This window comes from Bombina bombina, unplaced genomic scaffold (genome assembly GCF_027579735.1).
Source record: "Bombina bombina isolate aBomBom1 unplaced genomic scaffold, aBomBom1.pri scaffold_575, whole genome shotgun sequence".
Classification (NCBI taxonomy): Eukaryota; Metazoa; Chordata; class Amphibia; order Anura; family Bombinatoridae; genus Bombina; species Bombina bombina.
In genome coordinates this window covers 1-288358 of record NW_026512818.1, presented here as the reverse complement: position 1 = coordinate 288358, position 288358 = coordinate 1, and the positions used below count along the sequence as shown (strand labels likewise).

The following is a 288358-nucleotide window of genomic DNA, read 5'->3' as shown; positions in this document are numbered from 1 at the left end:
GTAAAGCAATAATGTTAGATAATTCAAAATCTGAAGACAACTGCTGTACTAAACTGTTTCAACCCAAAAGTAGAAGCAACAGCAACATCAGCCATAAATATAACGGGTCTAAGAATATAGCCAGAAAGAAATATGCCTTTCTTGGATAAGATTCAAGCTTCCTATCTAAAGGATCATTGGCTACAGGTAAAGGATAAAAGAGGTACCAGGCTTAGACCATTCTTTATCAATTACTAGCTTTATCATCAGGAAATTTAGACTCCTCAACAAAACTTTCTTTAGAGAGAACGAATATATTCTAACTTAAATAAAAAGATTTGTTTAAATCAGTCTCTGACGTGGCAACCTCTGAATCAGAGGAGACCCAATCAGTAGAGGATATGTCAGTATGCTGAAGGTCAGAACTTAATTCACTAAGTTTAGGAAAATGTTGGAAAAATATACATTTATTTGAAGGCAACATAGCAGTCATTGCATTCTCTTAGCTGTAAGCAAATAAAATCTTATATTTTTGCAGTAATGCTATGTACAGGCTGAGAGAATGGGAAAGAGAGTGAAAACAATTATAAAAAAGAAAGCAGATTCATAAAATGCTGCATGAAAGCTCTCTAAGTGTTTACTGAGAACACTGAATGAGCTGGGGGCGGAGCTTATAAAAGAAATTTTGGCGGGAAAATGTAAGTTTTTGGCACCAAAAAATGGCACACAATGACAAGTCGCCCTATGACATAAATAGCTTCATCACATATAAAATAAACAAGGAAAAACAGCGCCTCATAGTGCAGATAAGTTTCGTAAGCTGAGATCACAGGAACAACAAATAGTTGAAAGTATACTCACAAGAGTACTGGCACTCTTATGTAAAGAAGTGCGAATAGGCAGACTGACATTCAGCAGCAGTCAGTACGCTGAAACAGGTGACATCCAAAACGTCAAGAGCACAGCCGTCGACTCTCCTCCGCAACAGCCAGAGGATCTTCTGAATCAGCACTGTGTTTGAAAGTGCAGCTCCCACTGCGTGCAACTTCCACTGTGTATTGGGAATTCAAAGCGATATCCGTATAGAAATGGCTATAGTTTAAAATAACCCCTTGAATAAACAATAGGGTATATTGAGATAAAAAGCCAAATGACAAAGCTTGATAATAAGAACAATTAACAATTTATTAAAAGAGCTAAAGATGCGTTTCTTGGCCACAAGCTCCTGGCCGTTTCATCAGATTAAATCAGATCAGTTTTAATCTGATGAAATGGCCAGGAGCTTGCGGCCAAGAAACGCGTCTTTAGCTCTTATAATAAATTGTTCATTGTTCCAATTGGGGTTTTATCTGGCGCACTCTATCACTATACACCCGTATAGCTTTTCCAGCTTCATCACATGCACGACATGCAAAGCTGAAGAGGATTTCAAAAACACCTATCACTCTAAAAAGCAGGTAAGAATTTTGAATGTATATACAAAAAAACTAAATGTACCAAAATAAAGCCTAATGGGATACTGCTATTATAGCTGCATAAAAATGTGATTGTCAACATTCCATGTGAGTAACATAATACTTAGCATCCTAATTTATAAATAAATGACTAGCTCCAAAAAAAAACCCTGTATGTTTGACAACTATTTAGCCACAAATAAAGTCACTAAAAAAGAGCACTGAATTACTGAGTCAAGGCATGTATACAAACAATATATGACAACTTTACTTAAAAAGTGCCCAATCCATAGCTGAGAGTGTCTTATATAATAAAAGTATATACTTACCCGTGTAAGACACCCATCCACATATAGTATCAGCAGAGGTAAAGGTAAGGAGTATAATGTCGATCTGTAAAGGGAGGCAGCAGATGAATCTCTGCGAGCCGATTACAAAGAGCCTTAGAATAGATTTCCCATAGGTGAAAACATGGCGTCATCAGGCAATACTCCCTTCACATTCCTCAGACAAACAGTGTACTTTGAAAGGAACTGGGCTTCAATATGCTTTAGAAGCGCCTATCACAGAAAGAAAATCAAGCACATCTTACTTCACCACCTCCACAAGGAGGCAAAGTTTGTAAAACTAAGGTATGGGTGAGGTGGGAGGAGTATTTATAGGCATTTTGAGGTTTGGGAAACTTTGCCCGCTCCTGGTCGGAATGTATATCCCATACGTCACTAGCTCATGGACTCTTGCCACTTACATGAAAGAAACACACACAACACACCACACACACATATATATCTATATATATATCTATATATCTATATATCTATCTATCTATCTATCTATCTATCTATCTATCTATCTATATATATATATATATATCTTACATGAAAGAAATTAGCATTATTGTGCACTAACATTGCTCAAGTGCAGTCAATAGCGATTGTATTTTTATGCTCATATCACAAGTTGAAAGTAATATTTTAGTTCTTAACTGAAAGTCTAGGGGGGATAACATCTGCATGTTGGATAGTTCAGTGCAGTAAATGCCTCACATTATAGACTTATATGGGGGCATATTGAAAAACATATGTAGGCTAACTCTCAAGCGCTAAGTCAAAGGTGCACTAAACCTCTACTCAGGTAGTGGAGTTCTTTACTTAATTTTATACTATGATTTCCTATTGAAATATGTTATAAACACTGCACACATACATACATATGTACATACACATACATACACTTATATTCATACACACACAAACATACCCATACATCTACACACATACAAAAACACACACATACATATACACATTTGAGCTCATCCCAGTCCAGGACCTGATCATATACCATATCCCTTTAAATCACTTTTAAACTTTTATTTCAATAATAAACGTTTATTTTGCAATTTAATATGTTTAAATATAAGGGAAATAAATGATTTTAATATATTTGTTTATGTGTTTTGTTACATATATTTTCAAGTGTTAGCACATTACTTCAGCTCTCCAAAGGCACAATATTTTCCAGTACTAATTTATGTAGCGCTTGAGCATTAGACTTAACACTAGTAATATAAGCACTGATAGCACTCCCTGCGTATAGGGCTAGGTAAAAAAAACTTTAGCATTTTCTGGTAAACCTTTTTTTTTACCATCCACTTGTAATACCAGATTGTGCGCTATTCAGTGTCTGAAGAAACTACTTTAGGCAAACCAAAATCAAAAGAAGTTAGTAAAACTTCCTTTTCCTGATGAAAAATCAGATAAGGCGGTTCACAAGAAAGAGCAGATAACTCAGAAACTCTTCTAAAATAAAAGAATACTTTCCAAGAAAGTAGTTTAATATTCAACTATGCATAGGTTCAAAAGGAGGAGCCTGCAACCCCCTAAAAGGGACATGAAACCCCAAACTTTTTTTCATGATTTAGAGAGAGCATACCATTTTAAACAACTTTCCAATTTTCTTCTGTTATCTAATTTGCTTCATTCTCTTGGTATCCTTTGTTGAAATCATATCTAGATAGGCTCAGGAGCTTGGAGCTAGCTGCTGATTGGTTGCTGAACTTGTATGCCTATTTTCATGACTTACAAATGTGTTCAGCTACTCTCAGGAGTGCATTGTTTGCTTCTTCAATAAAATATATCAAGAGACTGAAGCAAAATTGATAACAGAAGTAAATTGGAATGTTGTGTAAAATGTATAATCTATCTTCTGAATCATGAAAGAAACATTTTGGGTATCATGTTCCTTTAAACATAAGATCAACACTCCTATATCTTTATATAATTAGGTATGACATATCTCAGAGGAGTAGTAGAGGAAAGACCCAAGCTCCAGATTTTATGGCCTACAAATTTTCTCAGTGTATTGATGTCTCTTCCTAATATTAACCTCCCATCACATAATGTGAGAGGGGCTCAATTCAAATATTAAAAGGTGAGAACTGCCTTGACTCAATATAAAAGACTTCATGCACATATTATTCATGCACATATTATCTACCTCCATGAAACTCATTTTATTAGATCCTTTATACCAAAATATTGGTCCAGAGAATATTCACATCACTTTCATTCAACAACTGACACAAAGAAAAGGGGGGTTACAATCCTAATTCATTCCTCATTGCAATTCATACACAAAGAGACAATATCAGATAAGGAAGCAAAATACCTACTAGTTCAGGGCCAAATTCAAGGTATTGATATACTGCTATGTAACATATACACCCCAAATGACAACCAAACAGCATTTTTTAATTCTATCTCCCATCTACTGACAGGTTGGTCTAAAATGAGAATAGTTTTAGCAGGGGATTTAATATAGATCTACAATAACTCACAAATAAACAGCCCCTAGTCCAGAACATGAAAATTGCCAGACAGCGATCCTTGGCCAAAAGAGTAGTTGACTTGCTAGCTCCACACACTCTTATAGATTCTTGGAAGTCCCTATATGGGATTACCTCAGATTCCACTTTTTACTCTGTGGCACATAATAGTTATTCTAAATTGGACTATATATTTACAAGCCAAATTCTCCAACCAATTATTAAGTTGGCTGACATTCATGCGTGTGTGCAGGGGCGAAACTACATGGGGTACAGAGGTCGCAATTGCGACTGGGCCCCCCAAGGGTGGGGGGCCCAGCTTTAAAAAAATAAATAAAAAATTTTACAATAAAAAACGTTGACCTGCCCCTGCCTGCACTGATATCATGTGAGTGTGACATGATGCTTCACTAGTGTCTCTGACTACAGGGGTTAGTGTATATGTTTTACCCATTGGTGTTTATGTGTGTGTGTGTATGTATGTATGTGACTGTGTGTGTATTTATGCATGTATGTGTGTGTGTATGTTTGTGGAACCAGCAAATTACAGACCTTGTTACTACAGCATGGGGGGGCGGGGGTAAACAGTGTCAGTCTATACAGTACCACTCTATACAGTACGGGGGGGGGGGGCTGGACAATGTCACAAACTACTGTGGTCACTATATAAAGTACTGGGGCGGGTAGGGTCAGGCCAGCCATCTCACCGACAGATTACAGACTGTGTCACTGACTCACTATATACAGTACTGGTGGGTTTAAACAGTGTCACTATATACAGTAATAGGGGGTCACACCATCTCACAGACTGTGGGCACAGGGTACCTCCTTTTGCAGACATGTAATCTGATTCACTTTTTTTTCTGTGTTAAATGTAAAAAAAAAAGATATGTATGAAATTCACTTTTTTGGGGGGGCTCTTCTTAGATTCTTGCACCTGGGCCCTGCGGCTTCTAGTTACGCCTCTGAGTGTGTGTATGATCACACCACTCGATTACCTAATTGCAGCTAGGTGAGTTACATGTCCCCTAGTAGAGTGAAATCCTAGACGTATGGCCCTTCATGTTTGAAGAACCCCACAACAAAAACAAACAAAAAAATCTACTGAAAACTATAGGGGAATACTGCAGATTAATTTAAACAGTGAAAAAGGGTGTGTGTACAAGCGCTAAGGTAATCCCCAAAGCTGTATCCAAACAGAGATCCTAACCAACCTCCAAAAAATATGCACAAGTAGTAAGAAGTGAATACAGCGCCAACAAGAGGCCAAGGGATAAATATACTCACAGAGAGATAAAAGAAGATTATTTAATGAACCATGTTAAAAAGCATCAGTAATAAAAGACTATATATAAAAAATGTAAAAGCACATATAAATAAAATTACAAATACAGGAATATCTTACAGAAGCGGCTCAAAGGGCCAAAGCTGATAATTACAATAAAAACAGAGGTAATAACAGGTGATCAGTGTGAGTGGTACACCAGAATAAGAGTGTATACTGATAAAACAGAATTAGCCTAAGTACAACTGTAGCAAGTGCATCAAGCAAAAAACTAATAAACAATAATACAAACAATAGTGTTCAAAATTAGTGTTACAAAAATAGTGTTCCAAAAAATAGAAAAATGCACTGCAGTGCAAAAAAAAGGGGGTAGCAAAATAATTGTATAGATACAATCAAATAGTGAGTGAGTGCAAATGGATATAAAAATGCTAGCTACTTAATCCAGTGAGGTTAAGATATAATTAAATAAAATACACAATATGCAATAACATAAAAAATAAAAAATAATAAAATATAAAATATAATCCAAAAAAGTGTTCAAAAAGTTGATCAACAAATGTTAGTGAAGAACAAAAATAAGTCAATCAAAACTAAAAAATGGAAAAAATGGGTGATGAAAAGCAAGGTGAAAGTGAGGAAATTGATTCCTTCCAATGTTAGTTACTTTGACAGATCCAAATTCCTGAGTGTGGTTGCTGAAGTAGCTGAATGGATCCTAGCACCTGTCAGCTGCTCCTATGGTATCCTAAAAAGTGTCCCTTTTTTTTTACAGGGACCCTTTTTTTTTTTTTTTCTTTTTTTTTCTTTTCTTCTTTTCTTTTCTTTTTTTTTACAGGGACACTTTTAGGATACCATAGGAGCAGCCTGACAGGTGCTAGGATCCATTCAGCTACTTCAGCAACCACACTCAGGAATTTGGATCTGTCAAAGTAACTAACATTGGAAGGAATCAATTTCCTCACTTTCACCTTGCTTTTCATCACCCATTTTTTCCATTTTTTAGTTTTGATTGACTTATTTTTGTTCTTCACTAACATTTGTTGATCAACTTTTTGAACACTTTTTTGGATTATATTTTATATTTTATTATTTTTTATTTTTTATGTTATTGCATATTGTGTATTTTATTTTTTATGTTATTGCATATTGTGTATTTTATTTAATTATATCTTAACCTCACTGGATTAAGTAGCTAGCATTTTTATATCCATTTGCACTCACTCACTATTTGATTGTATCTATACAATTATTTTGCTACCCCCTTTTTTTGCACTGCAGTGCATTTTTCTATTTTTTGGAACACTATTTTTGTAACACTAATTTTGAACACTATTGTTTGTATTATTGTTTATTAGTTTTTTGCTTGATGCACTTGCTACAGTTGTACTTAGGCTAATTCTGTTTTATCAGTATACACTCTTATTCTGGTGTACCACTCACACTGATCACCTGTTATTACCTCTGTTTTATTGTAATTATCAGCTTTGGCCCTTTGAGCCGCTTCTGTAAGATATTCCTGTATTTGTAATTTTATTTATATGTGCTTTTTACATTTTTTAAATATAGTCTTTTATTACTGATGCTTTTTAACATGGTTCATTAAATAATCTTCTTTTATCTCTCTGTGAGTATATTTATCCCTTGGCCTCTTGTTGGCGCTGTATTCACTTCTTACTACTTGTGCAGATTAATTTAAACACCTCAACCAATCCAACATCGATTTGGGCCGCACACAAGGCAGTTGTTAGGGGACTTCTCATCAAAGAGAAGGCCATTTATAATAAAAAAACAAATGCACATATCTTGCAGTTACACTCAGAAATAGAAATGCTAGAAAAGGAACACAAGGCTACAAACGTTAACTCTATCCTTTTGTCACTACAACACAAGCAACAATCTCTAGCTACATTACTTGAAATTGCAATTAAAAACCATAGACTGAAAACAAATTACTTCTTGTTTGCTAACAAACCTGACAAATACCTTGCCAACAAAATAAGAGATAATTACCGGACTATGTCGATACCATATATACAAAAAACAGATGGACATACAACATCAAATCCACAAGAGATAGTGGATAGCTTTTGCCCATTACTACAAAATTCTATATAATGGCAAAAAGGTAGATCAAAATGAGACAACCAGAGGTCTATTACATTCCTTTTTTAGAGGCAGACAAATTATCTAAACTAACAGATGCTGATAAGGAAATTTTAAATAGCGAAATTACACATTCCGAAATTTCTAGGGTGATTAAGGAGTTTAAGCCTGGAAAGACTCCAGGGCCTGATGGATTCACCGGCGAATATTATAAGTTGTTTGCTTCAACATTATTTCCCCATCGTGTGAAATTTGCAAATCATGTAATAGAGGGACATAATCTTCCGGGGGAGCTTTTACAAGTCAAAATTATAGTAATACTCAAGCCAGGGTAAAATTCTAAGCTATGCCCCATTTATAGACCTACATCGTTAATTAATCAGGACATTAAAATAGTGACAAAAGTGCTGGCCAATAGACTTAAAATAATTTTACCATCTGTAATACATCCAGACCAAGTAGGGTTCATTAAGGACAGGAGGCCCCAGACAATATACATAGGATGATATCAGTGATCAACCATCTGACGGAAAAAAGGTGCCTTCTCTGCTGCTATCACTGGACATGGAGAAGGCGTTTGACAGAGTGGGCTGGACTTATATGTTGACGGTTTTAGAAAGAATGGGTTTTGAAGGTCCCTTTATTACGGCTATAAAAAAACTGATATTCTAACCCAACAGCTTTCGTTAGCGCAATAGGCCATCAGTCTAGTACTTTCCAGATTCTAAATGGCACCAGGCAGGGGTGCCCGCTTTCGCCCCTCCTGTTCGCCCTATGTATATAACCCCTAGCAATTCGAAATTCTCCACACATCATGGGCTTAGAGACTGGACCTTTTAACCATAAAATGACCCTTTTTGTGGACAACGTCTTACTGACTTTGACAAGATTGTTGATATCACTTCCAAATCTTTATTCTACTCTGGAGGATTTTTCAGCTATATCGGGATACAAAATTAATAGGGATAAATGCCAAGCCCTCCCAATTGCATTACCCAAAGTTACGACAAAAATTATTGAGGCCAATTTTGACTTTAGGTGGGCTAAACATTCAATTTAATACTTAGGGATAAAATTACCTTCTCATTCTACTCATTTATACAAGGCAAATTATATTACACTATACCACAAAATAAGGGTAGATATCAATAAATGGCATAAAGCAAACTTTTCATGGTATGGTATATTATCTGAAGTGCAGTAATAATAACAGATTAAGGCCTAGATTTAGAGTTCGGCGGTAAAAGGGCTGTTAACGCCACGCGTGTTTTATGTCTATCGCACGGCATTGTTTGACTCCGGTATTTAGAGTTAAAATAAGACCATCTAACGATGCTCCTAACGCGTGTATGTCACACGCGTAATACTGGCCCCGCGTAAGACAGTCTCCATAGAGATCAATGGGAAAGCAAAAAAATATCTTTTTTCACCTAACACTCGATCTCGCGAGAATACGCACAGCTCAGTCATATGACGCATACCACATCATGCACAACAATAACACGCCGCAAATGTCACAACAACAATCAATCAACAAATCACACAAGCATTACACATTCACAAGCGGGGGATGTTTTAATAAAATTTTTATACGGGGAATACGCATATACTTTAAGATGCGGAAAATCGCAAAATAACAACAAGGATTAAAAATGATATACATACACTAGAAAAAAGATCGTATTCAATATCACTATATATTAGGACAAACATACATATACAACACTTCACTAATAACACACCATCGCAAATTCACATTTAAAATGAATACTATTGGACAATGTTAGAGAAAACGACCACTATGACATCATCGCATTCTGCACATTCCACAAATACCAACTCAAAATGAGCATGCGCAAATTCACACACCTAATACACATTGCAATAATATTAATTGCTAATAAAGCACACCTGAACACTATTTACAACGCAAATAGGTACATCATTAAACATTTACACAGGGTATATAAGCACCACACAAGCATGGCTTCTTTGACTGTGTTGCTGTTGGGGTCTTTGGAGATTGGAGGTTTAAGAATAGAGAGTTTGCGAATTTTTGAGAGTTAGTGTTAGCGTGAGAGAGTCAGTTGGTAGTGTTAGCGTGAGAGAGTGAGTGAGTTAGTGGTAGTTAGTGGGGAGTGGGAGAGAGTCTGTTAGTGGGAGCGTGAGTGAGTTAGTGGGAGTTATTAGTGAGAGTTGTTAGTGTGAGCGTCAGTTAGTGGTAGTTAGTGAGCGTTAGTGGGAGTGTTTGTTAGTGAGAATTAGAAGTAGTGTGAGTTAGCGAGCGAGTGATTTTTCTGTACACTTAACACATTTACACGCAAACACATTCAATACATACATACACTTATCAATAACACTACATACACTCCATACCCCCTACCCCCTCATACTACACTCCATACCCCATTCCTTGTAGTCCCATTCCCTTTCATCCCATTTACTCTTATCCCATACCCCATACCCATCCCATACCCATCCCCTAGTTACATTTAGTTTACATATCCTCCTTTTAGTCTTATTCTTTTCGTTTATTTAAAGACTCCTTACCCTCTTTGTTTTTTACATCCCTCTCACACTTTAAGCACCTTTTTTGTCTTTTTAGTTCTTTATTTTGACCCCCTTTAATTTCATCACACTCACTTTTTGTTTTATTTTTTGGGGTTTAGTTTAGGGAAGAGATGGAGGCCAGGCAGGGGACAGGTAGAGGGGGGAGTAGAGGGAGGGGGAGAGGAACAGGGCAGGAAGGGGGGGCAGGAAGGGGGGCAGGAAGCGGGGGTGGAAGCGGTGGGTGGACCCAGCCACTTGGTTCAAGATGACCAAGTGGCTGGGCCCAGTGGCGGTCAGAGTAGGGCTTCACAGTCCGGGAAACAGAGGGCATCATCACAGGGGAAGGCCAAGGCGACCAGGGAGGCGAGGTTTTCGATGGAGGAGAAGGAGGCCCTCGTAGAGGCCTATATGGCCAGGCATAGGATGCTGCAGCACCAAAAGACCACCCCGACTGACAGGAGGAGGCTCTGGAACGAGATTAGGAATGCAGTCAATGCAGTGGGTGGCCGGAACCGCGATATGGATTCTATCAAACATCGGTACCCGGGACTGTAAACTTGAACTGAAAAAAAAGTTAAGCCTGGAGGCCCGACATGCCGCAGGGACCGGTGGCGGCCCTGCCATTGAAATGGACTACTGCCGATGGGAGGAAATGTTGCGTCCCAGCATCTCCGAGGTGGAAGTAGTCGGTATCGGAGGAATCGATACCGGGAACCTGCCACTCTCATCTGACGGTAAGCTTATTGAACAATAATTTCACATACAAATGTATTTCAAGGGACACTATACGCAAACATTTACTTTCATGATTGAGGTAGCAAATACAATTTGTCAAAACATTCAAATGTACTTATATTACCTCATTTGATTCATTCTTGAGATATATTTTAATGAAGAAATAGCCATGCACACGGTGAAACAATCACAGGAGGCAGCTATATTCAGCTAACAATCAGCATCTTATAAGCATATTTAGATATGCTTTTCAGCAAAGAATATCCAGAGAATGAAGCGAATTAGATAAGAAAAGTACATTCGAAAGTTGATACAAAATGTATGCTTCTAAATCATGAAAGATAAAACATTGGGTTTCATGTGTTAAGTATCCGATTAATGCTATAACGTTGTTTACACGCATTCAATTACTTTGCGGTTACATCAGTATCTAGGCTATAGGTTAGGTGTGCATTTAAACAGACTGAAAACAAACGCAAAAACATTCACATTGACCAGATATCACAAACACGGTTTATGAAAAAGATGAAATCGTATTGATTGTTTGTTAGATTTCAAAGTGGATTAATGATTCTGCATTTGTAATTGTATCGTAAGCTAAGTCATTTAAACCTTTATTTGCAAATATGCTAATATATACTTTTTTTTTTTTTTCTTTTTTTTTTTTTATATACAGAGTCTGGGGACGAGGCAGCACAGCCTCCTGCATCTCCCCGGGATGAGAGTGGTGGTGAGGAATTTCCACTTCGGAGGGAAGAGGCCCCCCGTGACGAACAGCGCACGGGAGATGATCAAGAGGCCCCGGAAGCACAGGAGGAACCCGCGGAACCCGAGGTCCCTCAAAGACCCGCACTCCGCCGTGCACGGGCACCCCCGCCGTGCACGGGTTCAACATGCACAACAAGAGGAGATAGCGGAGGTGCGGGTTCTACTGGAGTACATAGACCAGATGCGTACCTCCCGGATAGAAAATATAGAAGGACGACACAGAATACTTGATGGCCAAAATCAGATTATTCAAGGCCAAAATGAAATCATAAACATACTGAATAGAATAGAAGAAGGCCAAACAAGAATATTTAATCTTCATCAACAAATGTTCACATTTTTCCGGGAGGCGCATGCTGGTCTACCTCCTGTTGCTGTGCCTCTTGTTGCTGGGCCTCTTGCTGCTGGGCCATCTCCTCCTGCCGGCCCATCTCATCCTCCTCAGCCATCTACTCCTCCTACTCAGCCATCTACTCCTCCTCCTCCTCAGCCATCTACTCATCCTCCTCCTCAGCCATCTTCTCCTCCTCATCCATCTTCTCCTCCCCAGCCATCTACTCCTCACCTTGGTCGTCCCAGTACTCTTCCTTCCACTCCTCCCACAACAGCTCCAAGGAGGACTCTTCGGAGTCGGCAGTTGCCTCTCCCAGAGCCTCAGCCCCGTGGGAAGAGGGGAAGGAAGAGGAAGTAAGTATTTTTTTCATCTTCACTGCTTTTTTTAATTTAATGTGTAATGGATAGGTATGTGATGATGTGGTTTTCATACACTTGTGGACCACACTCTGTATATAATCGACTTCTATGGGGCCGGGTCCATGGAGGCAGATTGTTTGCAGAGTGTGGGTTATAAGTGTGTGAAAACCACATCATCACATACCTATCCTTGTTCATGATATTGATTGGTTTCTGTGATGTGATGTCCAAACTGTTTCCCCAATCGCTAACTCAATTACCATAACAATTTTCCATGATGGCATATTACTGTTTGAATGCCAATAACACAGCTTAAAGGGACAGTCAGAAAATTATTGATTACAAAGAAAACACTGTATTACGCATTATAAAGTTTGAAACAACAAAACATGGAGAAATACATGTGTGACTTATGTGCTTACCCTTGTATCTATGACTATGAAAAATGACCACTTATTTGTTGTTCTGACATAACAACATTTTAGATATCAATGATCAATACATGGTCAATAATATGCTGTATGAGCCCAAGGTTTTACATATACAAATGCTATCAAAATGCCCTCTAGTGCTCAAATTGTATAATGATTACAAGCACTCTTCAAGATGGAAGAAATGAGCACACCAACCTCATAAGTTTAGATAGCAAATTTAAATAAACCCAGACAAATGTTCAATTGTTGAGAAACATTTGATATCCTTGATATTACAGAATTGACTTTTAGAATAATGACAAACATTATATATTTTCTAAACTGTCCCTTTAACAACATTACATATGCTAACACATATTTTAAACTTGTTGGTATATCTACATGTACTTTGTCAAATTAAAAAAAATTGAAATCACATTTATATTGACGTGTTAAATAAAGTCTATTTTCTTTAAGAGACATTATTGTGTTAATATTTTATTGTAAAGACATTTTTATTTAACAATGAATATGGTTTAAAGTCCTTTTAGGAGGGGGGGGGGGGAGAAAATATGCTAACAATAATATATTTGAAGATTAAACTATGTGGATCTCATACATGATACAAAAAACAACATTTGCATTCAAGGGACAGTATCCTATATTTTTAACATAACTGTATGTAATAGACACTACTACAAACAACAAGATTAACATATACTGATATCAATCTTAAAAAGCTTCAAACAATTGAAAATAAAATAGGGTTAGCTATATTGAAAATATAGACGAAACCCCCATTACAACCGTAAAACAACACAATACACCATCATTAACATATGAAAAGACCCTTTACACAAACTGGAGAAAGCTGGAGATGGTACTCACATGAAACTCAGAGGCTTTGCGAGGAGTAAGAAAATTACTTACATTTTCTTAGAACAGAAGAAAAAATAAACGTATTGGTTAAACAATGGACTATATAACTAGAGACAAAATCCAAGCTTTTGATTTATAATGTGAGTGTCTAATGAACCTTTAATAAAATATACAACGAAATTACATTTAGAAGAAGTCGGCATCATATATTTAGCATATGATAAAGATAAATGCATATTGATTAATTTATTCAAACACAATAGCGCTTATTTATTAATTAGATATATTCAACATTAAACACAACATTAATTTTTTAAGAAAAAGGAACATATTGTTGACAAACATATTAAACATGGACTGTAGAGATTTGCACTTGCCTAGAAATATCCTATGCATGAAAACATTTTTCTTTAGTTCGTTGATTCAACCAGACATACAGCAAAAGAGAATGTGGTGGTCTTTATCAGCTACGGGTCAACAATGTAACATGATGCAAATAATACATATTCGCAAGCTTTTTAAAATTGGATGCAGTCACAAACGTTTTTAACGTGCACAAATATTGCGGGACTACGTAATCCAATCAGACGTTTTTTTAACTTTACATGTGCCGTCTTAACATCGCGCTTCCTTGATCACGTAAGAACGCCATCCAATGAAAGGCACATTATTGATCACGTAAGAACGCCCAAAATAAAAGGCGCATCCTTGATCGCGTCAAAACGCAATCCAATAAAAGGCATATTCCTGATCACGTAAGAACGTCAGTCAATACAAGGAATCATTGGACAGCCTGGCAGGTGACGTCTTAAGCAACATGGCGCATCCGAGATCGCTGAAAAACCGCTGACAATACAAGGACTCAGTGACAGCTTGGCATATCACTAAGAAACGTATTTATATTTTAGGAACTAGTATGTGTGTAGATTGCTATCTAGGAATGACAACAAATCCTGATTCATCTTTTCGGACTTGACTGTACCTTGAACTATAGCTATGGTGTATATCTTTAACATTCAAAAGATACACATGAGAAATACATATGCCATTGATGTTTTAAGATATGTTTGGATTGTTGTTGAATAACAATAGTTATACATGTATTGATTAAACGTGTCATTTATTCAGGTTTAATTATTGTCAGCCTACCTATAGCCATATATGGGAGGAGATGTATTTTGTTAACATATTAGTTAACTAATATTCATCATCTAAATTATTTGCATTACACACAGAGATTTATTTGGTTACACCTTTACACTAATATAGATTTGAAAATGAAATACAGGTGCTATCAACATTACAATAAGATTGTTTATTAATAAAATTATATGTCTTTGTTCTTGTAAAAAGGACAAAAACGCTTTACAAATGGAAAAACATTCATTAACAATTGTGATCAACATCACTTAAAGGGACATTATTTTGTTTTTAAAAAGAGCATACACATAGTCAATACTATTTCAATAAAATGAAGACTTTACAGGGATTATATCATTTTATCAATACTCAGATCATTTGGTAAAGGTGCATCAATTCATGCAGACTTTCTAAATACACACATGGATCTGAACATTTAAATATACATATATACACAAATACCAATCTATATATACATATATAAAGAAATTACTCTGCTAATCATAATCAGGCAATGATAGAGCTAAGAGAAAATAATATAAAGACAAATAATAAGATTACATTGGAGATGTTAATCTTAAAGTCATTTACTATTGTCTTACATATATGATTTCAGTATAACAAATATATTTGGTAGGTCCCTTTAAGGATCAACAACATAAACTAGAGCTTTCAAAAAATAACAGGAAGAATGAGGACAATTATTTGTGAAATAAAATGTATTTTATTAGTATGTAAGAAAACATACACAACGTTTATAAATAATCTTGTAAAAATAAGGAATCTATGAGCCATATGACAAGGTAACACAGTGCATCACAGTCCATGAAGAGAGTTGCCAAGGGCCAGCATAGCCCCATTGGAGACACATGGCAAGGTAACACAGTGCATCACAGTCCATGAAGAGAGTTGCCAAGGGCCAGCATAGCCCCATTGGAGACACATGACAAGGTAACACAGTGCATCACAGTCCATCAAGAGAGTTGCCAAGGGCCAGCATAGCCCCATTGGAGACACATGACAAGGTAACACAGTGCATCACAGTCCATGAAGAGAGTTGCCAAGGGCCAGCATAGCCCCATTGGAGACACATGACAAGGTAACACAGTGCATCACAGTCCATGAAGAGAGTTGCCAAGGGCCAGCATAGCCCCATTGGAGACACATGGCAAGGTAACACAGTGCATCACAGTCCATGAAGAGAGTTGCCAAGGGCCAGCATAGCCCCATTGGAGACACATGGCAAGGTAACACAGTGCATCACAGTCCATGAAGAGAGTTGCCAAGGGCCAGCATAGCCCCATTGGAGACACATGACAAGGTAACACAGTGCATCACAGTCCATGAAGAGAGTTGCCAAGGGCCAGCATAGCCCCATTGGAGACACATGACAAGGTAACACAGTGCATCACAGTCCATGAAGAGAGTTGCCAAGGGCCAGCATAGCCCCATTGGAGACACATGGCAAGGTAACACAGTGCATCACAGTCCATGAAGAGAGTTGCCAAGGGCCAGCATAGCCCCATTGGAGACACATGGCAAGGTAACACAGTGCATCACAGTCCATGAAGAGAGTTGCCAAGGGCCAGCATAGCCCCATTGGAGACACATGGCAAGGTAACACAGTGCATCACAGTCCATGAAGAGAGTTGCCAAGGGCCAGCATAGCCCCATTGGAGACACATGACAAGGTAACACAGTGCATCACAGTCCATGAAGAGAGTTGCCAAGGGCCAGCATAGCCCCATTGGAGACACATGACAAGGTAACACAGTGCATCACAGTCCATGAAGAGAGTTGCCAAGGGCCAGCATAGCCCCATTGGAGACACATGACAAGGTAACACAGTGCATCACAGTCCATGAAGAGAGTTGCCAAGGGCCAGCATAGCCCCATTGGAGACACATGACAAGGTAACACAGTGCATCACAGTCCATGAAGAGAGTTGCCAAGGGCCAGCATAGCCCCATTGGAGACACATGCCAAGGTAACACAGTGCATCACAGTCCATGAAGAGAGTTGCCAAGGGCCAGCATAGCCCCATTGGAGACACATGACAAGGTAACACAGTGCATCACAGTCCATGAAGAGAGTTGCCAAGGGCCAGCATAGCCCCATTGGAGACACATGACAAGGTAACACAGTGCATCACAGTCCATGAAGAGAGTTGCCAAGGGCCAGCATAGCCCCATTGGAGACACATGGCAAGGTAACACAGTGCATCACAGTCCATGAAGAGAGTTGCCAAGGGCCAGCATAGCCCCATTGGAGACATATGACAAGGTAAAAGAGTGCAACAGGCACAACAATAAACAGAAAAAAAAGGCCAAATGGCAACACTAACAATAAAAATTCAACATGTGGACGGAGGATTCTTATCTGCCACCATGGAGCATATCCAGATCCTCCACTTACTGGTCATCCTCTTCATTGTCCTGTGCATGTCCAGCTCCAGATTCAGGCCTTGAACGTAATTGCATAATTTCACGCAGAGTCAAGTCCTGAACCCGGAGCTGGGCCTGCATGGTGTCGTTCATCCCTCTCAGGACAGCTGCGTTCCTCAACACGGCCTGCTCTACTCTTGCTATCCCTTCTAGCATGAGCCATGCTGAGTCACAGCCTAAAATAAAATAAAATTAAAGATTAAGGATAATTACACAACAGACTAAAAATTTTAATACATACATTGTCATCATAAAGACAAATAATTATTTACATTAATTAGTTTACATTTATTCTTTACACATGAATTAGGTTATTCAGACAGACAGAAATCATTAAAGGGACATGTTACTCAAACATGTTGTCCCCTTTAATTGGTTTTAGATGATCCACTTATACAGCTTGAGTGTATCAAATCTTGTTAAAGGATTTACATTGTACTTACATCAGAAATTTAAAAATTTAATTTAGACTGTGGTAGGCACACCTATCCTTAAACATTTTTGCATTGAGGACAAGCTGTGTAAACATAGCAACCAGAAGAAATTACATTCCCACTGGGTTAGACAAGAGATAATGTATCCACATTTGTACATAAAATTTTGGATCCAAGTAGTGGTGATTGGTATATGTAGTGATATCCAATTAAAGGGACACTGAACCTAAATATTTAATGGACTCATTCAGATAGAGCATGACATGACAAATCTTTATAAATTACACATATTCATTATATGTTTTAATTCTCAAGCTATATTTTGAAAGCAAGAATGTTGCTTTTTATGGAAGCAAATATTTGTTTATCAACTTTGTTTGTGCATGCTGGTTGATGGATACATTCATCCAACAATAAAGAAATGATGGCCAGATTTATTTTATTGTTTAAACTAATTATAGTAATTACTTTTTTTACAAAAATATATCAAGAGAATGACGAATAATTAATAAGAGTATGAAATTATAAATTTGATTAACATTGCATGCTGGATTTGATTCACAATTTAACTTCACTGTACCTTTAAGTATCTTATAAAGTGTATTTAGAATGATACTTACAGCTGTGCCTGGGAAGGACAATCTGACACCCAGGACAATGAAGGTTGAGACAGGGGGGAGGGATGGGATTGGCTTGGGGAGGGATGTGAATGGCTTGGGGAGGGGTGAGCTGCCGCTCTGGGGTAGGCCGTACAGCTGGGGAGTGGGGAGTTTGGGTCTGGGCAGCTGTACGGGCCAGAATACGGGGAGAGCGGCGAAGGGGGGTGTATGGGCGTTTTTTTGGGAGGGACAGGATATGAAATATGGGAAGGGCTGGCAGTGGTCTGGGCATGGTCATGAGTTTGGTCATGGGAAGGGCTCTGGGTCTGTGCAGGGGTGTGGCCATGGTCATGGGTGTGTGCATGGGGAGGGGTCTGTGACTGGGCAGGGGCGGAAACCAGATGACCAGAAGTGGTGGATCCATCTGAAAATGTAAAGAAAATATATTAACATCTCATACATCCTGACATCAAATCAACGCATTTCAAATTGATTATGTTTTCAATATACTTCGAAGTGTGTTTGAATTTTTAAAAAATTCTGAAATGAGGATATGGTATGTATATAGGCACTCAGATGAATATCAATGACTGTCTGTACAATTTGAACCTTATTATTGTTTTTTGGCATGGAATATGCATGTGACATAATGATGGCATGAATTAGAAATATTTCAAAATAAATATACAAGCAGAATTTCATGCTGCCTGATATAGAAAGGGGGCAGTAGTGTATTTGAACAGACAAATAATATTCCTTTTTAAAGGGCAAAAGCTGTAGACTTTTAAGGTCTTCAATAAAATGATTTCCAAAAAAAAAACATGTTGGAAACATGATAGATATATTTCACATACCATCAGACTCCAAGGCAGCCTCTTCCTCCTCCGTCCCACATGTGACAGCAATCTCTGTAAAACATAACATGTTGTGTACACGTTAAGATCAGATATTATAACATATGTTACTGTTGCTCAAATACGCACATCAATGTTGCATTAAAGATATACACACACAAAGTTATGATTTACATCATTTTGATGGAGCATACAAATGACAATAGATTTGTTATTGTCAATGAATATTAATTTTAATGTATTGTTTGTATTAATGTTAAATTCATAAAAGCATAGTACATAGAACATTTAAGATTTCTCATGTGTGTATAACTTGATGACTGTTGTCAAAAAATCTAATGGAAACAAACAAATGTTATACATCTTATGAATAACAAATGTGTAGACTAATAAAGTAGAAATTATTAATCGTTCAATATGAAAAATAAATTAATATATAATCAGAAGATAAATATTTTGAATTTTTATAATGTTATGCTTCATCAGAATCATGATCATAATATTGATTAGCAATACACCTTCAATTACATATAAATGAGTCAATGGACTTACCAGGAGACCGCAAAGGCGTCTCTATGTCACTGCTGGATTCCTGTGGGCTCACCACACCAACTCTCTCTATGAATGATATAGATATATATTATTAAACACATTTTGGATATCACTAAATCACATCTGTCTAGAATTTTAACATGAATCAACTTTAAAATGTGAAGAATAGAGCAGTCATTACACAAGAAAATGCTTGATTGAATCAAGGGGATTCTGTAAAAATATCTGTATTGAACATATGTTTAATGTCAGACTACATTGGACATCAAAGTCATCTCAGATGCTGCTATTGCATATCTAAATATACCCAATGATCAATGTTCTTAACCCTTTAAGGACACGCCTTTCACTTTGCTCAATTGTTTTATGACGGAATAATTCCGTCATATGTCCTTAAGAAGTTACAAGAATACACACAAACCACATATTGAGTAGCATCTGTTGACAAATCTAAACAAACACATGTGTCACATCGAGCCATTTTTGCAATGTACAGTAATCTTGTTTAGGACACAACACATATTTATCACAATACAAAACAAAATTGATTATTACAAATATGTAATCATGGTGCTGTTAGAGTATGCAGATATCTATAAAGTAACTCCAACAGAGAATGTGATTTATATATCAATAGTTTTTAATAAAAAGAATGTAAAGATGAATGAATCTATTTTGTCTTAAAGGGACACTGACATGATTAATTTAAATAATTGATTTCTATGTTCAAACTGTAAAAAATGATTTAACATTGACTCCTATTATAATTAGAATGTTGCTCGATATTAATCTTAAAGGCAGATAAGGAATATTGGATTCAATAAATATTGTTTGTTGAAGGTATCCACCAATCATCAATAAAAACCCAGGTTGGTCAACCAAAATTTAGATGCACATCAACGTACTTTCTTTATTTTACAATACATTAAGCAATAGAATATGTCACATATGATGATAGTATTATATTTTTGTGTTTATTAATATTGCATACTGTATCTGAATGACAATATTAATAATTGTAGCTCAGTATCCCTTTAATGTAAAATTAAATTGATTCCACAATGTTGTTGTTAATGAATTATCTACTCCATATGTTGATGTCATGAATGGTATTGAGCATGCAATTAAAATGTAATATGTTATTTAAGGATATCCGAATAATTATTTAATTTTCATCTATTAAATAGACATTACATCTAAATATTGAACAATGTGTATTTAGTATGTAATGTTCAGTCCATGTTTCTAAGACAAATGTCAATTAAAAAGAGACATACCATACTGTGACAAGCCCTGGCTTGAGGATCCAGCAGCCACATCCATATCTGTAATATATTAAATGAGGATTGCATATCATTAATACTAATCATGCCATGTTTAAAAAATTTACATTAATAACAAATCAATTGAAAAATATTAATCCTTTGGTAGTCCCATGAGTTAATAGTTTCCTCAATTAAATTAATTAAAAATATATCCTGGACTCTTATTTTCAATCAGTTGTGTTGTTTACTGTATCTTTAAGAATATCTGCTTGTTATTACATAATCATCAATTGATGGCCATATGTTATAATTGTTTTGTATTATTGGTTTTTTATTAGCTACAATATTGAAAATAAGAATACTGTATTCTTCACTAATCTAAGAATTCCCATTTAATTTTTAACAACATGTATAAAGCAATGCCACTTTCCGCAAACCCATGTTAACGTGGATGAGAAATGCCATTTTCGCGATCATTGCGCAATGATTCCAAGCGGAATTACGCATCCGTCATTTCACCAATATGTATAAAGCAATGCCACTTTCCGCAAACCCATGTTAACGTGGATGAGAAATGCCATTTTCGCGATCATTGCGCAATGATTCCAAGCGGAATTACGCATCCGTCATTTCACCAATATGTATAAAGCAATGCCACTTTCCGCAAACCCATGTTAACGTGGATGAGAAATTACATTTCCGCTCTGTGACGCATATTCTGTAGAGCGCAAGAAACATCATTCCTATTTCATGTGTCAATAATCTAAAATCAGATATCTAAACATCATATGTAGTGTATGTTGTGAGATCTGTATAGGTTTAGTATCTGACTATATGCATATTTTCTAAAAGTCTAATAAAATATTAACATATTATATGAAGTTGGATAATTACCTGGTTCAGATTCTCTATCATCTCCTCCCAGGCCACCGGACGGAGAAGCATCTGCCCTGTCCCCCGCGTCAGGACTTTCAGATCCCGCAGCTGGGAGGGAAGAAGAGGAGGCCGAGGATGGCGAGGATCTAAATCTTTTGGGGACCTGGAGATTGAGGAGCTCGCATAAAGTCACCTCATAAGGGAGTAGGTACAGTTTCCGCGGGGCCTCTCTTTTGCCACCTCTTTTACGGGCTTGTACCCAGTCCCTTATGAGGTTTACTTTTTTCGATAAACGCAACCTCATATCTCCGAATCTCCTCATGATCTGATCCTGGGTCCTCTGGACGTCACACACCAATCTAACCGCATTGGTGATAGACTCCCAGAGGGCCTTCTTAACGTGCGCATCTGTCAACCTCCTCTTGTTCCCAAACAGCTGGGGATAAAAGTCCTTGACGGCGTGGACCAGTGCAGTGCTCTCCTCCTTGGTGAACCTGGGAACTGACATGCCTGCTGGGTTGTCTTCTCAAATATATATATATATATATATAAAAATATATCTAGTACGCCTGCAGGCATTAGAGAACTGACAAAGATGGCAACGTGTAATGGACTTTTATATGGTGAAGTAAACATGAGATGCACCATGGGACAAGTTATCTGTACATCTGATTGGATAAAAGTTTGAAATATTGTTAGAATGTGTGTGAGACCATCCTGACTCAAGTTGTGTTTGTGTGATGAACTCTGATTGGCCGTTCCTTAATGTTTCATATCTTAGTAACTTCCTTACACATACCTCATGGTGGTGCTGTAACTTCATTTTTCATGTATACTTATTTGTAACTCATGGGCCTGTCATGCGGATATGTGTGACGCAGATTTAATATCCGTGATACGTTAAATATTAATGATTAAATACTCTTTAAAATCTAATACTGTCACATTATTAATGTTGTCGACATTTCTCGGTTTAATAACGGTCTGTTTCTTTAATACAAATACACATTTCATATTGTATGTCTTTATTGTTCTTTAAATACATTTATTGTGAAGTATTGACATTGCTCTATTAAATGCATTTCATAATGCACATTGATTGTGTGCTATTGCGTGACATTAGACTCTAATGTTTAAAGATGCTAATCTGGTGTTTCAAGATGCGTTTCCCACGCAATATTTATTAATGTTAAAATTCAGGTTAGAATGTCAGTAACTTGGATAATCTGTTTATAAATATTAAACTACAGCTTTGTTATTCGCAAATAAACCTCGAGCTTGTATTTGTCTGAAGTGCTCATATATGTTATTGTGCAATGGCGTCTTTAGTTTTAAAGAGACATTACAAACAATTGTATCAAATGATCTGTAGAGATAGAAGATTGTTTAGACTTTAAAATGTAAATCAATTTCTCTTAGTATTTAGATATCCTCAACATAAGAAATTTAAATGCACATGGTTGAGCCAATCACATAAGGCATCTCTGTGCATCCACCAATCTTCATCTACTGAGCCGATCTCGATATGCTTTTCAAGCAAAGTATGTGAAGATATCAAGATAAGTAAATACACTCTTTAAATCTCTTAAAGGGACACTGTCCCAACAAATTTAGCATTGGTGATTGAGCATGAAATGTTAATCAACTTTATTCTTTAATCAGATTATCAAATTTTAACAGTTATCTTGTTATGTTTCTTTGCAAATCAATAATGATATTTTATATTACGGACAATTGTTTTATAAAAACATGGGTTGTCCTTGACGATTGTTGCATCAATTATTCCAAACAATCAAGTTCTGTCCAGAGTACTGAAGCAAATAAATTAGCTATTTACTGCCTTAATTTTAAAGTAATGATAGCAACATCACAATGAGCATTCATAATATGAGACAAGTTTTAAAGTTGATTCCAATAGAATACTCATTCAGAATGTATAAATCATTAATTTTTTAACTGTCTACCTTTAAGTATATTTTGAGTTCATGTCCCTTTAAATAAACATTTCACAATAATGGTTAAAATATCATAAACCTAGGCACCTTCCTTTTGCTAAATGAGTCTAACATATGAGTAAAGCAAATTAAGATTAAATTCTAGATTGTTTTACACACTGACTGAAATATATTTATTAAATGATGTCTTTTTTAGCCTTCAGTGTAGAGGGACATTAAGCTATATGTTATGTATGCATTTTGTATAATATTCTTATATTTGAACAACTTAATATGTTTTGTTATTCAATCATTATATTGTAATTATATATATTCTTGGATTAAATACATCTCTACATAGGCTATTTTGATGCTGATTGTTGTTTGCATATAGATGCCTTATATCATTGACTAAGATATGTGCATTTTTTTTTTTAGAAAACAAGTATATTTAAAGACTGAATGTAATTCTATAGTACTTTCTAAATATGTTTAAATTCGTGTATGATATTTTTTACAATCTATACAAAATATACTTTGTGATTGTCCCTTTAAGGACCCAAACATTTGGTATTTTTATTTAACATTGACAAAATAAACAAAAGGGGAATTTACATTCTATATAGATATTTGATGTCGAACCCAAGAGGTAAGATTGTAATAAATACATAATATTACTAAGTATAGTTAAATGACTCCACTAGAAAATTACATAGATTAACCTGGCATCCAATTACTAATTTTTAAAAATTATCAAGTTAAATGACCTACCATTCATAAATGTAATAATTTAAATAATTTCTATTAATTTTTTTAGATACCTAAGGAAGATACATGATCTTATACAATTATTTTTACATTCAACAACACTGTCACTTTCATGTAATTGAACCACTTCACCTTATTATATGTTAAACAAAAAATTATTTTACTACATATCCTAAATAATTGTAATATATACATTTTCAATATAAAAGCATTGAAGAATCTGACTCCCCAATTAATGTTATAAAATATATATTTATATTCTCGGAAGCATTTTATTTTCTAATATTAAAGCATTATTTTATCTTATGCATGTGCTTGTCAAATAGCCAACTACCAGTCATGGGAGTCCAAGTTTGATTTATTTACAGATTATATTGATATTTAGTAGAATCTGTTCAAAATAATGTATTTAATAATAAAATGTTTAGTATTAACATGTCAAAATATAATTAATCAAAAAAAATTAAATATTCCTGGAAGTCATCAGATGCCAATCTGAAAAGAAAAATAATAAAAATGGAACAAAGTTAATACACACGTTGTCAAATATTCATAAAATACATTTAAAATCATATGGTGTCTATGCTCTAACTTTGATCAACATTTTTTAAAGATAATCATTAAATTGATTTAAAATTCATGAAATACATACACCATTATATTGTTGATTAAAAATTCAATTTAAATATCCAAATTTCAAATTATACATAATAATGTATATCACATTTCAACAATATATGTATGCTGAACATAAATCTAATATTTCATGTCCATTCAAATACCTCTATATCAACTATAATATGTATTCCTTTTTCTGATTGTGATCCCTAAATATCTAATGATGAAATAAGTATGACTAATGTATGTAAGCTAACAATAATCAACATTCTTCATGTGATTCTTAACTAGCATGCACCAACCTGGATAATGCATGGTCTTTGAAAGTCAATTCAGGGGTAAACAGTTGATCTTCAATAGGTGTCTTATTCATCAGTTCATTAAATAGAGGACTGGGAAATACCATCTACAAAATAGAAAATCATCTAAGTGTCTCCAATAGGATGTCTCCACAGCCTTATTCTATCAAATAGTTTGCACTTACCATGTGAACATGTCTTTGTATGGTTTTCAAGGTCAGCAGAATTGAAAGATAATGCCAGACATGATCCCATTGGTATACTTCAATTTCAATCTTGGCTTTTTCCCCACTGTCAGTCTGGGCAATCTTGACTGTCAGGCTTCAAATTGTTCCCTTTCAGTCTTTAGATTAAGTCATCTCCCTAATGTAATAAATTTAATAAAAAAAAATTCATACAAGTGTGTGAATCAGTTCAGTACCCCTCTCCCACCCCCCATTTCATAATAAATATCTGTCACTAGCTTACTAAGCCTGTGTATGAACCTGTGTTATTTTCTAGCAAGTGTGAAGATGAGTCATATTGAGCATAAAAAACCTCTGTGTGACATTGAACCATAGTCATTCTAGAGTATCCCTTTCTGATTATGTACATTTTAAGTAATGTGTAAACAAAAATCTATTTATTAAAATGTATGCCATATGATGTTTTTGTGTACAAATCATGCCAGCAACAGTCCAAACATTTCTACTTACCATCTGATGTCCTCTTTAAAAACCAGGTGGCAAAGACTCGCTATAGGACCCAATGCCCAGAGCATCACCTATATTATGAAAATTAAAATTTATTCTAACATTTGATCAATACTAACATGTTTGCACAATTCTCTACTTGTCATTTCCCTAGAGTTCACATCTATTGAAAATACTACACAGTCTAACTTCTATTCTTTACCGTCTAAAGTGGCGGTTGATGACGTCTGCTCTGACATCAAGTCCCTCGTCCTGGAATTCCCCCCTCTAGAACAGGATCATCCTCCTCATCTCTGAGGAGGTCTCTGTCCACCGGGACGGCCTGCAGCATCCCAGCCCGCTGTGCAATATTATGCAGGACGCTACAGGCTACAACGATCTTCGCCACCTTCTTTGGGTTGTACTGGAGTGCTCCTCCAGAACGGTCCAGGCACCTGAACCTCATCTTCAGGAGCCCGAACATCCGTTCAACCACCGCCCTGGTTCTCTTATGAGCCCTATTGTAGCGCTCCTCAGACACATCAGTCGGGCTACGCAAGGGGGTAATGAGCCAAGGCCGGCTCATATACCCAGAATCACCTATAAATTTTGAACAGAACATAATTCAAACAGAATACTTAAACTAGTATATTGTTGTATAATTTTTTTTTAGTTAAAAACCATAATCCATATTAAAACTTTTCAGAAACATACCAATAAAAAAATTTCTATATTATTTTGTATCTTCCCATTTCAGCTAAGACATGCTACATATGCGTATTGTTCTGAAAACAAACCTTGTGTAAAATGCTAAATACATGGTTACATTGCATTCTCTATCTGAACACTTAAGGTAAGACATGCTACATATCTGCATTTAAATAAAAATAGACATTAGCAGAAAGAGACAATGACAGGGTTAAATTGCATGAGATAATAGCTTCCCATTTCAGCTAAGACATGCTACATATGCGTATTGTTCTGAAAACAAACCTTGTGTAAAATGCTAAATACATGGTTACATTGCATTCTCTATCTGAACACTTAAGGTAAGACATGCTACATATCTGCATTTAAATAAAAATAGACATTAGCAGAAAGAGACAATGACAGGGTTAAATTGCATGAGATAATAGCTTCCCATTTCAGCTAAGACATGCTACATATGCGTATTGTTCTGAAAACAAACCTTGTGTAAAATGCTAAATACATGGTTACATTGCATTCTCTATCTGAACACTTAAGGTAAGACATGCTACATATATGCATTTAAATAAAACTAGACATTTGCAGAAAGAGACAATGACAGGGTTAAATTGCATGAGATAATAGCTTCCCATTTCAGCTAAGACATGCTACATATGCGTATTGTTCTGAAAACAAACCTTGTGTAAAATGCTAAATACATGGTTACATTGCATTCTCTATCTGAACACTTAAGGTAAGACATGCTACATATCTGCATTTAAATAAAAATAGACATTAGCGTCGGTAAATAACAAATGGTTAAATTTAATTCTATAGCTGAACATGACGCTAACAGTTAAAAAATACAGGGCCAATTGTCAACATTATTAACCATGTTGAGCACAAATACTCACCAACGAGATAACCAGGGGGCATTTGTCTTTCCTCAAACTGGCTCCACAGGGACGACAGAGAGAGGATGCGGGCATCATGACAAGCCCCTCCAAAATTCGCATACACATGCATAATCCTTATCCGTGCGTCACAAACATACTGCACGTTGAGGCTATGAAAATGTTTGCGATTTCTGAAGGGCAAGTCATCAATTGGAGCACGCAGCGCAATGTGGGTACAATCTATGGCTCCCAAGACATTGGGCAATTGAGCAATATCAAAGAATTCCCGCTTCAGGCGCCTCCAATCACCATCATTCTGTGGGAATCCTATGTATTGCTTACTGATACGTACCATGGCGTTCAGAAAGTTATCAAACACCCCAGAGAATGTACCTTGAGCCAGGCCATGCATGTACAGTTCTCCGGATTGAAAACTCCCGGAGGCCAGGACGTATAGACAGCTTAGCATCTTACTCATGGGGAACAGCAGTCCTTATTTGTATACGTGGCTCCAAATGAGGTTTAAGAAGCTCGTAAAGGCCAATGAGCTGTTCGCGATCGAGCCGATACTTATCAAAAACCTCAAAGTCACTCATGTTTTCCAAGGTGGGTCTCACCCTGTAGACACGAGGACCTCGAACCAGACGACCCCTTCGTCTCGGTCTGAGCCGCCGAGGCTGCCTGATTCGACCAACAGCTAGTTCGCCAATAGCAGCACCAGCAGTGTCTACCATGTCATCGGCATCCATCTTTCAAAACAGCGTAACAAGGTATGCACTTGATCTGATGTGGATCACAAGTGATGCATTGGCCATGTTGTTTGGGGGATTTATAGTACAATTAGTCCAATGGTATTGAGTTTGTAATGATTGCTAATTGTATTCACTTGTTTGTATGTGAGCGGCGCGAATGCTTTCACAGTGGGCGTTTATTTGTTGTTTGCTGAAATGTTAGTTTCAAACAATGATTCTCAATGTGAAAGTGTCAAATATCACACATACAGTGCATGTTTGTAATGTTTGATCATATGCGTAATCAATATTTCTTAAACGCGATCTTCTAGTAACAAGCACACGTCCAGGTTAACATGAATGAAAGTGCATAGTTGTGTATAATGTGCATCGAATGTGATCGATCAATGTTGCTGCAACATTGTTTGTAAACGATAAAGTAACATCTGTAGTATTGTATATATAAGTGATTTCAGAGCTGTCAATATTGTATGCGTCCCTTTAAAATCGCAATAATAATTCCGAACTTGCCGTCTGCCATCTGTAGTATTGTATATATAAGTGATTGCCGAGCTGTCAATATTGTATGCGTCCCTTTAAAATCGCAATAATAATTCCGAACTTCCCGTCTGCCATCTGTAGTATTGTGTATATAAGTGATTGCCGAGCTGTCAATATTGTATGCGTCCCTTTAAAATCGCAATAATAATTACGAACTTCCCGTCTGCCATCTGTAGTATTGTATATATAAGTGATTGCCGAGCAGTCAATATTGTATGCGTCCCTTTAAAATCGCACTAATACTGAATAACTTCCCGTCTGCCATCTGTAGTATTGTATATATAAGTGATTGCCGAGCTGTAAATATTGTATGCGTCCCTTTCAAATCGCAGTAATACTGAATAACTTCCGGCTGTCATCTGTAGTATTGTATATATAAGTGATTGCCGAGCTGTCAATATTGTATGCGTCCCATTCAAATCGCAATAATAATTCCGAACTTCCCATCTGCCATCTGTAGTATTGTGTATATAAGTGATTGCCGAGCTGTCAATATTGTATGCGTCCCATTCAAATCGCACTAATACTGAATAACTTCCGGCTGTCATCTGTAGTATTGTATATATAAGTGATTTGCGATCTGACAATATTTCTTAATTGTCCCATTGAAATCTCCCTAATAATGCTGTTCCAAACAGTTGTTTACGTATATGTTGTATTGTAGTATTGAGTGTTAAAGTTCCTAAAGGGGCGGTACAGTGGTGAATCTGTGATGTGTATGGTTGAATCTTGTAATGACGTCATGATATTATTAACCTGCCTATGTAGTTGTGAAATCCTCATTGTGTTGTTGTATTTGACTACATTGTTATTGTGTGCTGAATAAAATCTAAATGTGTGCTTTGTGGTTGCGTGATGGGTGATGCGTGTTATGTACATATACGTATATATTGTGATTGTGTCCCACATATGCTGACTTCTATATAGCGGTGTGGCATTGTTGTTCCTTCCCATAAAGTGACATCTGTAATCTGGTGTAATGATGTTCTTGTTGTACGTAATTCCTAATGGTTTCTGGTGATGGAATCATGATGTTAAAAGTACAGTAAAATCCATATGTTGTGTTTTGTGATTCCTCTAGAAAATGTAATGTGTTTTTCCCCCATCATTTGAATGCACATGTATGAGTGAATGTTAAAAGTAATGTATGTGCATCCATGAGTGATCATGTGTTAAGCCTATGTAGATATGCTGTTGCTGCAAGCATATGAGTTGAATAACTGAAATGCAATAATAAAGGTAAATGAGAGGTGTTTCGCATTGTGTAGTGTTTGTGAATCCAGAAATGTGTCTAGAATTTTATTTTAATTTTAAATGTAATTTTATTGAAATAATAATGTGTTACTAGTGATGTGGATTTGTAGTTGATGTAATCTAAAAGTGTGAAACAAATTTATGGTGTTGTGAATATTTAATAATTAAAAACCATAAGTCCACCATAGGGAAATAGTCATTTCTTAATCTATTTATCATCGCTAGGTCTAACGCATAAAATCATGTATTTTCTAGCGCTGGTATTTGGAGTTTTTCAGTCTACGCTATTTGCGTGCGTTAGGGAAATGAGGGTTTCGCGTGCACGAGCACGTCTTCCCAATAGAAGTCAATGGAGGCTCTAAAGATTTCTAATTTTTTTTTCTAAGACTGGTTTTCCTCGTAAAGTGAGTGACGTCATGAGCTTGTGTGAAAAAGTAACTAAATCGTGTTGTTTTTGTAATAAATAAAAATTTTGTGTATGTCATGTGGTGTATATTGTTTGTATGCATCGATGAGTGTATGTTTGTGATAATGTTATTAGTTAGATGTAGGTATATGAGGGTCTTTTCCCGTGTGTCAATGTAAGTCAATGGGAAAATGGATTTTTGTGGATTTATTTCAAACACCCGAGATCTCGCAACTTTAATCCTTTGTATTTTAACGAAAACAAAATAAATATGAAAAATAAAGATAGTGTAGTGTTTGTATGAGTGTAAGAGTACTTTGTGTAATATTTGTTTTGTGATTCGTGGATGTTTTTTTTGTCGGTATATGTTTACTACTGGGTCTGAGGTGGCGGTAGAAAGGTGAGCGTTAGGTGTATTTTGAGTTGCGGTAAATAAACTCTAAATACCGGAGTGCGTAAGAAACCAGCGTTAGGAGCCTCTAACGCTGGTTTTCACGGTTAACGCCGAACTCTAAATCTAGGCCTAAGAGTGGTAGGATAATCCTTGCAAAAGTCACATCAATTTACTCCGTGTCCCACTGCCATTTATTCATACACTCACTCCCCAGACAGTTATCCCTGGAACTTAATTCAATCTCCAGGATGGTACTCTTGGTACTTGCTTACCCTGTTCCGGATGTGGTTCTCCAATACTTGTCCTTTTTCGCTTAAGTGCTACGGTGTAGAGGGGCTCCGTATCCTTGCGGTCTGCAAACAGTTGCTTCTCCCTCTCACCCTTCTCAATGTCTCAGCAATCAATAATCAGTATGCGGCAATCTGGACTCCCGGGCACTCCAATTATGACACTTTTAGGGGGAGGAGTGTAACCTCTTAGCAGGGCAGTGTGGCAGACCGCTGTACGGAGGTGTGGATCAACTGGAAAATTATACACTGAAGAAGAAATGCAATCCACACCTTCCAGTTAGTAAAAAGCAAAATTTTATTGATATCCTTTTAAAACAACGAAGGAAGCTCCAATGCAATCCCAGAGTGGGCGCAGCACTTGGTTTACGCGTTTCGGCTGTCTAGCCGTAATCATAGCCTGTAGTGCTGTGCCTTACTCTCACTTTTAAGACCAAATGAGATGAGTCTATTGGCTCAAATACAAAACATAATTGAAACAATATACACTCACAATGTTAACCCTCTCTAGCCTACCTCTGACAAGAACATTTTTCATAAGTTAACTGCCAACTAGTGAATACGCTGCATAATACAATGTATATTATTATTTAGAAAATGTTGTATACATGCATACAAATGAACTGGATATTGAAAGAAAACATTGTTATTATACATATTTAATATATTACTAGCACACATAATGAATGCTGTCACTGAATACATGTTCTGTTGGCTCCTCAAAAACGTATTTACAAAATGGAACTCAGTATTCAAATAATTACAATATGTAAAATGCACAATGAACTGTGAGATAAAAGATGCAATCATCGAGTATAATACAAACAGTCAGAACACCTAATACCCTTGTCCACAACGCTGGTCAGATGGTCGTCCGCTGCAAGAAGTGAAAAATGCTTTTTCACTATTTTGCAGATTTGCTGGTATTAAGCACTAAACTCAGTCACAAAATGGACCCCTTTGAAATTATCTGTGTGTAATCCCTTCTGTTTGTTCACCAAAAGTGTATCCCTGGGCGTGGACTCCACAACTCTTCTGGCCCTAAGAATGTCATATTTGAGATACTTCCTGTCACTGAGCCTTTTGGTAAGCTCATTAGCTTCTCTTTCAAAATCAGAAGAATTGGAACAATTTATCTTGAATCTCGTAAATTGTCCCTTTTCTACTGCAAACCTTATCTTTTTAGGATGGCAACTGTTGTGCAAAAGGGTGTTCCCTGTTATGGGCTTACGGTATACACTGGTCGTTACTCTCTCTCCTTTTACTCCTTAAGAGTCAAATCCAGGAAATTAATCTCAACTGGGTTAGTTTCAAAAGTAACACATAGGCCCATGTCATTCGAATTCAAGTAATTAACAAAACTTTGTACATCATTATGATCTCCCGTCCAAATGAACAGGAGATCATCAATGTATCTGGACCGCATCTTTGGAGATAGTAGCCCATTCAAGGGTAACATCAAAATGTACAATAGATTCATTGATGATGCAGGCAGAGTTAGTAAGACCGTGCTATTACAGGGGGCATGGGCTAGCCCAGTCCATGATAATGCAGGCAGAGTGAGTGTAATCTTGATATCCTTTATGAATATTAAGATTACATTTTTGCTTTACTGCCCACTCAAAATATGTTATTGTGTTTGGGACTTTAATGTCCATTATTTTACATCTGACAATGTTAGATGTCAAATAATGGACATTAAAGTCCCATACACAAACACAAAGTGTTTTAGTGGGCAGTAAAGAAAAACTATAATCTTAAAGGGACAGTCTAGGCCAAAATAAACTTTCATGATTCAGATAGATCATGTAATTTGAAACAATTTTCCAATTTACTTTTATCACCAATTTTGCTTTGTTCTCGTGGTATTCTTAGTTGAAAGCTTAACCTAGGAGGTTCATATGCTAATTTCTTAGACCTTGAAGCCCACCTCTTTCAGATTGCATTTTAACAGTTTTTCACCACTAGAGGGTGTTAGTTCACGTATTTCATATAGATAACACTGTGCTTGTGCACGAGAAGTTATCTGGGAGCAGGCACTGATTGGCTTGACTGCAAGTCTGTCAAAAGAACTGAAAAAAGGGGCAGTTTGCAGAGGCTTAGATACAAGATAATCACAGAGGTTAAAAGTATATTAATATAACTGTGTTAGTTATGCAAAACTGGGGAATGGGTAATAAAGGGATTATCTATCTTTTAAAACAATAACAATTCTGGTGTAGACTGTCCCTTTAATATCCATATAAATAGATGGGAGCCTGTGTATGCTACTTACCTACCCTCTATAGACAGAAATATACAAGTTATGGGGGTACTTAGCTATGAACTGCTTAGTATTTGTGCATAGATCATGTTGATCAGCAGTTCTTGGATTCACTAACATTTCTAGTATGGAGGCAGTTACATTAGAGGTAAACCATAATATGTCTTATTTTACCTGCTGAGGGACACATGTTCAGCCTCATTTGATAAGGAGATTATTTCCTTACTGTCTTGTTGGTTTCTGCCGCAAATCTTCTGTAGTGTAATCATCAATGTAAACTGGTAGGCTACAACTACTTAGGTCACACACAAAAAACATGTCATATAATGCATGTACACAAAAATTCATAGACATTCTCCATGGTACTTTCTTCAGCTTTTCCTGTTCTATTATCACCATAGAAACACATGAAACAGCCATTTAGTGTGTGTATATTTTAGTTTGTGTCTGTGTCATTTTATGTGTTAGTGTCTCTGTGCATCTGTGTTATTTTGTGCCCGTGTGAGTGTTCCTGTGTGTAATTTTCTGTGTTTGTGTGTGTGCACACATTTTAGTCACTTGGCCAAATCAGGGTGGGGGGCCCGATCAATAGCTTAGTCAGGGGCCCCAAAATTTCTAGTGGTGACCCTGCGGGAGTGGTCAGAGATTAAAGCTAAAATTAAACACACATACTCTATGTATGAGTCTGCAGCTCACATACAAAACACAATAGACTCCTTTAGCAAGGTGTGGTTTTATTGGATACTCCAGGGGGGCAACTTATGAATCCTATATATGTAAGTGGCAGTGAGTTAAGGTGTAATCATAGACGGTCAAATAAGGGGATATCCCCACAAAGAACTAGAGACAGAAGCTTACAATAGGATATATTAGTATGATAAGCTCTTTTGACTTATTTAGCTTGTGATTATAAAAAAACTGGGTGGATGACTCTGCATATAGTATGGTGACAAAGTTTACGTGTTTTGTTAGTTTTACGTAATTTTGTTACAACTCATTAGACAAACATGTTAGCTTTTTTGTGTGGGAATAACCGTCAGTGGAATGTTAGAAGCCATCAGTAGTACCACTCTCATATTAGCTGTAGTGGAAACTTGTGAAGTTATCTTTTCAGTCTGTATCTTAAGATGTATTCAGATTATATGCCTTTATTTCCAATGAGATTGTAAAATGTTTTTATCACTTGTATGTTGTTAAAATTCTCAATAAAAAATATTTAAAACGTAAGATCAAAGTAAAAGAACATTAGACTAAAACTGGATAATTTAATATAATCTTAAATTAAAGGGCATGCAGAAAAGTGTGTTAACCCTTTGCGGTAGATTTATGCAACTCTATAAAGTGTGGTTTCCCAAAACCCACACTGAAAAAATATATTAAGTATACACAATTAGAGTGCGCTAAAACAGCTCTACCTATAAAGTAATAGCACTATATAGAATATAAATATAAATAAAAATATGCTATAAAATGTGTTATATTTCAAACAATACAAAATATAAAATATTAACAAATTTAATAAATCTATAATTAAATTTTATTATTTATTACATAAAATTGAACAGTTGTATATAAGGTGCACCTTATTCAATATATATTACAATCAAATATTTAAAATCACTAAGAAATCTCAATTGACCAAAGATATCTCCCCAATACTTCTTACTCAGTATTTGATAAAATGGCTTTGTTGCAAAAAGATATATGCTGGCTTTGTTGCAAATATTTATACTGAGAAGTGTAACAAAATCCGTTGTCAACAAAAATGTCCTCTGATACAATATATCATTTAGACCGTTAGAAGACTTTCCAATAAAAACAATGAAAAAGCAGTTTGTTATTTTTGGGGTACCCCTTATTGGAGACAATTACTATTCAGAGTCAATTGTTAGGTGGCGGTGTATCCTCTATTTGCATAGATATATATAAGCAGTTTTTGTTTTTTGAATCCCAAGTTGGAAGTTTTAACAGCACTCACCAGAATCCGAAAGGCTTGAAATAGTGTTACCTTTCCCCGGATCAGCTTTTTCTTTGCGGCGTCTGTCTGGCGTTTCAAGGTGAACCGTTACTTTAGTCCTCACGTGACCTTTTTGCCGCACCAATAGCCTTACCAGGTTGCCGGTGTAAGTGGTTTCAAAAAACTTCCTTATCTTTCCATATATATTTTATTCGTAGTGAGTCTACAATCAACTACAAATGCTACCAGGAGCACAAGTAATTTGTTAGCACAATGTCCGCTTATTCTTATTGTGGAATTCCGCTCCCCACAGAGAATGCAGTACACAGGAGTAAGCAGGAGAAAGTTCCGTTACCGAAGCTGGCCAGCCCAACGGATTTTGTCCAATACCATCTACGCGTTTCAGCAAATGTGCCCTTTTCAAGATGAACTGCATCCTGTCGGGGAGTCTTTTATGCCGGGATCCTTAAAGGGAAAAGTTTTTTTCATTTTCTTAAAGGGACTGCTCGTATCTTATGTTTCAAATGTCTTGCTTTTAGTTATCTTTGGTGGTTATATTAAATACATCCTTTTGGTGGAGATATCTCAGTAATGGTGTATTAATATGTGTATACAGATAGATAAAATATGCTATCAAAATAAAAGTTAATTATTTCATACATGTTAATATTTGCCATTTTAGTGCTATGATACATCTTTTTATTTTGTATACTTAATACTAAATATGGAGGTAAAATGCAATCAATGTATTATAAAAACATAATATAATAAAATAATATAATAAAAAGGCATTTCATAAGAAGACTATCATATATAGAAATGGAATTTATAAAAATATAAAATTGAATATATAAGAAATGGAATTAATAAAAGGGGGATTCTATAAAATTGGATATATAAAATGGAATATATAAAGGAGGTATATTAAAGAAACTAACATTAATATAAGAATTATAGAATGATTTATAAAAATGGATGATTTATAAAAATGGATTAAGGTCTAGCTCTGCATTTAAGCCTAGGGGGGTCAAGGTTTTAAAACTAAAAATTAATTCAGCTTCTGTTCTTAAAAGTTTTCTATTTATGTCTCCCCCCCGCCAGTCTGGTTTGATTTTCTTCAGGCCCCAGTATTTTAAGCCTTTTGGATTTTGGTTATGTTTTTCTTTAAAATGTTTAGAGAGCAGATGTTTCTCATATCCATGCTCAATATTGAGGATATGCTCTCTAATTCTATCCCTCAACATACGTGAGGTTTCCCCCAAATACTGCTTATGACAAGGACATTCAATTAAATACACTATATTTTTATCAGAACATTTTATTATATCTCTGATTTTAAAATCTTTTTGGGTAACAGTTGATTTTACACTTGTTTTTTTATTACTGTATTTACATGCTTTACACGATAAGCAGGGAAAAAATCCTTCTATTTTTTGTCTTTCTAAGTCTACATCAATAGGATTCATTTTAGGGGGTTTAAAAGTGCTGGGTGCAAGAATATTTTTCAGGTTTCTTGTTTTTTTAAAAACTATTTTTGGTTTATCTGTTAACACTTCACCAATATAGGGATCTCTTTGCAGTAAATGCCAATGTTTGTTTAAAACTCCTCTTAATTTATTATGGTTGATGTTATAATCTGTAATAAATGGTATATTTAAAAATTCCTCATTCTGATCTTTCCTCTTTTTATATTGTAATAATTCATGTTGTGTTTTTTCTCTAGCTTCAATTTTTGCTTCATTTATAAGTTTCTCTTTATAGCCTCTCTTTTTAAATTTATTTTCCAAATATGTAGCCTGTCTTTCAAAATCCTCTTGTCTGGTACAATTTTTCTTGATTCGTAAGAATTGATTTTTTGGAATATTTTCCAGCCATTTCTTATAATGGCAACTGGTATTATGGATATAACCATTTGAATCTACCTTTTTAAAATGAGTTTTTGTAATAATCTCGTTATTTTGGATTTCTATGTCTAGGTCTAAAAAACTAATTGCATTAGTACTAATTTCATAGGTTAATTTGATATCAAAATCATTAGTATTAAAATCTTCTAAAAACATATCTAAAATTTCTCTATCCCCCTTCCAAATTAAGATTATATCATCTATGAAACGACGATAGAGCACCAAGTTCGCCTCCCAGTGGGATCCATGGATAAGAATCTCTTCCAGGTATCCCATAAAAAGATTGGCATAACTGGGGGCGAACTTGGTGCCCATCGCCGTTCCCTTTATTTGCAGATAAAATTGATTATTAAAATTAAAATAATTATTATTTAAAATAAAAGAAATACTATCCAGTAAAAATTGTATTTGTTCCAGGGGCATATCACTTCTTTTATTTAAAAAATATTCAACTGCCTGGAGGCCTAAATGGTGTCTGATGTTGGTGTATAACGAACACACATCACAGGTTACAAGAATAAAATCTTTCTCCCACTTTATATTTTTTAAAATTTTTAATAGTTCAGTAGAATCTTTTAGATAAGATGGGAGACAAGTTACATAATCTTGTAGATATTTATCCACGCATTCTGATAAATTAGATGAAATGGATTCAATCCCAGAAATTATAGGCCTTCCCGGGGGATTTGTAAGGGATTTGTGGATTTTGGGAAGGTAGTAAAAAATTGGGATTCTAGGGTGTTCAATATTTAAAAAGCCATATTCCTTTCCATTTATAATTCCTATGTTGTGTGCTTTATCCAGTAGTTTTATCAATTCTTTATTTAATTTCAATGTTGGATTGATTTTAATTTTCTTATATGTTTCTACATCGTCTAATAACCTATTAGCCTCTTTTAAATAATCATTAGTATCTAATAAAACAATCCCCCCCCCCCCCTTGTCCGCTTGCTTTATGGTAATTGATGAATTGTTTTGTAGATTTTTTAAAACTTCATTTTCTTTTTTTGTTAGGTTATATTTTATTTTATCTAAATTCAGATTTTCTATGTCCTTTTTTAGTGCCCTTTCAAACATTTCTATATTTCTACCTTTTTCTGAGGATGGAAAAAATTGTGATTTAGGCTTTAGATTGGTATGATGAAAGCCTCTATTATCATTTGTTATTTCACGTTCGACAGGATTTTTTATAAAATATCTTTTCAGGGTGACATTTCTAATAAAACTATTTACATTTATTAAAGTGTTGAATTTGTTCAATTTATTTGATGGTGCGAATGTCAGACCTTTTTGCAATACTTTATATTGGTTTTCACTTAGTTTTAAGGAACTCAAATTGAAAATCCCTTGTTTGTCTATCGCATTCTTCTCATTTTCTCTCTTTCCTCCTCTTCCTCTGGTTCCTCTCTTTCTCTTTTTTTCTGTTTCATTCTTTCTGTTTCTCGTTTGTCCTCGCCTAAAAAAGAGACTGAAGTACCTTGTTGAGGACTATCTACATTTGTTCTTAGATCTAAATCTCTTAGGGGTTCATATCTATTATGATTAGTCCAATTTTGTTCAGGTTGTCTCCAATCATCTTTATTAACTCTCCAGTTTTGTCTGGTAGAGTTGGACCTATTATAATTATAGCTATCTCTTTGGTATGTGGAATGACCATAATTGTCACTTTTTCTATCTCTATAATTATTTCCTCGATAGGCTGGAAAGTTGTAATTATCAAAATTTCTCTCTCTATTACCATTGTTTTTCTCTCTGTTCCAACTATTATTGTGTTGGTAATTATAATTTGATTTTGGAAATTCACCTGAGGGCCTTGAATTAGAAAAAGGACCTTTTTGATTATATTCATAGTTGGTATTATCATCCCTCAAATTAGCTCTATTTGTATTAGAATTAAATTTGATATTCTTTTTATTATTCTTTTTAGAGAAGATCCTCCATTGCTGATCATTTTCTTGTTTTGGTTTGTCTGTCTCTGATTCAGATGATTGAATGTCACTAATTGTATCTTTATCTTTAGTGTTTTTTTTTTTTTTTCCAAAGAGTTTTTTATTGAGGTTATGCCAGTGAGTACAATATGTATAAAATACCATACAACATAAGAGAAAATACAACATCAGTGTCACATTTACAATAGTTATTCTTATACATGAAATAACAATGTGGTAGAAAGCTAGGTATATATCAAGAACCTCTATTTTATTTTTTATTGCTTATATTCTTCAATTATTTCCTCAAGAGCGCAAGCGGCCACATTTGGACCAGTAAAAGCAAATGTTATCTAGAGGAAAGATAGCGAATGTATTGGACACTTATGGTCCAATACATATAATGTAAAGAGTAACTTATCAACTGAAATTTTTATTTTCAAAAATATAAGGGGGGGGGGGTAGAAAATTCAGCGGGTAAGCACCGCTTGTCAAATATAGGGTAGTATGGGGGGGGGGGCGGAGCCATAGGTAAGGGTTACAGAAGAAATATAATGGGACCTTCAAGATGAGGGAAGGTTGGAGGTATAAAACATAAAGGGTCCCTCTCTATTAGAGGGGTAAAACTAAATAACATATCTGTTATTAAATTATTTAGTGGGTGATATTATTAGGAGAGAAATATTTCCCGTTAATTTTGCCCTGAGCATTTAAAGATAGAGCTCTAAGGTTATGGGAAGGGTTACAAAGTAGATAACTCCCACATCGTGAGTTCCAAATGTTTAGAGGAATGGACAGCTACTGCCGGAGTGTTATATAACTAACTTAATGGCGTAAAAATTAGCCAAAATATATTAGTTAAAGTTCACCTAACTCTGTAGTGGTGGTGATTCTATAGTGTATACCGCCTATAAATGAGGTATCATGTAGCTTGTATGTATAAGGTACTAGATGATCAAAAATGCTGCTATAGCACTACATAGTTAAATAACCTACAAACCTGTAAATTTACATATTCCCTAATAGTGAGATATCTAGAAGCTAGGTTGGAGCCCATACTAAACATATATAGGAAAGTATATCTAGTGAAAAGCAGAGAAGGTGCCTTAATACCGCAATAGGTGAAATATATCTATGGGTCCAATCTGAGATATATTGACTCTCTCAGGTATACAGAGGAGCAAGTTAACATTAGTTATTATCTACAAAAAATTTCACCCCATCTAGCCTCAAACATTGCCTCAGGGGAGAATGTGTACTAAAGGGAATAGCTTCTCTGTTTATAGATGTAGTGCAATATATAGTTAGGTTATGAAGTCCTGGGGCTTAATTGGGAACACACTCATCTTAAGTGAAAGTGGTGTAATTCTTAAATCCGGTGTTATAAAAAATAACAGATGGGATGATATACCCATATGTCATATAGGTATAGAATTCAGATGCTAAGCTAACTCATCCAATATGATAGATGTACAATACCCAAAGCTGGAGCTGGAACACATCGCCTACAGAAAATCTATGAGTGAGTACTGTTATGCAAAGTGTTACCTTACAGCACACAACATATGAACTTCGGTGATACGATAATTTTTATATATCTCATTAAACAACATCTAGTTGGTTTATATAAATGCCCCTCAATTCAGGACTGGTAATAGTATGGATATGCACAAAAATCATTGCATCTAAGATCAGTTTAGTGCAAATATAAACTTAATGAGCTAAACATAAGGTAAAAGTTTAGGTCGATGGTGTCTATATGTAAAAGGGTATAAAAGGAACCTAGGAAATATGCACAGTGCAGTCTGTAATATTGGCTAAACATCATATACTCATTGACTTCAGAAGTCCATTAAAAAGACATTGAATTATAATATCTCTGACGCAAGGTAGCGCCTGTTATAGCTGTCTCATGCGAACAGAGGGTGCCCCTGCTAAGTCATATCAAACAATAATGATCTGTGCTGTACTGCTAGAGAAGCCAGCAGAAAACATTGAGGCAGCTAGTAACCGTAATCTAACTGGGACTGATATCATCAGCATAAACCTATGTAGTTTTGACCAATGCATGCAACTTAACAGCAATAATATACCTACAGTCAAATTTATATAGAGTGCACCAACTTGCCAGCGCTTAGTAGAATTAGAGGAGCATAGGATATTCACCAAATATGTTCGTCTTACCATGCTTCTGTTACTCGAATTTTCCTATAACCCCAAGAGACAGTGTTATGTGTATATAGAGGAGGGGGGGGGGGACAAGAGTTAGCGTGGCACATTACAACGTATTCTTCTAATCACATGTTCTGGATTAAACATAGGGCAACTTATTAATAACTTGACTTTACTCCCTGTAGGGCCATATACAGAGCGCAATAAAAACATGTACCCCATAGTAATGAGAAATAGAGCTCTAAACTATGGCAGTCGTGGGAGAGATATATCCACTAGGCAGTGTCCCCATGTAGGTACAAAAAGTAGTGGTATCCTGCAAGATCATCAGTGTATTAAGAGAAAAAGCATAGGTTAACATTAAACAGTTAATGCAGTATAACAGTTTACATTGCAGACAGCTTCAGGCACATTAGAACTAATGCTAGTGGAGAGAGAAAATGTAAAAATTAAGTAACGTCATATCAGTAGATTTAACAGTGATAAACAAGGTATCCGACCCTGTACAAACATTTTCCCAAAGTTGAGGGGCATTTGTCCCACCTCAACTCTGATATGGGATGGGAGAGTCAGGTTAGTGATCAGATGAGCAATTTCAGAGAGTGTGTTTATATTTGACAAAACGTTCCTGGCTATCACATCTCTCTAAGAGAAATGCCTCAAGTTGCTAGCCGACTCCTCTTCTATGGCTGGTAGGGGACTCATTACAAAGTCTCAGGTCAGCAACAGCGCTGATGAAATAAACTGCAGATCGGTAAACTCTAGGTCGATAAAGTTCTGGGAACAATAGTCCTGCAATGGCTTTAATTGTCCTCCACTGCGCTGCAAAGTACATTCTTACTAGCCCACACCGCATTTGTCAGGCTTGCTCCGCAGTGCATGTGCTAGCTCCCGGCTGATAACCATAGTGGTGACCCATACCGGACAAGGTAAGGCATCCACTCTAGTGCAGGTCATCAAGGCTGTAGATAGATAACTTAGCGCTGGCACGGTAGGGCAAGAGGAGTTGGGTTTCACCCACAGCACCACGATCGCTTTCTTGTAGTAGGGGAAGCATAAGCTTGAGGCCGCCCGTAATTCACAATAGGTGGTTGAATCAATGTCGACAGTGAGCCCTTCTTCTCGCTCAGTCGGACGGGTGCAGGGCGGCACTCGCCGACAATCCTCCTCACTCTGCGGGTTTAAAGCATGTAACCCAGCAAATAGGCTTACATCTAGTATCTCCGCAGGATCTGACAGCATTATGTCCCGTCCAGCTTCAGCTTGTTCAGACAGTGAGGTTGGCTGACAACTCTCGCTGCCTAGAGTAGTTAGCGTTGCAAAACGAAAGAGGTGGATATCTTGCAGTAAGTCTGCATGGTGAAAGTCCATAGCTCGCTCCAATGCACAAAGTGCCTCCATGATGTCCGCCACCATCTTGAGCGGAAAGACAGCGTGTGTCTGAGGGTTTATTTTTTTATCTGCCTGCAGGTCTTCAGTAACACAGCAAATTTCCTCCTTTTCACGGACAATGTCCTCAGGGTCAGCTCAGCAGTGCTGACATTTCAACCCCAGATCGAAATTTGGGCAATCAGCCTCCATTATAAGAATTTAGATCCGGGAGCTCTACCAGGTTATGTCTAGCTGCTTCGGCAGTTGGCTCCGCCCCCTATCTTTAGTGTTTTTATAATCTATCATATCTCTATTCATTTTTCTAAGTTTGATCTCAATTGTTTCTTTTTTGATATTTTTCAAGTTATTTATAATGTTAGTCTGGATATTTTTGTATTCAGTCTCTGTATTCCAAGGGGATAATTCATTACTAAGATGTTCAATCTTTTCTCCAAATTCCCTTAGACTAATGTTTCTAGATTTTACAATTATTTTCATTAAGTTAATAGAGGCGACACTTAGGGTTTCAAACCATTCTTTTTGTAAATGGTCTTGTAATTGGAAAGTACAATCTTTTAATAGTCTCAAGCCTCTGGGTACAATGTTTAAATTAATATATTTCTGTAAAAAGCTAACTTCCAGCTTTTGCTTCATCTCTTTTACTAATACTTTTTCTAGACTTTCACACATTTCTGAAACATTCCCTAATGGGGTTTGTGTCAAAGATACAGTTGAATCCTCCAATCTTTCAATTTCAGAAAAAAGATCTAATCTAACTTTAAAAACATCCATGATTTAAAGGGTTAATGGGAAAAAAGTAAGTATGCAGAAAAGTGTGTTAACCCTTTGCGGTAGATTTATGCAACTCTATAAAGTGTGGTTTCCCAAAACCCACACTGAAAAAATATATTAAGTATACACAATTAGAGTGCGCTAAAACAGCTCTACCTATAAAGTAATAGCACTATATAGAATATAAATATAAATAAAAATATGCTATAAAATGTGTTATATTTCAAACAATACAAAATATAAAATATTAACAAATTTAATAAATCTATAATTAAATTTTATTATTTATTACATAAAATTGAACAGTTGTATATAAGGTGCACCTTATTCAATATATATTACAATCAAATATTTAAAATCACTAAGAAATCTCAATTGACCAAAGATATCTCCCCAATACTTCTTACTCAGTATTTGATAAAATGGCTTTGTTGCAAAAAGATATATGCTGGCTTTGTTGCAAATATTTATACTGAGAAGTGTAACAAAATCCGTTGTCAACAAAAATGTCCTCTGATACAATATATCATTTAGACCGTTAGAAGACTTTCCAATAAAAACAATGAAAAAGCAGTTTGTTATTTTTGGGGTACCCCTTATTGGAGACAATTACTATTCAGAGTCAATTGTTAGGTGGCGGTGTATCCTCTATTTGCATAGATATATATAAGCAGTTTTTGTTTTTTGAATCCCAAGTTGGAAGTTTTAACAGCACTCACCAGAATCCGAAAGGCTTGAAATAGTGTTACCTTTCCCCGGATCAGCTTTTTCTTTGCGGCGTCTGTCTGGCGTTTCAAGGTGAACCGTTACTTTAGTCCTCACGTGACCTTTTTGCCGCACCAATAGCCTTACCAGGTTGCCGGTGTAAGTGGTTTCAAAAAACTTCCTTATCTTTCCATATATATTTTATTCGTAGTGAGTCTACAATCAACTACAAATGCTACCAGGAGCACAAGTAATTTGTTAGCACAATGTCCGCTTATTCTTATTGTGGAATTCCGCTCCCCACAGAGAATGCAGTACACAGGAGTAAGCAGGAGAAAGTTCCGTTACCGAAGCTGGCTAGCCCAACGGATTTTGTCCAATACCATCTACGCGTTTCAGCAAATGTGCCTTTTTCAAGATGAACTGCATCCTGTCGGGGAGTCTTTTATGCCGGGATCCTTAAAGGGAAAAGTTTTTTTCATTTTCTTAAAGGGACTGCTCGTATCTTATGTTTCAAATGTCTTGCTTTTAGTTATCTTTGGTGGTTATATTAAATACATCCTTTTGGTGGAGATATCTCAGTAATGGTGTATTAATATGTGTATACAGATAGATAAAATATGCTATCAAAATAAAAGTTAATTATTTCATACATGTTAATATTTGCCATTTTAGTGCTATGATACATCTTTTTATTTTGTATACTTAATACTAAATATGGAGGTAAAATGCAATCAATGTATTATAAAAACATAATATAATAAAATAATATAATAAAAAGGCATTTCATAAGAAGACTATCATATATAGAAATGGAATTTATAAAAATATAAAATTGAATATATAAGAAATGGAATTAATAAAAGGGGGATTCTATAAAATTGGATATATAAAATGGAATATATAAAGGAGGTATATTAAAGAAACTAACATTAATATAAGAATTATAGAATGATTTATAAAAATGGATGATTTATAAAAATGGATTAAGGTCTAGCTCTGCATTTAAGCCTAGGGGGGTCAAGGTTTTAAAACTAAAAATTAATTCAGCTTCTGTTCTTAAAAGTTTTCTATTTATGTCTCCCCCCCGCCAGTCTGGTTTGATTTTCTTCAGGCCCCAGTATTTTAAGCCTTTTGGATTTTGGTTATGTTTTTCTTTAAAATGTTTAGAGAGCAGATGTTTCTCATATCCATGCTCAATATTGAGGATATGCTCTCTAATTCTATCCCTCAACATACGTGAGGTTTCCCCCAAATACTGCTTATGACAAGGACATTCAATTAAATACACTATATTTTTATCAGAACATTTTATTATATCTCTGATTTTAAAATCTTTTTGGGTAACAGTTGATTTTACACTTGTTTTTTTATTACTGTATTTACATGCTTTACACGATAAGCAGGGAAAAAATCCTTCTATTTTTTGTCTTTCTAAGTCTACATCAATAGGATTCATTTTAGGGGGTTTAAAAGTGCTGGGTGCAAGAATATTTTTCAGGTTTCTTGTTTTTTTAAAAACTATTTTTGGTTTATCTGTTAACACTTCACCAATATAGGGATCTCTTTGCAGTAAATACCAATGTTTGTTTAAAACTCCTCTTAATTTATTATGGTTGATGTTATAATCTGTAATAAATGGTATATTTAAAAATTCCTCATTCTGATCTTTCCTCTTTTTATATTGTAATAATTCATGTTGTGTTTTTTCTCTAGCTTCAATTTTTGCTTCATTTATAAGTTTCTCTTTATAGCCTCTCTTTTTAAATTTATTTTCCAAATATGTAGCCTGTCTTTCAAAATCCTCTTGTCTGGTACAATTTTTCTTGATTCGTAAGAATTGATTTTTTGGAATATTTTCCAGCCATTTCTTATAATGACAACTGGTATTATGGATATAACCATTTGAATCTACCTTTTTAAAATGAGTTTTTGTAATAATCTCGTTATTTTGGATTTCTATATCTAGGTCTAAAAAACTAATTGCATTAGTACTAATTTCATAGGTTAATTTGATATCAAAATCATTAGTATTAAAATCTTCTAAAAACATATCTAAAATTTCTCTATCCCCCTTCCAAATTAAGATTATATCATCTATGAAACGACGATAGAGCACCAAGTTCGCCTCCCAGTGGGATCCATGGATAAGAATCTCTTCCAGGTATCCCAAAATTGAAGCTAGAGAAAAAACACAACATGAATTATTACAATATAAAAAGAGGAAAGATCAGAATGAGGAATTTTTAAATATACCATTTATTACAGATTATAACATCAACCATAATAAATTAAGAGGAGTTTTAAACAAACATTGGCATTTACTGCAAAGAGATCCCTATATTGGTGAAGTGTTAACAGATAAACCAAAAATAGTTTTTAAAAAAACAAGAAACCTGAAAAATATTCTTGCACCCAGCACTTTTAAACCCCGTAAAATGAATCCTATTGATGTAGACTTAGAAAGACAAAAAATAGAAGGATTTTTTCCCTGCTTATCGTGTAAAGCATGTAAATAGAGTAATAAAAAAACAAGTGTAAAATCAACTGTTACCCAAAAAGATTTTAAAATCAGAGATATAATAAAATGTTCTGATAAAAATATAGTGTATTTAATTGAATGTCCTTGTCATAAGCAGTATTTGGGGGAAACCTCACGTATGTTGAGGGATAGAATTAGAGAGCATATCCTCAATATTGAGCATGGATATGAGAAACATCTGCTCTCTAAACATTTTAAAGAAAAACATAACCAAAATCCAAAAGGCTTAAAATACTGGGGCCTGAAGAAAATCAAACCAGACTGGCGGGGGGGAGACATAAATAGAAAACTTTTAAGAACAGAAGCTGAATTAATTTTTAGTTTTAAAACCTTGACCCCCCTAGGCTTAAATGCAGAGCTAGACCTTAATCCATTTTTATAAATCATCCATTTTTATAAATCATTCTATAATTCTTATATTAATGTTAGTTTCTTTAATATACCTCCTTTATATATTCCATTTTATATATCCAATTTTATAGAATCCCCCTTTTATTAATTCCATTTCTTATATATTCAATTTTATATTTTTATAAATTCCATTTCTATATATGATAGTCTTCTTATGAAATGCCTTTTTATTATATTATTTTATTATATTATGTTTTTATAATACATTGATTGCATTTTACCTCCATATTTAGTATTAAGTATACAAAATAAAAAGATGTATCATAGCACTAAAATGGCAAATATTAACATGTATGAAATAATTAACTTTTATTTTGATAGCATATTTTATCTATCTGTATACACATATTAATACACCATTACTGAGATATCTCCACCAAAAGGATGTATTTAATATAACCACCAAAGATAACTAAAAGCAAGACATTTGAAACATAAGATACGAGCAGTCCCTTTAAGAAAATGAAAAAAACTTTTCCCTTTAAGGATCCCGGCATAAAAGACTCCCCGACAGGATGCAGTTCATCTTGAAAAAGGCACATTTGCTGAAACGCGTAGATGGTATTGGACAAAATCCGTTGGGCTGGCCAGCTTCGGTAACGGAACTTTCTCCTGCTTACTCCTGTGTACTGCATTCTCTGTGGGGAGCGGAATTCCACAATAAGAATAAGCGGACATTGTGCTAACAAATTACTTGTGCTCCTGGTAGCATTTGTAGTTGATTGTAGACTCACTACGAATAAAATATATATGGAAAGATAAGGAAGTTTTTTGAAACCACTTACACCGGCAACCTGGTAAGGCTATTGGTGCGGCAAAAAGGTCACGTGAGGACTAAAGTAACGGTTCACCTTGAAACGCCAGACAGACGCCGCAAAGAAAAAGCTGATCCGGGGAAAGGTAACACTATTTCAAGCCTTTCGGATTCTGGTGAGTGCTGTTAAAACTTCCAACTTGGGATTCAAAAAACAAAAACTGCTTATATATATCTATGCAAATAGAGGATACACCGCCACCTAACAATTGACTCTGAATAGTAATTGTCTCCAATAAGGGGTACCCCAAAAATAACAAACTGCTTTTTCATTGTTTTTATTGGAAAGTCTTCTAACGGTCTAAATGATATATTGTATCAGAGGACATTTTTGTTGACAACGGATTTTGTTACACTTCTCAGTATAAATATTTGCAACAAAGCCAGCATATATCTTTTTGCAACAAAGCCATTTTATCAAATACTGAGTAAGAAGTATTGGGGAGATATCTTTGGTCAATTGAGATTTCTTAGTGATTTTAAATATTTGATTGTAATATATATTGAATAAGGTGCACCTTATATACAACTGTTCAATTTTATGTAATAAATAATAAAATTTAATTATAGATTTATTAAATTTGTTAATATTTTATATTTTGTATTGTTTGAAATATAACACATTTTATAGCATATTTTTATTTATATTTATATTCTATATAGTGCTATTACTTTATAGGTAGAGCTGTTTTAGCGCACTCTAATTGTGTATACTTAAATTAAAGGGGCAATAAAAACTTTGAAAGCATAACATAAGAGATAACGTTACAAAAATGAATATTCTTTTGTTTCCTTATCCCGATGTTAAACTGTATTAAGCTGTATCTTTTTGCCACTTGAAAGCCCAGCAATGTCTCATCATTGTACCATCAGTAAACTCAGTCAAGTCTATGGGGTCAATTTATTAAATGCCGGGCGGACATGATTCGCTGTATCGAATCATGTCCGCCCGGCATCGCTAAATGCTGACAGCATACACTGTTGGCATTTAACATTGCACAAGTATTTCACAAGAAATGCTTGTGCAATGCTGCCCCCTGCACATTCACAGCCAATCGGCTGATAGCAGGGACTGTCAATCATCCCGATCGCATCTGATTGGGATGATTGCAGTCCGCCACCTTACAACTGCTGCTTCTCAACTTTTTTTTTTCTTCAGCGAGCCGGAAACTTTGTGCATCCATTGCTTATTAAATCTTCCCCTAATTCTGCAAATATAGAAACCCTTTTTCAAATCAACTTGTTTCCACCTGAATGGATATTGAAGCCTCATGCTGTTTTCACTTGCAACCTCACTCACCTGTAAGCAAGCCCAATCAACATCCATTTATTTTTCAAATGAAAGTCCAATCAAGCCTCAAGGTTTTGCCTTCTGCATGCCCCATCAAGCCTCAATCTGTTGCCTTGTGAATGCCCAGTCAAGCCTTAATCTGCTGCCTTGTGAATGCCCAGTCAAGCCTGAATCTGCTGCTTTCTGAATGCCCCATCAAGCCTGAATCTGCTGCCTTGTGAATGCCCAGTCAAGCCTGAATCTGCTGCCTTGTGAATGCCCAGTCAAGCCTCAATCAGCTGCTTTCTGAATGTCCCATCAAGCCTGAATCTGCTGCTTAGTGAATGTCCAGTCAAGCCTGAATCTGCTGCCTTTTTAATGCCCAGTCAAGCCTCAATCTGCTACCTTGTAAATGCCCAGTCAAGCTTCAATCTTCTGCCTTGTGAATGCCCAGTCAAGCCTCAATCTGCTGCCTTGTGAATGCCCAGTAAAGCTTTAATCTGCTGCCTTCTGAATGTCCAGTCAAGCCTGAATCTGCTGCCTTTTGAATGCCCAATAAAGACTCAATCTGCTGCCTTCTGAATGTCCAGTCAAGCCTCATGCTGTTGCCTTGCGAATGCGCAGTCAAGCCTTCATCTACTGCCTTGTGAATGTCCAGTCAAGCCTTAGGCCCCTATTTAACAAAGGTCTGTCGGACTTGATCTGACAGTGTGGATGCCACCCCCTGCAGATTCGCGGCCAATCAGCCACCAGCAGTGGTTGTCAATTAACCCAATCGTACTTGATCGGGTTAAATTGCGGCGATGTCTGTCCGCCTGCTCAGAGCAGGCGGACAGGTTATGGAGCAGCAGTCTTTAGACCGCTGCTTCATAACTGGTGTTTCCGGTGAGTCTGCAGGTTCGCCAGAAACACAGGCCCTCAAGCTCCATCCGGTGCTTGATAAATGGGCCTCATAATCTGCTGCTTTAAGAATGTCCAGTAATGCCTCAATCTGCTGCTTTCTGAATTCCCAGTAAATCCTTAATCTGCTTCCTTCTGAATGCTTCATCAAGGTTCAAGGTTTTACCTTGTGAATGTACAGTCAAGTCTCAATCTGCTGCTTTCTGAATGCCCAGTCAAGCCTAAATTTTTGCCACCTGAATGCCAATTTAAGCCACATGCTGGTGTTTGCTACCTGTGATTTAGATGACAATACTTTTACAGAGAAAAGGCCTACAAAGAATATTTTAGATTCAATGAAGGAAAGAAAACCTGCCCTGCAGACCACATAGAAGAGGAAAGTAATCCATATATATGTAACAGATGTCTAAAAATATAAATGTTTTGGAAACATAGGCTTCAGAGAGCATATCTGTTTTTAAACTTAGTTATAATGGAAAAACAGTTTTCAACCTTTTGAATGATGCAATCTTCTGCCTTCTGAATGCTCAATCAAATCTCAAGCTGCTGCCTTCTGAATGCACAGTCAAGCCTCCCTCTGCTGCTCTGTGAGTGTCCAGTCAAGCCTCATGTTGTTGCCTTCTGAATGCCCAGTCAAGCCTCAATCTGTTACCTTTTGAATGCCTAGTAAAGCCTGATAATATTGCCTTCAGAATGTTCAGTCAAGCCTCAAGGTTTTGCCTTCAGAATTCCCCATCAAGTCTCATGTTGTTGCCTTCTGAATGCCTAATCAAGCCTCAATCTGCTGAATTCTGCATGCCTACTCATGCTTCAATCTGCTGCCTTCTGAATGCCTAGTAAAGCCTCAAGAGTTTGATTTCTGAATGCACAGCAAAGGCTCAATCTGCTGCCTTCTGAATGCCCAGGCAAGCCTCAATCTGCTGCCTTGTGAATGCCTAGTCAAGCATCATGCTGTTGCGCTCTGAATGCCCAGCCAAGCCTCACGTTATTGCTTTGTGTATGCCCAGTTAAGCCTAGAGGCTTGATTTGGCATTCAGAAGGCAACACCATGAGGCTTGACTGGGCATTCGGAAGGCAACAACATGAGGCTTGAATCAGCCAATAGGAATTAGAGCTGCTAAAATCCTATTGGCTGTTCAAATCAGCCAATAGGATTTAAGCAGCTCTCATTCTATTGAATTATTCATCATTCAATAGAATGAGAGCTGCTTAAATCCTATTGGCTGATTTGAGCAGCCAATAGGATTTTAGTAGCTCTAATTTCTATTGGCTGATTCAAAATTTTCAGCCAATAGGAATGCAAGGGACGCCATCTTGAATCACGTACCTTGCATTGAAGATTCAGTGTACGGTGGCAACTATATGAAGAGGATGCTCCACGCCGGATGTCTTCAGGATGGACCCGCTCTGCGCCAACGGGATCAAGATATAAGAAGCCGCCTGGATAAAGATTGAAGAGGCCTTCTGGATGAGGACTTCGCCGTCTGGATAAAGATTGAAGAGGCCGCCTGGATGAAGACTTCTCACCGCCTGGATGAGGACTTCGCCGCCTGAATGAAGATCGTTCAAGCGGGACTTCAAAAACTGTAAGTGGATCGTCGGGGTTAGTGTTTTTTTTAAAGTTTTTTTTTGGGTGGTTTTATTTTTTAGATTAGGATTTGGGGAGCAAAATAGCTAAATGCCCTTTTAAGGACAATGCCCATACAAATGCCCTTTTTAGGGCAATGAGTTGCTTAGGTTTTTTAGATAGTTTTTTTTATTTTCTGGGTCTGGGGGGGTGCGAGTTTGTAATGTTAGTGGGTTTTTGTATTTTTTTTCAACTAAAAGAGCTGTTTAATTTAGGGCAATGCCCTACAAAAGGCCCTTTTTAAGGGCTATTGGTAGTTTATTCTAGATTAGGTTTTTTATTTTGGGGTGTTTTTTTTTTTTAAATGGGTATTAGAATAGGAATACATTTTTTTATTTTTGATAATTTGTTTGTTATTTTGTGTAATGTATTTTTTTTTTCGTTTTGGGGTGGGTTTTTATTTTTAGATTAGGGCTTGCGCAGCAAAAGAGCTAAACGCCCTTTTAAGGGGAATGCCCATATAAATGCCCTTTTCAGGCCAATGGGTAGAGTAGGTTTTACTTTATTTTTATTTTGTGGGTTTGGGGGGGGGGTGGGGTTTTGAATACCGTTAGGGGTGTTTGTTTTCTTTTGTAGCAAAAGAGCTGTTAACTTTAGGGCAATGCCCTACAAAAGGCCCTTTTAATCTATTCTAGATTAGCCTTTTTTATTTTGGGGTGTTTTTTTTTTAAAGGGTATTAGAATAGGAATCATTTTTATTTTTTTGGATAATTTCGTTTATTATTTTTTGTAATGGTAGGTTTTTTATTTTTTGTAATTGTAGGTTTTTCTATTTTTTGTAATTTTAGGTTTTAGTGTAAGGCAGGTTAGGTTTTATTTCACAGGTAAGTTTATATTTATTTTAACTAGGTGGTAGTTAATAACTATTTACTAACTAGTCAACCTAGTTAAAATAAATATAAACTTACCTGTGAAATTAAAATAAAACCTATTGTTAAATGGAGATTATAAACTTCTGACGAAGATCCTGGCGGATAGGTTAGCAACGGTTTTGCCACATATAGTTCATGCCGACCAAACTGGCTTCGTAAAGGGAAGGTCATCAGTGTTGAATATTAGGAGGACTCTTGGTGTGGTGGCCCATTACTGGTATAACGCACATGCACAATCCCCCTCTCAGCTACCGGATGCTTGCCTTTTGGCGCTTGACGCCGAAAAGGCGTTTGATCGGATCGAATGGGACCATCTACATACTTCATTATCTCACTTTGGTATCCGGGGTAACTTTTCTAACTTCCTACAGCAATTGTACACGGCCCCTAAAGCATCTCTTATAATCAATGGAGGGCTTTCTCCCTCTTTCACGCTGCAGAGAGGTACGAGACAGGGGTGTCCCCTTTCTCCTCTCCTCTTTGATCTGGCCATTGAGCCCCTAGCATCCTATATCAGACAGCACTGTACAGGTCTGAACATACATGGTCGACAGCTGCATTTATCCTTATATGCTGACGATCTGTTACTCTTCGTAGATAACCCCGGTGCCAATTTACACCCTCTTTTGGATATTATTGAGAATTTTGGCAAGTTTTCAGGGTACAAGATCAATATCGACAAATCAGAAGTCACATGGTTACAAAACTCTCGTAACACAAATCTGGCGGAAAGTGGTCTTACAATCACTGAAGGCTGCTTTAAATATTTGGGCATTCATATACATGTTAATCCCCATAAACTGTATTCTCTTAATCTTAGTGGGATTGTAAGTGATATTAAACAAATGTTGCTGAGTTGGATGAAGCTCCCCCTTTCTCTTTCGGGCAGGGTGCATCTTTTTAAGATGGTCGCTCTGCCTAAGCTTCTCTATCCCTTACAGATGTTGCCCCTTCTTCTCACCCAACAAGACATCGCCTCCTTGCAGACTTCCATTGGCAATTTTATTTGGCAGGGTAAGAAACACAGGATAGGTAGGACACCTTTATCAATGCCGGTAGGTTGGGGTGGGCTCCGTCTCCCCAATATTTTGTGGTATAATTGGGCAGCCCTTTCCAGATTTGTACTGGACTGGCTGGTAGGGAATGACTTCTACACCGTCCCTGATCTAGAGTCCATATTCATTAAACCACTACACTTGGCATTCTTGCCTCATGCGGATCTTAAATCATTACCCATGTTTGTACAAAACCATGTCCTGTTCAGGGACCCCTTGAGAGCCTGGGCCAAGATTTGTAGACTCTGGGGATTGCAGAAATCCACTAGTAAATATCTTCCAATACAAGGTAATCTCAACTTCCTTCCTGGATACACTACACAGGCATTTCAGACGTGGCAAGACTTAAAACTCACCAGACTTTATCAACTACTGCATCCTCTGACCTTTGACATAATACCCTTTCAAGACTTACGGGTGAGTTTTGACCTCCCGAGCACTCACAGGTTTGCGTACTTCCAATGCGGACATTATATCTCCACTCTAATTTCAGGAGGATTGTTGTCTAAGGAACCCTCCAATATAGATCTACTCTGTGCCTTGGCAAAGTTGGGACCTTACAGACTTTCACACACATACAATCTGTTGCTTCGACATTTTGAGGACCCCACTTTGCGTGGGATCGTTTCGAAATGGTCACATTTTGAAGACTTAGAGGTAGACACTACGCTGATCACTTTGAGCTTTGAGAGAGCAATTCAAGGTACTATCTCTGCAAAACTGAGAGAATCGCACCTGAAATTCCTGCACCAAGCTTATATCACCCCTGGCATGCGAGCAAAGTGGGTTCGGGGGGCACGTGATTTATGTAGTAAGTGCAGCTGGGATTCCCCTGATTGGATCCATCTGATGTGGGGATGCCCAAAAGTGCAGAAGTTTTGGCAGAAGATTTCGTTTTGGCTGAGCAAATTAACCAAACAAAAGCTATCCCTCTCAGCACAGTATGTGATCTTTCTGACGCCTAGAGACCAGACATATAAACATAACACTTTTATAATCACAGTCCTCATGTTGTCTAGACAGGCTATTCTTAGAGAGTGGGCGGGGGACAGAACCCCACCATTTCAACAACTGCTTGGGGCAGTACACACTCAGATGCTAATTGAGCAGGCAGACACAAGGGGTGATAGAAAACAAAAAGCAAGGTTGCGCCTATTTAGTTTAACCTGAATAACCAGGTCAAAAAAAATGTCTAAAAGTGGAAATTACAAATCTAAACTTTACTTGACGATAAATACATTTTAAATGATAATTAAAGAGAGATAGAGTGGATTTAATTAAAATATAATTTATTAAAAATATATTATTAAAAAAATATATTATTAAAAATCCATATGAGTTAATAGTAATCCTTTAATACATTTCAATATGACAGATCTCAACTGTTACATAGAATAATACAGACTATAACAAGATTTAAAAAATAAGATAAATTATGTAAAAAAGTAAAAAAGTAGATTGGCCAATCAGAAAAAAGTGCAATATAAGATATATTTTAAATAAATTGGACACATTGCATCAGTAACCTAAGGGAACCATTCAAGCAATATCTGCAATAAATAAAATATATATATATATGTATTCTAAAATAAAATCTGTAGTGTGTTATATGTAATATGGTATATGTAGGTGTAAATTGTGTATATTGGAATATGTAGATAGTTATTATACTATTAGTCTCAAAATATTTTTATAACTATCCTTAAAACTTATATAGTTAATATCTAAGATATACTATATTCACTGTGGATCTCCAAATATTTGTGGATGATCTTATTCGTATCGTATTGTCCACTTTGTGACAAGATAAGGCAAAAGTTACTTTTCCAATGTTAATATGGTATCCAGATAGGAGAAAGTTATATGTTAAGTCTCAGATGGTGTATTCTGCTAATACCGGTAAAAGCTATCTTTATAATGTGATCCTTTATTTAGGGTAAAATCCAAGTTGAAGAAATGTCTTACTGTTTTAAGTTTGGAGCAGGGACGTGATCCTAGGTTTCCATGGGCTTTTTTGAAACACCCACTCTCTTTTTTGGCAGCGTCTAAACTCACGCTGGCGGAAGTGTGTGTCACAAGCCAGGATGGTCCGTCCTTTGAAGTCTTCCGTCACTACCTTTTTCACAGTGACTCGGTATCCTCAAAGCGGATATCCCCAGACTTTGGTTTCTTGCGGATTGGAAAAGAATAAACGCTACGCGTTTCAGCTGCTACTGCAGCCTTTCTCAAGCGATATGTTTTTTGCCCTATCTGTCTTGTACTTATAAGTTTCAGTCTAGTGTCTAATTGAATAATTATATTTGTGATATTTACCAAAATTATGAAAGCGTCAATAAATCAGTGTGATAGAGGAAAAACAAAAAGAAGTATCTAATAGTCAATATTATTACAAAAATTATATAAATTTAATAAAATCGTTAAAACTTTTATTGATAAAAAGTTGTCAAAAAACATTTATCACAAATGTTTATCAAGGGGTGACCCTGAGAAAAGAGTGAGGAGCTTTCTCCTTAAATGGGGGGTATATCTGATGCAGTTACCAGACATAGTTAGAGATAGAGTTCTCCTTCCCTTTAAAAACAGTCAATATGTCCTCAATGAAAATCTAAAGGGTAATTGGTGTTTTTCCACTGATTCAAACTGTTGAGGATTTCTTTCATGTACGGAGGCGTGGTGTTGGCTGGATGGGGGGGATCCGGAGGTACCCTAGGTGAGTATAAGTATAATTGTTATTTGTTGTTTGTTGATTTTTCCGCCTTTCTCTCATGCTATTCTCTCTCCTTTCCTATCTTAGTTTTTTCTTTTCTTCTCTTTCCTTTTGTTTGTTTGTATACTAAAATATTCTTGAAAAAAGATGAGTCCAAGTGCATGCATGAAGATTTCATTTAAGAATCAGGCCTTATAATGCGGTCACTGTTTTATATGTCTTACTATGCATTTGATGATATCTGTATCTATTATACCAATGTGACTATGCTTGTCATGTATGTCTTGGATTCTTTTATATAAATAAAGTTTAAAAAAAAATAAAAAATAAAACCTAAGCTAGCTACAATATAACTGTTAGTTATATTGTAGCTATCTTAGGTTTTATTTCACAGGTAAGTATGTATTTAGTTTTAAATAGGTATTATTTAGTTAATAATTGTAACTTTAGTTTAGCTCTATTTTAATTATGTTAAAGTTAGGGGGTGTTAGGTTTAGGGTTAGGGTTATGTTAGGTTTAGTGGTTAACATAGTTTAATTTAGGTTGTTGCGATGTGGGGGGCTGGCAGTTTAGGGGTTAATAGGTTTATTTAGTGGTAGTGATGTGGGAGGCCAGAGGTTTAGGGGTTAATACCTTTATTTATTGACAGCGATGTTGGGGTGCGGCAGAATAGGGGTTAATAACTTTAATATAGTGGCGGCAATGTTGGGGTGCGGCAAAATAGGAGTTAATTACTTTAATATAGTGGCAGCGATATCGGGAGCGGCAGATTAGGGGTTAATATCTTTATTTAGGTGGCGACGATATAGGGAGCGGAAGATTAGGGTTTAATAACTGTAGGTAGGTGGCGGCGATGTCGGTGGGGGGCAGATTAGGGTTGTTTAGACTCAAGGTTTATGTTAGGGTGTTAGGTTTAAACATTAGTTTTTACTCTCATTAGACATCAATGGGGCTGTGTTACAGAGCTTTTCTTTCCGCGATCGCAGGTGTTAGACTTTTTTCTGACCCGCTCTCCCCATTGATGTCTATGGGGAAAGCGTGCACAAGCACATCAAAACAGCGCTTGTATTTTGTGCGGTATGGAGCTTAAAAGCACCATATCGCACGCACAAGCCGGGTTTTTCAAAACTTGTAATGGCTGTGCTATAGTGGGTTAAATAAAGCAACTTTTGTTGCGTTCGTTAATTCCCCTATAGTGCGCATAACTCGTAATCTAGCTGTTAGTGGTTTGAAGAGGATCCACCAGCCGGTGATTCTGTATCCTGAATTGGAGTTTACTGTTCTCAACAGAGAGACGTTTCTTGCTATAAATTCTAATCAGTGCAAGTATTATTTGTACTTTCCTTCATATCTGTATTTTGCTTCATATTTTTAATTTTTTATAATCTATTGTTACACATCCACAATTTTATATTAAATATATTTTTTTAACCTGTAATAACTTGAGTTATTCTATTTTATTTAACTAGCGCTGTCACAGCCTTTTCTTAGTAAAGGGTTTGGTTTAACACAGCAGCATTGAGTTGTACCCCAGAAAAATAAGAGATGGTTCTAATTAGAACATGCTTAACAAAAATACAAGTGGTTCTAAAATGTTCATTTTTAATTGTTCTCTACAGTGAGAGATAAGGTGGACTTTGTGTATATCTGTCTTGGATACTGAGATGGTCGGAAGATGGAATGACAGAGTGTACTTGTTTCTTTTATTTATTTATTTTCAGTATAAAAGTAACACCCAAAACATATACAACTTTTCCTTTAGAATGCTGCAGTGGCCTCCCCCTTTTTGCCCTCCCTAAGGCTTCCAACTAGCTCCGCTACCTGGGAGCTGTGCCTTCATGATGGATCCCCCATCTACTCTTCAACATACTTACAGTACTTGCGATAACATAATTTATGCTTACCTGATAAATTTATTTCTCTTGTAGTGTATCCAGTCCACGGATCATCCATTACTTGTGGGATATTCTCCTTCCCAACAGGAAGTTGCAAGAGGATCACCCACAGCAGAGCTGCTATATAGCTCCTCCCCTAACTGCCATATCCAGTCATTCGACCAAAACAAGCCGAGAAAGGAGAAACCATAGGGTGCAGTGGTGACTGCAGTTTAATTAAAATTTAGACCTGCCTTAAAAGGACAGGGCGGGCCGTGGACTGGATACACTACAAGAGAAATACATTTATCAGGTAAGCATAAATTATGTTTTCTCTTGTTAAGTGTATCCAGTCCAGGGATCATCCATTACTTGTGGGATACCAATACCAAAGCTTAAGTACACGGATGATGGGAGGGACAAGGCAGGAACTTAAACGGAAGGAACCACTGCCTGTAGAACCTTTCTCCCAAAAACAGCCTCCGAAGAAGCAAAAGTATCAAATTTGTAAAATTTTGAAAAGGTATGAAGCGAAGACCAAGTCGCAGCCTTGCAAATCTGTTCAACAGAGGCCTCATTTTTAAAGGCCCAGGTGGAAGCCACAGCTCTAGTAGAATGAGCTGTAATTCTTTCAGGGGGCTGCTGTCCAGCAGTCTCATATGCTAAATGGATTATACTCCGAAGCCAAAAAGAAAGAGAGGTTGCCGAGGCCTTTTGACCTCTCCTCTGTCCAGAGTAAATAACAAACAGGTGAGATGTTTGGCGAAAATCTTTAGTATAATGTGGGGAGTGGTATACACAAATGCACACCACACCCTTTAGGGTGCGCCTCCCAGTTGCCAAAAAATCAGATAGGTAAATAGTCTAGAACCTAGACATAAAACAATACACACAGTAAAACAGGATAAAACAACAGAACAGTGAACTATACAGTAGGTATAGGTATGTTAATGTCCATTCATCAATCAAGTCCCACTATCTGGCGGCAGCACTCTGTCAAAGGATGGTCGTCCTGATGGTTAGATACTGCAAATAGAAGAACACAGAGGCGCCACCATGGCCCAGTACCACCAAAACAAAGAAATAAATATATAGAAGGCACTATATATACTCACAAACGTCAAGCACCCAGGTGGTGCTAGTGGGGCAGGCTGAAACTTCACAGTAGTTCAGCTCACTGATATACCTCCAAATAGATCCAGTCGGTGTTCCTTGAGAGCCTAAGATCCTATGCCTAGAAAAGAGAGAGGCAAACCAACATGGCCTAGTATTGTTTGAGCCCAGGGAGAATATAGCCCTAATGGGTATACTCACAGGAAACAAAGCACCTCCAGGTGCAATATCAGCAAGCTGGAACCATAAGTCGCCCAGTAGACAAACCACGGCAAGTGATCCTCCGCTTCCAGTAGTATAACGGTGGATAGGAGAGGGGTGTATGAAACCCCACAACAGGTTATTAGGTCAAAATACCACACCAGCAAGTGTATATAAAAGTAAAAATCTTTAATAACACAGCGACGCGTTTCTCAGCCGCCTATGGGCTGTTTCATCAGGCTATAATAAAACATTAAAAAATACACTTGCTATATACTAAATTAAAAAACTAAAACATTATCTGATTGGACAATCAATTAAAAATCCAGCCAATGTGTGATCTTTCTCAATCAATTACTATGGTAACAATTTAGTTAGTATTCGGGTGGATAGGTGTGGCCAGGTGTGCACCTAATTAGCAAACTGACACGCCACCTAGCTTGCAACCCCTGTTGCTAATTGTTGCCATAGTGACCACCTAACAGTACAAACACAATATAAGTTTATCTAATGACAGTACATACACATTAAAAGTTTATCTCATACACATAACACATTTACATTTGATTAGCACAAAGGAATAATGACAAGTACTCAGTAGTTCATTTGGTGCCCATCTCCAGAGTTGTACTTATGAGAGGTCAAAGCGCAACCGGAAGGTAGTCCGGAGCTCATATGTGATCTATAAGTGCCTTACCGGCCTGATATTAATAGTATCACCAGCCCCATATGAGAACCTTTGTTGGATTCAATATGTGAAAGCATATTGAATCTATGTATAGGAGTGGTGATCAATGTATAGTGGGCTGTGTGCAAACATAGAGCTGTCATTATGAAATTCTGCGTGTCTTAGCGTAAAAGCCTTCTTAACATGAATACCTTTATGCAAAAGACGTTCCTTCTTTGAAGAAGGATTAGGGCATAATGATGGAACAACAATCTCTTGATTGAAACCACCTTAGGTAAAAATCCAGGTTTTGTACGCAGAACTACTTTATCTGAATGAAAGATCAGATAAGGAGAATCACAATGTAAGGCAGATAACTCCGAGACTCTTCGAGCCGAGGAAATAGCCATCAGAAAAAGAACTTTCCATGATAGAAGTTTGATATCAATAGAATGAAGGGGTTCAAACGGAACCCCTTGAAGAACTTTAAGAACCAAGTTTAATCTCCATAGGGGAGCGACAGGTTTAAACACAGGCTTAATTCTAACTAAAGCCTGACAAAATGCCTGAACATCTGGAACTTCTGCCAGACGCTTGTGTAAAAGAATAGACAGAGCAGAAATCTGTCCCTTTAAAGAACTAGCTGATAGTCCTTTGTCCAAACCCTCTTGGAGGAAGGACAATATCCTAGGAATCCTAACCCTACTCCATGAGTAATTCTTGGATTCACACCAATGAAGATATTTACGCCAAATCTTGTGGTACATTTTGCTGGTGACAGGCTTTCGTGCCTGTATTAAGGTATCAATTACTGACTCGGAGAAGCCACGCTTTGATAGGATCAAGCGTTCAATATCCATGCAGTCAGTCTCAGAGAAAGTAGATTCGGATGATTGAAAGGACCTTGTATTAGAAGGTCTTGTCTCAGAGGCAGAGTCCATGGTGGAAAGGATGACATGTCCACTAGGTCTGCATACCAGGTCCTGCGTGGCCACGCAGGCGCTATCAATATCATCGATGCTCACTCCTGTTTGATTTTGGCAATCAGACGAGGGAGCAGAGGAAACGGTAACAAGGAAGCTTGGCGTTCTGGCGAGACACCATGAGATCCAGTTCTGATTTGCCCCAACGGAGAACCAATTGAGCAAACACCTCCGGATGGAGTTCCCACTCCACCGGATGAAAAGTCTGACGACTTAGAAAATCCGCCTCCCAGTTCTCTACCCCTGGGATATGAATCGCTGATAGGTGGCAAGAGTGAGTCTCTGCCCAGCGAATTATCTTGGAGACTTCTGACATCGCTAGGGAACTCCTGGTCCCCCCTTGATGGATGATGTAAGCCACAGTCGTGATGTTGTCCGACTGAAATCTGATGAACCTCAGTGTTGCTAACTGAGGCCAAGCTAGAAGAGCATTGAATATTGCTCTTAACTCCAGAATATTTATTGGGAGGAGTTTCTCCTCCTGAGTCCATGAACCCTGAGCCTTCAGGGAGTTCCAGACTGCACCCCGACCTAGAAGGCTGGCGTCTGTTGTTACAATGGTCCAATATGGCCTGCGAAAGGTCATACCTTTGGACAGATGGACCCGAGATAACCACCAGAGAAGAGTATCTCTGGTTTCCTGATCCAGATTTAGTAGAGGGGACAAATCTGTGTAATCCCCATTCCACTGACTGAGCATGCATAATTGCAGCGGTCTGAGATGCAGGCGCGCAAATGGCACTATGTCCATCGCCGCTACCATTAAGCCGATTACTTCCATGCACTGAGCCACCGTGGGGCGCGGAATGGAGTGAAGAACACGGCAAGCATTTAGAAGTTTGATAACCTGGACTCCGTCAGGTAAATTTTTATTTCTATAGAATCCCTAGGAAGGAAACCCTTGTGAGAGGAGATAGAGAACTCTTTTCTTCGTTCACTTTCCACCCATGCGACCTCAGAAATGCCAGAACTATCTCTGTATGAGACTTGGCAATTTGAAAGCTTGACGCCAGTATCAGGATGTCGTCTAGGTAAGGAGCCACCGCTATGCCTCGCGGTCTTAGAACCGCCAGAAGTGAGCCCAGAACCTTTGTAAAAATTATTGGGGCTGTAGCCAACCCGAATGGAAGAGCTATAAACTGGTAATGCCTGTCTAGAAAGACAAACCTCAGGAACCGATGATGATTCTTGTGGATCGGAATGTGAAGGTAGGCATCCTTTAAGTCCACTGTGGTCATGTACTGACCCTCTTGGATCATGGGTAAAATGGTTCGAATAGTTTCCATCTTGAATGATGGAACTCTGAGGAATTTGTTTAGGATCTTTAGATCCAAAATTGGTCTGAAGGTTCCCTCTTTTTTGGGAACCACAAACAGATTTGAATAAAACCCCTGTCCTTGTTCCGTCCGCGGAACTGGATGGATCACTCCCATTACAAGGAGGTCTTGCACGCAGCTTAGGAATGCCTCTTTCTTTATCTGGTTTGCAGATAATCTTGAAAGGTGAAATCTCCCTTGTGGGGGAGAAGCTTTGAAGTCCAGAAGATATCCCTGAGATATGATCTCCAACGCCCAGGGATCCTGAACATCTCTTGCCCACGCCTGGGAGAAGAGAGAGAGTCTGCCCCCTACTAGATCTGTTGTTGGATAGGGGGCCACTCCTTCATGCTGTCTTGGAGGCAGCAGCAGGCTTTCGGCCTGCTTGCCCTTGTTCCAGGACTGGGTAGGTTTCCAGGCCTGCTTAGATTGAGGAAAAGTTCCCTCTTGTTTTGAAGTAGAGGGAGCTGATCCTGCACCTGAATTGAAATTTCGAAAGGCACGAAAATTAGACTGTTTGGCCCTTGATTTGGCCCTGTCCTGAGGAAGGGTATGACCCTTACCTCCAGTAATGTCAGCAATAATTTCTTTCAAACCAGGCCCGAATAAGGTCTGCCCCTTGAAAGGAATGTTAAGTAATTTAGACTTTGAAGTCACATCATCTGACCAGGAATTAAGCCATAGCGCCCTACGCGCCTGGATGGCGAATCCGGAATTCTTAGCCGTTAGTTTAGTCAAATGAACAATGGCATCAGAAACAAATGAGTTAGCTAGCTTAAGTGTTCTAAGCTTGTCAATAATTTCAGTCAATGGAGCTGTATGGATGGCCTCTTCCAGGGCCTCAAACCAGAACGCCGCCGCAGCAGTGACAGGCGCAATGCATGCAAGGGGCTGTAAAATAAAAACCTTGTTGAATAAACATTTTCTTAAGGTAACCCTCTAATTTTTTTATCCATTGGATCTGAAAAAGCACAACTGTCCTCAACCGGGATAGTGGTACTCTTTGCTAAAGTAGAAACTGCTCCCTCCACCTTAGGGACTGTCTGCCATAAGTCCTGTGTAGTGGCATCTATTGGAAACATTTTTCTAAATATAGGAGGTGGGGAAAAGGGCACACCGGGTCTATCCCACTCCTTACTAATAATTTCTGTAAGCCTTTAAGGTATTGGAAAAACATCAGTACTCACCGGCACTGCATAGTATTTATCCAGCCTACACAATTTCTCTGGCACTGCAATTGTGTCACAGTCATTCAGAGCAGCTAATACCTCCCCAAGTAACACACGGAGGTTCTCAAGCTTAAATTTAAAATTAGAAATCTCTGAATCAGGTCTCCCCGATTCAGAGACGTCACCCACAGACTGAAGCTCTCCGTCCTCAGGTTCTGCATATTGTGACGCAGTATCAGACATGGCTCTTACAGCATCTACGCGCTCTGTATCTCGTCTAACCCCAGAGCTATCGTGCTTGCCTCTCAATTCAGGCAATCTGGCTAATACCTGTGACAGGGTATTATTCATGATTGCAGCCATGTTCTGCAAAGTAATCGCTATGGGCATCCCTGATGTACTTGGCGCCATATTAGCGTGCGTCCCTCGAGCGGGAGGCGAAGGGTCCGACACGTGGGGAGAGTTAGTCGGCATAACTTCCCCCTCGACAGACCCCTCTGGTGACAATTCTTTTATAGATAAAGACTGATTTTTACTGTTTAAGGTGAAATCATTACATTTAGTACACATTCTCCTATGGGGCTCCACAATGGCTTTTAAACATAATGAACAAGTAGTTTCCTCTGTGTCAGACATGTTTGTACAGACTAGCAAGCTTGGAAAACACTTTAAACAAAGTTAACAAGCAATATAAAAAACGTTACTGTGCCTTTAAGAGAAACAAATTTTGGCAAAATTTGAAATAACAGTGAAAAAAGGCAGTTACAATAACAAAGTTTTTACAGTGTATGTAACAAGTTAGCAGAGCATTGCACCCACTTGCAAATGGATGATTAACCCCTTAATACAAAAAACAGATTAACAAAATTAAAAATATGTTTTTTAAACAGTCATAACAACTGCCACAGCTCCTACTTTTGAAGCCTTTTGAGCCCATCAGAGATGTCCTATAGCATGCAGGGGACTGCTGAGGGAAGCTGAATGTCACAGTTTGTAATTTTAACTGCATCAACTGTAACTTTTATACTATAACAGTGGAAAGCCTCTGTTTCTAGGCAAAAATAAAGCCAGCCATGTGGAAAAAACTAGGCCCCAATAAGTTTTATCACCAAAGCATATATAAAAACGATTAAACATGCCAGCAAACGTTTTATATTACACTTTTATAAGAGTATGTATCTCTGTTAATAAGCCTGATACCAGTCGCTATTAAATCACTGCATTTAGGCTTAACTTACATTAATCCGGTATCAGCAGCATTTTTCTAGCAAGTTCCATCCCTAGAAATATGTTTACTGCACATACCTTATTGCAGGAAAACCTGCACGCCATTCCCTCTCTGAAGTTACCTCACTCCTCAGAATATGTGAGAACGGCAATGGATCTTAGTTACTTCTGCTAAGATCATAGAACTCACAGGCAGATTCTTCTTCTAATGCTGCCTTTGATAAAACAGTACACTCCGGTACCATTTAAAAATAACAAACTTTTGATTGAAGTTAAGAAACTAACTATAATACACCACTCTCCTCTTACTACATCCATCTTTGTTGAGACTTGCAAGAGAATGACTGGGTATGGCAGTTAGGGGAGGAGCTATATAGCAGCTCTGCTGTGGGTGATCCTCTTGCAACTTCCTGTTGGGAAGTAATGGATGATCCGTGGACTGGATACACTTAACAAGAGAAATGAGATGTACCCTAAGACTGGAACTGGCCTCCACGTTTCTATCCTATAATATTGATGTCTAAAGTCTTGCAGAAGACTACTAGATCTAGTGCTGTCCGATAGGTAGAAATGCTATCTTCTTTTGTGACAGTGATGCTAGTTGTGAACCTCCATCTGTGATTTTATTTCCTCTATGGACAGAAGTTAAGTATTTCAATCCTCTCTGCTACTGCAAGGTTATCGGGCTAAGGTCTGAGAAGACCAGCAATTCAATGCTGGCATGCATTGTAGTATGTTTTGCCCTGCAACACTGCAAGAATTTCCTCTTTTTTTCTTAAAGTTTAAGAATTTAAGGATGATATCTCTGGGAGCAGCTTTTTGTTTGGGTCATGGGCGGAGTGCTCTATGGGCTCTTTCTCTCACAATATATACACAGGAGGCGCAGAACAAATACTGTAGCTATCTCATTAAAGATGATGGGGTGATTGACTCTGCGCCCCTCTGATCCTGAGATTATTCCTCCTGCTACGATTTTCCAAATCTTCAAATCTATCCATTAGTGTATGAATCATCACAAAGTGATGCTGGAATTGTCAGGAAGATTGTTGGACTTCTTCATGGAGTCCTTCTTGCTTGGATTCAATTTGTACAATTTTATGGTCTAGAGCATTTAAGTCCTTGTGTAGCTCCCCAAATACATTTTTGACTTCTTGTATAACTTCTTTGATATCGTCTTTGGAGGAAAGTGTTTTAAGATATTCTTTAGTGATATAAGAAAGGGGTGAGGTAGGATCTTCATGGACTTCAGCTGAAATAGTAAGCCTGCTATACTTCGTAAGCTGCTGCAGGTGGAGTGTCAGTAGACCAGAGATATTAATTCATATTTTTGGACTGGGAGCTCTTATAGACCATGTTAGATTTTTTTTTTGGCATCAACCAGATTGGTCTGCTGTTCAATACATAAGCAAATACATATCAGAATAAGAAATAGAGGAGTAAAAATAAGGGTCAAGTAATAAGTAACAGATATTTTAGAAGGGTTAATAACCATTGGGCCACTGATTTCACTATGAATATATACAGGGTTATATCCCCCTCCATGACATGCAATTGTTTTTAGTCTGGCCCAATGGTGTTTTGGGCACAGAAATTGATGTCAACCCTGGCATAGGTGCTCTAATTCTAATATTAGAATAAGTAACTGATATTTTTAAAGGGTTAATAACCATTGGGCCACTGATTTCACTATGAATATATACAGGGTACATCCCTCTCCATGATATGCAATTTTTTTTAGTCTGGCCCAATGGTGTTTTGGGCACAGAAATTTATGCCAACCCTGGCATAGGTGCTCTAATTCTAATATTAGAATAAGTAACACTGGCATTGGTGCTGTAATTACCATTTTTAAATAAGCACCAGATATTTTCAAAGGGTTAATAACCTTTGGGCCACTGATTACACTATGAATATATACAGGGTAGATCCCCCTCCATGACATGCAATTGTTTTTAGCCTGGACCAATGGTGTTTTGGGCACAGAAATTGATGCCAACCCTGGCATAGGTGCTGTACTTCTCATTTTTGTGTAAGTAACTGATATTTTCGAAGGGTTAATAACCATTGGACAACTGATTTAACTATGAATATATGCAGGGTAGATCCCCCTCCATGACATGCAATTGTTTGTTACCTGGCCCAATGGTGTTTTGGGCACGGAAATTGATGCCAATACTGGCATTGGTGCTGTAATTACAATTTTTTAATAAGTAACATATATTTTCGAAGGGTTAATAACCATTGGGCCACAGATTTCACTCTAAATATATACAGGGTAGATCTCCCTCCATGACATGCAATTGTTTTTAGCCTGGCCAAAATGTGTTTTGGGCACAGAAATTGATGCTAACACTGGCATTGGTGCTGTAATTACAATTTTTGAATAAATAACAGATATTTTCAAATGGTTAATAACCATTGGGCCACTGATTTCACTATGAATATATACAGGGTAGATCCCCCTCCATGATATGCAATTGTTTTTAGCCTGGCCCAATGGTGTTTTAGGCACAGAAATTGATGCCATCACTAGCATTGGTGCTGTAATTACCATTTTTGAATAAGCACCATATATTTTCAAAGGGTTAATAACCTTTGGGCCACTGATTACACTATGAATATATACAGGGTAGATCCCCCTCCATGACATGCAATTGTTTTTAGCCTGGACCAATGGTGTTTTGGGCACAGAAATTGATGCCAACCCTGGCATAGGTGCTGTACTTCTCATTTTTGTGTAAGTAACATATTTTCGAAGGGTTAATAACCATTGGGCCACTGATTTCACTCTAAATATATACAGGGTAGATCTCCCTCCATGACATGCAATTGTTTTTAGCCTGGCCCAAATGTGTTTTGGGCACAGAAATTGATGCCAACACTGGCATTGGTGCTGTAATTACAATTTTTGAATAAGTAACAGATATTTTCAAAGGGTTAATAACACTTGGGCCACTGATTTCACTATGAATATATACAGGGTAGATCCCCCTCCAAGATATGCAATTGTTTTTAGCCTGGCCCAATTGTGTTTTAGGCACAGAAATTGATGCCAACACTGGCATTGGTGCTGTAATTACCATTTTTAAATAAGTAACATATATTTTCAAAGGGTTAATAACCATTGGGCCACTGATTTCACTCTAAATATATACAGGGTAGATCTCCCTCCATGACATGCAATTGTTTTTAGCCTGGTCCAATGGTGTTTTGGGCACAGAAATTGATGCCAACACTGGCATTGGTGCTGTAATTACCATTTTTAAATAAGTAACATATATTTTCAAAGGGTTAATAACCATTGGGCCACTGATTTTACTATGAATATATACAGGGTAGACCCCCCCTCCATGACATGCATTTGTTTTTAGCTGGGCCAATGGTGTTTAGGGCACAGCAATTGATGCCAATACTGGCATTGGTTTTGTAATGATCATTTTTGAATAAGTAACATATTTTCAATATTTATAGTGAAATCAGTGGCCCAATGCTCATTAATCCTTTGCAAATATCAGTCACTTATTCAAAAATGAGAATTAGAGCACCTATGCCAGGGTTGGTATCATTATCTATGCCCAAAACACCATTGGGCCAGGCTAAAAACAATTGCATGTCATGGAGGGGGATCTACCCTGTATATTTTCATAGTGAAATCAGTGGCCCAATGGTTATTAGCCCTTCGAAAGTATCTGCATTTTATAAGGAGGGTAGCTAGCATTCCCTACCTTATGTTTCTTTTCTTTTTATATACATTTTGAATTTTAATAAATCATTTTTATATAATTATTTTTAACATTGGGACCATACTTGCCTTACTCGCCTATATACTATCTACCACTCCCCAAGGGAGCCCTTGGCTGCATATACTGCAGCATCTAGTTAGCACTTTTTAGAATTCATCCCCACTGAGACTCAAGCGTATCTGGGTTCCTGTGTTCCTGCTATTGATAGGTCCATTGAACTGGGTCACTGTTGAATATCCAGTCTGCCTCTGATAGCACTGTCTGAGTGCTCTTCATAAATGTGAATACCCTGACTAGGGATATATACACTGACCCTACCTGGTTATACTACTGGTACACACAGGCGCCCTGTCTGTTTTCTCTCTCTAGACTCTGATGATATCTCGTTCCTATATCCAGGTTAATCAGTGAGCTGGTTCGCTGTTAAATATCCAGTCTGTTCCTAATTGCCTGTCTGAGTGCTCTTCTCAAATGTGAGTACCCTGATTAGGGATTATAGATGGTGAACATATTATATTATTACCGATACACACAGGCGGCTCTCTTGTTCTTTTCAAATTTTTAGTTATTCAAAAATGGTAATTACAGCCCCTATGCCAGTGTTGGCATCAATTTCTGTGCCCAAAATACCATTGGGCCAGGCTAAAAACAATTGCATGTCATGGAGGGGGATCTACCCTGTATATATTCATAGTGAAATCAGTGGCCCAATTGTCATTAACCCTTTGAAAATATCAGATACTTATTTAAAAATGAGAATTAGAGCACCTATGCCAGGATTGGCATCAATTTCTGTGCCCAAAACACCATTGGGCGAGGCTAAAAACAACTGCATGTCATGGAGGGGTATCTACCCTGTATATATTCATAGTTAAACCAGTAGCTGAATGGTTATTAACCCTTCAAAAATATATGTTACTTATTCAAAAATGGTAATTACAGCATCAATGCCAGTGTTGGCATCAATTTTTGTGCCCAAAACACATTTGGGCCAGGCTAAAAACAATTGCATGTCATGGAGGGGGATCTACCCTGTATATTTTTCATAGTGAAATCAGTGCCCCAATTGTCATTAATCCTTTGAAAATATCAGTTACTTATTCACAAATGAGAATTAGAGCACCTATGCCAGGGTTGGCATTAATTTCTGTGCCCAAAACACCATTGGGCCAGGCTAAAAACAATTTCATGTCATGGAGTGGGATCTACCCTGTATATATTAATAGTTAAATCAGTGGCCCAATGGTTATTAACCCTTTGAAAATATCAGTTACTTATTCATATATAAGAATTAAAGCACCTATGCCAGGGTTGGCATCCATTTCTGTGTCCAAAACACCATTGGGCCAGGCTAAAAACAATTGCATGTCATGGAGGGAGATCTACCCTGTATATATTCATAGTGAAATCAGTGGCCCAATGGTTATTAACCCTTTGAAAATATCAGTTACTTATTCAAAAATGAGAATTACAGCACCTATGCCAGGGTTGGCATCAATTTCTGTGCCCAAAACGCCATTCGGCCAGGCTAAAAACAATTGCATGTCATGGAGGGGGATCTACCCTGTATATATTCATAGTGAAATCAGTGGCCCAATGGTTATTAACCCTTTGAAAATATCAGTTACTTATTCTAATATAAGAATTAAAGCACCTATGCCAGGGTTAGCATCAATTTCTGTGCCCAAAACACCATTGGGCCAGGCTAAAAACAATTGCATGTCATGGAGGGGGATATAACCTGTATATATTCATAGTGAAATAAGTGGCCCAATGGTTATTAACCCTTCGAAAATATCAGTTACTGATTCAAAATAGTAATATTTGTATTGGTGCCAACTTATGCCCTTTTTTCCAGTTTGTATATCCAATTGTTGTATAAAGGGATTCCACCTCTGTGTAACTACATTATATGAATCATATTATTATTTAAATAAAACCTATTTTTTATTTTAAAGCAGTCTGACAAAAAAATTGAATAAGAAACAACTTCCATGAATAAGAAACAGAATTTCACGAATAAGAAACAGCTTGAATAAGAAACCAACTTCCTTATCGTCTCCATGAATAAGAAACAGTTTGGATAAGAAACCAACTTTCTCATCGTTTCTTATGGCGACATTGCATTTGTATATTAAGGATTTTAAATCTTTTTTACAATACGATCGATCATAAATTATCACGATTTATTATAAAAAAAAAACACACTCTTTAAGAAAGAATAACAGATTTGTCGTAACCCATCAAATTATAAATTACATCCACAGATAATGTACATTTTATGAACTACAGTTAATCCATAAACAACTTTTTACGTATATTATATTGCATACAATATATACAGGGTACAAATTTAATTTCACTAAGATAAACTGTAGTATAAATTAACGAATCTGATTAATCAAAGTCCAGTCAATTAAATTGTGCATTAAACAAATCTCTCTATAACAAGAATCTCATTCGTACGCAATTATTATCTTTTTTTTAAATATTTTACAATGTATTTACTTGTCTATAAAAAGCCTGTTATATAACTACAACATTCCTTGAACAAAGTGTAGACATCGTAAAGACGATAAAGTTTATTGAAACAATATTGCTAAAAAAAATGTTTGCAGTTACTGGCAAACAATGGGCACTGAAGCCAAAACGTCATCAAGCTGCGGCTACGATTTTCCTGTAGAAGTGTGTCAATGTCAGCTGCTGTGCAGGAGGTATTTGCTGGAATCTAGACAGAGAGCGAAAAGGAGCCTGTACTACAATGAGCACAGTAATATTGAGACCCCAGCTCAGGTAGGGAAGATTATATTTCACAAACTATAACTAATACATTTATGCTATTACATTTTTTATTTAAATATGTGATGTGCTCTAAAGGTTTAGTTAGTAGACACCTTAAATGCGTTTTGTATATTTTTAAAGTGAATGGACGTTGGAAGAATTATAAATGTGAAAAGGTATTTAATTTTGTTGCTGTAAAATATATAAATTCATAATAATGACTGTATATGCCACAGTTGCCTGTAATGACAAACAAAGTTACACAGAATACTGATACAATACAATTATCAAAATTTGTATAGCAGCAACAAATATGCAATTTTTGCTATTTTTCTCCACATCAAAAATGATCATTTCATAGATTAAGAAAATGTTCATAGATCCTTTTGAATTCTTGTGTTTGGTTTTGTACACTACTGTACTTGCTTACTATATCTATAAAGATAACCTATCTGATTTATAATATTATAATAGTGTAATAAATCATACTTTTACTGAATATCCTGATATCTGATAGAAATAGTTACAAGTGTAGTTTATGCATGCTTGTTGTGAGTTTTACTTCACCAGTGACCTCTAGAGTTCTAATGAATAATTGCACTATTTTCATCATGCAATAGTCCTGTTATTAAGTTATGGTGAGTAATAGTGTTAGAGAAACTGTCCAGAGTAAATAAAATTTATATCTACCTAACATATTTATCCATCAAAGCAAGTTAGAAAAAAACAAATCTTTATCACTGCAAATTGTACCACTGAAATACGTTTATTTATGCATAAGTCACTTTTTACAGCTGAGGTCAGTACACATACAGTTAGCTGTTAGTACTAGTAAGTCTTCTACATTTTCCTTTTTTCTTATTTGAAAACAAGGAAATGTTTATACATCATCAATTGTATTCTTATTTTGTTAGCAAAATAGCTATACTTCAGAATGTTATTTCATGTTATTGGTTACCCCCGTGAAATCCTCTTACAACTGCTTCCATCCGTTTCAACAACACTTTCACATCTTCAGTGTCTTCCACAAAACAGAATCATGTTATCACTTTATAAATATGCATTAGTTACACTAATCCTTAATAATTCTCGAGTTGACTCCAGACTATGGCTGAGTTTCCATTGAGGTTGTAAAGTCTGGAAACAGGTGGTAAAAACATTTATCTCTATTAAAGTCTATGGGGAATTTTTATGTTACGACAGTTTCCAAACTATACCACCTCAATGGATAATAGGCTTATGCCTCAACTATCTTCATTTCCCCTGATGTTCAGTCCTTGGTTAAATCCTGAACTATCATCGTAATTAGATCACCAACATTTGACGCATACTCCCTTCAGTCTATGATAAATGCTTCTATCAAACTCATCTTGTGCTGTATCTTTGTTCTTTCCCTGTTGAACCCCTTTAGTGTCAAAAATCATTATAACCCTAACATACAAAGCCTTCATAATTACAAATACTCTCCCACCCACCCCATTTATTTTTTCTTTCCTCCTTTTCTCTCATGACTTTCTCATGTTTTCAGTTGTAGTTCTGTGAAATTCCTTGCCTCACTCTGGGAGACTTGCCTCAAGCTTTGAGTTTTATGCATTCATTTTAACACATTTGTCCAGACATGCATATAAGATCTCTGTGATATTTCTTCTTCACTCCCTTCATTTGTTTTCATATATTTCTCACACATGACCTTTAGTATCTTGGATTATCTGTCCTATAGACTACCTTGCATACCCTGCTGGTAGGCCTCAAGTAGTAACTCACAGGCATGGTCCTCTACCCCTTTACAGATACACATTATATAAGTAGCTTCATTTTATATGGATTTGTTTTACAAACATTCCTTTTGGAACGGAGCCCTTGTATTAACTGAAGGTATAAACTGCCAGTGAGCAAATATCTGGTAGTTTGATCTTGAGGCCAGCAGTTCTGTGCAGCTTTTGGGTGGTGCTTTAGCCATGTGTTTAACCTCTCTGAGGGGGTTAAATATATAGTTGCAGGGTCAATAGTGCTAAAATTATATGCTCTAATGAATGAGGGCAGGTATTTTCCCCCCACTTTAACGGCCCCTTAAGGAGAAATACTGATATTAGTGTTACAGTAGAGTAGTTATTGTAAATGACAGTAAAGTGAGGGCCCGTGCACCAATATTCAAATACCATGGGGCTGAATTATCTAGCTCCGAATGGAGCTTGATGCCCCTGTTTTCGCGCAAGCCTTAAAGGGACACTGAACCCAAATTTTTTCTTTCATGATTCAGATAGAGCATGCACTTTTAAGCAACTTTCTAATTTACTTCTATTATCAATTATTCTTCCTTCTCTTGCTATCTTTATTTGAAAAAGGCATCTAAGCTAAGGAGCCAGCAAATGTTTGGTTTCAGAACCATGGACAGCACTGGTTTATTGGTGCAACCCAGGTTGTTCACCAAAAATGGGCTGGCATCTAAACTTACATTCTTGCTTTTCAAATAAACATACCAAGAGAATGAAGAAAAATTGATACTAGGAGTAAATTAGAAAGTTGCTTAAAATTGCATGCTCTATCTGAATCACAAAAGAAAAAATTTGGGTACAGTGTCCCTTTAAGGTTCGCCAGAAACAACAGTTATGAAGCAGTGGTCTTAAGACCGCTGCTCCACAACTGGTCCGCTGCCTCTGAGGCTGCGGTCTGCAATCCGCCCGATCCTATATGATCGGGCTGATTGACACCCCCTGCTTGCGGCTGATTGGCCCTGAATCTGCAGGGGGCGGCATTGCTGCAGCAGTTCTAGTGAACTGCTTGTGCAATGTTAAATGCCAAAAGCGTATGCTGTCTGCATTCAGCAATGTCTGTCAGACATGATACACTACAGCGTATCATGTTGGACAGACATTGATAAATTGGCCCCCATGCCTGCTCAGAGAGGTGGTGGTGTGTATTACTTCTAAATACATCATTTGTATCTTACAAACCACTGCTGACTCTCTGAGAAGGTGTGGTGTTTGAATACTCTCTCTCTCTCTCTCTCTCTCTCTATCTATCTATCTATCTATCTATCTATCTATCTATCTATCTATCTATCTATCTATCTATCTATCTATCGCTCTCTCTCTTTCATTTAAGACCAAGTAATGACATTAATTATTTATCAATTTTTATTTGAGTTATTAGTAGCTATCATTAGGAAGATGAAAATAATACATATTGGCTGACAAATCTCACCTTCTGTTTCAGGCTGAAGTACTTAAATAGATTGCAAGCAATTATCCAACATCTGGTAAGTACAGGGTATTTACATAGTTATAGTTAGATTACTGTTTTTAATGACATTTTTAATGCATAAGTTCTGCTAAAGTAATAACATAACATTTAATATTCTGTGTTGTCACACTGAGAATGTGTGACAGACAAATTTGTGTGCCTGTAGTCTACTGCTGTAGCAACAGTGTGTCTCATATCGCTCTAACACTCATCGCTTTTATCAGAAGCAATTTAGCAAGTGACAGTATATTGCAAACTATGCTTCTGATGGTATTTTAAAGTGATGGTAAACTTAACATGTTTTAAATTCAGGTCCGGAAGCAAAGCAAATTTTTTACAGGGACTTTAATTGATTACTTCTAAAATGCACTGTAACTTACTTTTTAATCTATTCGTGCCATTCTAATACCCCAAGCTCCAGCCACCCACTTCAAAAATCATTTTTTGGTAAGCTAACAGTTCAAAATGGACAACAGTTCAAGCCATTGGGGTCAATTTATTAATGTGCGAGCGGACATGATCTGATATTGCGCATCATGTCCGCTGCACATCGATAAATGCCGCCAGCATACACTATCGGCATTTATCATTGCACCAGCAGTTCTGGTGAACTGCTGGTACAATACCGCCCCCTGCAGATTTGCGGCCAGTCGGCCGCTAGCAGGGGGTGTCAATCAACCTGATCGTATTCGATGGGGTTGATTTCTGTCTGCCGCCTCAGAGCAGGTGGACAGGTTATGGAGCAGTGGTCTTTAAACTGCTGCTTCATAACTTCTGATTCCGGCGAGCTTACACAGGGCATCAAACTCCATATGGAGCTTGATAAATTGACCCCTATATCTTTAAAAAAATATAAGTTTTGAAGTAGGGCGGCTGAAGCACAGGTGATTAGAATGATACGGCTAGATTAAAAAGTAAGCTACAGCGCATATTTATGTCACATTGCTTAGATACCGGACCTGATTTTTAAACATAAAGTTTACTATCACTTTAATGAACTGGCACACTTTTCAAATACACATGAAATTCTGGCCTGTATCTGGCCCTGCTATCTTATGCATATTATTTCCCTTTGACTTATTATCCATGTGCACTAAAGCTACAGTCATTTTCTACCATATAGGTTGAATGTGATATAACAACTATTGATCAAGCCCAGCTATTTGTCATAATGTGTTTTCTTTCATAAAAAGCAAGGAATATTAAATATTCATAAAACTAAATGTTTTGCAGCACAATAATGTCTTTACAGAGTGTGTATGTTCAGAATTATTTTGGAAAGGGGCTTAATATCAGTGCCAGCATTATATACCTGTTTGTACTGTGTCCATTTTACTGGAATATATGAAATCCCTTTCCCATATTTATACTGGTTGGACTGCTTTAACAGCAGTCTCTCTCTCTCTCTCTCTCTCTCTCTCTCTCTCTCTCTCACTCTCACTCTCACTCTCACTCTCACTCTCACTCTCTCTCTCACACTACAATTAAATAAATTACCAAAATTACAAAAAACCCCCCACTAAATTACACAAAATAGAAAAACAATTACAAGATATTTAAACTAATTACACCTAATATTATAGCCCTATCAAAATAATCAGGACTAAAAGAAATTGTAGCAATCAAGAATTCTACTATAAACATGCCAATGAACTAGAGAAACGACTAATAGGTGGCAAAAAAAGCACAACTTTGCAAAACAGACTTACTAGAGATTTTTCTAAACCGGCCAAACCTACAAGAAATTGGTTAACCCCAAACAATGGCTGCTTCAGATGTGGTATTAAACCCTGTAAAACTTGCACACACATTGAAGTCAGTCAGACTTTTACGTCAACTATCAATCAAAAAACTTTCAATATAAATTACTGATTAAATTGCAACTCTACTTTTGTAGTATATCTTATTGCATGCAAATTTTGTTGGATCCAATACGTAGGTAGGTCTACACGTATGGCAAAAGATCGAATTAGAGAACATCTATTATCTTTAGATCAAGATCCACCTAAAACATTTCTTAACACATGACAATCCATTGACACATTTTTCAGTAAAGATAATTGACCAAGTTCCCAAAAATCTTAAGGGAGGAGATAGATTGAAGGGCCTAATTGGAAAAGAAGCATTTTGGATATTTACATTAGACACACGCAAACCCAAGGGTTTAAATTCTTTATGGGATGTAGATTTATATACAGAATAATTCTAATACATGACCAAACCACCTAAACGGAAACATGATTTTGTAAATAAAATTTTGCAAAAAGTAGTTTTGAAAGTAAAATTTTAACATAAAGAAATTGAGAAATTTAAAACATTACTAACAACAAAACAGTTACATCTATTATATTTTAACATGAAAATGAAGTTAAGTGTAGACAATTGTTATATTTATATATTATACTTACTAGTTATACATTGCAAGACATATTTAGTTCTACATTTCATCATATTCATTAATTATTTAAACACGTTGTAAACTAAATTCTTAACCCAAAGCAAAGCTGTTACATGTTTTTGTTAGTTTTACATAACTAATTTCAAACAATATTAGCCAAAATAGAAAGCTATTATTCGTGAATAGTTACTCAGAAGTAAAATGGTGAGTTAGCATTAGATGCAATAGTTCATTACAATTTAAGTAAGGTCTTATATATATGAATATTAAATAACAAAAATAAGTAAAAAAATCAACTTTGTTCAATTCATTCGTGGAATACAGTTTTTTGTTATTAAGACACAACTTTTTACATTATTGCATTCCTTTTTGTATTTTGCATATGAGAACATCAATATATATATTTCTAGTTCCAGACGTGCATGTATATGCAATTCACAGAAAAGAACTTAACTTACCTTTAGAGTGTTATCCATTATGCAAAACATTTTTAGTTTTTATCATTGATTTTCATATATATTTTATTACATTATAATCATTAATATAATTTTGTTATTCAGCATCAAAATATTTATTAAATTCATAGGCTAGGAAATTTAGAATTTCAACACATTTCTTATTTCCTTATTTATGTTTTTTATTCATATTATTGAATTTAATGTATTTTTTAGTTTTCTTAATATGATAATAATTGATGCCTATGTTTATTCAACATAATTAACTTAAAATTATGTTATTTTGAGATTTATTTTATTATATTATTTCTTATAGAAATAATGATGTTTTGTTTAGTTTGAGCAAAGTTATATTATAATAATATGTTATTTATAAGGCAATTATTGTGCATGTATACTAAAATATAAAATAATGTATAGTTTATAATGTGATTTAAATGTTATTCCAACAGTGTTCCATATTCACATATAAACTTTTTTTATGTGTACATGCACAATATACATTTTTTGTCTTAATTGCGCACTTTTAGTTTTTGGTTTACTCACATCTTCTGTTTATATAGCCTATACATTCACATTATTAAAGTTGTTAGAATATATCTTGCAATCTATTAGTTACTTACTAATAAGTCATAGAAGGGTTAACTAGAACCAATCATCATCCCTATATATTCTTCATCTGTTAACACATACACTTATCTCTCTGACGAAGTGTGTTTGCACACACGAAATGCGTAAGAGGCCTATTCTTTTGCACCTGCATGGGTTCCATTTTTGTTTTTGTACAAGTTCTGCACTATTAAATCCAAAAAAAAATGTAATCTGCCCTCGACTTGGTGACTGTCTTCTTTGTCGTTGCAAAATAACCCCCCCCCCAAAATAAAAAAAAACCCTAGCCTAAACTAAACTACCAATAGCCCTTAAAAGGGCCTTTTGCGGGGCATTGCCCCAAAGAAATCAGCTCTTTTACCTGAAAAAAAATACAAACAACCCCCCCAACAGTAAAACCCACCACCCACACAACCAACCCCCCAAATAAAACCCTAACTAAAAAAACCTAAGCTCCCCATTGCCCTGAAAAGGGCATTTGTATGGGCATTAAAAGGGCATTTAGCTCTATTGCGGCCCAATCCCTAAGCTAAAAATAAAACCCACCCTATAAACCCTTAAAAAAACCTAACACTAACCCCTGAAGATCCACTTACAGTTTTGAAGAGCCGACATCCATCCTCAGCGAAGCCGGGAGAAGTCCTCAATGAAGCGGCAAGAAGTCCTAAACGAAGCCGGGAGAAGTCTTTATCCAAGCCAGGAGAAGTGGTCCTCCAGACGGGCAGAAGTCTTCATCCAGGCGGCATCTTCTATCTAAGATGCGGTGATAGAAATCAATGGGGCTGCGTTACTGAGCTTTACGCTGCTTTTTTGCAGGTGTTAAACTTTTTCTCAGCCAGCTCTCCCCATTGATGTCTATGGGGAAATCGTGCACGAGCACGTACAACCAGCTCACCGCTGACTTAAGCATATATAGGTACAAGTATATAAGCACTCAGTGGACTTTAATCAACCAATAATGGTTGATTAAAGTCCAGCAAGTGCTTATATACTTTTTATGTTTATCTATACCCATATAGCACACCTTTTGGAGGTGAGAGTGCATACATGTGGGGAAAATTTTTATATAAATAAATATATATATTATATATATAGAACATACTCCCCTATGTGCAGAACATTGTAATGTGAAATATTTACAGTAAATACATAGTTAAAACATTTATTAAAAATGAATATTGCATAAATATGCTTTTTCATCTTTTCCTGTACTTGACTGCAGAGCGTTTTAATGCACTTATATGTATGTATGTGCTTATATGTGTATATATGTCTGTAAATACATATATACACTTATAAATACATATGTACACACATATAAACATATATATATATATATATATATATATATATATATATATATATATATATATATATATATATATAAATATATGCATAATTAGACATGTAATTGTATGTAGCTCTTTGTTAAAGCCCGTTGCCTGCCTTTTTTTTCTAACACCTGAGATATCTTTGATCCTTATAACTTTTTTGTGCAATTTATTTTTGGAATAATTGTTATTAGATGGTGTTATTATGAGTGTAACTGTACCTTTACATGTCATTTTGAGGTGTTTTGTGCAACTTTTTATTCAAGTGTAACAGTAAACCAAAGTTCTGAGGTTGCGCTAAACCAACGCGCATTAAATTAAATTGTGCTCAAGTGATTGTGTTTACTTTCAACTTGTAATACGCACGCTACTTCCAACGCATGCAAATAGTCGCAATAAATCTGATATCACAATTGTTATCACGCCACTTGTACTCTGGCCTATAATGTCAAATTAGGGACTTCCTTGTGCCTTTTAATTTCCCTTTTTTCCCACCGCTTCCCAATGTTAATGACTTTATAGCAAGGACAGTCTTCCATCCCTGTCATCTATATAAGACCTATTGCTTCCTAATTTATTTTGTTTTCTAGTTAAGCAGTAACCTTTCAAATGAAACCTGATAACATTTTGTTTCTTCCAGAGTATGTCAAAGCATACAGGTCCAGAAACAGAAGTACTCCTGACAAAGACTGGCTGTGCAGGAGTTATCACTTTGAACAGACCAAAGGCTTTAAATGCACTAAACCTTGGCATGATTAAGCAGATTCATCCTCAGTTGAAGGTAAGGTCTTCCATATAGAGAAGCCTTAACAGGCCTTGATTTCTGATTAGTTATTGTTTAGTGGAACATTATTTTATAGGATTTCCTTTCTGGCTACTCAAGGGAAATATTATTTCAATGCACTCCCTTAAGGCTTTCATTTATAAGACAGAATGAAATTCTGCTGAGGGAAAAGAGAAGTGGTTCTTAATCTGATGTATTTGTGGACCGGCAATAGTATAAGCACATATTTGTTATGATATTCCCTTGCACAAATGGGGTTGAAATATTAAATCTCCTCTAATTGACCTGCTGCTAGAGGTGTCTGAATAGTAAATGTATCCCTGGTTGTGAATATGACAATGTTTACTTTACAGAGAACATTGAAAGGTCATGCACTGGTTAAAGTTGTAAAGCTCTCAACATTGGTTCTATGGCATATTGCTATGATTTTTACTGCTGGCTTCAAACTGAGAACTAGCTATTCTCTCTAATCGATGGCAACACTGAAGCAACAAAATGTGTGTTATACCAACCTCTGGAATGCCTATAGAGATCCACTTGCCTATCCTATTATTCTCTCTCTGTTGGATGCTTACCGAGATCTATTTGACTATCATATTACATATATATATAAAAAATCTGCCCATCGCTGATAGACTTACCCCCTTTGCGACTCTAGGTTCTCTGCTCTAAGCTTCCAGTCAATGCAAACACGGGGTCACGTTTGCATCGCACTTAACTTGTAATACCAGCGCACATTTTTGTACACTGGTATTACTGGGTGGAGTGCAAATATCGCTCTCACGGAAGCGCAATTTTGAGCTACACTCTTAATCTGGCTCTTAATGGGCACACCATTCGGCTGAATTTACTGACCACTTGGCTAAAATTGAAGCCGATATTAAGCTAAAATTATATAATATTAATCATGTTCAATGTTTGATGGCACAAACTATTGCCATTCAGCTTTACCCAGCTACGTCATAATGCCACCTAGCTGAAAACATTTGTTTGTGGAGAGCTCTGATCTTATTTTACATTTTATCTAATCAGACTTTTTTTCGAAGGAAACAATTGTTCAAAAGAATTTCTGAGTGTTTATAATTGTAAAATATTTACATCTCTGTTTTGTTATTGTAAAGAAGTCTCAAATGATATAATAATATATAATAAGGTGTCTTGTGTGACTGGCTGTGGGTGATCCAGAGCATCCAGGATTTTTTTTACCTGCACTTCGACCCAATATACAGAATTCATAAATACTCTATTGCTCCTGAAAAGTATTTCTTTTAAATTTCTCTTTAACTATTTTCTGTTTTTCATTTTTGCACATGTTAGAATGGATTGTCTTATAGAGGGAGTTATTTGAATTTGTTCTGTATGGTTTTGAAGGCAGGCTGTGATGCTGGTATGCTTAACAGTGGAACTCCTATGTGCTTAAAAGAAATTACAAGAATTTTCAGCAGTTTAGCAAAAAATCAACATATTAGTTGAGTGCACGCTTGCTTTGACTGCATTAACATCATGTTTGCTTCAGTTATCAACAGCCACTTGCCTTATTTGAAGAAGTGAGTTCTGACTTCTTCCAGTAGCTAGTCACGGTCATTGTGTTAGCAAAACTATGATTGTGTTGTAGATTCGAATCTGATTCCCTCTATTGAGGCACTCAAGGACAGATATGTGGAAAGGTTAGGCTTGTGAAATAATAATGAGAGCATATTAAGTATTTTTTTATTGAGGTTATCAAATAACACAATACGAGAAGGCAATATTACACGTTTTGTCAGTAGCAATAATAGGCAGAACATCATAGTTGTCACCTCAGTAAGACAGAATAATTATTAAACCAGTAAATCATGAGAAGTATCATGTTGAATAAGTAATACTAACAGATGTATAATAAGACAAAAACAATATTATATGTCAACAACAATTATGCTTAAGAGAGTAGGAACACATTTTTGTATATAGGTGGCATATAGAAAACAACAATAGTAATTAAATATGGACAGGGTCGCAACATCCTAGAGGTCTGCCACTCTGGGGATTGAACTTTGCCCTGTATATATGTGTCTGTGTGTGTGTGTATATATATATATATATATATATAGAAAAAAACAAAAGAGAGTTCAGGACAAAGTTAGTTGTTAGCTGGATTCATTTGTTGGCAAAGTGTAAGATTGTATGAGGCTTGGGATGGTTTGGGACATTAAGTCCTATAAGGGTGAGATTATGAGACAAATTACTAATCCAAATGACTATCGTGTTTTACCATGTAATCCGGTGCAGAGTTTCAAGAAAGAATTAATATCTCTTCTTGATGATGGCCTTGAGAATGGCCATATTGATGTAAAAACTTTTGAGTTTCTTGTAGTGGATAACCCTGTTACCCCTATCATACATGTGCTGCCCAAAGTCCATAAAAGTATCATCAACGTCAAAGGTAGACCTATAGTGTCAGGCATAGGCTCACTTTGTGAGCCTCTGTCTGAATGGCTAGATAGCATTTTACAGCCTATAGTCTTTTCCTTATCTAGTTTCCTTAAAGACACTAAGCATGTGCTTCAGATTTTTGATGATTTCACATGGGAAGACAATTACACCTGGCTTACCATTGACGTTGTAGCACTCTACTCGTCCATCCCACACACCATGGGCAAGTTAGCTATAAAATTCTTTCTTGAACGAAGGTCTAACTACACTGAGGAATTTATAGCATTCTTTTTAGAAATTCTGCAATATCTTTTGACTCAAATTTGATGATTTGTTTTATTTACAGTTAAAAGGTACTGCGATGGGGGCGAAATTTGCGCCCTCATACGCCAATTTGGTGATGGGATGGTTTGAGCTCCATATGATTTATGGAGATGCTAATCCATACACTTATTGCATTAAGAGTTATCATCGCTATATTGATGATCTACTTCTGGTTTGGAAGGGCAGCACCACCACTGTTGAGAATTTTGTTGAATTCCTAAATGGTAATGATTGGGATCTACAATTCACCTTTGAAACTAATCAAATGAAAATCAATTTTCTAGATGTTGAACTCAGTATTGCACCTAACACGAATAAAGTCAAATCACAGATATACAGAAAACCAATATCTGGTAACACACTCTTGCATGGTAAGAGCAACCACCCACCCAAAGTTCCTTATGCAATTGCCAAAGGACAATTTATCAGAGTCAAACGAAACTGTTCAGAGAAATCGGATTATGCCACTCAGAGTAAAGATCTTACTAAAAGACTCTCGCAAAGAGGTTACAGCAAGACAACCGTCAATAAGGCAAGATTAGAGGTTGACTCTATAGACAGAAGCATTTTGCTTAAAGATATATCAAAAACAAAAAAGGAGTCGGTTGATCAAGTGACGTTTGTCACACAGTACTCCTCGGACTACAAAGAGATTTGCAAAATTATACGTAGACACATGCCTATGCTTCAAGCAGATGAAGGCTTAACAACAACTTTAGAAAAAGGGTGCAAATTCTCCTATAGGAGAGGTGTGACTATAGGTAATCAGATTGCGCCAAGTGTATTGCCCACTAAACCATCCAGTTCCAACTCCTGGTTAAATTCCAAGGGGATGTATAAATGTGGGTATAGTGCTTGCATTCCATGCAGCTTCATACACAAGGGAAATGATTTTTCATCTGCTGTCACCAATAAAACATACAAAGTTAATGGATGTGTAAATTGCAGATCCAAAAATGTAGTATACCTGATTTGGTGCACATGCACAAATAAACAATATGTGGGTTGTACCACAAGAGAGGTCAGAGAACGCATTAGGCAACATTTTTCAGATATAAAACGGTCAGATCCATGCTCAGACATGGCTAAACACTTTATTCAAAGGCATAACAGTAGTAACACTACTTTCAAATGGAAAGTCATTGAGCAAGTCAAAGTAGCCCCTAGAGGTGGTGATATTAATAAAGCTCTGTTGAAACAAGAAGCTTTTTGGATCTTTACATTGGAAACACGTATTCCAATGGGGTATAACTCTGTTCATGATGTTATAAATTTTTGGGAATAATCTTTATGTATTTTCCCCCCTCCCCCCCTTTTTTCCAACACTTTCGCCATCTCAAATAATCAACAAATTAATAAATTATAAATTATAAATTGTAATTTAGTAATTCATTTATACTTAGGTCTCCCTATACATATATATATATTACTTACCAATAATAGCTAAAATTAGGGCATATCAATGGGTCACTATATGCATTTGTGTACCTGTGCGCAGGAGCGTTGTAGTACTCCATTGCTTGAGACCACGCTCTCTTATTACATAGCACACTATTGAACATACATGCATATATATATGGCCAAAATATATATATATTTTTATTTTACATATAAATGTAATATTCTTTAATTATGTATATCCTGCTGTTTGCAATTAACCTAATTTGGTTTCTCTTTCTTTCATTTATGAAGTTATATATTTCAATAATAACTGTGTACTAAAAGTATAGAGTATTGTGCAAACAGATTATCTGATTAATTTAATTCACAATGTTTATATGTTAGAAATTTGTTATATTGTACCTAAGATGAATTTACTAACTTATTTAATTTTTTGTTTCTATTTGTATCCTCTGCATCAATTTGTGTAATCACAACTGTTTCTGATTGATTACCTTTTCCTAAATAACCAATAGGGTTCAAGTACTGCTTTTAAATGTTGGCGGTTTTCCACATAGAATCACTGTCTAAGATTAAGGCCATTGGCCGAAACATGTCAGACCTTTCTATTTGAATCCTGTTATACTTTTTAGAATTGACCATTAAAATTGGAACTTTTATTTTTAGACATTGGCTACTCGCTTCTTCATTTCTATATATATATATATATATATATATATATATATATATATATATATATATATATATATATATATATATATATATATATATATATATATATATATATATATATACACACACACATATATACAGGGCAAAGTTCAATCACTTCTCACAGTAATGAAAAATGTGATGATGTGCTTTCATTGTCGTATTATTCATCACCATGACAAGTGATTGAACTGTGTCCTGTATGTATATATGTGTGTGTGTATATATATATATATATATATATATATATATATATATATATATATATTATGCACTTTTAATTTGTTTGACAGTATTACATTTCAACAGCGCATGCGCGCATTTCGTAGAGGCAGCAAGATCCAACATAACTTCCTTGTCAGAATCTGCTCCCCCTGAGTGCGCATGTTGCTGATTGACATAATCGCATTCCATACATTCCTTTTTTTTTTTTAAATTTTATTTATTGATTGAAAAGAGGGTCAGGTTACACAAATAAGTCGATCAGGTAATACAATGAAAGGCGAACATATTTCGTGATTAGTGTTATATACAGCTACTTATAACTAATAGAGAGTACAAAATGCTTTTACCGAGTTCTGCAACCTAATCCAATAATACTTCTTGGAGTAGAAATTGAGAAACCTGTGCCTCAAAACATTTTCTTCTTTTTAAACAAACAATAACCCAAAATAGGTATAGTGTACCGAAAAAGGAATAATACAGAAAAAGAGAAAAGAAGAGCAAGGACTGGGAAAAGGAAGAAGGAAGGAGAGAGAGAAAAAAATAAAATAAAAAAAAATAAAAATAAGGGAAACTTAGGTTGAATTCCCCCTCCCCCCCCCCTCTCCAAGAGGCCGGGACCATCAAAGGTTAAGTGATTACATCACTACTGAATTCCCCTCTCAATACAGCATTCTGAATCCATTCAGAGTGTTTGAAGGGAGCAATGAGACTTCTTTGAACTTCCAGCGTATTGGAGAGAATATATTCTCCCCATTTCCTGAAAAATTTGGCAATATCTGCGTCTCATATTGTTCATAAATTAATTTGGAGTCTAACATGTTCAGAAAAGAGGTGAGCATAGGGCCTCTATTAGATTTCCAGGAGGAAAAAATAATGTTTCTAGCGGTTAAGATTGTAAAATTAACAAATTTTATGTTTCCCGCCCTTTCATCGTATTGCCTTAGAAAGATGATTTCCTCCATCTTCAGAGAAATTTTAAGCTTTAGAGTTTTTGAAAGCCAAAATGAGACTTTTGCCCAGAACTGTTTGACTTTGGGACATGCCCAGATGCAGTGGATCAAGTTGGCATTTAGGTAGTGACAGCGTGTACATTCATATCTTTGCGTATTATTCCACTTCCCTAACTTCTCTGGGGTGATATAGGTCCTATTAATTAATCTAAGATGAGATTCACGCCAAGATAACAGAGGCGTCGCTGACCAAGCCCTATCAATACTTTCTTGGATTGTCTTAAGCACCAATTGCGGGATGTCTAATGACCATCTCTCATGGAGCCGTTCCATGCCATAGACACCTTCTTTACTCAATAATAGATTATACCAATGAGATATAGAAGCTCTGCCAAGCTGACGGCGTGACAAAGCTTTAGTTAGAATTTCCCAATTTATGTAAAAATCTGCAAGTGCTATAGTGTTGAGAAAATGCCTGATTTGAAAATAGCCGAACATATCGCGGTTAGGGAGATTATATTTTTCTTTTAAGGAGCCGAATGAATGAATAACTTGTCTATCTTCATCAATACATTGTGCAAAATAGACTAAGCCCCCTACCTTCCATCTCTTAAAAATTTCGGTATCAGAACCTGCGGGGAAGAGTGGGTTATTCTGGATTGGTAGATATCTAGAACATCTGGAAATTGACACCTACCGCCGTGCATAATTTTTGCCAGGCTATGATAGGATTTCTAAAAGTGTACATCACTTTAAGTAAAGGAGGCCAATCTTTTTGCCTCATATGTATTAGGGCTTTTAGGCTATACGGTTTAAGAAGGCCAGCTTCTACATCCAGAGGCGTTAGCTGACCCATGTCTAATAACCAATCTGGTACTATCTTCATCAAGCAGGCCAAATTATAATTATATATTGAGGGAAGGGCAAAGCCTGCGTTTTCCTTGGATTGAGATAGTCTTTTTAACGACATTTTGTGCTTTGTTTTTCCCCATAAAAATCTCCTAAAAGCCGAGTTTAACATATTTATATCTCCTTTACGTAGGAACAGTGGGATATTCTGCATTATATACAGAAGTTTGGGAAGTGCGATCATTTTTATGAGATTTATTTTGGCGGCTAGTGTTAATGTAAATGATGTCCATCTAGAGATATCCTCTAGGATTTTCTTAATGACGCCATCGATATTAGCTCGATACCACTCTTCCGGGCAGTTTGTGACATTAATTCCTAGATATTTAACCATTTTAACCTCCTTAAAGGGCAAAGCCCCCAGAGAGTCTGCCATTCACAATTAGGGCAGATTTTGGATTCTGATATAGTGCTTGTATAAAAGACAGAAAGGCACCTCTCATTCCAAACTGTTCCACTGTGGTAAATAAGTGATCCCAACCAATGGAATCAAAAGCCTTTTCGGCATCGAGAGCAATGATAACCTTGTCTTCCCTATCAGCCTCATATGATTTCTTCCTAATGTTATAATATTCTGTTGTTAATAATAGTTTCCTTAGATTTGAAAATAGGGATCTGCCCTTTAAGAAACCAGTTTGGTCTGGGTGGATAAGTTTATCCAGAATTTTTTGTAATCTAGCTGCTAAGATGCTTGTTAATAGTTTATAATCGGCATTGAGCAGGGATATAGGGCGATATGAATCTAATTTTTCTGCATCCTTGCCCTTCTTTAAAATTAGCACTATTAGGGAGGCACTGAAATTACCCGAGATAGGATGTCCTTGCAGGTAATATGCATTATATAGGTCACATAAAGGTTCCGTTATTTGCTGTGTGAGTATTTTATAAAATTCTGCCGGAAAAGTGTCCGGCCCTGAGGCCTTATTTAACTTGCTACTTTTAATTGCCTGAGTGACTTCATCTTTATTAATTGGTTCGCACAGTGATTTGCTTGCTTCCTCATCCAATGTCGGGAGCCTGCATGTATCCCAAAAAGCTTTTTTATTATCCACATTGATTTCCTTAGATAAAAAAATTTGGGTATAATATTCTAAAAATTTTTTGCTTATGTCCTTAGACTGTGTTAAGCGACTGCCATTGACTGATATTGCAGATATGGAATTAGAGCCCCGATTTTGTTTAACTAAATTAGCTAAATTTTTACCAATCTTTCCTCCAAACTTATATAACCTTGCATTAGACCTAACCACCGTGTAGGCAGCTTTTTGTTGGAGGAATATGTCTCTTTCTTTTTTTACTTTAGCATAGTTCTGCCAATTAGATGGCGAAGCTGTATGTAAATATGTGTTATATGCATTTGATCACTGATTTGTTAATTGTCCCTCCCGGAGCTGGTTTTTTTTCCATATCTTATGTAAATATGCCTTTATTTCACCGCGTAGTACCGCCTTCGAGGCTTCCCAGTATGTCTCAGGGCTTTTAACTGAATTCTTATTCGGGGATTCATACTTTTTCCAGGCCTCTATTAACCAATTCTGAAATTTAAGATTAGAGTATAAGTGTTTTGGGAAAAGGTATGAGGGGCTATTTCTACTCGCAGAACCTATTGATAAGGATAGAGAAATTGGAGCATGGTCTGATATAATAATTGAACTTATATCTGCCTCAGCAATCCCGACAAGCCTTTCATTTATTAATATATAATCTATCCGTGATAATGATTTATATGTGTTAGATTTGCATGTATACGCTTTTGACTCTGGATTCTGAATCCTCCACACATCCTTTAAATTTAACGTGTTTCTAAATTTTCGAAAACGAGTGATATTACATTTCTCTCGGCCTAGATCTCTCACTTTAAACGGCCATCTGTCTAATGGAAGTTGAGAGACTAGGTTGAAATCTCCTGCCACTATCAGATTGCTTTCTATGTATGGTGTCAATTTAGTTTTTATTTTTTCCCAAAAATCTGGGCTTTGATTGTTAGGTCCATAAATATTGCACAATATATACACTTGATCCTTTATCTTTATCTGCATAATAATGAACCGTCCCTCTGTATCTATTTCTAATTGGGCAATCTTATAGTTTAGGTTTTTATGTAGCAAAATAGCCACCCCACATTTTCTGGTAGTTCCAACTGAAGCAATGACTTCACCCACCCAATCTGTTTTCAGTTTATTTACTTCCTTTTGGGTTACATACGTTTCCTGTAAAAATGCTATATTGCATTTAAGTTTTTTAAGGTTTTTTATGACCATTTTTCTTTTGATTGGGTTTGTTATGCCTCTGATATTCCAAGATATCAGATTAATGTTTACCATCTCTGTCATTCTATTGATTTAAAAAACTTTAAGTCCCTTTTAACTTTATGCTCCATAATATAATAGATGTCCCATAAACCTCTTGCAACTTTACTATTGGAGGAGGGGGGGGGCAAGGGAAAAACATGCGAGGGAGGCAAAAAGGAGAAAGAAAAAGGAGTGGAAGGAAAAAGGGGGAAAGGGGAAAGAGCAGAAAAAAAAAAAAAGAAAAAGAGAGAGAAAGATGGGGGGGGGGGTAAGAGAAAAAAAAGGACCCCCCCAACACTTAAACTTAAAAACCTCATCAATTATATGCATCATCACTGTTATAGAAATTGGTTCTTTCATCTTCTTAAAGAGCCAACACAAATTCTTAAGCATTCTCCTCTAAAAACGTATTAACTTCTTGATATGTATTTAACATAAGCCAGGTGTTATTTTTACGGACCTTTATCCTGGCTGGATATAATAAAAATGCTTCAAAACCTTTTTTAATAATGCGTGTGCATAGAGGGGCCATGGCCTTCCGCCTATTTGTTGTTTCAACCGAATAGTCCTGAAACATTAATAGTTTAGCACCTTCTAAAAAAACTTCCTTCTTTTTGCGATAGGCATTCAACAGATCTACTTTATCTTGGAAATTTAACAGTTTCATTATCACTTGTCTTGGTATCTGCGCACCATCAGCTTTAGTTCTTAACTGCCCTAGTCTGTGCACTCTCTCAATCACTATCTGTCGTGTGGGGTCTGGTAAATCTAGCAGGAGGGGTAATTTCTCTACGATAAATTTTTTTAAGTCACTGTATTCTGATGTTTCTGGAACCCCAACCAGTCTCAGGTTATTCCTTCTGGCTCTATCCTCAAGGTCATCAACCTTGTCCTGCAGTTTTTCTAGTGATGTTTTATGCTGACTTGTATCTTGTTCAACTATATTCAACCTGTCCTCAATATCTGAGATGCGCAGTTCAGCAGCTTCTGTTCTGCTATTGAATTCATGTATTTCATTTGTAAGTGTAAGTACATATTGGCGCAGTTGGTCAAATTGTGGGGACAATGCCACGCATATAGCTTTTATCAATGCCTGTGAATCTGTGTCCATTTTAGCACTGCTGCCCTCTTCCAATATACTATCCTGCAAAAGACTAGCTTTGCTTTTTTTGTCTTTTTTAGGAGCCATAACTGGCGATTTAGCTTTCACTGTGTGTACAAATTTCTCCATATGTGTACCATAAAAGTGTAACTACTTTGACTACGAAAAATGAAAAAAAACGTGACTATATTCTAAGCTGTGCAACATACCATAATATACCCCTGAGATCTTTGTGTCCTAGGATAAGCTATATTCCCCTAAGATCTAAATGACCTAAAATAAATAAATAAAAATAGCCAAAATGACTTTGACTTTGTGCAATTCAAAAAACCATACAGAATATATTATAATAGAAAAAAAAAAGAAAAAAAAAAAGAGAAGTCGAGAAAAGAAGAAAAGAAAAAAAGAAAAAGAAAAAAAAAAAATGCAAAAGTTATATGTGAGTGAGATTCACTCTGCCTTATATGCGATTAGTGCAATTAGTGCATGTGCCAAAGACAAAAAATCTGAGACAGTTTTATGTATATTAGATGATCAGCCCTTATCCTCAATCACCATTGCAGCTTGCCATACAAACAATGAACTGTTATATTATCAACTAGCTAGACAGATCTGCCTTATATTTGATATAACCATATATATGTATCAGCATTCAAGTCCTTGTGACCAAGAGTCCATTCACTATAAACAACAGTGAGGTATAAGGTCTGTGAGGGACTTCCTGATTTTCAAATACAACCACACAAGGTCCACCAAGACTCAATTTTTATGATATAACGTTGTGCCAGAAATATACAGGCCAAAACACAGTTCCCTTGATTTTACTTTGTCCTTCAACAAACGACCAGAGTTTTTTAATACTAGGAACCAGATAATGAGTTTTCTTCACCCTCCCAACAGACCAGGACACTCCTCTTAGCTTCAACTACCCCAGTTCTATGCAAGGTGGATTACCATTTTACCCAGGGCTGCTTCACTGGGGATAGGGTGAGAGACTACGACCAAGATTTATCACCAAGGGGAGGTATTGCGTGCAGCATACTCTTTTCCATATATCCCCCTTTAAGTTTGCTTCTCTTCACCCTCCCCTATACCTCCAGACTGACGACTGGCCCTGCTCCTCCGCCGTGTGTTACCAATATGAGAAGGATAATTGACACAGAGCCGGCAAAGACAGGTAGCTTCACTGGCAGCTTCTAAGAGGGACTTACTCTGTGAATTGATGGCATACCTAGCAGCTTATTAGCCTCCGTCGGACTATAGCACTTTACTTCTTTGCTACTTATGGCCCATTGGACTCTCTTCACCCTCCCAGGTCAGCCAGACTTGATATACCTATAACTATAAGTACATATACCGGGAAACTATGCCAGACTGCTTAGACCAAAAAAAACCAGAAAGTTCACTTATACTCCTTAAGTGCGTTGCATATAGTAACTGATTTGTCTGTGGCCAATAGACATTATTAGGCCTATGTTAGGTTTTACCGGTCCAAGCTATGATGTTAGCTAGCTTGTGCGGCCTCCCTTCCGAATTGCTCCGGTTGTACCTCAGACTGGTTACCCCTGCCAAGAGATCTTGAGGCCGTGGACAAGAGTAGGTGTGCGTGCTTCAGCCAGTCCCAGGCTGCTTCCTTCTTGCCTCCGAGTTTGCTGTATATGCTGGCCGTGAGGAGCCCGAGGCGTAGTGGCAATCGGCAGTTCTAAAATTGCTGTTTAGGGCTTTTACCACTCTCCTCTCCGCATGTAGCTGGCGTGCTCGGTCGTACACTGCCGCCTCTGCTCTTCCATGCGCACCTACGTCACAGCGTGATCAGACGCCGTAACCGGAAACCCTTTCGCCAATGATAATCATTAGTGCATTCCACACATTCCTAATTAACATATGTGTAGTGCAATTATGTCATACAGATCATGCACACTCAGAGGGAGCAGATTCTGACAAAGGAGCAGAATCTGATAGAACACCGGCTGGGGATGGGAGGAACAGGGGCCTCATGTGACACTGCGTGCGAGCTCCCCCCTGGTGGCTGACACTAAACTCATCACTTCCTCCCAGAGTGAGTCGCTCCCAGTCCCAGCATCCTATGCACGCAGCCACGCGGGAAGAATATGAGAGAGGGAAGAAGCAGCCAGCGGCTGAGGGAGTCAGGCAGCAGCTCAGGCAAGCAGTAGCACGGTAGTCTCTTCATAGAGGATGAGCGCCAGAGTGGCAGAGTTACCGCTATCAGAAAGCATTGAGGGTGGAGCTAGGTGCTGTCAAGTGCCGGTCAATGTGCGTACAGGTTGTGCGAGGGCTGTTTTCTTATGGGTTTTTATTTCATGGTGAGGTGGATACCAGCAGTATACTTTAACTGTTCATTAGTCTGATTCAGAACACGAGTCTTCTCGGCTTTGGGGGGGGCCTACTAAATAAATATATACATTTATTGTGCACCGATATAGGTAACGTGCGCACCAGAATATATGCGTTATGTATAGATAGACACAGGAAGCCAGAAGTTGGGTATAAGTATATGTTGGGTGTAGGAAGTTTACTGCAGCATCGACTGGCTCTTGAAAAGGGGTGGTCTGGTTGGTCTTATTTGTAGTCAGCAGAACATGGACATAGGATAATGGGTCAGGGAAAAAGATGTGACATGAGATGATGCATCAGTGTCAGCACTTGACAGGGGTGGGATATAAGATAATGTTTCATGGTGAGAAATGGAGAGGGTTGCATATTGTATATATCAGGTATAGTCATGGAGGGTGATGCAACTTGAGATAACATGTCAGGGTTAGTTATTCCAGGAGAAGAAAGCTATATGGAATGATGTCTAGTGTAGTGATCATAAGTGCTAACTTATCTTCAGTAAGTCCTCTCTAATGGTGACATATTTATGTATTCTACTAAGTGTGTTTTATGCAGTAAATGACACACATCACTGCTCAGATGCCTTTGAGTGTGTATTAAATATTCTGTGATTTTACACAATGCCTTTAAAAACATGTTCTTGTTTATGGTGTATAAATATATATTTCCAATGTTTGTGTGTGTGGTTAGTTGTATGTCTTTATGATTAACACTTCTTGCAAGTAAACATATTTATTCCACTGTAAATTTGATATACTCGTTAAGCATGTCTGTTTGTTATAGTTTCATTGAGTGGTATTGCTATTTCTGAAAACTGTTGTATGTCTTTTCCTTTGTAAAATATATGTATTATAAGTTATCCTAACTAAACTGATGTGCAATGGTGAGAAAACTGTGGGGAATAGACAGATATATTTTATGAATACAGTAGATGCTAATTTTGCTGAGATTTTTTGCAAGCAAGTGAGCAATTGCATGTATGTGTGTGTATTTCTTGTTGTTATTATTGTCCTGTTGACATTGTTCTATAAAAGTAATTGGCTTACAACTTTACCAAGCCATCCTACTATTCAGGGTATATGTTTCCAGTTCAAGTAGAATAATGTAGCCCCTTTTAGTCAAAGCAAAGGTTGTGCTTGGTAGGTTTCTGTAGGTGGGTTACATTTTGATAAGAAAAATGACAGTTGATATATGAATAGGGGAATAAGCTGTTAAATGAATATTATGTCTTTATAGTGCCAAACACAGTATAAGCAGAATTGAATTAAAGATTAATTTCAACTCCAAATTTGGTAATATTCATTCACCCACATCCAACCCAGTGACATTATGGCTCAATGTACAGTGCTGAAAAGTTTGTAGTCTATTTTGTTAACCAAAGTGATGAGACAGTTTGGCTTCTTTCTTCTTAGGAGTGCTTGTCCAGCTGTATGTGTCTGTATGTCCAGTTGTATGTGTCTCTATGTCCAGCTGTGTGTGTCTGTATGTCTGTCTTTATGTCCAGCTGTGTGTGTCTGTATGTCTGCCTTTATGTCCAGCTGTGTGTGTCTGTATGTCTGTCTTTATGTCCAGCTGTATGTGTCTGTATGTCTGTCTTTATGTTCAGTTGTATGTGTATGTATGTCTGTCTTTATGTCCAGCTGTATATGTCTGTATGTCCAGCTGTATGTGTCTATGTCTGTCTTTATGTCCAGCTGTATATGTCTGTATGTCCAGCTGTATGTGTCTATGTCTGTCTTTATGTCCAGCTGTATGTGTCTGTATGTCCAGCTATATGCCTGTCTATGGACTAGATTACAAGTGGTGTACTAAATTCACAACAACATTTCTGTGTTAAATGTTGGGAAAAAAAGATATGTGTCAAATTCACATTTTTTGGGGGGTGGGGGCGGGCCTTCTTAGATTCTTGCACCTGGGCCCTGTGGTTTCTGGTTACGCCTCTGAATATAGAACACGTTATGTCATATGACATAAAGGACTCTTTAGCTGTTCAAATCGGCCACTCTTGGACCCTTTAGTGATAAAGACCTCTTTTGGGTCACACAATATAAAGATGACTATAGACAACTTAAAGAACACTAACTTGTCAAGTGTTCAAATATATAAAAACAAAACAAAATTGGTATTGAACTAAAAGAACATAGAAATATCAAGAGGAGATATATTATAAGAATATTCATTCTTTTGGCACTTGTACTAGCATAGTCAGAAAGATTTATAGAGTCTAAGGGCCAACCATAGCCAGGCATTTATGATCAAGTATGTTAGTCTAGTTGTATGGAAGAGGGAGATATAACTAAAATCAGACCTCACACTTTATTAATAAAAAAACCCCACAAAAAACAGTGATGAAGAAAAATATTGACTTAAAGTGATGGTAAATTTCAGACTATAAGAATTTTGCAATAAAAAATACATTTGTTTGCAAGTAAAACCTCATAATTATTTTTTTATAGTGTATATATATTTTATAATTAAAGGTTTATTATCCTAATTGGTATTGTCTGTTCCTCTGCCCCCCTTAATTTCCTCTTTTGGCCGGGCTGTAATGTATAGAGCAGTCCCACCCATTCTCAACATAGACTTTCTAAGGTCTTTAAAGGGGCTGGACTTCAAGATTGTCAACTGACACACATGTTGATTGGATGTTCACTGGAATTGTCATTTAAAAAAAAAAAAAGAGTTCATCCATGTGGGCCGGCATAACATTGTAAAAGAAGCATTATTATATGCACTAATTTAACTTTTTCACAGATGGATTAAAAACAAAAAAGGTACACATATACTTTCTTTCATGTAAGTGGCAAGAGTCCATGAGCTAATGACGTATGGGATATACAATCCTACCAGGAGGGGCAAAGTTTCCCAAACCTCAAAATGCCTATAAATACACCCCTCACCACTCCCACAATTCAATTTTACAAACTTTGCCTCCTATGGAGGTGGTGAAGTAAGTTTGTGCTAAGATTTCTACGTTGATATGCGCTTCTCAGCATTGTTGAAGCCCGATTCCTCTCAGAGTACAGCGAATGTCAGAGGGGCGTGAAGGTAGTATCACTTATTGAATACGATGATTTCCCTAACAGGGGTCTATTTCATAGGTTCTCTGTTATCGGTTGTAGAGATTCATCTCCTACCTCCCTTTTCAGATCGACGATATACTCTCAATTTACCATTACCTCTACTGATAACTGTTTCAGTACTGGTTTGGCTATCTGCTATATGTGGATGGGTGTCTTTTGGTAAGTATTTTTTTTATTACTTATGACACCTCAGCTATGGTTTGGCACTTTATGCATTTATATAAAGTTCTAAATATATGTATTGTACTTAAATTTGCGATGAGTCAGGTTCATGTATTTCCTTCTGCAGACTGTCAGTTTCATATTTGGGGAATATAAACATTTTTTTAAGAAATTTTTTTCTTACCTGGGGTTTAGTCTTTTTTTTCAATTGACTACTTCTTGCAAATTGCGGGCGGTATTAGGCCCGCGGGTGCGTCAAATGCTAAACTTTATTGCGTCATTCTTGTCGCAAGAATTTTTTTTCGTGAAAAATAAGTCTATGACGCAAATTCGTCATTTCCGGCGTCATAGTTGACGCCGAAGCCTTACACACGGTTGCGTCATTAGTGACGCGAGTGTGTCATTTCCGGTTATTATTGGCGCCGAAAAAGTTTTCAGTTACGTTGTGCGTCATACTTGGAGCCAAACTTTTTCATTATTGCAATACCCCATTGATGTTTGCCTCTTGCCTTTTTCTTTATCAGAGGGCTATGCTATTTGCATTTTTTCCCATTCCTGAAACTGTCATATAAGGAAATTGATAATTTTGCTTTATATGTTGTATTTTCTTTTAGTTTTTTCAAGATGTCTCAATCTGATCCTGCCTCAGAAGTTTCTGCTGGAACATTGCTGCCTGACATCGGTTCTACCAAAGCTAAGTGCATTTGTTGTAAGATTGTGGAAATTATTTCGCCGAATGTCATTTGTAATAGTTGTTATGATAAACTTTTACATGCAGATAGTGTGTCCATCAGTAATAGTACATTGCCAGTTGCAGTTCCTTCAACTTCTAATGTACATGATATACCTCTGAATTTTAAAAAAATTGTTTCTGATTCTATCCAGAAGGCTTTGTCTGCATTTCCACCTTTTAATAAACGTTAAAGGTCTTTTAAAACTTCTCATTCAGTTGATGAAATTTCAAATGACCAACAACATAATAATTTATCCTCTTCTGATGAGGATCTATCTGATACAGAAGATCCTTCCTCAGCCATTGACACTGACAAATCTACTTATTTATTTAAAATAGAGTATATGCGTTCTTTATTAAAAGAAGTGTTAATTTGGATATTGAGGTAACCAGTCCTCTTGACGTTCAGTCTAATTAACGTTTAAATGCTGTTTTTAAACCTCCTGTGGTTTCTCCAGGGGTTTTTCCTTTTCCTGAGGTTATTTCTGATATGATTTCTAAGGAATGGAATAAGCCAGGTACTTATTTTATTCCTTCTTCAAGGTTTAAAAAATTGTATCCTTTACCAGCAAATTCTATAGAGTTTTGGGAAAAAATCCCCAAAGTTGATGGGGCTATTTCTACTCTTGCTAAACGTACCACTATTCCTATGGAAGATAGTACTTCCTTTAAGGATCCTTTAGATAGGAAGCTTGAATCTTATCTAAGGAAGGCCTATTTATATTCAGGCCATCTTCTCAGACCTGCAATTTCTTTGGCTGATTTTGCGGCTGCATCAACTTTCTGGTTGGAGAATTTAGCGCAACAAGAATTGGATTCTGACATATCTAGCATTATTCGCTTACTGCAATATGCTAATCATTTTATTTGTGATGCCATTTTTTATATTATCAACATTGATGTTAGATCCATGTCTTTAGCTATATTAGCTAGAAGAGCTTTGTGGCTTAAATCTTGGAATGCTAATATGACATCTAAATCTAGATTACTATCTCTTTCTTTTCAAGGTAACAATTTATTTGGTTCTCAGTTGGATTCTATTATTTCAACTGTCACTGGGGGAAAGGGAGTTTTTCTGCCTCAGGATAAAAAAACCTAAGGGTAAATCTAAGGCTTCTAACCGTTTTTGTTCCTTTCGTCAAAATAAGGAACAAAAACTTAATCCTTCCCCCAAGGAATCTGTTTCCAATTGGAAGCCTTCCTCAAATTGGAATAAATCCAAGCCATTTAAGAAACCAAAGTCAGCCCCTAAGTCCGCATGAAGGTGGATTCAGAGCATTGTCTTTCAAGGGTATCGAATAGGATTCAGAGTAAGACCTCCTGTGAAGATTTTTTCTCTCTCATATCCCAGCAAATCCAGTAAAAGCTCAGGCTTTCCTGAAGTGTGTTTCAGACCTGGAGTCTTCAGGGGTAATCATGCCAGTTCCTTTTCAGGAACAAGGTTTGGGGTTTTATTCAAATCTATTCATTGTCCCAAAGAAGGAAAATGTATTCAGACCAGTCCTGGATCTGAAAATTTTGAATCGTTATGTAAGGGTACCAACTTTCAAGATGGTGACTATAAGGACTATTCTGCCTTTTTGTTCAGGGAGGACATTATATGTCCACAATAGACTTGCAGGATGCATACCTTGATATTCCGATTCATCCAGAACATTATCAGTTTCTAAGATTCTCTTTTCTAGACAAGCATTACCAATTTGTTGCTCTTCCATTTGGCCTAGGAACAGCTCCAAGAATCTTTTCAAAGGTTCTAGGTGCCCTACTCTCTGTAACCAGAGAACAGGGTATTGCGGTGTTTCCTTATTTGGGCGATATCTTGGTACTAGCTCAGTCTTTACGTTCTGCAGAATCTCACACAAATCAACTAGTGTTGTCTCTTCGGAAACATGGTTGGAGGATCAATTTACCAAAAAAGTTTCTTGATTCCTCATACAAGGGTCACCTTTTTAGGCTTCCAGATAGATTCAGTGTCCATGACTCTGTCTCTAACAGACAAGAGACGTTTAAAATTGGTTGCAGCCTGCCGGCACCTTCAGTCTCAGTCATTCCCTTCAGTGGCTTTGTGCATGGAAGTTTTAGGTCTCATGACTGCAGCATCGGACGCAATCCCCTTTGCTCATTTTCACATGAGACCTCTACAGCTTTGTATGCTGAACCAATGGTGCAGGGATTATACAAAGATATCACAATTAATATCCTTAAATCCCAATGTACGACACTCTCTGACGTGGTGGATAGATCACCATCATTTAGTTCAAGGGGCTTCTTTTGTTCGGCCAACCTGGACTGTGATCACAACAGATATGAGTCTTTCAGGTTTGGGAGCTGTTTTGGGATCTCTGACAGCACAAGGGGTTTGGAAATCTCAAGATATAAATATTTTAGAACTCCGTGCAATTCTCAGAGCTCTTCAGTTTTGGCCTTTGTTAAAGAGAGAACCGTTCATTTGTTTTCAGACAGACAATATCACAACAGTGGCATATATCAATCATCAGGGTGGGACTCACAGTCCTCAAGCTATGAAAGAAGTATCTCGGATACTTGCTTGGGCGGAATCCAGCTCCTGTCTAATCTCTGCAGTGCATATCCCAGGTGTAGACAATTGGGAGGCGGATTATCTCAGCCATCAGACTTTACATCCAGGGGAGTAGTCTCTCCATCAAGATGTGTTTTCTCAGATTTTTCAGATGTGGGGTCTTTCAGAGATAGATCTCATGGCCTCTCATCTAAACAAGAAACTTCCCAGATACCTGTCCAGGTCCAGGGATGTTCAGACGGAAGCAGTGGATTCGCTGACACTTCCTTGGTGTTATCATCCTGCTTACATTTTCCCGCCTCTAGTTCTCCTTCCAAGAGTGATCTCCAAGATCATCATAGAACAATCATTTGTGTTGCTGGTGGCTCCAGCATGGCCGCACAGGTTTTGGTATGCGGATCTGGTTCGGATGTCCAGTTGCCAGCCTTGGCCACTTCCGTTAAGTTCAGACCTACTGTCTCAAGGTCCGTTTTTCCATCAGGATCTCAAATCATTAAATTTGAAGGTATGGAAATTGAACGCTTAGTACTAAGTCATAGAGGTTTCTCTGACTCAGTGATTAATACTATGTTACAAGCTCGTAAATCTGTCTCTAGAAAGATTTATTATAGAGTTTGGAAGTTTTACATTTCGTGGTGTTCTTCTCATAAATTCTCTTGGCATTCTTTTAGTATTCCTAGAATTTTACAGTTTCTTCAGGATGGTTTGGATAAGGGTTTGTCTGCAAGTTCCTTGAAGGGACAAATCTCTGCTTTTTCTTTTTTATTTCACAGAAAGATTTCTATAATTCCTGATATTCACTGTTTTGTACAGGCTTTAGTTAGTATTAAGCCTGTCATTAAATCAATTTCTCCTCCTTGGAGTCTTAATTTGGTTCTGAAGGCTTTACAGGCTCCTCCATTTGAGCCTATACATTCTTTGGACATTAAACTACTTTCTTGGAAAGTGTTGTTCCTTTTGGCTATCTCTTATGCTAGAAGAGTTTCTGAGCTATCTACTCTTTCTTGTGAGTCTCCTTTTCTGATTTTTCATCAGGATAAGGCAATTTTGCGGACTTCTTTTCAATTTTTACCTAAGGTTGTGAATTCTAACAACATTAATATAGAAATTGTTGTCCCTTCCTTGTGTCCTAATCCTAAGAAGTCTTTGGAAATATTCTTACATTCTTTGGATGTGGTAAGAGCTTTGAAATATTATGTGGAAGCTACTAAAGATTTCAGGAAGACTTCTAGTTTATTTGTTTTATTTTCTGGTCCTAGGAAAGGTCAGAAGGCTTCTGCTATTTCCTTGGCTTCTTGGTTGAAACTTTTGATTCATCAAGCTTATTTGGAGTCGGGTCAGGCCCCGCCTCAGAGAATTACAGCTCATTCTACTAGATCAGTCTCCACTTCGTGGGCCTTTAAGAATGAAGCTTCAGTTGATCAGATTTGCAAAGCGGCAACTTGGTCCTCTTTGCATACATTTACTAAATTCTACCGTTTTGATGTATTTGCTTCTTCAGAAGCGGTTTTTGGTAGAAAAGTTCTTCAGGCAGCTGTTTCAGTTTGATTCTTCTGCTTTTGATTTAAGTTTTTTTCTTTCATTTATGAGAATAAACTTATTTTTTTGGGTTGTGGATTAATTTTTTCAGCGGAAAATGGCTGTTTTTATTTTTATCCCTCCCTCTCTAGTGACTCTTGCGTGGAGTTCCACATCTTGGGTATTGCTATCCCATACGTCACTAGCTCATGGACTCTTGCCAATTACATGAAAGAAAACATAATTTATGTAAGAACTTACCTGATAAATTCATTTCTTTAATATTGGCAAGAGTCCATGAGGCCCACCCTTTTTTTGGTGGTTATGCTTTTTTGTATAAAGCACAATTATTTCCAAATTTCTTTTGTTGATGCCTTCTACTCCTTTCTTTATCACCCCACTGCTTGGCTATTAGTTAAACTGAATTGTGGGTGTGGCGTGGGGTGTATTTATAGGCATTTTGAGGTTTGGGAAACTTTGCCCCTCCTGGTAGGATTGTATATCCCATACGTCACTAGCTCATGGACTCTTGCCAATATGAAAGAAATGAATTTATCAGGTAAGTTCTTACGTAAATTATGTTTTTTTAATGGCAAATATTACATTTATGGCATTTGATTATTTAAAGTTTACCATCACTTTAAGGTTGCCTTGTTATCATAAATATACAAGGTAATCGTGGCTTCATTTTGAGCTTATGGTGATCAAAACTATGTAACCAATACTATTAATGAGCCATAAATAACATACAATGATTTTATTCCTTCTTCCTAATATAACAATAAGTGAGACCTACTGGCCTTCATTAGTGATGTATTGAGGAGCAGGGTGATCAATGCAAATAACAAACACACGGCTAGATTTAGAGTTTTGTCGGTAACGACCCGCGTAGCTAACGCTGGCTTTTTTCTGGCCGCACCTTTAAAATAACTCTGGTATTGAGAGTTCACAGAATGGCTGCGTTAGGCTCCAAAAAAGGAGCGTACAGCATATTTAACGCAACTTCAACTCTCGATACCAGAGTTGCTTACGGACGCGGCCAGCCTCAAAAACGTGCTCGTGCACGATTCCCCCATAGGAAACAATGGGGCTGTTTGAGCTGAAAAAAAACCTAACACCTGCAAAAAAGCCGCGTTCAGCTCCTAACGCAGCCCCATTGTTTCCTATGGGGAAACACTTCCTACGTCTGCACCTAACACTCTAACATGTACCCCGAGTCTAAACACCCCTAACCTTACACTTATTAACCCCTATTCTGCCGCCCCCACTATCGCTGACCCCTGCATATTATTATTAACCCCTAATCTGCCGCTCCGTAAACTGTCGCTACTTACATTATCCCTATGTACCCCTAATCTGCTGCCCCTAACACCGCCGACCCCTATATTATATTTATTAACCCCTAATCTGCCCCCCACAACGTCGCCTCCACCTGTCTACACTTATTAACCCCTAATCTGCCGACCGGACCGCACCGCTATTATTATAAAGTTATTAACCCCTAATCCGCCTCACTAACCCTATAATAAATAGTATTAACCCCTAATCTGCCCTCCCTAACATCGCCGACACCTAACTTCAATTATTAACCCCTAATCTGCCGACTGGAGCTCACCGCTATTCTAATAAATGTATTAACCCCTAAAGCTAAGTCTAATCCTAACACTATCACCCCCCTAAGTTAAATATAATTTACATCTAACGAAATTAATTAACTCTTATTAAATAAATTATTCCTATTTAAAACTAAATACTTACCTGTAAAATAAATCCTAATATAGCTACAATATAAATTATAATTATATTATAGCTATTTTAGGATTAATATTTATTTTACAGGTAACTTTGTATTTATTTTAACCAGGTACAATAGCTATTAAATAGTTAAGAACTATTTAATAGCTAAAATAGTTAAAATAATTACAAATTTACCTGTAAAATAAATCCTAACCTAAGTTACAATTAAACCTATCACTACACTATCAATAAATTAATTAAATAAAATACCTATAATTATCTACAATTAAACCTAACACTACACTATCAATAAATAAATTAAATACAATTCCTACAAATAAATACAATGAAATAAACTAACTAAAGTACAAAAAATAAAAAAGAACTAAGTTACAAAAAATAAAAAAATATTTACAAACATTAGAAATATATTACAACAATTTTAAACTAATTACACCTACTCTAAGCCCCCTAATAAAATAACAAAGCCCCCCAAAATAAAAAAATGCCCTACCCTATTCTAAATTACTAAAGTTCAAAGCTCTTTTACTTACCAGCCCTGAACAGGGCCGTTTGCGGGGCATGCCCCAAAAAGTTCAGCTCTTCTGCCTGTAAAAAAAAAAACATACAATACCCCCCCCCCAACATTACAACCCACCACCCACATACCCCTAATCTAACCCAAACCCCCCTTAAATAAACCTAACACTAAGCCCCTGAAGATCTCCCTACCTTGAGTCGTCTTCACCCAGCCAAGCCAAATTCTTCATCCAAGCGGAGCAAGAAGAGGTCCTCCATCCGGTAGAAGTCTTTATCCAAGCGGGGCAGAAGAGGTCTTCCATCCGATTGAAGTCTTCATCCAAGAGGCATCTTCTATCGTCATCCATCCGGAGCGGCAGCATCCTGAAGACCTCCGACGCGGAACATCCATCCTGGCCGACGACTGAACGACGAATGACGGTTCCTTTAAATGACGTCATCCAAGATGGCGTCCCTCGAATTCCGATTGGCTGATAGGATTCTATCAGCCAATCGGAATTAAGGTAGGAATATTCTGATTGGCTGATGGAATCAGCCAATCAGAATCAAGTTCAATCCGATTGGCTGATCCAATCAGCCAATCAGATTGAGCTCGCATTCTATTGGCTGTTCCGATCAGCCAATAGAATGCGAGCTCAATCTGATTGGCTGATTGGATCAGCCAATCGGATTGAACTTGATTCTGATTGGCTGATTCCATCAGCCAATCAGAATATTCCTACCTTAATTCCGATTGGCTGATAGAATCCTATCAGCCAATCGGAATTCGAGGGACGCCATCTTGGATGACGTCATTTAAAGGAACCGTCATTCGTCGTTCAGTCGTCAGCCAGGATGGATGTTCCGCGTCGGAGGTCTTCAGGATGCTGCCGCTCTGCTCCGGATGCATGACGATAGAAGATGCCTCTTGGATGAAGACTTCAATCGGATGGAAGACCTCTTCTGCCCCGCTTGGATGAAGACTTTTACCGGATGGGGCACCTCTTCTTGCTCCGCTTGGATGAAGAATTTGGCTCGGCTGGGTGAAGACGACTCAAGGTAGGGAGATCTTCAGGGGCTTAGTGTTAGGTTTATTTAAGGGGGGTTTGGGTTAGATTAGGGGTATGTGGGTGGTGGGTTGTAATGTTGGGGGGGTATTGTATGTTTTTTTTTTACAGGCAAAAGAGCTGAACTTTTTGGGGCATGCCCCGCAAAGGGCCCTGTTCAGGGCTGGTAAGGTAAAAGAGCTTTGAACTTTAGTAATTTAGAATAGGGTAGGGCATTTTTTTATTTTGGGGGGCTTTGTTATTTTATTAGGGGGCTTAGAGTAGGTGTAATTAGTTTAAAATTGTTGTAATATATTTCTAATGTTCGTAAATATTTTTTTATTTTTTGTAACTTAGTTCTTTTTTATTTTTTGTACTTTAGTTAGTTTATTTAATTGTATTTATTTGTAGGAATTGTATTTAATTTATTTATTGATAGTGTAGTGTTAGGTTTAATTGTAGATAATTATAGGTATTTTATTTAATTAATTTATTGATAGTGTAGTGTTAGGTTTAATTGTAACTTAGGTTAGGATTTATTTTACAGGTAAATTTGTAATTATTTTAACTATTTTAGCTATTATATAGTTATTAACTATTTAATAGCTATTGTACCTGGTTAAAATAAATACAAAGTTGCCTGTAAAATAAATATAAATCCTAAAATAGCTATAATATAATTATAATTTATATTGTAGCTATATTAGGATTTATTTTACAGGTAAGTATTTAGCTTTAAATAGGAATAATTTATTTAATAAGAGTTAATTAATTTCGTTAGATTAAAATTATATTTAATTTAGGGGGGTGTTAGTGTTAGACTTAGCTTTAGGGGTTAATACATTTATTAGAATAGCGGTGAGCTCCAGTCGGCAGATTAGGGGTTAATAATTGAAGTTAGGTGTCGGCGATGTTAGGGAGGGCAGATTAGGGGTTAATACTATTTATTATAGGGTTAGTGAGGCGGATTAGGGGTTAATAACTTTATAATAATAGCGGTGCGGTCCGCTCGGCAGATTAGGGGTTAATAAGTGTAGGCAGGTGGAGGCGACGTTGTGGGGGGCAGATTAGGGGTTAATAAATATAATATAGGGGTCGGCGGTGTTAGGGGCAGCAGATTAGGGGTACATAGCTATAATGTAGGTGGCGGCTCTTTGCGGTCGGCAGATTAGGGGTTAATTATTGTAGGTAGCTGGCGGCGACGTTGTGGGGGGCAGGTTAGGGATTAATAAATATAATATAGGGGTCGGCGGTGTTAGGGGCAGCAGATTAGGGGTACATAAGTATAACGTAGGTGGCGGTCGGCAGATTAGGGGTTAAAAAAATTTAATTGAGTGGCGGCGATGTGGGGGGGGCCTCGGTTTAGGGGTACATAGGTAGTTTATGGGTGTTAGTGTACTTTAGAGCACAGTAGTTAAGAGCTTTATGAACCTGCGTTAGCCCAGAAAGCTCTTAACTCCTGGCTTTTTTCTGCGGCTGGAGTTTTGTCGTTAGAATTCTAACGCTCACTTCAGACACGACTCTAAATACCGGAGTTAGAAAGATCCCATTGAAAAGATAGGATACGCAATTGACGTAAGGGGATCTGCGGTATGGAAAAGTCGCGGCTGAAAAGTGAGCGTTAGACCCTTTTTTGAGTGACTCCAAATACCGGCGGTAGCCTAAAACCAGCGTTAGGAGCCTCTAACGCTGGTTTTCACGGCTACCGCCAAACTCCAAATCTAGGCCACAGTAAATACCATAAATATTGAGTATAACTATATGCACCATAATATACAGATGAAACAGGCTCTCGTATAGTATGTTGACTTGAGGATGTGAAACAATGATCATCATGCACTTTATGGCCACCAAATGCAGATGACCCATTGCAAAATCTGTCTGCATGGTGTAGTAAAAATGTATTATAGGTGGGGACACAAGGTTATACAATGCTCTTAAAATAGTAATTGTTAAAACATTCTCTAGCCATTGTTGAATAGGTTGAACCTACTCCACATTAATCACATCCAAATATGAAAGTCGTCCCACACTGGTCTTCAGCAAGTAGGGATAGAATTAGTGTTCAAATTCTGCAAAGCAGAGTTTAGAAAGAGTGATCTAGACTCTTCAGAATAAAGCAGCACCTCTCTTGTGTCCTATCTGTGCATAAAGGGCCAGCTGTCCAGATCAGCTGTGCATTTTCTGCTGCTTCCCTCAAAGTGTCCTTAGAAACAGGGCTCTCAAAGAACCACTGCTATCCCAGCATCATTTGCCTTTTGGTTGAGATTTAGATTCATTATCTCAATCTGCAACTCGGGACTTGCAGAGGTAAATATACCTCATTGGGATTTCTGCTTCATCACACTTGTGGACTGCTAGGGTGGGGCCATTTATAAACTGCAGTCCATACGAAAATTAGTTCAAGTTAGTTCCTCTGTGCTAAGCTCACCAACATCTACATGGTCAATTCCTTTCTTTGGGCCTGAAGATCAAAAATTCTCCAGGTTGGAGAGAAATTATAGTGGAGACTTCACAGACTGAAGTTATTAAATTCTGTAAGAAAAAGGGTGAAACCTGGAAGTCCTAGAGTGATGTGAACTGAGTCCCATAAAAATTAATGGAGCTGTCTAGGATAGAGAATCTCACATGGGAGGAAGACGTTAACAGTTGAGTTCCTGTGACTGATATAAAACCCCAGTTTGCAGCAAATACAAATTAAGCTGAAATGTTTTCATTACAGTCCAATTCATCTATAAAAAAAAAAAGCTTCAGTAGGCTCCATCTTACAAATATTGCTCACAGATCCCGGCTTTGGTTTTTCAACAGCTTGCCATCTTTATATGTTTACTGTGGTGGAGTGTTGCAATCTTACAGAAGGCCACCGCCAAATTTCCAGTAGTCTAGATCACTAGATCAGTGTATATGTGTGGAGAAAGTAGATCCTTCTTAGATAATTGGAGGATTACTGGTATCCAACACGCAGCATCTGGCATTGCTTGTGACCTATCATGGTCACTGCCCGGACACGTCCCCGGCATATTAAATATCTTATATTACAATTTCAAAATGTTAACTGTACATTTAACTCCCAACTGGTGGCTGTGATGAGGGGCAGGTACAAATCTTTCAATTATGTATTTTCGAGCTTTTAAGTTATATTGTTTTATGGAAGATATTTGTTTTGCTGGGATGGTTGTATTGAATGTAGGCCATTCTCCGCCTATTTCAGACAAATCTTCCTTTATGTCTATTTTTCAGTTGCAAGGTTGTGATATGTTTTGATTTCCTTCAAGATATTAATTTTACAAATGGGTTTTATTGAAACTAGGACATTAACCTCTGTTTTCTACAAAACTTCATTTATGTCTAGAACTTCTGTTTTCTTCCAGTGTTAAACTGAAAAACAAAATCTTACTTTCATCTACATTGACCTATCAATAATGATGAACAAGTCTGGTTAACTGCTTCTTATTTAGAAATGTTTGCAGCAATTTTGGAATTACTTTGCATTCGTTAGAGGTCGGGCAAGTCTTTTAATACTGGAAGTCATTTTGTAATAAATGTAAGTTGCCATAATTCTGCGGCTTTGTGTGGTCATGCTTTCCAAAGCTGAATTTAAAGGAACTCCCTATCTTCTCTTTCTCCAACATAGGTGTGTCCGGTCCACGGCGTCATCCTTACTTGTGGGATATTCTCTTCCCCAACAGGAAATGGCAAAGAGCCCAGCAAAGCTGGTCACATGATCCCTCCTAGGCTCCGCCTACCCCAGTCATTCTCTTTGCCGTTGTACAGGCAACATCTCCACGGAGATGGCTTAGAGTTTTTTAGTGTTTAACTGTAGTTTTTCATTATTCAATCAAGAGTTTGTTATTTTCAAATAGTGCTGGTACGTACTATTTACTCAGAAACAGAAAAGAGATGAAGAATTCTGTTTGTATGAGGAAAATGATTTTAGCAACCGTAACTAAAATCCATGGCTGTTCCACACAGGACTGTTGAGAGCAATTAACTTCAGTTGGGGGAACAGTTTGCAGTCCTTTGCTGCTTGAGGTATGACACATTCTAACAAGACGATGTAATGCTGGAAGCTGTCATTTTCCCTATGGGATCCGGTAAGCCATGTTTATTACGATTGTACATAAGGGCTTCACAAGGGCTTATTTGGACTGTAGACCTTTTTTGGGCTAAATCGATTGATATTAACACTTATTTAGCCTTGAGGAATCATTTATTCTGGGTATTTTGATATAATAATATCGGCAGGCACTGTTTTAGACACCTTATTCTTTAGGGGCTTTCCCAAAGCATAGGCAGAGTCTCATTTTCGCGCCGGTGTTGCGCACTTGTTTTTGAGAGGCATGGCATGCAGTCGCATGTGAGAGGAGCTCTGATACTTATAAAAGACTTCTGAAGGCGTCATTTGGTATCGTATTCCCCTTTGGGTTTGGTTGGGTCTCAGCAAAGCAGATACCAGGGACTGTAAAGGGGTTAAAGCTTAAAACGGCTCCGGTTCCGTTATTTTAAGGGTTAAAGCTTCCAAAATTGGTGTGCAATATTTTCAAGGCTTTAAGACACTGTGGTGAAAGTTTGGTGAATTTTGAACAATTCCTTCATGTTTTTTCGCAATTGCAGTAATAAAGTGTGTTCAGTTTAAAATTTAAAGTGACAGTAACGGTTTTATTTCAAAACGTTTTTTATACTTTCTTATCAAGTTTATGCCTGTTTAACATGTCTGAACTACCAGATAGACTGTGTTCTGAATGTGGGGAAGCCAGAATTCCTATTCATTTAAATAAATGTGATTTATGTGATAATGACAATGATGCCCAAGATGATTCCTCAAGTGAGGGGAGTAAGCATGGTACTGCATCATTCCCTCCTTCGTCTACACGAGTCTTGCCCACTCAGGAGGCCCCTAGTACATCTAGCGCGCCAATACTCCTTACTATGCAACAATTAACGGCTGTAATGGATAATTCTGTCAAAAACATTTTAGCCAAAATGAACCCTTGTCAGCGTAAGCGTGGATGCTCTGTTTTAGTTACTGAAGAGCATGACGACGCTGATATTAATATCTCTGAAGGGCCCCTAACCCAATCTGAGGGGGCCAGGGAGGTTTTGTCTGAGGGAGAAATTACTGATTTAGGGAACATTTCTCAGCAGGCTGAATCTGATGTGATTACTTTTAAATTTAAATTGGAACATCTCCGCATTTTGCTTAAGGAGGTATTATCCACTCTGGATGATTGTGAAAATTTGGTCATCCCAGAGAAACTATGTAAAATGGACAAGTTCCTAGAGGTGCCGGGGCTCCCAGAAGCTTTTCCTATACCCAAGCGGGTGGCGGACATTGTTAATAAAGAATGGGAAAGGCCCGGTATTCCTTTCGTCCCTCCCCCCATATTTAAAAAATTGTTTCCTATGGTCGACCCCAGAAAGGACTTATGGCAGTCAGTCCCCAAGGTCGAGGGAGCGGTTTCTACTTTAAACAAACGCACCACTATTCCCATAGAGGATAGTTGTGCTTTCAAAGATCCTATGGATAAAAAATTAGAAGGTTTGCTTAAAAAGATGTTTGTTCAGCAGGGTTACCTTCTACAACCCATTTCATGCATTGTCCCTGTCACTACAGCCGCATATTTCTGGTTTGATGAACTGATTAAGGTGCTCGATAGTGACTCTCCTCCTTATGAGGAGATTATGGACAGAGTCAATGCTCTCAAATTGGCTAATTCTTTCACTCTAGACGCCTCTTTGCAATTGGCTAAGTTAGCGGCTAAGAATTCTGGGTTTGCTATTGTGGCGCGCAGAGCGCTTTGGTTGAAATCTTGGTCGGCTGATGCGTCTTCCAAGAACAAGCTACTAAACATTCCTTTCAAGGGGAAAACGCTGTTTGGTCCTGACTTGAAAGAGATTATCTCTGATATCACTGGGGGTAAGGGCCATGCCCTTCCTCAGGATCGGCCTTTCAAGGCAAAAAATAGACCTAATTTTCGTCCCTTTCGTAAAAACGGACCAGCCCAAGGTGCTACGTCCTCTAAGCAAGAGGGTAATACTTCTCAGGCCAAGCCAGCTTGGAGACCAATGCAAGGCTGGAACAAGGGAAAGCAGGCCAAGAAACCTGCCACTGCTACCAAGACAGCATGAAATATCGGCCCCCGATCCGGGACCGGATCTGGTGGGGGGCAGACTCTCTCTCTTCGCTCAGGCTTGGGCAAGAGATGTTCTGGATCCTTGGGCGCTAGAAATAGTCTCCCAGGGTTATCTTCTGGAATTCAAGGGACTTCCCCCAAGGGGGAGGTTCCACAGGTCTCAGTTGTCTTCAGACCACATAAAAAGACAGGCGTTCTTACATTGTGTAGAAGACCTGTTAAAAATGGGAGTGATTCATCCTGTTCCATTGAGAGAACAAGGGATGGGGTTCTACTCCAATCTGTTCATAGTTCCCAAAAAAGAGGGAACGTTCAGACCAATCCTAGATCTCAAGATCTTAAACAAATTTCTCAAGGTCCCATCGTTCAAGATGGAAACCATTCGAACTATCCTTCCTTCCATCCAGGAAGGTCAATTCATGACCACGGTGGATTTAAAGGATGCGTATCTACATATTCCTATCCACAAGGAACATCATCGGTTCCTAAGGTTTGCATTCCTGGACAAACAGTACCAGTTCGTGGCGCTTCCTTTCGGATTAGCCACTGCTCCAAGGATTTTCACAAAGGTACTAGGGTCCCTTCTAGCGGTGCTAAGACCAAGGGGCATTGCAGTAGTACCTTACCTGGACGACATTCTGATTCAAGCGTCGTCCCTCCCTCGAGCAAAGGCTCACACGGACATCGTCCTGGCCTTTCTCAGATCGCACGGCTGGAAAGTGAACGTGGAAAAGAGTTCTCTATCCCCGTCAACAAGGGTTCCCTTCTTGGGAACAATTATAGACTCCTCAGAAATGAGGATTTTTCTAACAGAGGCCAGAAAGACAAAACTTCTGGACTCTTGTCGAATACTTCATTCCGTTCCTCTTCCTTCCGTAGCTCAGTGCATGGAAGTGATCGGGTTGATGGTAGCGGCAATGGACATAGTTCCTTTTGCGCGCATTCATCTAAGACCATTACAACTGTGCATGCTCAGTCAGTGGAATGGGGACTATACAGACTTGTCTCCAAAGATACAAGTAAATCAGAGGACCAGAGACTCACTCCGTTGGTGGCTGTCCCTGGACAACCTGTCACGAGGGATGACATTCCGCAGACCAGAGTGGGTCATTGTCACGACCGACGCCAGTCTGATGGGCTGGGGCGCGGTCTGGGGATCCCTGAAAGCTCAGGGTCTTTGGTCTCGGGAAGAATCTCTTCTACCGATAAATATTCTGGAACTGAGAGCGATATTCAATGCTCTCAAGGCTTGGCCTCAGCTAGCGAGGACCAAGTTCATACGGTTTCAATCAGACAACATGACGACTGTTGCGTACATCAACCATCAGGGGGGAACAAGGAGTTCCCTAGCGATGGAAGAAGTGACCAAGATTATTCTATGGGCGGAGTCTCACTCCTGCCACCTGTCTGCTATCCACATCCCGGGAGTGGAAAATTGGGAAGCGGATTTTCTGAGTCGTCAGACATTGCATCCGGGGGAGTGGGAACTCCATCCGGAAATCTTTGCCCAAGTCACTCAACTATGGGGCATTCCAGACATGGATCTGATGGCCTCTCGTCAGAACTTCAAAGTTCCTTGCTACGGGTCCAGATCCAGGGATCCCAAGGCGGCTCTAGTGGATGCACTAGTAGCACCTTGGACCTTCAAACTAGCTTATGTGTTCCCGCCGTTTCCTCTCATCCCCAGGCTGGTAGCCAGGATCAATCAGGAGAGGGCGTCGGTGATCTTGATAGCTCCTGCGTGGCCACGCAGGACTTGGTATGCAGATCTGGTGAATATGTCATCGGCTCCACCTTGGAAGCTACCTTTGAGACGAGACCTTCTTGTTCAGGGTCCGTTCGAACATCCGAATCTGGTTTCACTCCAGCTGACTGCTTGGAGATTGAACGCTTGATTTTATCGAAGCGAGGTTTCTCAGATTCTGTTATCGATACTCTTGTTCAGGCCAGAAAGCCTGTAACTAGAAAGATTTACCACAAAATTTGGAAAAAATATATCTGTTGGTGTGAATCTAAAGGATTCCCTTGGGACAAGGTTAAGATTCCTAGGATTCTATCCTTCCTTCAAGAAGGATTGGAAAAAGGATTATCGGCAAGTTCCCTGAAGGGACAGATTTCTGCCTTGTCGGTGTTACTTCACAAAAAACTGGCAGCTGTGCCAGATGTTCAAGCCTTTGTTCAGGCTCTGGTTAGAATCAAGCCTGTTTACAAACCTTTGACTCCTCCTTGGAGTCTCAATTTAGTTCTTTCAGTTCTTCAGGGGGTTCCGTTTGAACCCTTACATTCCGTTGATATTAAGTTATTATCTTGGAAAGTTTTGTTTTTAGTTGCAATTTCTTCTGCTAGAAGAGTTTCAGAATTATCTGCTCTGCAGTGTTCTCCTCCTTATCTGGTGTTCCATGCAGATAAGGTGGTTTTACGTACTAAACCTGGTTTTCTTCCAAAAGTTGTTTCTAACAAAAACATTAACCAGGAGATTATCGTACCTTCTCTGTGTCCGAAACCAGTTTCAAAGAAGGAACGCTTGTTGCACAATTTGGATGTTGTTCGCGCTCTAAAATTCTATTTAGATGCTACAAAGGATTTTAGACAAACATCTTCCTTGTTTGTTGTTTATTCAGGTAAAAGGAGAGGTCAAAAAGCAACTTCTACCTCTCTCTCTTTTTGGATTAAAAGCATCATCAGATTGGCTTACGAGACTGCCGGACGGCAGCCTCCCGAAAGAATCACAGCTCATTCCACTAGGGCTGTGGCTTCCACATGGGCCTTCAAGAACGAGGCTTCTGTTGATCAGATATGTAGGGCAGCGACTTGGTCTTCACTGCACACTTTTACCAAATTTTACAAGTTTGATACTTTTGCTTCTTCTGAGGCTATTTTTGGGAGAAAGGTTTTGCAAGCCGTGGTGCCTTCCATTTAGGTGACCTGATTTGCTCCCTCCCTTCATCCGTGTCCTAAAGCTTTGGTATTGGTTCCCACAAGTAAGGATGACGCCGTGGACCGGACACACCTATGTTGGAGAAAACAGAATTTATGTTTACCTGATAAATTTCTTTCTCCAACGGTGTGTCCGGTCCACGGCCCGCCCTGGTTTTTTAATCAGGTCTGATAATTTATTTTCTTTAACTACAGTCACCACGGTACCATATGGTTTCTCCTATGCTATTATTCCTCCTTTACGTCGGTCGAATGACTGGGGTAGGCGGAGCCTAGGAGGGATCATGTGACCAGCTTTGCTGGGCTCTTTGCCATTTCCTGTTGGGGAAGAGAATATCCCACAAGTAAGGATGACGCCGTGGACCGGACACACCGTTGGAGAAAGAAATTTATCAGGTAAACATAAATTCTGTTATTTCAGAAGTAAGAACTTCCTTGTAAGCCATAGCAAATGATATCAACCCAATCAAGGGTTGATATCAAAATAACACTTCCGCTTGAATGCATCTGTTCCAATTCCAGCATTGTTAAAGGGACATGAAACACAAACTTTTTCTTTCATGATTCAAATAGAGAATACAATTTTAAACAACATTCCAATTTACTTCCATTATCTAATTTGTTTAATTATTTAGATAGCCTTTGTGGAAGAAATAGGTGAGCCATGTGTGATCTAATCACACAAGGCATCTGTGTGCTACTGAGCCTAATTAGATATGCTTTTCAACAAAGGATATGAAGAGAATGAAGCAAATTAGATAATAGAAGTAAATTGGAAATTAGTTTAAACTTTGCATGCTCGTTCTGAATCATGAAATACAACATTTGTCTTTCATGACCCTTTAAAATAACTTAAAAAATAGAATGCAAAACTAGCTCTCTAAAGACAAGGGCTAACCTTGAATCATCAATGATTATTTTTATTTTATTTCACATGTTTTTCCCTGTACTATAGGCAGAACATTTTATCTATAAAACCTTTTTATTGTCTTTAGCTTTGGGAAGAAGACCCGGAAACCTTTCTGGTGATTATTAAAGGCGCCGGAGACAAAGCATTTTGCGCTGGAGGAGACATACGAGGTAAGGGATTGCGTTTGTGAAAACAGAGGAAGCTCTTTCTGTAAAGACACAAGCTATATAAATGCATATTAAAGTCATCTCTTTAAAAGGAGTAACTTTTATATGAAACTACTAGAATATACTCACAAATATTTAAACTTGCTAAATAATATATACAGTATCTCACAAAAGTGAGTACACCCCTAAGTGGAAATGTCCAAATTGGGCCCAAAGTGTTAATATTTTGTGTGGTCACCATTATTTTCCAGCACTGCCTTAACCCTCTTGGGAATTGAGTTCACCAGAGCTTCACAGGTTGCCACTGTCAAGCACTCCCTTAGACTAAATAGCAAATAAAGCACCTGTGTGCATCTCTTGGGCAGAATGTAATATAAAGTCTGTTTATTAAAGGTATAGAAAGGTCAAAAATAAAATGTGCATGGGTGAAATCTAAGCATTTTCACTGTGTATTTTTGTTAGTAAAAATGCTTCTAGTAACAGTTCTTACTGTTTTTCAGTGGCATATGCACATATCCTGTGAGGGCAGGTGATAAAAAATTCTTTGCTGAAAAAAAAATGTTATAGGTGTCCAAAACTTGCAAAATCAGTAGTTCCCTAAAATCTATGTTACAATAAACGGAGTTTAAAATGAACTTATGGAGCTATACTATTGTATTTCCCATTAATTAGCTTGTTACATTTTGGCAGACTAAAAGCTATTAGCTCACACGGACTTATCTAGGCAATCCTGTTGTTAGTACGGTATTTGCCAAAACTGTAAGAATATTGGCTTTTCCCAATGCAATATCTTGCTCTCTCTTCACTAATGCTATGAACTTTGAGTTCTCTAAAATACAAGTGTATAATTGGAATCCGCTATTAATGCAAACAATATTTTTCACTTTACACTACTCTTAAAGGAACATGAAACCCATATTTTTTTCTTTCATGATTTAAAAAGAGCATGCAATTTTAAACAACTTTCTAATTTACTTCTTTTATCTAATTTGCTTCATTCTCTTGATATACATTGCTGAAAAGCATATCTAGATAGGCTCAGTAGCTGCTGATTGGTTGCTGCACATAGATCCCTCGTGTGATTGGCTCTTCCATATGCATTGCATATGTAAAGAATGAAGCAAATTAGAAAATAGAAGTAAATTGGAATATTGTTTAAAATTGTGTTCTCTACTTGAATCATGAAATATTTTTTTTTGGTTTAGTGTCCCTTTATTCCTAAAGAAAAAAAAAAGATTACATTTGAAATGAATGGTAATGAAAATACACTGATGTGCAAAAATAATAGCAAGAGTTAAAAGTTTTTGACATCTCTTACTGTACATGTGACCTGCAAAGCATACTGCAGTAGGTATGGTGCATGCACATTTTCACCCCACGTCACCTTTTTGAGTTGCTGTGACAGGAAACCTGCAATAAATATTACTAGAATAATTACAAAAAAGCTTTTATGCAAATGGATTATGCATTTCTATTCTCATAAAGGCGTTTCACAAAGGAGCGTATCATTTAGAAAGTATGAGCCGCAGAGGAGCAGGAGTACTAGTTATTATTAGTTACTTGGGCCCAATGAAAAAAGCATTGCCAGACCCACGAGAAATGGTCTGTTTTGTCTCACCGGTCCCGCAATCTATCCGGCCGGCTATATTTTATAAAAAAGTTGGCTGACCCTACCAGTCCTGATGAGTGGCAATGTACCTTCCATAAGAAACAATTGGGATTGCTGCCTGATGAAGAATCCACCCATATCGCTAGTGAACTCAGATCTTGGCCATAGGGAGGGGCGTGCATTCAAAGCATATTTACACACCCTACAATGTGCACTCTCATAGAACGCTTGTATATTTGCTATGTATGTTATCACCATTGTTAAAGGGGGAAAAAACACCTTAATAACAAACATATAAAAGCTTAGGGGTGTGTAGTTTCTTGTATTTACTGTATGTATTTTACTGTTAAATACTATATTATGTATTTAAAGTCTTTTTGTGATTTAAATAAACAGTTTTTTTGAACTTTTGACGTATTGTCTTTTTAGGAAGATTTTGTGTACATGATATTAATGTTAATTATATCCGATTGAAGACCGTAACCGCTACTATGTAAACTTACTTTTCAAATATTGCTGTTGCACTATACAAAATGTGTTTTTAAAATAGAACATGTTTAATCAGAATATTATAAAAGTATCAAAATAAGTTTACATACTATTAATTTGCATGCCAATGAATGAAGAGCAAAAGCATAATTGAAAAAATATATTTAAAAAATGTTTTTTTAGAATCATTTAATAAATCATATTTAAATGTTAAAGGAATATGATTCAGATAGAGCATGTCATTTTAAGACACTTTTAAATTCACTTCTATTTTCACATGTGCTTTTGTTCTCTTAGTATCCCTTGTTAAAAATGAATATGCACGTATCATACACTAGTGAGAGCTGCTGCTAATTGGTGCCTGCACACATTTGTCTCTTGTGATTGGCTAACTATATGTGTTCAGCTAGCTGTCAGTAGTGCAATGCTGTTCCTTCAGCAATGGATAACAAGATAATTAGAAGTAAATTGGAAAGTTGTTTAAATTGAATATTCTATCCAAATCATGAAAGAACATTTTGGAGTTTACTATCCCTTTAATTAATATTTAATTTGTATGGAAATACATCTCCAACTAATCCAGAGTTTTTGTTTATCTTTCTCAGCTGTTACGGAAGCAGGGAAAGCGGGAGAAAGTCTTGCTCAAGACTTTTTCCGAGAAGAATACATCCTGAACAATGCCATTGGTAAGAATGTTTTTTTTTAATTTATCCATGTCAAACAGTTCTATCAGTATCACTGAGTTCTTAGTGTGTTATTGTTAGTGCTCTACAAATAATAATAATAATAATAATAATTGGTACCTGGTGTATAATCCACAATGCCTTTTTGATATTATGGTATAGTAGCCCAAGCCCAAACCCTAAATTACTTTGCTTTCTTTTTCTTTTTTTGTGCCACAGATAACACCTTTTAAGCCTTAACCTTAAAGTGAAGGTAAAGTTTGATCTATTATATTGCTTCCCCTGTAAATACACAAAAATTGAATGGGACTTTAATTCATGATTTTTTTTAATTTCGCTATATTTATTAAGTTATTGCCGGTTTTTAATCCATTTCTGTACCCTTTTAAAACAACCCTTTTTTTTTTTTTCTTAGCCCGGTCACGTTGTTTGACAATCCAATTGAAATACTGGCCGTTAGGCGGCCGTCATATTACGTCACCGCATAACTTGTTGATATGCGCATGCGTTGCCTTTACTTCCTCCCTGTTATAACAAAAGCTTGTTCCAGTTTAGCGCAGACGCAATAAGGATTCCCTACTAACCACATTCCTTCTGTCGTCTGTAATAACAAACGAGAATGCGCTTTTGTACTACGTATAGAGCGGGTGGGACCGCTCTATACGTCACAGTCTCAGAAACCCGGAAATTCATGGAGGGGAGGAGTAAAGAAGGGAAGCGTATGTAAAAACAAATCCTTTTTATTTCCATTTTTTATATATAAAGATTTAAAAAAAAATATGGCGATCAGACTATACAATATATAAATAATACAATAATGTGCAAAAAACAGGAAAACGTTACCTTCACTTTAAGGTTATATCTACACCTGTGCTGGTAGATAACTTTGTTGGATTTACAGTTGACTTTTGATTAAAATATTTCTCTTATTTTAACCCATTATAGGAGCTAGTAAAGCTCTGTATCTTTATGCTGGGTGCCGCCATCTTGGAACAAGCGTATTGTTACATCCAGCTGTACCTTGCACTTTGGATTAGCTTGCATTATAGAAAGAGCAAGGTTTACATTTTTGCAGTTTTCTAAAGAATTTAAAAGAAAACAAACAAAAACGTAGGAGTAATATAGAGCAGTGTAACCAGCTCCCATTCTGTACTGTGCACCCTACACTGAAGTGCATGATACAGCTTGTCAAGAAGACAACTATATCCCCTGTGAATGTGCACTGCTTGTGCCACATGATGCAACAATGCTTGAGCATTGCCCAGTGCAGAGATGTTCTACTTCACTTACCAGTAAAGTGCTAAAATAAAAGAATGGCTTTGAAGAGAGCTGGAGGCACAGGAGGAAAATAATAAGCATGGTGAGTAGTAACCCAGCTATTGTAGTTGTACCCAGCAGTTATGTCCCTTTAAGTTTGCACTGACTTCTAAAAATATGTAAATGATACTCAATCCTAGCCAGATGCCCTCCAGTTAGAAGCTGTAGAAATACTTCTGTTTAATTTAAAAATGAGAAATATCCACACAAAATAAACAACGAAAAAAAAGGTCTCTTTATTATGCTTTAAATAAGTAGAAAACAACATAGAAGAGGGTTTTTCATGGAATCTCCAGCATGCCAAGACTTGACAAGATCAAGCCACCATACTCAAGAAAAGAAACATTTCTTTTGGATTTTGGAAAGTACCTTTTTGCACTCTGTGTTTACAACGTGCCTTTCAGGAATGCCCCTTGCTGCATGCATTTTTTTTACTTTCTATTGAAAGACTGTACAGCCAATCAGTTGCTGTCACACTTGCCCCAGACCCAGCAGCTTGTGCTCCTGCACCTCTGCAGTAAAATCTAAAGAAACTTAACAGGATATTAAAGACTTCTTGTCTTTGTGTAATAAAGTTGTGCTTGTCCACACTCTTAAAAGAACAAAGCAAATCCTGTAATTTATGTTTTCAAAATGCTGCAAATTGCCTAAACCAGGTATTTGATTTTGAAAGCAGGTTACAGAATTAGCTTAGTATAGTACAAGCACCATAAACATAAGCAAAAAGTGTGTAATGTCCCTTTTATTAACATTTCAATCAGGGCTAGAGATCATGAGCGTCCCCAGTGCCCTATAAGGAGTATACAATAACTGTATATATGAGGACACCTTACTACTCACCAAGCTGGATGGTGCCTTGTAGCTTTTTTCATATGTTTCCGTCCTTGAACACATGCATGCTCACCCTATAGTAGGTTGGGTCTATAACTTCTAGATAGAGCTAATCAATATGCCCACAGCTGATCACAGTTGAAGGTCAAATGGCTTTGTGTGTGCCGTTGAGAAGGAGATTAGCTATTCCTGATTGAGTTTACAAGTCATTTTAGGAGGGGGTGATCCTTTTTGCAACTCAGTGATTCTGTTTTTGAATTGTCTTTATTTTTGCCAGACATGTTGTTGTTATATCTTTCACTTGGATGTTTTATGTTGAACTAAGTAATTACAACTGGATAAACAAAAACTGTTTTATTTCAGGCTGCAAATCAAGAAAATGTGATTATTTTCAAGGGGGTGATTCTTTTCACTACCCACTTTCGATTCTTAAAAAAATCCATAGAATATATGTGTATTTTACAGTATCTATTTCTCTTAATATTTTTTTCAGTATCTTATATTTAATATTTACAGAACGCGTCTTAAGATAACTAATTCTTCATTTTTGCTAACCCAACAAAGTGTTAGACCTTAAGCTACCAACCCAAATTGCGTTACACAATTTTACATTCCTAGCTCCCTTCAATGGGTCTCCTAGTAAACCTTGTGATAGTGATAAAAGTAGATAAAGCAAGCGCCAAAAAGGCTAAGGTGAATGTACAAAGTATAAAATACAAATTAATCTAAACTTCATGGATCCATGATTCACAAAAATAAAATATTAAATAAACAGTTATAGTAAAAACAGCAACAGTCTATTAGAGACGACAACAATTTACACATACAGTTGGAAATAAGTGGCCAATGCATATATTGTTGTAAAAATGTCCCAGTAAAATTATTTAATATTTTATTTTTGTGAATCATGGATCCATGAATTTTAGCTTAATTTGTGTTTTATACTGTGTACAATAAAATTGTGACCTTTATACATTCACCTTAGCCTTTTTGGCTCTCGCTTCATCTACTTTTATCACAATTTTACATTCCATTGTTCTTCACATAGAAAATAATGTACATTTTAATAAAAAAATAATAAGAAAATATATATATTTATTAATAGATATATAGGTATAGATGTGTGTATGTATTTAAAATAAAATAAAAATTTCCTGTATGTGAAGAAAATTGAATGTGAAATATTGCTAACTCCTCTCTGTTCAGCGTGCGAGCGATAAGTGTTAGGTTTTTTCTTCAGCGCCCTCCATTAAAGTCTATGGGGAGAAGAAGCATGTACGGTTGTAATATCTGAAGTCCTAAAGTTAGTGCACGTTGGGCCCAGAATATTTTTATTGCAAGAAAGGAACCAAGAACAATTTGGGATCAATCCTGTGTGATGACCACCCTTGCATAGGTTGTCCTTATAGCACAGTGGAGAACCTCCTATTGATTGTTTATTTTTTTGGTCAGCCTGCTTGTTTTTTTCTCTGTTGAGCACATCACCTGTTTACCGTTATAAATTTTAATTAGATATATAGCTAACAGGGTTCATTAAAGGGACAGTATACACCAATTTTAATGTAACTGCATGTTATAGACACAACTATAAATAATAATATGCATAGATACTGATATAAAAATCAGGGCTCAAAATTTCAGGTCGTGAGCTACTAGCCAGGCCAAAATGTTACTCGCCACACCCACTACTCTACCCCCTCTTTGCATATGTTTAGCCATTGTGAAACACATTATTGTGCAGTCATTATTAATATTTTTATTTTATACTTTAACAAATTAAAAAATGCTACATACAGTAATAGATTAACATAAATAAGTGCATAGCAGTTAGCAACATCAACTTGGTGGTTCTGGGTAAGACAACAGTAGGATAAAAATAGGAAGTTGTTAAATCGAGATAATGGAGAAAGAGTGCTGTCAGTTATGGAAGGTCATAGCAGACCTGGAGATTTTCTATTAATAATTATCTCTAACTTCTCTCTCAAGTATCTTTCTTCCCTCCCTCCTCTCTTCAATCTTTTTTTTTGTTTTCTCCACTCTCTCATAAAGTTATCTTCTACTCCACTTTTACTTTTCCTCTCTAATCTCTCTCTCTCTCAGAAGTAACAGTCTAAGCACTAATAGTGTTTCTACAGCCATAGAGGAATAACATATCTTTGCCCTTTCAAGGATATATAATATTTTTAGCACATAGCCCAAAATGTGTGTTTGTTAATGCTGCAATAGGAGTGTACAGTTTGATTCAACATTCACTCACTAACTTTCACTCGCCACCATTAAATTTCCACTCGCCAATGGTAATTGTGAGCCCTGTAAAAATCCAGTATAAAACCCTTTAAAAACATACTTAGAAGCTTCCAATTTAGCACTGTTGATAAGATTAGTTTGGAACACCCACTGAAAGGGGCTGAGAGCAGCACCCCCTCCCCTGCATATGAATATACCAATTATAGAGACAGAAGCAATATGAAATCTGTATACATCAGTATACATCTAAATCTTTGGGGCTTGGTTAGGAGTCTGAAAATCAGCACAATGTTATTTAAAAATAAGCAAAACTATTCATTTTTACAAAAACACGCCCAGATGGGCTATATAATTGGATATTCTACAACACACTTATACAAAGAAAAATCTAGTGTAGAATGTTCAATGTATTGTAGCATTACTGCTTTGCTTATAGAGGTAATTCATTTACTGGCAGATAAGAACTGTTTTATCCACAGTTTTGTAGCTTTCTCTTTGGTAGAACTTAAATTATGCTTATACAAGGCAAAGGCTTGTTAACTTTGAAATTGTATAAATATGAAATATAGCAGAATTTTATGAAAAGTTACTAATGATAAATAATAATTTATTGCTTATATTTTAATTTTACCATTTTTCTTTTTCTGGGGAAAGCATGTTTGTTTTCTCGCTCTCTCACCTTTCGTATTTCTAGAAATGTTACATTACTATTCTATTGATGGGGCTTTTTTTTTCTTTTGACAAAAATGCTACCGGATGATAACATTTTCTTATGTAGAATTATTATGGGAAATCAAAGCACCAGCAGACTATGAAGCAGCTAATTCAGAGGGTAACCCTGGATCAGAATCAAATAGTATTGAAATATTCATGTAAAAGAGGTTGAGAGTACTTTGAGCCCAGAAAATTAGTAGATATCTTTTTGCAAGTCAATGCAATTGCTACAACAGAAAGACCTTACATTTTTAGGATTCTCAAATATGCCATTGTGGAGAGAATAATATCTTGGAATTCTATTGGGTTTACTTTGAATGTATATATCTCCAACTTACCATAGAGATGGTGGACCTGAAGACTGCACAAGACTTACTTTTATGTGCAGTCTCTGTTCATTTATGGGTGGTGGAATAATCAAGTTGTTATCCATATAGACCATAACAAGTTGGTACTAGAAAAAGTGCTGTAATTTTGAAAGGACCAAAAGACATTACTAGCCATCTAATGTGCATGTATGTGTGGGGCAGAAATGTCCATAATTTAAATTGAGCTCTATATTGTTATTATGATGTAGGTAATTATGCCACTTAACATTTTGCTTCCATAGCTTAGCACTGCTCCCGACTTGTAATGGTGTGTTCTATCTGCTGCTGCACGTACTATATATATGCTGTACTTTCTTATATAGGCCAACAGACACCTAAAAATAGGGAATTAATAGGTGCACTTTCACCCTTAAAAGCTATACATATGTTTTATATTTGTTAAAATGTTATATAGGTGATAATCCTATCTCTATCTTCTGTCGCTTTACTGAGATAACAAAAAGAAGAAAATAAACATTCATCTACCCAATCTCTCCTCTATAAAGCCTTAAAAGAAAATAACCAAAAAATATAAAAGAAAAAAGTGCATCCAGTGCAAAAATATAGAAGAAAAAAAATGCAGCTACCCAGATTCCTTGTCGATATCCAGATACCTCAGCCTAGCACTTACGTGCAAATAGAAAAACAAAACAATAGAAAAGACAAAATGTTTTAGCTCGTCTAAGAGCCTTTTTTGCATTAAACTATTAGACATTAAATTCACCACCGTGTACTCCGGATATTTAAAAGTTATGTTTGCCAACACAGATCAATAAAGGGATTTCCCTTATTCTCATTGGAAAATACCAAGCGTTGAAAGAAGATTGAGAACAAAGATTCTGTCCAATAGCTACTGCAAAACCCTATTGGTGTCTTGAGGACTCTAAACCAGGTCGCCAGGGCCTAATTTCAAGGCACCAGTGGCTCCCTGGCACCTGGGATTGTAAGAAGATTGTATTTTATGCAAGAACTGTATAATAAATGAATTCGTATTGCAGGCATTTTGCTTATAGTATTTGTTTTTCTCTTAGGTACATACAAAAAACCCTATGTGGCTCTAATTGACGGAATTACAATGGGAGGTGTAAGTAAACTTGCTCATTTGTAAATTATTATGGTTAAAACATGAGGAAAAGTGTTACATTGTTCAGTTTAAGGTTAGATATTTCTTTATTTTCCCCATAATAAGACAGAGAATGTTGGAAGAAAAGGCCAGGTTCTATGGAAAGAGATGGTGTGTCTCACTTAAAACAGATGTCTGTCCTGGAGTCCTGGTTCTTTCAGTGTCAATTTAAGGATTGGTGGGTGGATAAAATTAGAGGGATGGGCTTTGTCAAAAATCCTTGTTTAGAAGGGACAAGCTGTGTTGATGGGGTACACAGAATATACTTTCACATTAAAAAAAAGTAAACCGTCTGTTGGAGGCTTAGCAATGTCACACTAAGAATAGAGGCTCTCTGGGACTAGATTATTCTGGGGAAAAAAGTGAAGAGAAGGGTCTGTCTGGGACACTGAAGTTTGAGAGCACTTGGGGGCAGATGGCTACATAAATATGTGTAGAACATTTGAGAGTAAGTGATGCAGAAATAACAAAATAATCAGGGAGTTTTAGCCACAGATTCTGAAGTAGAAAATTATATGTTTCTCAGGTAAAAATGTGATCCATGTGTTTTTTTATTTAACGACCATCTAATATACTTTCACGGCCACCTACCCGACTACTTAATTGATAAAACTTTACATGTTAGTCGGTAATAGTGGGGAACATGTTAGTGGTGACATCATTGAGCAGCATTTGTTTTTAATGACATTGTTGATCTCATTAAACTGATCCTTATAGCGCTAGCATTTTAAAGGGACATAATACTCATATGCTAAATCACTTGAAACTGATGCAGTATAACTGTAAAAAGCTGACAGGAAAATATCACCTGAGCATCTCTATGTAAAAAAGGAAGATATTTTACCTCACAATCTCCTCAGCTCAGCAGAGTAAGTTCTGTGTAAAAAGTTATACTCAGCTGCTCCCAGCTGCAGGTTAAAAAAAAAAAAAAAAAATTAAGAAATAAACAGCAGCCAATCAGCATCAGCAGTGCTGAGGTCATGAACTCTTACTGTGATCTCATGAGATTTGACTTAACTCTCATGAGATTTCATAGTAAGCTTCCTTTACCTGATTGGTGAAATAATATGAGAGTTCACGAGGCTCATCCCCTAAGCTGTCCTAGGACAGACACACTAAAATGCTGCTTAGAAATCCTTTACAATGGGAGGTGGCTACTGAGGAACTTTTGAGGTAAAATATCTTTCTTTTTTACATAGAGATGTTCAGGTGATATTTTCTAGTCCGCTTTTTACAGCTATGCTGCATCACTTTCAAGTGTTTAAACATTTGGGTATTATGGCCCTTTAAGTCTGGCCCTGATTTTGCTTTACTCAAATCCACACATTGTGTGCTCAGTAATGGACATTTTTGCAAACATCACTTAAAGGGACATGAAACCCCAAAAAATTCTATCATGATTCAGATAGATAATACAATTTTAAACAACTTTCTAATTTACTTCTATTATCTAATTTGTTGCATTCTCTTGGTATAATTTGTTGAAGGAGCAGCAATGCACTAGTGGTGCCACCAATCAGCAGCTAGAACCTAGGTTCTCTGCTGCTCCTGAACTTGCCTAGATAAACATTTCTGCAAAGGATAACAAGAGAAGGAAACAAGTCAAATAATAGAAGTACATTGCAAAGTTGTTTAAACTTGTATTCTCTATCTGAATAACGAAATAACAAATTTGGGTTTCATCTCCCTTTAATGTCTGGAACAAGAGGTGGCCCATCATTAAAAAGAAGGGACTCTTACTGATATGTGTGTCTATTTGTGTAAGGTTGGAATGCACTGTTTCAGTATCACCATCCCCTTCAGGATGTTACAGATGTGCCATGTTTGCACTGAGCAGTGAATATATAAAGGGTATCATTTCAAATATAAGATTTTTGCTTTAGTTTCCATCACTAACTTTAGTGTTCGGTGTATATGATGAATTAGAAATTTAAAGACAGAACTTTAGTGAAAAGCATAAGTGAAACACACTTTTTAGCACCACATTGTCTCCATACCTTATCTTTAAAACCCTGCATCCTGTGAAAATAAAGGGATTGCAACGTCAGGCAACACTATGCACTGCTTTTATTTAGCAGTAAACTCCTTGATAGTAAACTGGGTAAGAATGTCACTATTAATTATACATACCCAAATACATTATTATCAGTCCAAGCAGCACTATTAACACCATTAGATGAATAGCCCTTTTAGAGTTAAAGCCTTCTATACCTCACTATTAAACTGCTAAATGAAGATACCCGCACCTCTGCCATTACAAAGGGATTCTACATCTGTACAATGCAGTTGCAGGTCATTTGATTCTGACTGAGCTGCCTTGCTTCTGAAGCAGTGTTTACTACTGTACTGGTCTGCAGTGGTTGTGTGGTCAGGGGGATATACAGCCAATGATTGGGTGTCATGGGTGTCTGGTGTGATTGAGTCTTGTTGCAGTTGGTAACCTACTTCTAGCAAGATGATCTAAACTTACTATATACAAGCGTGACAATAGGGTCAACTTTCTCCACTTTTCCTCATCTGCTAATCACAGATTTTTTTTTAATTTTTTTTTTTTTTTTTTTTTTTTTTTTTTTAAAAACTGACTTTATTGAAAGAAATAGAGACATATTACAGTATGGAGTCGCAGCTCCCTGCAGACTGGGTAACATTGTCAGTCATATTTTCCATAGTAACATTGAATATAAATAGAGAAGAAATTGAAACACCTTCCTGTATTTATACCCTAGGTGTAGTCTTATCTTTGTATAGGGGGTGTGAAGAAAAGAGAAAGAAAAATGGGTCTACAAGAAGAAAGAAAAGAGAGAGAAAGAGAGAAGAGCTGCCCATTTGTACAAGAATTGTTTTGAAGACCTATGCTGTGGATAATCCGTCACCGCTGTTATTTAAGCTTGTAATAGCTAATCCTACACAGTACCTCAAAAGTACTAATAGTTATATCAACCCGTCATTTGGAGGTTCCCCATGAAAAGTGTTGGGTCCTCTTGGTTGTGAATGTTGTGTTTGAGGTAGTGTTCCCAAGTAGCGAGTATTTCCGCGTCCAAATAATAATATTCCTCTAGTTCTATGAACTCTATCACCTTACGAGACCACATCGACAAGGTTCCAGTTTTTTGCTATTAAAATTTTTATACTATTAGTCATCATGTAAAAATTTTTTTTGTAGGGTTTAGGTTTAATTTGGGGGGGGGGGGGGCTGCCTAACAACCACATCAATGGATCCAGAAGAAATTGAGTCTCGAGAATCACCTCAATGTCTTCTATAATTAGTCTCCAGAAGTTTTGAATTGTATTACACCACCACCACATAAGAGCCATGCTTCTGCCTTTGTGGCCACATCTCCAGCATTGGTCTGATCTGTGGTGGAATAGGCTGTAAATTTTCTTAGGGGTAAAGTACTATCGATTGTAGGATGTTTCAGTTAATTTCAACAACTGAAAGTGAAACTGACATTTTTGAGATGTTGTGGAAGATTGTTGCACTGGTTTGGGGTAAAATAATTATTCCTAGGTCATCTTCCCAATTCTCAATATATGGTGGGATATATCCGGGGTGGTTAGTTGTGAGTATTTTATGTATCATTGAAAGAGTATGAGAGATCGGAGGAGTATGGGTACACAGTGTAAGAAAGATATGCAGGAATCCGAAATTTTGAGGTCTCAACTGCAGATAATCTGTAACTATTCTTGGCAGTAGGAAAAGATGTTAAAGGAAAGTCTTGTTATTATGTTACAGGAGAGAACATATGTTGCAATCTGTAACAGGAGAGCTTAATTGATTTGTGAATTCAGAGATTTTATAAAGCTGGGTCTGGCATAGCTCTCTTATAAGGCTGTCAGGATAGTTTTAGTATGCCCTATAACAAGTTCTTGAATGCAGCAAGAGCAGATTCCTTTTTATGCAGTCTTGGTACTTTAGAGGCTAACAGCTCTTTTATGACGTTGACAGAGAGGTTGTTCCAGCTCAGCTTCAGTAGGTTGGCCGGATAGGCTATGGAAGTCTGACGTAGAGGTGTAGGCGTTCCCGCCCGTACACTGAAAGGAACAGCAATAATAAAGTAAGTCCGTTATTATGCAGAAGTGTATACGTTACTAATTCTTGTTCAGGTTGTAGTGAAGATTACCGCTATATGCAGATGAGAAGGAAGACGTTCCAAAGTAAAACAATTCCTTCCTTGCTACGAGAGAGTGACTGTCACTGTAATACCGCAATGAGCGGTCAGGAAATTAATAGGTATTATGCTGGTCCGCCTGTAAGTTAGCAATTTAAGTAATGCAGATGGTAGTATGATTAGTTAATGTCTCTGATAATCCGGTTCAGCTTCTGAGTGGATTTGCAAAGGTTAATGTCCTCAGTGAGAACGTAGTTGCCGGAAGGCACTTGAATCAGTGCTGTCTGTAGAGTTGTATTAGTTACTAATAACGAAGGGGAATAAAATCCCAGATTCAAGTTGAAGAGTTACCAGTAAATCTCTGTAGCTGGAAAAGATGATCAAAGTTTCTTTGGAGATGATAATCAGTTTTTTAGCCGATTCCTGAGAGAGCAGGTAGTTCAAACGTGCAGCTAACTACACACACAAACATTAATTGGCAAGGATTGAAAGGTATGATGGGAGTTTATAGGGAATGAGTGAAAGGTGTACACACATAGTCCTAAGAACATGACACACAGAGACTCAAAATGTGTTAGTGGTCTGACCATGTTTCTACTCTGTTCATGTTAAATGAAATATATCGATTTTCTCTATGGTAATTAAACCAGTTGTGAAAATAGGTATAGCCCTTTTCCACAAGATCAGCTTGAGGGAGAATCTTTTCTCCTGACGTTAGCATGTGAATAGATAGATCTTGTGTGTTTTTGTTCGTTATGTTTAGTAAGGCGTTCTGTCCTACTGTAAATTGACCGTTCTCTATGAGAGAAGTGAGAGGGGATGGTTTAGATGAAATTATAGTATTTTTGGATAGGATATGTTCCCATGTGGCATTGGTTTCTACTATCAGTGGGGTGCTATGCATCATTTTGTGTTTTGGTTTTTCCAAACGCCAACACAGTCGACCCAAATGAGGGGCATCTGAGATTAAGTGTTCTAATTGTACTCATATTTTATGGTTATAATGAATGTGCCAGTCAACTATTCTTTGCAGAAAAATGGCTTGCCTGTACAGTGTGATATTGGGGATACCTAGTCCGCCTTGAAGTTTAGGTTTTTGCATAATGATATTATTAATTCTAGGTGGTTTTTTATTCCAGGCAAAGTCGCTAATCGCTTTTTGGATGCTTAGAATATAGGATGCTGATAACGGAATTGGTAGTGACTGAAGAATGTACAATAATATTGGGAATATGTTCATTTTGAGGGTATTTATTTTGCCAGACCATGATAGTCTTTTTGATAACCATGAGGAAAGATCTCTAATAATAGTTTTTTTGATCGATTCATAATTTTTTGTAAAAGTATCCCCTAAGGTTATGGCTAGGTCTATACCTAAATAGTGAAGTGTACGTTTGCACCATGTGAACGGAGTAATTTGTTTAACTCTAAGCAGGGTGGGTTCATCCAGGTTGATGTTGAGCACCTCGGATTTTTCAGAATTAATCTTAAAATTGGATAATGCATGAAATGGGGGAACAGAATGTTTAGGGTCGGTGAGTGAAAATAAGATATCGTCTGCGAAAAGGGAGAGGACATATGATTGTGAACCCACTTGTATCCCTTTTATATGAAGGTTTTGTCTTATCCTAGTCGCAATGGTTTCAATAAAGCACGCAAATAGAAGGGGAGAAAGGGAACAACCCTGCCAGGTACCATTAGTTGTTGTAAAGGGGGTGGATAAGGTTCCATTTATTAGCATTTTAGCATTGGGTTGTGAGTATAAGGAGAAAATTCTGTCTTTTGTCATTTTGGGACCAAAGCCCATGGATTCTAACGTAGAACGTAAAAACAACCAGTCAACATGGTCAAAGGCCTTTTCTGCGTCTATAGACAGTAATATACCCGGTATCTCTCTGTCTTGTACAACGTGAATGAGGTTTAAGACCCTGACCGTGTTGCCAATACCTTCGCGAAGATTTTTACATCAGAGTTTAGGAGTGAAATTGGCCTATAATGTGATGGGTGGTCTAAAGCTTTGTTAGGTTTTGGTAGAAGGATAATGTGTGCCTCTAGTAGGTAGGGGGATAATGCTTTAGATTCATTGATATAGTTAGCGAAACGTGTAAATTGAGGCAACAGTTCTTTAAATTGTTTATAATATCTGTTACTGAATCCATCAGGGCCCGGTGCCTTGCCGTTTGGGAGGTCTTTGATAACCGCTTTAATTTCCTCTAATGATATGGGTTCTTCTAGTTGATTTTTTTTGATAGGAGGAGAGTTGGGGGAGATGAAGGGAGGCTAGAAATGTGGCTATTGCTTTAGTTTTTGTGTCTTGTTCTAATGGTTTTAGGTTAGTTGGACTATTTAGGTTATATAACTTTTGATAATATTCTCTGAAGGATTTTGCTATGGATTTGGAAGAGAAATGTTTTTTTATTCTGGCTGTCTTTTATACTTAAGATAAGACTTGTGTGCTTTTTGTTTTAGGTACCGTGCAAGGGACCTGCCTGATTTATTTCGACCCTCATAATGCGATTGTTGTAGTCTTAAAGTTTGTCTTTTGTGTTCTTTGTTATAATAGGACGCTAGTTTTTCCCATTCCAATTGCAGAGCAATTAGTAGAGAGTGGTAATCTGGGGACTTATGGCTCTGTTCTAGTGATTCAATGTTAGTAATAAGTGATTACTAACATGCATGCTTTTTTCCAACATTGATACTTTTATGCCTATGAGTTCCCCGTATCAGGCATTTGTGGGCTTCCCATATAGTAGCTTGAGAAAGGTCTGGGGTGGAGTTAGAGGTAAAATATTCTGTTATGGATTTTGAGATATGTTGTGAGATCAAGGGGTCTGAAAGAAAATGGTCATCCAGTCTCCATATATAGTCTTGAATCGGTTTGGTTGGCCAAGTTAGTGTGCCCAAGACTGAAGCATGGTCATACCAGGTAAGGGGTGAGATTTGTGTGGAGTGAAATAATGAGAGGCCTGTGACATCAGTAAAGATGTAATCTATTCTTGTGTAGAGTTTGTGGGGGTATGAATAGAACGTGTAATCTCTTTTTTCTGGGTTCGAAACCCTCCAGAGATCATGAACAACCAGTTTTTAAAGGTAGTTATTAGTGCGGTTAATATGTGAGGTTGGTACTGAGGAGTACGTAGACGAACAGTCTAGCTGAGGATCTAGGGGCATATTCAGATCTCCGCAAAGTATCAGAGTTCCTTTTTGATGTTCTAAAATTAAATTAGCTACCACTTTAATAAAGTTAGATTGTTTAGAGTTCGGAGAGTATATGGAAACTAACGTAACCGGATGGCCGTACAATAGGCCTATTAATATAATGTATCTACCCTCTCTGTCCTTGACTGTCTTAATTACTGTGAATGGGATATTTTGCTTGATTAGAATCCCAACCCCCTGCTTTTTGGCTTTATGGTGGGAAGCATAGTAACATGTGCCAAATTTTAGTGTAAAGGTTAGTGGTTCTTTATTTTTTATAAAATGGGTCTCCTGTACAAATACTATGAGGCCTATTTATTATATGTCTGTCGGACCTGATCCGACAGTGCGGATCAGGTCAGACAGACATCGCTGAATGCGGAAAGCAATACGCTCTCTGTATTCAGCATTGCACCAGAAGCTCACTAGACCGCTGCTTCATAACTGCTGTTTCTGGCGAGCCTGCAGGCTCGCCAGAAACACGGGGCCTCAAGCTCCATTCGGAGCTTGATAGATAGGCCCCTATGTCTGATTTGTGCCTCTGAAAGTCTTGTAACGCTTGAGATCTTTTAGGTCGGGATGTTAAGTCCTTTAGTGTTTATTTTCTGAATTCTTATGGAGTCTAATGGCTTGTGGAGGCATTGAGAATTAGCCATAGAGGAGTAAGTAAGTGTATATTATAGGTCTTGCTGACCTACGTATGTCAACGGGCTGAAGCTTTAGTGTATTTACTTGTATTGTAGTGAGTCTGAATAAATAGAGCAGCAAGAAAAGAAAGGAAGAAACAGACATAAAGCATGTAATAAACAATAATAACATTAATTTCGTCAAGAGTGACATCTGCAAGGATGCGTTTCACACTCTATGGCCCTTATTGAACAAGAAGGGGTGAACGAAGTAACTAAGTTAAAATGTCGAACATTTGCAATGTTGTTTAACTATACAATTTACGTGTTTGTCTCAATATAACAACCATGAGTGCGGCAACCTCCTGCGAGTCCTCCGCAGTCTAGGCAGTTTTGTATGATAGAATGTGTCGGCCCATCCGCCCCGACGTGGGGGCCCCCGACCACCAGTACAAATGTTGTTTGGTCTTTTTAGTAAGATCCACATTGGTGGTGGTGGCCCCCCGCCAGTACAGGTAGATCCATCTAGTGGCAAACAGGAGCAACTGCACTACCAAACACGTTGTGAACATTCTGAGCTAAACAAGTTAAACATTTACCGAAAAACAGTCAACAAAAAAAAAAAAAGAAACAATGAACTTAATTAACTTCAGGGCACTAAGGCCCCTCGTAAATTTTCACATTTCAAAGCTGTAATATAACAAACATTATGTTTAATTGTAAGGATTTGACAGCTTGTGACCCTCAGGCCTTATTTTTAACTGCTATCCAAGCCACAGACATAGAGACGTGAAAACCTTAATTATGAACAACCTAGGGAGCAACTCTAAGTTAAAGTTTACAACAAATCACATAAATATTGAATGTACGACCTGTGTTTACATGAATAACCGCCTTCACAGGCAAGGAATCGTCCCCAGTTAAGCTAAGCATCCCTTCATTTAATTGGAGGATCTTTAGGCTTTCTTTTTGAGACAAGAGTCCATTGGGAATCATGCTTTTTCTGGTGGGCTTCCGTAGGTGTGTTTCGGGTGTCTCGCTTCTGTTGCTGTGGGTGAGGAAAAATCAGGTTGAGACCTTTATATATAGCTTCAAGGTCCTCCATGTTTTTGAACACAAATGTCTTTCCGTCTTTTTGAATCAGAAGGCTAAACGGGAAACCCCATCGGTATCAAATTTTATTTTCTTGCAATATAGTGGTGAGAAATTTGAGAGAGAGTCTCTTTTCAATAGTTGTGAGTCATAGATCATGGAAGATTTGGAGGGTCTGTCCTTGAAAGGTGATAGAACCTTGTGATCTTGCTTGTTTCCAAATTACTTCTTTATGTTAGTAGAATGCGAATTTCATAATTATGTCCCTAAGGGGCTTTCCGGGTTAGGTCTCGGCCTCAAAGATCTATGAGCTCTTTCTAGAGAGGATTCCGTTAGTTCCAATGAGGGAGCCAGCTGTTTAAAGAGTTGCAAAAGATAAGTGGTTATATTGTCATAAGTAACGTCCTCAGGAATGCCTCTGATGCGTAGGTTGCTGCGTCGGTTCCGATTATCAAGGTCTTCCACTTTTAATTGTAAGTCCTGAATCACAGAGTCTTGGCAGTTGAGGTGTTAAGTGTTATTGCTGACTATAGATTTCGAAATTTTCTTGTCCTTCCAGGCATTCAATCCTGGATCCCAATTCACCAATATCCTTTCTTATAGAGGAGATTTCTGATTTAATGAAAGATTTCAGATCAGCAATGTCCGACTTTGATGGAAGGGCAGCTATTGTGGTCTGGATTTGTGTAGCTGTTCTATAGAGGACTGAGGTATTTGTGTAGGGACCTGAGTCGTCATTTTGTCAGGCTGTGTTTCACCTTTTGGCAATGAATGTGAGTGTTCTTGTGGAGAAAAAAAAGGAACTCACTGATGGCGTCTTTGGGTGTATTGCTTTTTGGGTTGTTCTGCTAGATTTCCTAGCTGCCATATGGATGAGGTATTTTATTTGATAGATAAGCGTGTTCTGTTTGTGGGTTGGAAAAGTGTTTATACCATGCACGCTTTATAGTTGTAACCCCTGAGCTTGGAGATTACATATGGCGTTTGTTGATATGCCTTCTTCAGGTTACACCACAAGTAAGGCGATTTATCAGGTGTTATAAATATTCATTGATTGATGTAGTCCCCAGGTTAATATCTTTAGCCTGCATAGTGGCACTTCTCTATACATTAGGGGTATACAAGGCATTCAGGTTCCTGTTTTTAGTTATATATTCCGGTGCTGTAAGACTGGTTAGGGTCCCCTTAATAATTACTGTTCTTTAAATATATATTAGGGAGCATTGGGGCCTGTATTCCAGGTGACTCAGTAAAGATGGGTGATTAATGTTATTAAGCTAAACATCGTGTCCGGTTTGCTTTTTAGTTAAGCTGTGGGATGCCGTTTTTAAGGGCCATGTGGTTTGCTGTGGGGTAATGTGTAGTGATGTATTAAGTTGTGCTCACCATATCATCTACTGCCCTGCCATCTAACAATGGTGCCTTTCCCATCCGGTTGTATGGACTGGTGTGGTGACCAGGTATTCCGTCTGTATACCGGTTCGCTTGGTCCGCTTACTCTGTAGGCCTGCAGTAAAGATGGAACTTTCTGGATCTGATTTTTCGGCCCGTGTACTGCTCCTGTCAGTGGTTATACATATCCAGTATGTTGTCGACCTGTTCCCAATTTATTCCGTCAAGCTGGCCAAGATTAACACCCAGTTTTGGCAGGGTAGGAGCCAATTGAGTGTGAAAGGCTACGGAGATTCACAGCAGTGCAGCCATCTGCCTATACGGCTACACCCCGCCTCTGCTAATCACAGATTTTTACACATAAATCATGCCAAAAAAAGCATAATTAATGGCTAGATTACAAGTGGTGCGCTAAATTATCGCACACCCGCAAACTGGCAAATTTGCCCATTTGTAGGCGTGTGATAATTAACCAGCCTTTACAAGTGACTAGTTATTGCTACCGTGAGCTTGACGCTCCGAAAATTATCCAGAATCCCAGTTTTCTAAAAGTGACCCAAATGCCCTCAAAATAGATGGCATTATAGTTCAATGGGAACTGTGTGTACCCAGTAAATATATATGTATATTACTATATACATGTATATTTATGTGTTAATATGTGTATATACACATATTAACACATAAATATATATGTATATAATCTTATACATATATATTTACATATGCTGCAAACTCTGCGCTTAGGTTCTGATGCTGTCCCTGACGACATCAGAACGAGGCTCCCATTGTAGCCTATAGAAGCATGCTGTTGTGAGCGCAATGCGAGCGTGAGCTTGCGTTAAAGTGAAGGTAAACTTTGTTGAATGAAAGCCCGTTTTTTAAAAATACTATTAAAAACAGGGGCACTTTCATTCATCAAAGTTTACAAAGCAGCCGTTTTGTTAAAAAAAATTACCTTTTTTTCTTTCCACAGCTACAGCAGCTTCCCCCACCTAGAAATCCTCTATTCACACGTCAGCAATGACTAATCCGGCTTCCTCCAATCACAGCATGGCCTCAGGCAATGACTACCCTGGGAGGGAAGCTGTTAAAGTGACACGAAAGGCAAATATTTATATTTAATCATTCTCCAGGTCAATATAATTAGAAGGAATGCTTACATACCTTCCATTTCCAAATGTTAGCAATCTTCTTTCAAAAATATGGCGCTTTCCAATCACGGTGGGCAATGTGAGTTCTCTCTTGCACAACAATTTGGGGAGGCGGCACGTTCCGACGCATGTGCTATTGAATATAATTGTCCCGTGCATGCGCAATGTGTTTCAGACCACTCTTCTGCTCCTTTTATGTGACATCACTAGCTTATAATTGTGTGACACTGAACAGAGATTTAGGAAGGATACGCTATTGTGGTTATGTATAAGCGTTAAATCACGACCCTGAAATGGTAAAAGAACATTTGAGAGGTAATGCGCATGCGATTGGATTTTCTGACCTCCAAATCTCTATTTAGTTTTTGGAACGGTGTGGATATATATGTGTATTTTTAGGAAATTGTCCTGCACACTGCAAATCAGTAAAGCTATGAAAAGGCAAACACTTCTGTTATCACATTTGGTGTCAATTACACACATCTTTAACTAGAATATTTTAAAATCTGTGAAATAACAAGTTTTACATTTTACAGCTACAGTGTTAGAACACAAGGTGCATTTTGTAAGGAAACATAAAATTAGTACATTTAAATGGATCCTGCACATGGTAGTTTATAAATCAATACAATGAACAATAAACTCAGTGCATCTACATATTTATGATTTTAGCTAATCTGTAAACATTTTCTTAATTTTATTTATATATTTGTTATATTTGACAGTTTTAGGTAATATAAAAATAGTATGTACTTCTGCAGCTGTTAATAATATATCCATTAACAGAACTGTGCAAAATTGCATTTAAAAGTACAGTCAACTCGAAATGTTTTAGTGTTTTAAAAGATAGACAATCCCTTTATTACCAATTCCCCAGTTTTGCACAGAAAACCTCTTTGATTACCTTGTTTCTAAGCATCTTCTGACTTCCCCCTGATCACATGACTTTATCTTTTGACTTCCATTTAAGCCAATTACTGCTGTGTTGTTAGAATCCACGGGCGTCAGCACAATGTTATCTATATGGCTCACATGAACTATGGCTTCCCCTGATGTAAAAAGCTAATACAAAAGCATGTGATCATGGGGCTGTCTTTAGGGACTTAGAAACAGACAGAAGTTTAGAGGTTTAAAGGTTATAAAGTATGTTAAAATAACCATGTTTTTTGTGCAAAGCTGGGGAATGGTAGTAAAGGGCAACACACAGTTAAAGGGACACTGAACCCAAATTTTTTCTTTTGTGATTCAGAGAGAACATGCAATTTTAAACAACTTTCTAATTTACTAATATTATCAAATTTTCTTAATTCTCTTGGTACCTTTGTTTGAAATGCAAGAATGTAAGTTTAGATGCCGGACCATTTTTGGTGAACAACCTGGGTTGTCCTTGCTGATTGGTGGATAAATTCAGCCACCAATAAACAAGTGCTGTCCATGGTTTTGGAACCCAAAAAATTGCTTAGATGCCTTCTTTTTCAAATAAAGATAGCAAGAGAACAAAGAAAAATTAATACAGTAATAGGAGTAAATTAGAAAGTTGCTTAAAATTGCATGCTTTATCTAAATCACGAAAGAAAAAAAAAATGGGTTCAGTGTCCCTTTAAGCAAGCACTACTCGGTGAGAAAAAATGGTAAAAAAACATCTGTTTATTATCACAATTAAAAGTGGAGTGATCCCAGACACAGGGCAGACACACAAATAGGGTTGCCACCTTGGCCATGTTTGCCTGGACACTTATGAGTTACACATGCTGCAGGGTGTGCAGGGAGGAATATGAATAGTGCTGTCCAGGGTCACTATTCATGTGCTGTTTAGGTGTGCAATGCATGTTCCCCTCTGCTTACCCTGCAGCATGTGTAACTCATAAGTGTCCAGGAAAACATGGCCGAGGTGGCAACCCTACACACAAAAGGCCAGTTGTACGCGTTTCGCGCCCCCAGGGCATGTTCTGGATACCCCTCTTGCTAAATGGTAGTAAAGGCATCATCTATCTTTTTAAACAATAACAATTTTATTGATTGTCTTAATTGTATTTGATTTAAAGGGATAGTCTACTCAAGAATTTTATATTGTTTAAAAAGATAGATAATCCCTTTACTACCCATTCTCTAATTTTGCATAACCAACACTGTTATATTTAATATACTTTTTGCCACTGTGATTTCCTTGTATATAATCCTCTGCAGACTGCCCCCTTATTTGTTCTTTTGACAGACTTGCATTTTAACCAATCAGTGTTGATTTATAAATAACTTCACAAGAGTGTGCACAGTGGAACACATGAATTAGCGCTGTCTAGCTGTGAAAAACTGTCCAAAATGAGTATAGAGGCAGCCTTTAAGTGCTTAGAAATTAGCATATAAGCCTAACTAGGTTTAGCTTTCAACTAAGAATAACAAGAGCACAAAGCAAATGTGATGATAAAAGTAAATTGGAAACTTGTTTAAAACTGGATGTCCTATCTGAATCCTGAAAGTTTAATTTTGACTAGACTGTCCCTTTAATATTTCCTACTTTTTATAACACTACTTTTTGGACTATGCTCACATAAATAGTGTTGTGTTTTTGGATAATTACCAGTAGATGGAGCACTTTCTCTTCATCAGAACCCTCTTTTATGACTCATTACCATTAAACAATGTCTTTTTCTGTTTACAAGAAGTGATCCGTTTAATAAACCATTGTATTGTTTTGGTCAAATTTTGTAAATTAAGAAATTCTAAGAGACATTTTCATTTTAAGACAAATATATATTCATTATTATTATTTAATTATGAAAATCTGAAGGGTTTGAGGATTCTTTTTCAACAAAATTGAAAATCAGGAAAAATATTCAGGAGCAGTGTGGAGTGTTATAAAGCGGCTTATGTTAGTGATGCAATAAGATAGCTAGGATATCCAGGATAGGAACTATCTGTCAAGTAATATCTATGTAATATATACATAATGCAAAATAGCCACAGATTGTTATCGGCCAAAAATCCCTAGGTGTCACTAGGGGGAGCTAAGGGGCACTGGCCCCCTTTCTGCCCCAACTATTATCATCTTTGCCACTATAGTGATGTCTTCCAGCAACTGTGTATATACAAAGTATAGTTTGTTGAAACTGACTATTTTACTCTCTCTCCTTTTGCCTATGTGCCCCCCCTTTATGATTCGTAGAGACACCAATGCAGACATTCTGCTTCCAACAATATAGTATTTGCAGCATTTCAGATACTGTTCAGGACATAAACAATAAGAAAGCAATGATTTCCAAACCATTACTATATTTTACTTTTAGAGGTCTTGTGATTTTCAAAGTTCTATAGCTTGTAAGTGCTTTATAATAATTGTGCTTTTGAGAGCACTAGCTAAAGTATGTCTGACCCTAGTAGGCTGTAATTGGTTAGATTAATGCACAGAAAAGAAGACCAGGAAAATACATTGAGCATTTTTTAAAAACCCTACTACATAGAAACCCGTTAAAAACTTTTACTCTGATATTCATTTTTTTTTTTTATTCCTTATGCTTATTTAAAAATGGCATTAATGTCCCTTTAAAATGGATGCCATTGTAATTGTAACATCAAAGTGTAGCCTCATCTTTTACTTCTAAAAATGGATTTTCCATTTCATTTAGAACCAGATGACACTAATTAACAAATTAAAGGGACACTGAACCCACATTTTTTCTTTCGTGATTCAGATGAAGTTTTAAGCAACTTTCTAATTGACTCCTATTATCAAATTTTCTTCATTCTCTTGGTATCTTTATTTGAAATGCAAGAATGTAAGTTTAGATGCCGGCCCATTTTCGGTGAACAACCTGGGTTCTTGCCGATTGATGGATAAATTCATCCACCAATAAAAAAGTGCTGTCCAGAGTACTGAACCAAAAAAGCTTAGATGCCTTCTTTTTCAAATAAAGATAGCAAGAGAAAGAAATTATAAAGTTGCTTAAAATTGCATGCTCTATCTGAATCATGAAAGAAAACATTTGGGTTCAGTGTCCCTTTAAAGTGATGGTCAAGTATGACTAACTACATCTTGCGATCCTAATGTAACTAGCAAAATAATGTGACTTTCATTCATCATTTCGCCATATTCATTCTAGTTTGTGCGCTATCTTATATTATTTTCCTACCTTACTAATATCCATCCTCCCCCCGTCGATTGTCCGCCATTGTTTTTTCTGCTGTCACGTGTTTTTATTATCCAATTACAGTACAGGCCACTCGGGGAATCAGCTCTAAGTAAAAACACCCTTATTCAATTCTGCGCATGCCCTAGCTCCGTAACCGCGGTGAGACAGAGATTAGGATGCAATTACGGAGCTAGGGCATGCGCAGAATTGAATAAGGGTGTTTTTACTTAGAGCTGATTCCCCGAGTGGCCTGTACTGTAATTGGATAATAAAAACACGTGACAGCAGAAAAAACAATGGCGGACAATCGACGGGAGGAGGATGGATATTAGTAAGGTAGGAAAATAGTATAAGATAGCGCACAAACTAGAATGAATATGGCGAAATGATGAATGAAAGTCACATTATTTTGCTAGTTACATTAGGATCGCAAGATGTAGTTAGTCATACTTGACCATCACTTTAAGGTATTGTGTTCTTTTTTGTGGATTCAATTATGCCAACTGCTCGATTCTCATCAGTTACTGAAAAACAGTCTCTAAAAAAGTTCACATGAAGGACTTATGATAAAAATAATTACATTTCTTAACCTTGATTTTTAAACTTTCATTTGAAAGTATCTTACTTCATCTACCGTAGGTAACATTTTGCTATCGGATTTCTAATGCAAGTTTACAAGCCTTTGTTGCCTGTAGTAGTGGTTAATTATTATTGGGCCCAATTTAATTTACTGTGGAAAAAGTTTACAGTCAGGAACCTGTTTTGTGCATTTGTTTGTGCAGCCCCCCCCCCCTGCTGTCATGCAACTGGAGATTGGCAAAATGTAGCCACCAATCAGCAAGCGCTACCCATGGTGCTGAACCAAAAATGGGGAGTCTCCTAAGCTTACATTCCTGCATTTTCAAATAAAGATACCAAGAGAACAAGACATTTTGATAATAGGAGTAAATTAGAAAGTTGCTTAAAATTGCATACTCTATCTGAATCATGAAAGAAAATCTTTGGGTTTCATATCCCGTCTGCAACTTCTGAGAATGTTTACAGGGACGGATTTAGAACCTAGGTGCCTGTTAGCACCAAAATCTGAAGCACTTTTTACAATTATGATTTTTTTTACAGCAGCTGCTAATTTTGCCACATAAAAGACAGTCCATGATCTGTAACAAAACATTCCAGGCACATGCCTACTCTGCCTAATGGTAAATCTGCCCATGGATGTTTGTCTCCCACCTAATACCACTGCTCCTTAAAGGAAATTAAACACTTTGAGATGGTAATATAAAATGATAAATCATGTAACTAAAAAAATCTCTGCATTATTCTTTCATTATTTATTTTGTCCCCTTTTCCTGTAATTTCATTCTGAAATTGTGAGCTTTTCAGTTCCTGTTAAAAAAGGAAGTGCAGAACACTGATAAATTCCACACAGTCATTGGCTGCACACTCTAGTGAACTATTTACAATTGTCCCTAATTGGCCACAGCAGAGAAAGTAACTTAAGTTACAACATGGCAGCTCCCATTGTTTTATAGACAGTAAAACTTTATAATTATTTTGTCAATAAACAGCTAATGAAACTTTAAAAAACTGCATCTACGTGTTATTCTCAGACTAATCTTTTCTTTGAATGCTTCATTCTATCTAACATTTATTTAGTTTTTAATGTCCCTTTAATTTGTAGTTGCATGAGTGAGCCTAGACAGCAAGGGCTCTAAAGCTGCATTTGCAATTTCATAATTGGAGCCTATTATTTTTAAAACGATATTCTAATGAAAACAAATACTCTTGCTTAGCATCAATGTCTCTTGCTAACCGTATTTAAAGGGACAGTCAAGTAAAAAAAAACAACTTTCATGATTTAAATAGGACATGTAATTTTAAACAACATTCCAATTTACTTTTATTACCAATTTTGCTTTGTTCTATTGGTATTCTTAGTTGAAAGCTAAACCAAGGAGATTCATATGCTAATTTCTTTGATCTTTAAGGCCGGCTCTAAGCGGAAAGCATTTTGACAGTTTTTCACCACTAGAGGGCGTTAGTTCATGTGTTTCATATAGATAACATTGAGCTCAGGCACGTGAATCTCCTAGGAGTCAGCACTGATTGTCTCAAGATGCAAGTCTGTCAAAAGAACTGAAATAAGGGGGCAGTTTTCAGAGGCTTAGATACAAGGTAATCACAGAGGTAAAAAGTGTATTATTATAACTGTGTTGGTTATGCAAAACTGGGGAATGGGTAATAAAGGGATTATCTATCTTTTTAGGTTTCAAAAATTCTGTTGTTTACTGTCCCTTTAACCTCTAAAACAGGGGTTAAATCAATTAGGAGCAGCATTCACATGTAGCTGACAGTTATCAGCCATATTCTCAAAGATGGCTGCTACGTAGCACATTTTATACTGTAGACTTCTAGTAATCAGAACGTATGTACAAAACATTTTACTGTCAGATCAATACTTTGTAACAACAAAGTGATCAAAGTGATTGTAAAAGTGTGGTATATATTAAACAAATCAGGAGCTGCAGTCTCATATCAAGGTTACATTTTAATTTTGACAACTATTTTGCTTTTGTAAAAATGTTGCTGCTACCAAAATGCAGTAATGTTGATGATGCCATTTTTTTGTCAAGCAATAATTTCACAACATTTTAAGAAATAGTGATAGTGAAACGTCTTGTTGCTTCTCGTATGCCAGAGATGGCTGAATGTGTAAAGTCAACCAAGGGCTTTCCCTAACCGCTTATTACCGTTCTAGGGCTACTTGTTTTAAGCCAAGAATGTTTCATTGTGTGTTAAAAAAAAGGTTAGGGGCTGTGTAATGTTATTTTTAAGCTTAAGCTGTTAAGATTTCTGTATTAAAACTAATATAAACAGTCCTAGAACCTGGGCAATTTATGACCATGGTAGATCTGAAAGATGCATTACTTTTGTGTCACCATGCATCCAGTTTTGTGGGTCAATTTTCATTTCCAGTGTATTTCTCTTTCTGTTGCTTCTGTGATCTTTTCCAAGGTTTTATCAGCTACTCTGTCTAGGGTCAAGTCATATGGATGACATTTTTGTTAAAGCCTTATCAACATAGTTTATGGTCTCTCACAGATCAGAGGTGATTGAGTTGCTTCAGACATTTTAATTGAAATTAATCTTCCAAAAGTCTCTTTAGTTTCTTTTAATCTTTCTTTTTCCCATGGTGCTTATTGTGGACATGTTTTTTTGTTTTTTTTTGAGTATTTCTGCCAGAGCCAGTGATTTTATAATATGTGTGGTCTCCATTTGCAAAGTATTAAATGGGTTTCTGAGTAAGGTCTTTTTGCATGGTTTAACATGAGACTGATATATAGTGAGCTGGACACATGCTCGCTGCTGAGCCTTCTTACTTTATTTTCAACAATAAAGACAATGGCGTAAATTTGCTAATACAAATAAGTTGGATAGTGTTTTATATTGTACACTCTATCTGAATAGTAAGTAAGTTAGTATTTTATGTCCCCTTGAGGCTTTCTATAAACAAGCTGAGAATAGACACTATCCTATATCATAAAAGGCCAGTTATGTTTGTCCAATGCAGTCATGCGCAGTAGAGACTGCAGCGCAAGACAAACATACCTGGCCATATGGAAGGATCAGTCAGTGAGGATCAGACAGCAGAGAGGGGGGACACGAGCGGGAGCGTGCGGCGAGTGGGCTGCTTCGCGGGCGGGGGGGGAGGGCAGGATAGGGAGGGATGGCCGCAAGCAGGGGGGCGGGAGTGGGTGGGACCACTGCACTACAGAAAAAAAAGTTAAGAGCGGCACTGAAGGGGAAGGAGGAGGGGGGAAGGGATCCAAGTGGATGGGGATTTAGGCCCATGTACACAGGCTTTAGGACTAGTCTTATATGTTTAGGAGCAGACTACATTACATACCTATTTGCCTCCCGAAATAATAAGGCACTGCATAAAATGCAAAGTATCATTCCTGTAAATATGCTTAGAAAGTATAGGATACATTTCACTTTATGAAAATAAATCTAGACTGGAGACATTTGTTTGAGTGTCTTTGTCTTAATGTCTTGAGACCAAGAAACACTTTTGTATAAAATATGCTGTATTGTGTTTTCCACTGCGAGTGACTGAAAGATTTCTTTCTAGAGTCTGCTCCTTTATTACGTAACCAAATGTATTACAGTGAGCAGGGTATTAGTGCAGGATCAAAAATTAATGACAATGAGCTCTTAGGAAGCCACAGACAGGATTTACATCTGCCTGCTGTTAATGTGCACTGGAATTAAAGTTACAGCGCCGCATTTTGAGAAACAATGCTAACAGTCTCCTATGTCACTAGGGTAATTAGGTTTGAGTCTGCAATGTTAGAAAATATTTAATGGGCACTGCGGTATTATCTAGCAAATCTAACAATGGTCCCCAGAACCATGATGATTTAGATCACTGTTAGTTTTATTCTTCAATAAATATTTAACTAAGAATGAATTAGTACAACATTTTCTTATGTGTAAACATGAATAGAGCTAAACTGGATAAGTTACTGGATTTATGCTTATTACAAAGCTGTAGTAATTTCTGTATGAATTACATTTTTACTGTAAAATATTCATGTCTCTGTTTAGAGATTTGCAGTAACTTTTGTCTTAATAATGGCATGGCTAAATAACACCAAAACTACTTTTGAAAGTGTTTACAATATAAATGTACAAACAAACACCAAAGCAAAGGTTAGCACAAAAGGCACACAGTCTCACAAGCAGCAACAAGGGCGCTTAGAATTTATGAACTATGTATATTTCTTATATTTCTAAGTATGTACACATAGATTGTGTGTGTGTGTACAAACACACATATATGAATGTGTATGTACAGTACATGTTTGTGTGTGTGTATATATATATATATATGTAACAGTATATATATATATATATATATATATATACTGTATATAGTTCCAAAAAAAGAGCACTCTCACCACAATAGCAACTGCCAGGGTGCCAATGGTTAAATATAATAGGTAAAAGGCGGCACTCACTGGTCTTTCCAAAGTGTACTTGACGAAACGTCACTTTGTTCAATTAAAGTACACTTTGGAAAGACCAGTGAGTGCCGCCTTTTACTTATATATATATATATATATATATATATATATATATATATATATATATATATATATATATATATATATATATATATATATATATATATCCACAGAAGGGCACTTTCCTGGAGATTAGCAGTAACTATTGTCTTGATAATGACATGGTTAAATAACACCATAACTACTTTTGAAAGTGTGTTTACAATATAAATGTACAAACAAAGACCAAAGAAAAGGTTATCATATTCCATATTTCAAATGTGTGTGTATATATTTTATTATATTTATAGGTATGTACATACAGTTTGTGCGTGTAAATGTGTGTATGTTTATATATATATATATATATATATATATATATATGTATATATATATATATATATATATATATATATATATATATATATATATATATATATATATATATATATATATATATATATATATATATATATATATATATATATATATATATAATCCACAGAAGGGCACTCTCACTTTACACTTTTAAATACCAGGCTGCCAACAAAAATATCCACAGTAAAAAGTCCAGGCAGGCACTTTCTGGATTTGAATATAACCGGAGTCTGAGGAAGGGGTGTCTCTGAAATAAATTTAAAAAAATACATTTTATTGTGATGTTTCAAAGTAGTTTTTCAATTGGATCTCTTTTAGGTTGCACCATATATACGTCTTGTTATAAATCATAAGTTAGTGTTTGATATAAAAAAAGAAAGAAAAAAAAGTGTCTTATGCCCTTTCCTTCCTTCAGACTTCACTGTTTTTGTATGGTTTACACCGTGAATACTAAATAATTGGTTGTATATTTTATTTTTGTGTCAGAACCCTGAGATACGAGTTGATTCACCCAGCAACCTTATAGTACTGCTCTATTAGTCCCTTCCTATTTCTGATTACAAGCTTGTTTTGTCTAATTCTTCCACTGCATCTGTTATAACACTCCTTGCCATAAGGAAATTTGATCAAGGAACATTTGTTTTGTTAATGTGTATTTAATCATAAATAATTTGGTCATTGTGGGGTTTTGAAAGCTTTCTTTTAGAATAATAGTGTAAGGCTGTATACAATTCAAACAAGAGCATGTGTTGATCCCACTCCGGGCATGGTTTGCTTGGCAAATTTTTTATCCACCCTCTGCCTAATATTAAATTGTATGGGACAGTATGATAGAAAGAATCTGAGTAATTTAGTTACTGCAAGTGGATTTTAATCGGAGCACTAATAGTACTTTATATATACAGCGAACAAAGATATAGATGCGTCTAATAAAGAGCTGTGTAACTCGAAGATACAGGAAATGTTTACCGCTTCCCGAAACTGCATAAAGTTTTCCTGAACCATATTTCTTCATCAAGACTGCCTTGCATCCCAAGTTGTTCATGTAGACAACATGCATGGTGTATGCATAGGAATATGATCCTGGATTATTCATCTACCTTTCTGCTCTCACAACACACTTTAGCCACCTGGCATATCTGTGTAGCAGGCAGGTTTTTTTGGGGGGAGGGGGCAACAACTGTCTTATTCCTGTTGCGTCTGGAAAAATCTAATGTTTTTTTTTTCAGTATTTGTTTTTTTTGTACATGCAGTTTTATTGTTAGAGTGGATGGGATATATTACAGCATTGCTGCTGAGTAATGCAGGAGTTTCTGCATTCTAAATTAAAATGACAGAACAAGGTTTGTGGATGTTATGTTTCAAGGACATTCTGGCATCAAAGTTAATGCCAGCGCTACTGGATTAGTGGGAATATGTAATAGTAATGTTGTCGACAGGGGAGGGAAGATATTTACATGAGTTTTGTACATAATGAGCTTTAGGTAGTGCCACATTAAGAGAGGATATCTGAAAGGCAGGTAATGGTATGGGAATGATATGAAAGTGATGTCAGGATATGATGTATAGATTTGTGTCATAAAGGTGACCTGAAAGGTAAATAACTAAACCACATGTCCAGTGGGAGGAGATATAGGGGCCTATTTATCAAATGTCTGTCCGACATGATCTGATCAGCGGATCGTGTCCGACAAACATCACTGAATTCGGACAGCATTATGCTCTCCGCATTCAGCATTGCACTAGCAGTTCTTGTGAACTGCTGGTGCAATGCCGCCCCCTGCAGATTTGCGGCCAATCAGCCGCTAGCAGGGGATGTCAATCAACCTGATCGTATTCATTTGGGTTGATTTCTGGCGATCGCTGTCTGCCTCCTCAGAGCAGGCGGACAGGTTATGGAGCAGCAGTCTTTAGACCGCTGCTTCATAACTTATGTTTCTGGCGAGTCTAGAGGCTCGCCAGAAACACAGGGCATCAAGCTCCATACGGAGCTTAATAAATAGGCCCCGCTGACTGAATGTTCCAATAAAATTATGACATTAATATTAAAAGAAGATAAAGATTTGACTGAGATGACTGAGAAACTGAATAAATGGGAGGATAAAAGTGAATTTAAAGAACTAAATGATAAAATGAAAAATGAAATTCTTAAAACACAAACAGAAATGAAAATAAATAGAAAAAGAAATTCATTAGAAATGGCAAGGATTGTCAATTAAAACAGGTCTTTACATTCAACAAGATAGTGACTCAGATGAAGGTGGAGCGAAACCAAGGACAAATAAAAAAGTAAATTCAGTACAAATGCAAGACATTCCCCTTTAGGGAAACCCCAGGAGACGGAAAACACCACAAAAAAACAAGAAGGGGAGGAAGAAAAATGGGTAAAGAAAGGAAATCAGTTACGAAACAGGTACAAAAAATATATGACAGATTAGTCCTCAATCCTCAATTAGTCCTTCTACCCAGCTGTTAGAGGTTCAAATTAATGTACTTGGGGACAGTGGCGGCTGGTGAATTCTTAAGATGGTGGTGCACAAGACCCCGCCCCTTTGAGAAAGCCGCACCCATTTGAACCAAAGTAGCCTCTGGTGTAAAATGAACAAGATGAATAGTTGTTTTGGTAAGTAGTTTGGCAGTTGATATAAAATATATAACTTTTAGGTAAGTAGTTGTAATGTGCGGTTATATAGCACTCCAGTCTCCAGATATCCCTCCAACTATCCACCAATATATATCTGAAAAAGGGGGCCTGCTTAATAAGTCTTAATTTTTTTAACCGACTTTTAAACTAGCTTTTTAAACTTAACTAAACTAACTAAACAAGCTCCACTCAGCAGATATCCCAGGCTCCCATCATCCACCAATATATATAGCTGCAAAAAGTCTGCCGGCTGCAGTAGTTAACTGGTGTCTTTTAAAATAACTTTTTTTTTAAAAAAAACTGAGAAGCAGTTAAATCAACAAGCTCCTTTCAGTAGATATTCAAGACTCACACCATCCACCAATGTATCTGCAAAAAAGCTGACTGCAGCAGTTAACTGGTCTGGTGTACTTTAAAATAACTGTGTAAACCAGCTAAATAAAGGAGCTCCTCTGAGCAGCTATCCCTCCAGTCCCACCATCCACCAATGAGTATACAAAAAGGCTTCCTTCCTGCGCTGCAGTCTGGGACAGTCTACTCCAGAATTGTTATTGTTTGAAAAGATAGCTAATCCCTTTATTACCCACTCCACAGTTTTGCATAACCAACACTGTTATATTATTACACATATTACCTCTGTAATTACCTTGTATCTAAGCCTCTGCAGACTGCCTCCCTATCTCAGTGCTTTTGACAGACATGCAGTTTAGCCAATCAGTGCAGACTCCTAAATAACTCCACAGGAGTGAGCACAATGTTATCTATATGACACACATGAACTAGTACTGCCTAACTGTGAATTTTTTTTCAAAATGTTCTGAGCTAAGAGGCAGTTTTCATTGGTTTTAGAAATCAGTTTGAGCCTATCTAGGTTTAGCTTTTCAAAACTACCACCAAGGGAACAAAACAAATTTTATGATAAAAGTAAATTGGAAAGTTGTTTAAAATGTCATGCCTTATCTGAATCATGAGAGTTTAATTTTGACTAGACTGTCCCTTTAAATATAGCAGTCAGGGGTAAACTAAAAAGTAAATAATAATAATATGCATTTAAATATAGGAGTCAGTGGGGATAAAATAAAACGTAAAAATATGCAGGTTTCCTGCCTATCTGCAGCAGTTAACTGCTTTTTTTTAAAAAAAACAAACAAAAAACTACTAACTTTTTACTAGTATTAACAACTAGTAAAATTAGTCTGCTCTTTGCAATCCTCTCTGTGCTAAAAAATATATTTATTTTTTTTACTAGTATTTACAGCCGTGACAGCTGTCAACGGACAACCAGTAAAATTAGTCTGCTCTCTGCAATCCGGCTCTCTCTACTCTCTACAGTGCTAACAAAATTAATTACTGTCAAAATACTTTTTAATATTATTAACAGCAGCCGTGACAGCCAACTAGTAAAAATAGTCTTCCGCTCTCCTCTCTCTGAACTGAATGCAATATCCTTCCTTTTCCTTAGTCCTGCTCCTTACTCTCCTCTCTCCTCTGCTAAGTTAAAGTCAATTAGTCAAGACCGACCAAGTACTATGCCAGGCACCTAGGCTCTACCTCACGTGCGGTAAAAAAAAAAGTTTTAATTTTTTTTTCTTCAAAACACAGCCTGGCTTTGACCTTTTTTTGGTGAGTAATTAAATATCATTTTACCAATAAGGGGGCTATTGGAAAAAATATATTTTATTCAGCCAAAATTTTTTTCTTCTTTTGTCTATGGGGATTCATGTGCGCCTATGGAGGAGCCTCCACTGCTTAGGAAAGGTTTAACTCTTTCATCAACGAAAATATTAGATACATTTAAAGCAATTAAAGACCTGCATCTATTTGCCCGCAAATTGGTATGTCATAAATTATTTGCAAAAGAAGATGAGAATCCTGAAGACATACCAATAGAAGCAGTATTGGACACCTTAGTAATCTGAACAATCTGACACAAATACCCAGGATACTATCATTTGTAGTGTTTTCAAGTCTAAATCTACCTTCATGCCCAACCTCAGTAAAGCTACCTTAATCAATACATTTATTAAACTTGTTGAGGCGGATATTAAGGGTCTCAGCAATGTTCCCTTTAATTCGGACAACTTGACTACTATTGAAAGATGTGCGCTTTTTGAGTTACACTCAAATAATAGTGAAGTGATCAAGCCGTCCGATAAGGGGGGCAATGTTGTCATTCAAGATCACTCCAACTTAGTGACACTCTTCAATATAGAGGAGTAACTGAAAACCCTCTACATAACACAATGCAGGATCAAGAAGGTCTCTTAGTTCGAGCACTAAATAAACAAACAATAACTAAAACTGAATTTGAATTCTTACTACCTGATCAACCTAAAATACCTATCTTCTATACTATTCCAAAGGTCCACAAAGAGGGTCAATAATATCGCCCAGGCCGGCCTATAATTCCTAATATTGGTGGACCTTTGGAAAGTATAGGAGAATACATAAACCATTTCCTAAAACCATTTGTAGGTTATCTTCCATCATTTGTTAAGATGCACCAGATCTTCTTAGGAAGATTAATGGATTAGCCTTAGATGATGAAACTATATTAGCATCAATAGATGTGGAATCTCTGAATTCATGTATTCCCCATGAAAATGGGATACGTGCAACTAGTTTTATCTCCAACAAAAAGGACCTTCCCTTAATTCCCATACAAATTTTATTTGTGATCTACTTAAGTTTGCACTGACACATAGCTTTTTTGTGTTCATTGATAGATACTATATCCAAGTTAGAGGCACTGCAATGAGGGCAACATTTGTCCCCTCATATGTCTGCCTCTATCTTGGATATTGGGAACACAATTTTGTACTGAACACTGAGCCAGCAACAGCACACATCTTATTGTGGTTACGCTACATAGATGATGTGCTGTTGTTGTGGCAAGGGGATCAAACATCACTGAATGAGTATGTACATAATCTTGATAATAGGGAGTACAATTTAAAATGTACTCTTATATCAAGTAAAATAGAAATTCATTTTTTGGACCTATTATGAAAACTGATACTGGCCTAAAAACTAAAATCTATCTTAAACCTACTTCTACAAACAGTCTGCTTAGGGGAAAAAGTTTTCATCCTGATGCTCAAATAAGAGGGGTTCCCAAATCCCAATTTATTAGAGCCCGTAGGAACTGTACCACTGATCAAGACTTTTAGAAAGAGTCTGAAGATCTCACTAAGAAATTTTTATATAGGGGATATAATAAAAACCTGCTGGCCCGATGCGCTCTGAGGGAAAACCAGAGCCGCTCAGTAGAGCACAGAGGGCGGGTCTGGAAAACCCTCTTCTTGTTATAAAAAGTCACCAGATATATTATGTAATAAAAAACTAGCACTAATATCATGTTATGTAATTCTGCACTATGTGCAGAATTATATAACATAATTTTTTAGGTTTACTGTCCCTTTAAGAAACTGCTTCTTAACTCGTCCGCCACCTTTTAGGCGGACTTCAATCATCCCGATGCACAAGCATTTCACCAGAAATATAAAATGCCGACAGCGTACGATGCAGCAAATCATGTTTGCCTGGCATTTGATAAATGTACCCCATTATCTCTGATTCTGTGTAATCTGCGTTATGTGTTATATACTGCTTGAAGTTCATTAAAAATATAACCAACTTAATGCACTTTTTATTGTACTTTAAGAATATTTAAAAAGAATTGCCCTCTTTACGCAGACTATACATTTTTATGTATATTGTAGATGTCATTGTTTTCGTGTTCTGTCTAGCAGGCTGCATCTTGTATATTTGTACATAACTTGTGCTAGGTTTGTAGGCAACACATTAAAATTGGTTATGCATGAATCATTTGTATTGTGCAGGTAAAAGTGCTCCTGCAAAAGAAAACTATGTTGTGAATGGCTGACCCTTACATTCCTATTTAATAGCAACATTTCATTCATCAAGATCTGCTTTCCTGCTTTTCTTCTTCGCACATTATTGTATGACATGACGTGTTGTAGCTATTATTGCCTTGGTACGGATGCCTGTCAGGCTGTATGTGTTATTTCCATGACCCTATCACAAATGGTTCAAGGAATTTAAGCAGCAGCTCTTATTCAAAGTTTGTGTAGCTGAAAACATATAGCTCAAGGATAACCGATAACCGTAGCATTCAGGATTTAAAATGAACAAAGAAAATGGTACACTGCGGATTTCTCTTTTAGGTGAATGTAATTGACACATAATATATATTATTATTACATTATATAGTTGATCATTGAGATATCCAAGGTAGGATAAATTGCAAATTAATATTTTTAAAGATAAATGATTGTATAGGAAAACATTATATCCTGAATAGGAAGAATTATTCAGTTAAAGTATTGAACATATTCATATCAGTAAACAGCTATTGAGAAGGAAAATAATGTAGTAAAAAGGATATTAAAGTGACAAACTAGCTGGTCATTACTAGTGACTGTACACATATTCCTTTTGTCATTGTCTCACAAGTTATGTTCAGTTAGCTCCCAGTAATACATTGCTGCTTTGGAGCTGACTTTAGTTATGTGTTCAACCTCTTTGCAGATTTTAAACAAATATTTCCATGCAAGTAATAGTGGAATAATAAAATGATGTAACACAAAGCATTTTTCTTTTACTTTGAAGATATAAGAAGGTGATATATAAAGGTAGAAAGTGATGCAGTGGGATGTTGGAAACAAGATTACCTGAATAAGGCTCTTTAAACCATTTAGTGTAAAAAAAAACAATGGTAGATTAACATCTTTATACCATAGGATTAAATAAATCACATGTCGGTATACCATAATTAGATGGCCAAGTCCAGCAAATTGGTTATTTCAAAAGTCTAATAGAAAATGCCCATGTGTTCTTTTTATTTCATACTAAGTATAATACGTTCAAGCCTGCCCCAATCATTCTCATGGAATCAGAAATACTAAGAGATGAGTGCACCAAGGAATCCAGTAGAGTGACGTAATTTGTTATGAAATGGAAGTGAGTTAAATGGCAATATTAGGAACTTACAAGTAAAACCTCAAAATGAGATCTGATGGTAATAGGTGTATATTAAACAGATGAGACCAATGGAATCAGTGTTTCTGTATTATGTTGCTTTGTCATTAAGTACACAATGAGCCCGTACCAACTAACAGGAAAAGTTTTAATTGCTGCGTCCAACTTCTCCTTATAGTGGTTAGTCCAAACTCCATAATAATAGTAAAGTATTTGTTTCTGCAGTTATTATAAAAACAGCAGTCATAAGCATAACCACACAGTTAACTATGGGCTAGATTACAAGTGAGGCGCAAACAATTTTGCGCTAGGGCAATCGTGTTTTTCTTCTTAAATGGAAAGAGTCCACAGCTGCATTCATTACTTTAGGGAATTAAGAACCTGGCCACCAGGAGGAGGCAAAGACACCCCAGCCAAAGTCTTAAATACTCCTCCCACTCCCCTCATCCCCCAGTCATTCTTGGCCTTTCGTCCCAGGAGATTGGCAGAGACGTGTCATAATTTTAAATTTTTGTTTTTGTCTCTTATGGAGGGTAGTACTCTTCGGCATGGGACAGGAGTTTTAAGTAGTCCTGTCAGTCTCTCAGTGAGGGCTTGGATGAAAGTTAGAATTCGGAGATGCAGGGAGAGTCTTTATGCGAAACCATCCCGACTCTTATTAACAGCTCCTCAAGCAATCAGCGTTGTCGAACTTCGCTCTGCTGCCTGCTTTCTTCTCTCAAGTCCATGGCGGAGGCAATGCCACTATTCGTCACACTTAAAAGGCCGTGTTCCTGTTCCACGGCGTAGATTCCGGTAAGATCGTTTCATTTTACTTTATCGTCAATGTACTGTAATGTGAATGTTTTTCCGAGAGGTTACCACACCTTTGCTGGTCTAACTATATGACCTAAGGGTCTCAGTGAGTCTCTGTTAGTATCTTGGAATCGAGGGTTAATATCTCCTGAGGGGGGTTTATAATCATGTTTGTTATGTGATTCAACCTGCTTATGTGTGATGTTTATGGGCTCATGGTTGGAACTTTGAGGCCTTTGGAAGTGACGCAGCCTTTTGGTTGGGCACACTTTTTTGGACTGTTCGGTTCACCTTGTCTTCGGGCATGGTTCCATTCCCCATTTCCGCATTCCTGACCATGTGGCAAAGGAGATATTCTAGTCCGCAGGGGTCTGGTCATAGGAGGTGGTGAGTGCCACAGCCATTTTGGATGTCAGGTGCCGTTTTTGTTTTCATACTTTAGTCCATATTGATATTTCCTCTATCCGGTTATAGAGGATTCTGATGCTGAGACTGCTCATTTCAGATTCAGTTACGGAGGATTCTGTTACGGAGACTATTTTGATTTCAGATTCTGTGTCCGGTGATGACTCCGGATTGGCCTCGTTCACAGATGTCGACCAGTTTTGTTCCGTATGCCATATAAGAGCGCCTGGCTCCTCGTGCTTGGGGAATCAGGGGACTGCTGAGCCATCCGCCTCTGGGGACTCTATCCTCCACGAGGCGAGTTCCCTTCCAATTCATACTTCTACACATGCTGGTAACCCAGTTTATGGTTCCTCCATGTGGGGTGGCGTGTTCCCCCCGGAGGTTGCAGCACGTTTTTGCTTCCAGATAATGTTAGCGATGATCCGTCTGCAGAGTCCAGACGTTCATTTGAGATTGTGCTTGTGTCCTAATGTCCCGGGTCTTCCGCCTCGGGACGGGCCTCTACACCCCGTGGGTGTAACTGTTCCGGAGTGTTGTGCCTTTCGTTACAGGATTGCGCGCCTTAGCGTGTTGCTTAGACATCTTTTTAAGTTATTGAATGACCCTATCGTTAACAGATATGGAGAATTTCAGTCTGATAATTCAAATGGTGCACCTCATTAGACATGTGGGGATGGGGTTATCCTGTTTGTTATTTGTTTGAGATCTTTCCCAGTTTTTTGAAAGATAGGGCTCTGTTTGACTGGTCCTGCGGGTAGGCCTGTGTCTTTTGGGCATTAACCTTCGGGTTGCTTTATATTTTATTTTGTATCTGATGGGATGTCTTTTATTTGTGTTTGTTTCCTTCGGGAACCATCTGGGATTGATACTCTTTGTTAATTCTTCGGAAATTGTTTGGAAATGTTAGTCCTATGTTTAATAATGTCTGTTTTCTTTTTTTCCCCTATGTAGGAGAATTTATGCAGTTTGCCAGTTAGGACCCTGAGTACAAGCTGGTACTGTTGGTGTGGTTTGGTTTGGTGGCTGTTCAGACACGTGGCGCTGTTTCTGCTGGACTGGTATGCTAGTGGCGCTGAGTGCTCAAGTTATTGTTTTTTTATGTTCAACTAAGCATTCGAGAGGACATGTGGATTTGCGAGGCGGGAAAGGATTGTTTCAGTCCTTATAGCCTTCAGTCATAGATGACCGGGCAGGGGAGTGTTCTGCTGCGTCACTCTATCTGACATCTGATTTCATCAGAACCGAGAGTTTCCTCCTCCATGTGGGGGAGGGCTGGCAGGCGTAGCGCCCCGTTACCACTGGTTGAGTGATTTGGCCTTCAGTTTTAGGCTCCTGGATGGTCCTATTGGGGCTTGATCCAAAAGCTTGTAAGGATACCTGTCCAGCATGCAAAAGGTTTTGTATTTTGAAACCTGTTGCTGCTTTTGGCACCTTAAAGAGGTGCTTGTCAGCTGTTTCTAGTGTATCTAGATACGGCTCTTACTCTGAGTTATGAGACCATTGGGTCTTCTTCCATTGTCTCCGGGTGGGTTAGATCTCCTTTTGGGGACCTTTGTTCTGGACGTTGGTTGATCCCTGTATCGACTTGCTTAGCTCAGGGTTTCCTGGAGCTGGGAAGGCTTGACACCTTTCTCTCCACTGTGTCCTCTGCCTGTGCGGAGGTGATGGGGGAGACTAGCCCTGCTAGTAGGGTTTTAGGAACTTCGAGGTATCCCTTCTGTTGTCCTGTGGCCTTGTGAAGTCCCTTCATTTGACTTCTAGCCTTCCTCCTTGGAGAGTTGGACTGTATCTAGGGGTGGTTCCTTCCTTTGTTCGAGGCTTTCGAGTTCTCTTCGCTGTCCAGATTCTCTGGATATGCTCCTTTCCCTTTGTCTGGCTTTTGACCAGTCGGGGTGTTTAGTTCCAGGGTATAGTTGACTGAACTATTAGGTACCCGGACCTGATTTGCTTCGCTCCTGTTCCAGTTTTGGGTTGTTTTGGTTCTCGGGGCTGGTCGGGATGTTCCACGGTGGTGGGAACTGGGGCTATGTCATTGCTCCATCTACCTAACTGGGTCAGAGTTGGCCCGGTTTATCGGAGTATTTATTACTCCTTGCCACAGAGTAACCCATGTCTTCTGGGGTTAGCTCTGTGGCTTGCGCCTCAAGATTGGTGGGTTTCTACCCAGCTGCTGGCACTGGATTCCAGTTTCTGGTGTGCCTTGGGGAAGCATTCCCCTGTTAGCTTGCCAGTGTACCCGTGCATTCTCTGCTCTGCAGGTGAGGGGGTCCTTTCTAGGACATTTGCAGGGGATTTTTTTTTCTTTCCGTTTAGCCGGTGGCTTTGGGCCTTGAGGACGATTATTGCCCTTCTGACCTCTTCCCTTTTTCTTTAGGGGATATTCTCTTCTTAGGGAGACTGAGTCCTTACTAGGGGCTTCTCCTGGTTTGGGAAGTGGAAGGTGGACTGGGTTCCACTTGGAATCTTGCTGGTTCCATGTCAGACAATGGGGCCTTGTTTTGATAGATCCTTAGGTCTATGGCCTTGGCTGTTTTCAGAGTTGGGCTGTACTTGTACTCTGGGGGGATGGCTCTGCCATCTTTACGCTCATTCCTGTACCAGTTTTGGGATTCTTTGTTCTTTTGTATTGGTGGCCCAGCTGGGTCTGCAGGTCAGGATGCCAGAGTGGTCTATGAGTCACAGTATCCTTTGGGATGTGTGAGCTTGCTGAGTCTAATCTGATAGCTTAGTCTGCTAGGAGATGGTTTTTCCTTTATCCTTGCTCCTTTGACAGGAGACGGTTTCCTCTTCCTTTGGGTCTGAGTGTATTCTCTCCTTCTCGGGGAGCCTCGATGGAGGCTTTATGTTCCCATTTTTAGGGACCTGTGAGTAGGTCCGGTGGCTTAGGTTGCCTGAAGCGTGCCCTCTGTCGGGGACTGTTTTGTGTGGTCCGTTTCTTGATGACTGCTTCTTCTTCTTCCTTGCAAGCTCCCTCTGTCTCATCCTGTTATGAACTCTGTGTTCTCGAACTTGGGGTTTCGCCTGGGTCTATTACACGCTCTTTCACGGTCGAATACTTGGGTGTTCTATGGGCAGGCGCTGGGGGGGACATTGCCTCTTTGGTTGCGTTACATGCTTGCAGGTTGTTGGGGAGACGTCTTTTCAGTCTCCGTGCCCGGTATTATCCCGGGTTTCGCCTGGTATAGGTGTGGCCTCTTTCCCTGTTTAGGTTCATTTGGGTCTCTGTGTGCTGGGCCCACTCTTGGAGGTGCTGTTTTTTGTATTAAGGGAGTTTTCGGTTTCCTCGGGGTCCTCCTTTGCCTTGTTACCCTTGGGGATTTTGGCTGGTTCACCCTTCATTTGTGAGGGGTGAGTGGTGGGGGAACCATCTGTTGGGCAACGGTGTCTCTTGGTGGACTGTTGGCTCAGTTGAGTCCATTTTGCAGTGTCTAGTTTGGCTCTGGACTGGCTGCGAGTCAGTGTCACTGGGGCTTTTCCTTGAAATTTTTTCTCAGCTTCGGACGAAGCGGGATTTTTTATTGGGTAGAGGTTCAGGCCTGGTGCTCTCAGTATGGGCCGACTATTGTACCCTCCCATCTTGGCATTCAGTGTCCTCTATAGCTTGGGTGTTGTTTCCCAAAAGTAATGAATGCAGCTGTGGTTTCTTTCCATTTAAGAAGAAAAACATAAATTGTGCTTACCTGATAATTTCCTTTTCTTCTGATGGAAAGAGTCCACAGCTCTCCACCCGTCATTTTATGTGAGGCGTCCTTATATTCTTCTGCCATCTTTCACTCTGATATTTCTTCTACTGTTCCTTGTTCCTCTGCAGAATGACTGGGGGATGAGGGGAGTGGGAGGAGTATTTAAGCCTTTGGCTGGGGTATCTTTGCCTTCTCCTGGTGGCCAGGTTCTTAATTCCCAAAAGTAATGAATGCAGCTGTGGACTCTTTCCATCAGAAGAAAAGGAAATTATCAGGTAAGCATAATTTATGTTTTTGCAAGCCTTTTTCATTCCACTGATATTACAAGAGGAGCAATCGCCCTTTACCCTTCAATCCTTACTGTGATCTCAGAGCTGTGTTTAACTGTTTTCTGAAACAAAAAAGTTACACAAAACACTTTAAAAATACATCACAAAGTACAGTTACACTAATATTAACACTGTCTAATAAAAAATACTTTAAAAATATATTGCACAAAAAAGTTATAAGGACTCAAAGATATGAGATCTCAGATATTAGAAAAATAAAAGGCAGACAAATGGCTTTAACAAAGAGACACATACATATACATTGCTAAAGATATAAATATGTATATGTTTATATATGTGTACATATATAATAATGTATTTATATGTGTGTATATGTATTTACAGTAATATATACAAATATAAAAATATTAATATATATGTACACATAGACATATACTGTATATAAGTGCATTATTTCCCTTTGCCATTAAGTAGATGAAAACATGATAAAACATATTTGGGCAATATTAATTTTTAATAAAGTGTTTAACTATGTATTCACTGTAAATATTCTAAATTTTCTAATGCCAATATCCTATGTTGTTTGCGCAATGGGTGTTTGTCTTTCTGTTTTTGTTTTTTGGCAACAATTTTTTGACCTCTATGGGGAATGCAAAAATGCGATAGTGTTTGCGCAATCTCAGGTGTTAGGTTTTTTTTCTACACTTTTTTTTCTCCATTGATTTCTATGGGGAAATACATGCACGCAAAAACGTAAAAGGTTTTTCACGCTATTCGGGTTAATGCTGGTGCAAAATACTTTTTTTTTAACTTATAATACGAATGCAAGCCAACTAGCGCAAAAATGAAAATCCTTGTGGAATTTTTGGTTATACAAAAAAAAAATACTGCGCCACTTGTAATATAGCATTATGTTGTCTAATAGATCAGGAATGGCCAACTGACAACGTATGGCCCACGCGAGGACCCCTGCACTTGTTTTTGCAGTCCCAGTGAGGGGGGGGCCTTGTTAGATTCTTGCACCTGGGCCCTGTGGTTTCTAGTTATGCCTCTTATAATACCCATATGCTAATTCACTTGAAAGTGGTGCAACATAACTGTAAAAAGCTGACATGAAAACATCACCTGAGCATCTATATGTAAAAATGGAAGATATTTACCTTACAATTTCTTCAGTTCACCAGAGTAGGTGCTCAAGTTGGGGGGAAAAACAGCCAATCAGCAGTGCTGAGGTCATGCATTGCTTTGCTGTCATCACATGAGATTTCACTGATATCTATTGAGATTTCATAGTATTCTTCCTTAAACTGAATAGGGAAATAACATGACAAATGCACACTCCTTTGCAAGTCCAGGGACAAGCATCTTGACTGGCTGCTTAAAGTCTCTTTACAGTGGGGTCTGAATACTTAGGAAATGTGAGGTAAAATATCTTCCTTTTTTACATAGAGATGTTCAGGTGATATTTTTTCAGCTATACTGCATTACTTTCAAGTGCTTCAACATTTGGGTATACAATCCCTTTAAATAGATACTTTTGGGACTTTTGTTTAGTGTGCAAACTCATATGAACCCTCTGAAGGGGAGAGCTGCAGATAGAGGGTATCCTGCAACATTACCTAAGTCTAGTCCTGTGGAACTAGACATTTTTAGGAAATATATTATTTGTGTGTTTAATAGCCAGAAATTAATATGCAAGACCCACGCTATTATAATCAGACAATCCCTTAACGACTATCAATGGTCATTAAGGGGTTAACCTTTATCCCCCATGTGTTAGAAAAGTTGGCCCTAGCTGACATAGATGAATGTACGGTGGGTGTGGTCTTAACTTAAAAACATAAGTACGTCTGCTAATTAATAACGTATGCAAAAATGCAGTGATATTAACATACAGTTTGCCAATAACATATAACCTTGGTTTAGAAGTCATAAAGCTTACTCTGTCTGCAGATTAGCAGCTTGCTGAAGCAGTTACTATGGATGCAATAAAAAATAAGGCTATACCTATGCATGCTGTGCTATAGACTCCAGATATCAGCTAGATAAACCTTTTATGGATGAGTGTGTTGTTGGATCTTGATTCTCCTTCTTAATCTGCACTATGCACCAATGTTTTGTAACTTCAGTCTGCAATCACCCCTAAAAATTCAGAATTTAAAGATATTCCTGTCTAGGTTTTAATTAGTGGTTAATTTACTGCTATTGGATCATCCATAAATGAAAAGTGGAGTTGAGAAGCATCTCTGTAATTCACCCACATAAAGATAATTGTGATCTAACCAATGAGAAATGTTTAAAGTATCTGTATTTCAGAAGCACATTTCAGGAGATTAAATACTATATAATGTTTTATTGGTCACTCATTAGTCTTGTGTTTGTACTTATTCTTGTCAATGCAAACACTGTTTATTATTAACCCCTTTACGCTGTTAGGACGTTCCGTGCCATCCTAACAGCCAGGGCCGGACTGGGAAATCAGACCCGGCCCTGGAAATTTGTATAGACTGACCCAGCCACGCCCCCTCCAGCCCAGCCACGACACGCCCCCTCCAAGCCTGAGGAGTAAATTACTGAGAAGCTGCTATGACAAAGAAAAGAAAATATGGCAGACTGTTTTATATAAGCATGGCATCTACACTTCATGCATATTACGTATATTCATTATGAATAATGGTGGAGATATATTTATTCATAGTGTTTTTACTTGGAGCATTTTTGCAAAAGCATGTGTTGGGCTAAATTCTCTAGATAAGCGAATATATGTAATATATATATATATAATCTCAAAATATATGAATATGTCCACTATTGTTCCTGTTGAGGTACTAGGTGGAATTGCTAGCTAGATATATACAGTCAGCCATCCATTCACTCAAGAATGACTTCTCTCAAGCAAGCTATGCTGAGGAACCTTCAGTTTCATAATAGCATGCAGGCCCCTGGCCTGCGGAGTAAATTATTGAGAAGCTGCTATGACAAAGAATTAAGAAAAGATGAGAAAATATGGCAGACTGTTTTATATAGCATGGCATCTACACTACACTTCATGCATAATTGCATATTACATATATTCATTATTTATGGTGGATATATATTTATTCATAGTGTTTTTACTTTGAGCATTTTTGCAAAAGCAGGTGTTGGGCTACATTCTCTAGATTATATAGAGAATTTAGCCCAACACCTGCTTTTGCAAAAATGCTCTCCAAGTAAAAACACTATGAATAAATATATCTCCATTCTCCACCATAATGTAGATATCTGCATGAAGTGTAGATGCCATGCTTATATGAAACAGTCTGCCATATTTTTAAATTTTTGACACGGTCAGTATGTCTTCTTCTACTGAACTTCACAGTTCACACTCAGTCTAGTCTCAGTCACTAACTTGTATCACAAAATCTGTTCACAAGTCAACTTCACAATAATAATCAATATTAAAAAAATATATACTACATACATGATGATGATCTGAGTCTGACTGTTGAACCGTCAGACTCAGATCATCATCATGTATGTAGTATATATTTTTTTAATATTAACGACGGTCCCGTCGTCTCTTCAGTTCAGAGACACAGTGTCCCTGCTGTGCTGGCTCGCCTCTCGTCTCCCAGTCTCCACCACTGTCCACTCCAGTGTCACACGTGACTCCACATGGCCTGCTTGCTTGAGCTCAGTGCTCACTGACGCTGCGACGCAGCCGCTCCGACCCAGGCTGAGGCTCCCGCTCCCTCCACTATGTCACGTGGTGCGGTGGTGAGAAGAACATCACTACATCAGTGACATCACAGCGCCGGCCCGCCCCACCTGACCCGGCCCGCATTTGAGGATTCCTGAATCCTCCTGAGCCCTCCTCCTCCCGGACCCTGGCTGGCCCCTGGCTCTGGCCCTGATTGAGTGACACAGACACACTGCTGTGAGACAGACTGAGACTGAGCCTGTGACTGTGTGAGAGACAGACACAGACTCAGTCACTGACTGAGAGTTAAATTATGAATTATTATGATGATGTCATGAAATGATAGATTCACTCAGATGTCAGATTGGCTAAGAGATGACTGGCTGTCTTTATATCGGTAGGTCTTATAGCGCACCAGCGGTTTAACTCGCGGAGGCAGCGGAGAGGGGTTTAATGTACTTAAATAAGTTTAATAACATTTTTTTTACTACACACAGTGTGCTGCAGCTTTAGGGGATTTAGTGTAACAGCAGGGAGGGACTGATTACCTGTCGGTGACCGCAATTTTATCACAAACTTAGCGAGCAAAGAAAGCTGTAATTGCAAAAATATTTATACACAGCAGCAGCCAGCCCAGCAGAGCTGTCGGCCGGCGGCCCACCGGGATTTTTCCCGGTATCCCAGCTGCCCAATCCGGCCCTGCTAACAGCACTAGGCTTTAACCCATTAGGATTGCATGGAATGTCCTACCTTATACAGCGTCCTGCAGCTTCCTCCTTTGACAACATCAAGAATGGGCCTGGGGTGTGCATAGCAGCTACCAGCATGAAGGGGTTAAACTGCACTATTGCAGAATAAAAGGTAAACTTTGGAAGAACAGTACAGAACTATGTTACGATACCATGTGAGAGAGGCAAATCTGATACTAAAAGCAAATTAAAAACAATGTTTACAAATGGTATGCTCTATGTGAATCATGAAAATATAATTTTGACTTCCATGTCCCGTTAATTTGATGATGATAATGTATGATCTAATCTGTATTTAATTGCAATACCTAATGTAGAAATAATTTCTGTTGTGCTTAAAAATACCATTACCAGAAGGTTAATAATAGACTAATAGCAGGAAGTTTACTTGTCTTTCCAGTCACTTTGACAAGTTAATTGGATAATTATACGATTCAATTGTGACAATTCCTAATGAGATTTAGTGGTCTTTGAATCTTGGCACTGTCAGCGCTAAATATGTACTTTTACTAAGCTCTAAAAATGATTGCTGAAATATTCCTTGATCACTGTAGATGTTTCAGTCATTACTAAATTTCTTTAAATCAACTGCTGATGTACAAATTATTTTTGTGCTTGATTAAAGAGACAGTATAGGCCAAAATAAACTTTCATGATTCAGATAGAGCATGTAATTTTAAACAATTTTCTAATTTACTTTTATCACCAATTTTGCTTTGTTCTCTTGGTATTCTTAGTTGAAAGCTTAATCTAGGAGGTTCATATGCTAATTTCTTAGACTTTGAAGACCACTTCTTTTCAGAATGCATTTGAACAGTTTTTCACCACTAGAGGATGTTAGTTCATGTATTTCATATAGATAACACTGTGCTCGTGCACATGAAGTTATCTAGGAGCAGGCAGTGATTGGCTAAACTGCAAGTCTGTCAAAAGAACTGAAATAAAAGGGCAGTTTGCTGAGGCTTAGATACAAGATAATCACAGAGGTTAAAAGTATATTATTATAACTGTTGGTTATGCAAAACTGGGGAATGGGTAATAAAGGGATTATCTATCTTTTAAAACAATAAAAATTCTGGTGTAGACTGTCCCTTTAATGCGACAGAAACCTCCCTCATGTATTATAAGCTTAAAGGGACATGAAACCCAAAGTTTTTCTTTCATGATTTAGGTAGAACATACAATTTTAAACAACTTTCCAGTTTACTTTTATTATCAACTTTGCTTCATTCTCTTGGTATGCTTTGTTGAAGGAGATGCAATGCACTACTGGTTTCTAACTGAACACTCTGAATCAGTATTTATATGCATCCACCAATCAGCAGCTAGAACCTAGGTTCTTTGCTGCTCCTGAGATATCCTAGATAAACATTTTAGCAATTGATTACAAGGAAAGTAAGCAAATTAAATAATAGAAGTAAATTGGAAATGTGTTTAAAATTGTTTGCTCTGAATGTCTGTCTAATTTTGACTTTAATGCCCCTTTAAGCCTAAGAGCATGTTCATTGCCTTTTTCGAATTTGTTATCCTATGTGTTTGTATTGTTCCACCTTTTACATTGCTAAGAAAGACAGGTGTTAGCAGGAGAACAATTTTCACCATTTTTTTAAGTCTGCATATGCTATAAAATTACCAATTTTGGGTTGACAATCCGTTTAAAGAGACAATGAGCACCCCCCCCCAGTGTTTGTGTATGTACAGGTACAGGTACAAATCCCCATATCTGGGATTCCAAAATCCAGAATTATTTTTCCCTGCCAGTAAATCACAATCTATTCTGCCTGTGTCTTTAGTTTGTTTGTTTTTTGTATTCTAAACTGCAAATTTACAGTCTGTATTTATTTAAAGAGTGATTGATTCATGGAATAAACTTTCACAAGAGGTGCTAATGACAAACATTGTTGGGGACTTAAAGGAACACTCAATCAAAATGAAATTCACATGATTCAGATAGAGCATGCCATTTTAAACAACTTTCCAATTTACTTCCATTAACTAAATGTGCACAGTCTTTTTATATTTAAACGTTTTGAGTCACCAGCTCCTACTGAGCATGTGCAAGAATAAGTGTGTATGCATTTGTGAATGGCTGATGGCTGTCACATGGTACAGGGGGAGTGGAAATAGACATAACTTTTAAAATTGTCAGAAAAAAAATCTACTACTCATTTGAAGTTCAGACTAAGTGCTGTTGCATTGTCTTGTTATCTTGCATTTGTTGTTTATGCAAATCTACTATGTTGACTGGTCCTTTAATGAATGCCTGGGATAAGTATAAGGCTATACTACCAACTAGATAAGTTTTATACTTTTAGGAAATATCGGGCAGACTTGTTGGTCCTATGGCTCTTATCTGCCGTTAATATGTATGTTTCTATGTTTATAAAATTATGTTATTTACACTTAGACCCATCTTCTCTACAAGATGTCTATTTTACACACGCAAATAGACAAATATTCTGAAATCCAAAACTCTTTTGGTTCCAAGAAGTTTTGATAAAGGGTTTTGTACCTGCATTATACTTGTAACATGATTCAAAAAAAGCAAAGCAAGGTCTTTAAAAGGCTGTAAAATTACTAAAACAGCTATTGATTTGTATCATTTTGAAGGAAACCTAGGCTAAAGAATTTGTTTTTTGGCCTATCTATGAAGTGTGGTACAAGCACAGTGTATTCAATGTCCCTTTAACGGATGGACAGAACCACTGAAATCTGCCAGTAAACTCATTTCTCACAATAATTTAGTGACTCTGTTTTAGGGAGCGGATGAAACATACACCAATATTATTTAGTGACACTGTGCTTTATAATATTTAACCTGGGTTCCTGACATTGTGTAGGTATGGCTGTGGATCCATAATGTTTGTAGCTATATTACACATGGGTCTTATTGCTATCGCTCCTCAGCTGTAGCTGCAACCTCCACTCAACTGCAAATAAATGAACCTGCCACCCTCCAAGACCATCAAGCCACAGTAAATCCTAACACCAATACCCTTTGCAATTACCACCCACTAAGTGTACCCACCTTAAGTATCCCTCTCTCATTAAAAATAACCCTCTAGCACTTAATCACCCAAATAACCACAGTCCTTTCTTTAATTGGTTTGAGCCATTGCCAGGGTGACACAAGCCATTGTTACTAAGCAGGTACATTGTTGCACTACAGGTTCACAGAGCATATATACTCTGTGTCTGCTCAAGCAAAGTAACATTGATAGCCATCACCACAAGTATAATCGTGAATCTGTAGTAACAGCATTCTGGCATTTAGAGTATTATAAACCAAAAAAGAAGTAACTAGAACATAGTGCTGTACATCCCTTTAAAGAAAAAAAATAAGGTAGTGTTGTATCACTTTCCTTTGATTACTTTATAGATTCTGAGTACAATCCCTATAGGTTTTAAAAGGAGGCACTGGTTCATGGGGGGTTCCCAAGGATTCCGCTCTGTCCACGGCTCTTCCAAGAGGGCTGTATCTGTGCCTGATGACACAGCCAAATAAAATAATACTTTTTATATTCAAAGAAGTTTTGTTCCTTTTCCTGACCACTTGTGGAGCCGTTTATTCAATACTATTCTGTGATTATTTTACACTTGTTTACAAGGTGTTTGGAAACACTACGCCAATGTGAAATTTCTCATCAGACACAGATACAGCCCTCTTGAAAGAGCCGTGTACAGAGCGGAATCCTTGGGAACCCCCCATGAACCAACGCCTCCTTCTACAACCTATATCGATTCAGCAGCCTTTGGGAGAGACTGTTGGAAGGCAGCGGTTCTAACCAGAGGGGAGTGCTAATCCGTATTGTATACCTTTCCTTGTCTACTGAGTACAATCCCTACCTTGATTAGGGGTACTTAAGACCTTTGACTAACCCCAAACATGAATCAAAGTAAGTAGTGCTCCGCTGACTCCCCAATCCGAACTGCTAACGGTGAGTAAACAAATATTAGGCAATGGTCTCACCTTCTCCGGCTGTTTCCAAAGTCTCACCCGTCTGTTCGCGGTCAGTCCTTAGCCTCGGCTATTCGCTACACCACGCTTCCAAGGCGTGGGATTCCTCCGATGGCGTCTGATGTCACTCGACACGTGAACTTGTCTGACCAATGGTGAGATAGACTTGGTTTACCTGTTGGACCAAATGCCGGCTATGTGAAAACTTCAAATCCCCTCACCGATCCTGGCAGTAAAGTAAGTGTAAAGCCTCCGGAGCTCCAACGGGTGATAAGGGCTGCAAGCCCAATTGCAGCAGACAACGGCCCTCTCCTCTGCCGTAGTAGTACAAAAAGAAGCAGAATGCTGCTATGATAAAACGTTCATTTTATTGGATATTATAAAACTTGATGCAAACATGCAGTAACAAGTGCTTAAAACAGCTGTTCATGTCATAAACAGGCCAGTCTGACGCGTTTCGGCTGTTTCGCCTTATTCATAGACTCAATATTCTGAATTTACCTGTGGAGCTATATAAGCCCCCTCACAATCTCATTGGTTGCCTGTAGACATGAATAAACTCTCTCCCCCCCTTTAGCTCGTCCGTCATTGATTGTGTGTACTCCCATTTTCTACATATCCTCCCTATCTATTCGACTACAAGTGATGAATATAATGATACTATGACAGAATCAGTTCACTTTTATTGACATACATGACTAGTGACAAAAATATATATATTTAATTCATCTGTCTATGTGTGTGTGCACAAACCGGGGTCACGCCTCCTGTACTTAGGCTACTAAGGCTGTAAAAAGTCTACGCTGTGGACTAAATGCTACTTCACGCAAAGTGTCCACTTACCCCCCCATGAAATACACACACACTCACACAGATCTCTTTGAAAGTATCTATTCATCGATCACATTCTAGAACATCATCTACTCATACTCATTATTTCAATAGCCATTGTCATCATAGAATACCACAGTGTCTCACTCTCATGATCTTGTTTGTCTACCAATGACTACTGTCTGAACTATGTATGTCAGTTCCATGTACTATACTTAATTTATTAAACCATTTCACTTAATCATTATTGATATTTAGGCTATATTTGCCAACATCAATACTGCAGTATATTCAGGCATCTTAAAGGGACAGTCTATGCCAAAATAAACTTTCATGATTCAGATAGAGCATGTAATTTTAAACAATTTTCCAATTTACTTTTATCACCAATTTTGCTTTGTTCTCTTGGTATTATTAGTTGAAAGCTTAACCTAGGAGGTTCATATGCTAATTTCTTAAACCTTGAAGCTCACCTCTTTTAGATTGCATTTTAACAGTTTTTCACCACTAGAGGGTGTTAGTTCACGTATTTCATATAGATAACACTGTGCTCGTGCACGTGAAGTTATCTGTGAGCAGGCACTGATTGGCTAGACTGCAAGTCTGTCAAAAGAACTGAAAAAAGGGGCAGTTTGCAGAGGCTTTGATACAAGATAATCACAGAGGTTAAAAGTATATTATTATAACTGTGTTGGTTATGCAAAACTGGGAAATGGGTAATATAGGGATTATCTATCTTTTAAAACAATAAAGATTCTGGTGTAGACTGTCCCTTTAAATAGTATAATTTATCTACCCTCTGTGCTCAACTACACAATTTCTGTGAGGATCAACTATGATGCCTGCTGAATGTTTAAAAACCCCAAACATGGCTTGGTAAAACTATTTCAGATGACTATAGAATTTAGCAAATTAAATTGTTAGTAATAAGAAAATGGGAAAACATATTGACAGAAAAAAATGGACTTTGGAAAGTGTTTGTAAGCATTCACTAAAACTGTTTTTAAGGATTATTTATGTTTCTATAGGGGGCATCTTTGATTGTTGTAGAATATTTGAAAAAACTGTGCAGGAAACTTAAAGTTTTTCTGCTTTTAATATGTGTTTTGAAATTATCTATATGTGTATAAATACTTTCACACACTCTCATATTAACATATAAAGTGTCTCACAAAAGTGAGTACACCCCTCACATTTTTGTAAATATTTTATTATATCTTTTCTTGTGACAACACTGAAGATATGGCACTTTGCTGCAATGTGAAGTAGTGAGTGTACAGCCTGTATAACAGTGTAAATTTGCTGTCCCCTCAAAATAAGTCAACACACAGCCATTAATGTCTAAACTGTTGGCAGCAAAAGTTGGCACCAGAGCTTCACAGGTTGCCACTAAAGTCCTCTTCCACTCCTCCATGACGACATCACAGAGCTGGTGGATGTTAGAGACCTTGCGCTCCCCCACCTTCCGTTTCAGGATTCCCCACAAATGCTCAATAGGGTTTAGGTCTGGTGACATGCTTGGCCAATCCATCACCTCTACCCTCAGCTTCTTTAGCTAAGAAGTGGTTGTCTTGGAGGTGTGTTTGGGGTTATCATGTTGGAATACTGCCCTGCGGCCCAGTCTCCGAAGGGAAAGGGTTAATGTTCTGCTTCAGTATGTCACAGTACATGTTGGCATTTAATGAACTGTAGCTCCCCAGTGCCGGCAGCACTCATGCAGGCCCAGACCATGACACTCCCTCCACCATGCTTGACTGTAAGCAAGACACACTTGTCTTTGTACTCCTCACCTGGTTGCCGCGATACACGATTGACACCATCTGAACCAAATAAGATTATCTTGGTTTCATCGGACCACAGGACATGGTTCCAGTAATCCATGTCCTTAGTCTGCTTGTCTTCAGCAAACTGTTTGCAGGCTTTCTTGTGCATCATCTTTAGAAGAGGCTTTCTTCTGGGACTACAGCCATGCAGACCAATTTGATGTAGTGTGCGGCGTATGGTCTGAGCAGTGACAGGCTGACCCCCACCCCTTCAGCCTCTGCAGTAGGGCTGGGCGATATGGGCAAAAAAAAATCGAGATTACGATTAAACGCAATTTTCTTATAAATGATTATAACACCTCCATTTTTCAATAAAAAAATATTTAAGACTACAGAATCTTAAAGTACATGTTTCTCAATGTCCAATACACTCTGGGAGCATAAAAATACAAAATACATATGTGTGTGTATATCTATATCTATATATATATATATATATATATATATATATATATATATATATATATATCTATATCTATCTATCTATATATATCTATATATACACACACACGCACATATATATATATATATATATATACACACACAATCACATACACACATACACAATTACACACACATATATGTGTGTGTGTGTATATATATATATATATATATATATATATATATATATATATTATTTTTTTTTCTTATTTTTTTTAAACATTCTATCTTGACTGATAATGAGCCCTGCTCCTGTGCAGGAATCCAATACATGCATATAACAGTAGGGGTGGGGGCTGCTCCTTTCAGAAATGCTGTGCCTTGCTGCTATCAAAAACATTGTAGATGCAGTTAACCCAGCAGCTAGCTAGCAGAGGGGACTGCAGTTTTAGCCTTTTTGGCAGCTGGGAGGTTAACTGCATCTGCTATGTATTTGAGCCGTTTCTCAGAGAGCAGGAGATTGTGTGGGAGGTTCCATAATGATTACATACCCTAAGTTTCAGACTGCAGATGTCCCTAGGGGGAAATATAAGTAAGTGGCTTTCCCTCCTTTTCACTCTCCTGCATGGGCTCTGCTTTTAGACTTCTATAGATTGATCGACTGCTACTGAGATCACAAACAGAAAGTGAAAGTAAAACGGCCATTTTACAAATGTGTGGTAAATACAAACAATAGATGGAGCTGGTTTGCAAGAAATCACATCCAAATCAATGCAGTACAGCCACATCTTAGTATTATTATTTTAGCAAAAAATTGCAAACTCTCGTGGTTTTTAAATCGCTGCAATTAATCGCGGTTTTAAATCGCATATGCGATTAATCGTGCAGCCCTACTCTGCAGAAATGCTGGCAGCAGTTATACGTCTATTTTCCAAAGACAACCTCTGGATATGACGCTGAGGATGTGCACTAAACTTCTTTAGTCAATCATGGCGAGGTCTGTTCTGAGTGGAAGCAAAAAAGCAGTACTAATGATAGAAAACGAATCCTGGTTATTTAAGCAAAATAACAATGAGCTGCAACAATGATGCTCAATTCAATTTCATAGTTTTAGGATTGGTGTAAAACGGCAATCCTGCGCAGGTTATAGCCGTGAAGAAATAGTACCTTAATTTGTTCAGGAGCTCCAAGTGTTTTTGTAATCCAGTGTAGCAGTTATACCGCCAGCATGAAACAGCTCTGGGAACCCTCTGTGTGAGATGGGAAGAAAGCCGCCAAGCTCCTCTCCCCTGCAAACTCTGGAATTCCACCCTCAGCTGTGTGATGTCCGTTTGTTGCTTCAGTGTTTCCAGGAGTACGGTGTCCTTAGTGAGCCACAATAGTGTGAAGAAAGTAGTTCCAGCAACGTTTCAGCTCTTAGCAGGGCCTTTGTCAAGCCTGTTACTTTCTTCTAAATGAGCTCCTTTTATAGCTCTGTCTGTAATGTTAATCCAAAGGGGCGGTTTGTTGCAATTAGTGAGATCCTTAATAGCTGAACCACCCATGTATTTAGCATAAACAAGACAAAATATGTATTTTTAAAACCGGATGGTTACTTAGAACTATTTGTATTGATAAGATACACATATCAAGAAGTGTGGGACTCTTTTTATCTCTAAGAAAAGGGTATATTTAATAGTACCTAATTTGTCAGAAGAGAATAAATGAAAGAGAACCTTAAAGTACCTATAGGTGTAAAAACAAAGTGCAAACTTCAGTGTTCTAATAATAAGGCAGCTTATACTAAAGGCATTCATAAGGTGAAATAGAAATATAATAATATAATAACATACATGTATATTGGCTGTTTATTTATATTTAAAAGAGACTTTTATATATACATACATAAATCCTTATCAACTGAAATATTTACTCACATATTTTGTTTTTACAAGAATTTGGCAAAAATAATTTAATATTAAATTTTGGCTAAAAAAAAAAAAAAAAAAAAAAAAAAAAAAATTAAAGTCTGCCTAATTTAATCAAATAATATAAACAATTTTTATGATTCTTAGATATATATTTATTCTTAAAGCTTTTAGAAATTAGATATATATATATATACACACACTTTTTATAGAGAATTTTTTTTTTTTTTTTTTTACTTAGAAAATATAAACAACCCAAATCAACTTTAATTTTTTTTTTTATTTTTTTTAGCCAAAATTTAATATTAAATTATTTCTCCAACATTGGTGTGTCCGGTCCACGGCGTCATCCTTACTTGTGGGAATATCTCTTCCCCAATAGGAAATGGCAAAGAGTCCCAGCAAAGCTGGCCATATAGTCCCTCCTAGGCTCCGCCCACCCCAGTCATTCTCTTTGCCGTTGCACAGGCAACATCTCCACGGAGATGGTTAAGAGTATGTGGTGTTTAGTTGTAGTTTTTTTATTCTACTATCAAGAGTTTGTTATTTTAAAATAGTGCTGGTATGTACTATTTACTCTGAAACAGAAAGAGATGAAGAATTCTGTTTGTGAGAGGAAGATGATTTTAGCAGACAGTAACTAAAATCCTTTGCTGTTTCCACATAGGACTGTTGAGATGAAGTAACTTCAGTTGGGGGAAACAGTTAGCAGACTTTTCTGCTTAAGGTATGACTAGCCATATTTCTAACAAGACTGTGTAATGCTGGAAGGCTGTCATTTCCCCTCATGGGGACCGGTAAGCCATTTTCTTAGTCTCAAGCAGAATAAAGGGCTTAATATGGGCTATAAAACTGGTAGACACTTTTATGGGCAAAATCGATTGCTTTATTTGGGCATTTTATACATGTTTATGCTGGTATTTCACATTTATAAACTTGGGGAACGTTATTTAACGTCAGGCACTATGTTAGACACCTTTTCCAGTCAGGAAGGGCCTTCCCAGTTGTAGGCTGAGCCTCATTTTTGCTCCATTACTGCGCAGTTGTTTTTGAGAGCAAGACATGCAGATGCATGTGTGAGGACCTGAAAATAGTTGGAAAAGTTCCTAAAAGGCGTCATTTTGTATCGTATTCCCCTCTGGGTTTGGTAGAGTCGCAGCAAAGGCTGTAGCTGGGACTGTAGAGGGGTTAAAACTGTAACCGGCTCCGGTTTCGTTATTTTAAGGGTTAAAGCTCTGAAAATTGGTGTGCAATACTTTTAATGCTTTAAGACACTGTGGTGAAATTTTGGTAAATTTTGAACAATTCCTTCATATTTTTTCACATATTCAGTAATAAAGTGTGCTCTGTTTAAAATTTAAAGAGACAGTAACGGTTTTGATTTAAAACGGTTTTTGTGTTTTACTGACAAGTTTAAGCCTGTTTAACATGTATGTGCCTTCAGATAAGCTATGTTCTATATGTATGAAAGTCAATGTGTCTCCCCCTTCTAAATTATGTGATAATTGTGCTAAAGCGTCCAAACAAAGTAAGGACAGTACTGTCACAGATAATGAAGTTGCCCAAGATGATTCATCAGATGAAGGGAGTAGACATGGTTCTACATCATCTCCTTCTGTGTCTACACCAGTTTTGCCCACGGCTGTAATGGATAACTCCATAGCAAATATTTTATCCAAAATGCCTGCATATCAGAGAAAGCGCGATTGCTCTGTTTTAAACACTGAAGAGCAGGAGGGCGCTGATGATAATTGTTCTGTCATACCCTCACACCAATCTGAAGGGGCCATGAGGGAGGTTTTGTCAGATGGGGAAATTTCAGATTCAGGAAAAATTTCCCAACAGGCTGAACCTGATGTTGTGACATTTAAATTTAAATTAGAACATCTCCGCGCACTGCTTAAGGAGGTGTTATCTACTCTGGATGATTGTGACAACCTGGTCATTCCAGAAAAATTATGCAAGATGGACAAGTTCCTAGAGGTTCCGGTGCACCCCGACGCTTTTCCTATACCCAAGCGGGTGGCGGACATAGTGAATAAGGAATGGGAGAAGCCCGGCATACCTTTTGTTCCCCCTCCTATATTTAAGAAATTATTTCCTATGGTCGACCCCAGAAAGGACTTATGGCAGACAGTCCCTAAGGTCGAGGGGGCAGTTTCTACTCTAAACAAGCGCACTACTATTCCTATCGAGGATAATTGTGCTTTCAAAGATCCTATGGATAAAAAATTGGAGGGTTTGCTTAAAAAGATTTTTATACAGCAAGGTTACCTTCTTCAACCCATTTCGTGCATTGTTCCTGTCACTACAGCAGCGTGGTTCTGGTTCAAGGAACTAGAAAAGTCGCTCAGTAGAGAGACTCCATATGAGGAGGTTATGGACAGAGTTCACGCATTTAAGTTGGCTAACTCTTTTATTTTAAATGCCGCTTTGCAAATAGCTAGATTAGCGGCGAAAAATTCAGGGTTTGCAATTGTGGCGCGCAGAGCGCTTTGTCTAAAGTCTTGGTCAGCGGATGTATCATCCAAGACAAAATTGCTTAATATCCCCTTCAAGGGTAAAACTCTCTTCGGGCCAGAATTGAAAGAGATTATCTCAGACATCACTGGGGGAAAGGGCCACGCCCTCCCACAAGATAGGCCTTTCAAAGCCAAGAATAAGTCTAATTTTCGTTCCTTTCGTAATTTCAGGAACGGACCGGGCTCCTCTAAACAAGAGGGTAATACCTCACAGACCAAACCAGCCTGGAAACCGATGCAAGGCTGGAACAAGGGTAAGCAGGCCAAGAAGCCTGCCGCTGCTAACAAAACAGCATGAAGGAGTAGCCCCCGATCAGGGACCGGATCTAGTGGGGGGCAAACTCTCTCTCTTTGCGCAGGCTTGGGCAAGAGATGTTCAGGATCCCTGGACGCTAGAAATAGTTTCTCAGGGTTATCTTCTGGAATTCAAGGAACTACCCCCAAGGGGAAGGTTCCACATGTCTCACTTATCCTCAAACCAAATAAAGAGACAGGCATTCTTACATTGTGTAGAAGACCTGTTAAAGATGGGAGTGATACACCCAGTTCCAACGGCGGAACAAGGAATGGGATTTTACTCAAATCTGTTTGTGGTTCCCAAAAAAGAGGGAACTTTCAGACCAATCCTGGATCTAAAGATCCTAAACAAATTTCTCAGAGTACCATCGTTCAAGATGGAAACCATTCGAACGATTCTACCCACAATTCAGGAAGGTCAATTTATGACTACCGTGGATCTAAAGGATGCGTATCTACATATCCCTATCCACAAGGAACATCATCAGTTCCTAAGGTTCGCCTTTCTGGACAAACATTACCAGTTTGTGGCCCTCCCATTCGGGTTAGCCACTGCTCCAAGGATTTTCACAAAGGTACTCGGATCCCTTCTAGCGGTTCTAAGACCAAGGGGCATTGCAGTAGTACCGTACTTGGACGACATTCTAGTACAAGCGTCGTCTCTTTCAAAGGCAAAGGCTCACTCGGACATCGTTCTGGCCTTTCTCAGATCTCACGGATGGAAGGTGAACATAGAAAAAAGTTCACTGTCTCCGTCGACAAGAGTTCCCTTCTTGGGAACGATAATAGATTCCTTAGAAATGAGGATTTTCTTGACAGATGTCAGAAAGTCAAAACTTCTAAATGCTTGTCAAGTTCTTCATTCTATTCCTCGTCCCTCCGTAGCTCAGTGCATGGAAGTAGTAGTATTGATGGTTGCAGCAATGGACATAGTTCCTTTTGCGCAAATTCATCTAAGACCATTACAACTGTGCATGCTGAAACAGTGGAATGGGGATTATACAGACTTGTCTCCAGTGATTCAAGTAGATCAGAAGACCAGAGACTCACTCCGTTGGTGGCTAACCCAGGATCACCTATCCCAGGGAATGAGCTTCCGCAGTCCAGAGTGGGTCATCGTCACGACCGACGCCAGCCTAGTGGGCTGGGGCGCGGTCTGGGAATCCCTGAAAGCTCAGGGACTGTGGTCTCGGGAAGAGTCTCTTCTCCCGATAAACATTCTGGAACTAAGAGCGATATTCAATGCTCTCCAGGCTTGGCCTCAGCTAGCAAAGGCCAGATTCATAAGATTCCAATCAGACAACATGACGACTGTTGCGTATCTCAATCATCAGGGGGGAACAAGGAGTTCCCTGGCGATGAAAGAAGTGACCAAAATAATAAAATGGGCAGAGGATCACTCCTGCCACCTATCTGCGATCCACATCCCAGGTGTGGAAAACTGGGAAGCGGATTATTTGAGTCGTCAGACATTCCATCCGGGGGAGTGGGAACTCCACCCGGAGATCTTTGCCCAGTTGACGCAACTATGGGGCATTCCAGATATGGATCTGATGGCGTCCTGTCAGAATTGCAAGGTTCCTTGCTACGGGTCCAGATCCAGGGATCCCAAGGCGACTCTAGTGGATGCACTAGTAGCGCCTTGGACCTTCAACCTAGCTTATGTGTTTCCACCGTTTCCTCTCATTCCCAGGCTGGTAGCCAGGATCAAACAGGAGAGGGCCTCGGTGATCTTGATAGCTCCTGCGTGGCCACGCAGGACTTGGTATGCAGATCTGGTGAATAAGTCATCGGTTCCACCATGGAAGCTACCTTTGAGACAGGACCTTCTTGTTCAGGGTCCATTCGAACATCCAAATCTGGTCTCCCTCCAGCTGACGGCTTGGAGATTGAACGCTTGATTCTATCAAAGCGTGGGTTTTCAGATTCCGTGATAGATACTCTGGTTCAAGCCAGAAAACCGGTAACTAGAAAGATTTACCATAAAATATGGAAAAGATATATCTGCTGGTGTGAATCCAAGGGATTCCCATGGAATAAGATAAAGATTCCTAGGATTCTTTCCTTTCTACAAGAAGGTTTGGATAAAGGATTATCTGCAAGTTCTCTAAAGGGACAGATTTCTGCTTTATCTGTCCTACTGCACAAACGACTGGCAGTTGTGCCAGATGTTCAAGCATTTGTTCAGGCTTTGGTTCGGATCAAGCCTGTTTACAGACCTTTGACTCCTCCCTGGAGTTTAAATCTAGTTCTTTCAGTTCTTCAAGGGGTTCCGTTTGAACCTTTACACTCCGTAGGTATTAAGTTGTTATCTTGGAAAGTTTTGTTTTTGATTGCTATTTCTTCTGCTAGAAGAGTTTCTGAGTTATCTGCTCTACAATGTACTCCACCCTATCTGGTGTTCCATTCAGATAAGGTTGTTTTGCGTACTAATCTCTAACAACGTAAAAAAGAGAGTAGAAACCTAAAATACAGGTAACTAAAAGTCTAGGCAAAAGAAAGCACAACTGTATATAATAAATAAGAGACTAGGGCGAATTCTTGAAATACAAATAAATTTAATAAAGTTACACTAAATAAGTGCATACATCCAAACATACAATCACATACATACAGGGATATAGAAGATGCATAAAAATGTCAGATGGGCCGTGCAGGGGACTGGTGCACCAGTATACAAAAATAGGCAAATGTTCATCACTTAGATGCATGCATAGGTAATATATAATTGTAATCCAAAGTATAGTGCGTGTCCCTAAAGATGCACGGACCAAGTGGATACAGTCTTACCCCTTCGTGTCTAAATGTACATAGTAGCGTGAGATCATCAGGAGTCAAGGGGAGCTTACCCTCGCCGCGTCTTTTTCACAGGCATGTGTAAAGTGCAAATAGATAACAGTTCATTAGAATACCTGTCTTTTTCACGTGGTTGCTCTACCCTGAATTGTAGCTCCTGAGACACTGAAATTTCCAGATGAGACAAGGGGTAGACCACAGTCAGGCGAAAAGGTCCTCTGACAGAGTGCTGCAAACCGACGAGTCTTAGAGCTCGTTTCACTCCTTTCAATACAGCAGCATGGAGCTTCTTCCGGGTGCTGACGTCACGTCAGTGGCTGTGCTGATTTATAGGAATTTGGCCGCACAGGTAATGAATGTCATTGGTAGAGAGATCTGTCATTCAAGACGGCTTTGATACTTTGTAGCAACATTTTGCTTTTTTGTAGATCAGTACAGCAAGGGGTTATATACAAGGATACATTTATGTTTAAACACTCATACTTACATACTTACATTCGATACATTGGAAGATTATATTATACATCTAATCTGTTATATTACTGGTGTGTGTGTATGTTCAGATTGCGTGGTAAAGATTATGTTTTTTTGGTATTTAATGTTACAATTACGCCATTATATTCAATTCATAATTTTTGATACTACCAAAGACTATGTAGTTACACACAGAATGATGTGCACATATCCACAGAGGATTAAACTAAAAATGAAGCAAACTCTAATTTTTCATTGAGACCATGAGGTGCTAAGGTATTCAGTTTATATATCCATTTTGTTTCTTTGCGTAGAAGGATATTGTCAATATCCCCGCCCCGCATGCTAAGTTTCACAGATTCAATTCCAATGAAATTCAAATCATCAGTTTTAGATTCATGAAATTGTGCATAGTGTCTTGCCACAGGGCTGTCAATATTGCATTGTTTAATATCGTCCCTATGTTCAGAAATTCGTGAGCGAAGTTCTCTGAAAGTTTTACCAACGTAAAAACTTTTACAGGAACAGTAAAGTAAATATATAACTCCTTTTGTGGAGCAATTAATGAAGGAGTTGATTTTATATATATGTCCTGTATTGGTATTAAAGGTTTTACTTCTCTGCATGTATTGACAGCAGACACAGTGGCCACATGGAGTGCTGCCTACAATTTTCTGTGCATTTTGTTCCAACCAATTATAGGTTGGAACTTTATTGAATTCACTTTTAACCAAAATGTCTTTTAGATTATTGCAACGCCTTGCAGTCATCTGTGGATAGTCTCCTACATATTGGTGAAGTGTTGTATCATTAGTTAGTAAGTGCCAGTTTTTATTCAGAGTGTCTTTTACCTTGCTCCAATGGGCATTATATTTAGTAATGAACCTGATCTTGTTTACTTCATTTGTATCATCTCTGTTCTTACATTTATATAACAGGTCTTTTCTTTGGTGTTGGGAGGCTCTATAAAGAGCTCTCTTAATGCACCTTTTGGAGTAGCCTCTATCATGGAATCGGGTCACCATCTCTTTGGCTTGTTTTTTAAATGTTTTTTCATCAGAACATATTCTGCGAAGCCGCAGAAATTGACCGTAGGGGATGCCTTTTTTCAAATTTGTGGGGTGGTGGCTCGACCCCAGGAGGAGGCTATTGGTTGCCGTGGGTTTACGAAAGACTTCTGTCTTAATTTTCCCTTCTTTTTTCCTAATTTTCAAATCCAGAAAATCAATTGAATTTAAGTCATGATTACAGGTGAGAAAAATGTTACGATCATTGCAGTTCAAAAGGGAAATGAATTTCATCAACTCATCCTCAGTGCCATCCCATAATAGCAGAATATCATCAACATATCTGATCCAGAGGGCCACATGTGCATCAACCACTTCGGAGTAGTCCCCAAATACAATTTGGTTCTCCCAGCCGCCAAGGTGTAAACAGGTGTAGGTTGGTGCACATGTGGCCCCCATGGCAGTACCTTGTATCTGTTTGTAGCACTTTGCATCAAAGATGAAGATATTGTTGTCCAACACAAATTTTAATAGGTCAATTACAAATTTGGTATGTTTCTTATAACCGAGACCCCTTGTATTAAGAAATTCTTCACATGTTTTAAGACCCACATCATGCGGGATAGAGGAGTATAGGGATTCAACATCCAGGGACACTAAAATAGTGTCTTCCTGAATGTTGATCCCATCCAGTTTTTTTATTACGTCTGTTGAGTCTTGTACAAAAGTACGAAGATCATTGACAAATGGCTGTAAAAAATGATCTACATATTTACTAATTCCTTCCGTAGGACCTCCTATCCCTGATATTATGGGACGTCCCGGAGGGTTAGTGAGGGATTTATGGAGTTTGGGAGTCCAGTAAAATACTGGTATTTTAGGTTTTTGGTTGAATAGAAAGCTAAACTCATGGCTAGTGATTAAATTATTTCTTCGAGCATCATTTAGCATAAAAAGTAATTTGTTATGGGATTTGTGGAATTCATCAATTGAGGATTTTGAAAATTGTTTAGGATCTGATAGCTGTCTCATGGCCTCTTTAATGTAGAGGTCCTGATTAAGAATGACAATATTGCCGCCCTTGTCGGCCGGCTTTATGATAAGTTCAGGGTGTCTAGTAAGCTCATTAAGGGCTTTACGTTCCCGTTTGGTGAGATTATCGTTAACAATGCCTGTACTTTCGATTTTCATTAGATCAGCCGTAACGTTTTGTACAAAAACGGAAATATTGGGGATAGATGAAAAAGAGGGCATGTAGGTGGATTTTTTCTTAAAATTAGTTTTAGGGTGTATGTCAGTAATTTCATTACTTTGTTCAGAGAACAAGGTTTCTAGATTATGGAGTGCCTCTGTTTCTTGTCTACAAGACAAATCTATCTGAGTCTTAGGAGTCATAATCTTTTTTAATGCTAACTTCCTTGCAAAGAGGTGTAAGTCTTTAGTGACCTCAAATAGGTCTAAGCTATTAGTAGGGCAGAAACTGAGACCCTTTTCTAATACTTTAATGTGTTCACAATTCAAAGGGAAGGATGAGAGATTAACTATACCCATTTTTTGTGAGTGTGGATAGGGGCCTAATAGAGATTTATTTTCTACTAGTTGTATCTCAGACGGTTTCTTGTCATCATGTATTGACTTTGATGTCGTCTGTTCTCTCTCCCTCTCATCCCTCTCCTTTCCTGAGGCCTCCCCGTGCCTCTTCTTCCCTCCTCGTCTGGTCCTACCCCTAAAGGGTGTACCTGTGAGGTATTTTCGTTATTGTTTTTATTTTCCCCATCAGAATCCATATCGGAATTATCAGTACCTGAATCATAATAATTTCGAGAGTTAATGTGATTTCTATAGATGTAGATTTTATTTTTTCTATAGTCTTCCTGGTCCCTTATTAGTTTCCTTCTTTTGCGTGATTTTATTTCGCTTTGTAGTTTCTCAATAAGTTTTTGTGTTTCTTTATTTAATTTGTCAAATGATGAATCATTTTCAAATTTATGTAAACATTCATAGATATCATCTACGTCTGTTTTACATTTCTCAAGTTTCTTAGCGTCTTCTTCTATTATTAGTGCAATGAGATCCAATGAACATTTGGTTAATATTTCATTCCACTTAGTTATGAAGTCATTATCTGCATCTAAACCTCTCAGATTAATGCCTGGATCTAAACGTATCCTAAGGCCTCTTGGAATTATTTCCATTTTTAAATAATTGCTAAGGCTTTGATGTTCCCATTTAATTTTAATCTGTTTGGTTAGTCTTTTTTTATAAAGCTTAAATGCAGAAATAACGTCATGGATAGCATCATCCTCTGCTTCTATCTGCACATCTCCTGTTAGTGTAAATGCTTCATTGATATCAGTGGACCAACGTTCCTCTGATAATTTAAATGCCATGTCTAAGTGTGGTATCAAAAGTGATAGAATATGAAAAGCTGCAAGAATCGCAGAATAAATTGGTGTAATACGATTATATTTAAGATACATTTTAAATTCTAATAGTTAATTAACTTTTTATTTTCAACAAGGTGCTACTCAGAAACTCCAGGGTAAGGGGATTACTCTTAAATGGAGCTAGATAAATGTAAGACACAAGAAAAACAGGGTGAGTAGCACTCTTAATTAGTCAATAAAGAAATACAGGTGCATCCTAGAAAAGTGAATATCTAACAACGTAAAAAAGAGAGTAGAAACCTAAAATACAGGTAACTAAAAGTCTAGGCAAAAGAAAGCACAACTGTATATAATAAATAAGAGACTAGGGCGAATTCTTGAAATACAAATAAATTTAATAAAGTTACACTAAATAAGTGCATACATCCAAACATACAATCACATACATACAGGGATATAGAAGATGCATAAAAATGTCAGATGGGCCGTGCAGGGGACTGGTGCACCAGTATACAAAAATAGGCAAATGTTCATCACTTAGATGCATGCATAGGTAATATATAATTGTAATCCAAAGTATAGTGCGTGTCCCTAAAGATGCACGGACCAAGTGGATACAGTCTTACCCCTTCGTGTCTAAATGTACATAGTAGCGTGAGATCATCAGGAGTCAAGGGGAGCTTACCCTCGCCGCGTCTTTTTCACAGGCATGTGTAAAGTGCAAATAGATAACAGTTCATTAGAATACCTGTCTTTTTCACGCGGTTGCTCTACCCTGAATTGTAGCTCCTGAGACACTGAAATTTCCAGATGAGACAAGGGGTAGACCACAGTCAGGCGAAAAGGTCCTCTGACAGAGTGCTGCAAACCGACGAGTCTTAGAGCTCGTTTCACTCCTTTCAATACAGCAGCATGGAGCTTCTTCCGGGTTTTGCGTACTAAGCCTGGTTTTCTACCAAAGGTTGTTTCCAACAAAAATATTAATCAGGAGATAGTTGTACCTTCTTTGTGTCCGAATCCAGTTTCAAAGAAGGAACGTTTGCTACACAATTTAGATGTAGTCCGTGCTCTAAAATTCTACTTAGAAGCTACGAAAGACTTCAGACGAACTTCTTCTCTGTTTGTCGTCTATTCTGGTAAAAGGAGAGGTCAAAAAGCAACTTCTACCTCTCTTTCTTTTTGGCTTAAAAGCATAATCCGATTGGCTTATGAGACTGCCGGACGGCAGCCTCCTGAAAGAATCACAGCTCACTCCACTAGGGCTGTAGCTTCCACATGGGCCTTCAAGAATGAGGCTTCTGTTGATCAGATATGTAAGGCAGCGACTTGGTCTTCACTGCACACTTTTGCCAAATTTTACAAATTTGATACTTTTGCTTCTTCGGAGGCTATTTTTGGGAGAAAGGTTTTGCAAGCCGTGGTGCCTTCCGTTTAGGTGACCTGATTTGCTCCCTCCCTTCATCCGTGTCCTAAAGCTTTGGTATTGGTTCCCACAAGTAAGGATGACGCCGTGGACCGGACACACCAATGTTGGAGAAAACAGAATTTATGCTTACCTGATAAATTACTTTCTCCAACGGTGTGTCCGGTCCACGGCCCGCCCTGGTTTTTTAATCAGGTCCGATGAATTATTTTCTCTAACTACAGTCACCACGACACCATATGGTTTCTCCTATTTTTTCCTCCTGTCCGTCGGTTGAATGACTGGGGTGGGCGGAGCCTAGGAGGGACTATATGGCCAGCTTTGCTGGGACTCTTTGCCATTTCCTCTTGGGGAAGAGATATTCCCACAAGTAAGGATGACGCCGTGGACCGGACAAACCGTTGGAGAAAGTAATTTATCAGGTAAGCATAAATTCTGTTTTTTGCCAAATTCTTGTAAAAACAAAATATGTGAGTAAATATTTCAGTTGATAAGGATTTATGTATGTATATATAAAAGTCTCTTTTAAATATAAATAAACAGCCAATATACATGTATGTTATTATATTATTATATTTCTATTTCACCTTATGAATGCCTTTAGTATAAGCTGCCTTATTATTAGAACACTGAAGTTTGCACTTTGTTTTTACACCTATAGGTACTTTAAGGTTCTCTTTCATTTATTCTCTTCTGACAAATTAGGTACTATTAAATATACCCTTTTCTTAGAGATAAAAATAGTCCCACACTTCTTGATATGTGTATCTTATCAATACAAATAGTTCTAAGTAACCATCCGGTTTTAAAAATACATATTTTGTCTTGTTTATGCTAAATACATGGGTGGTTCAGCTATTAAGGATCTCACTAATTGCAACAAACCGCCCCTTTGGATTAACATTACAGACAGAGCTATAAAAGGAGCTCATTTAGAAGAAAGTAACAGGCTTGACAAAGGCTCTGCTAAGAGCTGAAACGTTGCCGGAACTACTTTCTTCACACTATTGTGGCTCACTAAGGACACCGTACTCCTGGAAACACTGAAGCAACAAACGGACATCACACAGCTGAGGGTGGAATTCCAGAGTTTGCAGGGGAGAGGAGCTTGGCGGCTTTCTTCCCATCTCACACAGAGGGTTCCCAGAGCTGTTTCATGCTGGCGGTATAACTGCTACACTGGATTACAAAAACACTTGGAGCTCCTGAACAAATTAAGGTACTATTTCTTCACGGCTATAACCTGCGCAGGATTTGAAATTGAATTGAGCATCATTGTTGCAGCTCATTGTTATTTTGCTTAAATAACCAGGATTCGTTTTCTCTCATTAATACTGCTTTTTTGCTTCCTTAACCCTGTCTGCAGCAAAGGCTAAGTATTTTGAAGTGTCTTTAGAGGTCTTCTCTCTACATAGATAGGTCACTTACAGAGAATCACTTATTTTATATAAACAAGTTTTTATGCATGTATTTATGTACATTTAGTATTGCCTTTTTATATTTATCTCATTGTATTAATTATTTCGCTTACAACTCTTTTAATACATTTAGTAAAGTCTAATTAAATTATATTTTAACATTCATCTCAATTGGCTGTTGTTTTTTTCTTGATTGTTTACCTATCATTTGTTAAAAGATTTTTTTTTCTTGATCATTTACCTATCATTTGTTAAAAGATTTTTTTCATATGTATTAGGACATAATCAACTCATATATTTTTTTGACCTGCCCTTTAAGGCGCCCACAGTACTTGTTTTTTCACTTCAATATTCCTTTTGCTAGTTTGTAGGGAACTAGTATCCATCGGTGGTGCTGGTCCTTGCTGTTGGATTTATAGCGCAAGAAGTTTAATCTTTTTTCCAATAACTGTTCTGAGTGGAACCTGTCCTGTGAAACCGCTGTATGGTCTTGCACACCATGCTGCTCAGTTTCAGGGTCTTGGCAATCTTCTTATAGCCTAGACCATCTTTATGTAGAGCAACAATTCTTTTTTTTTAGATCCTTAGAGAGTTCTTTGCCATGAGGTGCCATGTGGAACTTCCAGTGACCAGTATGAGAGAGTATGAGAGCGGTAATTCCAAATTTAACACACCTGCTCCCAATTCACACTTGAGACCTTGTAACACTAACAAGTCAAATGACACCGGGGAGGGAAAATGGCTAATTGGGCCCAATTTGGACATTTCCACTTAGGGGTGTACTCACTTTTGTTGCCAGCGGTTTAGACCTTAATGGCTGTGTGTTGAGTTATTTTGAGGTGACAGAAAATATAAGTAAGTGGATTCTTTTTTCCCTGTCCCCTGTTTTTAAAAAGATGTTTCCTGTTGCTGACTCTATTTGTGACTCGTGGCACACGGTGCCCAAGGTAGAGGGAGCTATCTCTACTTTGGCTAAGATAACTACTATTCCTATTAAATATAGTTGTTCTTTCAAGGATCCCATGGATAAGAAGCTTGAGGCTTTTTGAAGAAGATGTACATTCATCAGGGATTGCAGTGGCAACCTGTTGCTAGTATTGCTACAGTTGCGGGGGCAGCATCTTATTGGTGCAATGATTTATCTAATCTTATCCTAGAAGAGACTACTATAGAGGAGATCCAAGACAGGATCAAGGCTCTCAAGCTAGCCAATACCTTTAGTTGTGATGCCAACATGCAATTTCTTGTTTTACTGTTTTAGCTTGCAGAGCTCTCTGGTTAAATTCTTGGTCTGCAGATGTTACATTCAAATCCAAGCTTTTATCTCTGCCTAATGAGGGTAAAACCTTGTTTGGACCAGGTCTGGGAGAAATTATTTCTTACATTACAGGTGGAAAGGGTTCTTTCCTACCTCAGGAAAAAAAGAATAGACCTAAGGGTCGCCAGAATTCTAATTTTCGTTCCTTTTGTAACTTTAAGGGACAGAAGTCTTCCTCTTCCAAGTTGTATCAATCCAAGTCTTCTTGGAGGTCCAGTCAGCTTTGGAATAAGGGAAAGCAAGCTAAGAAGCCTTCTGTTGATTCTAAATCAACATGAAGGGGCCGACCCCGATCCTGTAGTGGATCAAGTGGGGGGCAGGCTTTCTTTTTTTCAGCAGGCTTGGATACGCGATGTTCCAGATCCTTGGGCCATAGATATAGTATCCCCGGTTACAGAATAGGATTCAAATCTTGTCCTCCCAGGGGCAGGTTCCACCTGTCAAGGTTATCTGCGAATCAGATAAAGAGAGAGGCCTTCTTAAACTGTGTAAAGGATCTATCATCCATGGGATTGATTGTTCCAGTTCCTCTAGTGGAACAGGGTCTAGGATTCTATTAAAATCTATTTGTAGTTCCCTAGAAGGAGGGCACTTTTCATCCCATTCTGGACTTAAAGTGTCTCAATCAATTCCTCAGGGTCCCGTCCTTCAAGATGGAGACCATCCCTTCTATTCTTCCTTTGGTCCAAAAGGGTCAGCTTATGACGACCATAGATCTGAAGGACGCGTATCTTCATGTTCCTACCCACAGGGATCATTACCAGTATCTAAGGGTTGCCTTTCTGGACAAACATTTCCAGTTTGCTGCCCTTCCTTTTGGCCTTGCTACAGCTACAATCATTTTTACAATGGTTCTGGGGGCTCTTATGTCAGTGTTGAGGTCCCAGGTATTGCTGTGGCGCCTCATCTAGACGACTTTCTAGTTCAAGCACCATCTTTTCATCTAGCAAGATCTCATAACGAGCTGTTGTTGTCTATTCTACGTTCCCACGGGTGGAAAGTGAATCTGGGAAAGAGTTCCCTTGTTCCAGATACACTGGTTTGTTTCTTGGGAACAATCATAGATTCCCTGTCCATGAAGATTTTTCTGATGGACTTTAGAAAATCCAAGCTTCATGTTTCTTGCCTGTCCTTCCAGTCTGCTATTCGTCCATCTGTGGCACAATGCATGGAGGTGATTGGACTGATGGTTGCCTCCATGGACATTATTCCTTTTGCTCGGTTTTATCTGAGACCTCTGCAGCTATGCTTGCTCAGTCAATGGAACGGTACCACTCAGATCTCTCACAGAAGATAAATTTGAATTTCACAGGTCCATCTGTCTCAAGGCACATGTTTCCTGAAGCCTTTCTGGGCGATTGTGACCACGGATGCCAGCCTGTTAGGCTGGGGAGCAGTTTTGAGTTTCTTAAAGACACAGGGTCTGTGGACTCCAGGGGTGCTGTCTCTTCCAATAAACATCTTGGAGTTGAGAGCAATTTTTTATGCTTTAATAGCTTGGCCTCAACTAGCTTTGGTCTGATTTATCAGATTTCAGTCGGACAACATTACCTCGTGGCACCAGGGAGGAACTCGGAGTCTCACGATTGCCATCTGTCTGCCATCCACATACCATGGGTGGACAAGTGGGAGGTGGATTTTCTAAGCAGGCTGACTTTTCATCCCAGAGAGTGGGCTCTCCACACAGAAGTTTTCACAATGATAACTCTCAGGTGAGGGGTTCTGGAGTTGGATCAGATGGCGTCTCGTCCAAACGCTAAGCTTCCAAAGTACGTTTCAAGATCAAGAGATCCTCAAGCCTTTCTGGTAGATGCTCTAGCGGTTCCTTTGAGCTTCAACTTTGCATACCTGTTTCCTCTGTGTTGCTTCCACGAGTTATTGCTCGCATCAAACAGCAGAGAGCTTCTGTGATTCTAATAGCTCCTGCATGGCCTCTCAGGATCTTGTTTGCGGATCTGGTGACAATGTCATCTTTTCCGCCGTGGAGGTTACCTTTCAGGAAGGACCTTCTACTTCAGGGTCCCTTTCTTCATCCAAATCTCTGGTTTCTCTGAAGCTGACTGCTTGGAGATCGATCTAAGTTTGGCTAGGCGTGGCTTCTCTGAGAAAGACATAGATACTATGCTTCAGGCTCGTAAACCAGTTACTTGCAGAATTTACCATAGGGTATGGTGTAAATACCTTCACTGGTGTGATTCAAAAAGGTTTTTCTTGAAATAAAGTAAGTAAATAAAGTTCCTCGAATTTTGGCTTTTCTTCAGGAGGGCCTGGAGATGGATTTGCCAGTCAGTACTTTGAGGGTCAGATTTCTGCTCTGTCCTTCTGTATTAACGTCTGGCAGTTCTGCCAGAAGTTCAGTCTTTTGTTCAGGCCTTGGTCAGAATCAGTCCTGTGTTTAAATCTGTTACTCCTCCTTGGAGTCTTAACCTTGTTCTTAGAGTTTTGCAGCATGATGCATTCTGTTAGTATTAAATTACTATTTTGGAAGGTTTTGTTTCTGCTTGCTATTTCTTCTGCTTGCAGAGTTTCCGAACTTTTGGCTCTGCAGTGTGATTCCCTTTACCTAATTTTTCATGCTTAGAAGGCGGTCCTTCGTACTAAGCTATGGTTTCTCCCTAAGGTAGTGTCGGATCGCAATATTAATCAGGAAATTGTTGTTTCTTTTTCCCAGAAGTAACGTCTTAACGTGTTTGTTTTCTCCTGTAAGTGTAGGGGTCAGAAGGCCACTTCTACCTCTCTTTCTCTCGGGTTGAGAAGTGTTATCCGGTCAGCTTTTGAGACAGCTGGATAGCAGCCTCCTGAGAGAATTACGGTTAATTCCACTAGAACTGTTTCATCTTCATGGGCTTCATGAAGCTTCTGTGGAGCAAATCTGTAAGGTGGCCACTTGGTCCTCTTTACATACTTTTCCCAAATTCTACACATTTGATACTTTTGCCTCAGCTGAGGCTTCTTTTGGGAGAAAGGTTCCTCAAGCGGTGGTTCCTTCAGTTTAGGTCCGTCTGTCTTGTTTTCCCTCCCTATTCATTCTGTGTCCTCTAGCTTGGGTATTGGTTCCCACTAGTAATTAGAATGTTTTGTGGACTCTCTATGCCATAGGAAAGAAAACCAAAATGTATGCTTACCTGATAAATAGATACACAAGAAATATAGAGATGGCACTATGTGAAATAGAGAACTTAAATCACTAAAATAGCTTAACTATTCTAATATCAATGTACATGCGTATTATAGAGCTCAAAGTGCTATAAGCAGCACTGCAAAAGGCCACAGAGTACAATATCATATAACCTAAAGAGTCTCATAAACAAAAATCACAAGATATAATAATGATATTGATATAAATCATGTGCTATTAGTCCCCAATATAGCAAATAAAAAAGAGAAATTGTAGAATACAGTTCTATTTTCTTCTTTAAATTGGTGTGTGTGTCCCTTTGGGTTTGCACTTACGTAAAATTCCCCCAACCATATGAGGTAAGGATGATTCAGTAACACTGGTAAGGATTAAGCCCTCTGGAGTGTGTAGCCACCGGTAGATAGAACTTTCTTTACTGTAAATATCACTTGTCTCTCTTGGTATTCTGGTAGATGGAAACTTTCAATCTCAATCACCATGCCATAAAGGAAAACCAAAAGAGATATATAGTGTAATACCATTTAATAATAACACATATATATACACAAGTAGACAAATTCAAACTCACATGTAAAAACCTCAACAAATAAGGTATGATAAAAGCACATAAATATTTCCCAATAACATCAGGCACAGCAACAGGAAAAAGTTTTACAGATCCCAGCAAAAGTTCATGTTCAAAGTACCAGAGTACACTGAGGGTAATCCTTCTTAACACAATACCTAAGAATTTATTTGTTAGTTTAGTAGACTCTTTTTCGAAGTCACTTAGCTTGGTACAGTTTCTTCTTACCCTCTCAAATTGTCCTACCGGAATACTTTTTATCCAGGAGGGATGGTGGCTGCTAGAGGCGTGTATATACCCATTACTATCGGTATCTTTAGTATGGAGCTTTGTCTTTACAACCCCTTCTTCGTGGAAGAAGGACCAAATCCAGAAATTCTATTTCTGTTTTACTGTGTTTCTCTGTAAATTTTAGGTTCATATCGTTATCATTTAAATATTGAAAGAAATCCTCTATTCTCATCTCCTTTCCAGATGAGGACTATGTCATCTATGAACCTAAACCAGGTTACTATATTCTCAATATATGGGTTGTTTAGCCAGATGCATTTATCTTTCCAGAAACCCATGTACAGGTTGGCATAGCTAGGGGCAAATTTTGTGCCCATAGCTGTTCCGCCAACCTGTACATAGAACTCCCCTTCAAACAAGAAGTAATTCTTCTCTAAGATAAAACCTATAGCTTCCAGGAGAAATAGTTGTTTTTTTCTCCGAGAGATTGGTTACATCTTTCAGCCAGTGACCCACAGCCTTTATGCCCAACCCATGTGGGATATTTGTGTAAAGGGCCGTGACATCTACAGTTGCCCAAATAAAATTGTCTTCCCATTTTATTTTGGTTATTTTAGTTATGGTGTCAGGGGTATCTTTCAAATAGGATTTTATTTTTGGTACTATGGGTTGAAGAAAATAGTCCACATACTCAGAGAGTGGAGAGGTAAGGGAGTCAATCCCAGCTATGATGGGTCTCCCCGGGGGGTTGGTAGCATCTTTGTGAACTTTGGGTAGATGATAAAAGAGAGCCGTTTTTGGCTCCCTTCTATTCAAAAATGCAAATTCATCCTCATTTATGATTCTTTCAAACTTGGCTGTATCTAACAAGTTAATATATTGTTTCTGAAAGACTGGGGTTGGATCCCTGGGGAGTTTTTTGTATGTTTTTCAATCCCCTAAAAGTCTTTTTGCCTTCTTTTACATAATCATCCCTATTCTGGATGACCACTCCCCCACCCTTATCAGCCTCCCAGATCACAATTTTCGTATCATTCGCTAATGTTGTTAGTTCTCTTTTTTCCTTTACACTTATCCTTCTTTATTTTATAGTTTTTACAATATTCATTTATTTCTTGGGTGACTAAATCCTCGAACACAGGGATGTAGTTCCCCTTTGAAGCTAAAGGATAAAAGTGGATGCTAATTTTAATGTTGTAAACTCTTTATATGAAACTAAGTCTTCACTCAGTTCATTTACAGGTATGCTACCCTCCAACCCCTCTAAAGTAATAAGGGTTTCCTGGTCTTCATCACTAAGTGTAACAATTTTATTGGTCTTTTCAGACTCTAATTTCTCCTTATTTATTTTCTCATAGTGCCGATCTAATGTTAGTTTTCGAACAAATTTTTGAAGATCAATATACAATGAGAAAGGGTTTGGTCCTCTCGTTGGAGCAAAAGAGAGACCTTTTCTGAACAGATTCATGGCATTTTCTGGAAATGTCTTATCAGTTAGGTTGAAGATTTTCACACTATTTAATATTCCCAGTCTGTGTTTGTTCTTTTTATTTTTTTGTATTTCTTGTCTCATACCAATTTTCCTGCTCTACAGCCCCTGGGTTTCTTTCTAGTCTCCTTTTTGTGCTGTGTCTCCTCCATTGTGGGGTTGTGTGTGGATGTTGGTACTGGTGTTGTACTTGTTTTGGCAATGGTGGGTTGTTTTCTCTGTTGCGCGACCCTAAAAAGGTCTGGTTGTTTTGGCCACTATTTCTATTTTTCTCAAAATGTTGTTGTCTTTTTTGTTTCTGGGCATTTACATGTCCCTGTATCCTAAGACCATTACCCACATGTTTAAAATGGTTCATTTGTTTGTTGGGGATTCTATTTGATGTGTTCCTAATTCTATTAGTGTTGCTATTTTTCCTACTATTGTCTATTTCCCCTGTTTTTACAGTTTTATTTTTGTTTTTTTCTAATGTAGGCTTTTTTTTCCTTAGAGTATTTCCCCATTCAGTGCCATCTTCCCTACAATCAGGGGAATATATATCGGTCCAATCCTGATAGGATCCTCCCTCTCTGGGGTTATAGTCCTCTTCACCACAGGCTTCCTGGAACACCTGATCCTCTAAATTGTCTATACCTCCATTGGCACTATCCATATTATCCTTATCCACATTATCTATCCCTGGCATAGGTCTTTTATTATCTTCATTACTCTGTATTTTGAGGTTATAATCTCTTAGAAATTTCATTCTTTTCTTATTTTCTATTTTGGATTCAAACACCTCTATTTTCTTTTTATTAGTTGTATCCAATTCTCTATAATACACATCACCTTTGAAGTTATTTAGTCTACTTCTAATGTCTTTAATCTGGGTGTTAAGGTTGAGTATTTGTTTCTGCCTATACCGAATAAGAATGTCTATTAGTTTAAATGAAATTTCTTCTAGGTTAGTGTCCCATTCAGTCAATAATTCCAGTACAGTGGGGTCCATAATAGCCACTTTTTCAAATTTCAGCCCTTTTGGCACAATTTTATATTTGACATAACGTTCCAAATTGGTGCAGTCATGCCAGTTTAAGAGTTGCTTTTTAGTCATTTTTTCTAGTTTTTCAAATAGGTGCTTGGGATTAGTAATGGATAAATTTTCATTAACAATAAAGTTTTCCCCATCTATTGAAAGCTTTCTTTCCTTATTAATAAGATCAAAGTAGGCCCCATATTCATATTCTGTTGAATCAATCATATTTTGTTGCAAGTGTACCATATCTAATTGACTACTTATTTGTAGAACAATGGAATAGTATATTTAGATGTTTTTATAGTCAATTATTATATTGGTACTATAAAAGTTTAGTATAGAAACCCCTTCCCCAGGAATGCTGCTATAGGTTAAGGGAGAAAAAAACACTGATATGTAAGACAGAAAGCTATTGGGTATACACCCTTTAGCTCACCCTATAATACTACTGAGGTAGAGATGGGGTACTTAAATATTTATTAAGCACCTCTAAGTATCAATAGACTCTCTTATTCTTATAGACTGCCAATCTCTTAAGGTAGAAGGGATCCCAAATTCCCTCCAAGAATTAAATAGATACACAAGAAATATAGAGATGGCGCTATGTGAAATAGAGAACTTAAATCACTAAAATAGCTTAACTATGCTAATATCAATGTACATGTGTATTATAGAGCTCAAAGTGCTATATGCAGCACAGCAAAAGGCCACAGAGTACAATATCATATAACCTAAAGAGTCTCATAAACAAAAATCACAAGATATAATAATGATATTGATGAAAATCATGTGCTATTAGTCCCCAATATAGCAAATGATAAAGAGAAATAGTAGAATACAGTTCTATTTTCTTCTTTAAATTGGTGTGTGTCCCCCTTTGGGTTTGCACTTACGTAAAATTCCCCCAATCATATGAGGTAAGGATGATTCGGTAACACTGGTAAGGATTAAGCACTCTGGAGTGTGTAGCCACCGGTAGATAGAACTTTGCTGTAAATATCACTTGTCTCTCTTGGTATTCTGGTAGATGGAAACTTTCGATCTCAATCACCATGCCATAAAGGAAAACCAAAAGAGATATATAGTGTAATACCATTTAATATAAACACATATATATACACAAGTAGACAAATTCAAACTCGCATGTAAAAACCTCAACAAATGAGGTATGATAAAAGCACATAAATATTCAGGCACAGCAACAGGAAAAAGTTTTACAGATCCCAGCAAAAGTTCATGTTCAAAGTACCAGAGTACACTGAGGGTAATCCTTCTTAACACAATACCTAAGAATTTATTTGTTAGTTTAGTATACTCTTTTTCGAAGTCACTTGGTGCAGTTTCTTCTTACCCTTTCAAATTGTCCTACCGGAATATTTTTTTATCCAGGATGCATTTATCTTCCCAGAAGCCCATGTACAGGTTGGCGTAGCTAGGGGCAAATTTTGTGCCCATAGTTGTTCTGCCAACCTGTACATAGAACTCCCCTTCAAACAAGAAGTAATTCTCTAAGATAAAACCTATAGCTTCCAGGAGAAATAGTTGTTTTTTCTCCGAGAGATTGGTTACATCTTTCAGCCAGTGACCCACAGCCTTTATGCCCAACCCATGTGGGATATTTGTGTAAAGGGCCGTGACATCCACAGTTGCACAAATAAAATTGTCTTCCCATTTTATTTTGGTTATTTTAGTTATGGTGTCAGGGGTATCTTTCAAATAGGATTTTGCTGGGATCTGTAAAACTTTTTCCTGTTGCTGTGCCTGATGTTATTGGGAAATATTTATGTGCTTTTATCAAACCCTAATTTGTTGAGCTTCTTACATGTGAGTTTGAATTTGTCTACTTGTGAAGGGCCCTTTTAGAAGGGCTTAATCCTTACCAGTGTTATAAATATATATATATATATATATATATTTATACAACACACAGAGAAAGTCCAGCACTCGCTTACAAGCTCTCAGCTAAGATTAATAGCAAAACTGGAAGAGTTAGTTACCGCATCTAGCCAAATGAGACAAGCCCAAGTACCACGTTAAGGTCTCTTTCAAAACCTGGGTCCCTAATACAGCCACACAATTGCAAGCTCTCAATCAAACAAACTGAGAACAAGTCAGGGTGCACAGACTTATGTAATCACCCTAGACATATACAAAACACCGAAGGGGACTGCACTCTCAGACTTGACAGGGTACACATCCCATGACCCTGCAACATGCTCAGCCCTGGGTGCTAATAGCACTCTCAGGAAGCTGTGCTGTCTCCAGAGTCACAGGCAGCTAACCCCAGACAAAACTGGGTACAAGGCCCATAGGGAAAATTACAAAATAAATTAATACAACACACAGAGAAAGTCCAGCACTCACTTACAAGCTCTCAGCTAAGATTAAAAGCAAAAGTGGAAGAGTTAGTTACCGCATGGGCCTTGCACCCAGACTTGTCTGGGGTTAACTGCCTGTGACTCTGGAGACAGCACAGCTTCCTGAGAGTGCTATAGCACCCAGAGCTGAGCATGTTGCAGGGTCATAAGATGTGTACCCAGTCCAGTCTGAGAGTGCAGTTACCTTTCGTGTTTTGTATATGTCTAGGGTGATTACATGAGTCTCTGAACCCTGACTTGTTCCCAGTTTGTTTGATTGAAAGCTGGCATTTGTATGGCTGTATTAGGAAACCCAGGTTTTGGAAGAGACCTTGACGTGGTACCTGGGCTTGTCCCATTTGGCCAGATGCGGTAACCAACGCTTCCAGTTTTGCTTTTAATCTTTACAGATGTAGTAAGAAGAACTTACTAGCTAAAGAATACACGTCTTAGCACACTAGGCTGTTTGTGTGTAATTTCTACAAGGTATGATACACCTCTAATTAATGAGTGAAATTAGTACTAGTGAAAATTTTTTTTTTTAACTTTTATTAACTTTATTAAAATAGGATTGAAATTAAAACCACACTTAAGTTGACTTCAGTAGTTGAAATGTCTATCTCATAAGGATAATGTGTATTTCTATTCCTGCCGTTCTTAGCTTGTATAGTTACAAATTATATTGAGGTTTGTGATACTTGGTGTATCTCTAGGTTACTCTAATCAAAATACAGAATCAACCTCTTAATGCTCTTCTAATGTGGCTGGTAAAGAGCTGTGATAATAGTGGGTTATCTATCTTGCTGTGTTAATTCCCAGTTTATTGTGACCCAGTTTCTAGTTATACTGACACAATAGAAATATCGTATAGGATCACATAAGTGAATAATCTTAGAGATTTAGATTAGTTCTTCTCACAGAGTTAGAGATTAATTCAAATGGTAATTGTTAGAGTACAAGTGTTACTCTCTTCTACAGTGTGCATATCAACTCTAAGTTTCCAATGCTGTAGTGGCAATGGTTATAGACTTGACTATAATTGTGTCATAATTTCACACAATTTGTGAGAAAACTCATATATTGAAAGTATTAAAGAATACTTTCTAAGTATCTTGGCAACAATTAATCTCTGAAGATTGTATCTATATAGTTATTGTCCAAACTTTAACCAATTTATAGAAAATAATAATGTGGTTAGGAGCTTTAATAAAAATTGTTGTACTATAAGATCAGAGTTATGTTGTAAATACTCAGCTACTTATAATATAAGTGTCGGCTTTATACAACTCCTATACCTTCTTATTGGTAATATACATGGTCAAACGAAATTGCTCCTTAGACTCTGATTACCAAGCAAGAGCTAAAGAATTGACTTCAAGACTCTTAGCTAGGGGTTACAGTAAAAGGTCGATAAAAAAGGCAGAACATCATTGCAGGTCAACTGCCAGAAAAGAACTACTTCGGAAAAAGGCCAAAACACAGCAAGATGAAATACGATTCATTTCTACCTTCAACCCCAAAAGCACACAAGTATTAAAAATACTTCAGAATAACTGGCACATTTTGAAATCAGACCCAATTCTATCTCAAGTACTAGGAGACAAAGTACAAACAGGCTATAGCAGAACAAGGAATCTCAAAGATCTGATTAGCCCAAGTCATCTGGGGGGTAAAAGAACTGTTGGAGCAACATCCAAAGGGTCACACAAATGTGGGACATGTAGTACTTGTAGCTATATGATAAAAAAACATGACATCCATGATCGGTTTAATAAAATCCATAAAATTCAGGAATATATTAATTGTCACACAGAAGGTGTCATTTATGCACTAACCTGCAAATGCAATTTAACATATGTAGGTATGACAACAAGGAAGATCTGTATAAGGTAACATTTGACAATAACAATGGGAATTTGAGGAAGTGACATTGAAACACGACTTCTACAAGCAGAGAGTTGATGGATCTTTCTATTAAATACAGTACAGCCTTTTGGCCTCAATGAACATAATAATTTTTCTGCTTTTCTCTAAGAAACATAATTAGACCATCAAAATATGAGGGTGGATCAATTCAGCAGGTCTAAAATCTAACAGTTACATCTAACAGTTGTCATCACCCTACAAGAGAAAGTAGTGATGTCAACTCAACAAAACTCCTTCATCATCTGTCATGATTAATAACATATGATAGATTAATTCACATATACCACACTTTTATCACTTTTGCACACAATTTTTGAATGACTCTGTATCACTGCCAATTTTAACTAAATTTGTAATTAATTCTATCATCACGCTCAACAGTATTGACTCTGTATTTGAAAAGTCTGATCAATGTATTTTCAACATCACTCACGCCCTATAGCAAGTAAGCATTCACATCAAAGAAATTATATTAGACACTTACGTTCGATGTACTATTAACAATAATGTGCATTGTTTGATTTCACTTTGAATATTCACCAGAGATTCATATACTCTGTCACTTTAAAAATAACAAACAAATTTTCATTTTGAACACATCATTTTTACATCACTGGAAAACACTAAATTAAAATATGAAAAATTAAGGAGTAAGTGTTTATTAATGTAAAATCAAGTTACAGAGCTGACATGGTTAGCTTGAGACACTACTATCAAAAGTAGGATGTTAAACTTATAACTGCAAAAAAACACTGGGGGCGCGATCCGATATAGATCGCAGTTTGCGGCGCAAGCAAGGGAACCCACGTCGCCCGCAGTTTCAGCTCGCAACTCGAGCCATCCAATATGCGGCGCCGTCACTTGCTAAAGTGGCGCAAGTCTCACAAACCAGCGATGTCCAGAAATCTGAGTAAGTACAGATTTTTGGAGTCGCCAGTGAATTGCGTCACGTTAGAAACTGCCGGCGCCTATAAAACCTGACTAAAGTCTAAATCACCCGCACTGTCTAACACGCCTCCCTAACATAGCCCGACACGTCTAACCCTCTATCCGCTATCCCCCCTCACTATCCTAACAATAAAAAAGCTATTAACCCCTAAACCGCCGCTCCCGTACCCCGCCGCAACCTAATAAAGTTATTAACCCCTAAACCGTCGCTCCCGTACCCCGCCGCCATCTATATTATATCTATAACCCCCTAAAGTGAGCCCCTAACACCGCCGCCATCTATATTAAAATTATTAACCCCTAATGTAAGCCCCTAACACCGCCGCCATCTCTATTAAAATGATTAACCCCTAATTTAATCTACCTACCCCACCGCCAGCTATATTATCTATATTAACCCTAAGTATATTATAGTTAATATAGGTATTACATTATATATATTAACTATATTAACCCTAATTATATTAGGGTTAATATAGTTACTATAGTATTTATATTAACTATATTAACTCTATCTAACCCTAACACCCCTAACTAAATTTATATTAAATTAATCTAATTCATTTATAAACTAAAATATTCCTATTTAAATCTAAATACTTACCTATAAAATAAACCCTAAGATAGCTACAATGTAATTAATAATTACATTGTAGCTATGTTAGGGTTAATATTTATTTTACAGGTAAATTGTTAATTATTTTAACTAGGTATAATAGCTATCAAATAGTTATTAACTATTTAATAGCTACCTAGTTAAAATAATTACCCAATTACCTGTAAAATAAATCCTAACCTAAGTTACAAATACACCTACACTATCAATAAATTAAAGAAACTACAAACATCTATCTAAAAATACAATTAAATTAACTAAACTAAATTACAAAAAAAAAAAAACGCTAAATTACAAAAAATAAAAAAAAAATTACAAGATTTTTAAGCTAATTACACCTATTCTAAGCCCCCTAATAAAATAATAAACCCCCAAAATAAAAAAAATTCCCTGCCCTATTCTAAATTAAAAAAAGTTCAAAGCTCTTTACCTTACCAGCCCTTAAAAGGGCCTTTTGTGGGGCATGCCCCAAAGAATTCAGCTCTTTTGCATACAAATACAATACCCCCCCATTACAACCCACCACCCACATACCCCTATTCTAAAACCACCCAAACCCCCCTTAAAAAAGCCTAACACTACCCCCCTGAAGATCTCCCTACCTTGTCTTCACCACACCGGGACGAACTCCTGATCCGATCCGGGCGATGTCTTCCTCCAAGCGGCAAAGAAGAATTCTTCCTCCGGCGATGTCTTCCTCCAAGCGGCAAAGAAGAATTCTTCCTCCGGGGACGTCTTCCTCCAAGCGGCAGCAAAGTCTTCATTCTTCCGGCGGCATCTTCAATCTTCTTTCTTCGCTCCGCCACCGCGGAGCATCCATCCCGGCCGACGACTGAACGACGAATGAGGTACCTTTAAATGACGTCATCCAAGATGGCGTCCGCCGAATTCCGATTGGCTGATAGGATTCTATCATCCAATCGGAATTAAGTTCGAAAAATCTGATTGGCTGATTGAATCAGCCAATCAGATTCAAGTTCAATCCCATTGGCTGATCCAATCAGCCAATCAGATTGAGCTTGCATTCTATTGGCTGTTCCGATCAGCCAATAGAATGCGAGCTCAATCTGATTGGCTGATTGGATCAGCCAATCGGATTGAACTTGAATCTGATTGGCTGATTCAATCAGCCAATCAGATTTTTCGAACTTAATTCCGATTGGCTGATAGTATCCTATCAGCCAATCGGAATTCGGCGGACGCCATCTTGGATGACGTCATTTAAAGGTACCTCATTCGTCGTTCAGTCGTCGGCCGGGATGGATGCTCCGCCACCGGTGGCGGAGCGAAGAAAGAAGATTGAAGATGCCGCCGGAAGAATGAAGACTTTGCTGCCGCTTGGAGGAAGACGTCCCCGGAGGAAGAATTCTTCTTTGCCGCTTGGAGGAAGACATCGCCAGAGGAAGAATTCTTCTTTGCCGCTTGGAGGAAGAAATTCTTTGGGGCATGCCCCACAAAAGGCCCTTTTAAGGGCTGGTAAGGTAAAGAGCTTTGAACTTTTTTTAATTTAGAATAGGGCAGGGAATTTTTTTTATTTTGGGGGTTTATTATTTTATTAGGGGGCTTAGAATAGGTGTAATTAGCTTAAAAATCTTGTAATCTTTTTTTTATTTTTTGTAATTTAGTGTTTGTTTTTTTTTGTAATTTAGTTTAGTTAATTTAATTGTATTTTTAGATAGATGTTTGTAGTTTCTTTAATTTATTGATAGTGTAGGTGTATTTGTAACTTAGGTTAGGATTTATTTTACAGGTAATTGGGTAATTATTTTAACTAGGTATATATTAAATAGTTAATAACTATTTAATAGCTATTATACCTAGTTAAAATAATTAACAATTTACCTGTAAAATAAATATTAACCCTAACATAGCTACAATGTAATTATTAATTATATTGTAGCTATCTTAGGGTTTATTTTATAGGTAAGTATTTAGATTTAAATAGGAATATTTTAGTTTATAAATGAATTAGATTAATTTAATATAAATTTAGTTAGGGGTGTTAGGGTTAGATAGAGTTAATATAGTTAATATAAATACTATAGTAACTATATTAACCCTAATATAATTAGGGTTAATATAGTTAATATATATATATAATGTAATACCTATATTAACTATAATATACTTAGGGTTAATATAGATAATATAGCTGGCGGCGGGGTAGGTAGATTAAATTAGGGGTTAATCATTTTAATAGAGATGGCGGCGGTGTAAGGGGCTTACATTAGGGGTTAATAATATTAATATAGCTGGCGGCGGTATAGGGGGATTAGATTAGGGGTTAATAATTTTTATATAGGTGGCGGCGGTGTAAGGGGTCAGATTAGGGGATAGATAAGGTAGATGGCGGCGGTTTTAGGGGCTCACGGTGGGGGCTTAGTTTATGTAGATGGCGGCGGGGTCCGGGAGCGGCGGTTTAGGGGTTAATAACTTTATTAGGGATTTCGGGGGGGGGGGGGATCGCGGTTGACAGGTAGATAGACATTGCGCATGCGTTAGGTGTTAGGTTTATTTTAGAAGATCGCGGTTGACAGGGAGATAGACATTGCGCATGCGTTAAGTGTTAGGTTTATTTTAGCAGCCAGTTTAGGGAGTTACGGGGCTCCAATAGTCAGCGTAAGGCTTCTTACGGCTGCTTTTTGTGGCGAGGTGAAAATTAAGTAAGTTTTCTCCATTTTCGCCACGTAAGTCCTTACGCTGCATATTGGATACCAAACTGCGCTGGTTTGGTATACCTGCCTATAGCCCAAAAAACTACGGGCGACGGCAGAAATATACACGCGTAACTTCTAGGTTATGCCGTATATAGGATACCAAACCAGCTTAAATCTTGGCGTCGCCGGCTTTTGCAGGCGACGATTTTTATCGGATGGACCCCTGGGACTATGCATATAAAACTGTGCACACCAAGAGTATAGAAACACTCTACAGTTAAGACAAACTGATGTCAAAATCTCATACGAATAACAAAACTCAAGGATACTATACACAGCACACTGAGACAACATTATAGAGGTGTTAACGTTAGTATATATGATTACTACGTTATGTACCTAAAAGAACGGGGAGGACCAGTTATTAGTTTTTTCTCAGGTAGTAGTACTACATATTCAACAATTTAACGCCATGGTTACAACACCTAGACCTCTGCAGTCTAAATAAGAAGAGCCAACACCATACTCAATGAAACGATTCAAGTAACAAACATGAAATAAATGAGGTTATGTCATTTATCAGTAACGAAGATATAAAAAAGATATCTGCATTTTTTATTAATCCAATCCTGAATTAGAATACCAGACAACTATAATGAATGATAACACCATTACACAGTTTATCAATTGGGGGATTATCTGATTCATATCTTTGAAAGGATAGAAACTCCCTATGGAGGCGTAGTCAAATTTTAGACCCAATCAACTGTTTCAATCATGAGTGATGTCACTAGTGGGCGTTAATCAGCACGCCATAAAAAGCTGAAATTCCCACTGCGCGACGTCCTTTGAAAAAGCCGGTTCACGTCGAAACATGTCAGGAGAGTTAGGGAAATGGTGAGGAGTCCTAGGAGCTCCTGTGTTTTTACTGTAGTCTATAATATATTTATTGTGCGTTGTTCTATTCGAGCCTCCTCTGTGCCTGAGGCATGCAGGTTGTCAGTTAGCCACTGGCAAAAATACGATCAATGTGGAGTGCTAGAGAGGGCTGTATACATCGCTCCCTTACTCTCAAAGTGCATGCTGGTATAGTAACGGATTAGCACAAAATTAACAGTAACAGGCACAACAGCCAAACTCTGTTACAGTTACAGTCAGTTATGCTGTGCACCGGTGCTACGAAAGCATGTAATTAATGATAAGAGTATAAACAGTAAGACGAGTTGCAACAAATACGGCTGTAGATCACATGTTACAATACAGAATAATAAGAAGTAAACATTGTGGCCAAATTGTTAGTCGCAACTTAATATGAAATTTACTTGTACTCCTTTAGATCATTAATACACTTGTACCTGACAGATCACAATAAGCAGTATTGACATTGCGAAGCGATTTTGAGCCAGCCAATGAACATCCCAGTGAATAACTAAATGTAATCTAACATACTATTGCACAGAGATTTGGGTGATTTCAAGTGCTAAAACGAAGTCAATGCAACTACACGCTCTGATATTTAGAATTGTCTTTTTTACTTGTTATTTGACCATGTATATTACCAATAAGAAGGTATAGGAGTTGTATAAAGCTGACACTTATATTATATGTAGCTGAGTATTTACAACATAACTCTGATCTTATAGTACAACCATTTTTTATTAAAGCTCCTAACCACATTATTATTTTCTATAAATTGGTTAAAGTTTGGACAATAACTATATAGATACAATTTTCAGAGATTAATTGTTGCCAAGATACTTAGGAAGTATTCTTTAATACTTTCAATATGAGTTTTCTCACAAATTGTGTGAAATTATGACACAATTATAGTCAAGTGTATAACCATTGCCACTACAGCATTGGAAACTTAGAGTTGATTTGCACACTGTAGAAGAGAGTAACACTTGTATTCTAACAATTACTATTTGAATTAATCTCTAACTCTGTGAGAAGAACTAATCTAAATCTCTAAGATTATTCACCTATGTGATCCTCTACGATATTTCTATTGTGTCAGTATAACTAGAAACAGGGTCATAATAAACTGGGAATTAACACACCAAGGTAGATAACCCACTATTATCACAGCTCTTTACCAGCCACATTAGAAGAGCATTAAGAGGTTGATTCTGTATTTTGATTAGAGTAACCTAGAGATTCACCAAGTATCAGGTGAACAAGGAGGCCATGTCATTAGATTTTCTTCTTGTATACCCTTTCTTGCCAGCCACGCTGTGGAGTACTTGGACGCGTGTGATGGAGCATTGTCCTGCATGAAAATCATGTTTTTCTTGAAGGATGCATACTTCTTCCTGTACCACTGCTTGAAGAAGGTGTCTTCCAGAAACTGGCAGTAGGACTGGGAGTTGAGCTTGACTCCATCCTCAACCCGAAAAGGCCTCACAAGCTCATCTTTGATGATACCAGCCCAAACCAGTACTCCACCTCCACCTTGCTGGCGTCTGAGTCGGACTGGAGCTCTCTGCCCTTTACCAATCCAGCCACGGGCCCATCCATCTGGCCCATCAAGACTCACTCTCATTTCATCAGTCCATAAAACCTTAGAAAAATCAGTCTTGAGATATTTCTTGGCCCAGTCTTGACGTTTTCAGCTTGTGTGTCTTGTTCAGTGGTGGTCGTCTTTCAGCCTTTCTTACCTTGGCCATGTCTCTGAGTATTGCACACCTTGTGCTTTTGGGCACTCCAGTGATGTTGCAGCTCTGAAATATGGCCAAACCGGTGGCAAGTGGCATCTTGGCAGCTGCACGCTTGACTTTTCTCAGTTCATGGGCAGTTATTTTGCGCCTTGGTTTTTCCACACGCTTCTTGCGACCCTGTTGACTATTTTGAATGAAACGCTTGATTGTTCGATGATCACGCTTCAGAAGCTTTGCAATTTTAAGAGTGCTGCATCCCTCTGCAAGATATCTCACTATTTTTGACTTTTCTGAGCCTGTCAAGTCCTTCTTTTGACCCATTTTGCCAAAGGAAAGGAAGTTGCCTAATAATTATGCACACCTGATATAGGGTGTTGATGTCATTAGACCACACCCCTTCTCATTACAGAGATGCACATCACCTAATATGCTTAATTGGTAGTAGGCTTTCGAGCCTATACAGCTTAGAGTAAGACAACATGCATAAAGAGGATGATGTGGTCAAAATACTCATTTGCCTAATAATTCTGCACTCCCTGTATAATTTGCATGTATACAAGCTAAGAACGGCAGGAATAGAAATACACATTATCCTTCTGAGATAGACATTTCAACTACTGAAGTCAACTTAAGTGTGGTTTTAATTTCAATCCTATAAAGTTAATAAAAGTTAAATTTTATTTTTTTCACTAGTACTAATTTCACTCATTAATTAGAGGTGTATTATACCTTGTAGAAATTACACACAAACAGCCTAGTGTGCTAAGACGTGTATTCTTTAACTAGTAAGTTCTTCTTACTACATCTGTAATTACAGTTGTTCTCAAATACACTAGCACCAAAACCCAGAATATAGGAGATAATTCACTATATTCTTAATCAGGGGTAAATCTTAGGCAGTCCTGATACTTTAAGTAGTGCCATTTGTCATTTTGTAAAAATTGCTTTTAATCTTAGCTGAGAGCTTGTAAGCGAGTGCTGAACTTTCTATGTGTGTTGTATTAATTTGTTTTGTAATTTTCCCTATGGGCCTTGCATCCAGGCTTGTCTGGGGTTAACTGCCTGTGACTCTGGAGACAGCACAGCTTCCTGAGAGTGCTATTAGCACCGAATGTGGAGCATGTTGCAGGGTCATGGATGTGTACCCAGTCCAGTCTGAGAGTGCAGTCCCCTCTCCGTGTTTGTATATTTATAAATATGTTTTTATAGATATTGCAGATATATATATATATATATATATATATATATATATATATATATATATATATATATATATATATATATATATACATATTTATGTCTATAAGTGCATTGGAGCCCTTTTTTGCAGTTAGGTAGATGAAAACATGAAAAATATTTTTTATGCAATATTCATATTTAATAAAGGGTTTAGCTATGCATTTACTGTAAACATTTCAGATTCCAATGTTCTGCACATAGCAGAATATGTTCTATTACTAAATTGATATTTCTATATATATCTGAACCTATATATAATTATGTATATAAGTATAGATATATATTGTACAAAAACCCCATCAGATATATGTAGAAATATGTATTTATGAATAAACATAACATATTCTGCTATGTGAAGAACACTGGAATGTGAAATATTCATATTTTCATGTTGTGTTAGCATACATAAGAGTATGCAGTAGGGTTTGCACAAGAGCGAGGTGTTTTTTTTCTCTCCATTAACTTCTATGGGGGAATAGGTGAACGCGCACATGATATTCTAACTTCAGCTTTTTGCGCTCGTTCGGTTAGAGCGAAAATGAAAAACAGTTCACTTTCAACTCATAATAAGAGCGTAACCCACAAAAATCTTACTTCTAGCGCAATTAATGCTCGAGCGGGAGCGTTAATTAGCGTGTCACTTGTAATCTGGTCCTTAAAGTGCAAATACCTCCCTTAAAATTATGCAACTTTTGTTTAAAGAGTGAGTGAACCTTTTTTATCTTCTCTGTGCACTAGTAAAATATTTTGACCACTTCAAAAACAATGCTGCTTTAATGAAAACTCCTTCTTGCCAGATTATTTGAAATATGTTCATTTTGTAAACATTGTATTATCTGCGTGTTCATTTATATTAATCTGATTAATATAGTTGGCTTGTAAATAAAGTAATGATACATTTATTTATTTATTTTTTCAGGGTGTTGGTTTATCAGTCCATGGAGATTTCAGAGTGTCTTCTGAGAAGACCTTATTTGCGATGCCAGAGACTGGAATAGGTACGAATAATAGCACTATACCCACAGGAATAACCTAAACTACCTTACTAGCAAGTAAGACATCTGCAGTGACAGGACATCAGTCTCTAGTTTTAAATATATATTAAGAGTACTGTAGTTAATCAGTGTTTTGTATTGGCTTTCATTAAAGGGACAGTCTACTCCAAAAATATTGTTGTTTTTAAAGATAGATAATCGCTTTATTACCCATTCCCCAGCATTGCATAATCAATACGGTTATATTAATATACTTTATACCTCTGTGATTACCTTGTATCTAAGCCTCTGCAGACTGCCCCTTATATCAGTTCTTTTGACAGACTTTCATATTAGCCAATCTGTGCTCACTCATATATAACTCCCTGGGAGTGAGCACAATGCTATCTATATGGCACACATGAACTAACGCCCTCCAACTGTGAAAAACTGTCAAAATGCACTGGGATAAAAGGCGGCCTTTAATGCCTTCGAATTTGGCATATGATCTACCTAGGTTTAGTTTTCAAGAAGTAATACAAAGAGAACAAAGAAAATTTGATGATAAAAGTAAATGGGAAAGTTGTTTAAAATTGCATGCCCTATCTCAATCATGTTAGTTTAATTTTGACTAGACTGTCCCTTTAAATAGAAATACATTTCTTTGTAAAAAACTTTTCAATTTACTACTTAACGCAGAAGACAGGGACACAGTGTGATACCTTTTATCTTTATAGAATCAAGGGTTAACATCCCTAGTATAGGGGTTATTGAACGGGAGGGGGGGTTATACATAATATTGTTTATTGTTTTATTGCTGCAATATGTGTGAGATGAGGCTCTGGCAATTGGTGAACCTAGTTTAATTCCGGGAGTATTTGCTCGGCAGTTTTGGTCCGTTTTTTCCCTAGTGCAGGGGCTTTCCTGTGAGGCATTCCTACTGACCGGGTGTGGGATTGAACGCTTAGTCTTGGCCAAGAGAGGGTTTTCTGAGAGAGTGATTGATACTCTTGTTCAGCCCAGGAAGCCGGTCACTCGTCGCCTCTATCATAAAGTGTGGAGTACTTACTTTTCCTGGTGTGAGAAGCATGGATATCCTTGGCATAAGGTTAAGGTATCAAGGATTCTGTCTTTTCTCCAGGATGGACTGGAGAAGGGGCTTGCCGTCAGTTCCTTGAAGGGACAGATTTCGGCATTATCTGTTCTGTTGCACAAGAGGCTTGCTGAGCTTCCTGATATTCAGTCTTTTGTTCAGGCTCTGTCTAGGATCAGGCCTGTTTTTAGACAATCCCTGGAGTTTGAAGTTTGTTCTGAAGGTGTTGCAGAGGGTTCATTTTTAACATATGTACTCTGTTGACATTAAGATTCTTTCTTGGTAGGTTCTATTTCTGTTGGCTATTGCATCGGCTTGCAGAGTATCTGAGTTGGCGGACTTGCATTGTGAGCCTCCTTATCTGTTTTTTCACACTGATAAGGCTGTTCTTCGCACTGGTTTGGAATTTCTTCCCAAGGTTGTGTCCAACCGTAACATCAATCAGAAAATTGTTGTTCCTTCCTTGTGTCCTAACCCCTCTTCTTCTAAGGAGAGGTTACTTCATAATTTGGATGTGGTTCGAGCTTTGAAGTTCTATCTTCAGGCTACGAAGGATTTCAGATGGACTACGTCTCTCTTTGTGGTGTATTCAGGGAAGCGCAAGGGGCAGAGAGCCTCTGCAACTTCCTTGTTCTTTTGGTTGATGAGCATGATTTGCTTGGCCTACGAGACAGCGGGAGATAAGCCTCCTCAGAGGTTAATGGCTCATTCAACTAGAGCTGTGGCTTCTTCTTGGGCCTTCAAGAATGAAGCCTCTATGGAGCAGATTTGTAAGGTGGCTACCTGGTCCTCCTTACATACTTTTACAAAGTTTTACAAATTTGATGTTTTTGCTTCGACGGAAGCAGTTTTTGGGAGAAAGGTTTTACAGGCTGTGGTGCCTAGAGATTGGGTATTTGTTCCCACAAGTAATGAATGAAGCCATGGACTCTCCTCCCCTTTAGATGGAAATTTTAAATTTTGCTTACCTGATAATTTCATTTCCATCGTGGGGAGGAGAGTCCACGGCTTCCGCCCGTTGCTCCGGTGGGTGGACCTAAATTTAGTTTGTTCTTCTGGCACCATTTATACCCTGATATTTCTCCTACTGTTCCTTGTTCCCTCGGCAGAATGATTGGGGGATGAGGGGAGCGGGGGAGGTATTTAAGCCTTTGGCTGGAGTGTCTTTGCATCCTCCTGGTGGCCAGGTTCTTATTTCCCACAAGCAATGAATGAAGCCGTGGACTCTCCTCCCCTTTAGATGGAAATGAAATTATCAGGTAAGCATAATTTATATTTTTTTAAAGGGATAGTCTACTTGAACATTTTTATTGTTTAAAAGATAGAAAATCGGGGGACGTGTCCTGATAGCGGCCATGATGGGATGAAAAAATGGAAGCTCCCAATGCCTTAAGGGATAATCTGCTAATTTTCTATACCATGGCTGTAAATCTACTATTAATAACAATGTGATACTGCTTCTAGGGGTGTCGCTGCATTCACTGATACCAATATCACAGAAATCATCCCAGCTGGAGCTACTTTGGACAGTTAGAGAGGCGAGGTGACGGCCTAGTAATTTTGGCACTAATACCCCCTCCCGATCTGAGCTGTTTTTCTCAACTGCATATACATAATGGAGGAGAACTATGAGACTTTGCACTTACTGCTTATAAATATTGCTCACAAGATGGACATTCAATTTAACGCACTCACTGAGGCTTTAAAGTACAGCCCCAAGACAACGGAAGTCAAGTTACCCGCTAACTCGAGATCTGCTACTGATCCCCTATTTGCGGGTCAATTAGAATTATTGCAATCCGTGATACCGCTGGAAGAGAAGTCAGGAACGTACCTAGACCTCACTACAAGGTATGGGAGCATGGATAAGACACCATCTTCGGCCGGATCATTCTCTCCAGGCAAAGCTGAGAAGAAACCTGTGGTTCTTACCTTGAGTTGTAGGGAGGAGCGGCGCACCGCTGAGCGGATCTCTGCATTAACACATCTCAGCCCGTTTCTGCACCCAGATGGGGAAATACATTTGCTGTCTCTGGCCTCGCATTGGGGAGATGCAGCTGGTTGCTGTGACCAGGCTTCGGAATCGCTGCACCTCTGGCTGGCAGTTCACTCCATAATCCCATCCGGAACCGCACTTAGCTTCTCAAATCGTAGGCTACGCTCAGTCCTAATCAACTTGCAGGACTTTCAACACAGAGTTCCCGGCGAACTTAGATCGGGAATTGGCTGACTATGGTGTTACCTAAGACCCCAGTACATTCCAGTGTTATGCTGACGGCGTTATTTAGATTTTGTATATTCTGCAGGTTTGACGTTAATTGAGTTTTAGTTTGTGGTTTTATATGTTATACTTTATTTTGCATCACATGCATACCTATATTTCACCGCCTCAGTGCAACCCCTCAAGACTCCAGAATGGCCTACACTGTATCTTAGGTCTCTTATGTTTAATCAAAGCTCAAGAAGGCAGATAATTCCCTTGCTGGGATCTCCCAATACATTAGGACTGTGAATTCCTTCAATACTTAGTTTAACCCCTGCAGCTCTTCATCTTCAGCCTCCTAACACTACATAGTTTTATTGCACTGGTCATCCTAATTCCCTAAAACATTATTATACTACTGCTAACTGTTATGTTGTATTGATTCTTGTATATTGAAGTGTGAGCTTTCAAAACCTTTAGGAATACTGCTGTAGCTTCGTGCATATTTTTGCTAAAAGTCTTATAATTCTACTGTATGGGCTGATGTGACTACGAAAGAGCAGAGCTTTGCTTATACATTTATTTACATGTATATAACTGCTGTTAGTTGATTGTGTTCTATATTCTCCGTTCCTCCCCTTAGTATATCAGAGGTCCAAACTACGCAAAGCATTGTAACTATATTACCTCTCATTCTTATTTACTATATACTATGGCCCCAATTTCTCAAAGTCTGGCGGACCTGATCCGACAGTGCGGATCAGGTCCGCCAGACCTCGCTGAATACGGAGAGCAATACGCTCTCCATATTCAGAATTGCACCGGAGCTTGATAAATATGCCCCTATATATTTAATTGATTGACTTATATCATTTCTATATTCCTATATTTTATTATTGCTTTTGGGATTTAGATCCCCTATACACCATGGCGGATACATAACAAAAATGAGAGATTTCATGTTTATTACCCGTCTATAGAATCACTTTCAGGTTTTTGTTGGGTATGGGTATCTTAATTTATCCCTTTAAGCTTTAATACCCACATGTTCTCATAATCTTTGTTCTAATTTTTATGCCTCAGGCAATAACTTAGGGTATTACACATTGTAAATCCATATCATACGGTTAGAATAATGGAGAGTTGTCTTTGTACATTTTGACAACCCTTTGCCCACCCCATCGAGTTTATAATGAGTCCAATAAAGATTCTACTAATCCACATCATAATAACACCACTGTACCCATAAAACACTCGGACACGTCCCCTTTCTAGTAACTACCATTCACCATTCACTTACCACTTCACCTGACCCGTTAGAGGTCAGTAATGTAGTTACCTCATTTCTCTCTCCCTTAAGAAAAAAAAGAGGTTCCATTTAAATGTACTGCATCTCATCATTGACGCTGGATTGCATACTCTCGCATGTTTCATCTTAATGTGTATGTATAATTTGCAGGCTATTCTCTGTACGCTGCAACTTTTGAAACAAGGCAACATTTTGATTTGATGATATTCTGTATACTTATACATTTGTTGGCATTATATGAAAACCTCAATAAAAAATGTTATAAAAAAAAAAAAAAAGATAGATAGATAGATAATCCCTTTATTACCCATTCCCCGGTTTTGCATTTTTCATTAGTCTGGTACTAGGCCCCAAGGCAGAACATGCTGCGATCTGAGATGTCTGCAGAAACAAAATGGGACACATGCAGGAACTGTTAGTGCTTTTGCTTGGCAGCACAGCTCCACATTAGGCTGTTCTCTTCCAATATCGCTGTACTCAAATAATCTGGGGAAACCCCCAGAAAAAGGCGGTGCACAACTGAAGAAGCAAGTGTGTGTATATGTGAAATAAATATATAATCTTCACTAAAAGTATTTTTGTAAAGTGCACGTATGTATATGTGGTAATTGAAAAAATTAAGGAACATTCTGTGGGAATTTCTGCAAAACAAAATAAAAATTCATTGAACTAAGTGAAAGATAATAAAAAACGTGCAGAAAAAAACTATTAAAGTGCTATTAGTTACATAAATACATAAAAAGTGTCGGACAGTTCATACAACTTGTGTCCGCGAGGAATTTGCAGACTTCAGCTGGAGTGTATGGTCCTTAAGGCAGCTCTGCTTTGGAAAACAATGTAAGTTCACCTCTGAATCAAAGAAAAAAGGGGCGCCTCATAGTGAACTCCGTGTGAAATATGGAGGAAGGGTAATAGAATATAACTCACAAGTTGAGATGGCACCTGTGTGAACAGAGTGCAAATAGGCAGGCTGACGCTTGCAGTTGTCGGCTTACTGGATACTCTCCAAGTATCTAAGCATGGCATGAACGGCTGCTTGCCTGATAAAACGACCACTGTTTGGGTCGAGAAACGCATTGCAACAATAAAGCCTTGTTTTTACATATCACTTCTCACGGAGGTGTCTGTATTGCTTGTACACAGGCTTCTGCCAACCTTGATTACCACCTGGCGACCCAGTGTTTGGACAGAGCTGATTATCACACACTCAGACTGACTGGAAGTAGCCGCTCGTGCCACGCTTAGATACTTGGAAAGTATCCAGTAAGCTGACAACTGCGAGCGTCAGTCTGCCTTGTTTGCACTCTGCTCAAACAGGTGCCATCTCAAATAATGAGTTATATTCTGTTACCCTTCCTCCATATTTCAGACAGAGTTCACTGTGAGGCGCCCCTTTCTTCTTTGATTGATCACTGTACTCTTGCAGCAATGTGTAAGTTTTCCTTAGCTGTTTGAAGAGAGCAGTCAAATACTGAGCAGCGCTTCAAAGCAACAGCGCATCGATTGATGATTGGCTCTCAGGGATATATTTTAATGTTTTCATCTGCAGCTAATTTGCACTGCAATTTTCAGCTGCTGCAATATATTATAAAACTTTTTATTCACCAGTTAATCAACAATGCAATGAAGCTGGTGCTTTAGTGTAGTAAAACAGAATTCAATTTTAAAATGACCTGCACAAAATGTTTGACTAAAAATCTAATCGCAGAAAGTGAAAAACAGTTATGCCTCTGGGGTACTAGGGAACACAGCTGGCTGGGGTCTTGTTATTACAGGCTTGGGTGCGTCTTGATTAAAAAAAGGGAAAAAATGCTGTTAAAGATGATTGGCTGCCTGACCCTAATCAGTGGGCTCTCATCTAATGGACATTGTTTTAAGGTATTGATGTTTTTTTTTATTCTGTAGAGTATAGCAGGATAACACCCTTTTCCTTTTGAATACATTGTGTTTTAAAAGGACATCTTACCCATATGCTAAATCACTTGAAAGTGATGTTGCATAACAAATATCACCTAAACATCTTTGTGTAAAAAACAGCCAATCTGTTTCATCAGTTCTGAGTTCACACTGGAATTTCAATATATAACGTGGCATAATTTCAAAGTAAACTTCCTTAACCTGAGGCGGAAAATACAGTGCACATGCCGGATGCACACTTCCTTGCAAGCTCCAGGCCTAGCATTCTCATTGGATGTTTAAAGCACCTCTATAATGGGATGTGGCTACTGAGGAAATCTTAAGGTCAAATATCTTTTTACATAGAGATGATGTTGATGTGATATTTTCTAGTCCGCTTTTTACAGCTATGCTGCATTACTTTTAAGTCATTCAGTGTTTGGGTAACGAGTTTAAAGGGACATAAAACACCAAAAAATGATTTAGACAGAGCATACAGTTTTAAGCAACTTTCCAATTGACTTCTATTATCAAATAGTTTTCTTGTTATCTTTTATTGAATAGCAGGAAGGTAAGCTCAGGAGTGTGCACGTGTCTGCAGCACTATATGACAGCAGTTTTGCAACAGTGTTATACATTAGCAAGAGCGCTAGATGGCAGCACTGTTTCCTGTCATGTAGTGATTCAGACATGTGCACACTATCTACCCAGGTATCTCTTCAACAAAGAATTACATAAGAACTAAACAAATTTGATCATAGAAGTAAATTGGAAACTTTTTAAAAAAATTGTATTCTCTATCTGAAGCATGGAAGAAAAAAAAAAAGGGTTTCATGTCCCTTTAATTCTCTTCAGCTGCATGTTCTTGATATAAGAAAACGTAAACCAGGTTGTTTTTTTAAGTGAACACCTTTTAACATGTTTATCTTTAAAAAAAACTAGTTGACATGTTTTTAAGAAACTGACATTTTATTTTTCAATTGTAAGCTAGTTTCAGATTATTATTGATGATATTTGATTACTTTATTCAGGTTCATTGCTCTCCACCGTGTTTCAGTATAACAAGCGCAGAGCAGAGCTGATATGGGCATGTTGAGTATATTGTTATCCGAGAGGCTTAGGGGAACAAAAAATAATTAGGTCACATCCAGCAGAGAGACACAGCTAGGACTGTAGTGTGGTATCTGAGAAAATCTGTCGTTTGTGTCTCTCTCGCGTTCTCTCTCTGTGCAATCCCTAAAGGTTTTCAGAACCAAACCAGGCAAAATGAGAATTCCTTGAACAGTCTGTCCTGAAGCTTAAAGGATTTCCGCGAATTAAAAGAAATCTGTTATTTCACAAAAACTATTATAGTGAGTTCAGTTTCACAGTATACATAAAACAAAATGGCAACTTAATGTTGTACGATACAAAGACGGTACTCAATGTTTATGACTAAAACAAGGCTGGTTAAGCAAATAGTAACCAGGGGTTATTGTCACTTAAAGGAAATCTATATACATTTTGTTATTTATGGATAAAATATATAAGGAATTAATCACTGCATTGCAACAATCTGCATATAAAATAAATTATTTTCAAAGTTATTAAACACACATTTTATAAATTAAATTTACAGTCTTTTTTTTCTTCTTCAAATCAAGAGAATGGGGCATTTCTTATTTTCAGTCTTGGGTTAAATCCAGTGCATTTGAAGGATGCTGGCATACAGCAGCGTGGGAATACAGGCTTGGTTGGGATAGTTTACATAGTATCCATTTGCAAGAAAATAGCTTCAGAACTGTGATGAAAGGCAAATAGAATAACAACCAGTGGACTTAGTCTTTATCTAATTTATTATATCAAGTATATCCATATTATCAACTGGACTTTTTAATCTATTGCTTCTAAAAGAATAATAACCTCTAGAATTTCTTGAGATTTCCCATTCTGTTAAATTTGGCACAACTCGTTTTCTTCTTTTCTAGTTTTGTAATCTTTAATTGTGTTGCCTGAACAGTCAACTTGATTAGTTGATGAGTGTTTTTGTACAGCAGAAATTGCATGTTGTTTTTTTTAAGACCTAGTGGTAAGTTCTCACACACCTGCTATAAAGGTTTACTTTAATTGTCCGATGAATTGTATATTAAAGAATGCTTAGAAAGGCAACTTCTCTCCCACAGTTTTACACAACTGATTTCTTGTCAGCATAGGGTAAAACAGTTCAGTACACCCTCAATGAACTTGCTTTCTACCCATGCAAATTTTTCTTTTTTCAAATAACCCCCACTCTAAATATGCCTAGTGATATATTTAGTATTTGTTCAGTACATGCCCTTGCTTTGTGGCGTAGTAGTAAACATTGAATAATACTGACTGTTCAGCACCCACTAATATTAGTTAAAATGTGGTGCATGCTTTAGGGTAGTTGTTGCACTCCCCTGAAAACAATTCAGTGTAGCAATATAGCAGCACCAAAGTTTCATTGTATCCACATCTTGTTTATTGGAACATGCCAAAAGAAAGACACAACGTTTCGGTTAAAGAACCTTAATCATGTGTTAAACAAACTTATGTTACATAATCCTGTCACAAACTCTACGGCTAGATTCGCCTATATAAATTGTATCTAATTAAATTAATCTAGCCGTAGAGTTCGTGACAAGATCATAGAACATAAGTCCAATATTAGACTAAAGAACACAGAGGCACCTGTATCTAATCATTTTATAGAGACAGGTCATAGCATTTTACAACTCAGATTTCAAATAATTGACCATTTACGGAGACCAAGGAGAGGAGGTAACAGAATTAAGTTATTAAAGAGTAGAGAGACCTTTTGGATCCATACACTGCAATCGTTAACACCTTTAGGTATGAAAAAAGACATAAATTGGAATCCATTATTGTAATGAATGCCATTAATCTGGTGTCTAGGGTAAAGCACTCAATGACATATTGATATGTACTCATACTATATTTATATTTTGACTATTTGAGGCTGACTAATACTGTGTTAACAATTGTGCAAGTATCTATAACTATATTCATAAGATGGTAAGTTACAGTATATGTTCTGCTTATGTTCTGCTTTTGGATCAGTTTTTAATATTATAACTACTCGATTAAGCTTTGAGATGTATTTATACGTAATTGAGAAGTAAAGGGTTAACACTATGAATGAATAGCTCCGCCCATGTATGGCCTATAAGAGGGTGGTTTGAATTAAAACTTTGGTGCTGCTTTATTGCTACATTGAGTAGGTGTAAGCATTCCCAGATGCCTTTAAGTGCACCTCCTATTTCTATCCATTTCCTTTATGCCAGTGTTAAAATGTAGTGAATAAAGCTACATTTCATTCTCAAGGATTTGGAGTGTTGTCCCTGTCAGCTAATAGAACTGTGACAGTTGTAAAGTCATATTGCTCACTAGTTGACAGGTTATACATAAACATTTACTTCATGTTAGTTTTAACTTAAAGGGACTTTAAACACAAACTGTAAGCTACATGATAATATACCTTCATAACTTAGAAGAATTTTGCTTTGAATATTGCAGCTTTATTTTGTCAAATGAGCATATTTTTTATTTATTTTTTATTTTCACTGATTTTCCTGTCCCCAGAACAAAATAACCGTTGCTAATCAATCACAACTAATACACAGAAATAGAACGAACTCTGTTTGCACATGTGCAGTTAAGGAAAGAGACTAGGTTCTCTTTTGAATAAAAAAACATGAGAGATTGCTGGTTGAGAACAAAAATATGACCATGACCCTTCTTTCATCCTTATGCAGTATAGACAGAATAATAAACAGCCATTTTCTTCAAGATGTAAAAGTATTTTTTTTTTATGTGTTTATTGCTTAATATATTTACTTAAAATGTGACATTTTTCTCAAACACCGTGTCCTTTCTAAATTTTCCTTTTAGAAAAAGCAACAACTATTTCCCTCCATATTTCTTTAAATAAATGAATATCTCCAATCCTATCTTTTTATTTCTTTTAACCCAGGACTTTTCCCTGATGTTGGAGGAGGCTATTTCTTACCGCGTCTTCCAGGAAAAATTGGTTTATATATTGCTCTTACTGGATACAGGTTAAAGGGAAGAGATGTACAGAAAGCAGGGATTGCCACCCACTTTGTGAATACTGATAAGGTATAACTACAATTAACCTTTCTATTAAACAATAAATTATTTTGGTCTTATTTATTTAAGTGTGCCACTCAATAGAATATATATTAATATAAACATTACTTATAGAATGTTTCATTCAACATATGAGTAAATAATAAATATAATAATTTTGTCATATCCTTTTTCACTTATTGAGCAGTTTTATAAAATGGATGATGTCTCCCAAAGTGCATTTTTTATATTTCTTTAATAAATGAGTTAAAAATAAATTGGGAAAGCAAGATTAAAACATATTACAGGTATTTATTTTTCTGTTTTGGTTGCTTTAAAGACAAACAGCAAGTTCTAGCTAGTTTTATTCTGCCTCTCTATATGCCATTTAAAAAAAAAACACATTTCAAATGGTCAGGAAAAGTGCAATAAAAATATATAACCTTAACTGAGTGTCTACAATGAGCATGGCCCCAACTGGATGTGTGTGTGTCTGTGTTTGGTACAGTGGAAAGTTTAAAAGAGGAAAGTGCCTAATATATTTGTTTAGTTCAATGTATTTTAATATGCATTATATTTCAGTTGCTAATTTGTCTTAAAACTAGTATTACAGTTAAAGGGACAGTCAAAATGAAGTCAAAATGAAATTGTAAACAACTTTTTAATGTACTTCTATTATTAACATTGTTGCAAACATTTCTACCATAGAATGCTAAAGACTGTGCACACTCCTGAACTCCTATAAGCCTATCTAGGTTTACTCTTCACAAATGATACCAGGAGAACAAAGTAAATTTGATAATAGAAGTAAATTGGAACATTATTTCAAATGGCATGCTCTATCTATACCGTGACAATTTAATTTTCTTTTTACTTTCTCTTTAAGATACGGATCACTGAGATGTACAGTATTGTGCAAAAGTCTTCGGCCACAATCAGATTTGTTGTTTTAGCAATGGTATAATGACCATATATAATTATTTTTCAGTCTCTTTATTAGAATACAACAAGAAAATAAAGTGGCTATTGAAAAGAATCACCCCCCTTGAAAATAATCACATTTTGTTGCTTTGCAGCCTGAAATACAGACAGACACATTTTTTGTTTATCCAGTTGTAATTACTCAGTGCAACTTACACATTGAAGTGAAAGATATAACAACAACATGTCAGACAAAATTAAAGACAATTAAAAAACAGAATCACTGAGTTGTAAAAAGGATCACCCCCTCCTAAAATTACTTGTAAACTCAATCAGGTGTAGCTAATCACCTTCTCAATGGCACACACAAACTTTATTTAGGTTGCGGTGGGGTCCGGAAGCGGCGGGATAGGGGTTAATAACTTTATTTAGGTTGAGTCGGGGTCCGGGAGCGGCGGGATAGAGGTCAATAACTTTATTTAGGTTGCGGCGGGGTCTGGGAGCAGCGGGATAGGGGTTAAACATTTTAGTATAGTGGCGACGTTTAGTGACAGGGTATAACTAAAGTTGGTAAAAAGCCGAATAGGCCTGAGATCGATGACTGTTAGTTAACAACAGTCCGATGCTCATCACCCCGTACTTGGTGCACGTATTTTTGCCGTCTTTTTTTATAAATATGGAGAGCGTATTCAGGTCCGCGGTGGCGATGTTAGGCGAGCGTATTGGTGCCGGCGAATGCAGCATAGTTGAGACTTTGATTAATATCCCCCATGGTATGAGTTTAATTCATTGGAAGCTTGCTAAGAAGACAAACTTTCAATCACATCATTCCATTCGAAATGCCAAAGATCACAAAATTTAAAAGCCATAAAATCATACTTTTGCATCAGCAAGGCCACTCTCAAAGGGAAATCAGCAAACTGGATACTCAAGATGTGGTATTCAAGCTGTTATAAATAAATTTTAAGAATCAGGAGAGGTCAAGGACAAAAGAACTTTCAAAGTCTAATGAGAAGTTTCTCAGAGTTTCTTCTTTGAGAGACCGTAAGAAGTCCAGCAAGGACCTGACTCAGCATCTGGCAGCTTCATTGGGATGCTAAGTTGACCCTTCAACAGTCCGAAGAAGCTTGATCAGGAATGATCTTTGTGAAAGGGTAGCAGCCCAGAAACCACCTTTTTTGGAAGCTAACAGGGTGAAAAGGTTTAGATATGCTAAAGCTCACAAAGATTGGAATGAAGATCATTGGAAAAGAGTATTCTGGATAGATGTATCCAAGTTTGACATTTTTGTGGTCCAATCGTCGACAATATGTGAGATGAACAGTTGGAGAGAGATGAGGAATGAGTGCTTGCGGCCTTAAATGAAACATTGTGCAGGGTCTGTCCTGGTTTGGGGCTGCATTTCTGCCAGTGGTGTTGGTGATATTGTCCAAATTGATGGGATTGAGAATGCTGAAAATTAGACAGGTTTTAATTCATCATGCCATTCCTTCTAGAAAGCCCCAGATTCCGAATGGTTTAATTTTTCAGCATGATAATGATCCCAAGCACACTGCTAATGCAGTGAAATTATATTTGGAGAGAAAAACAGCTGATAAAACACTGACAGTCATATACTGGCCTCCACATAGTCCAGACCTGAATATTATAGAGGCGGTATGGGATCACCTGGACAGAGAAACAAATAAAACACAACCTAAATCTAAAGAAGAATTTTCTTTGCTGAAAGAAGCCTGGTATCATATACCAGAAGATATCTTCAGAAATCTTCAGGACAGTCTCCTCAAAAGAGTTCAAGATGCGCTTAGTGCCAAGGGAGGTCACACTAAATACTGGCTTTTGATTGAAGAAGCCATTTTGTTCTGAAAATTGTGAGGGGGTTTATATTGTTTTGTACATTTCCAGTCGGCTAGATTACGAGTTGTGCGTTAGGTTTAAAAATCAGCGTTAAGAGGTCCCAACGCTGCTTTTTAATGCCCACGGGTATTACGAGTCTTAAAGGTACAGGTTTACCGCTCACTTTTTTGGCCAGACTCGGAAATACCGCAAATCGACTTACGTAAATTGCGTATCCTCTTTTTTTCAATGGGACTTGCATAGCGCCGGTATTACGAGTCTTCCAAAAAGTGAGCGGTAGACCCTCTCCTGTCAAGCCTGATACCGCATTTTAAAGTCAGTAGTTAAGAGTTTTACACTACAACGCCGTAGCATAAAACTCTTAACTAAAGTGCTAGAAAAGTACACTAACACCCATAAACTACCTATTAACCCCTAAACCGAGGCTCCCCCCACATCGCAAACACTATAATACATTTTTTAGCCTCTAATCTGCCAAACCGGACATCGCCGTCACTATAATAAACATATTAAACCCTAACCCGCCGCACTCCCGCATCACAAACACTATTTAAATATTATTAACCCCTAATCTGCCGGCCCTAACATCGCCGACACCTACCTACATTTATTAACCCCTAATCTGCCGCACCCAACGTCGCCACCACTATAATAAAGTTATTAATCCCTAAATCTAACCCTATCCCCCCCTAACTTAAAGTTAATTTAAATAAATCTAAATAAAATTAATACAATTCACTAAATTATTCCTATTTAAAACTAAATACTTACCTATAAAATAAACCCTAAGATAATAGCTAATAGTTACATTGTAGCTAGTTTAGGGTTTATTTTTATTTTAAAGGCAACTTTGTATTTATTTTAACTAGGTACAATAGTTATTAAATAGTTATTAACTATTTAATAACTTCCTAGATAAAATAAAGACAAATTTACCTGTAAAATAAAACCTAAACTAAGTTACAATTACACCTAACCCTACACTACAATTAAATTAATTACCTAAACTAAATACAATTAATTAAAATTTAAAAAAAAATATCTAAAGTATGAAAACCCCCCCCACTAAATTACAGAAAATAATAAAATAATTACAAGATTTTTTAACTGATTACACCTACTCTAATCCCCCTAACAAAATAAAAAAGCCAGCCAAAATAAAAAAGCCCTACCCTACACTAAATTACAAATAGCCCTTAAAAGGGCCTTTTGCGGGGCATTGCCCCAAAGTAATCAGCTCTTTTACCTGTAAAAAAAATTACAAATACCCCCCAAACATTAAAACCCACCAACCACACAACCAACCCTACTCTAAAACCCACCCAATCCCCCCTTAAAAAAAACTAACACTAAACCCTTGAAGATCACCCTACCGTGAGACGTCTTCACCCAACCGAGCAGAAGTAGTCCTCCAGACGGGCAGAAGTCTTCATCCAAGCCGGGCAGAAGAGGTCCTCCAGACGGGCAGAAGTCTTCATCCAGACGGCATCTTCTATCTTCATCCACCTGGCGCGGAGCGGCTCCATCTTCAAGACATCCAACGCGAAGCATCCTTCTCGGCCGACGACTAAAGACGAATGAAGGTTCCTTTAAGTGACGTCATCCAAGATGGCGCCTCTTCAATTCCGATTGGCTGATAGAATTCTATCAGCCAATCGGAATTAAGGTAGGAAAAATCCTATTGGCTGATGCAATCAGCCAATAGGATTGAAATTCAATCCTATTGGCTGATCCAATCAGCCAATAGAATGTGAGCTCAATGCTATTGGCTGATTGGATCAGCCAATAGGATTGAGATTCAATCCTATTGGCTGATTGCATCAGCCAATAGGATTTTTCCTACCTTAATTCCGATTGGCTGATAGAATTCTATCAGCCAATCTGAATTGAAGGGACGCCATCTTGGATGACGTCATTTAAAGGAACCTTCATTCGTCTTTAGTCGTCGGCCGAGAAGGATGCTCCGTGTCAGATGTCTTGAAGATGGAGCCGCTCCGCGCCAGATGGATGAAGATAGAAGATGCCGTCTGGATGAAGACTTCTGCCCGCCTGGAGGACCTCTTCTGCCCGGCTTGGATGAAGACTTCTGCCCGTCTGGAGGACCACTTCTGCCCGGTTGGGTGAAGACGTCTCATGGTAGGGTGATCTTCAAGGGGTTAGTGTTAGGTTTTTTTAAGGGGGGATTGGGTGGGTTTTAGAGTAGGGTTGGTTGTGTGGGTGGTGGGTTTTAATGTTGGGGGGGTATTTGTACTTTTTTTTTCAGGTAAAAAAGCTGATTACTTTGGGGCAATGCCCCGCAAAAGGCCCTTTTAAGGGCTATTTGTAATTTAATGTAGGGTAGGGCTTTTTTTTATTTGGGGGGGGGGCTTTTTATTTTGTTAGGGGGATTAGAGTAGGTGCAATTAGTTTAAAAATCTTGTAATTATTTTATTATTTTCTGTAATTCAGTGGGGTTTTTTTTCGTACTTTAGATATTTTTTTAAATTGTAATTAATTGTATTTAGTTTAGGTAATTAATTTAATTGTAGAGTAGTGTTAGGTGTAATTGTAAATTAGTTTAGGTTTTATTTTACAGGTAAATTTGTCTTTATTTTATCTAGGAAGTTATTAAATAGTTAATAACTATTTAATAACTATTGTACCTAGTTAAAATAAATACAGAGTTGCCTGTAAAATAAAAATAAACCCTAAGCTAGCTACAATGTAACTATTAGTTATATTGTAGCTATCTTAGGGTTTATTTTATAGGTAAGTATTTAGTTTTAAATAGGAATAATTTAGTGAATTGTATTAATTTTATTTAGATTTATTTAAAAGGGTTAGGGTTAGACTTAGATCTAGGGGTTAATAACTTTATTATAGTGGTGGCTACGTTGGGGGTGGCAGATTAGCGATTAATAAATATAATGTAGGGTTTGGCGATGTTGGGGCAGCAGATTAGGGGTTCATAAGTATAATGTAGGTGGCGGCGGTGTCCGGAGCGGCAGATTAGGGGTTAATAATATAATGCAGATGTCGGAGGCGGCAGATTAGGGGTTAATAAGTGTAATATTAGGGGTGTTTAGACTCGGGTTCATGTTAGGGTGTTAGGTGAAGACATAAATGTATTTTCCCTACACTGAACGCTGCTTTTTTGCAGGTGTTAGTTTTTTATTCAGCCGGCTCTCCCTCATTGATTCCTATGGGGAAATCGTGCACAAGCACGTTTTACCTGCTCATCGCTAACCTAAGCAGCGCTGGTATTAGAGTGAGATGTGGAGCTAAATTTTGCTCTACGCTCACTTTTTTGCGGGTTAATGCTGGGTTTCTAAAATCCCGTAATACCAGTGTTGTCTGCAAGTGAGCGGTGAGCATAAACTGCTCGCACCCCTGTTAACGCAAAACTGGTACTCTAGGTGTTTGTTAGGGATAACTTCTAAACTATATTCTCATGCAAAATACACTTTCTTATGTCAAACTTGAATTTATCATTAATCAAAATATTTAAAGTGAACAACTTAAAGTAATACAGTCCCTGTGATATTATGTTGGCACTTATCCTATCCAAATTTCTATCATCATTTAATAGTGCTAAAACATTTCTACACAAAGTTCCCTTATCAGGATAGCTCTTGAGACATAATACATTGTTGAGATTTTTTTTTGCTTTTGTTATTGTTTATTTTCCATTGCTTTTCAACCTCCCTTTGTTGGCAGATAATTGAACGTGGACTGAAGCTTGATATCTACTGTATATAATTGCTTAATTGTGATAACTATTTAATGTTTGAAAAAAGTAACACTAAAACATTGGTTTTGTATTTGTATCTAAATAATTTTGCTTTTCTCTTGGTAATTTATTTAGAACCATTTTTATAGTAGATGTTCTGAATTATTAGTTTGTAAGCATAAACTCAATTGATCTTGCAATATCATTTTTTTTTATATTATTCTATAAATATCCATAAAATTGTTAGTGTAGAAAAGGCATTTTCCATGGCAACCCTGAACTCACCATTTACATCTACAGCTTTGACTTTGAAGTAGATCGTCAATGCATTCTTTCATATTTCTCCTGATAAAAAGATGTGGATATCAACTCCTATTATCTTAAAATTAATATTCTTAGCAAAATAATGATTTCGGAAAACTGCACTGCAAAAACTTACAGATTATTGTGTTATTGCCAATTAAAACTACCTAGTAGTCGAGGTGGATAAAGTGTGTGTGTGTGTGTGTGTGTATATATTTTTTTTTTTTAACAGATTTTTGTAGTTAAATCAGATTTTTTTTTTTATTTAAATATATCTTTTTATAAAATGCTTTCTGATGAAAAATGTATCTAAGGAACATTTTCTATTTAAGATACATTAACGCCAAACGTTATTCATCCTGAAATAAGAATTTGTTTTTAGAGGCTGTATATTCATGGCTGCAATGCTTACATTTTTTGATAAAGGAATCTCATTAATCCATTGTCAATGTCATGCTCTTCCAAATGATTCTGTAAGATTATTTGGGGCATTTTTTTCTATCTAGGAGATATTATCACAGATTCTTGGTTTTGCAATTCTCAAAAATTTGAATCTGGAGAGATAACATGCCCATTCTTCAAAACAATAATTTTATTTTAAATAAACATACAAATTTAAGATAAATACTTTAATGTCATTGTTCTTCTGCAAATCTATATACGCAAAATCGGCCTCTTACCTCTTAAATGCTAAGTTTCAAGAAGCTCAATGAATAGAAGATTGTTTGGAGTGGGACAGATTTGCACAAGGAGCTAACTGTGAGGAGGGAGGGACAAGTAGTAAAACATTTAAGTGAAGCCTATGTTATTGTTTTAGTTAAATAAAAATATTTCACTTGTTATTATTAAGGTTATTATTCCTTTTCTCCTTCCAATAAAGTACAGCAGAAAAGTTATCCAAATATGAATGATAATTCACTTTGCAATCATTTTATAATTATCTATGTATTTATGGTATATAATCAAATCAGTAATTTTCTGATAAAATGGTAAATCTAATTTGAGAATGTATTATTCTAAAGATGAAACCCTCAATTGTCTGTAAATATTAATATAACAACAACCAGAAATAATAAGTCTTTAGGTAGAACGCCATGATTTAAAAAGAGTCTTACTGACTAGTGATATAAAATTATGGTTTAAGGGGCGGAGCCGGCTGGCGAGACGGATGGCCGCACTTTAATGTGAGCTCCGACCAAAAATTGCCCAAGATAGCTGTTACGGGGACATTCGAGCACAGACCGAAGGCGCAACACACCCAAACCACCTCCGGATCGGATGGGGACCTGAAAAGAGGCGACCAAAACTGCTATAGCTAGATCTTTGATGCCACTAAGGATTGAGGCCTAAATCGCGGCCGCCATCTTTGAAGCCTGAGGGTAAAATGTAACACCGGAACCCTCCGGATTCCTATCCCAATTAGCGCCTTGAAGCAAAGGACCCCGGAGGAGACACTGAAATATAGGTAATGCCTGACTGTAGAATGCGGATCATGTGAGGTGTTATTGATGCGGATCTTTATCATAACCGCCATCTCCACAACGCTAAGATGTGACACGCTGCATGAGAGCATAAATAAATCCATCACCATAGGCATCAAACTGATCGAATATACCCACTATTAATACATATTTGCCAACGCTTAGTCTCATATGAACTGTGACTCGAAAAGCAGCTACTTAATAATAGAGACTGGGATTTGGAAAAGTAAGCACGATACAGACACAGGGAAAGTTTTGTCAACTTCTAATTACTGCAACAACAGATAGTTTTTGCTGCTTGCCTGAATTCACTATAAAGCACATATTAATTGCCTGAGTACTGAAGAGGTGCGTAGTACAGGCCATGCTGACATACTGCCTCATTTAATATAATCACAGCTCACAGCTACTGAGGGAGATTTCTAACATACTCTCCAATCATCATTATAAGAACTGTTCCTCTATCCTGGTCTAATTTTTAGTGGGTAAAAGTGATAACAAACTAAAGGAAAGGAATCTGGCTATAGCACTGCATGAAAATGTCACCAAAAAAAGATTGTCAAACCGGGCAGAGATACAAAAAAACCTGCTGCAACAAAACACTCAGTGAGCTCTTTCTTTAGGCCTGCAGAAACCTCACAGTCTATTCTATCTGAACAAGCCACACCACAGAGACCTGAGATGTCACCCTCAGACAGTGAGGATAGTGATATGGAAGATTCTGTGCAGATATCTAAATCCTTTTTGGCCACTATACCATCTAAACATGATCTGGATAACATAGTTGTCAAGGTTAGAGATTGCATAAAAGAGGAACTAGCCAACCTAAGAAAAGATATGTCAGAAATTGGCAACAGGGTAGAAGCCCTAGAAGAAGATAATGAGTTTATGAGTCACGAAATCTCTAACCTGCAAACTACAGCTAATGTACACGATTCAATGCTTTTACAACTGCAAGATAAACTAGAAGACTTAGAGAATAGAGAGAGACGACAGAATCTTCGTGTTAGAGGGATCCCAGAAACAATCTTGCCCAACACGATCCCTGAATTCCTTAAAGGCCTCTTCTCTTTTCTACTGGGCCCCACTTCTACCACAGACCTATCCATGGATAGAGCTCATAGAGCTCTAAGACCAAAGCCTTCAGACCAAGCACCTCCAAGAGATATTATTCTCAAGCTGACACATTTCCAGGCCAAAGAAGACATCATGAAAGCAGCAGACGAATTAAAGATATCAATTTCCAAAACTGCCACCTGCAAATATTCACAGATTTGGCCCCTCGTACTCTACAAAGGCGAAAAGAATACCAACATTTAACAGCGCTTCTCAGAGCTAAAGGAATACCATATCGATGGGGCTTTCCATGCTCTATTAACATCTCCCACGGTGGCAATAAGCTGTCATGTAAAACTTTGGACGATATACCAGAATTATGTGCGGCCCTGGGGATAGAACCCACCCAACCAACAATATCAAAAGAAGATGCAGAATCTGCAGTGGCACCCAAACCAGTGAGACATCCTAAAGCACAATGGCAGCAGCAGAAAAGTAAAAGACCAAAGAACTCCCAAGACCTCACACCTGTGGATAACCCAGGATGACGCTGATAGGAACTGATTGGGTGAGATAAATCTATGTTATCTAAATATTAAATCTTCTGTCTCCTCATTTCACTATGAACATTAGCATACTTCTTATTTGCTGGACTCTCAAGTAAAGAGACTGAACATGTATGCATAAATAATTGATATAGTCCTATATTATTTGTCGATAAATGTTATATTGTCCTTGTAATTGTTTATAAATTTACTATAAGTCATAACTAGGGGCAAACTAATTTCCCCCTGAATTGTGACATGTTATGTCAAACCATTTGCTATTTGTTATTGTTTTTGTTGTTGTTTTTGTTACTGTTTTCATGGTTTAAGTTTGAATCAAAATTGTTCAAATTGATATTTTTGTTTACACGCTATCTACCCGTAATCAACAAACTCCAGGTATATGCACTTTCTACACTATTATTGATTGGTTCGCACAGTCTCATGGATAGACCTAGCAGTCAGGCAGGTATTGACCCATTAAACAGATAATGACTGACAAAACAACAATTGTGTGTATGACACAAAATGTAAGAGGGTTCAACACACCTCACAAAAGACGCATAGCATTCACTGACATTAAGCATAGACAAGCAGACATCCTATTTTTGCAGGAGACGCACTACATAGCAGGACAAGAACCAGGTTTTTTTGCATCCACATACACCAGACACTATCACAGCAGTCACCCATCCAAAAAAATCTCAGGAGTCAGTATCCTACTTCATAACTCATTACAGTTCCATGTCCAACAAACAGATGGGGATAATGAGGGGAGATATCTGGCCCTGGGGGGACTACTTCAAGGGAAACCAATTACTTTGGTCAATATTTATGCCCCCAACACACACCAAGCCCCTTTCTTTCGCAGAATAACTAATAACATTTTAGCCTTTTACAAGGGGTCCCTCATAGTAGGCTGCGACTTAAATACCCCGCTGAATCCAACGATGGATAGTTCTACTGCACAATCACTGGTGTCGAAAAAATCACTTAGGTTCATTAGGGATGACCTGACATTACTGGGAATCCATGATGTCTGGCGAGTTCAATATCCGAATAATAAGAAATTTACCTATTACTCAGCACCACAGAACACTCACTCCCGTATAGATTACATATTTACAGACCATAACACCATCTCCTCAGTGACCTCATCAGACCTCACACCGACTAGCTGGTCCGACCATTCGGCAGTTTTATGTAAGTTGCACTGGTCCTCACTCCCTTTTAAACCATTTCAATGGCGATTTGATGACACTATACTCAATGAACTACCAATATTACAACAAGTAGAGAAGTCGATAGTGGACTACTTTGAGCACAATAACACCCCAAATATAAACCCATTCTCACTCTGGGAAGCTCATAAGTGTGTCATCAAATGATAAAAATTAAAGCCCTGCAAAATAAAAGTAATAGATCACAACAAACAGACCTCACTGCTTCTTATCAAAACGCAGAGAACTTATATAAGGACAATCTGCATGATGACTCCCTAAAATCATTACGGGATCAAGCTAAGCTGAAACTTCAAAAATTTCTAGAATTAGCAGCCCAGAAGCAAGCACTAAAATTACAACAGAAATTTTTTCTGGAGGGAAATAGGCCCGGGAAACTCTTAGCAAGAGCACTTAAAACCAAACAATCAGCCCACTATATTCCTATGTTACGAGACCCTTCTGGTGGATTAACGGTAGAGACTAAGAAGATCACAGAAATCTTTAGAGATTACTATACCATGTTATATAACTTGACGCCGCACAGGAATAACAAAACACATTTTAACGATTGTTGCAAGTACTTAGATACTGTTACCCTACCTAAACTAACAGCAGAAGATCTTAGCCCCTTCGACTCAGCAATAACCGCTGAAGAGATTACCAATGCTATAAACTCATTAAAACAAGGGAAAAGCCCTGGACCTGACGGCCTCACTAGCGGTTATTACAAAAAATTTAAGCATCTTTTGATCCCACATTTACTTTTGGTTTTTAATTATATTGATGAATCTCATGGCCTACCCTTCTCTATGCTTGAGGCAGTAGTTACACTTATACCGAAACCAGGTAAAGACCCGACTATTGCATCAAACTACCGCCCAATCTCTCTCCTGAATATAGATATTAAGATATATGCTAAAATCCTATCCACCAGAATTAATAAAGTACTCCCTTCATTGATCCATCCAGATCAGGTGGGTTTCGTGCCGCAGAGAGAAGCTAAAGACAACACTGTAAAAGTCTTGCACCTTATGCAATATGCAGCTATACATGACATTCCCTTTATTCTACTTTCGACCAACGCTGAAAAAGCTTTTGACAGACTAGACTGGACCTTTTTAAAAGTTACCCTACAGAAATTTGGTTTCCCAGACAGTTTTATTCAAAAAATTCTAGCCCTTTACACTAACCCCAGTGCCAAGATTAAAATTAATGGTACACTTTCCAACTCTTTCCCCATATTAAACGGTACTAGACAAGGGTGCCCTTTGTCACCCTTATTATTCGTTCTCTCAATGGAAATTCTTGCTACTAAATTACGTGACAATCCTGCAATAACTGGACTTACTATAAACTCCACCCATCATAAATTGGCACTTTATGCAGACGACCTACTACTGACACTAACTCATCCAAATATATCCCTACCTGCGGCACGGAGCACACTGGAAGAGTTTGGCCTCCATTCTAATTATTTAGTTAATAAACATAAATCTGAATTGCTCCCCATAAATTTAAATGAGACTGACATTCAAACACTTAGTTCACAGGTACCATACCAAATACAGAGGTCCTCACTGAAGTATTTGGGGGTTCACCTCGCTAGTACTGTACAACAACTATTTGAACTGAATTATGAACCACTCTTAAATACTCTAACTAGAGACACATCTGCGTTGCTAAATAAAAATATATCCTGGTTGGGCAGGATAGGGGTAGCCAAAATGACCATACTCCCCAAGATCCTTTACTTGTTCCAAACGGTCCCCATACCGCTCTCAGATACCTACCTTAATAGACTCCAGTCTGTGATGAATTCGTATATCTGGAAAAAGAAACCTCCCAGAATAGCTAGAACAACTCTTTACCTATCAAAAATATACGGGGGTTTAGGAGTACCAGACGTAGTTAAGTATCGAACAGCAGTCTTCTTAAAGAGACTGATAGACTGGTGTACAACCCCTAACAAATATAACAAGATTTGGTTGCTGTTAGAACACGACTTGACTAGATCCCCCCAACTCGGCGCATACTGTTGGCAACCGAATGGGAACCACCCAGCCTTGATAAAAATCTACCCTATAATACGAGAAACTTTTGCCGTCTGGTCTCGGACTATAGCTAGAAACCCACATATCTCAACTATCCCCTCTCCCCTGACGACTGTTTTGTCCAATCCAGACTTCCCAACAGGGATGTTAGCTACGCCTAAATCACAGAACAGCCTAGACAACCTCCTCCCACTGTATACACTATTAGAGGCGAACAAATTGATATCTAAACAACAATTAGGGGACTTGGGAATCACACAATTCACTGACTGGTTTAAATATCTACAACTCAAACATTTCGTGCACACCCATAAACTTAAACAACACACAACAAGAGATCGTACCCCTTTCGAAAAACTTTGCACTCTCAGCTCACCTCCAGCCCATGTTATATCCACCCTATATCAAATCCTACTCACACCCTCTGACCCCAAACAAACCTCTACAATAATATCTTGGCATAAAGAACTTCCATACACACTCTCTGAGGAAGAGTGGCTCGATATCTTTCGACATACCAGTAAATCTGCACATTCAGCCACCCTACTAGAAACTAACTACAAATTCTTGCTTCGGTGGTATCTCACTCCCCATAGATTAAAATATATATTCCCAGAAGCATCAGATAGATGCTGGAGGAAGTGCTCGGGTGAAGGTACACCTTACCATATCTGGTGGGAATGCCCTAGGATTTTAAAATTTTGGACAGACATCAACCAAGAAATGAGCAGGTTATTAAATCATGAGATTGCTTTAGACCCTTTGATATACTTATTCCATATCCTGCCCAAATTCCAGTTTAAGCAGTACACATCCCTATTTCAGTTAGCCATATGCAGCGCCAAACAAATAATCCCGAGGATGTGGAAATCTGAGTCCACTCCAACTTTATTAATGTGGAAAACACAAATGGAAGCAATTCTGTCCCTGGAAAGATTCTTTTATTACAAAACTGGCAGATTGGAGTTCTATGCCGAAATGCTATATTTTTGGGAATCCTATTATTACACAGAGCAGAACTAAGTTCCTCATGCTGCGCCCCTTTATATTGACAAATCACAAGGTTGAATATGGAAAGTTCCTCTCTAGCAAGACGAAACACACCATCTAACTCCCCAACACACTACATGCCCTTCTAGTCATATAAGTACTAGCCAGGACTGATAGGCAGCCGAACATGGAAAGTAGATTACACTAGAACCAAACCAACACAGTCCCATTTCCAACTATACATCTCAGACATAACCACCTGACTGCCCAACTTTACCTCAGGATCTGTGATGGCATAGGAGATATATACAAGAAGTTACTATTACAGTATTGATGTATAAGCATAGATCTCACTATGTGTACCTTGATCAGATGAACCCTGCAAACTTACCAAGAAAACTTTTTGTGTAGTTTATTTTGATTATTGGAGTTTAAATATTGTTGAAAATGATGTTGAAATATGTGAAATATGTTCTTAGCACACTGAAATCAGGTCTTGCCTATTACAAAAACGCTTCAGGTGAACATACAATTTTTCATGTGGACTTTCAGAACCCGGATCCTGTGTGATTGTTAAAGAACCCACCATGTAATACGATATTGAACCTGCCATGTAATATATTTTGACCACTGGAGTGTAATTATTGTTTGAAATTGTTTAGTTGTAATGAATACTTTGATACAAATAAAAGATTAAACTAAAATTATGGTTTAAATCAATTCCATTTAAATCAAATCCACCCTGATAGAAGTGTTTGCACAACATTTACAATAAAAAGACTGCTAAATATCCTGTTTTCCAGTAAATAAGCCATACTGCACCTGGGCATTGTATTTGTTTCTTCTTCTTTTGCTCAGAACAACGCTGTTCATAAAGGAGCTATATATGAAAACTAAAGGAGTGCTAGTTATATCACTCTCTTATTGGGCTTCAGATTATAGTACCTAGATTTAAAACATTACATTTCAGTAATAATTGTTTTTCCAAAATGTATTTCAAGTAAACCTTATTGGTTACACACTAACTACATAGAACTCATGACCATCTGCCCTTCTAATTTGGGACTAAGAAAGCAATAAAGTATATCAATAAAAACACATTATAACCATTACGAAGGATGTTCAACTATAATCATGAGAAAATGTTGTTTATTAATTATAAAAACTAATTTAAATATAACCATAGCTATTGTTTCAGATTGCTTATGTTTAATCTACTCTAGGCCTATGTGTTTTATAAACAGTATGGTGTAATTATATAACTGAGATAATTATGTTAAACATGCTTAACACTACAATTCATTATTTATGTCTTAAACAGATTGCTTCCCTTGAGAACGATCTTACCAGCTTAAAGTGCCCTTCAAAAGATGACATTGCCAGTGTGCTTGACACCTACCAGAAAAAGGTGATAACCTGTGAGACCATTCTGTATTTTTAAGCAAAGTCTTTTTCACAATTACTAAGTAAGCTATATACAAAACATTATATATGTTCAACCATGTTGGAGTACAAATGTTTATGTAGGTTTCAGAATTTATATATTTTTTTTTTTTAGAACGCCAACATGCTCACACCACTGTAAAAGAGTACAAAAAATACATCATAAAAACAGCATATAACATACTGCTGCCAAAGGAGGCTAGGGTCCAATTTCTTTGGGAACAGAATATAGCTCGTGAATTTGGGTGATAAACACAAAAGGTTTAGGGGATTGCTTGGTTTTTGATGGGATTATTTCTTGGTGGAAATTTCAGGCTGAAGACAGAGGCTAAAATATGAGCTTACAGTGACCTGATTGCTTGTAGGGGCGCTGGCTAATTGTTATCTAATGCTCTGATTATGGACTAGATGGGGAAAAGCAAATAAAGGGCTATTTAGAAAGCATTTAGTTGTACAAAGTTTGGGGAAGGGTATTGAAGACTAAGGGAAGAAGATGGGTTAGGTGCATCATTTGAAAAGATTTAAAAGCAGTTGTAGGATAAATTTGAGTTGAAGAGAGTACAGTGCATAAGGGCTTTGCAGGTTATAATCAATATATTGAAGGTAGTCTGTTGTAAATGTGAAGGGATTTACATAGTCAAGCAGCCAATGCAGATTGAATAATTAGGTGGAACAGTATGGAGGAAGCATGCAGCATTTTTTTAAAGGGACAGTCTACACCAGAATTTGTATTGTTTAAAAAGATAGATAATCCCTTTATTACCCATTCCTTAGTTTTGTACAACAAACACACGGCTAGATTATGAGTCTTGCTTTAGGGTTAAAAAGCAGTGTTGAGAGGTCCCAACGCTGCTTTTTAACGCCCGCTGGTATTACGAGTCTGGCAGGCACAGTTGTACCGGTCACTTTTTTTTCGCAACTCGAGCATACCACAAATCCCCTTACGTCAATTGCATATCCTATCTTTTCCATGGGATTTGCCTAACGCCGGTATTACGAGTGTTGGAAAAAGTGAGCGGTAGACCCTCTCCTGTCAAGACTCCTACCGTATTTAAAAGTCAGTAGTTAAGAGTTTTATGGGCTAACGCCGTAACATGAAACTCTAAAGTGATAAAAAGTACACTAACACCCATAAACTACCTATTAACCCCTAAACTGAGGCCCCCCACATCGCAAACAGTTAAATAAATTTTTTAACCCCTAATCTGCCGACCGGACATTGCCGCCACTGTAATAAATATATTAACCCCTAAACCACCGCACTCCCGCATGGCAAAAACTAGTTTAATTTTATTAACCCCTAATCTGCCGACCCCAACTTCGCCACCACTATGCTAAATGTATTAACCCCAAACCTAAGTCTAACCCTAACCCCCCCTAACTTAAATATAATTTAAAGTAATCGGGAAAAAAATTACTACATTTAAATAAATTATTCCTATTTAAAACTAAATACTTACCTATAAAATAAACCCTAAGCTAGATACAATATAACTAATAATTAAATTGTAGCTAGCTTAGGGTTTATTTTTATTTTACAGGCAACTTTGTATTTATTTTAACTAGGTACAATAGTTATTAAATAGTTATTAACTATTTAATAACTTCCTAGTTAAAACAAATACAAATATACCCGTAAAATAAATCCTAACCTAAGTTACAATTACACCTAACACTACACTATAATTAAATAAATTACCTAAACTAACTACAATTAATTACAATTAAATAAACTAAAGTACGAAAAAAACAATAAATTACAGAAAATAATAAAATAATTACAAGAATTTTAAACTAATTACACCTAATCTAATCCCCCTAATAAAATAAAAAAGCCCCCCAAAATAATAAAAATCCCTACCCTACACTAAATTGCAAATAGCCCTTAAAAGGGCTTTTTGCGGGGCATTGCCCCAAAGTAATCAGTTCTTTTACCTGTAAAAAAAATACAATACCCCCCAACATTAAAACCCACCACCCACACACCCAACCCTACTCTAAAACCCACCCATTCCCCCCTTAATAAAACCTAACACTAACCCCTTGAAGATCACCCTACCTTGAGACGTCTTCACCCAACCGGGCAGAAGTGGTCCTCCAGACGGGCAGAAGTCTTCATCCAATCCGGGCAGAAGAGGACCTCAAGACGGCCAGAAGTCTTCATACAGACGGCATCTACTATCTTCATCCATCCGGAGCGGAGCGGGTCCATCTTCAAGACATGGAGCATCCTCTTCCATCCGATGACGAACACTAAATGACGGTACCTTTAAGTGACGTCATCCAAGATGGCGTCCCTTCAATTCCGATTGGCTGATAGAATTTTATCAGCCAATCGGAATTAAGGTAGAAAAAATCCTATGGGCTGATCCAATCAGCCAATAGGATTGAGCTTGCATTCTATTGGCTGATTGGAACAGCCAATATAGAATGCAAGCTCAATCCTATTGGATTAGCCAATAGGATTTCTTTCATGTAATTAGCAAGAGTCCATGAGCTAGTGACGTATGGGATATACATTCCTACCAGGAGGGGCAAAGTTTCCCAAACCTCAAAATGCCTATAAATACACCCCTCACCACACCCACAAATCGGTTTTACAAACATTGCCTCCTATGGAGGTGGTGAAGTAAGTTTGTGCTAGATTCTACGTTGATATGCGCTCCGCAGCAGGTTGGAGCCCGGTTTTCCTCTCAGCGTGCAGTGAATGTCAGAGGGATGTGAGGAGAGTATTGCCTATTTGAATGCAGTGATCTCCTTCTACGGGGTCTATTTCATAGGTTCTCTGTTATCGGTCGTAGAGATTCATCTCTTACCTCCCTTTTCAGATCGACGATATACTCTTATATATACCATTTCCTCTACTGATTCTCATTTCAGTACTGGTTTGGCTTTCTACTACATGTAGATGAGTGTCCTGGGGTAAGTAAGTCTTATTTTCTGTGACACTCTAAGCTATGGTTGGGCACTTTTATATAAAGTTCTAAATATATGTATTCAAACATTTATTTGCCTTGAGTCAGGATGTTCAACGTTCCTTATTTCAGACAGTCAGTTTCATATTTGGGATAATGCATATGAATAAATCATTTTTTCTTACCTTAAAAATTTGACTTTTCCCTGTGGGCTGTTAGGCTCGCGGGGGCTGAAAATGCTTCATTTTATTGCGTCATTCTTGGCGCGGACTTTTTTGGCGCCAAAAAAATTTCTGTTTCCGGCGTCATACATGTCGCCGGAAGTTGCGTCATTTTTGACGTTTTTTTGCGCCAAAGGTGTCGGCGTTCCGGATGTGGCGTCATTTTGACGCCAAAAGCATTTAGGCACCAAATAATGTGGGCGTCTTTTTTGGCGCTAAAAAAATATGGGCGTCACTATTGTCTCCACATTATTTAAGTCTCATTATTTTGTGCTTCTGGTTGCTAGAAGCTTGTTCTATGGCATTTTTTTCCCATTCCTGAATTTGATCAATTTTGCTTTATATGTTGTTTTTTCTATTACATATTGCAAGATGTCCCACGTTGAAGCTGAGTCAGAAGATACTTCTGGAAAATCCCTGCCTGGTGCTGGAGCTACCAAAGCTAAGTGTATCTGCTGTAAACTTTTGGTATCTGTTCCTCCAGCTGTTGTTTGTACTGTTTGTCATGACAAACTTGCTAATGCAGATAATATTTCCTTTAGTACTGTTACATTACCTGTTGCTGTTCCGTCAACATCTAATACTCAGAGTGTTCCTGATAACATAAGAGATTTTGTTTCTAAATCCATTAAGAAGGCTATGTCTGTTATTCCTCCTTCTAGTAAACGTAAAAAGTCTTTTAAAACTTCTCATTTTTCAGATGAATTTTTAAATGAACATCATCATTCTGATTCTGATAATGGTTCTTCTGGTTCAGAGGATTCTGTCTCAGAGGTTGATGCTGATAAATCTTCATATTTATTTAAAATGGATTTTATTTGTTCTTTACTTAAAGAAGTCCTAATTGCATTAGAAATTGAGGATTCTAGTCCTCTTGATACTAAATCTAAACGTTTAGATAAGGTTTTTAAATCTCCTGTAGTTATTCCAGAAGTTTTTCCTGTCCCTGGTGCTATTTCTGAAGTAATTTCCAGGGAATGGAATAATTTGGGTAATTCTTTTACTCCTTCTAAACGTTTTAAGCAATTATATCCTGTGCCATCTGACAGATTAGAATTTTGGGACAAAATCCCTAAGGTTGATGGGGCTGTCTCTACTCTTGCTAGCGTACTACTATTCCTACGGCAGATGGTACTTCCTTTAAGGATCCTTTTGTCAGGTACTTGTTGGAATGTATACACCTTTAAGTAAATCTTACATAAGCCTACTCCTCCCCCATCCACCTGCCAATTAATTCGTTTGAGTTACTGACCACGCTACCTTGATGCAGGCTCTCCTAACGCTCTGCATAGGAAAGATTTACCAAGCTTCAAGTTTACCTTACTATTGCACTCTTAAGTGCTTTCCTCTCCAGAACATACCTAAGAACTATAAGGGGTTATTTAACAGACGGCATCCTATCTCGGCATTACAAGTTATATCTGCCACTTCAGGATCGCTGCAGATTCAACAGCCGTATCCACATATCATCTACAACTTAACCGCTGACAAAGAAGCTGCGTTACCTACAACCTGTGTTAATACTTCCAGCTACCTTGCTTGCAGCCGCTACCAGTCTCTCTCTCTCTGCCTCCAGCCGTCCGCTCTCAGTGCGCTCAGCGTGCACACAGCCTGTCAGTGGTTCCAGCGTTCTCATTGGTCACAACGCACACACCCTCCACAGACGCTGCAGCTACAGCTTCAAGCACCTCTCCTCTCTCAGCACAACGGACGCACTTGTTAAATCTCTCCTACTACAGTCTTGTACTGGACTAATGCCCGCTCCTTGAGGAATACTTCCACTATCTCCTAGCAGCTAACTAAGGCATCTAGCCACTGAACTGTAACCTAACTTGTCCGTACCTGCTAATACTGTAAAAGCTCAACCTACCGGCACATTACAGTTAACACCACCTAACAGCTGCTCACTTGCTTAGTGCTGCTCTACTATCAGAGACAACCTCTCCTGTAACAAGATATCAGGAGTCTCCCCACATACCTTCTCTTCTACTTCCATTCTCGGTCTGCAGTTGAGATCCACTGTATACAGAACTTACCTTACAGACAACCTGACACCTTTAGATAGGAAAATTGAATCCTTTCTAAGAAAAGCTTACTTGTGTTCAGGTAATCTTCTTAGACCTGCTATATCTTTAGTGGATGTTGCTGCAGCTTCAACTTTTTGGTTAGAAGCTTTAGCGCAACAAGTAACAGATCATACTTCTCATAGCATTATTATTCTTCTACAACATGCTAATAATTTTATTTGTGATGCCATCTTTGATATCATTAGAGTTGATGTCAGGTATATGTCTCTAGCTATTTTAGCTAGAAGAGCTTTATGGCTTAAAACTTGGAATGCTGATATGTCTTCTAAGTCTACTCTGCTTTCCCTTTCTTTCCAGGGTAATAAATTATTTGGTTCTCAGTTGGATTCTATTATCTCAACTGTTACTGGAGGGAAAGGAACTTTTTTACCACAGGATAAAAAATCTAAAGGTAAATTTAGGTCTAATAATCGTTTTCGTTCCTTTCGTCACAACAAGGAACAAAAGCCTGATCCTTCATCCTCAGGAGCGGTATCAGTTTGGAAACCATCTCCAGTCTGGAATAAATCCAAGCCTTTTAGAAAACCAAAGCCAGCTCCCAAGTCCACATGAAGGTGCGGCCCTCATTCCAGCTCAGCTGGTAGGGGGCAGATTACGTTTTTTCAAAGAAATTTGGTTCAATTCCGTTCACAATCTCTGGATTCAGAACATTGTTTCAAAAGGGTACAGAATTGGCTTCAAGATAAGGCCTCCTGCAAAGAGATTTTTTCTTTCCCGTGTCCCAGTAAACCTAGCGAAGGCTCAAGCATTTCTGAAATGTGTTTAAGATCTAGAGTTGGCTGGAGTAATTATACCAGTTCCAGTTCTGGAACAGGGGCTGGGGTTTTATTCAAATCTCTTCATTGTACCAAAGAAGGAGAATTCCTTCAGACCAGTTCTGGATCTAAAAATATTGAATCATTATGTAAGGATGCATATCTGCATATTCCGATTCATCCAGATCACTATCAGTTTCTGAGATTCTCTTTTCTAGACAAGCATTACCAGTTTGTGGCTCTACCGTTTGGCCTAGCTACAGCTCCAAGAATTTTTACAAAGGTTCTCGGTGCCCTTCTGTCTGTAATCAGAGAACAGGGTATTGTGGTATTTCCTTATTTGGACGATATCTTGGTACTTGCTCAGTCTTCACATTTAGCAGAATCTCATACGATTCGACTTGTGTTGTTTCTTCAAGATCATGGTTGGAGGATCAATTTACCAAAAAGTTCATTGATTCCTCAGACAAGGGTAACCTTTTTAGGTTTTCAGATAGATTCAGTGTCCATGACTCTGTCTTGGACAGACAAGAGACGTCTAAAGTTGATATCAGCTTGTCGAAACCTTCAGTCACAATCATTCCCTTCGGTAGCTTTATGCATGGAAATTCTAGGTCTTATGACTGCAGCATCAGACGCGATCCCCTTTGCTCGTTTTCACATGCGACCTCTTCAGCTCTGTATGCTGAACCAGTGGTGCATGGATTACACAAAGATATCTCAATTAATATCTTTAACACCGATTGTACGACACTCTCTGATGTGGTGGACAGATCACCATCGTTTAGTTCAGGGGGCTTCTTTTGTTCTTCCGACCTGGACTGTAATTTCAACAGATGCAAGTCTGACAGGTTGGGGAGCTGTTTGGGGGTCTCTGACAGCACAAGGGGTTTGGGAATCTCAGGAGGTGAGATTACCGATCAATATTTTGGAACTACGTGCAATTTTCAGAGCTCTTCAGTCATGGCCTCTTCTAAAGAGAGAATCGTTCATTTGTTTTCAGACAGACAATGTCACAACTGTGGCATACATCAATCATCAAGGAGGGACTCACAGTCCTCTGGCTATGAAGGAAGTATCTCGAATTCTGGTATGGGCGGAATCCAGCTCCTGTTTAGTTTCTGCGGTTCATATCCCAGGTATAGACAATTGGGAAGCGGATTATCTCAGCCGCCAAACGTTACATCCGGGCGAATGGTCTCTTCACCCAGAGGTATTTCTTCAGATTGTTCAAATGTGGGGACTTCCAGAAATAGATCTGATGGCCTCTCATCTAAACAAGAAACTTCCCAGGTATCTGTCCAGATCCAGGGATCCTCAAGCGGAAGCAGTGGATGCATTGTCACTTCCTTGGAAGTATCATCCTGCCTATATCTTTCCGCCTCTAGTTCTTCTTCCAAGAGTAATCTCCAAGATTCTGAAGGAATGCTCGTTTGTTCTGCTGGTAGCTCCAGCATGGCCTCACAGGTTTTGGTATGCGGATCTTGTCCGGATGGCCTCTTGCCAACCGTGGACTCTTCCGTTAAGACCAGACCTTTTGTCGCAAGGTCCTTTTTTCCATCAGGATCTCAAATCCTTAAATTTAAAGGTATGGAGATTGAACGCTTGATTCTTAGTCAAAGAGGTTTCTCTGATTCTGTGATTAATACTATGTTACAGGCTCGTAAATCTGTATCTAGGGAGATATATTATAGAGTCTGGAAGACTTATATTTCTTGGTGTCTTTCTCATCATTTTTCCTGGCATTCTTTTAGAATTCCGAGAATTTTACAATTTCTTCAGGATGGTTTGGATAAAGGTTTGTCTGCAAGTTCCTTGAAAGGACAAATCTCTGCTCTTTCTGTTCTTTTTCACAGAAAGATTGCTAATCTTCCTGATATTCATTGTTTTGTACAAGCTTTGGTTCATATAAAACCTGTCATTAAGTCAATTTCTCCTCCTTGGAGTTTGAATTTGGTTCTGGGGGCTCTTCAAGCTCCTCCGTTTGAACCTATGCATTCGTTGGACATCAAATTACTTTCTTGGAAAGTTTTGTTCCTTTTGGCTATCTCTTCTGCCAGACGAGTTTCTGAATTATCTGCTCTTTCTTGTGAGTCTCCTTTTCTGATTTTTCATCAGGATAAGGCGGTGTTGCGAACTTCTTTTAAATTTTTACCTAAGGTTGTGAATTCTAACAACATTAGTAGAGAAATTGTGGTTCCTTCATTGTGTCCTAATCCTAAGAATTCTAAGGAGAGATCATTGCATTCTTTGGATGTTGTTAGAGCTTTGAAATATTATGTTGAAGCTACTAAGAATTTCCGAAAGACTTCTAGTCTATTTGTTATCTTTTCCGGTTCTAGGAAAGGTCAGAAGGCCTCTGCCATTTCTTTGGCATCTTGGTTGAAATCTTTAATTCATCATGCTTATGTCGAGTCGGGTAAAACTCCGCCTCAAAGGATTACAGCTCATTCTACTAGGTCAGTTTCTACTTCCTGGGCGTTTAGGAATGAAGCTTCGGTTGATCAGATTTGCAAAGCAGCAACTTGGTCTTCTTTGCATACTTTTACTAAATTCTACCATTTTGATGTGTTTTCTTCTTCTGAAGCTGTTTTTGGTAGAAAAGTACTTCAGGCAGCTGTTTCAGTTTGAATCTTCTGCTTATAATTTAAACTTTATTTTGGGTGTGGATTATTTTTCAGCGGAATTGGCTGTCTTTATTTTATCCCTCCCTCTCTAGTGACTCTTGCGTGGAAAGATCCACATCTTGGGTAGTCATTATCCCATACGTCACTAGCTCATGGACTCTTGCTAATTACATGAAAGAAAACATAATTTATGTAAGAACTTACCTGATAAATTCATTTCTTTCATATTAGCAAGAGTCCATGAGGCCCACCCTTTTTTGTGGTGGTTATGATTTTTTTGTATAAAGCACAATTATTCCAATTCCTTATTTTTTATGCTTTCGCACTTTTTTCTTATCACCCCACTTCTTGGCTATTCGTTAAACTGATTTGTGGGTGTGGTGAGGGGTGTATTTATAGGCATTTTGAGGTTTGGGAAACTTTGCCCCTCCTGGTAGGAATGTATATCCCATACGTCACTAGCTCATGGACTCTTGCTAATATGAAAGAAATGAATTTATCAGGTAAGTTCTTACATAAATTATGTTTTTTTCTACCTTAATTCCGATTGGCTGATAGAATTCGGAATTGAAGGGAAGCCATCTTTGATGACGTCACTTAAAGGTACTGTCATTTAGTGTTAGTCATTGGATGGAAGAGGATGTCTTGAAGATGGACCCGCTCCGCTCTGGATGGATGAAGATAGAAGATGCCGTCTGGATGAAGACTTCTGGCCGTCTGGAGGTCCTCTTCTGCCCGGATTGGATGAAGATTTCTGCCCGTCTGGAGGACCACTTCTGCCCGGTTGGGTGAAGACTTCTCAAGGTAGGGTGATCTTCAAGGGGTTAGTGTTAGGTTTTATTAAGGGGGGATTGGGTGGGTTTTAGAGTAGGGTTGGGTGTGTGGGTGGTGGGTTTTAAAGTTGGGGTGGTATTGTATTTTTTTTTACAGGTAAAAGAGCTGATTACTTTGGGGCAATTCCCCGCAAAATGCCCTTTTAAGGGCTATTTGTAATTTAGTATAGGGTAGGGATTTTTATTATTTTGGGGGGCTTTTTATTTTATTAGGGGGATTAGATTATGTGTAATTAGTTTAAAAATCTATTTTAAACTAATTACACCTAATCTATTTTATTATTTTCTGTAATTTAGTGGGGGGGTTTTGTACTTTAGTTTATTTAATTTAATTGTAATTAATTGTAGTTAGTTTAGGTAATTTATTTAATGATAGTGTAGTGTTAGGTGTAATTGTAACTTAGGTTAGGATTTATTTTACAGGTATATTTGTATTTTAACTTTGAAGTTATTAAATAGTTAATAACTGTTTAATAACTATTGTACCTAGTTAAAATAAATACAAAGTTGCCTGTAAAATAAAAATAAACCCTGAGATAGCTACAATGTAACTATTAGTTATATTGTAGCTAGCTTAGAGTTTATTTTATAGGTATTTAGTTTTAAATAGGAATAATTTAGTTAATAATAGTAATTTTATTTAGATGTATTTAAATTATATTTAAGTTAGGGGGGTGTTAGGGTTAGACTTAGGTTTAGGGGTTAATATATTTATTATAGTGGCAGCGACGTTGGCGGCGGCTGATTAGGGGTTAATAAGTGAAGTTAGGTGGCGGCGACATTGGGGGTGGCAGATTAGGGGTTAATAAATGTAGTTAGGTTGTGGTGACATTGGGGGCGGCAAATTAGGGGTTAATAAATATAATGTAGGGTTTGGCGATGTTGGGGGCAGCAGATTAGGGGTTCATAGAGATAATGTAGGGTTCGGCGGTGTCTGGAGCGGCAGATTAGGGGTTTATAATATAATGCAGGTGTAGGCAATGTCGGGGGCGGCAGATTATGGGTTAATAAGTGTAAGATTAGGGGTGTTTAGACTCGGGTTCATGTTAGGGTGTTAGGTGTAGACATAAAATGTATTTCCCCATAGGAATCAATGGGGCTGCGTTAGAAGCTGAACGCTGCTTTTTTGCAGGTGTTAGACTTTTTTTCAGCCGGCTCTCCCTCATTGATTCCTATGGGGAAATCGTGCACGAGCACGTTTAGCCAGCTCACCGCTACCGTAAGCAGCTCTGGTATTACAGTGAGATGTGGAGCAAAATTTTGCTCTCCGCTCACTTTTGTGAGGCTAACGCCGGGTTTGTAACAACCTGTAATACCAGCGTTGTTTGTAGGTGAGCGGTGAGCTGAAACTGCTCGTTAGCCCCGCACACCATTACCGACAAAAACTCATAATCTAGGCGACAGTTAGTTAAATAAACCTTTTACCTCTGTAATTACCTTGTATCTAAGCCTCTGCAAACTGCCCCCTTATTTCAGTTCTTTTGACGGACATCCATTTTAGCCAATCAGAGCTGGCTCACCTGAATTCCACATGCGTGAGCACAGTGTTGTCTATATGACACACATGAACTAACACCCTAGTGTCAATTAGACAACACTGTCAAAATGCCCTGAGAGAAGAGGCGGCCTTCAAGGGCTTAGAAATTAGCATATGAACCTCCTAGGTTTAGCTTTCAACTAAGAATACCAGAGAACAAAGCAAAATAGATGATAAAAGTAAATGGGAAAATTGTCTTAAGTTTTAAGAGTGTAAAAAGTTGCACTAATCATAGCAGTAGAGGAGACTTAATTTGTGCCTTGTTGGTTTGTGTTGTTTCTTATCTGATCTGTGCAATAAAATTTATATTGTTGTCACATGATGTAGAGAGTGATTCGATGTGATGTCTTTGCAAGAAGTATTGAGTAAAAATCAATGTGGTCTTCAGGGGCTGGTCAACTTGTTATTGTGACAAGGCTTATTTCAGAGTATGGTTTTGAAGTATATGGGTATATGTTCCTCTTTGAAGAATAAGAAGAAATACCAAGCAGTTACTGTTGTGGCAGAGCATAAGGTGAGAAATACAGGGCTGAAGGGTAGATTTGTATACTTTCACTATAAAGATGTTATTGAAGTCCAAATGAGCTGATTAACTTGCTAAGAGAAGACATTATAATGGAGGAGAGGGGGTCAGAACATAACCTTGAGGTTCCTCAATATAAAGTGGAAAATGAAACAATGAGGCACCATAGAAGGAAAGAAAAATCTGTGTATACAGTCATCTACAGTTCCAGTTGCTATTTCATACTGTCTTCCTGCAACCTTTCCTTAGCTACAGCATACCACAAACTATCAGATGGTGAGTCATAGTAACATAGTAACATAGTAACATAGTAGATAAGGTTGAAAAAAGACTGAAGTCCATCGAGTTCAACCTATACAAATCTAAAATACCTTCAAAAAGCTCCAGTTAAGCTTAAATAACCCCATTAAAATGTGACCCATTTAATACTAGCAATCATATCCATGAATTTTGTTTATATACAGAAATGTATCCAGACTATTTTTAAATGTATCTATGGTATTGGCATTCACTACCTCCTTTGGTAACGAGTTCCACAATTTTATTGCTCTTACAGTGAAAAAACATTTCTGTTGCAGGAGATTAAATCTCCTTTCCTCGAACCTTAAATTATGACCTCGTCAGAAACAATTTTCTTGGAATAAACAGAGCTTCTGCCATCTCTGTATATGGGCCTTGAATATATTTATATAAAGTAATCATGTCACCTCTCAAGCGCCTTTTTTCTAAAGAAAACAGACCCAGTTTGGCTAGCCTCTCCTCATAGGTTAATTTCTCCAATCCCCTTATTAGCTTTGTGGCCCTTCTCTGAACTTTTTCTAGTTCTGCAATATGTTTTTTTAGCAATTGGTCCCCAGAACTGCACTCCAAACTCAAGGTGAGGTCTTACCAGGGCTTTATATAATGACAGAATTATGCTTTCCTCCCTTGAATCAATGCCTCTTTTAATACATGCTAGTATCTTATTAGCCTTTGAAGCCGCTGCCCTGCATTGTACACCCATCTTTAGCTTGTTATCTATTACTACTCCCAAATCCCTTTCCTCCTGTGTTTGGCTAAGTCTTGTCCCATTTGAAAAATACATAGCCTGCTTATTTTTACTTCCAAAATGTAGAACCTTGCATTTTTCTGTATTAAATCTCATTTTCCATTCACTTGCCCATAGTTCTAATTTTAGCAAATCCCTTTGTAAAGAGAGTTCGTCCTGCTCTGACCTAATGACCTTACTTAACTTAGTATCATCTGCAAAAATAGAGATGTCGCTATTTAATCCTTGCTCCAAGTCATTTATAAAAATATTAAAAAGAACAGGGCCCAGTACTGATCCCTGGGGGACGCCACTGATTACCTTTGTCCAATCTGAGTATGATCCATTTACTACTACTCGTTGCTCCCTATCTTTTATCCAGTTATTTATCCATGAGCTAACATTTTCAGCTATTCCCAGTCCCTTAATTTTGTGCATTAATCTCTCATGTGGCACTGTATCAAATGCCTTTGCAAAATCTAAGTATATCACATCAACTGATTCCCCTTTATCTATATTTTTACTTACTTCCTCGTAGAATCTAATTAGATTAGTTTGACATGATCTATTTCTCCTAAAGCCATGCTGATTAGAACTCATAATCTTGTTTACACGAATATGATCATCAATATAATCCCTTATATAATCCCTTCAAATATCTTCCTCACTATTGATGTCAGACTAACTGGTCTATAGCTTCCTGGATCATCCCTGCTTCCCTTTTTGAAGAGTGGCACCACATCAGCTTTACGCCAATCCTGGGGTACCATGCCTGAGGATAATGAGTCTTGAAAAATTAAGAGTAAAGGTTTGTCTATAACAGTTCTAAGTTCCCTTAACACCCTTGGGTGTATTCCATCTGGGCCTGGAGTTTTATTTACCTTAATATTTTCCAGTTTTTTCCTGATATCCACTAAACAAAACCCAGTTAGTGGTATGGACTGGCATGTTCTATTCTGTTCCAAAGTATTATTCAATGGTTCCTCTCTTGTGTATACTGAAGAAAAAAACTGGTTTAGTACCTCAGCCTTCTCCCTGTCATTATTTATCATGCTACCCTCCACGCATTTTAATGCACCTATATTATCCTTATTAGATTTTTTGCTATTTATGTACTTAAAGAACCTTTTAGGGTTAGACTTAGAATCCTTGGCAATTAATTTTTCATTTTCAATTTTTGCTAATTTGATTGCTTTTTTGCATGCTTTGTTACATTCCATATAAATATTGTATGCTGAGTCTGTACTATTTTCTTTTAATAATTTAAATGCCCTACGTTTTTTCCTAATTTCTCTTAACACATTTTTATTTAGCCATAACGGCTTTGTTTTTTTATTTTTATAACCATATGGTATGTGTTGATATGTATATTTATTTAACACATTTTTATTAGAAAATACATTGTCCCAATTTATATTATTTAATGATTTCCTTAAATCGTTGAATTTTGCTTTCTTGAAATTAAAAGTCTTAGTTAAGCCTTTAAAACACAGCATATGAAAAGAGATTTCAAATGTGACCATGTTATGATCACTGTTACCCAAATGTTCTTTAACTTCTATGTTTGATATTATATCTGTATTGTTTGATAGCACTAAATCCAATATAACTTTACTCCTAGTTGGCTCCTCTATTAATTGTGACAAGAAGTTATCCCTGAGAACATTTAAAAATCTATCCCCCTTAGCTGAATTACTAGTTTCATTGGCCCAGTTTATATCAGGATAGTTAAAATCTCCCATAATTACAGCACTGTTATTAACAGCCTTATCTATTTGGATAAGTACAGGGAGTGCAGAATTATTAGGCAAATGAGTATTTTGACCACATCATCCTCTTTATGCATGTTGTCTTACTCCAAGCTGTATAGGCTCAAAAGCCTACTACCAATTAAGCATATTAGGTGATGTGCATCTCTGTAATGAGAAGGGGTGTGGTCTAATGACATCAACACCCTATATCAGGTGTGCATAATTATTAGGCAACTTCCTTTCCTTTGGCAAAATGGGTCAAAAGAAGGACTTGACAGGCTCAGAAAAGTCAAAAATAGTGAGATATCTTACAGAGGGATGCAGCACTCTTAAAATTGCAAAGCTTCTGAAGCGTGATCCTCGAACAATCAAGCGTTTCATTCAAAATAGGTAACAGGGTCGCAAGAAGCGTGTGGAAAAACCAAGGCGCAAAATAACTGCCCATGAACTGAGAAAAGTCAAGCGTGCAGCTGCCAAGATGCCACTTGCCACCAGTTTGGCCATATTTCAGAGCTGCAACATCACTGGAGTGCCCAAAAGCACAAGGTGTGCAATACTCAGAGACATGGCCAAGGTAAGAAAGGCTGAAAGACGACCACCACTGAACAAGACACACAAGCTGAAACGTCAAGACTGGGCCAAGAAATATCTCAAGAATGATTTTTCTAAGGTTTTATGGACTGATGAAATGAGAGTGAGTCTTGATGGGCCAGATGGATGGGCCAGTGGCTGGATTGGTAAAGGGCAGAGAGCTCCAGTCCGACTCAGACGCCAGCAAGGTGGAGGTGGAGTACTGGTTTGGGCTGGTATCATCAAAGATGAGCTTGTGGGGCCTTTTCGGGTTGAGGATGGAGTCAAGCTCAACTCCCAGTCCTACTGCCAGTTTCTGGAAGACACCTTCTTCAAGCAGTGGTACAGGAAGAAGTCTGCATCCTTCAAGAAAAACATGATTTTCATGCAGGACAATGCTCTATCACACGCGTCCAAGTACTCCACAGCGTGGCTGGCAAGAAAGGGTATAAAAGAAGAAAATCTAATGACATGGCCTCCTTGTTCACCTGATCTGAACCCCATTGAGAACCTGTGGTCCATCATAAAATGTGAGATTTACATGGAGGGAAAACAGTACACCTCTCTGAACAGTGTCTGGGAGTCTGTGGTTGCTGCTGCACGCAATGTTGATGGTGAACAGATCAAAACACTGACAGAATCCATGGATGGCAGGCTTTTGAGTGTCCTTGCAAAGAAAGGTGGCTATATTGGTCGCTGATTTGTTTTTGTTTTGTTTTTGAATGTCAGAAATGTATATTTGTGAATGTTGAGATGTTATATTGGTTTCACTGGTAAAAATAAATAATTGAAATGGGTATATATTTGTTTTTTGTTAAGTTGCCTAATAATTATGCACAGTAATACTCACATGCACACACAGATATCCCCCTAAAATAGCTATAACTAAAAACAAACTAAAAACTACTTCCAAAACTATTCAGCTTTGATATTAATGAGTTTTTTGGGTTCATTGAGAACATGGTTGTTGTTCAATAATAAAATTAATCCTCAAAAATACAACTTGCCTAATAATTCTGCACTCCCTGTAGTTGAGTTTCCTCCGGGTCAGTAATGTTGGGAGGCTTGCAGCATGTTCCTAGTAATATTTTTTTAGGATTTTCCCCCCACTCTTTATTTCAACCCACAGGGTCTCTACATTGTCACTTGTATCATAAATATCTTCCCTTATTGTAGGTTTAAGGTTAGGTTTAATATACATGCAGTTTCCTCCACCCCTTTTATTATTCCCGTCCCTTCTAAATAATGTATACCTCTCTAAGTTAACTGCCCAGTCATGTGAATCATCCCACCAAGTTTCAGTTATACTGATAACATCATAGTCCTCTTCTGCAACTAAGAGCGTCAGCTCCCCCATTTTACCTGTCCTGCTTCTTGCATTTGTTGTCATACATTTAATTTTCATGTGCTTTCTGCTGCTACTTGGTGTGCTTTCCTCTATACTTTCTAATGTGACATTTCTTAAGTCATCCCTTCTTTGAGATATTAAGGGAGTGACATATTCACAGACTGATCTCTCTGTTCTATTGTGTTCTAACTGACCCTCCCCCCTTTGCCTAGTTTAAAAGGTTCTCTAAACGTGCTACCATCCTTTCCCCCAACACACCTGCACCCATGTCATTCTGGTGCAATCCATCCTTACTGTACAAATTGTACCCTAGTGAAAAATCAGTATTCTAAAAAGTCAAACCCCTCATTTTTACACCATGTTTTTAGCCATGAATTAACAGACCTTAACTCCTTCTGCCTTACTGAGTTAACACACGGCACTGGTAATATCTCAGAAAATATTACTTTGGAGGTCCTTGCTTTAAGCTTGCTACCTAACTCCCTGAAGTCATTTTTTAGGACTCTCCATCTCCCACCGATTCCTTCATTAGTACCAATATGCACCATGACTGCAGGATCAGACCCACATCCCTCTAACAATCTATCAATATGTTCCACAATATGCCTAACACGAGCCCCTGGAAGACAGCAAACTGTTCTATGTAAAGGGTCTGGATGACAAATTACCCTATCAACCTTCCTAATAATAGAGTCTCCTACCACCAACATCTGCCTCTGGCCCTGACTTGTATGCCCCTCTTCCATGACCGAAGGACTGCCCACCATAGTATGCTCCTCTTCCACAGCTAAAGGACTGTTCACTATACTAGGCAACACAGCCCTATCTGCCACTGCCACCCCTGAACTGATATCCCCAACATCTTCACTTAATCTGGCAAATCTATTGGGGTATACCAGCTCAGAACTGGCCTGTCTCTTCCGCTTACCTTTACTTCGCCCTCTAACTGTGACCCAGCTACATCCTGGAGTCTCCTCATCTGAATTCTCCCCATTCCCACTGCTGGAACCATTAACAACCAGCTCAGTCCTATCCATTTCCCTTTCAAGTGTCTGAATTTCATGTAGTGTTGCAATTCGTTCCTCCAGATCCCCAATACGAGTTTCTAAAGAGACAATATGCTCACACTTGCCACAAACATATAATCCCCGAAGCGACTGCTCCAGTGATGCAAACATGTGGCAAGCTGTACACTGAATGAGATTCTCACACATTCTTAATAAAAGGTTTAACTTAAAAGTATAAAATAAATATATTTCCCCTTGGTTACCCCAAAACCTTATTTGCCTAACTACCTTGGTTAGCTAACTATTATACTTAAACAGACAATGTTACTTTAACAGATAATCAATACAGCAAGCCTGAAAGAGCAAGCTTCCAGAGTAAATTTGCTAAATTTATAGTCTAGCTAGGCCCAAACAGCTGAAAAAAAAATCCCACCCCTAATTACCCACGCAGGAAACAAGAAAAAAATAAAATAAAAAAAATGGATAGATACAAACCAACAAACAGTTATTTTGTTTTATAAAATGCAACCCTTGCAAAGTAAAATATTTATAAATTAGCTTTGTAAGCTAACTATTATACTTAAACAGACAATGTTACTTTAACAGAGAATCAATACAGCAAGCCTGAAAGAGCAAGCTCCCAGAGTAAATGTGCTAAATTTATAGTCTAGCTAGGCCCAAACAGCTGAAAAAAAAATCCCACCCCTAATTACCCACACAGGAAACAAGAAAAAAAAAAAAATAAAAAAAATGGATACAAGCCAACAAACAGTTATTTTATTTTATAAAATGCAACCCTTGCAAAGTAAAATATTTATAAATTAGCTTTGTAAGCTAACTATTATACTTAAACAGACAATGTTACTTTAACAGAGAATCAATACAGCAATCCTGAAAGAGCAGAGTCCACAAGACATTATGTGTGGGAATTGGGAAATTCCCATACTGACCACTAGGAGGAGGGTAAAGGCATCTCAACACGCCAGAGCTTTAAATCCCCCCCCCCACTTCCCATGATTCTCAACCTTTTTCTTTTGCCTCCTTGATGAGGAGTGAGGTGAAAGTTTTATCCTGGAAGGTAATATTTTTCTTCTAGCTATTTTTGTTTTGTCTTGCAAACCTCCTTTTCTGATTTTTGGCAGGATAAGCCTGTTCTTTGCACTAGCTATTCTTGTCTTACTAAGGTAGTATGTACAGATACTATCAATCAGTAAATTGATTTTTGTCCAACTCCTTAGAACTCTAAAAAGTGCCTTCAACACAATTTGTATGTGGAAGCCATAAAATATGTTTTCTTCCCTTTTTGTTCATTTTTCTGGGCCTTGCAAAGGTAAGAAAGCTAAGGCTGTTACTTTAGCAGCATGGCTTAAAACTTTAATTCGCAATGCTTATTTGGTCACTCGGAAGACTCCCCATGAGCACATTATTGCTCATTCCACTAGAGAGGTTGCCACTTCTTGGGCCTTTCACAATGAGGCTTTTATTGATCAGATTTGCAACACAGCAACTTAGTCTTCTTTGCATTTTTTTTTTAAGTTTTATCACTTTGATGTGTATGCTTCTTCCAAGGCTGCTTTTGAACCAAACATTCTGCAGGTCGTAGTGCTCATTAATAACATCCTACCTTCACTGTTGGCCTCCAATTTCATGGAGGTTTTGTATACTTCACTGCTTGGGTATTGAATCCCACACATGATGATTTGTGGACTCTCACCATCTGATGAACGAAAAACAACATTTCTTTCATGATGGTGGGAGTCCCAGAGCCCCACCCATTCTTTTTGTTCTGGTTGCAACAGTACTTGTTTTGCATTTCTTTGCCAGGCTTTATCTTTCCTGCTTTTCTACCTGGCTATATATATGACTGAGGATCATGGGAAGTGAGAGGGATTTAAAGTTCTGTGTGTTGGGGTGTCTCTTGGTTTCTCCTAGTGGCCTGGCGGGGAATTTGCCACATGTGATAACTCGTTGACTCTGATCATCATGAAATAAATTAATTTATCAGGTCAATTTTGTTAATTCTGTGGCTGGAAAAACACAGAGAGTCAAAGGCAGATAAGAATAAGGGCCAGAGGCAAAACACAAAGTTGAGTGTTCTAGAATTATGAGAGATGGCAACACAAGCAAGGTCAGGGACAAGCCAAATCAAAATATAGAATCACAACAGTACAGCTGATACTGGATCTGAGGCACAGACAAATATAAATTCAATGCTAGGGCACAGAGAGGAACTGCCTTTTATAGCAGGTTCATTTCAAATCTTAAGCAAAAAGGTGTGTAGTGGATGTTCTGGAAATAGTAGGCAGATCCCAGACAATGACAGGAAAGTTAACTAAACCCTATAGTGGCACATGGCATGAGTAACAGGTCAAAACCCTCTATGGCATGGTTGTGGCAGCCACTCTAATACATACATAGATTTAAATATTAATAATTCAGATTACATTTTCTCTTAATTATTTATATAATTATCATGAAAAGGACAAAAAAAATATGCATGTTCCTCATGTTGATATTGACGAACAGTTATGAATATGTTTGATGTGGATCAAACAAACCATGGAGAATCAGACCCTATATATCCCGCCAGTTCTTAACTATAACATCAGTAAATACAAATAGATTGATTTAATATAAATCTTTGTATTTCAGGACCAAATTATTACACGTGCTTCTATACTTTTGTCCCATGAGTGGCTTGCAAAATAGTTTAATGTATTTATTGAGTTTGTTAAAAAAAGTAACCAACTCCACGGCATATTCCCAGGCATGTCTTCTCTATGTTGGAGACACTGCGGAGGGATTGCCACTCTTTACCACACCTGGTGGTCTTGCCTACTCATAAGATCTTATTGGGATAACATCATAACCTGCATCAACTCTACTTTAGGGACTACATTGGAACTAAATCCTTCTATGATACTATTAAATAATATCCAAAAATGACATGCCAATATCGCAAGAAACTATTTAAATGTATGATAAACAGGGGCAAACGTTTAATCCTCCAATTCGGGGGGGGGGGGGAACAAGTCCCTACATTCACATTATGGCTCCAAGAGATAGACTATGTCTTGTCCTTAGAAAAAATCCACTATAGCTTCATAGTCAAGCAGGACTTTATTTTAGACATTATATACTGTACATCTGGGAACAGAAAACACGTAAGGTAACATTTGACAAGGTGATCTTTCCCCAACACAAGCGCTAGTGTTACCAAGATAATGAGTAGCAAGTAGAACTAAAACCAACTAACACATTCATCACATTCTTTTATTTTCTTACAATGTTCCAAGCAGGAGTATTTTTTTATTATAATTTTAATTTTAATATTGGATTACAAACCAAGTTTTTGACATATTTTGTTTTATTATTTTGTCTCCTTGTTTTCAAACCTGGAATTGCTTAACTTCCAGATACATTTACCCATAGTTATAAGATAATTGTAAATAGACATACAACTCAAAAAAGTAGTGCTGAAACCTGTATTAGGTAACAATTACTGCCTTATAAAAGTAACATGAGAAATAAATCACAGAATCACAGAAAATTACATATCCCCATACATACACACAATTGTTTATTAAATAAACAAAGTCATACCAGCCACACTATTAAAAATACTTAAAGGGACATGAAACACTTTTTTTTTCTTTCATGATTTAGAAAGAGCAAGCCGTTTTAAATAACTTTCTAACGGCTAGATTTGGAGTTTTGTCGGTAACGACCCGAAAAGCTAAAGCCGGCTTTTTTCTGGCCGCACCATAAAAATAACTCTGGTATTGAGAGTCCATATAAAGGCTGCGTTAGGCTCCAAAAAAGGAGCGTAGAGCATATTTAATGCAGCTTCAACTCTCTATACCAGAGTTGCTTACGCAAGCGGCCAGCCTCAAAAACGTGCTCGTGCACGATTCCCCCATAGGAAACAATGGGGCTGTTTGAGCTGAAAAAAAACCTAACACCTGCAAAAAAGCCACGTTCAGCTCCTAACGCAGCCCCATTGTTTGCTATGCGGAAACACTTCCTACGTCTGCACCTAACACTCTAACATGTACCCCGAGTCTAAACAACCCTAACCTTACACTTATTAACCCCTAATCTGCCGCCCCCGCTATCGCTGACCCCTGCATATTATTATTAACCCCTAATCTGCCTCTCCGTAAACCGCCGCTACTTACATTATCCCTATGTACCCCTAATCTGCTGCCCTAACATCGCCGACCCCTATATTATATTTATTAACCCCTAATCTGCCCCCCACAATGTCGCCTCCACCTGCCTACACTTATTAACCCCTAATCTGCAGAGCGGACCTGAGCGCTACTATAATAAAGTTATTAACCCCTAATCCGCCTCACTAACCCTATAATAAATAGTACTAACCCCTAATCTGCCCTCCCTAACATCGCCGACACCTAACTTCAATTATTAACCCCTAATCTGCCGACTGGAGCTCACCGCTATTCTAATAAATGTATTAACCCCTAAAGCTAAGTCTAACCCTAACACTAACACCCCCCTAAGTTAAATATAATTTAAATCTAACGAAATTAATTATCTCTTATTAAATAAATTATTCCTATTTAAAGCTAAATACTTACCTGTAAAATAAATCCTAATATAGCTACAATATAAATTATAATTACATTGTAGCTATTTTAGGATTAATAGCTATTAAATAGTTAAGAACTATTTAATAGTTACCTAGTTAAAATAATTACAAAATTACCTGTAAAATAAATCCTAACCTAAGTTAGAATTAAACCTAACACTATACTATCATTAAATTAATTAAATAAAATACCTACAATTACCTACAATTAAACCTAACACTACACTATCAATAAATAAATTAAATACAATTCCTACAAATAACTACAATGAAATAAACTAACTAAAGTACAAAAAATAAAAAAAGAACTGTTACAAAAAAAAAAAAAATATTTACAAACATAAGAAAAATATTACAACAATTTTAAACTAATTACACCTACTCTAAGCCCCCTAATAAAATAACAAAGACCCCCAAAATAAAAAATGCCCTACCCTATTCTAAATTACTAAAGTTCAAAGCTCTTTTACCTTACCAGCCCTGAACAGGGCCCTTTGCGTGGGCATGCCCCAAGAAGATCAGCTCTTTTGCCTGTAAAAAAAAACATACAATACCCCCGCCCCAACATTACAACCCACCACCCACATACCCCTAATCTAACCCAAACCCCCCTTAAATAAACCTAACACTAAGCCCCTGAAGATCATCCTACCTTGTCTTCACCTCACCAGGTATCACCGATCCGTCCTGGCTCCAAAATCTTCATCCAACCCAAGCGGGGGCTGGCGATCCATCATCCGGTGGCTGAAGAGGTCCAGAAGAGGCTCCAAAGTCTTCATCCTATCCGGGAAGAAGAGGCGATCCGGACCGGCAACCATCTTGATCCAAGCGGCATCTTCTACCTTCATCCGATGACGACCGGCTCCATCCTGAAGACCTCCACCGCGGACCCATCTTCTTCCGGCGATGTCCAACTGAAGAATGACGGTTCCTTTAAGGGACGTCATCCAAGATGGCGTCCCTCGAATTCCGATTGGCTGATAGGATTCTATCAGCCAATCGGAATTAAGGTAGGAATATTCTGATTGGCTGATGGAATCAGCCAATCAGAATCAAGTTCAATCCGATTGGCTGATCCAATCAGCCAATCAGATTGAGCTCGCATTCTATTGGCTGTTCCGATCAGCCAATAGAATGCGAGCTCTATCTGATTGGCTGATTGGATCAGCCAATCGGATTGAACTTGATTCTGATTGGCTGATTCCATCAGCCAATCAGAATATTCCTACCTTAATTCCGATTGGCTGATAGAATCCTATCAGCCAATCGGAATTCGAGGGACGCCATCTAGGCCCCTAGTACTTCTAGCGCGCCAATGCTTATTACCATGCAACAATTGACGGCTGTAATGGATAACTCCATAGCAAATATTTTATCCAAAATGCCTGCATATCAGAGAAAGCGCGATTGCTCTGTTTTAAACACTGAAGAGCAGGAGGGCGCTGATGATAATTGTTCTGTCATACCCTCACACCAATCTGAAGGGGCCATGAGGGAGGTTTTGTCAGATGGGGAAATTTCAGATTCAGGGAAAATTTCTCAACAGGCTGAACCTGATGTTGTGACATTTAAATTTAAATTAGAACATCTCCGCGCACTGCTTAAGGAGGTGTTATCTACTCTGGATGATTGTGACAACTTGGTCATTCCAGAAAAATTATGCAAGATGGACAAGTTCCTAGAGGTTCCGGTGCACCCCGACGCTTTTCCTATACCTAAGCGGGTGGCGGACATAGTGAATAAGGAGTGGGAGAAGCCCGGCATACCTTTTGTTCCCCATCCTATATTTAAGAAATTATTTCCTATGGTCGACCCCAGAAAGGACTTATGGCAGACAGTCCCTAAGGTCGAGGGGGCAGTTTCTACTCTAAACAAGCGCACTACTATTCCTATTGAGGATAGTTGTGCTTTCAAAGATCCTATGGATAAAAAATTGGAGGGTTTGCTTAAAAAGATTTTTGTACAGCAAGGTTACCTTCTACAACCCATTTCGTGCATTGTTCCTGTCACTACAGCAGCGTGGTTCTGGTTCGAGGAACTAGAAAAGTCGCTCAGTAGAGAGACTCCATATGAGGAGGTTATGGACAGAGTTCACGCACTTTAGTTGGCTAACTCTTTTATTTTAGATGCCGCTTTGCAATTAGCTAGATTAGCGGCGAAAAATTCAGGGTTTGCAATTGTGGCGCGCAGAGCACTTTGGCTAAAGTCTTGGTCAGCGGATGTATCATCCAAGACAAAATTGCTTAACATCCCCTTCAAGGGTAAAACTCTCTTTGGACCAGAATTGAAAGAGATTATCTCAGACATCACTGGGGGAAAGGGCCACGCCCTCCCACAAGATAGGCCTTTCAAGGCCAAGAATAAGTCTAATTTTCGTTCCTTTCGCAATTTCAGGAACGGACCGGCCTCTAATTCTGCATCCTCTAAGCAAGAGGGTAATGCTTCACAGTCCAAACCAGCCTGGAAACCGATGCAAGGCTGGAACAAGGGTAAGCAGGCCAAGAAGCCTGCTACCGCTAACAAAACAGCATGAAGGAGTAGCCCCCGATCCGGGACCGGATCTAGTGGGGGGCAGACTCTCTCTCTTTGCTCAAGCTTGGGCAAGAGATGTTCAGGATCCATGGACGCTAGAAATAGTTTCTCAGGGTTATCTTCTGGAATTCAAGGAACTACCCCCAAGGGGAAGGTTCCACATGTCTCACTTATCCTCAAACCAAATAAAGAGACAGGCGTTCTTACATTGTGTAGAAGACCTGTTAAAGATGGGAGTGATACACCCAGTTCCAATGACGGAACAAGGAATGGGTTTTTACTCAAATCTGTTCGTAGTTCCCAAAAAAGAGGGAACCTTCAGACCAATTCTGGATTTAAAGATCCTGGAAACCATTCGAACGATTCTACCCACTATCCAGGAAGGTCAATTTATGACTACCGTGGATCTAAAGGATGCGTACCTACATATTCCTATCCACAAAGAACATCATCAGTTCCTAAGGTTCGCCTTTCTGGACAAACATTACCAGTTTGTGGCCCTCCCATTCGGATTAGCCACTGCTCCAAGGATTTTCACAAAGGTACTCGGGTCCCTTCTAGCGGTTCTAAGACCGAGGGGCATTGCAGTAGTACCATACTTGGACAACATTCTAATACAAGCGTTGTCCCTTTCAAAAGCAAAGGCTCATACAGACATCGTTCTGGCCTTTCTCAGATCTCACGGATGGAAGGTGAACATAGAAAAAAGTTCTCTGTCTCCGTCATCAAGAGTTCCCTTCTTGGGAACAATAATAGATTCCTTAGAAATGAGGATTTTTCTGACAGATGTCAGAAAGTCAAAACTTCTAAGCGCTTGTCAAGTTCTTCATTCTGTTCCACGTCCTTCCATAGCTCAGTGCATGGAAGTAGTAGGGTTGATGGTTGCAGCAATGGACATAGTTCCTTTTGCGCGAATTCATCTAAGACCATTACAACTGCGCATGCTGAAACAGTGGAATGGGGACTATACAGACTTGTCTCCAGTGATTCAAGTAGATCAGAAGACCAGAGATTCACTGCGTTGGTGGCTAACCCTGGGCCACCTATCCCAGGGAATGAGCTTCCGCAGACCAGAGTGGGTCATTGTCACGACCGACGCCAGTCTAGTGGGCTCTGGCGCGGTCTGGGAATCCCTGAAAGCTCAGGGACTATGGTCTCGGGAAGAGTCTCTTCTCCCGATAAACATTCTGGAACTAAGAGCGATATTCAATGCTCTCAGGGCTTGGCCTCAGCTTGCAAAAGCCAGATTCATAAGATTCCAATCAGACAACATGACGACTGTTGCATATATCAATCATCAGGGGGGAACAAGGAGTTCCCTGGCGATGAAAGAAGTGACCAAAATAATACAATGGGCGGAGGATCACTCCTGCCATCTATCTGTGATCCACATCCCAGGTGTGGAAAACTGGGAAGCGGATTATCTGAGTTGTCAGACATTCCATCCGGGGGAGTGGGAACTCCACCCGGAGATCTTTGCCCAGTTGACTCAATTATGGGGCATTCCAGACATGGATCTAATGGCGTCTCGTCAGAACTTCAAGGTTCCTTGCTACGGGTCCAGATCCAGGGATCCCAAGGCGACTCTAGTGGATGCACTAGTAGCACCTTGGACCTTCAACCTAGCTTATGTGTTCCCACCGTTTACTCTCATTCCCAGGCTGGTAGCCAGGATCAAACAGGAGAGGGCCTCTGTGATCTTGATAGCTCCTGCGTGGCCACGCAGGACTTGGTATGCAGACCTGGTGAATATGTCATCGGTTCCACCATGGAAGCTACCTTTGAGACAGGACCTTCTTGTTCAGGGTCCATTCGAACATCCAAATCTGGTCTCCCTCCAGCTGACGGCTTGGAGATTGAACGCTTGATTCTATCAAAGCGTGGGTTTTCAGATTCTGTGATAGATACTCTGGTTCAGGCCAGAAAACCGGTAACTAGAAAGATTTACCATAAAATATGGAAAAGATATATCTGCTGGTGTGAATCCAAGGGATTCCCATGGAATAAGATAAAAATTCCTAAGATTCTTTCCTTTCTGCAAGAAGGTTTGGATAAAGGATTATCTGCGAGTTCTCTAAAAGGACAGATTTCTGCTTTATCTGTCTTACTACACAAACGACTGGCAGCTGTGCCAGATGTTCAAGCATTTGTTCAGGCTCTGGTTAGGATCAAGCCTGTTTACAGACCTTTGACTCCTCCCTGGAGTTTAAATCTAGTTCTTTCAGTTCTTCAAGGGGTTCCGTTTGAACCTCTACATTCCATAGATATTAAGTTGTTTTCTCTTGTTAAGTGTATCCAGTCCACGGATCATCCATTACTTATGGGATATTAACTCCTCCCCAACAGGAAGTGCAAGAGGATTCACCCAGCAGAGCTGCTATATAGCTCCTCCCCTAACTGCCATTACCAGTCATTCTCTTGCACCCAACGACTAGATAGGATGTGTGAGAGGACTATGGTGATTATATTTAGTTTTATACCTTCAATCAAAAGTTTGTTATTTTATAATAGCACCGGAGTGTGTTATTCCTTCTCTGGTAGAATTTGAAGAAGAATCTACCTGAGTTTTTACTATGATTTTAGCCGGCGTAGTTAAGATCATATTGCTGTTTCTCGGCCATCTGAGGAGAGGTAAACTTCAGATCAGGGGACAGCGGGCAGATTAATCTGCAAAGAGGTATGTAGCAGCTTATTATTTTCTGACAATGGAATTGATGAGAAAATTCTGCCATACCGATATAATGTAAACTCAGCCTTAAATGCAGTAGCAGCAACTGGTATCAGGCTGTCATGTATGTATATTTTACACTTCAGTATTCTGGGGAATGGCACTTCACTGGAATTATACTGTGTGCATAAGACTTTAGCCTAATTTGCAGGGACTGGCAACAGGCTCTTTAATAACACTTAATTTATGTTAAACGTTTTTTGCTGGCATGTAAAATCGTTTCATTTTCTGAGGTACTGGGTGAATAAAATGTTTTGGGCATTATTTTTTCCACTTGGCAGTTGTTTTATTTAATTTATGACAGTTTACTGATCTCTCTCACTGTTGTGTGTGAGGGGGAGGTCAAAAAATTCAGTCAGAAGCTCATTGTATTTCCTGCATGATCCGGTTCATCTCTACAGAACTCAGGGGTCTTCAAAACTTGTTTTGAGGGAGGTAATCATTCACAGCAGAGCTGTGAGATTGTAGTTGACTGTGATAAAAAACGTTTATTTCTGTAACTTTTTTTTTTCTTTTCTGCTATCAGGGTTAGTTATCCTTCGCTAATGGGAACAAGCCTTTGCTAAAATTGTGTTTTTTACAAAGATTTGATGCTATAACCTTTCAGTTTATTAACTTTCAACTGTCATAACTCTTTCTGTGCTTCTTATAGGCACAGTACGTTTTCATATTATAGTAAATTACTTGAAAAGTATTTCCAAGTTGCTAGTTTATTTGCTAGTGTGTTAAACATGTCTGATTCAGAGGAAGACATCTGTGCTATATGTGCTAATGCCAAAGTGGAGCCCAATAGAAATTTATGTACTAACTGTATTGATGCTACTTTAAATAAAAGTCAATCTGTACAAATTGAACACATTTCACCAAACAACGAGGGGAGAGTTATGCCGACTAACTCGCCTCACGTGTCAGTACCTGCATCTCCCGCTCGGGGGGTGCGTGATATTGTGGCGCCGAGTACATCTGGGCGGCCATTACAAATCACATTACAGGATATGGCTACTGTTATGACTGAAGTTTTGGCTAAATTACCAGAACTAAGAGGTAAGCGTGATCACTCTGGGGTGAGAACAGAGTGCGCTGATAATGTTAGGGCCATGTCAGATACTGCGTCACAACTTGCAGAACATGAGGACGGAGAGCTTCATTCTGCGGCTGACGGTTCTGATCCAAACAGATTGGATTCAGATATTTCAAATTTTAAATTTAAGCTGGAAAACCTCCGTGTATTACTAGGGGAGGTGTTAGCGGCTCTGAATGATTGTAACACAGTTGCAATACCAGAAAAAATGTGTAGGTTGGATAAATATTTTGCGGGTACCGTCGAGTACTGACGTTTTTCCTATACCTAAGAGACTTACTGAAATTGTTACTAAGGAGTGGGATAGACCCGGTGTGCCGTTCTCACCCCCTCCGATATTTAGAAAGATGTTTCCAATAGACACCACCACACGGGACTTATGGCAAACGATCCCTAAGGTGGAGGGAGCAGTTTCTACTTTAGCTAAGCGTACCACTATCCCGGTGGAGGATAGCTGTGCCTTTTCAGATCCAATGGATAAAAAGTTAGAGGGTTACCTTAAGAAAATGTTTGTTCAACAAGGTTTTATATTGCAACCCCTTGCATGCATTGCGCCTGTCACGGCTGCAGCAGCATTTTGGTTTGAGTCTCTGGAAGGGACACTTGAATCAGCTCCATTAGATGAGATTACACACAGGCTTAAAGCTCTTAAGTTAGCTAACTCATTTATTTCAGATGCCGTAGTACATTTAACTAAGCTTACGGCTAAGAATTCCGGATTCGCCATTCAGGCGCGCAGAGCACTGTGGCTAAAATCCTGGTCAGCTGACGTTACTTCTAAGTCTAAATTTCTTAATATACCTTTCAAAGGGCAGACCTTATTCGGGCCCGGATTGAAAGAAATTATCGCTGACATTACAGGAGGTAAAGGCCATGCCCTGCCTCAAGACAGAGCCAAACCTAAGGCTAGACAATCTAATTTTCGTTCCTTTCGGAATTTCAAAGCAGGAGCAGCATCAACTTCCTCTGCTCCAAAACAAGAAGGATCTGTTGCTCGCTACAGACAAGGCTGGAGACCTAACCAGTCCTGGAACAAGGGCAAGCAGGCCAGGAAACCTGCTGGTGCCCCTAAAACAGCATGAATTGAGGGCCCCCGATCCGGGAACGGATCTAGTGGGGGGCAGACTTTCTCTCTTCGCCCAGGCTTGGGCAAGAGATGTCCAGGATCCCTGGGCGCTAGAGATAATATCTCAGGGATACCTTCTGGACTTCAAATACTCTCCCCCAAGAGAGAGATTTCATCTGTCAAGGTTGTCAACAAACCAAATAAAGAAAGAGGCGTTTCTACGCTGCGTACAAGAGCTTTTATTAATGGGAGTAATCCATCCAGTTCCACGGTCGGAACAGGGACAAGGGTTTTACTCAAATCTGTTTGTGGTTCCCAAAAAAGAGGGAACTTTCAGGCCAATCCTGGATTTAAAGATCCTAAACAAATTCCTAAGAGTTCCATCGTTCAAAATGGAGACTATTCGGACAATTTTACCCATGATCCAAAAGGGTCAGTACATGACCACAGTGGATTTAAAGGATGCTTACCTTCACATACCGATTCACAAAGATCATTACCGGTATCTAAGGTTTGCCTTTCTAGACAGGCATTACCAGTTTGTAGCTCTTCCATTCGGATTGGCTACGGCTCCGAGAATCTTCACAAAGGTTCTGGGTGCTCTTCTGGCGGTACTAAGACCGCGAGGAATTGCGGTAGCTCCGTACCTAGACGACATTCTGATACAAGCTTCAAGCTTTCAAACTGCCAAGTCTCATATAGAGTTAGTACTGGCATTTCTAAGGTCGCATGGATGGAAGGTGAACGAAAAGAAGAGTTCTCTCTTTCCACTCACAAGAGTTCCCTTCTTGGGGACTCTTATAGATTCTGTAGAAATGAAGATTTACCTGACAGAAGACAGGTTAACAAAGCTTCAAAATGCATGCCGTGTCCTTCATTCCATTCAACACCCGTCAGTAGCTCAATGCATGGAGGTGATCGGCTTAATGGTAGCAGCAATGGACATAGTACCCTTTGCACGCCTACATCTCAGACCGCTGCAATTGTGCATGCTAAGTCAGTGGAATGGGGATTACTCAGACTTGTCCCCTACTCTGAATCTGGATCAAGAGACCAGAAATTCTCTTCTATGGTGGCTTTCTCGGCCACATCTGTCCAGGGGGATGCCATTCAGCAGGCCGGACTGGACAATTGTAACAACAGACGCCAGCCTACTAGGTTGGGGCGCTGTCTGGAATTCTCTGAAGGCTCAGGGACAATGGAATCAGGAGGAGAGTCTCCTACCAATAAACATTCTGGAATTGAGAGCAGTTCTCAATGCCCTTCTGGCTTGGCCCCAGTTAACAACTCGGGGGTTCATCAGGTTTCAGTCGGACAACATCACGACTGTAGCTTACATCAACCATCAGGGAGGGACAAGAAGCTCCCTAGCAATGATGGAAGTATCAAAGATAATTCGCTGGGCAGAGTCTCACTCTTGCCACCTGTCAGCAATCCACATCCCGGGAGTGGAGAACTGGGAGGCGGATTTCTTAAGTCGTCAGACTTTTCATCCGGGGGAGTGGGAACTTCATCCGGAGGTCTTTGCCTAAATACTTCGACGTTGGGGCAAACCAGAGATAGATCTCATGGCGTCTTGACAGAACGCCAAGCTTCCTCGTTACGGGTCCAGATCCAGGGATCCGGGAGCGGTTCTGATAGATGCTTTGACAGCACCTTGGACCTTCGGGATGGCTTATGTGTTTCCACCCTTCCCGATGCTTCCTCGATTGATTGCCAGAATCAAACAGGAGAGAGCATCAGTGATTCTAATAGCGCCTGCATGGCCACGCAGGACTTGGTATGCAGATCTAGTGGACATGTCATCCTGTCCACCTTGGTCGCTACCTCTGAAACAGGACCTTCTGATCCAGGGTCCCTTCAAACATCAAAATCTAATTTCTCTGAAGCTGACTGCTTGGAAATTGAACGCTTGATTTTATCAAAACGTGGTTTTTCTGAGTCAGTTATTGATACCTTAATACAGGCTAGGAAGCCTGTTACCAGAAAGATTTACCATAAGATATGGCGCAAATACTTATATTGGTGCGAATCCAAGAGTTACTCATGGAGTAAGGTTAGGATTCCGAGGATATTGTCTTTTCTACAAGAAGGTTTAGAAAAGGGTTTATCCGCTAGTTCCTTAAAGGGACAGATTTCAGCTCTGTCCATTCTTTTACACAAACGTCTGTCAGAAGTTCCGGACGTTCAAGCTTTTTGTCAGGCTTTAGCTAGGATCAAGCCTGTGTTTAAAACTGTTGCTCCGCCATGGAGTTTGAACTTAGTTCTTAATGTTTTACAGGGTGTTCCGTTTGAACCCCTTCATTCCATTGATATCAAGTTGTTATCTTGGAAAGTTCTGTTTTTAATGGCGATTTCCTCGGCTCGAAGAGTCTCTGAGTTATCTGCCTTACATTGTGATTCTCCTTATCTGATTTTTCATTCAGACAAGGTAGTTCTGCGTACTAAACCTGGGTTCCTACCTAAGGTGGTCACTAACAGGAATATCAATCAAGAGATTGTGGTTCCATCTTTGTGTCCTAATCCTTCTTCGAAAAAGGAACGTCTGCTACACAATCTAGATGTAGTCCGTGCCCTGAAATTTTATCTACAGGCAACTAAGGATTTTCGACAAACGTCTTCCCTGTTTGTCGTTTATTCTGGTCAGAGGAGAGGTCAAAAAGCTTCGGCTACCTCTCTCTCCTTTTGGCTTCGTAGCATAATACGGTTAGCCTATGAGGACTGCTGGACAGCAGCCTCCTGAAAGAATTACAGCACATTCTACTAGAGCTGTGGCTTCCACTTGGGCCTTTAAGAATGAGGCTTCTGTTGAACAGATTTGCAAGGCTGCAACTTGGTCTTCTCTTCATACATTTTCCAAATTTTCCAAATTTGACACTTTTGCTTCTTCGGAGGCTGTTTTTGGGAGAAAGGTTCTTCAGGCAGTGGTTCCTTCCGTATAAAGAGCCTGCCTGTCCCTCTCGTCATCCGTGTACTTTAGCTTTGGTATTGGTATCCCATAAGTAATGGATGATCCGTGGACTGGATACACTTAACAAGAGAAAACATAATTTATGCTTACCTGATAAATTTATTTCTCTTGTAGTGTATCCAGTCCACGGCCCGCCCTGTCACTTTAAGGCAGGTAATTTTTCCATTAAACTACAGTCACCACTGCACCCTATGGTTTTCCTTTCTCTGCATGTTTTCGGTCGAATGACTGGTAATGGCAGTTAGGGGAGGAGCTATATAGCAGCTCTGCTAGGTGAATCCTCTTGCACTTCATGCACCAAGAAGTTCAGCTCTTTTGCCTGTAAAAAAAAACAGAATTTATGCTTACCTGATAAATTACTTTCTCCAACGGTGTGTCCGGTCCACGGCCCGCCCTGGTTTTTTAATCTGGTCTGATGAATTATTTTCTCTAACTACAGTCACCACGGTACCATGTGGTTTCTCCTATTTTTTCCTCCTGTCCGTCGGTCGAAAGACTGGGGTGGGCGGAGCCTAGGAGGGACTATATGGCCAGCTTTGCTGGGACTCTTTGCCATTTCCTGTTGGGGAAGAGATATTCCCACAAGTAAGGATGACGCCGTGGACCGGACACACCGTTGGAAAAAGTAATTTATCAGGTAAGCATAAATTCTTTTTTTTTTTTACAGGCAAAAGAGCTGAAGTTCTTGGTGCATGCCCCGCAAAGAGCCCTGTTCAGGGCTGGTAAGGTAAAAGAGCTTTGAACTTTAGTAATTTAGAATAGGGTAGGGCATTTTTTATTTTTGGGGTCTTTGTTATTTTATTAGGGGGCTTAGAGTAGGTGTAATTAGTTTAAAATTGTTGTAATATTTTTCTTATGTTTGTAAATATTTTTTTATTTTTTGTAACAGTTCTTTTTTATTTTTTGTACTTTAGTTAGTTTATTTCATTGTAGTTATTTGTAGATATTGTATTTAATTAATGTATTGATAGTGTAGTGTTAGGTTTAATTGTAGGTAATTATAGGTATTTTATTTAATTAATTTAATGATAGTATAGTGTTAGGTTTAATTGTAACTTAGGTTAGGATTTATTTTACAGGTAATTTTGTAATTATTTTAACTAGGTAGCTATTAAATAGTTCTTAACTATTTAATAGCTATTGTACCTGGTTAAAATAATTACAAAGTTGCCTGTAAAATAAATATTAATCCTAAAATAGCTACAATGTAATTATAATTTATATTGTAGCTATATTAGGATTTATTTTACAGGTAAGTATTTAGCTTTAAATAGGAATAATTTATTTAATAAGAGTTAATTTATTTCGTAAGATTAAAATTATATTTAACTTAGGGGGGTGTTAGTGTTAGGGTTAGACTTAGCTTTAGGGGTTAATACATTTATTAGAATAGCGGTGAGCTCCGGTCGGCAGATTAGGGGTTAATGTTTGAAGTTAGGTGTCGGCGATGTTAGGGAGGGCAGATTAGGGGTTAATACTATTTATTATAGGGTTAGTGAGGCGGATTAGGGGTTAATAACTTTATTATAGTAGCGGTGCGGTCCGCTCGGCAGATTAGGGGTTAATAAGTGTAGGCAGGTGGAGGCGACGTTGAGGGGGGCAGATTAGGGGTTAATAAATATAATATAGGGGTTGGCGGTGTTAGGGGCAGCAGATTAGGGGTACATAGCTATAATGTAGGTGGCGGCGCTTTGCGGTCGGCAGATTAGGGGTTTATTATTGTAGGTAGCTGGCGGCGACGTTGTGGGGGGCAGATTAGGGGTTAATAAATATAATAAAGGGGTCGGCGGTGTTAGGGGCAGCAGATTAGGGGTACATAAGTATAACGTAGGTGGCGGTCGGCAGATTAGGGGTTAAAAAAATTTAATCGCGTGGCGGCGATGTGGGGGGGCCTCGGTTTAGGGGTACATAGATAGTTTATGGGTGTTAGTGTACTTTAGAGTACAGTAGTTAAGAGCTTTATGAACCGGCGTTAGCCCAAAAAGCTCTTAACCACTGACTTTTTTCTGCGGCTGGAGTTTTGTCGTTAGATTTCTAACGCTCACTTCAGACACGACTCTAAATACCGGAGTTAGAAAGATCCCATTGAAAAGATAGGATACGCAATTGATGTAAGGGGATCTGCGGTATGGAAAAGTTGCGGCTGAAAAGTGAGCGTTAGACCCTTTTTTGAGTGACTCCAAATACCGGAGTTAGCCTAAAACCAGCGTTAGGAGCCTCTAAAGCTGGTTTTCACGGCTAACGCCAAACTCCAAATCTAGCCGTAATTTACTTCAATTATCTAATGTGCTTCATTCTCTTGATATCCTTTGCTGAAAAGCATATCTAGATAGGCTCAGTAGCTGCTGATTGTCGGCTGCACATAGATGCCTTGTCTGATTGGCTCATCCATGTGCTATTTCTTCAACAAAGGATATCTAAAGAATGAAGCAAAATAGATAAAAGAAGTAAATTGGAATGTTGTATAAAATTGTATTTTCTATCTGTATAAGGAAAGACAGTTTTTGGATTTAATGTCCCTTTAAACCTTAACACTATAAATACTCATAATATCAAGACCCCCTCTGAGGAAACATTAGTGTGAAACGTGCGTCAAGGGTCCACAGGAGAGTCTCTCTCTCTCTCTCTCTCTCTCTCTCTCTCTCTCTCTCTCTCTCTCTCTCCCTTTTTAATTCGCTTACCTTACCTATAATGATTAGAAAACAATCTTTTATTGTGTGGGAGTGTAGCTTATATTATTAATCAGGCAGCTGCAGTAATAATATTGATAATCTTTATTTCCACCACTGAATATTCTTAATATTATGAGTATTTATAGTGTTGCGGTTTAAGTATTTTTCATAGTGTGGCTGTTTTTTTTAATAAACGATTCGTGTGTATGGGGATATGTACGTTTTTTTGGCAGTAATTGTTACCTAATACAGGGTTCAGCACTACTTGTTTGAGTTGTATGTCTATTTAAAATGATCTAATTAATGTTTAAGTTGTGCTTACATCCTGACAAGGATAAACCACTAAGATATTTTCCTTAATTTAAAGGTATTTTTCTTGGAGATTAGTTTACTGCCTTCCCACATTTTTCCTATTTTAACATTTATCCATAAGTGAAGACTACAAACTTGTTAAAGATGATTATGTACAATATACTCACCTTAAATATTTCTAATATTTTATGTTCTTGATATGGCCAATATCGCTTCACAAAATATAATACAAATATTTAACTCAAAAAAAGAAAAGAACAGAAACAAGTAACTAGAAAGTTGAAAAGAAACATCTGGAAAGAGGCAGTATGAGGAGAAAACTGGACTTATAATTGAGCAGAGGCGTAACTAGAAACCACAGGGCCCAGGTGCAAGAATCTAAGAAGGGGCCCCCCCACCACCCCTCCCCCCTCCAAAACAAGATGAATTTAATACTTTTTTTTTTTTTTTTTTTTATATTTAACACAGAAAAAAATATGAATCAGATTACAGGTCTGCAAAAGGAGGTACCCTGTGCCCACAGTCTGTGAGATGGTCTGACCCCCTATTACTGTATATATATAGTGACACTATTTAACCCCCCAGTACTGTATATAGTAAGTTAGTGACACAGTCTGTAATCTGCCGGTGAGATGGCTTGCCTGACCCTACCCACCCAGTACTTTATAAAGTGACCATAGTAGTCAGCGACATGGTCCACCCCCCCCATACTGTATATAGTGGTATTGTATAGTGACACTGTTTACCCCCTGCCCCCCCATGCTGTAGTAACAAGGTCTGTAATTTGCTGGTTCCACAAACATACACACACACACACATACACGCATAAATACACACACACTCACATACATACACACAAACACACCATACACACACACATAAACATCAATGGGTATAACAGAAACACTGACCCCTGTAGTCATGTCACATTCACATGATATCAGTGCAGGCAGTGGTAGGTTAACGTTTTTTATTAAAAAAAATATATATATAAATTTTTTTTTTTTTTTTTTTTTTTTTTTTTTAAAGCTGGGCCCCCACCCTCAGGGGCCCAGTCGCACCTGCGACCTCTGCACCCCCTTGTAGTTTTGCCCCTGTAATTGAGAATTAGAGAAGCAATTACTGCCACACTTCACAATGTTTTTCCAGAAATCAGACTTCCTTGTTGCTCTTCTGTTATTTGTATTAATGATAAAAGTGCAAATAATTAGACAGGAAAATGGTTTTGTTTTTAAATTCAAATAGATTTATTCACATAGTGGTTGAACATTTTATACGTGTAATTGTAGCGCATCTGTGTTAAAGCACCTTGCACAAAGCTGCATTTACTGTAAGTCCCTGCTGCACACTTTTCTAATGACTCAGTAAATGGCAGCTAACAGCACAAATGTTGTTCAATTGGTGATTACCCACCTGTTTCTCAAAATCATAGAGTAAAGAACTTATATTCTGTTCACAATTTTATATGTAAATTAGTATGGCTATTCCTCTATACATCACTTTTCATAAAATTGTTAGAACAGTGAGTGCTAGATTGCAAGTGAGGCGCTATCTTAACGTGCGCGCGTAAAGGGCAAATTTGTACGTTTACAAGCAGGGGTCAAGTCCTAAAAAAAAAAGTGTGCAAACTCCCCAAGACTTCCAACCCCCCTCACAATTAATATTGTTTTATATACACACACACACACTGTATTTATATGTATATAATCTAAACACGTTGGTTAAGGAAAGCAAATTAAATCCAGTGAACAGTTGAATGTTTGCCTTTGGGCCTAAGACTCCTCTGCTGTCTCGCCCACTTAAGGTGCAATCGTCCTATTTCTGCTGAGGGGAGCTAAATAACCCCAGGGCAAACCACACATTGTGAGTTGATTACACAGCAGGACCGCTGACAGGCTTGCATTTAGTGTATTATAGGAAGCGTTACTGAAGATTTTCTGTTCTCTGTCCAGAGGGAACTTAATTCCTCCTAAAAAAAAATAGTGCAGGAACTCCATTCCATGCGTTCCCTCTCGACTTGACCACTGTTTACTTGTGCACGTTAAATAACCATTCATTACAAGTGGCTGGTTAATGTGACTGCAAGCTCGTGTTATGACTTTGCAGTAAGCATAATTAGCCAGAGGTCTGACCTCTGGTTAAAACTAAAAATTTGCTCCAACTGCCCCCAAAATAAAAAAGAACAGTACAGTACCATAAGATATATATCTGACCATTTTTATTTATTTATTTTTAAATTGCACAACGCAGTTATAAGGGGTTAAACACATAAATATATATGTATTTAAGCATATACATATATATTAATTTGTTGCTGCCCAATTTGCCCGCTGCGCTAGGTAGTTTACTGTGGCTGCCGGCATGAAAACAATGCTCCCATTGGAGCCTATGGAAGTGCATTCTTGTGAGCGCTTGGCTTTCGGCAATGCGTTGGTATTACTGAGTGGAGCACAAATATTCATAATCTGGCCCTTAGTGTCATATGCTGCACACAGTAATTTTACGTATGTACTATTTGTATAGTTGTGAGGGACTAAATTAGTGTCATATTCTACACACAGTGATGTTACTTATGCACTGTTTTCTTTCTAATGACACGGTGAGTCCACGGATCATCATAATTACTATTGGGAATATCACTCCTGGCCTGCAGGAGGAGGCAAAGAACACCACAGCCAAAACTGTTAAATACCACTCCCCTTACCCACAACTCTGATTCTTCATTCAAGAGTATGTTATTTTTTAAAGCAAAGCAGGTTTGCTTTGGTTTTTTAAGCCGTAGTCCACTTTAGTCTCTTCAGTAGAACAGTGGTGGCTTTTAAGCTTTTGGGAACTTGGGGGTATAATCCCGTCTGTGCCTCCCATGTTTTTCTTGCTGCCCTATTGGTAAAAAGACTATGTAGGTTTACTTGGTCTTTTTTTCTGTATCCACAGGTCCATGTTAGGAAGGAAGCCTTTCAAACCTAGTGAGCTGCCCTGCTGCTGGGCAGATTGTGATGGAGGCAAGTGCTAATTTTATTTTTCTGATGGGCTCAGAAAGGTTTTGGCACTTATGAGGTTAATTGGGTTTTTCCTGTGTGTGCAGGATTTTTGTATGTCAGTTTTTGTGGGGCACTGCTGGAGAAGGGTTTGTTTATTTTAGGCTTTTTAGCTTTATTAGGAGTACGCTTTTTTCTTTTTTCTGGCTCTTTGTTTTTTGTAGTAGCACGCTTGTTTTATGACTTCCTTTTGGGTTATGGGTTGTTAGTAATTGCTGCGATATATTTTTTTATTTGCCCTACACTTGGGGAAAACATTTCTTTTGTCAGTGTGTTTTTACTTAGTGCGCTCCTTTTCCTTTCCTTTGTGTATGCCACGATGGACAGAGTTAGCTTCACGCTGTTTGTTACACGCTATTTCTGGGGCTATGTTTTTCTTGTCGGCTGCTTTATGGGGAAGCGTTGAGATGTTGCAGCGGTTGCTGTTGGAGTTCCGGATCGACTGTTGCTACGTTCCCTTTCCTCTGTTCTGTGGGAGGTTGGTAAGCGCCTCAGCAAGGTCTGCTGTGGTGTGGGGTTTTGCTACAGATGCTACCGGCGATGTTAGGGGCAGCAGATTAGGGGTACATAGGTATAATGTAGGTTTGCTCACACTGGACAATGTTTGTTTTGTTTCTTTTTTTTCTTATATTTTTTATTGAGGTTGAAAATCAAAAACAATACAGGATTGCCTTATGAAAAGCCAAAGTGAAACAGAAAATAGCAATTAACAAGATTGTTATTACATATATATATAAACTGGAGTTAAGATATCTCTTGGTATAATGTTATCATACTATAATACTGCATATATGGCAATATTGAACACCGACAAACCTCCGTTTTTAATTATGTGTGAGATTAAGTTTCCCCTTAAACATTTTTTAACTAAAAGTCAAATATAAATTCCCCGAACACAGAGGCCTGTGTTTTGTTTCTTAAAGTGACAGTAACGTTTTTATTTTTACTGTTTATTTTTGTGTGTGCTAAAGATGGATCAGGAGGACTTGCAAGCTGTGACTTGTTCTTTATGTCTTGATTCTAATGTAGAGCCACCTATCCCTTTCTGTTCCTCATGTATAGAGAGAACTTTACAGTATAGGGATAGGCTTTTTGATACAGAGCCTTCATTTTCTAAGAAGTCTGTTGTTCAAGAGTCTCCTGTTCAAGCTGTAGCACAGCTTTCTCCCCATTCACCCTAATCTCTATCTTCTTCACATGCAGTGCCCTGCGTTTCGTCTCAGGTTGGTTTTTCTTTGCAGGATATGGCTACTTCCATATCCTCTGCTGTATCTGAGGCTTTGTCTGCTTTTCCTGTGTTGCAGGGTAAGCACAAAAGGATTTCTGATTCTGTTGCAGTTATGTCTAATGTTTCTTCCCATAGGACTGAGAAGAAAATACTTCAGTAGCGTCTGAAGGTGAAACTTCAGACTCTGATAGTTAGTGTGACTCCTTTGGCTGATTCTGAGGTTGTTTCTTTCAGATTTAAGCTGGAGCACCTCAGTTTGTTACTCAGGGAGGTTTTGGCTACTTTGGATGACTCTGATTCGACGGTCATATTTACTCCCAAGAAGGTAAGTAACCTTAACAAATGTTTTGAGGTTTCTTCTGTGGCGGAAGTTTTTCCCTGTTCCAGATCGTGTTTGAGAAATTATTTCACAGGAATGGGAGAAGCCTGGAATTCCTTTTTCTCCTTCTCCTATTTTTAGGAAGATGTTTCCTATTGCGGACTCTTTTAATGAATCTTCCTAAGGTAGAGGGAGCTATTTCCACTTTAGCTACAAGGACCACTATTCCTATTGAGGATAGTTGTTCTTTAAGGATCCCATGGATAAGAAATTGGAAGCTTTACTTAAAAGGATGTTTGTTCACCAGGGGTTTCAATGGCAACCTGCTGTGTGTATTGCTACAATTACTAGTGCGGCTGCATATTGGTTTGATGCATTATCTGATTCTATTCAACAGGAATCTCCTCTGGAGGAAATTCAGGCTTTAAGATTGGCTAATTCTTTTATTGCGTATGCTTCTTTACAGGTCATCAAGTTGGGAGCAAAAATTTCCAGCTTTGCTGTTTTGGCGTGCAGGGCTTTATGGTTAAAGTCTTGGTCTGTGGATGTATCATCTAAATCTAAGCTTTTATCCATTACTTACAAGGGGGAAAACCTTGTTTGGACCCTGGTTTGGTTGAGATTATTTCTGATATTACTGGAGGGAAGGGTCATTCTCTTCCTCAGGATAGGAGAAATAAAAAAGAACGGTCGTCAGAGTAATTTTCGTTCCTTTCGTAACTTCTCTGGTAAGTCATCCTCTTCCTCCTCCAAGCAGGATCAGTCCAAGCCCTCTTGGAAGTCCAATCAGTCCTGGAGCAAAGGGAAGCAATCTAAGAAGCCTGCCGCTGACTCAAAGTCAGCATGAAGGGTCTGCCCCCGCTCAAGCCTGGGTAAGGGATGTTCAGATCCCTGGGTGGTAGACATTGTGTCCCAGGGTTACAAGCTGGAGTTCAAAACTTTTCCTCCCAGGGGCAGGTTTTATCTGTCAAGGTTATCTGTAAATCAGATAATAAAAGAGGCATTCTTAAGTTGTGTTCAGGATCTTTCCAACATGGGAACGATCGTTCCTGTTCCAGTTCAGGAGCAGGGACTAGGGTTTTATTCCAATCTGTTTATCATTCTCAAAAAGGAGGGAACTTTCAGACCCATCTTAGATCTCAAGTTTGTAAACAAATTTCTCAGAGTTCCATCTTTCAAGTTAGAAACTATTCGGCCAATTCTTCCTCTGGTTCAAGAGGGTCAGTTCATGACTACAGTAGATCTGAAAGCTGCGTGTCTACACATTCCTATTCACAAGGATCATCACAAGTTTCTGAGATTTGCTTTCTTAGACAAGCATTTTCAGTTTGTGGCTCTTCCCTTTTGGTATTGCAACAGCTCCCAGGGTATTCTCAAAGGTTCTGGGTGCATTGTTGGCAGTTCTCAGATTGCAGGGGGGTTGCGGTAGCTCCTAAACTGGACAACATTCTTGTTCAGGCGCCATCTTTTCAACTAGAAAACTCCCACACGGAGTTGTTGTTGTCTTTTCTGCGCTCCCACGGTTGGAAGGTGAATTTAGGAAAAAGTTCATTGATTCCAGCTACAAGAGTGGTATTCTTGGGAACTATTATAGATGCTTTGGAAATTAAGATTTTTTTTTGACAGAAGCAAGGAAGTCAAAAATGTTCAATTCTTGTCTTGTTCTTCATTCCTCTCCTCGGCTGTCAGTGGGCCAGTGAATGGAGGTTATTGGTCTAATGGTTTCAGTTATGGACATCATTCCGTTTGCTCAGTTTCATCTCAGACCTCTGCAGTTATGCATGCTGAGACAGTGGAACGGAAATTATATGGATCTGTCTCCAAAGATTGTTCTAGATCAGGCTGCAAGAGATTATCTTCCGTGGTGGTTGTCTCAGGTTCTTCTCTCCCAGGGAACCTGTTTTCGCAGGCCTTCCTGGGTTATTGTGACCACGGATGTCAGTCTGCTGGGTTGGGGAGCTGTCTGGGGTTCATTGGAAGGCTCAGGGTCTGTGGACTCGGGAGGAATCAGTTCTTCCTATAAATGTCTTAGAGCTGAGGGCAATATTCAATGCTCTTCTGGCCTGGCCTCAGTTGGCCTTCAACCCAGTTTATCAGATTTTAGTCAGACAATATAACGTCCGTGGCTTACATCAATCATCAGGAAGGAACACAGAGTTCTTTGGCAATGAAGGAGGTAGCCAGGATTATTCAGTGGGCGGAGGCTCACAATTGTTGTCTGTCTGCAATCCACATTCCAGGGGTGGACAATTGGGAAGCAGAATTTCTGAGCAGACAGTCTTTTCATCTGGGGGAGTGGGAACTTCATCTGGAGGTGTTTTCCAGTTTGATTCTCAGGTGGGGTCAACAGAGTTGGATCTTATGGCATCTCATCACAATGCCAAGCTTCGGAAGTACGGATCGAGGTCAAGGGATCCTCAAGCTGTACTAATAGATGCTCTAGCAGTTCCTTGGAAGTTCAGTCTGGCATACATGTTTCCCCCATTTTCCCTTCTTCCTCGGGTCATTGCTCGGATCAGACAAGAGAGTGCATCAGTGATTCTCATTTGCACTGGCTTGGCCTCGCAGGATCTAGTATGCAGATCTGGTGGAGATGTCATTGTCTCCACCGTGGAGTCTTCCGTTAAAGAAGGACCTTCTACTTCAGGGGCCCTTACTTCATCCAAATCTCGTTTCTCTGAAGCTGACTGCTTGGAGATTGAACGCTTGATTCTGTCTAAACGTGGTTTTTCTGACTCAGTTATTGAGACTATGATTCAGGCGTGTAAGCCTGTGACTAGAAGGATTTATTAAAAGATATGGCATAAATATCTGTATTGGTGGGAATCTAAGGGCTACTCTTGGAGTAGAGTTAGGATTCCTAGGATTTTGTCTTTTCTCCAGGAGGGTCTGGAGAAAGGTTTGTCTGCTAGTACCCTGAAGGGTCAAATTTCTGCTTTATCTATTTTGTTACATAAACGTCTGGCGGATGTGCCAGAGGTTCAGTGTTTTGGTTAGAATCCGGCCTATGTTTAAGTTTGTGACTCCTCCTTGGAGTCTTAATTTAGTTCTGAGAGTTCTTCAACAGGCTCACGTTTGAGCCTATGCATTCTTTGGATATTAAGTTGTTAACCTGGAAGGTTTTGTTTTTTTGGTTGCTATCTCTTCAGCTCGAAGAGTCTCAGAGCTTTCTGCGCTGCAGTGTGAGTCTCCTTTTCTTATTTTTCATTCTGTTAAGGTAGTATTTTGTACTGCTCTAAGTTTTCTTCCCAAGGTTGTTTCTGATAAGAATATTAATCAAGAAATTATTAATCAAGACATTGTTGTTCCTTCTTTGTGTCCTAATCCTTCTTCTTATAAGGAACATTTGTTGCACAACTTGGATGTAGTTCGTGCATTGAAATATTATTTGCAGGCGACTAAGCATTTTCGACAGTCTTCTTCTTTGTTTGTTGTTTTTTGTGGAAAACGTAAAGGTCAGAAAGCTATGGCTACTTCTCTTTCTTGTTGGTTGAGGAGTGTTATTCGCTTGGCATATGAGACTGCTGGTCAGCAGCCTCCTGAGAAAATCACGGCTCATTCCACGAGGGTTGTTTCTTCTACTTGGGCTTTCAAAAATGGTACTTCTGTAGATCAGATTTGCAAGGCTGCCACTTGGTCATCTTTACAGACTTTTTCAAAAATTTTCCAAATTTGATACTTTTGCTTCAGCTGAGGCTTCTTTTGGGAGAAAGGTTCTTTAAGCAGTGGTGCCTTCTGTTTAGGCTGTCTTGTCCCTCCCTTATCATCCTTGTCCTCTAGCTTGGGTATTTGATTTCTAATAGTAATTATGATGATCCAGTGGACTCACTGTGTCAGTTAGAAAGAAAATGAAATTTATGCTTAACTGATAAATTTGTTTCTTTCTTGACACGGTGAGTCACTGCCTGCCCTGTAATTTCAGACAGTTTATTTTTATATAAACCTCAGGCACCTCTGCACCTTATATTACTTCCTTTCTCCTTTCCCTTTGGTCGAATGACTGGGGGTTGTGGGTAAGGGGAGTGGTATTTAACAGTTTTGGCTGTGGTGCTCTTTGCCTCTCCTGCAGGCCAGGAGTGATATTCCCAATAGTAAGTATGATGATCCGTGGACTTACTGTGTCAAGAAATAAAACAAATTTATCAGGTAAGCATAAATTTCATTTTTGTAGTTGTGTGGGGCTGAATAAGTCTCACATGCTACACACAGTGATGTAACTTATGTACTGTTTGTGTAGTTGTGAGAGACTGAATAGTGTCATATACCTACACACAGTTATGTTACCTTATCTACTGTTTGTGTAATTGTGAGGGACTGAATTAGTGTCATATGCTACACACAGTGATGCTACTTATGTACTGTTTGTTTAGTTGTGAGGGACCTGAATTAGTGTCACATGCTACACACAGTTATGTTACTTATCTACTGTTTGTGTAATTGTGAGGGACTGAATTAGTGGTCATATGCTACACACAGTGATGTTACTTATGTACTGTTTGTTTAGTTGTGAGGGACTGAATTAGTGTCACATGCTACACACAGTTATGTTACTTATCTACTGTTTGTGTAATTGTGAGGGACTGAATTAGTGTCATATGCTACACACAGTGATGTTACTTATGTACTGTTTGTGTAGTTGTGAGGGACTGAATTAGTGTCATATACTACACACAGTGATGTTACTTATGTACTGTTTGTGTAGTTGTGAGGGACTGAATTAGTGTCACATGCTACACACAGTGATGTTACATATGTATTGTTTGTGTAGTTGTGAGGGACTGAATTAGTGTCGCATGCTACATACATGATGTTACTTATGTACTGTTGTGTGTAGTTGTGAGAGGGACTGAATTAGTGTCATATGCTACACACAGTGATGTTACTTATGTATTGTTTGTGTAGTTGTGAGGGACTGAATTAGTGTCATATACTACACACAGTGATGTTACTTATGTACTGTTTGTGTAGTTGTGAGGGACTGAATTAGTGTCACATGCTACACACAGTGATGTTACTTATGTACTGTTTGTGTAGTTGTGAGGGACTGAATTAGTGTCATATGCTACACACAGTGATGTTACTTATGTACTGTTTGTGTAGTTGTGAGGGACTGAATTAGTGTCACATGCTACACACAGTGATGTTACTTATGTACTGTTTGTGTAGTTGTGAGGGATGAATTAGTGTCATATGCTACAACCAGTGATGTTACTTATGTACTGTTTGTGTAGTTGTGAGGGACCTGAATTAGTGTCATATGCTACACACAGTGATGTTACTTATGTACTGTTTGTGTAGTTGTGAGTGACTGAATTAGTGTCATTTGCTACACACAGTGATGTTACTTATGTACTGTTTGAGTAGTTGTCAGGGATGCATTAGTGTCATATACTACACACAGTGATGTTACTTATGTACTGTTTTTTTAGTTGTGAGGGACTGAATTATTGTCACATGCTACAACACAGTGATGTTACTTATGTACTGTTTGTGTAGTTGTGAGGGACTGAATTAGTGTCACATGCTACACACAGTGAGTGTTAACTTATGTACTGTTTGTGTAGTTGTGAGGGACTGAATTAAGTGTCATATACTACACACAGTGATGTTACTTATGTACTGTTTGTGTAGTTGTGAGGGACTGAATTAGTGTCACATGCTACACACAGTGATGTTACTTATGTACTGTTTGTGTAGTTGTGAGGGACTGAATTAGTGCCATATACTACACACAGTGATGTTACTTATGTACTGTTTTTTTAGTTGTGAGGGACTGAATTAGTGTCACATGCTACACACAGTGATGTTACTTATGTACTGTTTGTGTAGTTGTGAGGGACTGAATTAGTGTCATATACTACACACAGTGATGTTACTTATGTACTGTTTGTGTAGTTGTGAGGGACTGAATTAGTGTCATATGCTACACACAGTGATGTTACTTATGTACTGTTTGTGTAGTTGTGAGGGACTGAATTAGTGTCATATACTACACACAGTGATGTTACTTATGTACTGTTTGTGTAGTTGTGAGGGACTGAATTAGTGTCATATACTACACACAGTGATGTTACTTATGTACTGTTTGTGTAGTTGTCAGGGGACTGAATTAGTGTCATATACTTACACACATGATGTTACTTATGTACTGTTTGTGTAGTTGTGAGGGACTGAATTAGTGTCATATACTACCACACATGATGTTACTTATGTACTGTTTGCGTAATTGTGAGGGACTGAATTAGTGTCACATGCTACACACAGTTATGTTACTTATCTACTGTTTGTATAATTGTGAGGGACTGAATTAGTGTCACATGCTACACACAGTGATGTTACTTATGTACTGTTTGTGTAGTTGTGAGGGACTGAATTAGTGTCACATGCTACACACAGTGATGTTACTTATGTACTGTTTGTGTAGTTGTGAGGGACTGAATTAGTGTCATATACTACACACAGTGATGTTACTTATGTACTGTTTGTGTAGTTGTGAGGGACTGAATTAGTGTCATATAGTACACACATGATGTTACTTATGTACTGTTTGTGTAGTTGTGAGGGACTGAATTAGTGTCACATGCTACACACATGATGTTACTTATGTATTGTTTGTGTAGTTGTGAGGGACTGAATTAGTGTCACATGCTACACACATGATGTTACTTATGTACTGTTTGTGTAGTTGTGAGGGACTGAATTAGTGTCACATGCTACACAATGATGTTACTTATGTATTGTTTGTGTAGTTGTGAGGGACTGAATTAGTGTCATACTACACACAGTGATGTCACTTATGTACTGTTTGTGTAGTTGTGAGGGACTGAATTAGTGTCACATACTACACACAGTGATGTTACTTATGTACTGTTTTTTTAGTTGTGAGGGACTGAATTAGTGTCACATGCTACACACAGTGATGTTACTTATGTACTGTTTGTGTAGTTGTTAGGACTGAATTAGTGTCACATACTACACACAGTGATGTTACTTATGTACTGTTTGTTAGTTGTGAGGGACTGAATTAGTGTCACATACTACACACAGTGATGTTACTTATGTACTGTTTGTGTAGTTGTGAGGGACTGAATTTAGTGTCACATACTACACACAGTGATGTTACTTATGTACTGTTTGTGTAGTTGTGAGGGACTGAATTAGTGTCACATACTACACACAGTGATGTTACTTATGTACTGTTTGTGTAGTTGTGAGGGACTGAATTAGTGTCCACATGCTACACACAGTGATGTTACTTATGTACTGTTTTTTATAGTTGTGAGGGACTGAATTAGTGTCACATGCTATACACAGTGATGTTACTTATGTACTGTTTGTGTAGTTGTGAGGGGACCTGAATTAGTTTCATATGCTACACCCAGTGATGTTACTTATGTACTGTTTGTGTAGTTGTGAGGGACTGAATTAGTGTCACCATGCTACACACAGTGATGTTACTTATGTACTGTTTGTGTAGTTGTGAGGGACTGAATTAGTGTCATAAACTTACACACATGATGTTTCTTATGTACTGTTTGTGTAGTTCTGAGTTACTGAATTAGTGTCACATGCTACACACAGTGATGTTACTTATGTACTGTTTTTTTAGTTGTGAGGGACTGAATTAATGTCACATGCTACACACAGTGATGTTACTTATGTACTGTTTGTGTAGTGTGAGGGACTGAATTAGTGTCATATACTACACATAGTGATGTTACTTATGTACTGTTTGTGTAGTTGTGAGGGACTGAATTAGTGTCATATGCTACACACAGTGATATTACTTATTTACTGTTTGTGTAGTTGTGAGGGACTGAATTAGTGTCCACATGCTACACACAGTGATGTTACTTATGTACTGTTTGTGTAGTTGTGAGGGACTGAATTAGTGTCAAATGCTACACACAGTGATGTTACTTATGTACTGTTTGTGTAGTTGTGAGGGACTGAATTAGTGTCACATGCTACACACATTGATGTTACTTATGTATTGTTTGTGTAGTTGTGAGGGAGCTGAATTTAGTGTCACATGCTACACACAGTGATGTTACTTATGTACGGTTTGTGTAGTTGTGAGGGACCTGAATTAGTGTCATGCTACACACAGTGATGTTACTTATGTACTGTTTGTGTAGTTGTGAGGGACTGAATTAGTGTCAATATACTACACACATGATGTTACTTATGTACTGTTTGTGTAGTGTGAGGGACTGAATTAGTGTCACATACTACACACAGTGATGTTACTTATTTACTGTTTGTGTAGTTGTGAGTGGACTGAACTTAGTGTCACATGCTAACACAGTTATGTTACTTATCTACTGTTTGTGTAATTGTGAGCGACTCTGAATTAGTGTAAAATGCTACACACAGTGATGTTACTTATGTACTGTTTGCTGTAGTTGTGCAGGGACTGAAATTAGTGTATAACTACACACATTATGATACTTATGTACTGTTTGTGTAGTTGTGAGGACTGAATATAGTGTCACATACTACACACAGTGATGTTACTTATTTACTGTTTGTGTAGTTGTGGGTGACTGAATTAGTGTCACCATGCTACACCAGTTATGTTACTTATGTACTGTTTGTGTAGTTGTGAGGGACTGAATTAGTGTCATATGCTACACACAGTGATGTTACTTATGTACTGTTTGTGTAGTTGTCAGGGACTGAATTAGTGTCATATACTACACACAATGATGTTACTTATGTACTGTTTGTGTAGTTGTGAGGGACTGAATTAGTGTCACATGCTACACACAGTGATGTTACTTATGTACTGTTTGTGTAGTTGTGAGTGACTGAATTTGTGTCACATGCTACACACTGATGTTACTTATGTACTATTTGTGTAGTTGTGAGTGACTGAATTTGTGTCACATGCTACACACAGTTATGTTACTTATGTACTGTTTGTGTAGTTGTGAGGGACTGAATTAGTGTCACATGCTACACACAGTGATGCTACTTATGTACTGTTTGTGTAGTTGTGAGGGACTGAATTAGTGTCATATACTACACACATGATGTTACTTATGTACTGTTTGTGTAGTTGTGAGGGACTGAATTAGTGTCATATACTACACACATGATGTTACTTATGTACTGTTTGTGTATTTGTGAAGGACTGAATTAGTGTCATATACTACACACAGTGATGTTACTTATGTACTGTTTGTGTAGTTGTGAGGGACTGAATTAGTGTCACATGCTACACACAGTTATGTTACTTATCTACTGTTTGTGTAATTGTGAGGGACTGAATTAGTGTAACATGCTACACACAGTGATGTTACTTATGTACTGTTTGTGTAGTTGTGAGGGACTGAATTAGTGTCACATGCTACACACAGTTATGTTACTTATTCTACTGTTTGTGTAGTTGTGAGGGACTGAATTAGTGTCATATGCTACACACAGTGATGTTACTTATCTACTGTTTATGTAATTTGTGAGGGACTGAATTAGTGTCACATGGTACACACAGTGATGTTACTTATGTACTGTTTGTGTAGTTGTGAGGGACTGGAATTAGTGTCACATGCTACACACAGTTATGTTACTTATCTACTGTTTGTGTAGTTGTGAGGGACTGAATTAGTGTCATATGCTACACACAGTGATGTTACTTATGTACTGTTTGTTTAGTTGTGAGGGACTGAATTAGTGTCACATGCTACACACAGTTATGTTACTTATCTACTGTTTGTGTAATTGTGAGGGACTGAATTAGTGTCATATGCTACACACAGTGATGTTACTTATGTACTGTTTGTGTAGTTGTGAGGGACTGAATTAGTGTCATATACTACACACAGTGATGTTACTTATGTACTGTTTGTGTAGTTGTGAGGGACTGAATTAGTGTCACATGCTACACACAGTGATGTTACATATGTATTGTTTGTGTAGTTGTGAGGGACTGATTAGTGTCGCATGCTACATACATGATGTTACTTATGTACTGTTTGTGTAGTTGTGAGGGACTGAATTAGTGTCATATGCTACACACAGTGATGTTACTTATGTATTGTTTGTGTAGTTTGTGATGGACTGAATTAGTGTCATATACTACACACAGTGATGTTACTTATGTACTGTTTGTGTAGTTGTGAGGGACTGAATTAGTGTCACATGCTACACACAGTGATTGTTACTTATGTACTGTTTGTGTAGTTGTGAGGGACTGAATTAGTGTCATATGCTACACACAGTGATGTTACTTATGTACTGTTTGTGTAGTTGTGAGGGACTGAATTAGTGTCACATGCTACACACAGTGATGTTACTTATGTACTGTTTGTGTAGTTGTGAGGGACTGAATTAGTGTCACATGCTACACACAGTGATGTTACTTATGTACTGTTTGTGTAGTTGTGAGGGACTGAATTAGTGTCATATGCTACACACAGTGATGTTACTTATGTACTGTTTGTGTAGTTGTGAGTGACTGAATTAGTGTCATATGCTACACACAGTGATGTTACTTATGTACTGTTTGTGTAGTTGTCAGGGACTGCATTAGTGTCATATACTACACACAGTGATGTTACTTATGTACTGTTTTTTTAGTTGTGAGGGACTGAATTATTGTCACATGCTACACACAGTGATGTTACTTATGTACTGTTTTGTGTAGTTTGTGAGGACTGAATTAGTGTCACATGCTACACACAGTGATGTTACTTATGTACTGTTTGTGTAGTTGTGAGGGACTGAATTAGTGTCATATACTACACACAGTGATGTTACTTATGTACTGTTTGTGTAGTTGTGAGGGACTGAATTAGTGTCACATGCTACACACAGTGATGTTACTTATGTACTGTTTGTGTAGTTGTGAGGGACTGAATTAGTGTCATATACTACACACAGTGATGTTACTTATGTACTGTTTTTTTAGTTGTGAGGGACTGAATAGTGTCACATGCTACACACAGTGATGTTACTTATGTACTGTTTGTGTAGTTGTGAGGGACTGAATTAGTGTCATATACTACAACACAGTGATGTTACTTATGTACTGTTTGTGTAGTTGTGAGGGAATGAATTAGTGTCATATGCTACACACAGTTGATGTTACTTATGTACTGTTTGTGTAGTGTTGAGGGACTGAATTAGTGTCATATACTACACACCAGTGATGTACTTATGTACTGTTTGTGTAGTTGTGAGGGAGCTGAATTAGTGTCATATACTACACAACAGTGATGTTACTTATGTACTGTTTGTGTAGTTGTCAGGGACTGAATTAGTGTCATATACTTACACACATGATGTTATCTTATGTACTGTTTGTGTATGTTGTGAGGGACTGAATTAGTGTCATATACTACACACATGATGTTACTTATGTACTGTTTGCGTAATTGTGAGGGACTGAATAGTGTCACATGCTACACACAGTTATGTTACTTATCTACTGTTGTATAATTGTGAGGGACTGAATTAGTGTCACATGCTACACACAGTGATGTTACTTATGTACTGTTTGTGTAGTGTGAGGGACTGAATTAGTGTCACATGCTACACACAGTTGATGTTACTTATGTACTGTTTGTGTAGTTGTGAGGGACTGAATTAGTGTCATATACTACACCACAGTGATGTTACTTATGTACTGTTTGTGTGTTGTGAGGGACTGAATTAGTGTCATATAGTACACACATGATGTTACTTATGTACTGTTTGTGTAGTTGTGAGGGACTGAATTAGTGTCACATGCTACACACAATGATGTTACTTATGTATTGTTTGTGTAAGTTGTGGGGACCTGAATTAGTGTCACATGCTACACACAATGATGTTACTTATGTACTGTTTGTGTAGTTGTGAGGGACTGAATAGTGTCACATGCTACACACAATGATGTTACTTATGTATTGTTTGTGTAGTTGTGAGGGACTGAATTAGTGTCATATACTACACACAGTGATGTCACTTATGTACTGTTTGTGTAGTTGTGAGGGACTGAATTAGTGTCACATACTACACACAGTGATGTTACTTATGTACTGTTTTTTTAGTTGTGAGGGGACTGAATTAGTGTCACATGCTACACACAGTGATGTTACTTATGTACTGTTTGTGTAGTTGTTTAGGGACTGAATAGTGTCACATACTACACACAGTGATGTTACTTATGTACTGTTTGTGTAGTTGTGAGGGACTGATTAGTGTCACATACTACACACAGTGATGGTACTTATGTACTGTTTGTGTAGTTGTGAGGGACTGAATTAGTGTCACATACTACACACAGTGATGTTACTTATGTACTGTTTGTGTAGTTGTGAGGGAGCTGAATTAGTGTCACATACTACACACAGTGATGTTACTATGTACTGTTTGTGTAGTTGTGAGGGACTGAATTAGTGTCACATGCTACACACAGTGATGTTACTTTTGTACTGTTTTTTAGTTTGTGAGGGATGAATTAGTGTCACATGCTATACACAGTGATGTTACTTATGTACTGTTTGTGTACGTTGTGAGGGGACTGAATTAGTTTCATATGCTACACACAGTGATGTTACTTATGTACTGTTTTGTGTAGTTGTGAGGGGACTGAATATAGTGTCACATGCTACACACAGTGATGTTAACTTATGTACTGTTTGTGTAGTTGTGAGGGACTGAATTAGTGTCATATACTTACACACATGATGTTTCTTATGTACTGTTTGTGTAGTTCTGAGTTACTGAATTAGTGTCACATGCTACACACAGTGATGTTACTTATGTACTGTTTTTTTAGTTGTGAGGGACTGAATTAATGTCACATGCTACACACAGTGATGTTACTTATGTACTGTTTGTGTAGTTGTGAGGGATGAATTAGTGTCATATACTACACATAGTGATGTTACTTATGTACTGTTTGTGTAGTTGTGAGGGACTGAATTAGTGTCATATGCTACACACAGTGATATTACTTATTTACTGTTTGTGTAGTTGTGAGGGACTGAATTAGTGTCACATGCTACACACAGTGATGTTACTTATGTACTGTTTGTGTAGTTGTGAGGGACTGAATTAGTGTCACATACTACACACAGTGATGTTACTTATGTACTGTTTGTGTAGTTGTGAGGGACTGAATTAGTGTCACATGCTACACACATTGATGTTACTTATGTATTGTTTGTGTAGTTGTGAGGGACTGAATTAGTGTCACATGCTACACACAGTGATGTTACTTATGTACGGTTTGTGTAGTTGTGAGGGACTGAATTAGTGTCATGCTACACACAGTGATGTTACTTATGTACTGTTTGTGTAGTTGTGAGGGACTGAATTAGTGTCATACTACACACATGATGTTACTTATGTACTGTTTGTGTAGTTGTGAGGGACTGAATTAGTGTCACATACTACACACAGTGATGTTACTTATTTACTGTTTGTGTAGTTGTGAGTGACTGAATTAGTGTCACATGCTAAACACAGTTATGTTACTTATCTACTGTTTGTGTAATTGTGAGCGACTGAATTAGTGTAACATGCTACACACAGTGATGTTACTTATGTACTGTTTGTGTAGTTGTGAGGGACTGAATTAGTGTCATATACTACACACATTATGTTACTTATGTACTGTTTGTGTAGTTGTGAGGGACTGAAATAGTGTCACATACTACACACAGTGATGTTACTTATTTACTGTTTGTGTAGTTGTGGGTGACTGAATTAGTGTCACATGCTACACACAGTTATGTTACTTATGTACTGTTTGTGTAGTTGTGAGGGACTGAATTAGTGTCATATGCTACACACAGTGATGTTACTTATGTACTGTTTGTGTAGTTGTCAGGGACTGAATTAGTGTCATATACTACACACAATGATGTTACTTATGTACTGTTTGTGTAGTGTGAGGGACTGAATTAGTGTCACATGCTACACACAGTGATGTTACTTATGTACTGTTTGTGTAGTTGTGAGTGACTGAATTTGTGTCACATGCTACACACTGATGTTACTTATGTACTGTTTGTGTAGTTGTGAGTGACTGAATTTGTGTCACATGCTACACAGTTATGTTACTTATGTACTGTTTGTGTAGTTGTGAGGGACTGAATTAGTGTCACATGCTACACACAGTGATGCTACTTATGTACTGTTTGTGTAGTTGTGAGGGACTGAATTAGTGTCATATACTACACACTGATGTTACTTATGTACTGTTTGTGTAGTTGTGAGGGACTGAATTAGTGTCATATACTACACACATGATGTTACTTATGTACTGTTTGTGTATTGTGAAGGACTGAATTAGTGTCATATACTACACACAGTGATGTTACTTATGTACTGTTTGTGTAGTTGTGAGGGACTGAATTAGTGTCACATGCTACACACAGTTATGTTACTTATCTACTGTTTGTGTAATTGTGAGGGACTGAATTAGTGTAACATGCTACACACAGTGATGTTACTTATGTACTGTTTGTGTAGTTGTGAGGGACTGAATTAGTGTCACATGCTACACACAGTTATGTTACTTATCTACTGTTTGTGTAGTTGTGAGGGACTGAATTAGTGTCATATGCTACACACAGTGATGTTACTTATCTACTGTTTATGTAATTTGTGAGGGACTGAATTAGTGTCACATAGTACACACAGTGATGTTACTTATGTACTGTTTGTGTAGTTGTGAGGGACTGAATTAGTGTCACATGCTACACACAGTTATGTTACTTATCTACTGTTTGTGTAGTTGTGAGGGACTGAATTAGTGTCATATGCTACACACGGTGATGTTACTTATCTACTGTTTATGTAATTGTGAGGGACTGAATTAGTGTCACATGGTACACACAGTGATGTTACTTATGTACTGTTTGTGTAGTTGTGAGGGACTGAATTAGTGTCACATACTACACACAGTGATGTTACTTATGTACTGTTTGTGTAGTTGTGAGGGACTGAATTAGTGTCATATACACACAGTGATGTTACTTATGTACTGTTTGTGTAGTTGTGAGGGACTGAATTAGTGTCATATACTACACACAGTTATGTTACTTATCTACTGTTTGTGTAGTTGTGAGGGACTGAATTAGTGTCATATGCTACACACAGTGATGTTACTTATCTACTGTTTATGTAATTGTGAGGGACTGAATTTGTGTCACATGGTACACACAGTGATGTTACTTATGTACTGTTTGTGTAGTTGTGAGGGACTGAATTAGTGTCACATACTACACACAATGATGTTACTTATGTACTGTTTGTGTAGTTGTGAGGGACTGAATTAGTGTCACATACTACACACATGATGTTACTTATGTACTGTTTGTGTAGTTGTGAGGGACTGAATTAGTGTCACATGCTACACACAGTTATGTTACTTATCTACTGTTTGTGTAGTTGTGAGGGACTGAATTAGTGTCACATACTACACACATGATGTTACTTATGTACTGTTTGTGTAGTTGTGAGGGACTGAATTAGTGTCATATACTACACACAGTTATGTTACTTATGTACTGTAACGGTTAAATCATAACGTAGTTAACTTTAAACAATAGAAGTTTCCTATATGTTTAAAAATATGAATAATTATTGTAAGGAGTGCATGCATCACTTTAGCATAGAGATTTAACAGTTCTCCAATTTCTTTTTACACAGAGTGATGATGGTGTGGATAAGCCGTTTGTACTAGCAGAACACCTGGACAAGATAAACAGGTACTGCAAAGGAAATCTATGCATTTTTACATTTAGTTCTATATGTCTGTTTTATGTTCACTGTTACTGAAGAGCATAGCCAGAACCCAGTTGTAAATACAGTATAATCTGAAGCTGCTGTAGAGCAAAGAAAATATTTAATTTACAAAAGTCCAGCATTCAGAGGTTAAATCTGTTTAAAAAAAAAAGTTAATAAATGATCTGACGTATACAAGTAGCTGTGTGGTTCTGGTGTAAAACAGACCCCCAACAGCCAGGAAAAGAGCCCTGTGGCTGAAAATCAGTGACATTGTTAGTGCACGTGGCACATTTAAAAAGGACGCAGAGCACTGCAAGGAGCAATTTCATTATATTAAGCTGGATAACCAAGGCACCACTTGCCAGGAAGAAAAGCTCTGCCCAGGAAACGCCATGAATTATATCAATTACAAGCAGAACATACAGCAAAGCTTAGTCACTAAAGCTATCAGTGAAGATTCTAGAAGATTGTTATAGTGACAACAATGCAGGTTAAAGGGACACTAAACCCAAATTCTTTCTTCAGATTGATTCAGATAGAGAATGCAATTTAAGAAACTTTCTAATTTACTCCTATTATCAATTTTTTTTTTTTTTAAACAGGAATGTAAGCTTTGGAGCCGGCCCAACTTTTGGTTCAGCATTCTGGATAGCGCTTGCTGATTGCTAGTTACTTTTAGCCATCAATCAGCAAGCGCTACCCAGGTGCTAAACCAAAAATGGGCCGGCTCCAAACCTTACATTCCTGCTTTTTCAAATAAAGATAGCAAGAGAATGAAGAAAATGTATAATAGGAGTAAATTAGAAAGTTGCAGGCTCTATCTGAATCATAAATAAAAGGGGTTTAGTAGCCCTTTAAATTGCTGGGCACAACTACAATAGAATGGTGTACTGCTCGCTATGCTATTGTTTTTCCTTCTGTTCCAACAGCTCTCTTCAAAACCATTCTCTTGTTTAACCCTTTACTGATTCAGATTGGCTTAACTCCTTCATACTATGCACTGCCATATTGGTGATTAAGTATTTTTTCCACACTATAGGACACTTTTCAGCAGACCCAGCAGAGTTAAAGTGAAGGTCAATTTGGATGAATTAGTGCCCGGTTTTTAATAAACCTATTGAAAACAAGGGCACTTTAATTCATCAAAATTGACATTTCACTCCTTTTCTTCAAAAGCTTACCTTTTAATCCTGAAAGCTGCTCCAGCGATTCCCCCGGCCATCGGAAGCCTCTTCTTACGTCAGAAATGACAAATCCGGCTTCCTCCAATCACAGGTTTCCCCCCGGGTGGATCAAGGCCTGATGCAATGCCGTGATTGGAGGAAGCCAGATTCGTAATTTTGGACCCGCGAAGAGGGCTTGCGGCTGTCAGGATTCTAAGGTAAGTTTTTGAAGAAAATTGTGAAATGTAAATTGGGTTGGGTCAATGGGTTAATAGGATTTGTTGTTCTCAAGTACTGTTAACAGTTAATAGACATGAATAAGCAATTTACCTATTTCCTCTTGCAGTACTATAATTAAAAAAAAAAGATCAACTTCTATTGACACCCTATTGGTTTCTCTCGTGTCCACAACCTGAATGCTGTTGAATGTAAATTGTGGATCTAGAATTGGATATACACACAAATGTATTGATTAAATTAATGATAAGTTAGAAATACATCATTTTGAATAACACAAAGGCTTATTCACCGTAATAAAAGGCTGCAATCAATATAATGCAAATTATGATTATAATCATTTCTAAAAATGTCCTTTTCTTTTTTATATTTTACTCTGCATACAATGTTCCCTTTAATTTTTTTTGAGCAGTGTGCACAAAAGAAATTGCAGTTTTTGGCTAAGTC

The 288358-nt window shown here is 37.9% G+C and overlaps 1 protein-coding gene across 1 annotated transcript; it reads left to right on the top strand.

Moving 5' to 3' along the window:
- Window positions 1–71587: 71587 nt before the first annotated feature.
- On the top strand, window positions 71588–286987 carry LOC128644543 (3-hydroxyisobutyryl-CoA hydrolase, mitochondrial-like). The gene is made up of 11 exons (XM_053697120.1): window positions 71588–71732; window positions 74937–74979; window positions 80397–80537; window positions 114624–114708; window positions 117409–117489; window positions 123995–124047; window positions 204781–204859; window positions 215331–215476; window positions 230904–230990; window positions 286434–286536; window positions 286746–286987. Exons 1-11 carry the CDS (start codon window positions 71701–71703, stop codon window positions 286985–286987), a joined length of 1092 nt encoding a protein of 363 aa, XP_053553095.1. The 5' UTR covers window positions 71588–71700.
- Window positions 286988–288358: the final 1371 nt, after the last annotated feature.

What these genes read in the sequence shown, in the direction of transcription:
- LOC128644543 (XM_053697120.1), top strand. Translation starts at nt 71,701, where the DNA reads ATGAGCACAGTAATATTGAGACCCCAGCTCAG. An exon ending in ACGGAATTACAATGGGAGGT is followed by an intron (nt 124,048 to 204,780) that starts GTAAGTAAACTT and finishes TTATTTTTTCAG; the next exon opens with GGTGTTGGTTTATCAGTCCA. An exon ending in ACTTTGTGAATACTGATAAG is followed by an intron (nt 215,477 to 230,903) that starts GTATAACTACAA and finishes TGTCTTAAACAG; the next exon opens with ATTGCTTCCCTTGAGAACGA.